This window comes from Papio anubis, chromosome 14 (assembly GCF_008728515.1).
Source record: "Papio anubis isolate 15944 chromosome 14, Panubis1.0, whole genome shotgun sequence".
NCBI classification, from domain to species: Eukaryota; Metazoa; Chordata; class Mammalia; order Primates; family Cercopithecidae; genus Papio; species Papio anubis.
In genome coordinates this window covers 103,600,274-103,888,631 of record NC_044989.1, presented here as the reverse complement: position 1 = coordinate 103,888,631, position 288,358 = coordinate 103,600,274, and the positions used below count along the sequence as shown (strand labels likewise).

At 39.1% G+C, this 288,358-nt stretch overlaps 7 protein-coding genes across 36 annotated transcripts in view; 3 read left to right on the top strand and 4 right to left on the bottom strand.

Annotated features, from left to right (window-relative positions):
* Positions 1 to 49,208: 49,208 nt before the first annotated feature.
* Positions 49,209 to 200,494, bottom strand: TSGA10 (testis specific 10). Of its 18 annotated transcripts, none has more exons than XM_031655458.1 (21): positions 200,225 to 200,371; positions 185,861 to 185,989; positions 176,856 to 176,991; positions 175,851 to 176,066; positions 168,623 to 168,688; positions 167,138 to 167,261; positions 166,581 to 166,739; positions 163,242 to 163,412; positions 163,074 to 163,151; positions 161,695 to 161,846; positions 140,890 to 141,005; positions 138,361 to 138,515; positions 132,419 to 132,474; positions 131,107 to 131,275; positions 128,315 to 128,425; positions 124,380 to 124,565; positions 91,531 to 91,740; positions 73,458 to 73,660; positions 71,689 to 71,793; positions 71,355 to 71,504; positions 49,209 to 50,160 (listed from the first exon to the last, which is right to left on the bottom strand). In XM_031655458.1, exons 6-21 carry the CDS (start codon positions 167,186 to 167,188, stop codon positions 50,136 to 50,138), a joined length of 2,097 nt encoding a protein of 698 aa, XP_031511318.1. In that variant the 5' UTR covers positions 167,189 to 167,261; positions 168,623 to 168,688; positions 175,851 to 176,066; positions 176,856 to 176,991; positions 185,861 to 185,989; positions 200,225 to 200,371; the 3' UTR covers positions 49,209 to 50,135. The 18 variants fall into 18 exon arrangements, with proteins under 18 accessions (XP_031511318.1, XP_031511313.1, XP_031511312.1 ...); XM_031655453.1 differs by having other exon boundaries at positions 167,138 to 167,305; positions 200,225 to 200,325; XM_031655452.1 differs by having other exon boundaries at positions 167,138 to 167,305; positions 200,141 to 200,226.
* C14H2orf15 (chromosome 14 C2orf15 homolog) lies at positions 200,410 to 210,098 on the top strand. The gene is made up of 4 exons (XM_017947781.3): positions 200,410 to 200,709; positions 201,012 to 201,128; positions 206,035 to 206,126; positions 208,921 to 210,098. Exons 3-4 carry the CDS (start codon positions 206,101 to 206,103, stop codon positions 209,255 to 209,257), a joined length of 363 nt encoding a protein of 120 aa, XP_017803270.1. The 5' UTR covers positions 200,410 to 200,709; positions 201,012 to 201,128; positions 206,035 to 206,100; the 3' UTR covers positions 209,258 to 210,098.
* Positions 210,099 to 212,393: 2,295 nt separating this feature from the next.
* On the bottom strand, positions 212,394 to 213,950 carry LOC108581806 (basic salivary proline-rich protein 2-like). Its single transcript, XM_017948033.2, has 2 exons — positions 213,415 to 213,950; positions 212,394 to 212,853 (listed from the first exon to the last, which is right to left on the bottom strand). Exons 1-2 carry the CDS (start codon positions 213,948 to 213,950, stop codon positions 212,751 to 212,753), a joined length of 639 nt encoding a protein of 212 aa, XP_017803522.2. The 3' UTR covers positions 212,394 to 212,750.
* LIPT1 (lipoyltransferase 1) lies at positions 213,676 to 221,161 on the top strand. Of its 4 annotated transcripts, none has more exons than XM_017947774.2 (3): positions 213,676 to 213,774; positions 216,988 to 217,103; positions 219,960 to 221,161. In XM_017947774.2, the coding sequence occupies exons 2-3, from the start codon at positions 217,021 to 217,023 to the stop codon at positions 221,080 to 221,082; spliced, it is 1,206 nt and encodes a 401-aa protein (XP_017803263.1). In that variant the 5' UTR covers positions 213,676 to 213,774; positions 216,988 to 217,020; the 3' UTR covers positions 221,083 to 221,161. The 4 variants fall into 4 exon arrangements, with proteins under 4 accessions (XP_017803263.1, XP_003909071.1, XP_009183003.1 ...); XM_009184739.4 differs by lacking the exon at positions 213,676 to 213,774 and adding an exon at positions 213,805 to 214,090; XM_003909022.4 differs by lacking the exon at positions 216,988 to 217,103 and having other exon boundaries at positions 213,694 to 213,774.
* A 6,277-nt stretch (positions 221,162 to 227,438) lies between these two features.
* On the bottom strand, positions 227,439 to 236,855 carry MITD1 (microtubule interacting and trafficking domain containing 1). Of its 7 annotated transcripts, none has more exons than XR_002516786.1 (8): positions 236,602 to 236,834; positions 232,110 to 232,211; positions 231,621 to 231,709; positions 229,686 to 229,822; positions 229,519 to 229,605; positions 228,708 to 228,823; positions 227,726 to 227,786; positions 227,439 to 227,646 (listed from the first exon to the last, which is right to left on the bottom strand). XR_002516786.1 is itself a non-coding variant. In XM_021925096.2 (8 exons), exons 3-8 carry the CDS (start codon positions 232,156 to 232,158, stop codon positions 227,551 to 227,553), a joined length of 546 nt encoding a protein of 181 aa, XP_021780788.1. In that variant the 5' UTR covers positions 232,159 to 232,211; positions 234,404 to 234,499; positions 236,602 to 236,715; the 3' UTR covers positions 227,439 to 227,550. The 7 variants fall into 7 exon arrangements, 6 of the variants coding, with proteins under 6 accessions (XP_021780788.1, XP_017803264.1, XP_003909068.2 ...); XM_021925096.2 differs by lacking the exon at positions 231,621 to 231,709 and adding an exon at positions 234,404 to 234,499 and having other exon boundaries at positions 236,602 to 236,715; XM_017947775.3 differs by lacking the exon at positions 231,621 to 231,709 and adding an exon at positions 234,404 to 235,461 and having other exon boundaries at positions 236,602 to 236,709.
* MRPL30 (mitochondrial ribosomal protein L30) lies at positions 228,309 to 253,533 on the top strand. 4 transcript variants are annotated; one of them, XM_009184746.4, is made up of 6 exons: positions 228,309 to 228,358; positions 241,130 to 241,207; positions 243,176 to 243,256; positions 250,058 to 250,204; positions 250,424 to 250,497; positions 250,879 to 253,533. In XM_009184746.4, the coding sequence occupies exons 2-6, from the start codon at positions 241,157 to 241,159 to the stop codon at positions 251,009 to 251,011; spliced, it is 486 nt and encodes a 161-aa protein (XP_009183010.1). In that variant the 5' UTR covers positions 228,309 to 228,358; positions 241,130 to 241,156; the 3' UTR covers positions 251,012 to 253,533. The 4 variants fall into 4 exon arrangements, with proteins under 4 accessions (XP_009183010.1, XP_003909069.1, XP_009183009.1 ...); XM_003909020.5 differs by lacking the exon at positions 228,309 to 228,358 and adding an exon at positions 236,855 to 237,011; XM_009184745.4 differs by lacking the exon at positions 228,309 to 228,358 and adding an exon at positions 236,867 to 236,953 and having other exon boundaries at positions 250,879 to 253,528.
* Positions 253,534 to 286,618: 33,085 nt separating this feature from the next.
* The window catches only part of LYG2 (lysozyme g2), a 16,314-nt gene continuing 14,574 nt past the window's right edge, over positions 286,619 to 288,358 (bottom strand). The window contains exons 6-7 of the mRNA XM_021925098.2: positions 288,339 to 288,358; positions 286,619 to 286,849 (exon numbers count right to left, since the gene is read on the bottom strand). The exon at positions 288,339 to 288,358 is cut by the window's right edge and continues 119 nt beyond it. Of these exons, the coding sequence (XP_021780790.2) occupies positions 286,731 to 286,849; positions 288,339 to 288,358 (139 nt within the window). The 3' untranslated portion in view covers positions 286,619 to 286,730. The remainder of the gene's footprint in view (positions 286,850 to 288,338) is intronic.

The window sequence follows — 288,358 nt, the reverse complement described above, 5'->3', positions numbered from 1 at the left end:
GGAGAATCGCCTGAACCCTGGAGGTGGAGGTTGCAGTGAGCCAAGATCACGCCACTGCACTCCAGCCTGGGTGACAGAGTGAGACTCCGTATCAAAAAAAAAAAAAAAAAAAAAAAAAAAAAGGTGTCTGTACGCATAATGTTTCTGCATTTATTTTGCCTATATTTAATTTATTTCCTTAGGAGACGTTCAGAGAGGAATCCCTGAGCTGATGACTATGAACGAGCTGAAGGCTCTGAGTCTCAGGGTGGGAAGGCGACTAAGGTTCTAAGGCCTGAAATACGCCACATTATTTCCTTTGTTCCTGCACAGCTCACTTTGCCATTGCCCACAGTAAAGGTAGCCCTAACTGCTCTCACACACTGTGTGTTCCCGGTCTGCACCATGTTCTGCGCCGAACAGACGGTTTTGCATTCTTCTTTGGAGAACATTAATGACGGGTATGAACTCTCTCAATGCCCCATATCCACCCCCAGACCAATAACATTGATCTTTGATCCTAGACATGAGACAGTATCTCCCTGCCGCTTAGATCTTTCTTAGGGAAGACTGGCTTGCACCCACTTCCTCCAAGAGCACCACCCACAAAGATGGATCTTTCCAATCTGCAAATATTATCATGACACCCATTGTTCATTTAGTACCTATAATATATAAGACATAGGGCCGGGCGCAGTGGCTCACGCCTGTAATCCCAGCACCTTGCGAGGCCGAGGCAGGTGGATCACCTGAGGTCAGGAGTTTAAGACCAGCCTGGTCAACATAGTGAAACACCGTCTCTACTAAATATACAAAAATTAGCCAAGCGTGGTGGCAGGCACCTGTAATCCCAGCTACTCGCGAGGCTGAGGCAGGAGAATCACTTGAACCCGGGAGGCGGAGACTGCAGCCAGTCGAGATCGTGTCATTGCACTCCAGCCTGGGCAATAAGAGTGAAACTTCGTCTCAAAAAAAAAATTACATTATTTGCTTTCACAGATTCCCATTTGAATGTCCGTGAGGGAATTCTATGAAGGTGAGAACTTTTGTGGAATGTGCCCAAAGGTCGCAGTGAGACTAAGTATCCCACCCCATACGTGACTCCAAAGCTCTTGACTTCGGCGTGGCATTTCTAGGCATTTCCTGTGTTTTAGGCTTCATTGCTCCAGATTTGTCTTGGAAAAGGGGGTACATCATAGTCCCATTTTTCACATGAATTTGCAAATATGGTCTGAGGGTTATAGATTGTTACGCACATCATTTAGTGTTGACGCTTTGTTCTAATTCTATGAAATTCTGTTAACATTTAGACAGGCATTGAGGGCCTGTTTGCTCTCTTTTATTTTTCCTACTTTCTTACCTGTCATTTATGTTGTATCATCTGTCACCACAGCACCCAGGCAGGTACATTTTTTGTGTACACAATCAGGCAGCAGTATGCGTTTTGTCTCTAACCAGCAATTAACTATCTTCAGGACAACTCCAACAGCCTTGAGGTTCTGCATTTATTATCACGCCTTTATTTCACTGGTTCTGAATGTTTTCTCACAAATTGTTACAGCTTTTTTTTTTCTTTTTGAGACAGAGTCTCACTCCGTCACCCAGGTTGGAGTGCAGTGGCACGGTCTTAGCTCACTGCAACCTCCACCTCCCTGGTTCAAGTGATTCTCCTGCCTCAGCCTTCTGAGTAGCTGGGATTCCAGGGGCACGCCAACACACCCGGCTAATTTTTGTATTTTTAATAGAGATGGGGTTTCACCATGTTGGCCAGGCTGGTCTCAAACTCCTGACCTCAGGTGATCCACCTGCCTCAGACTCCCAAAGTGCTGGTATTACAGGTGTGAGCCACCACGTCCAGCCTGTTACAGAATTTTTTGTAAAATAGGTGGCAGATTAAAAAAACAAGTGGGGCCAGGCATGGTGGCTCATGCCTGTAATCCTGGCTCTTTGGGAGGCCGAGGTGGGCAGATCACCTGAGGTCAGGAGTTTGAGAACAGCCTGGCCAACATGGTGAAACCCCATCTCTAGTAAAGACACAAAAATTAGCCAGACATGGTGGCTCAAGCCTGTAGTCCCAGCTACTAGGGAGGCTGAGGCAGGAGAATTCCTTGAACCCAGGAGACAGAGGTTGCATTGAGCCGAGATCATGCCACTGCACTCCAGCCTGGGCGACAGAGTGACTCTGTTTCCAAAAAAAAAAAAAAAAAATCAAAATCAAGCAGACTTAGGTCAGAACAAGTTTAAGGCATTCTATATTTTCCCTTTTGAAACGTTTCTCCTAATTTAAATACTATACATCTGATCTGGCCAGTTTACTGATCTGTCGGAAGGTACCTCAGGTTTAGTGAACATTAAACAGCTCTGGCTTAGTGTTGGCTGAGACTGGGAGGTTATATTTCTATTAAAAATTTATCATGGCTGATAAATTTCATAAAATTGCATTGTTTTACAGTTGGGTAAATCTTGGTAGCTGTTGTTCTTGTTTGTGTGCAGGGAAGGATTGGTTTGGTTTTTGCTTTCTGAGTGTGTCTGAACTAAAGGACACACATCTTAAGTGTGTGGCTTGAACTTTTACATACAATTACTCCCCTACCACCATCATCCACATCATGATCTAGATCATTTCCAGCACCCGGGAAGCCTTCTTGGGTGCTTTTTCAATTCATGACAACCCCAGGTTCACCACTATTCCAACCTCTATTATCATAGACCAATTTTGCCCGTTGTTAAACCTGATAGACAGGCATAAGTAGACTGACACAGTGTGTCTTTTTGGTGTCTGACTTCTGTGAGCCAACATTATGTCTATGAGATTCAACCATGTTTTGAATATTTATCACTGTGTAGTATTCCCTTGTACGGATATACCAATTTACCTTGGGCACCATCTTGGGCGTTTGAGTTGATTCCAGGTTTGTGCTATTATGATAAATCTGCTATGAACATTCTTAAAGATGTTTTTGGTAGGCACAAGCACTCAATTTTCTGGAATATTACCCAGGTGTGGAATTCTAAGTCAGGGTAGATGTATGCTTAGCTTTGGTAAGTATTGCCAAACATTTTTCTGGGGGTGATTGAACTAGTTTACATTACTACCATTCATGTAGAAGTTTCACATCCTCCACATCCTTGCATATGCGATGTTGTCATTCTTTTTAAGTGTAGTCATTTCAGTGGGTGCTGTAGTGATGTCTTATTGTGGTTTTAATCTTCATTTCTCTGATAACTAATGAAGAGTATCTTTCCATTGGCTACTTTGATATCCTCTTTTGTGAAGTGCCTATTTGCCTTTTGCTATTTCATTGGGCTATTTTTTTCTTTTAGATAGATAGATGATATAGATAGATGATAGAAAGATAGATAATTGGATAGATAGATACATAGGTAGATAGATAGATAGATGATAGAGATAGATGATAGAAAGATAGATAACTGGATGGATAGATAGATAGATAGATAGATAGATAGATAGATAGATAGATATAGGACTTTTTTTTTTTTTGGAAATGGAGTTTTGCTCTTTGTCCAGGCTGCAGTGAAGTGGCATGATCTTGGCTCACTGTAACCTCCGCCCCCCAGGTTCAAGTGATTCTCCTGCCTCAGCCTCCCAAGTAGCTGGGATTATAGGCGCCCACCACACCACACCCAGCTAATTTTTTGTATTTTTAGTAGAGACGGGGTTTCGCCATTTGGCCAGGCTGGTCTCGAACTCCTGACTTCACGTTATCCACCCGCTTCAGCTTCCCAAAGTGATAGGTGATAGGATTACAGGTGTGAGCCACCGCACCCGGCCAGAGAGAACTCTATATATTCCAGATTTCATTCCTTTATTGGAAATGTATCTATATTTGTATATATTTATGTATTTAAGTCTGTGTGTATATATGTGTGTGCATGTGTAGATACATACATACATGGAGGGAGGGAGGGAGACAGAGAGAATGCGCAAATACCTTCTCCCAGACTGTGGCCTGCCTCTCCGGCATCGGCCTCCTTTGTTCCTGCACAAGCCCTTCTGTGCTGCCCAGGAAATTCACAGAGCCATGCAGACCGAAACCACAAAAACGTAGGGTCTCCAGCCTCACTTGGGCCTTAAAACATTTAATCATTCTCTAAAAAAACAAACAGGATGGTACATAAAAAGAAAGAAGGAAAGATCGAGAATTCCAACCACAGAAGAATCACTATTGCCATTTTATTGTTTTTCCTTCCAGTTTTTCTTTTACAGAAAAGGCATTCGAGGTGACCTGCAAACTCAAATGTTTTCTACATAGTTGAGATTAAGACAAATACATAATTTTGTGTCTTGATTTTTGCAAGTATGTTGTAACACAAGTATCTTCCCATGTGATAAAGTTTTTATATAAAGTTTTAATAACTGGCTAATACTCCATTATGTGGGTACATCATAATTTATGTTTTATAATTTCTCTATTGCCTTCTTTTCAGTTTGAGGGTATTATATGAAATTATTTGACAAATATCGGCCAGGCACGGTGGCTCACGCCTGAAATCCCAGCACTTTGGGAGGCCGAGGCGGGCGGATCACAAGGTCAGGAGATCGAGACCATCCTGGCTAACACGGTGTTAGCTCTCTACTAAAAATACAAAAAATTAGCCGGACGTGCCTGTAGTCCCAGCTACTCTGGAGGCTGAGGCAGGAGAACAGCGTGAACCCGGGAGGCAGAGCTTGGAGTTAGCCGAGGTGGTGCCACTGCACTCCAGCCTGGGCGACAGAACGAGACTCTGTCTCAAACAAAAAAAAAAAAAAAATGTATTTGACAAATATCTGTGCATGTAATTTGTCTGCGTTTATTTTGCCTATATTTATTTCCTTAGGAGGCAGAGAGGAATTCCTGAGCAGATGCTACGAATGGGCTGAAGCATCTGACAGTCCTAGCGGGGGAGGCTTCTAAGGTTCTAGGGCCTGAATGACACCACATTCTTTCCTGTGTCCCTGCACAGCTCCCTGTGCTATTCCCCACAGCAAAACTAGCCCTAACTGCTGTCATTCACTGTGTGTTCCTGGTGCCCTCCGTGTCCTCCTCTGGATGGTTTGTGCTTCCTTCTACAGGAAACATTCAAGTTACCAGGTATAAGTTCACGAATAAGCTGACCCCAAAATGGGGAGAGTTTCCTGGATTATCTAAGTGGGCCCAAGGTAATCATTAGGGTGTTTCAGAGTGGAAGAGGGAGGCAGATGAGGACCAGAGAGAAGGTTGTGTGAAAAGGGCTTGGCTCAGCACTGCCGGCTCCGAGGGTGCAGGAGCCACAGGCCAAGGAATGCGGACAGCTTCTAAAAGCTCAAAAAGGCAAGTGAATGGATTCTTGCACCTCTAGAAGGAATGTGACCCTGCAGACACCTTTATTTTAGCCCAGTGAGACCACTATCAGGCTTCTGGCCTCTACAACTGTGGGGTAATTAATCTGTGTTGTCATAAGCCACTAAGTTTGTGGTAATTTGTTATCACAGCAGTAAGAAACTAATGCTGAATCTATTTTCAATTTCCCTAGTTGTATTGCTGGTAACCCCATTTTCCAATTCCTACTCACCGGCACAGTCTATATAGCAGAGGTGTCTAATGGTAGACACACCTGGGCTGAAACCTGGCCAAATATAATAATATTTTAAATGGGGGCTGTCATTCACACTGCTCTAATGGGAGTTAGACTGACTCTAAGCTAAGGCTCTTCTAGGAACCCCCCCCCGCTTGTTTATTTTTATTTTTTGACACATGCTAAACGCTGACAGTCTGAGATTGGAGTCTTGGGCAGCCATTTAAATGCCTATGGGCAATGTCCATCGCAATATCTTCTGGTAACTCAAAAACATTTTCAGTTTTAACTTGTTCAAATTTTACAGGATTTATTATTAATTCTTCTCTCTTAAAAAAAAAAAAGGTGTGCTATGCTATCTAAAAGTCATAGTTTTGTTGGTTTCTAACATTAACAATGTTATTTTCCATGAAACTGCACTTTCCTGCTTAACGCTTACTCTTTCTGACACTTACTACTTTCTTATTCAAAGGCCGTGTCAGCTTCCTGGCCTGTAGGTGAATCTGAAAGATTATTTTGAAACAGTGCACATAATGATGCTCATTTGATGTTTGTATGAAACAATATTTTAGACAAGAGAAAGACGAACTTTGATGATGGTTATAAATAAAAAGTCCAGACCACTGCTTTTCTTTTGGGCAGAGAGATAAAACAAGCATGTGTCTGATTTGCGTGCTGGCCCACATAGCTCCCTTTGCAAATGTGGCTTTAAACCAGCTAATCTTTTAAAAAGTCTTTACAGACTAATTTAGAAGCAAGGAGAACAAATGTGGGAGTATAAATGTGAGGCACTGAATAAGAGTGACAGTCTCTGCCAATGAACACACTGCTGTGTTTCTGCGTACCCAATGGCGTTCACGATTTTCATTTAGATGAAGCTACCTGGGGCTTGTTTCACCTCCCCAGCACGATGTGCTACGTGACTGGAATTCAGATTTGGAAGGTTCGATCCGCACTGGAGCCTACAGATCGTGCTCTTCAGCTTCATTGTCTGAAGGACGGGAGAGTGACTGGCCCAAGGTTACCCACAAATGGCTAAGCTTGCCTCACACCTGCACCCAAAAGACGGCATATATAGCTCCTGCCACCTCCTCTCCCAACTGATTCTCCCATTTCTCCTCTGATTCTGCCGCTTCTCGAGTCTCTGCTATTTTGCTAGTTGCCAGCACAATTTTGACAGACAATTTTACCTTCTTAGTAGAACAAATGAGCAACATTCTTATTAATTTGATAGGAAAGCAACATCTTATTTGTCTGACATGGATTGTACATGGAAAAAGGGAATGTAGGGGTTTTTAAATTATAAAGATATTACGATAGGTCAACATGTGGGGAGTTCCTTCATTGTGGCTGAGTTATGAACAAAATTACGTTCAGAAGCAGTTGTTTGGTTCCCAAAACACATCCTCCTGTGAAAACTGCTTCGGCAGCTCTTCCTTATCTCTGTCAGGGAAATGCTCTGACATTAAGGCAAAAGAACTCAGCGAATGTTTCTATAGCAAATGGTAACACTAAAAATAGTGTCTGGAGTGAAAGTAAGACGTGGAATAATTTATTCACTGTTTCCATGGAAAAATAGGGAAGTGGGAATAGATGTAGCCACTGTCTGGCTGTGCCTGTGAGGCCTTAGGCAGATTGGGAGACTTGCTGAAAAGAAGTGGGCTGGCATGCGCTGACATCACTTTCTAAACAACTGTTAATCATGTTACCACCATCTCCATTATCTCCTCCCATTCTGAATGTCTAGGACTCTGTGGTTTGCTTCTTCTATGGATATGTGAAAGTGTTCTTTGACTGTGTTTTTGTATCCAGTTGCCTATTGCCAGATCAGTGTTAATTCTATACAAAATCACCCAGGAGTGGTGACCCTATGTGACATTGTGATACAGGTGAAGCTTGTTTGTGGTGCACTTGGAGTTCTCTTGCAGCTCAAAGACCTATCCTGCAAATGCCTGGATCCGCCTTCTGCAGGCGAAGCCCTATTTTATTGCCCTCCTCCAGGCTTCATTCAAATATACCCGTCATAGAAACCTCGGCTAGTAAACCAACATGTTGGTAAACCAATTGCATAGCAGGCTTTGTCGGCCAACACATGTTCCTGCTTAATCCTCATAAAAGTCCTGTGAGATAAATGTTATCTCCATTCCAAGAAACAGGAAACTCAGAGGGAACTTGCCCAAAGTTTGAGTAACTAGTGAGTGGGGAAGCCAGAATTCAGAACCAACTGGGTTTGACTCCAAAGCACTCAGTATGAGGCCTAAGGCATAGGCACTCAGAAGTCGCCTCTCTTCCTCTCTATTGTGAAGAATTTGGGGAAATTCTGATAAATGGATTTAGATAATCTGGTGGTTCTGAACTCAAATGCTTGGTAGAAACTTAAATGTATTTTCCTTCTAACCTACGGGGCATAACCATAAAACCAGCAAGCTGTGAGAGCTGCATATGGCGAAGCTGACTCCCATGCTTTTCTGGTATTGCCTGCAGCTTAGGGATGCTGCCCTCTTGCCTCCCGTGGCTTACCTTCCTTCTGTGGCCTGAGAACAGATTTAGCTAAACGAACCTATTCCTGCTTCCTCTTATACAAATGGGTGCTGGCTGGGAGAAGACCTGTGACTAATGTCATTAGCCAGCCTTTGTGAGCCTCTGGGAAGATGGCTTTGCAGTTCTTTCAGCTAAGCCATGATGTGAAAATAGCACATCCCAGTATTCAATGCTCTGCAGACAATTAAAGTTGTGGATTTTACATCAACACAAGTGACTTTATAGCTCAGTTTTTAAAACAAGAGATTTTTTAAAAGTTTATTCTGAACTTCTAACCTCGGGTACAATGATGTATGAAGGACTAGTTTTAACAACTAGAAAACTGGGGGGAAAAATGAAACAGTTATGTTCATTTAACTGCTAGCAGCACAGGACTATGAGCCCTGAGAAGGAAACAAATTAAGCTGAATCCTAAGATCACCTTGGCTTCCTGCCTGAAGGTGATTTCTGGACTGCGTGGGCAAACAGAAAGAACTTAGTGTCTGGCAGCCTCACTGAGTTAAGAAAATTGAGATCAGAATTGAGGGAGGCTGAAGAAGCTGGAATTTGCAGGGCAGAATTCTGGAAAGGAAAAAGCCAGGGGAAAAGAACTCCAGAGGTCTAGTCTCTGCTGACAATGAGGCTGCAATGCACAGAGTGAAACTCCACAAGGCGGGGCAAAGGATGAACAGGGACCTGTAGGTTGAACAGTTCCCAGTGCTTACTACAGATGGGGGTTTATTCAAACATTGACCAGCTTGTGAGCCCCAACAGGGAGTCCCTGGGGATCACACAGCTCCTTCGGTGAAGACAAACCTTAGTAGTGGGATTTTCTCTGGATGAATCATCCTCTAGACCTACCCGAGCAGAGTGTAAGAGCTTAAACTGTGTCCCCTCAAAACTCCTATGTTGAAGACCTAACCTCCAGTACCTCAGAATGTGCCCTAATTTGGAAGAGGGTCATTACCGATGTTATTAGTTAAGATAAGCCCGTACTGTTTTGGGCGGGGCCCCTAATGCAATGAGACTGATGTCCTTATAAAAAGGGGAAATTTGACTGGGCGTGGTGGCTCACGCCTGTAATCCTAACACTTTGGAAGGTCAACATGGACAGATCATCTGAGGTCAAGACTTCGAGACCAGACTGGCCAATATGGTGAAACCCGGTCTCTACTAAAAATACAAAAATTAGTCGGGTGTGGTGGCGGGCACCTGTAATCCCAGCTACTTCAGAGGCTGGGGCAGGAGAATCACTTGAACCAGGGAGGCAGAGGTTGCAGTGAGCTGAGACCATGCCACTGCACTCCAGCCTGGGTAACAAGAGTGAAACTCTGCCTTTTTAAAAAAAAAAAAAAAAAAAAAAAAAGGGTTGGGGGATTTGAACACAGACACACCAGGAAAAAAGCCATATGAGCATGAAGGCAGAGAGCAGGATCATGTGTCTAGAAGTCAAGAAACACCAAAGACTGCCCGGAAGCCCCAGAAGCCAAAGGACAGGCCTGGAACAGATTCTCCCTCACATCCCTCAGAAAAGACCCACCCTGTGATCACCTTGACCTAGGATTTCCAGCACTGTGAGACAACACATTTCCGTTGTTCAAGCCACTCGGTTTGTGGCACTTTGTTATGAGAACCCTAGCAAACTAATATACAAAACTCGAAAAGCAGATGGCGGGCATGGGCAGTGGGGGAATGCCGGGGAAGCCACATTCTATGAGACCCTGTGTCCTCAGCCAGACCAGTTTGCACTCACATTGCCACAACGAGATTCTAAATGTCAAAAAGCCGAAGGTCCACTTGATGACTCCATGTTCAATAGAAACTTCAGGGCCAGGCGCGATGGCTCATGCCTGTAATCCCAGCAACTTTGGGAGGCCAAGGCGGGCAGATCACTTGAGATCAGGAGTTCGAGACCAGCCTGTTCAACATGGCGAAACCTCACGTCTACTAAAAAGTGCAAAAAAAATTAGCCAGGTGTGGTGGTGGGCGCCTATAATCCCAGCTACTTGGGAGACTGAGGCAGGAGAATCACTTGAACTCAGCAGTCAGAGGTTGCAGTGAGCCGAGATCATGCCACTTGACTCCAGCCTGGGTGACAAGAGCGAGACTCCGACTCAAAAAAAAAAAAAAAAAAAAAAAAAGAAGAAATTTCAGGTGATCAAGTCTGTCTAGATAAGACCCCTGTGAAAGACTGGCAGAGGAGATGTTGGACTTTTTCACAGAGTTCTTTAAAGATCTTGTAGACAGACTTTAAGTGTTTGGAGACATTGTGTCTTCCTTGGGAGTGGTGTCATAACCAGATCTTTAACCACTGGTTAAACTGGTGAACTGGGGACCTACAGCACCAACTGAACTGGCAGACTCCAAACAGGCAAACCAGGTGTATTTTCCATCCAGTGGGCTCAAATGTTCAATTTGGACTGGAAAAATCTGGGCATTCTCCCACAACAGTGTATCTCTCCGTGAACTGCTGGACAGAGAGCAGTTTAAAGCATTAAAAACCAAACCAGACATATCGTTCTTAGCCTATTCAGGAAAAGGTATTCAATGATCAGTCCATTTTTAAAGGTTTGAAAAGCTGCAAATCCAAGACTACAGTTTCATTCTACAGTTAAATTGGTGTGGGATCTTTTTAATTCTTATTTTTGCAGACAGTTGCGCAGTACGTAACAGCTGTGTCAAAATAACTGATTCACTGCCCTCCTATCTCCAAGTTTTAATTTTTAATTAATGTGTGGTTTTGAATTTTTTGGTTAATTTCCTTCCTCACATGACCTCTCTTATCTTTTATAGTATCTAAATCTACATACTTTAAGAGAACCTGACAAAAAAGAAAAGTAATAGGAAGGAAAAAGTCTGGGCGGTGAAATGATTGGTTTACCCTTCATACTCTGAAACTCACTGCAAAACCTCACGAGAAGAATAGCTAGCCCAGCCTTGCCATTATTTCTCAAAATGAGGCTTGTTAAAAAGAGTAGACCACTAACAACTCCACGCCCCTTGAAGGATTAAAGTCACTGCCCGAGTCATTTTAGTGCTGAAGTGACCAGCAGCACGAGCATTCTCAGACAGGCTGTTCTTGTGTGACTACCAAGGTATGACCTCCAGTGGGACAAGCAGGGAAATAGACTGTGCTTTCCTTCCTATCATTTTTTTTTTTTTTTTTTTGACTTAAGGTTGCTGCAGAAACACGGGTGGGTTTGGAGAGACAAGTATTCAAAAATCTTCCACAATTCTTCCCCAAAGAAAAGTAGGGGCAGATGCCTACTGCCATAGGGTCTCCACGGGATGGGCAGGGGAGTGTCATCAACAAAACCAGGGAGTGGAAGGGGGCGCTGCCTAAACTGGGAAGGGTACTATAAACCTCAATGGTGTTAGTATTGGTGGAAAGAAGCCTGGTTCTGGACTTGATTCAGCCCTGAGGTGATTGTCTACCTGTGGCAATTTTCAGAAACTTCGTTAACTTCAATTTTCCTATCGGTAAAATGAAAAGATTAACCTGTTTAGAATGTATCTGATTTCAAATTCCAACATTCAGTAGTTCTGGCAGAAGATAAAGAGGTTAGATTTCATTCTTTCTTGGTAGATGAGAGATTGACAATGAACAATGTTTTGAAAGTTATACATTACATATAGTGTTATTTGGCATTGCCATTGAATTTTCAGCTGCATTTGTGTTAAAATAACAGCCCCCTTTACTGTGCATTTACAATGTGCCATACACAGTATCAAGCATGTTATAACTGTATTGTCTCATTTTATTCCTTATTCACTGGCACTGACATCTGAAGAATCAAAGCTTAACAAAGGCATGTAAGTGTAACAGGCAGGAAGCAAATTTAGGTCTTTCTGGTTACAAAGTCAATGCTTTCGACCACTGGCCTCCTCCACATGACTCAGTTGTTTCTGTTTTAAATCAAAGGGGGTTTATTTTCATAATAAACTCAACTTCCGTTTTCTTTTTTTAAATTTTTATTATTATACTTTAAGTTCTAGGGTACATGTGCATAACGTGCAGGTTTGTTACATATGTATACTTGTGCCATGTTTGTGTGCTGCACCCATCAACTCATCAGCACCCATCAACTCGTCATTTACATCAGGTATAACTCCCAGTGCAATCTCTCCCCCCTCCCCCCTCACCGTAATAGGCCCCAGTGTATCCCGGCCCGCGGGATCGTCGAAGCAGGCCCTGGAGGAGGGAGTGGGAATTTGGGGGACAAGAGACACGAGAAATGGAGACAAGACAGTGCTCTGATCAAGTCTCGTTTAATGGCAGTAATGCAGTGCCTTATATACACTTGGAGGGGAAGGGGTTGGGCCAGAGGAGATGATCTCAGCATGGAAGGCGTGACCAAGTAGGTGTGTGTGGTTTCTCTGGTGAAGGTCATGTTACCTCTGTCAGTTAGTAATTTTCGAGCGGGATGGTGCCTGCGCTACAAAGTAACAATATTTTAGGGGCAGGGAAAAACAAGTGAAGAAAGAAGCAGGAAGAGGCGCCATCTTTTATGAGGTATTGATACAAGAAACAACAAATCTAGGGAGGAGGTAGAGGTGGAAAGGAATAGAGCTCGGGCATTTGTCATTAATTATTATTTGCTGCTATGGTGGTAGCTCGGACACCAGTGTGTGATGTTCCCTTCCTGAGTCCAAGTGATCTCATTGTTCCAGTTTACTATGAGTGAGAACATGCGATTGTTTAACTCTGTTCTAGCGATAGTTTGCTGGAGATGATGGTTTCCAACTGCATCCATGTCCTACAAAGGACACAAACTCATCCTTTTATGGCTGCATAGTATTCCATGAATTGTATATGTGCCACATTTCTTAATCCAGTCTGTCACTGATGGACATTTGGGTTGATTCAAGTCTTTGCTATTGTGAATGGTGCCACAATGAACATCGTGTGCATGTGTCTTTATAGCGGCAGTTTATAATCCTTTGGGTATATACCCAGTAATGGGATGGCTGGGTCATATGGTACTTCTAGTTCTAGATCCTTGAGGAATGTCGCCATACTGTTTTCCATAATGGTTGAACAATTTTACAATCCCACCAACAGTGTAAAAGTGTTCCTATTTCTCCACATCCTCTCCAGCACCTGTTGTTTTGACTTTTTTAATGATTGCCATTCTAACTGGTGTGAATGGTATCTCATTGTGAACGATTTGCATGTCTCCCTGATGGCCAGCCATGACGAGCATTTTTTCATGTAATCTATTGGCTGTATGCATGTCTTGTTTTTGAGAAATGTCTGTTCATATCCTTGCCCACTTTTTGATAGGGTTGTTTGTTTTCTTGTAAATTTGTTTTAGCAGGTTCTTTGTAGGTTCTGGATATTAGCCCTTTGTCCAGATGAGTAGATTGCAAAATTTTCTCTCCCCATTCTGTAGGTTGCCTGTTCACTCTGATGGTAGTTTCTTTGCTGTGCAGAAGCTCTTTAGTTTAATTAGATCCCATTTTGTCAATTTTGGCTTTTGTTGCCGTTGCTTTGGTGTTTTGGGCGTGAAGTCCTTACCCATTACCTATGTCCTGAATGGTATTGCAGGTTTTCTTCTAGGGTTTTATGGTATTAGGTCTAACATTTAAGTCTCTAATCCATCTTGAATTAATTTTTGTATAAGATGTGAGGAAGGGATCAATTTCAGCTTTCTACATATGACTAGCCAGTGGGCTCTTTTGGTTCCACATGAACTTTAAAGCAGTTTTTCCAATTCTGTGAAGAAATTCATTGGTAGCTTGATGGGAATGGCATTGGATCTATAAATAACCTTGGGCAGTATGGCCATTTCACGATATTGATTCTTCCTATCCATGAGCATGGTATGTTCTTCCATTGTTTGTGTCCTCTTTTATTTCACTGAGCAGTGGTTTGTAGTTCTCCCTTCAGAGGTCCTTTATATCCTTAGTTGTATTCCTAGGTATTTTATTCTCTTTGATAATTGTGAATGGAAGTTCATTCATGATTTGGCCCTCTGTTTGTCTGTTACTGGTGTATAAGAATGCTTGTGATTTTTGCATTAATTTTTGTATCCTGAGACTGCTGAAGTTGCTTATCAGCTTAAGGAGATTTTGGAAAACAATGGGGAGTTTCTAAATATACAATCATGTCATCTGCAAGCAAGACAATCTTGACTTCTTCTTTCCTAACTAGAACACCCTTGATTTCTTTCTCTCTTGCCTGATTGCCCTAGCCAGAACTTCCAACACTATATTTGAATAGGAGTGGTGACAGAAGGCATCCCTGTCTTTAATTAACTGAATTTTCAAAGGGAATGCTTCGCTTTTGCCCATTCAGTATGATATTGGCTGTGGGTTTGTCGTAAATGGCTCCTATTATTTTGAGATACGTTCTATCAATACCAAATTTATTGAGAGTTTTTAGTATGAAGGGCTGTTGAATTTTGTAAAGGCCTTTTCATCAATGAGATAATCATGTGGTTTTGTCACTTTGGTTCTGTTTATATGATGGATTACGTTTATTGATTTGCATATGTTGAACAAGCTTGCATCCCAGGATGAAGCCCACTTGATCATGGTGGATAAGCTTTTTTGATGTGCTGCTGGATTCGGTTTACCAGTATTTTATTGAGGATTTTGCATCGATGTTCATCGGGATGTGGTCTAAAATTCTCTTTTTTCTGTTAATGTCTCTACCCAGGCTTTATTATCAGGATGATGTTGGCCTCATAAAATGAGTTAGGGAGGATTCCCTCTTTTTTCTATTGATTGGAATAGTTTCAGGAGGAATGGTACCAAGCTCCTCCTTGTACCTCTGGTAGAATTCAGCTGAATCCATCTGGTCTGGACTTTTTTTGGTTGGTAGGCTATTAGAGTATTGCCTCAATTTCACAGCCTGTTATTGAAGGGTCTGTTCAGGGTTCACGCTTCCTGGTTTAGTCTTAGGAGGGTGTATGTGTCCAGGAATTTATCCGTTTCTTCCAAGATTTTCTGATTTATTTGCGTAGGGTGTTTATAGTATTCTCTGATGGTAGTTTTGTATTTCTGTGGGGTCGGTGGTGATGTCCACTTTATCATTTTTATTTGCATCTATTTGAGTTCTTCTCTCTTTTCTTCTTTATTAGTCTTGCTAGTGGTCTGTCAATTTTGTTGATCTTTTCAAAACCAGCTCTGGGATTCATTGTTTTGGAGGTTTTTAATGTCTCCTATCCTTCAGTTTATTGCTCTGATCTTAGTTATTTCTTGCCCTCTGCTAGCTTTTGAATGTGTTTGCTCTTGCTTCTCTAGTTCTTTTAATTGTGATATTAGAGTGTCAATTTTAGAACTTTCCAGCTTTCTCTTGTGGGCATTTAGGTACTCATAATTCCCCTCTACACACTGCTTTAAATGCTTCCCAGGATTCTGGTATGTTTTATCTTTGTTCTCATTGGTTTCAAAGACATCTTTATTTCTTCCTTCATTTCGTTATGTACCCAGTAGTCATTCAGGAGCAGGTTCCAGTTCCATGTAGTTTAATGCGGTTTGAGTCAGTTTTTCGCAATCCTGAGTTCTAATTTGATTGCACTGTGGTCCTGAGAGAGACAGTTGTTATAATTTCTGTTCTTTTACATTTCCTAAAGGTGCTACTTCCAACTATCGAATTAGATTTTGAAATAAGTGTGATGTGGTGCTGAGAAGAATGTATATTCTGTTGATTTTGGGTGGAGAGTTCTGTAGATGTCTATTAGGTCTGCTTGGTGCAGAGTTTAGTTCAATTCCTGGATATCCTTGTTAACTTTCTGTCTCATTGATCTGTCTAATGTTGACAGTGGGAGATTATTGAAGTCTCATTATTATTGTGTGGGAGTCTAAGTCTGTGAAATCTCTAAGGACTTGCTTTATGAATCTGGGTGCTCCTGTATTGGGTGCATATATATTTAGGATAGTTAGCTCTTCCTGTTGAATTGATCTGTTTACCATTACGTAATGGCCTTCTTTGTCTCTCTTGATCTTTGATGGTTTAAAGTCTATTTTATCAGAGACTAGGATTGACTAGGATTGCAACGCCTGCTTTTTTTTGTTCTCCATTTGCTTGGTAGATCTTCCTCCATCCCTTTATTTTGAGCCTATGTGTGTCTCTGGATGTGAGATGGGTCTCCTGAATACAGCAAACCGATGGGTCTTGACTCTTTATCCAGTTTGCCAGTCTGTGTCTTTTAATTGGACCATTTAGTCCATTTACATTTAAGGTTAATACTGTTATGTGTGAACTTGATCCTGTCATTATGATATTAGCTGGTTATTTTGCTCATGAGTTGATGCAGTTTCTTCCTAGCATCAATGGTCTTTACATTTTGGCATGTTTTTGCAATGGCTGGTACCGGTTGTTCCTTTCCATGTTTAGTGCTTCCTTCAGGAGCTCTTGTAGGGCAGGCCTAGAGATCGACAAAATCTCTAAGCATTTGCTTGTCTGTAAAGGATTTTATTTCTCCTTCACTTATGAAACTTAGTTTGGCTGGATATGAAATTCTGGGTTGAAAATTCTTTTCTTTAAGAATGTTGAATATTGGCCCCTACTCTCTTCTGGCATGTAGAGTTTCTGCCGAGAGATCTGCTGTTAGTCTGATGGGCTTGCCTTTGTGGGTAACCCGACCTTTCTCTCTGGCTGCCCTTAACAGTTTTTCCTTCATTTCAACTTTGGAGAATCTGACAATTATGTGTCTTGGAGTTGCTCTTCTCGAGGAGTATCTTTGTGGCATTCTCCATATTTCCTGAATTTGAATGTTGGCCTGCCTTACTAGGTTGTGGAAGTTCTCTTGGATGATATCCTGAAGAGTGTTTTCCAACTTGGTTCCATTTTCCCCCTCACTTTCAGGCACCCCAATCAGACGTAGATTTGGTCTTTTCACATAATCCCATACTTCTTGAAGGCTTTGTTCATTTCTTTTTCCTCTTTTTTCTTTAGACTTCTCTTCTAGCTTCATTTCATTCATTTGATCCTCAATCGTTGATACTCTTTCTTCCAGTTGATCAAGTCGGTTACTGAAGCTTGTGCATTTGTCATGTATTTCTCGTGTCATGGTTTTTATCTCTGTCAGTTCGTTTATGGCCTTCTCTGCATTGATTATTCTACTTATCCATTCTTCCATTCTTTTTTCAAGATTTTTACTTTCTTTGCGCTGGGTACGTAATTCCTCCTTTAGCTCTGAGAAGTTTGATGGACTGAAACCTTCTTCTCTCAACTGTCCCGAGTAGCTGGGACTACAGGCGCCCGCCACCACGCCTGGATAGTTTTTTTGTATTTTTAGTAGAGATGGGGTTTCACCGTGTTAGACAGGATGGTCTCAATCTTCTGACCTTGTGATCCACCGCCTTGGACTCCAAAGTGCTGGGATTACAGGCGTGAGGCACCACGCCCGGCCAACTTCTGTTGATTTCTTCATAAAATTAGATATATTGGTTTTAAGTCCATGTGAATGCACAGCAGTTTCCAGTAGGTGAACAGAAGTACATACATTCTATTATAGGAAAAAACAATAGAATAATATCCATTCTGTGATAGGAAATGGTAATGGAAGAATGTTCATAAATGTGAAAAGAATTTAAAATGTTTCTCTTTTTCAGAAATAAGATTTTTAAAAATCAAATGTAAGGGAAAAATTTAAGTAATAGGTCAGTGCATGTGAAAAAATAAATAAAATCACATCTTCTTCCTTCCTGCTCCCCTCCCCTGCCCTCCTTCTCCTCCTCCTGTTCTTCTTCTTTGAGACAAGATCTCACTGTGTCACCCAGGCTGGCATGCAGTGGTGCAATCATGGCTTACTGCAGCCTCAACTGTGGTGAGTAATTGGAAATTAAAAGAAATACAAGGCATTCATACTCGAAAGGAAGAGTAAAACTATATTTTCAGACGACTTGATGCTGTAGATAGAAAATCCTAAGGAATTCACCAAAACTATTAGAACTAATAGACAAATTCATAAGGGTTAAATGGCAAAAGATCAATACACAAAAATCAATTGCATTTTCATGCACTAGCAATAAACAATCTGAAATTAATAAAACAGTTCCATTTAGAATAGCATCAAAATAATAAAACACATACAAGAGAAGTCAAATTCATAAATTTGACAATAGAAGCACAAGACTTATACTAAAACTGCCAAACATTGAAATTAAAGAAAATTAAAGAAAACCTGAATAAGTGAATAGTTATTCCATAATCATGGATAAGAAACTTAATATTGGCTTCTGTGGTTCACACCTGTAATCCCAGCACTTTGGGAGGCTGAGGTGGGAGAATCAGTTGAGCGTAGGAGTTTAAGACCAGTCTGAGCAGTATAATGAGACCCCATCTTTACAAAAAAATTCAAAAAATTAGCTGAGCATGGTGGCATGTGCCTGTAGTTTCAGCTACTCAAAAGTCTGATACGGGAGGATTGTTTGAGCCCAGGAGGTTGAGGCTGCAGTAAGCCATGATTGCTCTACTGCACGCCAGCTTGGGTGACAGAGCAAGACTCCATCTATAAAAAGTAAAAACAAACCTTAATGTTGTTAAGAGGACAATACATTCCAAGTTCATTTACAGAGTTCATGTAATGCCTATCAAAAACCCAGCCCACTTTTTTTTTACAGCAATTAATAAGCTGTTCCTAAAATTCATAAGGAAATACAAGAAACCCAGAATAGCCAAAACAACAATCTTGAAAATAACAAAAATAGCAGACTTACAAAACAACAAAGATAGCAGACTTACACTTTCCAGTTTCAAAGTTATTGCAAAGCAACGGAAACCAAGACGATTTGGTACTGGTACAGGATACACATATATATCAAGGGAACAGAACTGCTAGTATGGAAATAAACCCTTACATTTATGGTTAATTAATGTTTGACAACAATGCCAAGACAATTCAGTAGGGGAAGGAATAGTCTTTTCAATAAATGTTCCTGGAGCAACTGGAAATCTGCATGCCAAAGAATGAATGAGGATCCTTTCCTCACATCACACACACACAAAATAATCTACAGTGGATTGTAGACATATATGCGAGAGATAAAACTATAAAACTCTTAGAAGAAAACACATGAATAAATAGTTTTGACTTGGATTAGGCATTGATTTCTCATGTTTGATGCCAAAGGTACAAGTGATAGAAGTCAACATTTGTAAAAATCATAAATTTTGTCTTTCAAAGTACACCATCAAAAAAGTTTTAAAAAACCCAAAATATTTGTAAATTATACATTTTATAAGGAACTTGTATCCAGAATATGTAAAGAACTCTTGCAATTCTATAATAAAAAGACAACCGGGCCGGGTGTGGTGGCTCAAGCCTGTAATCCCAGCACTTTGGGAAGCCAAGGTGGGTGGATCATGAGGTCAGGAGACCGAGACCACCCTGGCTAACATGGTGAAACCCCGTCTCTATTAAAAACACAAAAAAATTAGCTGGGCATGGTGTCACGCACCTGTAGTCACAGCTGCTGGGGAGGCTGAGGCAGGAGAATTGCTTGAACCTGGGAGGCGGAGGTTGCAGTGAGCCGAGATCACACCACTGCACTCCAGTCTTGGGTGACAGAGTGAGACTCTGTCTCAAAAAAATAAATAAATAAAACAATAAAAAGACAACCATATTAAAAGTGGGCAAAAGAGTCAAACATGCATATCTCCAAAGACATATGAATGGCTAAGAAATACATTAAAAGATGCTCCACATCATTAGTTATCAGGAAATGCAAATCAAAGCCACTTCACACCCACTAAAAGGGCATAATAATATTGTCAGCAAGAATTAAGATATACAGATTTAAAGATACATATTTATAAAAGCACTCAAAAATTCAAGTATTTAGTAACATATTTAAAAATTTATGGAACAATACCTCCACACAGAAAACTATGAAATTATTACTGAGAAAAATCAAATAAATGGAGGACTATATGTTCAGGGACTGGAAGACTCCATATCATCGAGATGTTCATTCCTCTCAAATGGACCTGTAGATTTGATGTGGTACCATAAAAATCTTAATACGTTTCACAAGGCATTTCGCTAAGTGATTTTCAAATTATATGGAAATGCAAAAGCAAAAATGGCCATGATACTTTTGAACAATAACATAATATGAAAAGACTTGTGCTAAAGGACATCAAGACTTTATTGTAAAGTTACACTAATTAAAGCAATGAGGTATTTGTCAGATAGAGAAACAGACCAATAGAATAGTATAGAATGCCAGAAGCAAAGCCACACATAATTCATCCTTGATAGGACAAGATGGTAATGCAGAGCAGTGGGGTAAGATGGTCTTTTCAATAAATGATGCTGAGTTAACTCAAAATCTGTATAGGATATTTAAATTTTCCACACCTGTTGCAAACCACACATAAAAATCAATTCCAGATGAACTGTAGCTCTAAATTGACAAGCAAAACAGTAAAGTTTATAAAAGATAATATGAGCTTAGTTTAGTTATGACCTTACGGTAGGGAAAGATTTCTTTTTGTTTTTTGTTTTTTGTTTTTTCTTTTTTTTTTTGAGAGGGCGTCTCACCCTGTCACCCAGGCTGGAGTTCAATGGTGCAATCTTGGTTTACTGCAACCTCCACCTCCCGGGTTCGAACGAGTCTCCTGCCTCAGCCTCCTGAGTAGCTGGGATTACAGGCGTGTGTGCCATGCCTGGCTAATTTTTGTATTTTTAGTAGAGATGGGGTTTCACCATATTGGGCAGGCTGGTCTTGAACTCCTGACCTCATGATCCATCTGCCTTGGCCTCCAAAAGTGCTAGGATTACATAGGTGAGCCACTGCACTTGGACAAGATTTCTTAGAAGAACAGAAAAAAATCCACATTCTTTTTTTTTTTTTCTTTTTGAGACGGAGTCTCGCTCTGTCGCCCAGGCTGGAGTGCAGTGGCCGGATCTCAGCTCACAGCAAGCTCCGCCTCCCGGGTTTACGCCATTCTCCTGCCTTAGCCTCCCGAGTAGCTGGGACTACAGGCGCCCGCCACCTCGCCCGGCTATTTTTTTGTATTTTTTTAGTAGAGACGGGGTTTCACTGTGTTAGCCAGGATGGTCTCGATCTCCTGACCTCGTGATCCGCCCGTCTCGGCCTCCCAAAGTGCTGGGATTACAGGCTTGAGCTACCGTGCCCGGCCAGAAATCCACATTCTTAAAGGAAACTATTAATAAATTGGACATTATTAAAATTAAAAACTTCTGTTTATTAAAAGACAACATTAAATGAATGAAAAAACAAATCACAATGGAAGATTATTTGCAACACATGTTACCAGCAACAAGCTTGTATCCATAATACTACCTAAAAACAACTATAATTTAAGAAAAAGAGAAAACCCAGTAGAAAACTAGGTAAAAAACATGAATAGGAAGTTCAAAAATACATATGCCGATTGGGAAATAAGCACTTAAAAAGGTGCTCAGCTCCGTTAGTTATTAGTGTGATGCAAATTATAACTGTAGTGAGACACCACTTTACACCTGCCAGCAAGACAAAAATTCAAATGATTGACAATGCCCAGCTGGTGGAGCAACATAAACTCCCTTGCTGGGGGGTGTGCAAATTAGCACAGTTACTTTGGAAAACAATATGGATTATCTACTAAGGGGAACAGATGCACACTCTTTAATCTAGTAATTCCACTTCTAGATGTACACCCCCCAAAAATGTGCACATGTGCACCAACAGACATACATATGAATGTTCATAGCAGGGTCATTTGTAAGAGTCCAAACCAGGAAACAACCCAAATGTCCATTGCCAGCAGAATGAATAAATTGTGTCACATTTGTATAATCAAATAATACACAGCAATGAAAATGAACATAATGAAACTATAGTTACATTTATCAATATGGGTAAATCTCATAAACATCGCATGAAAGCAAAGAAAAATAGTACTCTGTGATTCCAGAGACAATCCTTGTCTCGGAACAATCCACCTTCACAAATAACTGAGGTTTGTAGAAAAGCAGAAAGATTTGATTGATGTGATGAGGGCTACAATTTTGAAAAGTAGATCAGTTATAGCAATAGCCATAGTTCATGCAAGGTACAAAACTATTTTGTCAAATAGATACAACTAAATTATAAGTCTTAGAAATCAGGACATTGGTTATCTTGAGGAGACAGGAATAGTGATTGAGTCTGGGTACAAAGGAAACCACTGAGATTTGATTTATTCATCTTTTTGCTCAGGTGATGATTTTATGGGTATTTACCCCACAATAATTTATTGAGCTCATAAAAATTTGTATTGTATACTTTTCTGTGTGGTTATAATACTTTACAATACAAATGCATGCTACAAAGTATTACTAAAACTTTATTATCTTATTAGAATTTTCTAATAATAAATACAGAAAATTAGGATCAAATACTTTCCCCCTCATCTTTACAGGTGACTTTTTCTAGCCTTTCTCAATTTATCCGGCATATCTGATGTCAGGTCTATGATCCTATGTGATCATGGTCACAAAGATATTATTTTTCGGAAAAAGCAAACAAGCAAAAAACTCTTCCTTCCCATTGTAGAATCTGGAGATGTCTTTGTTGTTTTACCCCAGAGAGCTCTCAAACAATGAGCAACAGTACACAAACAGAATAGACAGCACAGAGAAGTGACCAAAGAGACAACAGTCTGCTCTGTCTGACTTTGATGATCTGTGCAAACTCTTCAAATAGACAACTCCTAGTCACTCTTTCTCACTAAGAATTAATATCTATAAACCTGCCATTCATTGCTATAATAGGAGATACTATTCTATTGACTCATGAATGAATTACCCACTTGCCCCAGTGAAGGTATTTCTTTCTTTCTTTCCTTTTTCTTTTTTTTTTTTTGAGATGGAGTCTCACACTGTCGCCTGGGCTGGAGTGCAGTGGCATGATCTCAGCTCACTGCAAACTCTGCCTCCCAGGTTCAAGTGATTCTCTTGCCTCAGCCTCCCGCCACCACACCCGACTAATTTTTTTGTATTTTTAGTAGAGACAGGGTTTCATTATGTTGGCCCAGCTAGTCTTGAACTCCTGACCTCATGATCTGCCTGCCTCGGCCTCCCAAAGTGCTGGGATTACAGGTGTGAGCCACGGCACCCGGCCAAAGGTATTTATTTCAAAACCTCTGAAGGCTAACCTACTGCCAGGCAGGGGCTTAATGAAAACCTGAAGTCATTTATCTTTTGATCTACTGGCTGAAAATCCTTGTCTCTGAACAATCCACCTTCACAAATAACTGAGGTTTGTAAAAAAGCAGAAGGATTTGATAGAAGTGACAAGGGCTGCAATATTTGTAAGTAGATCAGCTATTAAAGGAATAGCCATAGTTCATGCAAGGTGCAGGATTGGACAGAAAAAAATATTTTCTTCCTGCACTAGAGAAAGTATGAAGTTCTGATCACAGATACATTTCAGAATTTCTAAAACATATGAAAACTTTTTGTAACAGGCAATTGAAATTCTAGTTTTCTATGGACATATACTATATAAATATGTATGCTATATAAATATGTGGATCTATATACATGCACAACTATTTATCTCTATCTCTGTGTGTGTATATATACACATATATGGAGATATATTTATATATACATATTAATATATGTATGTATATATACATAAACCCAGACTTTTCAATTATCCACTACAAAAAGTTTTCACCAGTCTATGTAATTGTTAAGGGTGTATACATATATATACACACACACACACGTATATTTATACATATTACATATTATATACACATGACATATTATACGATATATAAGTATACATCTGTATATATAGGTGTGTATATACATATATATAAACCCAGACCTTTCAATTATCTACTGTAAAAAGTTTTCACTAGTCTATGTAATTGTTAAGCATATATATACACATGTATATTTATATATACATATTACATATTATATACATATTACATGTATATATAATTATACATATGTGTGTATGTGTATATATATACCCAGACCTTTCAATTACCTCCTGTAAAAAGTTTCACCAGCCTATGTAATTGTTATTAAGGGTGTTTTTAAAAAGGCACTAGATATGGCTTTTCCTCCAATAGATATAACCAAGTCCATGTATTTATTAATGCTTGCAAAACCCAGGATTAACAGCCTTCTTCCAAATAGAAGGCCTGAAATGGTCTAAGAGACTCTTGTATCATCCGGTTAACTTGACTATTGAATTTTCCAACTCTAGGATGCTAAGGAAGTTCTTGAATTGTTTTCTGCCCATGACTATTTTTCTTCAGATCTGCCTTTAACTCCCTCCTGCAGAGACTCACCGCCTGCTTTCATCTGAGTAAATGCTTATATAAATCATTATATAGACTTACTAAAGCTATGTTTTGTTTAGTAAGAAAGTTTTGGAAGGTAGAGAGAAGTGCACCATGTTCCAAAAATGTAAATGTAATTGAAAAAGGAATCCCTCAGCAGCACACAGTTGACATTGCCAATAGACAGGCATGGAGTTCACCAGCCATTTGGCAGAGAAAGAGACACATGCTAAGACTGGCTGCATGAGAGTGCAATTTCAGTGAGTTCTCAGGGTTACATAAAAGCGTCAAGGCCAACCTTTCACCCAGACGAATGTGAAAAAATTGGTTTCACACGTTCATTCAATAAGTATTTATGGAATATCTTCTATATGAAAGGTATTGGCACTTGAGGATGAATTAGTGAAAAATGTTGCAATGGTCCACTGAAAGAAAAACAGGAAGATCTACATACTAAATAAAAACTAAACGTCAGTTTAAGTTTATACTTAAATACAGATGAAAACATTTTTCTTTGATAATAAAGTCAAGAACAAGATGATCGTGAGACATGTTCCTGATTCCATGCCTCTGTTTGTTTAAAGGCTGTCATCTTGAATCGCAGACGCGCACAGATGGAGTTAATTAGCTGCCCTTGAGCTAGGCTTACCTCCAATTGCCCAGACATTGATGGAAACATCATTAAAGAAACTGACCTTTAATACCAATCCCTGAGATCCCACAGCCTGTTAAGAAAACTGAGGAAGCAGAGGGATTTCTGTCCCATCAAAGAGTCTGAAGTCTTTTATTTCAGAATATTGCAAGATGGCATCTCTGTTACATCAGTTTAAGAGAGAATGCAGATGCGTTAATAATTATTTTAATGTCTGTTTTATTCTCAGATAAAACTGTTTAAATTGAGCTCAACTAAGCACATATAAGTAGGTGGCAAACAGAATGCAGAGTTTTTCTTAAATCTTAAGAACATAACATCACATTTGTCTTGCCTAAATAGATACCAGCTTGGCATTACCATACATGTAATTACCATTACTCCAAAAGAAAAATAAACATAAAATAATTCTTTGTTTCCTGAGAGACAAGAGTGGGGTATTTATATATTTTATCTTTTTTTTTTGTTAAAACTTCATTTGGCCTTCGTTTTACTAAATGTGTGGGTGTAACATACAAAATTTCCTATAAGTACAGCAAGAACTTTAAAACACAAAGGGAAGCGGCTTTTCCCCCAACACTAAATCATAAACTCTTAGTCAACACTAAGAAAGGGAAAGGGGGCCGGGTGCGGTGGCTCAAGCCTGTAATCCCAGCACTTTGGGAGGCCGAGATGGGCGGATCACGAGGTCAGGAGATCGAGACCATCCTGGCTAACACGGTGAAACCCCGTCTCTACTAAGAAATACAAAAATTAGCCGGGCGAGGTGGCGGCGCCTGTAGTCCCAGCTACTCGGGAGGCTGAGGCAGGAGAATGCGTGAACCAGGGAATGAGGCTGCAGTGAGTGAGATCCGGCCTACACTCCAGCCTGGGGCATGAGACTCCGATCCTCAAAAAAAAAAAAAAAAAAGAAAGGGAAAGGGGCTCAGAAAGGATAACAAGAGCTTGTTTCCCAACTGAAGACCTGGCCTTTCTCCTAGGAAGAGCTTCTCCCAACTCCCCTCCCTGCATCAGCGGCCTCTGGAATTACCCTTGGACCTTGAACAACATGGATTTGAACTGTGCAGATCCACTTATACATGGATTTTTTTCAATAAAGGTTACATGGAGTGTGCCTGCTTCTCGTGCGACCTCTCCTACCTCTGACACCCCTGAGACAGTAAGAGCAACTCCTACTCTTCCTTCTCCTCCTCAGCCTGCTCAGTGTGAAGATGATGAGATAAAGATCTTTCAGATGATCCACTTCTACCTAATAGTAAATATATTTTCTGTTATGATTTTCTTAGTAACATTGTCTTTTCTCTAGCTTACTTATTGTAAGAATACACTGTATGATACACACAGCATACAAAATGTGCTAATCGATTATTTATGCTCTTGGTAAGGCCGCTGGTCAACAATAGTTAATATATAAATTTGGGGAGAGTCAAACATTATTCAAGAGTTATCCACAGATTTTTGGCTGAGGTGGGGAGGGAGAGTGTCAGTGCCCCTAACACCTGCATTGTTCAAGGGTCAACTGTTCCCTCCACAGCTTCACTGGCCCCTTGTTTGACTCCACATGCCACATCTCTCTGACCACTTCAACTGAAAGCAATAAACATGAGCTCCTCAACCACAGCCCAACCAAGTTCATGGAACTCCTAGGGTCCATGAAATCGCATCTTTTCTTTGTGTGACCACCAAGTACATGTATTTCTGTAAGGCCTAATCCTTTTTTATTTTTTAAAAAGCTTTTATTTTAGGTTCAGGAGTACATGTGCAGGTGTTTTATACAGGTAAACTCGTGTCATGGGGGTTTGATGTACAGATTATTTTGACACCCAGGTACTAAGCCTATTACCCAATAGTTATTTTTCTGGTTCTCTACCTCCTCCCACTCTCTAGTAGGCCTCAGTGTCTGCCGTTCCCCTCTATGTGTCCATGTGTTCTCATCATTTAGCTCCCACTTATAAGTGAGAACATGCGGTATTTGGTTTTCTATTACTGCTTTAGTTTGCTAAGAGTAATGGTCTCCAGCTCCCTCCATGTTCCTGCAAAGGACACAATCTCATTCTTTTTTATGGCTGCATAGTATTCCGTGGTGTGTATGTTCCACATTTTCTTTATACAGTCTTCCATTTATGGGCATTTAGATTGATTCCATGTCTTTGCTATTGTGAATATAGTGCTGCAATGAACATTCACATGCATGTGTCTTTATGATGGAACAATTTATATTCCTTTGGGTACATACCAGTAACAGGATTGCTAGGGTGACTGGTAGCTCTGCTTTTAGTTCTTTGAGGAATTATCGCACTGCTTTCCACCCTGGTTGAACAAATTTACACTCCCACTAACAGTGTATAAGTGTTCCAGTTTCTTTGCAACCTCACCAGCAATTTTTTTTTTTTTTTTTTTACTTTTTAGTAATAGCCATTCTGACTGTTGTGAGATGGTGTCTCATTGTGGTTTCGATTTGCATTTCTTTTCATATTCTTGTTGGCCGCACATATGTCTTCTTTTGAAAAGTGTTTGTTCGTGTCCTTTGCCCACTTTTTAATGGGGATGGGTTTGGGTGCCCTTTATTTCTTTCCCTTGCCTGACTGCTCTGGCCAGCACTTCTAATACTATGTTGACTAGGAGTGGTGAGAGAGGGCATCCTTGTCTTGTGCTGGTTTTCAAGGGGAATGCTTCCAGCTTTGGCCCATTCAGTATAGTATGATATTGGCTGTGGGTCTGTCATAGATGGCTCTTACTATTTTCAGCTATGTTCCTTCAATACCTAGTTTGCTGAGAGTTTTTTTTTTTCTTTTAACATGAAAGGATGTTGAATTTTATTAAAAGTCTTTTCTGCATCTATTGAAATGATAATGTGGCTTTGTCTTTAGTTCTGTTTATGTGATGAATCACTTCTATTGATTTGCATAACCAACCTTGCATCCCAGGGATAAAGTCTACCTGATTGTGGTGAATTAGCTTTTTGATACGCTGCTGGATTAAGTTTGCTAGTATTTTGTTGAGGATTTTTGCATCAATGTTCATCAAGGATATTGGCCTGGTTTATTTTATTGTTGTGTCTTTGTCAGGTTTGGGTATCAGGATGATGCTAGCCTCACAGAATAAGTTGGGGAGGCATTCCTCCTCCTTAATTTTTGGAAGAGTTTCAGTAGGAATGGTACTAGCTCTTCTTTGTACATTTGGCAAATTCAGCTGTGAATCCATCTGGTCCAAGGCTTTTTTTGGTTGGTAGACTATGTATTACTGTTTCAATTTCAAAGTTCATTATTGGTCTGTTAAGGAATCCAGCTTCTTCCTGGTTCAGTTTTGGGAGAGTGTATGTTTACAGGAATATGTCCATTTCTTCACAATTTTCTAGTTTGTGTGCATAGAGGTGTTCATAATATTCTCTGGTGGTTTTCCTACTTTTGTGGGGTCAGTGGTAATATCCCCTTTGTCATTTCTGATTGTTTATTTGGATCTTCTCTCTTTTCTTCTTTATTAATCTAGTTAGTGGTCTAGCTATCTTATTAATTTTTTCAAAATCAGCTCCTGGCTTCACTGTTTTGAATGGCTTTTCCTGTCTTAATCTCCTTCACTTCGGCTCTGATTTTTGTTATTTCTTGCTTTCTGTTAGCTTTGGGGTTGGCTTGCTCTTGCTTATCTAGTTCTTTTTGATAGGATATTAGGTTGTTAATTTGAGATCTTTGTAACTTTTTGATGTGGGCATTTAGTGCTATACATTTCCTTCTTAATGCTGCCTAAGCTGTGTCCCAGAGATTCTGGTTTATTGTATTTTTGTTCTCACTAGTTTCAAGGAACTTCTTGATTTCTGCCTTAATTTCATTATTTACCCAAAAGTCATTCAGGAGCAGGTTGTTTAATTTCCATATAATTTTATGGCTTTGGGCAATTTTCTTAGTCTTGAATTCTATTTTTATTGTGCTGTGGTCTGGGAGAGTGGTTGGTAAGATTTCTGTTCTTCTGCATTTGCTGAGGATTGGTTTATGTCCGATTGTGTGGTTGATTTTAGAGTATGTGTCATGTGCAGATAAGAAAAATGTATATTTTGTTGCTTCTGGGTGCAGAGTTCTGTAGATGTCTACTAGATCCATTTGGTCCAGTGTTGAGTTAGGTCCTGAATATCTTTGTTAATTTTCTGCCTTGATGATCTGATACTGTCATTGGGGTGTTGAAGTCTCCCACTATTATTGTGTGGGAGTCTAAGTCTCTTTGAAGGTCTCTAAGAATTTGCTTTATGAATCTCAGTGCTTCTCTCTTGGGTGCATATATATTTAGGATAGTTAGCTATGACGCTGTGACCAGTTGAGGAAACAAGGACTGTAACTGTCAAGTGCCCATTGTCATTGTCAATTGAACCCTTTACCATTATGTAATGCCCTTGTCTTTTTTTGTTTTTTTTAAATCTTTTTTGGTTTAAAGTCTGTCTTGTCTGAAATAAGGATTGCAACCCCTGCTTTTTTGTTTTCCCTTTGTTTGGTAGATTTTTCTCCATCCTTTTATTTTGAGTCCATGAGTGTCACTGCATGTGAGATGGGTCTCTTGAAGATAGCATACCACTGGGTCTTACTTCTTTACCCAGCTTGCCACTCTGTGCCTTTTAATTGGGGTATTTAGCCCATTTACACTCACAGTTAGTATTGATATGTATGTATTTGATCCTGTCATCATGTTGTAAGCTGTTCATTATGCTGACTTGCTTGTGTGATTGCTTTATAGTGTCACTGATCTGTATACTTGAGTGTGTTTTTGTAGTGGCTGGTAACAATCTTTCCTTTCCATATTTAGTGATTCTTTCAGGAGCTCTTGTAAGGCAGGCCTGGTGGCAACAAATTCCCTCAACATTTGCTTGTCTGAAAAGGATTTCATTTCTTCTTTCCTTATGAAGCTTAGTTTGGCTGGATATGAAATTCTTGGTTGAAATTTCTTTTCTCTAAGAATGCTGGACATAGGCTCCCAGTCACTTCTGGCTTGTAGGGTTTCTGCTGAGAGGTCCACTGTTAGTCCGATGGACTTACCTTTGTAGGTGACTTATCCTTTCTCTCTAGCTGCTTTTTTTCATTTTGACCTTGGAGAATCTGATGATTATGTGTCTCACCCACAGTCATTATGTGTCTTGGCCATAATGTGACTTGGGGATTATCTTCTTGTGAAGTATTTTGCCATAATCACAGTAATAAAATGTATCCTACCAAAGGATTATGGTCTTGGGGATTATCTTCTTGTGAAGTATTTTGCAGGGATTCTCTGCATTTCCTGAATTTGAATGTTGGCCTCTCTAGCTAGATTGGGAAGTTTTCATGGATGATATCCTGAAATATGTTTTCCAAGTTGCTTCCATTTTCTCCATCCCTTTCAGGGATGCTAATCAATTGTAGATTTAGTCTCTTTATATAATCCCATATTTCTTGGAGGTTTTGTTTGTTCCTTTTCATTCTTTTTTCTTTATTCTTCACTGACTGTCTTATTTCAGAAAGCCAGTCTTAAAGCTCTGAGATTCTTTCCTTGGCTTGGTCTATTCTTCTGTTAATACTTGTGATTGCATTACAAAATTCTTGAGGAGTGTTTTTTAGCTCTATCAGGTCAGTTACATTCTTTTCTATATTGGCTATTTTGTCTGTCAGCTCCTATATCATTTTATTATGATTCTTAGCTTTCTTAGATTATGTTTCAATGTTCTCCTGGGTCTTGATGATCTTCATTCCTACCCATATTCTGAATTCTATTTGTCATTTCAGTCATCTTAGCTCAGTTAAGAATCTTTGCTGGAGAACTAGTGCAGTTAGTTAAAGGAAAGAAGAAACTCTGGCTTTTTGAGTTATCAGAGTTCTTGAGCTCGTTCTTTCTTATCTTTGTGGGCTGATGTCCCCTCCATCTTTGAAGTTGCTGTTGTTTGGATGGGTTTTTTTTTTTAATCTTATCTGATGACCATGGGGGTTTGATCATCACATAAGGTGAGTTCAGTCTACTGGCTTTGTTACTAGAAGACTTTAGGGGACCAAGGCTCAGCTGAGGACTTCTGGACTGTGTGCTCTAACTCTGCGGGACTGGTATTAGGCCTCGGCTCCGATCTCTGGCTCCTTGAGGTTAGGAATGTGCTGTGCTGGAGAGCAGAGGTGCTCCCAGACGGCTGGTCACAACACTACAATGGCTGGTGCCAGCCAAAGTACTTCACAGGGCAGTGGCAGCAGGATCTGCTCTCGTTTGCATGTGCTAGCAGCAGTGGCAGCAGCAGCACACTGGGGTGCTCGCTCATCAGCTGCAGCAGGGTGCTAGTGGGTGCTGGCCTCTGTGCAGGCGTTTGCAGCAGTGATAGTGCCAGTATGGCTCAGGGGGATGGGAGCCCCTGCCAGAAATTGTGTGCACATTTGCACTGATGGTGGTGTTAGCACGGGGGCGGAGTGCTGGTGAGCACAGACCTATGTACGCTTTCTGTGCATGTTCACTTTTGCGGCAGTGGCTGCTCAGAGCTGGGGTCAGGTCTGCTGTTTTCTGTGCCTAGTTTTGTGCCAGCCTCCCTGGTGCAGGGCTGGGGTGCTGGTGGGCCGGGACTGGTGGATTCCATGCCCACCAATGCTTCCATGACAATGACAGTGTGGCGGGCTGCACTCACACTAGCAGCAGTAGCATGGCATGGTGCACACAGGTGCACTGGCAGGGAAGGGAAGGCTAGGTCCATCTGTGCACACATGCACCAGCAAAGCAATGTGGTGGGTGGCTGTGGGTGACTACTTACAGGCAAAGGTGGCATGGCATGGCTGCAGGGGAGGGAGGGTACAGGCAGGCTGCCTGATCCTTTTGACTCCTCATCAGCAACCTGTTCTCACCATTATTAGATTTATCTCTATCTTTTTTGTTGGTGATGATTAGACGGAATATTTGTTTTTGGTATTTGACATTTTTAATTGATATATAATTGTACATATTTATGGGGGCACATGTTATACTTTGATACATCCATATAATGTGTAATGATCAAATTAAGGGTAATTAGTATATTCAACACATCAAACATTTATCATTGCATGATGTTGGGAACATTCCAAATCTTCCTCTCTCGGTATTTTGAGATATACAAGAAATTATGGTTAATTATAATCACTCTGCTATGCTGTTGAACACTATAACTTGTTCCTTCTGTTTGTGTTTTTGTACTCACTAACCAACCTCTCTTCTTTCCCTCTTCCCCTGTACCATTCCCAGCCTCTGGTAACTGCCATTCTACTCTCTACTTTCATGAGATCAACTTTTTTAGTTTCTACATAAGTGAGAAGATGTGATATTTGTATTTTGGTGTCTGGCTTGTTTCACTTAACATGTCTTCTAGTTCCATCCATGTTGCTGCAAATGACAGAATTTCATCCCTTTTGATGGCTGAATAATATTTCACTGTATATAAGTACTGCACTTTCTTTATCCATTCATCTGCTGATGGACACTTAATGTTGATTCCATAACTTGGCTACTGTGAATAATGCTGCAACAAACAAGGGGTATCTCTTCCACAGACATCTCTTCCACATAGTGATTTCCTTTCTTTTGAATATATACCCAATAGTGGGACTGCTGGATCATATGGTAGAGCTATTTTTTTTTTTCATTTTTTTGAGGAGCCTCCATATTGTTTTCCATAGTGGCCATACTAATTTACATTCCTACCAACAGTATGTTAAAGCAAACTAAATATGGTCTGAGGACTATGTACTTCTATATTTGAGTCCTTGTGGATGAACTGTAATGTAATTTAGTAGGTAGACACGATTGAAAACCTAACTTAGCAGTATGTGCCTGTAACAATAGCTGAGTCCTGGCCAATCCTAGCAGCCATACTTCAACCACTCATATACTGCTCAGGGTTCAAACTGTGTTCAAATAAGACAAACACCAACTGGTAACCAATCCAGGTGTTTCTGTACTTCACTTCTAACTTCTGTACATCATGTTCCTTTTTTTGTCTATAAACTTGTTCTGACCGTGAGGAATCCCTGGAGTCCCTCTGAATCTGCTGTGATTCTGAGGGCTGCCTGATTTGTAAATCATTTTTTTTCTTGCTTAATTAAACTCCGTTAAATTTCTCTGAAGTTTTTTATTTTTTATCAAGTGTATAAGAGTTTCCCTTTCTCCATATCCTCACCGGCATATTTTTTGTCTTTTTGATAATAGCCAGTTTAACTGAAGTGAGATGATATCTCATCGTGGTTTCAATTTGCATTTTCCTGATACTTAGAGATGAACATTTTTTCCTATCTCTGTTGGTCATTTGTAGGTCTTCTTGGTGAAATGTGTATTCAGATCATTTGCCCATTTTTTAATCAATTTTTTTTTTTTTTTTTTTTTTGCTAATGAGTTCCCCTATATATTCTGGTTATTAATCCCTTATCAGAAGAATAGTTTGCAAATATTTTCTCCCATTCTGTAGGTTGTCTCTTCACTCTGCTGATTGTTTCCTTTGCCATGTAAAAGCTTTGTAACTTGATGTAATGCCATTTGTCTATTTGTACTTTTGCACTTTTGTGTTATATTTTATAAGACCTTTTGAAGTCTTAATAAAATATTTGCCCAGACCAATGACCTGAAGTGTTTCTCCAGTGTTTTCTCCTAGTAGTTTCATAGTTTCAGGTCTTACGTTTAAGTCTTTAATTCACTTTAATTCATTTTTGTATACAGTGAGAGACAAAGGTCTAGTTTCATTCTTCTGCATATGAATATCCAGTTTTCCCAGCACCATTTATTGAAGAGATTGTCTTTTCCCCAGTGTATGTTTTTGGTGTCTTTGTTGAAAATGAGTTGGCTGTAAATGCATAGATTTATTTCTGGGTTCTCTATTCTGATCCATTGTTCTATGTGTCTGTTTTTATGCCAATACAATGCTGTTTTGGTTATTATAGCTTTGTAGTATACCTTGAAGTACATAGTTTGATGTCCCCAGCTTTGTTACTTTTGGTTGGGATTGTTTTGGCTATTTGGGGTCTTTTGTGGTTCCATACTAATTTTAGAATTGCTTTTTCTAGTTCTGTGAAGAATGTCATTGGTATTTTGATAGAGGTGGCACTGAATCTGTAGATCACTATGGGTAGTACAGACATTTTAACGATATTAATATTTCCAATTGATGACCATGCAATGTTTTTCCATTTTTTGTGTCCTCTTTAACTTCTTTCATCAGTGTTTTACAGTTTTCACTGTATAAATTTTTCACTTCTTTGGTTAAGTATATTTCCAGTTTTTTTTTTTTTTTCTTTACAAGCTATTATAAATGGGATTGCTTTCTTCATTTCTTTTTCAGGTTATTTGCTGTTGGTGTAAAGAAATGCTACTAATTTTTGTATGTTGATTTTGTATCCTGAAACTTTACTGAATTTATCAGATCTAACAGTTTTTTAATGGAGTCTTTAGGTTTTTCTAAATATATGATCATGTCATCTGTGAACAAGGATAATGTGACTTCTTGTTTTCCAATTTGGATGCCTTTTATTTCTATCTCTTGCATAATTGTTCTGGCTAGAACTTCCAAAAATGTGTTAAATAAAGTTGGTGAAAATGGGCATCCTTGTGTTGTTCCCAATCTTACAGGAAAGGCTTTCAATTTCTCCCAATTCAGTATGATGTTAGCTGTGAATTTGTCATATATGACCTCTATTGTTCTGAAGTATGTACCTTCTATACTCAGTTTGTTGAAGAAATTTTTTATCATAAAGGGATGTTGAATTTTATCAAATGGTTTTCAGCATCTGTTGAAATGGTAATTTGTTTTTGTTCTTGATTCTGTTACTATGATATACCATGTTTATTGATTTGTGTATTTGGAACCATCCTTGCATTCCTGGGATGAATCCCATTTGATCACAATGAATGATCTTTTTAATGTGTTGTTGAATCTGACTTGCTAGTATTTTGTTGGGGATTTTTGCATCTATGTTCATCATGGATATAAAACCGTAGTTTTCTTTTTGTGTGTGTGTCCTTGTCTGATTTTGGTACCATAGTAATGCTGGTCTTGTAGAATGAGTTTGGAAGTATTCTCTCCTCTTCAATTTTTTGGGATATTTTGAGTAGAATTGATATTAGTTCTTTAAATGTTTGGGAGAATTCAGCAGTGAAGCTGTCAGATCCTGGGCTTTTCTTTGGTAGGATACATTTTATTACTGTTTCAATCTTGTTACTTATTGGTCTGTTCTGGTTTTCTCTTTCTTCATGGTTCAATCTTGCTAGGTTGTATGTGTACAGGAATTTTTATGTTTATTCTAGGCTTACCAATTTATTGGCATGTAATTGTTCAGAATAGTCTCTAGTGATCCTTTGTGTATATGTGGTATCAGTTTTAATGTCTCCTTTTTCATCTCTGAATTATTTGGGCCTTCTCTCTTTTTTTTTCTTTGTCTTGCTAAAGTTTTGTCAATTTTATTTTTCAAAAAATAACTTTCTTTTCATTGATCTTTTGTATTATTTTTAGTTTTTATTATTTATTTCCTTCTACTACTTTTGGGTTGGGTTTGTTCTTGTTTCTCTAGTTCCTTGAGGTGTATCACTAAGTTGTTTATTTGAGATCTTCCTACTTTTTTGACATAGGCATTTATTTTTATAAAATTCCCTCTTAGAACTACTTGTGCTTTATCCCCTAGGTTTTGGTATATTGTGTTTCCATTTTCATTTGTCTCAAGGAATTTTTAAATTTTCTTTTAAAATTCTCCATTGACCCATTTGTTGTTCAGCTGTATGTTCTTTGAATACCTGATTTCAATTTTTAAAAATTTATTAAGACTTGTTTTGTGACATAACATATGGACTATCCTGAAGACTGTTCTATGTGCTGATGAGAAGAATGTGTATTCTGCAGCTGTTGAATGGAATGTTCTGTAAGCATCTGTTAGCTTCATTTGATCTACAGTGCAGTTTAATGTCTCTTCGTTGATTTTTTGTTTGGATGATGTGTTCATTGTTGAAGATGGGATGTTAAAAGACCCCTTCTATTACTGTATCCCAGACAATATCTCCCTTTAGGTCTATTAGTATTTGTTTTATACATTTGGGTGCTCTGGTGTTGAGTGCATATATATTTACAATTGTTATTTCCTTTTTTTTTTTTTGTATTGACCTCTTTATCATTATATACTTGCCTTCTCTGTCTTTTTAAAACTGTTCTTGACTTAAGTCCATTTTAAGTGATATATGTATAGCTACTCCTGATCTCTTTTGGTTTCTATTTGCATGGGTTATCCTTGTTACATATCTCTGTATTGCCTATCCCTTAACTAATTATCGTAGTTACTGTTTTTAATAGTTTTAATTCTTCACACTTAATATATAAATGGTTTACTTACAGTATATTCTGAATTTGCCTATTTTCTTTCTTTTACCAGTGAGTTTAATATCTTCAGATGTGTTCTTGTTACATGTTAGCATTCTTTCTTTTCAGATTGATTGAAGAAATCCTTTTAGCACTTCCTCTAATACAGAGATGGTGTTGATGAATTCACTAAGAAGCAGAGTCTTTATTGCTCCTTCATGTTTAAAGGATTGCTTTGCTGGGTACAGTAATCTTGGCTAGCAGTCCTTTTTTCCTTCAGCACTTTTAATATAGCATCCCATTTTCTCCTGGCCTGCAGGGTTTCCACTGAGAAATCCACTGAAAGCTGTATTAGGGCTCCATTGAATGTGGTATGTTTCTTTTCTCTTGCTGGTTTGAGTATTATGCGTCTTTTATCTTTCGCTAATTTGATAATAATATGCCTTGGAGATTTCCTCTTTGGGTTGAATTTCATCGGTAATATCTGAGCTTCCTGTACCTAAATGGTGTCATTTTTCTCCAGATTTAGGAAATTTTCAGCCATCATTTCCTTAAATATGCTTTCTAGGCATTTTTCTCTCTCATTGCCTTCAGAAATTCCTATTAGGTAGACATTAATTGGCTTGGTAGTGCATCATAATTCTTGTAGGCCTTGTTCACTCTTTTTATTTTTATTTTTGCTCCTCTGATTGGGTTATAAAACTCACTAATTCTTTCCTCTGTTTGATCAAGTCTGCTGTCGAAGCTTTCTACTGAGTTTTTCAGTTTAGTTATTGCATTCTTTGTTTGTAGGATTTCTACTTGGTTTTTAAACTGTTTCTATTTCTTTGTCAAATTTCTCATTTTGTTCCTGGATTGTTTTGCAAATTTCATTTAGTTTTCTCCTCATATTTGCTTGTGATTCCCTTAACTTCTTTAGGGGGATTATTCTGAATTCTCTGACATTTCATAGGTCTTCAAATCTTCTGGGTCCATTGGTGGAGCTTTGTTGGTGTCTTTTGGTCATATTTCCCTGAGTTTTCAAAATCTTTCTGTCTTGATCCCTTCAAAATCTTTCTTGATGCCTGCACATTTGAGAAGACATCCACCTCTTCCAGCTTTTGCAGGTGTTCTTTGGTAACGTCAGACCTTTCCTACCGAGTAACAGAACTTAAATACCAGCCTGGTGTTTCTCCACATTCTGGGGAGGACTTATAATGAGCTCCAGAACTAAAACACTGCCCTAGAACTAACTCATTGCCTGCCATTGTTTCCCAGTCTGAGGAAGACTTACAGTGAGTGCCAGAAGTTAAAAATTATCCGGGAACTATATTGCTGCTTTGCCATTGTTTCACAGTCTAGGGGCAGACTTAAGTGGGCATGAGAACTGAAACCTCACCTTTTAGTTGTTTCCAGGTCAGTTAGAAACTCCACGTGAGCACCTGAGCTTTGTGGAAAAATCTGGCCAGCTACTCAAGACTTCCCACAGTTTGTACCCCCTGCAGCTCTATGACATCAGCCAATCTCTTCAATGTGGCATCCCTGCTGATCAAAGCACACGGTAGCCACCAAGATCAATGCCCCAGTCACTGCAGTCAGTGCCCCACTCTGTGTTCCTAATTCACCCCAGGTGGTTCAGCCCTTCTGACACTTCCAATGGTTCCTTTGGAATGAGACCAGGATGGGTTTCCTTGGAAGATTCCCAGACTGATGGGGATAGTGAATGTTCACCTTCAATTCCCTCCTCTTATCTCAGAAACTGTGAGCCTAGGGAAATTCTCTGTGAGTGGCATTGTGCCAGTTTGGGGGAAGAGGTGGCACAGTCTGAAATGACTATTTCTCTTGCTGATCATGGTTTCTCTAGATTTTGTAGGCCTAGGGGGTTTCTCTACTTCTCCCCTAAGTTTTGGTGAATTCAGAGTGGCATTCTTATCTTTGAATAATTTCTAATTGTATTTTTGTGAGGGTAATGATGCCAGGGATCTTCTATTCTGCCATCTTGCTACCATTTAAAAAAAAAAAACTGCAACAAACGAACAAACCCCCACACACAACTTTCATCAGTAGTTGTAGCAAAAAAAATAAAATACAATCCTTTTCTTAAAAAAGAGGAAAATCTACTTTGACATACTCTGGGAGTTTATTAAATCCAAGTCCTAAAAAGTGGTGACTTTAAAAAACCAATTAAAAAATAATTGGGGCAGGACTTCCAGAATGGGAGTGTGAGCAGCTTGACCATTTCGTGGGGGTGGGGGAGAGCAGGCAATAAGACAGCTTTTTAGGGTTCCTAGATGTTGGACTTAGAAGGCAAAGACTTCAAAGCAGCTATTGAAAATATGTTCAAAGAACTAAATGAAATCATGTTTAAAGAATTTACATAAGGTATGATGACGATGTTTCACAAAATAAAGAATATCAACAATAGGTAGAAGTTGTATTTTTTAAAAAAGAACTAACTGGAAATTCTGGTGTTGAAAATTACAATAACCACAATGAAAAACTGCTAGAGGGACTCAATGGTAGATTTGAGCTGGCAGAAGAAAGAATCAGTAAACATAAAGACAGATCAATAGAGTACGCAATCTGAAGAGTAGGGTGAATAAAGAATGAAGAAAAGTAAGCAAAATCTCAGAGAAATGTGGGACACCATTAATCTCAAAAACATATGTGTAAGGGGACTGCCAAGAAAGAACAGGAGAGAAAGAAGCAGAAAATAGATTTGAAGAAATAATAGCTGAAAAGTAAAAAATTTGATGGAAAACATTAATCTATATATATCCAATAATGTCAACCAACTACAAGATAAATACAAAGAGATACATACCCAGACACAACATAGAATATTCAAACTAAATACAAAAAGAAAAACTTGAAAGCAGCAAAAGAAAAATTACTCATTACATACTCTGATAAGATTAACAGTTGACTCCTAGGCCATTATAGGAAGCCCCAAAAGACTAATAGCTTATTTCTCGTCAGAAGTAACGGAGGCCAGAAGGCAGTGAGATAAAAAATTCAAAATGCTGAAAAAAAATCCTGACAAGATTCCCATATCCAGGAAAACTATCTCTCAAAAATGAAAGAGAAATAAATACATTTCAGCTACCCCAAAATGAAGAGAATTTGTTGGTGGCAAACCAGCTTTAAAAGAGATACTGTAGGAAGTTCTTTACCCTGAAAAAAATGTGATGCCAGACAGTAATTTAAATCCACACAGAAAAACAGAGTTCCAGTAAAAGTAATTATGTAAGTAATTAATTACAAAAGATGGTATAACTGTAGAGTTCTTCTCCTTCCTTCTCTGATTTATAAAGCAATTATATAAAACAATATGTACATAATTGCATTATGTGGCCGGGCCCAGCGATGGCTCAAACACGCAATCCAACTTTAGGAGGCCAGAGGCGGGGTGGATCTGCGAGTCAGGAGATGAGACCATCCCTGTAGCTAGCACGGTGAAACTCCGTCTCTATTAGGAAATACAAAAACTAGCAGGCTGGTGGCCTGGATCCAGCTACTCGGGGAGGCTGAGGCCGGAGGAAATGGCGTGAACCGGGGCCGGAGCTTGCAGTGACTGAATCCAGCCACCTTAGTCCAGCCTGGTGACGGGGACTCCATCTCACTTCATGCTGCTTTCTGTATAATATGTACATAATTGCATTATTGGGTTTATAACATACAGAAATATAATCTATTTGAAGAAACAGTAGTCCTCCCATATCAGGAGGGAGGGGATACATTCCAAGACTACCAGTGGATGCCTGAAATCAGACACAGTACCAAACCGTATATACCATGTTTTTTTTGACATGGTAACCAAGATGGCTACTAAGTGACTAATGGGTGGGTTGCCTACATAGCATGGATATGCTAGGCAAAGGAATGATGTGAGTTTTCATTACACTATTCAGAATGGCATGCAACTTAAAGCTTATGAATTGCTTATTTCTGGAATTTTCCATTTAATATTTTCAGACCGTGTTTGACCATGGGTAACCATGGGTAACAAACCACAGAAAGCAAAATTGCAGATATCAAGGGACTACTGTAATATCACAAAAGAGGTGTGTGGGAACAGAACTTTATTGGAATAAGGAAATAACACTAGTTTGTAATTTGAAGTCAAAAGAAGAAATGAGAACCAAAAATAAAAAATAAGGTTAATTTTTAAAAGCCCTCTATAAGACTTGTGCTTTTCTTTTTTCCTTGAGCTTATTTAAAAGACATAAACTTATAAGAAGTAAGAATTATAACTGTGTATTACTGGGTTTGTAACATATAAATACTATATATACACATATATACACAGAGGGAAGGGCAAAGAGTTATATAGGGGTGACACTTCTATAAGTCATTAGACTTAAGTTAGTAAAAACCTGAAGTAGATTCTAATAAGTTAAAATGTGTACTGTAAGTCCTAGGGCAACCACTAAGGAAATAACTTTTAAAATATCATGTAAAAATTAGGTCAATTAACATGTTAACTAGAAAGTATTCACTTAATGCAAAAAAATACTCAAGGAACAACGCAGGGAAAACAAAACATGAGATATATAGAAGACAAAATATTAAATAGCAGAGGTAAATCTAACAATAGCAATAATAATATTAAGTGTGAATATAGATCAAACAATTCAATCAAAAAACAGAGAGAGACTGAATGTGAAAAAATGATCCAACTATATGTTATCTACTGAATACACTTTAGATTAAAAAATATAATAGATTAGGCCAAGGCAGGTGTCTCACCTGAGGCCAGGAGTTCGAGACCAGCCTGGTCAACATGGTGAAACCCCATCTCTACCAAAAATACAAAAACTTAGCTGGGTGTGGTGGCAGGCACCTGTAATCTCAGCTACTCAGGAGGTTGAGGCAGGAGACTTGCGTGAACCCAGGAGGCAGATGTTGCAGTGAGATCATGCCATTTTACTCCAGCCTGGGCAACAAGAGCAAAACTCCATCTCAAAAAAAAAAGTATATATATATATATACACACTCACACACATATACACACACTCAATCTTTTATATATATATATATAAAAGATTGAAGGCAAAAAGACTGAAAAAACATACTATGCAAACAGCAACCATAAGAGAACTTGAATGGCTATGAACTATCAGAAAACATATAAATTAAAATAAAAAATGTACCAGAGGCAAAGAGAGACATTTTATAATTATCAAAGAATCAATACATCAGGAAGACATAACAATTATAAACATATATGCACCACCTAACAATAGAGCCCTAAAATACATAAGGCAAAAACTGATGGATTTGGAGTGAGAAATACACAATTCAGTAATAATAATAGTTGAAGACCAATATTCCACTTTCAATAATGGATAGAACAATTGGCAGTAGACAAGGAAACACAAAAATATGAATAACACTATAAATCAACAAGACATAACCGACATCTACAGAACACTCCACACAAAAACAGTTTAGTACACAGTGTTCTCAAGTGTACATGGAAGATTATTCAGGACAGACAAAGTGTTGGGCTATGACACAAACCTCGATAGATTTTTAAAAGATTTAAATTTTATAAAGTATGTTCTCCAGCCAAAATGAAAATAAATTAGAAATTGGTAACAGAAGGAAATTTAGGAAATTCAAAACTATGTGAAAATTAAATACGATTATTTATTGATTACTCCTGAATAATCAATAGGGCAAAGAAGAAATCACAAGGGAAATCAGACAATGTTTTGAGATAAATGTAAGAGAAAAATACAACATGTTAAAATTTGTGGTATGGAGCTAAAGCAATAAAGGGAATTTAAAAAATTTATTTAGTAGAGGAAAATTTATAGCTACAGGCATTTAAGTAAAAAAAAAAAATCTTAAATAAATAACATAATATTTTAAGAAACTGTAAAAAGGAGGAGAAAATTAAATCCAAAGCAAGCAGAATGAAAGAACTAATAAAGATCACAGTGGAAATAAATGAAATAGAGAACAGAACAATAGTAGAGAAAAACAACAAAAGCAAAAGGCGGTTCTTACAAAATATCAACAAAATTGGCGTAATTGTAGCTTGACCCCATTGTTTTCAGAGAAATTAACTGATTACAGCATAGTTATAACCATTCTTGAACTGAGCATTTTACTTCTACTTTAATAAGCCATAGTATTAACTTTTTTGGTATTAATTTTTAAGGAGTCACATGTGTACTGGCTTTTATTAACTTGTCATCTATTGGAATGTCTAGGTCATTTTTCACTTTGAATGTTAACCTCTGTTAATTATTTGAAGATGAGCAAATATCTAAACAAGAATAAGTTTAAATACTATATCTTTAAAGCAAAAATGAATCATATTTATGTATATTTATAGATGTGTATATATATGTACATATAAATATACATTGTGTGTGAATATAATTATATATGTATTCCTGCTGTTAGCTATAATTATTAGTCATCTTAGTTCTCCAAAAACTCCTTATCTCATATGCATGGGGAACCTCTCTTCAGGTTCCTCTAACCAGCCTCTTACACTCTCCGCTTTCCAAGGTGCAAATGCAAAGGATTCTGGGATTCAACTGGGACTCATTTCCCCTTGTCTTCTCAGTTGGCCTCAAAGCCCCTGGATTGTATTTGAAAATGTTGAACAAAATGCTTCCAATCTGGAGACAGCATGGTACTGATTTTGAGAGGGACACATTAACTTCATGGTATAATTTATTTGGTTATTTAATTTATACAGAAGAATAAGTACAGATTCAGTAATAATAGACCAAACCATTCCACATAAGAAAATGCACAGAAGGAAGTGATGAGTAGACTATTAAAAAAGCAGGGCTATGAAGAAAATGTCAATCCATATTAAAACAGCACACTACAGTCTGACTTACCTCTCAGAATGTCTGAGTTTCAGCATTATGTCATTTAGTGATGATATCATTTCAGGAAATAATATTTCACATGTTGTGCTTACAAGTATCAATCTGGCCGAACCTCCCTCACTCAACAAATGCTGTGGTACTGAGCCAAGAAATATGGATAAGCCCAGTCAAGAGATAATACTAATATATAAGAATTTTGCTCAAAATCATTGCCTTTTCTACTGTGAGAGATTTGAAGGTTTTTAAAAATCTGATGTTCAACTTTTACACTGCTGGTGGGAGTGTAAATGAGTTCAATCATTGTGCAAGACAGTGTGGTGATTCCTCAGAGACCTAGAGGCAGAAATACATTTGGCCCAGCAATCCCAATACTGGGTATATACTCAAACGAATATAAATCCGTCTGTTATAAAGATATATGCACACATAAGTTCACTGTGGCACTATTAACAATAGCAAAGTCATCAGCCTAAAGGAATCAACCTAAATGTCTGTCAATGATAGACTGGATAAAGAAAATATGGTACATATATACCATAGAATACTATGCAGCCATAACAAGAAATGAGATCCTGTCCTTTGCAGGGACATGGATAGAGTTGGAAGCCACTATCCTCAGCAAACTAACGCAGGAACAGAAAACCAAACAATGCATTTTCTCACTTACAAGTGGGAGTTGATTGATGAGAACACATGGACACATGGGGAGGAACAGTACACACTGGGCACCTGTTGGGGATGGAGGGAGAGCATCAGGAAGAATAGCCAGTGGACACTGGGCTTAATACTTGGGCGATGGGATGACTTGTGTAGTAAATCACCATGGCACATGTTTACCTGTGTAACCAACCTACACATCCTGCACATATACCCCTAAAGTTAAGTTGAAAAAAGTAAAATAAAATCTGGTATTCAGTTGTCCACTGAAAATAAAGAGAAGGCATTTATATTTTAGCACACATAAAGATTTAAACTGATTTAAAATATACTATTTAAGACATATTAGAATTCTTAACAGTAGTGAATTTGCAGCCCTGCTGTGCTTGGTAAATTAATTATTTTAATAATTTTAAATAGTCTTTTTTTTCTCAAATTTTTTTTTTTCTTGAGATTGATTCTTGCTCTGTTGCCCAGTCTGGAGTGCAGTGGTGTGATCTCAGCTCACCGCAACCTCCACCTCCCGGGTTCAAGCGATCCTCCTGCCTCAGCCTTTCGAGTAGCTGGGATTACCAGTGCCTGCCACTATGCTCGGCTAATTTTTTGTATTTTTAGTAAAGACGGGGTTTCACCATGTTGGCCAGGTGGGTCTCAAACTCCTGACCTCAAGTGATCCACCTGCCTCGGCCTCCCAAAGTGCTGGGATTATAGGCGTGAGCCACTGTGCCCGGCCTTAAATAGTCTTAATATCAGAAAGTACTAATGAAAAGGGGTATGGATCTTCTCTGTGTCCTTTTCAATTTCTCTACGGAATAAGTAAGGGAATGATACTATAAGGATGTTAGCATATATTGAAAACTTACTATGGGCTTAGCACCATTCTAAGCACTTGGATTTAGAAGCTGTGAACTTATTTCAAAAAATTTAAATATTTGACATTAAACACAAAAGTTAAAAGCAGCCACAGACTGATATGTACATCATGCAAATTAGGTAAATATATTTCGAACTGACTTGGGGGTACATGAAGATTTGTAAATATTACATCTTAAACTACTACTTTCACCTGGAAAAAATATTCAGAAGTCCTGGACTGTGTTATTAATATCATATGTGAGATATTTTTGGTGAATGACAGTCACTCACAATTCTCTCGTCATTTAGGATCCTGAGCTTTTTATTAATACACTAGTTTTAAGGATTCTTGGCAAGGAACAACTTTCAAACCACTCATGATTCTACTGCAATAAAAAATGTTCAAGTCAGTTTAACTATTCTTGAGAAAAAAACTAGGGTGAGTCAATGTACATCACATCTTCAGCTTCATTTTGAGGCTGTTTTCATTAGCAGGTAGTGAAATTTAAAGCAGTGCTACGTTACACAGGAATAAACAAACATATCAAAAGAGGAGAAAGTTTACAGGCCTCATAAAACAACAGTGCAAAACAAGTTCAAGTAACTTTTCAAGTAATCTGGATACCTTTCACTCCCAATCAAAACATCACGCAAACAATGGAGAATTTAAAAAAATAATCTATACTGTTATAAAATACAAAATTACCAGTTTCTCTTCTTTTTTGAGACAGAGTCCAGCCCAGGCTGGAGTGCAGTGGCACGATCTCAGCTCACTGCAAACTTCACCTCTTGGGTTCAAGCCATTCTCCTGCCTCAGCCTCCCAAGTAGCTGGGATTACAGGCACCTGCCACCACGCCTGGTTGATTTTTGTATTTTTAGTATCGGGTTTCACCATGTTGACCAGGCTGGTCTTGAACTCCTGACCTCAAATCCGCCTGCCTGGGGCTCCCAAAGTGCTGGAATTACAGCCATGAACCACCACGCCCAGCCCATAAAATTACCATCTTACATCCTTAAAGGGTTGGATTTTATTTTGTAAGAACTAGACCCTATCAATAATGGATTATGATACTACATGGTCAGATTAAATACTAACCTCTAAGACCTAATTCAGAAAATAGCTTGAGTACATGAGGACTGAGCATCTCATGCTTGAATGTTTCTGTCACATCACGTACTTTATTACCATGAGATCACACCACTCTTAGTGATTTACTATTTTGGCTAACCTATCATGGTAATATATATTGCTTTATTAAAAAATTTTCACACTTTTTCAGTTAAAAGAGAAACAACTAAAATCGCATGAATTAAAGTGGTTATAGCAACAATCACAAGGTACTTCGTGTTTAGTTGCTATTCAAAATTTTAAGTGCATTAGTGTAGTAAAAAGACTAGGCAACATTGTTTTCTGGAATGCCATGGTTTATAAGAAAAACATGTGACCTTTTAATTGAAAACAGCTTCATAAATAACAGATATATCGTGTAAACACTCTGAGTATCTGTTACTCTGAAGAATTACACCCATACTTGAATAAAATCTTGGTAAATCCAAGAAGCAACAAAGAAGCCTCAAGGTGAAAGTTCTTCAGAGAGAACAAAGAGATGCTGAAGATTCATTGCTTATTGACAAATACACCAGTTAGTGAAAACACTATGATTGGCAGGCAATGATCATACAAATCACAGCCAAAGATAAACGAGGCAGAAGAGCAAGGTGGGTAAGAGCACGGTCACTGGCATAAGACAGACACATGTGTTCAAAGACCATGACTCAGATGTTTACTTGCTTTGTGATTATATATAGGACAATCATATCACTTCTCTGAGATCCCATTTTCCTCTCCTTATACCCAGAATATGGAAAAAATCATATCGACATCACTGGCTGTTTGGGGAACTAATTACTTTCGTTCTACAAAACTTCGTGATGAACTAAGAATAACTATATTTATTATTAAAGAAGAAAAGTTAAAATAAGAAAGAAGATGGCAGAGTAAAAACGGTGTGATGAAAGGTCATCTGTTTACAACAAAAACAGATCGGCAGTGAAACAGCTGATGGGGTGGACCCTGCAGGGACATGATAAACGACATCCAAACAGCCCAATAGCCTCAGAGATGCCCCTAAACTATACAAAGGTATAAGAATCAAAAGAATGCTCAAGTAGGCTGCACGCCTTATAAAAGAGCAAACCAAGATTCACTCGCTTAAGTTGTTTCTGAAGTCACCACCACAGCTAGCACACAAAGGTAAAGAATTCATTTCAGTAGCAGACTAGAAAAGACCATTTATAGTAATGTGTAAAACCTAAAGAATGCTACAAAACCGGAAAATAGATCAGTGTATTTGAGGAGCCATCCTATGATCCTACAGAATCAAAGCAAGCAGCATAATAAAAATGCACAAACTCTACAGGGGGAAAAAAAAAAAACAGCTGGGCGCAGTGGCTCACATCTGTAATTCCAGCACTTTGGGAGGCTGAGGTGGGAGGATTGCTTGAACCCAGGAGCTCGAGACCAGCCTGGGCGACATAGTAAGACCCCGTCTGTACAAAAATTTTAAAAAATTACCTGAGTATGATGGCATGCACCTGTGGTCCTCACTACTGACCTGAGGCTGAGGAGAGAAGATAGCTTTATATCCTTAAAGGGCTGGATTTTATTTTCCAAGAACTAGACCCTGTCTATACTGGATTATGATACTACATGGTCAGATTAAACACTAACCTGTAAGATCTAATTCAGAAAATAGCTTGAGTACATGAGGACTGAGCATCTCATGCTCGAATGCCATGATCACACCACTGCACTCCAGCCTGAGCGACACAGCAAGACCCTGCCTCAAAAAAATAAAATAAAAATAAATAAAAAATAATCAAAAAGAACATTTAAATGCATTTGAAAGAGACAAGTATAAAATAATTTGATCGAGTAGTATAATAATCATATATTTAAGTTAGGTTCACAAAACTCAGAAAGGTGACTGGTTAGTCTTCAGAACTGGGTCACAAACTAATACTTATTACACAAGAAATGCAACTTTGAGCATAGCCTTTGGGAAGTTTAGGAGACTCTATTAAAGACGATAGCAAGGATTTATAAGAAAATGAGTAGGGAGACAGAAAAAAGTAGCAGATTCTTATGATAGTGTTATTTTAAAATATTAATATATTTCAAGTATCTGAATTCATAATTTCAAATAATTTTTGGAGCAATAACTGTTTAGGAATCATAATTGACTACAAATCCAGTGCCTTCCACTCATATTCTCTTTTTCTTCTTTTATTGCTCCAGGGTGAATAACTTATAATCATTGTGGCCAATATTTGTACAGAGTGTCAGCTAGAAATTTTCTTTACATCATTAACACTTTTAGTTGATTCAAATCTAAGTTTTTAGTAGCAGACATTATTATCAGAACATATGTAGTTAATTCATTATGCCCACTGGTTGCTAACCTGTAATAAGGGAGATGACTCTAAGAGGAATAATACACTAAAGATCAAATTACACCTGCTCCTTTTGAAACTATAGCTTACGAACTTCAGAATGGAGCCTCATGTCAATGCCCTGCTCTTACTTCTAACAGAAAGTTTCATGATGTCTCAGATAAACCAAAGACAAGACAGAGTTCTGGTGGTGCTTGGAATTTCAAAATAGGATTAATATACAACAAATTTTAGATTTAAGTTACTCAGAGGGTTAACAATTCTTTTTTCACAAACACCCTTACTTTAGGAGAAGTAGGTGTTTTATATTGAACATGGTATTTGAAAGCTGAGAACTCTTTTTCAGGAGATTTCCTTGCCATCCAAGGAAGAATATGTTTGGTATAGTTTCATATATTGTGTTTACATTAGGCAGTCTCTACCATAGCAACAGGCTATTAAATATTTATATCAAGCAATTAGAATCTCATTTAAAACAACAAATGTTCTTGAATGTTACCAAAACAAAAATCTTTTCTTTGAAATTTTAACATAGAATGCAGATGAGTTTTCTCCTTCCTTTAGATAATGATGGTCCCTTTATACTTACCGTACAATTGTCCCTTTAAATGTTCTATAATTAATGGCACAAGGCAAGTAAAGCATACTTTCAATCAAACATGGAAATATTTTCTTACGTACTTCATTCCTGCTTCCCTCGGGCTCCCTTCCCACATACTGCCCTCCACACATAATATGTGTTAAGTGCATATGACAGTAAGATTCAGCTCTTTGTCAGCTCTTCTAGGTGGACAGATTAATGTGATGATCCAGTACTAAAGTCATTGAGTCACCCCAAGAAAGATGAATTTTTCATGTTTATCAACATCTTATTTAATAATAGCAAGGACAACTTTTTTGCATATTATTCTTTAAAATGCTTATAAAAGGGCATTTTACTTTACATTATTAATTTTTTAACCAATCTGTAATTAATGTCTTAAACTAGACGACTGAAACTGAAGGTTTTAAAAAATCAAACTAAAGTGAATATATAGCCTGAAATTATAGTAAAATATCAGCGTGCTAGTGATTAAACAAAACCTAAATCAGAGCACTTTCCTACATCACCATAGTCATATCGAATAGTGACTATATAAAATGAGAAATTGTCTGCATCATATGAATACTATTAATGACAAGCCTTTTTTTTATTAAAATGGCAAGAATACAAATAGCTTATATCAGTAAAATACAGTAGCATTCAGGCTCTAATATGAACATTACATCAAAGCCTATGGATAGATAAGGTAAGAGATTTAGGAAATTGGGGGAGGAAGGAAACATCACTTATCTTGTTACTCTAGATTACAGACAATAAAATAAAATGGCAATTAAGTTGATTGCAGTACTTGAAAGAAAACTTATTAAAAATACAGATTTTTAATAAAATCTTACATTCTTGACAGATATATCATCACCTACCTTTCTAAAAATAGTAGTAGTAAACACAATTGTAGAAAATGTATGTTACTTAGTCTTTGGGTGGTACAATACTACAGATTTTAAAGCCCTGACAACACTCCTACTTTTTGCAGATTCAGTATCAGATTATGGCATGGAATTTATGTAAGATTGGTTCCAAAATGGAATATCAGATCCCAGGCCAGTATCGGTAAATTGTACCCATTTTGGCACAGATGTTCCAGCTATGAAAGCACAAATCACAAAGAAAAAAAATTAACCAACCAATTATTTGAGATACCAAGAAAGGAAAGGAAATCAGTTTTGTAAAAACACTTTTCCCTGTTTTAATAAGTTTCTTTATTTACTCCGGATAGTGAACATAACAGTGTTCAATAGTGATGTAAGCAGATTTTACACTCACTATCACTGCATGGATAGAAAGAGCCATATGCATTTTTGTTTTTAGAAGTCATCTCAGATCACTGCAACATGGCACATTAGAACAGAGATTCAGAGACACAAAGTTAATAAATACATTTAACATTGCCAAGCATTTAAAAGATAAATGCACTCATGTCGCAAAAAAAAAAAAAAAATCAGTTTGTAACTTTGACCTTTCTCAGGGATGTGAAGAATCATTTCAGGTGTCAGAAATCTCTGTAGCAAAGATTCCTATAAGAGAAAAAATCATGCTGATTAATTTTTTTAATTCAACTTTTTCAACATGTGTAACAAATGTATTCTAGTAAGTGTATTACTTCAGCAAAATATAAGATTTTTCTTCAGTTTCTATGAAGGAAAACAAAAAACAATATATTTTTTCACTCAGTTTTCACAAACTGTGGTACATTCATACCATGGAATACTATTCAACAATAAAAAGGAATGAACTATTGATACTTACAGCAGCTTGGATGGATCTCACGGGCATTATGCTGAATGAGAAAAGTCAATCTCAAAAGGTTATCTCAAAATGACGGAGTTATAGAGATGGAGAAGAAAGCAGTGTTTCCCAGGAGACAGGGAGATGAAGAAGGGTAGGGCTACAGCTATAAATAGGCATAATGAGGGAGTGAATTCTTTGGTGCTGATGAAACAACTTCGCATCTTGATCATAGTGGTGCTGTGTGTGGATTGTAAAAAAAAAAAATACACATACAAACAAATGAGTGCATCTAAAAACTAGTGAAATCTGAATAAGGCCTATAGACTCGTTAATCACATTGTGCTAATGTCAATACCCCAGTTTTTAGATATTTCATATAGAAGCTGGGGTAAGGATATGTGCGACTGTCTATACTATTTTTGCAACTACTTGTGAGACTATAATCATTTTATTTTTTAATTATTATTATTTTTTTTTTGAGACAGAGTCTCACTCTGTCGCCCAGGCTGAAGTGCAGTGGCGCGATCTCAGCTTACTGCAACTTCTGCCTCCCAGGTTCAAGTAAATCTCAAGCCTCAGCCTCCTGAGTAGCTGGGATTACAGACATGCACCACACCATGCCCAGCTAATTGTTGTATTTTTAATAGAGATGGGGCTGTGCCATCTGGGCCAGGCTGATCTCAAACTCCTGGCCTCAAATGATCTGCCTGCTTCAGCCTCCCAAACTGCTAGGATTACAGTCAGGAGCCACTGCGTCTGGCCAAGACTATAATCATCAAAAAAAAGTACCTGTGGTACATCTATATGATGGAATACCACTCAGTAGTTAAAAGGAATATGTGACAACTACTAATACATGCAACAACCGGGATAAATCTGAAATACATTATGCTGGGTGAAAGTCAACCACTAGAGGTTGCATACTGTATGACTGCATTTATATGACAACCTGGGAAAGGCAAAACTAGAGAGGCAGGAAACAGAGCAGTGGTCAGAGGAAAGTAAATTCTGTGTGATGTCTGTTGGCTAGATAATAGGTGCCAGTCAAAGAACACCATTTGAAACTGATAGTAAAAGGTTAAGTGAGAAAAAAGGTGATTAAGGACATTGTTAATCATATTAATAGAAAGGTAACAACTAAAATAAACTCTTCCTAAAAGCCCAAAGAAATTCGTTAAGAAGCAAAGAAGACTGATCAAATGAAGAAATACAACAAATATCACATAGTACAGAAAGTAATTATAAGACAATATAACTGGGTTGAGACCATTACTACTGATGTGATACAACAGTCATATCAATAATGTAAAAGATTTTAACTCATCTACTTTATTTATACTGTTCTATTCTATTTTTGAGATAGGATCTTGCTCTGTTGCCTAGGCTAGAATGCAGTGGCACAATTATGGCTTACTGCAGCAATGACCTTCCACCAGGCTCAGTTGATCTTCTCACCTCAGCCTACCAAGTAGCTGGAAATACAGGCACGTGCCACCACATCTGGCTAATTTTTTTTTTTTTTTTTTGTATTTTTTGTAGGGATGGAGTTTCACCATTGCCCAGGCTGGTCTCTAACTCCTGGGCTCAAACAATCTGTCTACCTCAGTCTCCCAAAATGCTAGGATTACAGGTGTGAGCAACCATGCCCAGTGTAAGTCACCTATTTTTTAAAAAGATTTTCCAAATGGCTGGGCATGGTGGCCCACGCCTGTAATCCTAGCACTTTGGGAGGCTGAGGCGAGTGGATTACCTGAGGTCAGGAGTTTGAGACCAGCCTGGTCAACATGGTGAAACCCTATCTCTACTAAAAATACAAAAACTAGGTGGGGCACGGTGGCTTATGCCTGTAATCCTGGCACTTTGGGAGGCCAAGGCAGGTGGATCACCTGAGGTCAGGAGTTCGAGACCAGCCTGCCCAACATGGCAAAACCCCATCTCTACTAAAAATACAAAACTGAGCTGGATGTGGTGATGGACACCTGTAATCCCAGCTACTCAGGGAGGCTGAGGCAGGAGAATTGCTTGAACCTGGGAGGCGGAGGTTGCAGGGAGCCGAGATCATGTCATTGCACTCCAGTCTGGGGGACAAGAGTGAAACTCCAACTTAAAAAAAAAAAAGGTTGGGGGGGCAATCATTCCAAGATGGCCAAACAGGAACAGCTCCAGTCCACAGCTCCCAGCATGAGCAACACAGAAGATGGGTGATTTCAGCATTTCTAACTGAGGTACCAGGTTTATCTCTCTGGGACTTGTTGGACAGTAGGTACAGCCCACAGAGTGTGAGCCGAAGCAGGGCGGGGCATCGCCTCACTCAGGGAAGAGCAAGGGGTCGGGAAATTCCCTTTACTAGCCAAGGACAGTACCTGGAAACTTGGGACACTCTCGCCCTAATACCACACTTTTCAAATAGTCTTAGCAAATGGCACACCAGGAGATTATATCCCGCTCCTGGATTGGTGTGTCCCAAGCCCATGGAGCCTTGCTCACTGCTAGCACAGCAGTCCGAGATCAAACTGCGAGGTGGCAGTGAGTCTGGGGCAAGGGTATCTGCCATTGCTGAGGCTTGACTTGGTAAACACTGACCAGGAAGCTCGAACTGGGTGGAGCCCAGGGCAGCTCAATGAGGCCTGCCTGCCTCTGTAGACTCCACCTCTGGGGGCAGGGCATAGCTGAACAAAAGGCAGCAGAAACTTCTGCAGACTTAAATGTCCCTGTCTGACAGCTTTGAAGAGAGCAGTGGTTCTCCCAGCACGGAGTTTGAGATCTGAGAACGGACAGACTGCCTCCTCAAGTGGGTCCCTGACCCCCAGGTAGCCTAACTGGGAGACACCTCCCAGTAGTGGCCAACTGACACCTCATACAGCCAACTGCCCCTCTGAGACGAAGCTTCCAGAGGAAGGATCAGGCAGCAACATTTGCCGTTCTGCAATATTTGCTGTTCTGCCGCCTCCACTGGTGATACCCTGGCAAACAGGGTCTGGAGTGCACCTCCAGCAAACTCCAACAGACCTGCAGCTGAGGGTCCTGACTGTTAGAAGGAAAACTAACAAACAGAAAGGAATAGAATCAACACCAACAAAAAGGACATCCACACCAAAACCCCATCTGTAGGTCACCATCATCAAAGACCAAAGGTAGATAAAACCACAAAGATGGGAAGAAACCCGAGCAGAAAAGCTGAAAATTCCAAAAATCAGAGCACCTCTTCTCCTCCAAAGGATCGCAGCTCCTTGCCAGCAATGGAACAAAGCTGGATGGAGAATGACTTTAACGAGTTGACAGAAGTAGGCTTCAGAAGATCGGTAATAACAAACTTCTCCGAGCTAAAGGAGGATGTTCAAACAAATTGCAAAGAAGCTAAAAATCTTGAAAAAAGATTAGACGAATGGCTAACTAGAATAAACAGCATAGAGAAGACCTTAAATGACCTGATGGAGCTAAAAACCATGGCACGAGAACAATGTGACACAAGCACAAGCTTCAGTAGCCGATTTGATCAAGTGGAATAAAGAGTATCAGTGATTGAAGATCAAATGAATGAAATGAAGCGAGAAGAGAAGTGTAGAGAAAAAAGAGTAAAAAGAAATGAACAAAACCTCCAAGAAATACGGGACGATGTGAAAAGACCACATCTACATCTGATGGTGTACCTGAAAGTGACAGGGAGAATGGAACGAAGTTGGAAAACACTCTTCAGTATATTATCAAGGAGAACTTCCCCAACCTAGCAAGGCAGGCCAACATTCAAATTCAGGAAATACAGAGAACGCCACAAAGATACTCCTTGAGAAGAACAACCCCAGACACATAATTGTCAGAGTCACCAAGGTTGAAATGAAAGAAAACATGTTAAGGGCAGCCAGAGAGAAAGGTCGGGTTACCCACAAAGGGAAGCCCATCAGACTAACAGCGAATCTCTCGGCAGAAACTCTCCAAGCCAGAAGAGAGTGGGGGCCAATATTTGACATTCTTAAAGAAAAGAATTTTCAACCTAGAATTTCATATCCAGCCAAACTAAGCTTCATAAGTGAAGGAGAAATAAAATCCTTTCCAGACAAGCAAATGCTGAGACATTTTGTCACCACCAGGCCTGCCCTACAAGAGCTCCTGAAGGAAGCACTAAACATGGAAAGGAACAACCAGTACCAGCCACTGCAAAAACTTGCCAAATTGTAAAGACCATCGAGGCTAGGAAGAAACTGCATCAACTAGTCAGCAAAATAACCAGCTAACATCATAATGACAGGATCAAATTCACACATAACAATATTAACCTTAAATGTAAATGGGCTAAATGCCCCAATTAAAAGACACAGACTGGCAAATTGGATAAAGAGTCAAGACCCATCAGTGTGCTGTATTCAGTAGACCCATCTCACATGCAGAGACACACATCGGCTCAAAATAAAGGGATGGAGGAAGATCTGCCAAGCAAATGGAAAACAAAACAAAACAAAAAGCAGGGGTTGCAACTCTAGTCTCTGATAAAACAGACTTTAAACCAACAAAGATCAAAAGAGACAAAGAAGGCCATTACATAATGGTAAAGGGATCAATTCAACAAGAAGAGCTAACTATCCTAAATATATACGCACCCAATACAGGAGCACCCAGATTCATAAAGCACATCCTTAGACACCTACAAAGACACTTAGACCCCCACACAATAATAATGGGAGAATTTAACACCCCACTGTCAACATTAGACAGATCTATGAGACAGAAAGTTAACAAGGATATTAAGGACTTGAACTCAGCTCTGCACCAAGTGAACCTAATAGACATCTACAGAACTCTCCACCCAAAATCAACAGAATATACATTCTTCTCAGCACCACATCACACTTATTTCAAAATCGACCACATAGTTGGAAGTAAAGCACTCCTTAGGAAATGTAAAAGAACAGAAATTATAACAAACTGTCTCTCAGACCACAGTGCAATCAAATTAGAACTCAGGATTAAGAAAACTGACTCAAAACCGCACAACTACATGGAAACTGAACCTGCTCCTGAATGACTACTGGGTACATAACGAAATGAAGGAAGAAATAAAGATGTTCTTTGAAACCAATGAGAACAAAGATAAAACATACCAGAATCTCTGGGACACATTTAAAGCAGTGTGTAGAGGGAAATTTATAGCACTAAATGCCCACAAGAGAAAGCTGGAAAGTTCTAAAATTGACACTCTAACATCACAATTAAAAGAACTAGAGAAGCAAGAGCAAACACATTCAAAAGCTAGCAGAGGGCAAGAAATAACTAAGATCAGAGCACAACTGAAGGAGATAGAGACACAAAAACCCTCCAAAAAATCAATGAATCCAGGAGTTGGTTTTTTGAAAAGATCAACAAAATTGATAGACCACTAGCAAGACTAATAAAGAAGAAAAGAGAGAAGAATCAAATAGATGCAATAAAAAATGATAAAGGGGATATCACCACCGACCCCACAGAAATACAAACTACCATCAGAGAATACTATAAACACCTCTACGCAAATAAACTAGAAAATCTGGAAGAAACGGATAAATTCCTGGACACATACACCCTCCTAAGACTAAACCAGGAAGCAGGTGAACCCCTGAATAGACCAATAACAGGCTGTGAAATTGAGGCAATACTTACTAGCCTACCAACCAAAAAAAGTCCAGGACCAGAAGGATTCACAGCTGAATTCTACCAGAGATACGAAGAGGAGATGGTACCATTCCTTCTGAAACTATTCCAATCAATAGAAAAAGAGGAAATCCTCCCCAACTCATTTTATGAGGCCAGCATCATCCTGATACCAAAGCGTGGCAGAAACACAACACAAAAAAGAGCATTTTAGACCAATATCCCTAATGGACGTTGATACAAAAATCCTCAATAAAATACTGGCAAACCGCATCCAGCAGCACATCAAAAAGTTTATCCACCATGATCAAGCGGGCTTCATCCTTGGGATGCAAGACTGGTTCAACATATGCAAATCAATGAACGTAATCCATCATATAAACAGAACCAAAGACAAAAACCACATGATTATCTCAATAGATGCAGAAAAGGCCTTTGACAAAATTCAACAGCCTTTCATGCTAAAATCTCTCAATAAACTAGGTATTGATGGGACGTATCTCAAAATAATAAGAGCTATTTATGATAAACCCACAGCCAATATCATACTGGATGGGCAAAAACTGGAAGCATTCCCTTTGAAAACTAGCACAAGACAGGGATGCCCTCTCTCACCACTCCTATTCAACATAGTGTTGGAAGTTCTGGCTGGGGCAATCAGACAGGAGAAAGAAATAAAGAGTATTCAGTTAGGAAAAGAGGACATCAAATTGTCTCTGTTTGCAGACGACATGATTGTGTATTTAGAAAATCCCATCATCTCAGCCCAAAATCTCCTTAAGCTGATAAGCAACTTCAGCAAAGTCTCAGGATACAAAATTAATGTGCAAAAATCACAAGCATTCCTATACACCAATAACAGACAATCAGAGAGCCAAATCATGAGTGAACTTCCATTCACAATTGCTTCAAAGAGAATAAAATACCTAGGAATCCAACTTACAAGGGATGTGAAGGACCTCTTGAAGGAGAACTACAAACCACTGCTCAGTGAAATAAAAGAGGACACAAACAAATGGAAGAACATACCATGCTCATGGATAGGAAGAATAAGTATCATGAAAATGGCCATACTGCTCAAGGTAATTTATAGATTTAATGGCCATCTCCATCAAGCTACCAATGACTTTCTTCACAGAATTGGAAACAACTACTTAAAAGTTCATCTGGAACCAAAAAAGAGCCCGCATTGTCACAACAATCCTAAGCAAAAAGAACAAAGCTGGAGGCATCACATTACCTGACTTCAAACTATACTACATGGCTACAGTAACCAAGACAGCATGGTACTGGTACCAAAACAGAAATATAGACCAATGGAATAGAACAGAGCCCTCAGAAATAATACCACACATCTACAACCATCTGATCTTTGACAAACCTGACAAAAACAAGAAATGGGGAAAGGATTCCCTATTTAACAAATGGTGCTGGGAAAACTGGCTAGCCATATGGAGAAAGCTGAAACAGGATTCCTACCTTACACCTTATACAAAAATTAATTCAAGATGGACTAAAGACTTAAATGTTAGACCTAAAACCATAAAAACCCTAGAAGAAAGCCTAGGCAATACCATTCAGGACATAGGCACAGGCAAGGACCTCATGTCTAAAACACCAAAAGCAATGGCAACAAAAGCCAAAATTGACAAATGGTATCTAATTAAATTAAAGAGCTTTTGCACAGCAAAAGAAACTACCATCAGAATAAACAGGCAACCTGAAGAATGGGAGAAAATTTTTGCAATCTATCCAACTGACAAAGGGCTAATATCCAGAATCTATAAACTACTTAAACAAATTTACAAGAAAAAAAAACAGACGACCCCATCAAAAAGTAGGCAAAGGATATGAACAGAAACTTGTCAAAAGAAGACATTTATGCAGCCGACGGACATGTGAAAAAAAGCTCATCATCACTGGCCATCCGAGAAATGCAAATCAAAACCACAATGAGATACCATCTCACACCAGTTAGAATGGCAATCATTAAAAAGTCAGGAAACAACAGGTGCTGGGGAGGATGTGGAGAAACAGGAACACTTTTACACTGTTGCTGGGAGTATAAATTAGTTCAACTATTGTGGAAGACAGTGTGGCGATTCCTCAAGGATCTAGAACTAGAAATACCATTTGATCCAGCCATCCCATTACTGGGTATATACCCAAAGGATTATAAATCATGTTACAATAAAGACACATGCACACGTATGTTTATTGCGGCAGTATTCACAAGAGCAAAGACTTAGAACCAACCCAAATGTCCATCAATGATAGACTGGATTAAGAAAATGTGGCATATACACCATGGAATACTATGCAGCCATAAAAAGGGTGAGTTCATGTCCTTTGTAGGGACATGGATGAAGCTGGAAACCATCATTCTCAGCAAAGTAACCCAAGAACAGAAAACCAAACACTGCATGTTCTCATTCACAGGTGGGAACTGAACAATGAGAACACTTGGACACAGGGTGGGGAACATCACACACTGTGGCCTGTTGTGGGGTAGGGGACGGGGGGGGATAGCATTAGGAGGAATACCTAATGTAAATGACCAGTTAATGGGTGCAGCACAGCAACATGGCACATGGATACATATGTAACAAACTTGCACATTGTGCACATGTACCCTAGATCTTAAAGTATAATAATAATAAAAAAAGAGTGTAAATTTCTCAAAAAAAATTCACAAAGACTCATAAAGCAAACTCAAATCCATACTGTATATAAGAGATATACTTAAAATGCAGTTACTCAAAAAAGTTAAAAATAAAAATATTTACCATGTAAATAGAAACAATAAGAAAATAGGAGTGGCAACTCTAATACCAGACAAAGTAGAGTCAAGCAAAAGAAAAAAATCTAAACGCATCAGAAAAGGACACTTTATAAAAGCCACATTCCATGATGAAGAGTGACAGTTCAGAATATCAATGCAACAAATAAAACAGCAAACCACCTATATAAAGCAAAATTTAGAGGATATGGAAAAAGAAATTAAAGCATACTAATAATAGGAGACTTTAGAACACCACTCAATATAAAACAGGTCAGATGAACAAATATTAAACAGTGATATAAAAGATCTACAAAAAATGAAAAAGTGGAGGTATTTACACCACAGAAATTGGCAAGTGCTACAGATCAGGGCCTCCCCCTCCTCTCCTTTGGAAGGCCAGTTTACCAGCACAACACTGAGCTATCCCTACAGAATTAAAAATATCACATAGCCTCTATAATTAAATAGTGTGGGACTGCACACGAACAGGCAGATCAATGGAAAAGAAATAGAAAGTCCAAAAAGAGATCTGAATGACTGGGACAAAGAGTCTTTTAAATCAATGATCTTGGAACAACTTGATAGTCAGTATGAAAAAGATAAAATTAGATCCATTTCTCAAACCACACATAAAATAAACTCCAAATGAATCAGATATCTAAATATAAAAAGTAAAACTATACCAGTACTAAAAGAAAACATTCCTCTACTATCTGGGGATAGAGAAAGATTTGCTAACTATGACTAGAAATCCAGATGCATTAAAGGAAAAGGTTTAAAATCTGACTACACAAAAATAAAATCTCTTTATAGAGAAAAAGGCAATACAGTAAAATTAAAAGACAAATGACAAAAAAAGTGAGAAAATATTTATAGCATATATCACCAATAAAGAGATAATTTCTCAAATGTACTAAAAAAATTTTTAACAAAAAGATCTAAAGTCCATTAGAAAAATAGGCAGAAGAAATGAATAGCTAATTCAGAAAAAGAGATATAACAGTAGCCCTTAAACCTATGAAAAGATATTCAACTTCACTCATAATATGAGAAATGCAAATTAAAACTACACTGAAATACCATTTCTCATCCACCGCAGTGGCACAAATTCAAAAGCTTGACAGTGTGTTCTGCTAGTGAGGTTGTGGGGAAACAGTATTTTCACACATTGCTGAAGGGACTGCAAAATGGAGGGGAATGTGGCATGGCCTAACAAAACTACATGTGTATTTACCCACTGACCCAGCAATTCCACTTCTAGGAATTTATTCTGAAGATACTGCAACAACATGAAAATACATATGTATAAGATTATTCATTACAGCCTTGTTTGTAATTGCAAATTATTGGAAACCAGCTAAATGTCCAAGTTTAGGAGGTGGGTTGCATAACTATGGTACATCCATATACTGAAGTAGTGTGCACCTGACAAAAAGGAATAAGGAGAATCTCTAGGAATCAACATGGAGAGATTTCGAGGAGACAGTGTCAAGTGAGAAAAGCAAAGTGCAAAGAAGCATGCCACTTTTTGCATAAACAAAGAAAGATATATATCTGTGTATCATTAGCATAAAACCACAAAGAAAGGAGGTGGAGGCATGGCTGATGGGATGGAAGGCATAGAGAAAGTGACACTTCTCTTAGTATTATTTTTTGCAGAGTGTTGACCTTTAAAAGCATGCTAATCTACATATTAAAAAATAAAATTAAGTTGAGGAAAAAACTAGGAAGTGGAAATATGAAAAATGAAAGCAAATTGAAACAAATGAATCCAATGTTATTTCAAATGAATACCATGACCAAAATAAAAGATGGAAAAATTAATCCAAATAAGTTACAAACTCAGTATTTAACCATATGTTCTCAAGATTTGGGCAAGGTAGCATACAGGCGTAAGAAGGAAGAACTGCAAACAGATTCTGAACTTTAAAAAAGTTGGCCTATTTATTGTGGTGACATCGGTGAAGAAATTTTGAAACTATTGTAGATGTATTCTGGGATTGAGCAAATTAGTAACTACATTGATATCGGTGAGTAAACATGTTAATGTTGAGCCAGGGTTCTCACTGTAGAAGAAAGAACATATATATAAGTAATGGAAAAAAGTAAAAGGATGAAACCTGTGGGCATGGTTTGGAGTTTTGGTTATAAGTTTAAATGTGCCTCTGTGAGTGTGTGAGTAGGTCTGTGCAAGTGTGTGTGTGTCTGTGAAGAAACAAGAAAGCATGTGAGCACATGAGCCACCACATGTGTATATAAGAAAACAAATGGGGTAAAAATTTTAAAATAGTGAGTATGGGTAAAGGGCATATAGATGTTCTTTGTATTCTTATTTTTGTAACTTTTTGAAAGGTTGAAATTGTTTCCAAATAAAAAGTTTCTAGGAAATTTGTGATACATAGAAATATATCTAAAATATTTTCCTCTGAAAAACTAGCTGATTACTTTCCTAGAACATATAAATTTTGTGGTGCTACAATAACCAACATTTTGTAATTAAATAAGAAGTTAATGTTGTAGAAATAAAAAGAAAATCAAACTATTAAAATACAATGTATGGGGCAGATGGAAGATGGCAGGTAGGAGACGGGACTAACGTGTAGCTCCCACACGGAAGGACAGCTCCCACACGGAAGGACAGCTCCCACACGGAAGGACAGATCCCACACGGAAGGACAGCTCCCCACACGGAAGGACAGATCCCACACGGAAGGACAGATCCCACAGGAAGGACAGCTCCCCACGGAAGGACAGACTCCACACGGAAGGACAGCTCCCACACGGAAGGACAGCTCCCACACGGAAGGACAGCTCCCACACGGAAGGACACACCTCCCACACGGAAGGACAAGATCCCCTGCAGGGACAGCTCCCACTGCAGGAGGACAGATCCCACCGCGGAAGGACAGACTCCACCGCGGAAGGACAGATACGGAAGGACGGACTCACACCGAGGACAGATCCCACCGCGGAAGGACGGCTCCCACGGAGACCCAGCTCCCACCCGCGGAGGACAGATCCCACACGGAGGACAGCTCCCACACGGAAGGACAGCTCCCACACGGAAGGACAGACTCCACCACGGAAGGACAGCTCCCACAGAAGGACAGACTCCACACGGAAGGACAGCTCCCACACGGAAGGACAGATCCCACACGGAAGGACAGACTCCCAACAGGAAGGACAGCTCCCACACGGAAGGACAGCTCCCCACGGAAGGACAGACTCCACACGGAAGGACAGATCCCACACGGAAGGACAGACTCCACACGGAAGGACAGACTCCTGCGGGACAGCTCACACGGAAGGACAGCTCCCACACGGAAGGACAGACTCCATGCGGAAGGACACCTCCCACACGGAAGGACAGATCCCACACGGAAGGACAGATCCCACACGGGAGGACAGACTCCACACGGAAGGACAGACTCCATACGGAAGGACAGCTCCCACACGGAAGGACAGCTCCCACACGGAAGGACACCTCCCATACGGAAGGACAGCTCCCACACGGGAAGGGTGATCCCACACCGCGGAAGGACAGCTCCACACGGAAGGACAAGATCCCACCACGGAAGGACAGCTCCCTGCGGAAGGACACCTCCCACCGCGGAGACACCTCTCCCACAGGGAAGGGACGGGCTCCACCGCGGAAGGACAGACTCCCTACGGAAGGACAGAGACACACGGAGGACAGACTCCCACACGGAGGACAGATCCCTGCGGAAGGGCAGACTCCTGCGGAGGACAGACTCCTGCGGAGGACAGCTCCCTGCGGAAGGACAGACTCCTGCAGGAGGACGTCCCTGCCCGGAGGACAGACTCACCACCCGGAGGACCAAAGCTCCCACGCAGGAGGACTGGCTCCCACGCGGAAGGGACAGCTCCCACGCTGGAAGGGACAGCTCCCACACGGAAGGTTGAGACTCCACAGGAGGACAGCTCCCACAGGAGGACAGGCTCCCACATGGAAGGACAGAACAGTGTTAGAGACTCACACTGTGATCTTTTGCTCCAGGATTCACTGTAGGAATAGCCACCCAAAGGAAGAGCAAAGGAATTCACATCCCCTTTGAAAGAAGTGAAAACTGCTGCTGCCAAGTCCATGAAACAGGTAAAAAACTGGGAGTTCCCAATGTGTGAAAGGGAAGAAAACCTACATCTGAACACATGTCCCCACTGGGGAATCTGAAAATCCACATCACGGGAGAAAAATTTAACCCTATCTAGAGATGAAAGGGATTTATGGAGTCACGTAAAATATAAAAGTAGAAGTAGCAGCAGGAAGTGCCTTGCACGCACTCCCAGTCTCCAGCTCAAGCCCAGGGAAGCCAGCAATGACTATCTCACAGGGGTCCTTGAAAAGGCAGCCAGCAGAACTGGGGAGGGGTCACAGAGTGAAGGAAGCTCCAAACTGAAATCGGTAGTGGTTCTGACTGGGCACAAATTTTCTTGAGCAGAGTCCAGGGGACGAGCGGAAGCTGCTGCAGATAGGAGATAGAGCAGGAATAGCCAGACAGGGAAGGGCCAGGTTCAAATGCTGTGCTTGCTTTTTCCGTGGGGTAGCTCACGGCCTGGGGCAAAATCTGAGCAAGGCACTGCAGGAGCAAGGCTGGCCTTGCCAACTGCATGGGAGCTGGGTGAGGCCTCTTGCTACTAGCTATTCCCCACTTCTCTGGTGAACTATATGATACAGCAGAGGTGGCCAAGATCCCCTCTAGAACATAACCCCATTGGCCTGAGAACCATAATCCCCTTCCCCAAGGTGGCCATGGCAAGCCCTGCCCAAGGAGAGTCTGAGCCCAGACCCACCTAACCCTGCCCTGACCTAAAGTGATGCATCACTTTCCTGTCACCTCTACTAGAGCAGGTACTGGTATCCATGCTGTCACCAGGCTGGAGTGCAGTGGCGTGATCTTGGCTCACTGCAACCTCCGCCACCTGGGTTCAAGTGATTCTCCTGCCTCAGCCTTCCAAGTAGCTGGGATTACAGGCATGTGCCACCATACCTGACTAATATTTGTATTTTTAGTAGAGGCAGAGTTTCGCCATGTTGGCCAGGCTGGTCTTGAACTCCTGACTTCAACTGATCTGCCCGCCTCAGACTCCCAAAGTGCTGGGATTACAGGCATTAGCCACCATGCCCAGCTGAAGACAGGTCTTTAGAATTAGCTCAGTCAGACAAAGAAAAAGAAAAAAAGAATTTTAAAAAGTGAACAAATCCTCCAAGAAATGTGGGATTATGTTAAATGGTCAAACCTAAGAATAACTAGTGTTCCTGAGGAAGAAGAGAAATCTAAAAGTTTAGAAAACTTACTTGAGGGAATAATTAAAGAAAACCTCCCTGACCTTGCTAGAGACCTAGACCTCCAAACATAAGAAACTCAAAGAACACCTGGGAAATTCATTGCAAAAACATCATCACCTAGGCACATAGTCATCAGGATACCCAAAGTCAAGACAAAGGAAAGAATCTTAAGATCTGTGACACATTGATTCTACAAGGCTACAGTAACCAAAACAGCATGGTACTGGTACCAAAACAGAGATACAGACCAATGGAACAGAACAGAGTCCTCAGAAATAATACCACACATCTTCAGCCATCTGATCTTTGACAAACCTGAGAAAAACAAGAAATGGGGAAAATATTCCCTATTTAACAAATGGTGCTGGGAAGATTGGCTAGCCATAAGTAGAAAGCTGAAACTGGATCCTTTCCTTACTCCTTATACGAAAATTAATTCAAGATGGATTAGAGACTTAAATGTTAGACCTAATACCATAAAATCCCTAGAAGAAAACCTAGGTAATACCATTCATGACATAGGCATGGGCAAGGACTTCACGTCTAAAACACCAAAAGCAACGGCAACAAAAGCCAAAATTGACAAATGGGATCTAATTAAACTAAAGAGCTTCTGCACAGCAAAAGAAACTACCATCAGAGTGAACAGGCAACCTACAGAATGGGAGAAAATTTTTGCAATCTACTCATCTGACAAAGGGCTAATATCCAGAATCTACAAAGAACTCAAACAAATTTACAAGAAAAAAACAAACAACCCCATCAAAAAGTGGGCAAAGGATATGAACAGACATTTCTCAAAAGAGGACATTCATACAGCCAACAGACACATGAAAAAATGCTCATCATCACTGGCCATCAGAGAAATGCAAATCAAAACCACAATGAGATACCATCTCACACCAGTTAGAATGGCAATCATTAAAAAGTCAGGAAACAACAGGTGCTGGAGAGGATGTGGAGAAATAGGAACACTTTTACACTGTTGGTGGGATTGTAAACTAGTTCAACCATTATGGAAAACAGTATGGCGATTCCTCAAAGATCTAGAACTAGAAGTACCATATGACCCAGCCATCCCATTACTGGGTATATACCCAAAGGATTATAAATCATGCTGCTATAAAGACACATGCACATACATGTATGTTCATTGCGGCACTATTCACAATAGCAAAGACTTGGAATCAACCCAAATGTCCATCAGTGACAGACTGGATTAAGAAAATGTGGTACATATACACCATGGAATACTATGCAGCCATAAAAAAGGATGAGTTTGTGTCCTTTGTAGGGACATGGATGCAGCTGGAAACCATCATTCTCAGCAAACTATCTCAAGAAGAGAAAACCAAACACCGCATGTTCTCACTCATAGGTGGGAACTGAACAATGAGATCACTTGGATTCGGGAAGGGGAACATCACACACCAGGGCCTATCATAGGGGAGGGGGAGGGGGGAGGGATTGCATTGGGAATTATACCTGATGTAAATGACGAGTTGATGGGTGCTGACGAGTTGATGGGTGCAGCACACCAACATGGCAGAAGTATACATATGTTACAAACCTGCACGTTATGCACATGTACCCCAGAACTTAAAGTATAATAATAATAATCATAAAAAAATTTATTAAATGCTTTATTATAAAAAAAAAGATCTGTGACACAAAAGCATCAAGATAAACTATAAAGGAAAACCTACCACATTAAAGGCAGATTTCTCAGCAGAAATTCTACAAGCCAGAAGGGATTGGGGTCCCATCTTTAGCCTCATGAAACAAAATAATTGTCAGCCAAGAATTTTGTATCCAGCAAAATTAAGCAACATAATGAAGGAAAAATAAAATGATTTTCAGACCAATCCTGAGAGAATTTGCCACTACTAAGCCAGTACTATGAAAAATGTTTAAAGGAGTTCTAAATCTTGAAACAAAACCTCAAAATACATCAAAATAGAAGCTCCTTACAACATAAATCTCATAGATTATTTAATTTCATTTAATTATTTAATGTCATTAAACAATGACACAATGGGGGGGGGGGAACCAAAACAACGTATTAAGGCAACAACTAATGTGATGAACAGAACAGTACCTAACATCTTAATACTAATGTTGAATGTAAACAGCCTAAATACTCCACTTAAAAGATACGGAATGGCGGAATGGATAAAAATTCACTAAGTATCTGCTGTCTTCAAGAGACTCACCTAACACATAAGGACTCACATACACTTAAGGTTAAGGGGTGGAAAAAGATATTCCACACAAATGGAAAGTGAGCAACAGTAGCTATTCTTACATCAGACAAAACAAACTTTAAAGCAACAACAGTAAAAAAAGAAAAAGAGAGACATTATATAATGATAAAAGGAATAGTCCAAAAGGAAAATATCGCAATTCTAAATATATATGCATATATACACGGAGCTCTCAGATTTAGAAAACAATTACTATTAGACCTAAGAAATGAGATGCACAGCAACACAATAATAGTGGGAGACTTCAATACTCCATTGACAGCACTAGACAGGTCGTCAATACAGAAAGTCAACAAAGAAACAATGAACTTAAACTATACCCTGGAACAAATGGACTTAACAGGTATTTACAGAACATTCTACCCAACAACTGCAGAATATAAATTCTTTTCTTCAGCACATGGAACAGTCTCTCAGACTGAACATATGATAGGACACAAAACGAGTCTCAATAAATTTAAGAAAATCAGATTTATATGAAGTATCTTTTTTTTTTTTTTTTTTTTTGAGATGGAGTCTTGCTCTGTCACCCAGGCTGGAGTGCTGTGGCATGATCTTGGCTCACTGCAAGCTCTGCCTACTGGGTTCACGCCATTCTCTTGCCTCAGCCTCCTGAGTGGCTGGGACTACAGGCACCTGCCACCACACCCGGATAATTTATTGTATTTTCAGTAGAGATGGGGTTTCACCATTTTAGCCACGATGGTCTCGATCTCCTGACGTCGTGATCCGCCCACCTCGGTCTCCCAAAGGGCTGGGATTACAGGCGTGAGCCACCACGCCTAGCCTCAAGTATCTTCTTAAACTGCAGTGGAACAAAACTGGAAATTATCTCCAAAAGGAACCCTCAAAACTCTAAAAATACATGGACATTAAATAATCTGCTCTTGAGGCTGGGTGCGGTGGCTCATTGCTGTAATCCCAGCACTTTGGGAGGCAAAGACAGGTGGATCACTTGAGGTCAGGAGTTCAAAATCAGCCTGGCCAACATAGTGAAACCCTGTCTCTACTAAAAATACAAAAATTAAGGCTGTGCGCGGTGCCTCATGCCTGTAATCCCAGCACTTTGGGATGCTGAGGCGCACAGATCACCTGAGGTCAGGAGTTCAAGACCAGCCTGGCCAACATGGTGAAAACTTTTCTCTACTAAAAATACAAAAAAATTAGCCAGGCGTGGTAGCAGATGCCTGTAATCCCAGCTACTTGGGAGTATGAGGCACGAGAATCGCTTGAACCCGGGAGGTGGAGGTTGCAGTGAACTGAGATTGTGCCATTGCACTCCAGCCTGGGCAACAGAGTGAGACTCTGTCTCAAAAATAATAATAATAATGAAAATAAAAATAAGCCGGGCATTGTGGCACATGCCTGTATTCCCAGCTACTTGGGAGGCTGAGGCAAGAGAACTGCTTGAACCTGGGGAGCAGAGGTTGCAGTGAGCCGAGATCATGCCACTGTATTCTAGCCTGAGCAACAGAGCAAGATTCCATCTCAAAAAAATTGAATAATAATTATCATCATCATCATCATCATCTAATCTTGAATGATCTTTGGGAACTTCTTTGAACTGAGAGATAATAGTGAAACAACTTATCAAAACCTCTGCGACACACCAAAAGTAGTATTAAGAGAAAAGTTCATAGCATTTAATGCCTACATCAGAAAGTTTGAAAGAGCACAAATAGACACTCTAAGATCACACCTGAAGGAACTGGAGAAACAAGAACAAACCAACCTAAACACAGCAGAAGAAAAGAAATAACAAAGATCAGAGAAGAACCAATGAAAATGAGACAAAAAAAAATACAAAAGATAAATCAAACAAAACGCTGGTTCTTTGAAAAGATCAACATAATTGATAGACCACTAGCAAGATCAACCAAGAAGAGAAGAGAGAATATCCAAATAAGCTCAATGATAAATGAAACGGGAGATATTACAACCAATACCACAGAAATATAAAAGATCATTCAAGGCTACTATGAACACCTTTACACACACAAACTAGAAAATCTAGAGGAGATGGATAAATTCCTGGAAAAATACAACCCTCCCAGATTAAATGAGGAAGACATAGAAACTCTGAACAGGCCAGTAACAAGTAGAGAGATTAAAACAGTAATTTTTAAAAATTGCCAATAGAAAAAAGTCCAGGACCAGATGGATTCACAGCTGAATTCCATTAGACAGTCAAAGAAGAATTGGTACCAATCCTATAGAACACTATTCCACAAGATATAGAAAGAGGGAATCCTCCCTAAATCATCCTATGAAGCCAGTATCACCCTAATTCCAAAGCTAGGAAAGGACATAACAAAAAATGAAAACTATAGACCAATAACCCTGATGAACATAGATGCAGAAGTCCTCAACATAATACTTGCTAACTGAATCTAACAGCGTATCAAAAAGATAATACACCATGATCAAGTGAGTTGCATACCAGGTATGCAGCAATGGTTTAACATATGCCAGTCAATAAATGTGATAGACCACATAAACAAAATTAAAAACAAAAATCATGTGATCATCTCAATAGATGCAGAAAAAGGATTTGACAAAATCCAGCATCCCATTATGGTTAAAACCCTCAGCAAAACTGGCATAGGAGGGACACACACTTCAAGATAATAAAAGCTATCTATGACAAACCCACAGCCAACATTATACTGAATGGGGATAGTTGAAAGCATTCCCCGAGAACTGGAACAAGACAAGAATGCCCACTTTCACTGTTTCTATTCAACATAGTACCTGAAGTCCTAGACAGAGCAATCAGACAAGAGAAACAAATAAAGGGCATCTAAATCAGTAAAGAGGAAGTAAAACTGTCACTGTTCACTGATAATATGATCATATACCTAGAAAACCCTACAGACTCATCCAAAAAGCTCCCAGATCTGATAAATGAATTCAGTAAAGTTTCTGGATACAAAATTAATGTACACAAATCAGTAGCACTGCTATACACCAACAGCGATCAAGCTGAGAAACAAATCAATAACTCAACTCCTTTTACAGTAGGAGCAAAAAACAAACAAACAAAAACACCAACTTAGGAATATACCTAATCAAGGTGGTGAAAGAGTTCTACAAAGAAAACTACAAAACACTGCTGAAAGAAGTCACTGATAACACAAACAAATGGAAACACATCCCATGTTCGTGGAGAATCAATATTGTAAAAACGGCCATACTGCCAAAAGCAATATGCAAATTCAATGCAGTTCCAATCAAAGTACCATAATCATTCTTCACAGAACTAGAAAAACAATCCTAAACTTCATATGGAAACTCAAAAGACCCCACATAGCAAGACTAAGGAAAAGGAACAAATTTGGAGGCATCACATTACCTGACTTCAAACTATACTACAAGATTATAGTTATCAAAACAGCATGGTACTGATACGAAAATAGGCACATAGACCAATGAAACTGAATAGAGAACCCAGAAATGAAGCCAAATACTTATAGCAAACTGATTTTTGACAGAGCAAAGAAAAACATAAAGTGGGGAAAGGACACCTTACTCAACAAATGGTGCTGGGATAATTGGGAAGCCACATGTAGAAGAATGAAACTGGATCCTCATCTCTCACCTTATATAAAAATCAGCTCAAGATGATCAAAGACTTAAATCTAACACCTGAAACCATAAAAATTCTAGAAGATAACATTAGTAAAGCTCTTCTGAACATTGGCTTAGGCAAAGATTTCATGACCAAGAACTCAAAAGCAAATGAAACAAAAACAAGTACAAATAGATGGGACTTAATTAAACTAAAAAGCTTCTGCACAGCAAAAGAAATAATCAGCAGAGTAAACAGACAACCCACAGAGTGGGAGAAAATCTTCCCAAACGTGCATCCAACAAAGGACTAATATCCAGAATCTACAAGGAAGTCAAACAAATCAGAAAAAAAAACAAAAAACAAAAAAACATAATCCCATCAAAAAATGGGCTAAGGACATGAATAAACAATTCTCAAAAGAATATATACAAATGCCCAATGAACATATGAAAAGATGCTCATCATCACTAATTATCAGGGAAATGCAAATTAATACCACAATGAGACACCTTATTCCTGCAAGAATGGCCGTAATTAAAAAATCAAGAAATCATACATGTTGGCATAGATGTGGTGAAAAGGGAATGTTTTCTTTTACACTGCTGGTGGGAATGTAAACTAGTACAACCACCATGGAAAACAGTACAGAGATTCCTTTTAGAACTAAAAGTATAACTACCATTTGATCCAGCAATCCAACTACTGGGTATCTATTCAGAGGAAAAGAAGTCATTATATGAAAAAGATACTTGCACACACATGTTTGTAGCAGCACAATTTGCAATTGCAAAAATATGGAACCAGCCTAAATGCCCATCGAACAACAAGTGGATAAAGAAAATGTGGTATAAATATACCAAGGAATACTACTCAGCCATAAAAAGGAACGAAATAATGGCATTCGTAGCAACCTGGATGGAGTTGGAGACCATTATTCTAAGGGAAGTAACTCAGAAATGGAAAACCAAATATCATATGTTCTCACTTTAAGTGAGAGTTAAGCTATGAGGATGAAAGTTATAAGAATGATACATTGGACTTTGGGGATTCAGGGGGAAGGATGGGAGAAGAGTGAGGAGTACACATTGGGTACAGTGTACACTGCTTGGGTGTTGGATGCACCAAAATCTCAGAAATTACTGCTAAGGAAGTTATCCATGTAACCAAAAAACCACCTGTTCCCCCAAAACTATGGAAATAAAAAAATATATAATTTATGCAAACAGATAAAATATTAGTCCTTTTGCTTTAGTATAATATATAATTCTAATTTAATTATCAAAATCCTGTATTTTTATATCAATATATCTTGGTAATCCTGTTTAAATATCACTATTAAAGGTAGACTATTGAGTTTCCTTATTACTCCAAATATTCACTATACTAGATATTACTATTTGATCTCAAGAGAATGGATCCTTAAACAGACTCACTCTTCTAATGATCGATCTAGGCCTCGGTCAGGAGATCGATGGTGAGCACGTTCTGGTGAATGACATTTTGTATTTGGCTTCATTGTAGAACTCATATGATAAGCATTACTTGAATAATTTTGGCGGCGAAGTTCTTGTACGGCCCTCTCCCTAAAGCAAAATAGTGATGCTTTAAAATTTTATAACCAGCAAAAGTATTAAAACTATCATAAAAAACTGTAGCTTAATTCATACTTTAACCATCATGAAAGAACTAAAACCTATTTTTACCTAAGAAACAATGCTTTCCATGCTGAAAAGCATTGTTTTTGAGCTTGCATAGAGATAAACTTACCTTTCAAAGCGCTCTGTTCCTAGTTGTCTTTTGGTGATGTCTAAATCAGCTTCCAATTGTGTGACAACATTTCTGAACTGGGCCACATCTCTACTTTGGATGGCCCTGTTTAAAAGAAGGTAAGAGTTATAGTTGACTAAACTTAAAATATGACTATGATTCTGGGGTACATTAAACCATATTGATAGTGGTTTCTCAGCTGGATCCAAATCACATTGTGATTTTTATGGCCAGATTTATTAGTACATCTAAAATATGCCCATGTTAGACATGGTAAGTATGCAGAGTAGCCTACTTGAAAAGCCTAAGCAATCCCAGTCCCATTCAATTAGTTAATCCTTCTCTGTTTCAGTTTCCCTGTGGAAACATATTATACATCATCTGTCTATACTATATACTATAAATAGCTTTTAATGTAAGTACTTAGAAGTATTATATAAAGTAGTAGTATGACCAAATAATTAACACTGGAATTCACTAGCTCCATGATTAATATAGTCTGTTTTATATAATCTATTCAACCAAGTGCCTTATAATGAAATTTGATATATACAATCTTCAATGTAATAGAATCTTTCTTAAGGCCAAACAATGCCTCACAAAACCTGTGATAAGGCACAATATCATAAGGAAGATAAACATTGATGAATGCCACTCACACAGAACATTCTATCCTCTTCACTTGCTTTCAGGAGAGTATCATAGACTGCTGAAATCTAAACTTTAGAGACTAATAACAAACATTTCTCATGCTAATTCTAAGTGTTAGTATTTACCAGTCAGTCTCAAACAGAGTATAGCCCTTAGGGTGGAAGTTTTGGCGTATTTCATGAAGGTAGATTTCCACCTACCATCTTGAGAAAGTGATCCTGTAAAACTAGTTGAAGAAATCATAATAGCCTAGCTACAGTAACGGAAAAGAAGGACTCAGTCACCACCACCATAACCTGAAAACAGTTTCTGAAGGAAACTGGCCTTGGTTCTGAAGCCCTTGCCTAGTCAGGGGCTCCTAGGAGTGGCTGATTGCCGAGACCATGCTTCTTATCCTTCCCCATGCCCTGAGCTCAGATGTGAGGATAGAGTGGAGGCTGGATGAAAAGTGTTATAGATGGGACAGGTAAGAACAGGGGTTAAGGGTCCCCCATCAGTTTTTATGAGAGGTGACCAAGTTTCATAGAAAAAAATTCACTATATAGGGAGGCATTTCCACCCAATTCTCCAGCCAAAGTTCTTTTAATAACGTGCTGGGAGTGCTAGATATCCTTAAAAAAAAAAAAAAGAAAGAAAGAAAGAAAGAAAAAGAAAAGAAGCCAAAATTGATGTCCTAGGAAGTCTTCTGTATTTTGTGCATGCAGGTGTTCTTCTAGGTACCCAGTACACGCAATAGGTACAAAAGAAAATACAATGTGGCAAATGAAAACACTAGGCTTCAATATATTGGTCTAAATATGAAAATTCTTCTGGTTTCAAACTGGTTAATTTTTTTTCTCATTTTGTTATATTTCCTAAAGGCAGTATTTTAGACCAGACATTCTATTATACTCAAAACCCTGTTGGAAAGAATCAATAGAGATCATTAAACTTAAATTTAGATAAGAAAAACATAATAGAAAAAGTACCACCTCTTAGGCAAATCACAATATTTCTGATCCTTAGTTTAATGACAAATTATAGGAGGCAAATTCTCTAAATTCTAGCTTAAAAATCCTACTAATCTATAAAGTACCAAAAAATTCAGATGTATGACTTCATATTGCTAAACAACTCACATTTTATTTTCTGCCAAACAAAGGTGTTCTTTAAGAAGCTGAATTTCAGATTCTTTTTCTTGAAGTGCTATCTGAGACTGATATTCTTTGTCTCGATTGGCCACCAGCAAAGCTTCTAGATTCTGCATGGAGATTCTCTCATTTGTCATCTGACTCCTCAGGAGTTCAATTTCAGAACGAGCAGAATCTAACTCATTCTCCATCTGTAGAAGAAGAAGAAGATATCTATACTTATTCCCATTAATTCACTTAACTATTATATTATCAGGGACTCACAAAATTTTCATAATCTGTTATAAACTGGCAACTACTTTTAATGTGATTTGAAATTGTATCCCTCCTTCTTACCAAATAAACACACCACACATGTATGTATAGTATCACTTTCTCCATCTCTTTGATCATATCAGAAAATTCATTAATTTAAGAAAAGGCTTATTAATTTCAAACTGCAACCAGTTTCCACTACCAGCTTTGATATTTCTTTATATACTCCTGCAAGACTGACAGGATATCTGTGAGCACTGCTTTCTCCTGAGTTAGGTGAGCTACATACTTATAAAATGTCACTGGACTCCATAATTAAGGAATATAAGGAGTAATCTCTTATATTCTTTATAAGAGTAGTCTCTTATGTTCTCTTAATATAATTAATTATAATTATATATATTTAATAATATAATTAAATATAATTATAATTAATACAAAGAGTAATCTCTTCTATTCTCATGCATAAACTTGTGGAAAGCTTCCGTTTGAAAATTATCTTGAGCCTTAAAATATGCTCAGTGAGACAAATTTTTTTTAAAACGGAGGAAGAACAGTCACTAGTATTTAGAAAAAAATTACTCCTTATCTTGTAATATACGTAACAAATTCTACATGCATTAAAAAAGTTAAATGTGGCTGGGTGCGGTGGCTCAAGCCTGTAATCCCAGCACTTTGGGAGGCCGAGACAGGCAGATCACAAGGTCAGGAGATCGAGACCATCCTGGCGAACACCGTGAAACCCCGTCTCTACTAAAAAAATACAAAAAACTAGCCGGGCGAGGTGGCAGCGCCTGTAGTCCCAGCTACTCGGGAGGCTGAGGCAGGAGAATGGCGTGAACCCGGGAGGCGGAGCTTGCAGTGAGCTGAGATCTGGCCACTGCACTCCAGCCTGGGTGACAGAGCGAGACTCCGTCTCAAAAAAAAAAAAAAAAAAAAAAAAAAAAGTTAAATGTGAAAAGGTAAGCTTTAAATTCCAGTGAAAAGAAATAAAAATGAAATTACAGGGAAGGGAGATAGGTAGGTAGGGAAATTTTCTAAGCTAGATACAATGCAAAAAAAAGTGTGGTCACATTAAAAAAATAAACATTTTGATAGTCAATATAAACTTAACCAAAGGAAACAACTGGAAGACAAATAAACTTAGTAAATAAAATTAATAGTTTATATCTCTACTAGCATAAAGAATGCATATACACTGATGAGAAATATGAGCTGAATGATAATGATCAGAAAATCTACAAAAGGAGAAATACGATTAAATTGTAAATGTATGGGGAAAATTTACCCTTACTAGTAATCAAATAAACTAAAACAAGATGCCATTACCAGTTCAGGGCTTCTTACCTCAACGTTACTGATGTTTTGGGTTGGATAATTATTTGGAGTGGGGGCAGCACTATCCATGACAGGATGCTTAGCGGTCTCCCTGGCCTCTGCCCAGTCGACGCCACCAGCATTCCCCACTCTAGTCTTGACCATCGAAAAGGTCATTATTAAATGCACACTGGGAGCAAACTCTCTTTGAGCCGAACTGGAAAAACTACCGAAGACACTGTTCTAGTCTATCTAATTGGCAAATGTGTTAGTTTGCGTTAATGAACGTTACGTTGGGCAATGGCAATCGCGTATACTTTGCTAGCAGGAGTAGAAAATGAACCATGATTTTTTTGACAATAGCTTTTTTGAAATATAATTCGCATGCCATCAATGATTTTTAGCATATTAACACAGTTGTACAATTGTTACCACAATCTAATGTGAGAACGTTTTCATCATCCCAAAAAGAAACTCAAGGTTGGGCATGGTGGCTAACATCTGTAATCTCAGCACTCTGGGAGGCCAAGGTAGGTGGATTGCTTGAGCTCAGGAGTTTGAGACTAGCCTGGGCAACATGGTGAAAATCCATCGCTACAAAAAATTCAAAAACTTAGCCAGGCAAGGTGACATAGGCCTGTAGTCCCAGCTACTCAGCAGGCTGAGGTGGCAAATCGCTTGAGCCCAGGAAGTCGAGGCTACAGTGAGCCAAGATGGTGCCACTGCACTCCAGCCTTGGCCACTGAAAGAGACCCTGTCTCAAAAAAAAAAAAAAAAAAAAGCAAAAACCAAAACAAAACAAAAAACCAACACAGAACCTTATCTGGCCCTAGGCAACCCCTAAACTATTTTCTACTATTTGCCTTATTCTGGATATTTCATACAAATAGAAACAAACAATGTGTATGCAGTCTTTTGTGATTGGCTTCCTTTATTAGCATAATGTTTTTAAGAGTTATCAATGTTTTAGCAGGTATCAAAACTTCATTACTTTTATTGCCTAATAATATTCCATTGCATAGATAAATCACAGATGTATTCATGAGTTAAAAATATTTGACTTATTATACTTTGGGACTGTTACAAAGAATATTGCCATAAAACTTTGCATACAAGTATTTGTATGGACATGTTTTCATTCCTCTTGAATAGATGGAAGTGACATTTATGAGCTGTAAGGTAATCTAATTTTTAACACTTTGAGGAACTGCCAAAATGTTTTGCAAAGTTGCCTTACTATTTTACATTTCCACCAGCAATGTATAAGGGTTTCACTTTTTTCACATTTTTGTCAACATTTTTTATCTTCTCTCTGATTATAGCCATCCTAGTGGTTGTGAAATAGTATGGTTTTGATTTGCATTTTTTTATTAATGATGTTCAGCATCTTTTCATGTGTTCATTGGCCATTTATGTATGTTATGTAGAGAAATGTCTATTAATATCCTTTGCCTAGTTTTTTAATTGGGTTATTAAGTTTTTTGTGCTTTGGTTTTTGAGACAAGGTCTCATTCTGTCACCCAGGCTGGAGTGCAGTGATATGAAGATGGCTCACTGAAGCAAACCTCCCACCTCAGGCTCTCAAGTCACTGGGAATACAACCGCACACCACCACACCTGGTTAATTTTTGTATTTTTTGTAGAGATAGGTTTTTGCCATGTTGTCCAGGCTGGTCTTGAACTCCCGGGCTCAAGCAATTCTCCTGTCTCAGCCTCCCAAAATGCTAGGATTACAGGCATGAAACACCGCTATATATTTTGAATATGAATCTCTTATCAGATATATGGTTTGCAAATGTTTTCTCACATCTTGTGCACCGTCTTGTCACTTTCTTGGTATCATTTGCAGCACAGAAGGATTTTTTATTTTGATCAAGTCTACTTAATCTATTTATTCTTTTTTGTTTGTGTTTTTGATGTGTATTTAAGAAAACGCTGCCTAACCCAAGGTCACAAAGATTTACTTCTGTATTTTCTTCTTAGTATAGTTTTTGCTGTTACATATAGTGCTATGATTCATTTTCAGTTAATCTTTGCATGTGATCCAACTTCATTCTTTTCCAAATAGATGTTAGGTTGTCCCAATGCCATTTGCCAAAAATACTATGCTTTCCTCATTGAATTGTCCTAGCACCTGTATTTTGAAAAATCTTTTGGGCACAAATGTATAAACGATTTCTGGACTCTGAATTCTGTTCCATCAACCTCTATGTCTTTCCTTATGCTAGTGCCACACTGTCTTGATTACTTTAGTTTTGCAGACAGTTTTGAAATCAGGAAGTGTGAGTCTCCCAACTTTGCTTTTCTTTTTCAAGATTGTTTTGGCTGTTCACTTGCACTTCCATATGAATTTTAGATCAGTTTGACAATTTCTACAAAGAAGACACCTGGGATTCTGGTAAGCATTGCATTAAATTTGTGGATGAGTTTTGGGAGTAATGCCATCTTCACAATGATAAGTGTTCGGACCCATGAACGTGGGATGTGTTTCCCTTTATTTAGGTCTCGTTTAATTTCTGCTGATGATGTTCTGTAGTTTTGTAAAGTACAAGTATTTGTCTTTATTTTTTTAGACAGAGTCTTGCACTGTAACCAGGCGGAGTGCAGTGGCATAATCTTGGCTCACTGCAACCTCTGACTCCCTAGTTCAAGTGATTCTCCTGCCTCGGCCTCCCAAGTAGCTGGGATTACAGGCATGTGCCACCATGCCCAGCTAATTTTTATATTTTTAGTAGAGATGGGGTTTCACCATGTTAGCCAGGATGGTCTTGATCTCCTGACCTCATGATCGGCCTGCCTCGGCCTCCCAAAGTGCTAGGATTACAGGCATGAACCACTGCGCCTGGCCATATTTGTCCTTTTTTAGTGCTACCCTTTTTGATGCAATTCTGTTTGACAGAATTTTTTTATTTTCATTTGCAGATTGTTCATTGTTAATGTATAGAAATAAGAAATACAATAATTGGATATTGATCTTGTGTCCTACAACCCTGATGCTCATTTATTCTAATAGTTTTTTAGTGGATTCTTCGGATTTTCTATATTTCAGATCATGTCACCTACAAACAGAGATAGTTTTACTTCTTTTCCAATCTGGATGCCTTTTATTTCTTGTTCACGCCTAATTGCCCTGCCTAGAACCTCTGCTACAATGTTGAATAGAAGAGGCAAGGTTGGCATTCTTGTATTGATACTGATCTTAAGGCAAAAGCATTCAATCACCACTAAAAACAGTGTTTGCTGTGGGTTTTTCATAGATGCCCTTTATGAGGTCAAGAAAGTTTCTATTTCTAGTTTATAGAGTGTTTTCATCAGACAAGAATGTTGGATTTTGCCAAATGCTTTTTCTGCATCCATTGAGAAGCCTGTGTGGTTTTCGTTCTTGATTCTATTGATATGATGATGTATTAACTGATTTTTCAGGTGTTAAACCAACCCAGCACTCATGGAATAAACCCTACTTGATGGTGTAAATTTCATTTTATGTGTTGTTGGATTCAGTGTTACAGTATTTTCTTGAGAATTTTTCACCTGTATTCATAAGAGATAACTGTCTGCAGTTTGATTTTCCTGTGAGGTCTTTGTCTGGCTTTGGCATCAGGGCAATAATGGCTTCATAGAATGCACTGAGAAGTGTTCTCTTCTACTTTTGGAAGAGTTTGCAAAAATTTTGGATCAATGCATCTTGAATCATTTGGAAGAACTCACAACTGAAGCCATCTGGGCCTTGGTATTACTTTATGAAAGTTTAGAAATGTCTATTTTGACCTCTTTAGGTTATAGGTTTATTCAGATTTTCTTCTTTTCCTTAAGTCAGTTTTAATAGTTTGTGTTTTTCTGGAAATTTGTTGATTTCATCTAAACATTTAATTTTTGGCATTCAGTTGTTCATAATATTCCCCATGACACTTTTTTCTGTAAGGTTAGTAGTGATGTCCCTTCTCTTATTCCCAATTTTAGTAATTTGAGTCTGTCACTTTGCTAAAGATTTGTCAATTTTGTTGATACTCTGAAAGAACAAGCTTGTGGCTTCTTTGATTCTCGATTGTTTTCTCTTCTAGTTTCTGTTCTAATCTGGATTATTATTTCCATTCTTCTTGCTGTGAGTTTAGTTTGTTCCCTTTTTCCAGTGTTCTAAGTGGAAGGCTATGTTAGTGACTTAAGAATTTTCTTCTTTTTTAATATAGATAGGCATTTATAGCTATAAATTTCCCTCTAAGTACTGCTTTAGCTGCATCCTATATGTTTTGACACAGTACACTTCCATTTTCACTAATCTCAGAGTATTTTTTTCCTTTGTGATTTTTCCTTTGACTCACCACTATTTGGGAATGTGCTGCTCAATTTTCATATACTTGTGAATTTACAAAATTATCTTCTTTTATCAGTCCCTAACAATTCCACTGTGGTGGGAAAACATACTTTGTATAAGTTCAATCCTCTTAAATCTACTGAGGCTTTTATTATGGCCTAATGTATGATCTGGCCTGGAGGATCTTCCATGTTGAGAAGACTATGTATTCTACTGTTGTTGGAAGAGTGTTTTATATATTTATGTTAATGCCAATTTGGTTTTTGTGTTGTTGAAATCCTGTATTTCCTTGTTGATGTTCTGCTTAGCTGCTCTCTTCATTATTGAAAGTGGGGTATTGACATCTGCAACTATTACTGTTGAACTATTTACAGCACAATATAGAAATGTTATTCCCACATAGCTCTATTTCTTCCTTCTCTCATTAGTGATATGAGTGTCTTACATTTACATCTATATATGTCACAAGTCCAATGATGTATTGTTACAATTATTACTTTTAAATGTTATAGCTTTTAAAGAAGTTGATAGAAGGAAGGATAGCAAACATATACAGTCAGACTTAGCAGCTCTTTTTTTATTTTTATTTTTGAGACAGAGTCTCACTCTGCCACCCAGGCTGGAGTGCAGTGGCATGATCTCAGCTTACTGTAAGCTCCGCCTCCCAGGTTCACGCCATTCTCCTGCCTCCACCTCCCAAGTAGCTGGGATTACAGGCACCTGCCACCACACCCGGCTAATTTTTTTGTATTTTTTTAGTAGAGACAGGGTTTCACCGTGTTAGCCAGGATGGTATCAATCTCCTGACCTCGTGATCCGCCGGCCTCAGCCTCCCAAAGTGCTGGGATTACAGGTGTGAGTCACCGCACCCGGCCCAAAGCAGCTCTTTTAAATATGTTCAAAGAAATAAAGGAAGTCATACTTAAGGAAGTAAAGTAAGGCCAAAAATAGATGAATGGATAAAGAAAATGTGGTATATATACAAAATGGAATACTATACAGCAGCAGTCCCCAACCTTTTTGTCACCAGGAACTGGTTTCATGGAAGACAATTTTTCCATGGACAGCAGAGGGGGTGGGGATGGTTTTAGGATGAAACTTTTCCACCTCAGATCATCAGGCATTAGTTAGATTCTCACAGGGAGTGTGCAACCTAGATCCCTTGCATGCGCAGTTCACGATATGGTGCACGCTCTTATGAGAATCTCATGCCACTGCTGATCTGGCAGGAGGTGGAGCTCAGGCAGTAATGCTCACTCACCCACCGCTCACCTCCTGCTGTGTGGCTAGGACTGGTATCAGTCTGCAGTAACAGGTATGGGCCCGGACAGGTCTGCGGCCCAAGGGCTGGGGACTCCTACTATACAGCCTTTTAAAAGAAAAAAAAATCTGTCATTCATGGTGACCCGGGTGGAATTGGAGGACATTATGCTAACTGAAATAAGCCAGGCACAGAAAGACAAATACTGTATGATCTTACTTATAAGTGGAATCTAAACAAGCTGACTTTATAGAAACAGAGAGCAGAATGGTGGGAGGAGGAAGGATGGAGAAAGGGGAGATGTTGATCAAAGAGTCCAAAGTTTTAGTTAGACTGCAGAAATAAGTTTTGGTGATTTATTACACTGTATGGTGACCACAGTTAATAATAATCTACTGTATAATTCAAAATTGCTAAAAGATAAAATTTTAATGATATCACTGCAAAAAATAAGTTGATAATTTGGTTGATATGTTATTAGCTTAATTAAACCTGTCTACCATACATACATCAAATCTTTCTACATACATAGACCAAAATATCACATTGTACTCCATAAATATACACAATTATTATTTGTCAACTAAAAAAAAGAAAGAAAAAAGTAAAAGAAGGAGCAATAACAATGTCTCATCAAATAGAGACTAATAATAAGGAAATAATAAGCTGCTCTAAAAGACAGTTTCTTTTGTTTGCTTTATTTTCCTATGGATGGGCTGCATTTTCCTGTCTTTTTGAGGGTTAAATTTTTGTGTTGAAAACTAGAAATTTTAAATAATATATTGTAGCATGTCTCAATACTGATCCTCCCCATCTTGGGGCTTGTTATGGTTGGCTCATTTCCTTATTTACTTGTCTGGACTGTTTCTGTGATGTCTATTCCCCTTGCAGTAGATAGCCTCTGATGTTGCTCCTCAGGGTATGCACATAGTTACCCCGATCCCCTCCCATGGGCATTTACACAGTCATTCTAGCCTCTCCCATTAGGATGACAATGGATTTAGCCAGGCTCTCTTTGATTGTCTCTCTCTGATCTCCCTGTTAAGTGTCTGGCTGGTCTGTCTCTACTGGTATCAAATCCAACTATTAGTCTCTATTAATTGCTAGCTGACTGTGCTATTTATTTTGACAATCAACTGTGGGTAACGTTGCTTCACAGTGTGATCCAGTTACATTTGATCCCTTTGAAGGGGTACAACTTCCTAACCTAAGCATTGTTGAGGTATGATTGACAAATAAAAATTATACATACTTAAGGAATATAACATGATGTCTTGATACACACATACATTGTAAAATGATTGTCACAATTAAGCTAACTAACATATCCATCACCTCTCTCTCATCTAGTTACTATTGTATGTGTGTGTTAAGAACACATGAGATCTATTCACAGCAAATTTCAAGTATACAGTATATTAACTGTAGTTACCATGCTGTACATTAGATCTCCCAAACTTATTCACCTTGTAACTGAAAATTTGTACCCCTTGTCCAACGTCTCCCTTCTTCCCCTACTCCCCTCGCCCCCAACCCCTCATCACCACCATTCTACTCTCTGTCAAACTCACAGGAGAAGGGGTAGTTTTGAGGCAAAGTTTTGAGGCTTGCTCTGATCCCAGAAGGGCTCTTGTTAGCTGCTGCTGTCCATGGTTCTCTATTCAACTTCTAACTGGTCTATTGTTTCCATTTTTGTTTTCATGATGTTTCCTCTTAATTGTGAAGCAGTGGCTTTTTGAAAGCTCGTTGGCTGTATGTGCCAAAATTTCCACTTGTGGGAATCCATCTTAAGGATATAATGCAAAATGTGATAAAAGTCTTATGTAAAAAAATTTTCCATGTTGTTTTATACATTAATAAAAATTTTTAATTTTTTATACAGAAATGGTAAAAAAGTAGAATAATCCATTTAATATATTATTTTGCAACTATGCAAAAGAATACAAAAATCTGGCTAGGAAAATAAAAGGGCCAGAAGGAAACGTAACAAAATGTCTATAGTGGGAGAAAATACCTTATTCTAGTTTTAGGTTCTGAAATCCATTGTAGCCTAAGGTGATGACTACATTTTTAAAAATCCTTTGCTTCCTTCAAAAATTATATGAGATTTTCCAAAGCACTTCTCATATGATGCCTAAGGAAATCATCCATAGCATAAGTATTCATTAAAAGATATTAAAGGAAGAATATTTGGAATTCATGCTCTCAAAATTCCTCTTGAGAAGAGTTAGTTAATAGATATACTATTAATTTAGAGATAGAAGATCAAGACCAGGGTATATTGTATATTATGTGAATGATACATCAACAAATATAGCTCAGTAAATATATTTTTTAAAGAAAGAAAAGCAAAGAATACTAAGACGGACAAAAAGGTCCAGATAGTGCTTTAAACTATTTTTATAGGAGAATGAAGGTGGCAATATAGATATTTTTGACCCTAACTTCTCTTTTCTTATTTAAAATTATCTGAGTGATCTCAGGGATGGAAGGCTAGTTCAAAATTCAAAAACAATCAATGCGATCTATCATATTAATAGGCTAAATAAGAAAAATAATTGGATCTTATAATTAGATGCTGAAAAAGCATCTGACAAAATTCAACATCCATCTATGATAAAACCTCTTAGAAATATGGGAATAGAGGGAAAATCCCTCTACTTGATAAAAAGCAACTACAAAATACTACAGATAACACTAGTGGTGAAACACTGAATGCTTTCTCTGTAATATTGGGAAGAAGGTAAGATGTACACTTTCACCATTCTTAATTGACATAGTGCTTATGTATGAAACAGTGCAAGAAGGCAAGAAAAGGTACACAGATCAGAAAAGAATAAAACTGTCTTAATTTTCAGATACAGTGGTTGTTTACCTAGAAAACCCCATGGAATCTGCAGGAAAACTCCTAGAACTACTAAGTGGATTTGGCAAGTTCATAGGATACAAGATAAACATTCAAAAATTAAAATTGTTGGCTGGGCACAGTGGCTCATGCCTGTAATCTCAGCACTTTGGAAGGCTGAGGCGAGCAGATAACTTGATGTCAGGAGTTTGAGACCAGCCTGGGAAACATGATGAAACCCTGTCTCTACTAAATACACAAAAATTAGCTGGGTGTGGTGGCACATGCCTGTAATCCCAGCTACTCAGGTGGCTGAGGCAGAAGAATCACTTCAACCCAGGAGGTGGAGGTTGCAGTGAGCCAAGATCGTACCACTGTACTCCAGTCTGGGTGACAGAGCAAGGCTCCATCTCAAAAAAAAAAAAAAAAAAAAAAAAATTAAAATTGTTGGCTGGGCATGCTGGCTAATGCCTGTAATCCCAGCATTTTGGGAGGTTGGGGCAGGAGGATTGCCTAAGGCCAGAAGTTCAAGACCAGCCTGGGCAATATAGCAAGACTCCCATCTCTACAAAAATCAAAATATTAGCCAGGCATGGTGATACATGTCTGTAGTGCCACCTAGCTACTTAGGAGGCTGAGGTGAAAGAATTAGTTGAGCCCAGGGGTTCAAGACTGCAGTAATCTATGTGCTACTGCACTCCAGCCTAGGCAACAGAGTAAGACCCAATCTCTAAAACCAAACCAAAAGAAAACAAAAAAACAAAAATCAATTGTACTTCTACATACTAGCAAGGAACACATTGACAATGACATTAAAACTAAAATGCCACTTACAATAGCTCAAAAAAAGAATACTTCTTTTCATTTTGTAGGTGGAAATCCAAACATGTACAGAACTTGCGTGCTGAAAACTACACAGTTAACAAAAGAAATCAAGGAAGATCTAAATAAGACATATCACATTCATGAAGTGGAAGCCTTAGCATAGTAAAGATGCTAATTCTCCCCAAATTAATGCAATTTTAATGCAATTCCTATCAAAATTCAAGTAGGATTTTTGTAGATATAAAAAGAATATTCTAAAATTTATGTGAAAAGTCAAAGAGACTAGAATACCTAAAACAATTTTGAAAAAAAAAAAAAGGAATAAAGCAGATGAACCTAAATTAAAGACTTAATATATAACTACAGCAACCAAAATTCTGTGGTATTGGGGGAAAGATAGATATATAGGTAAATGTAAAAGAATAGAAAACCAAGAAATAGACCCACACAAATATACCCAATTGATTTTTCACAAGGGTACAAAATCAATTCAATGGCAGAAAGATAGCTTTTTAAACAAATGGTACAGAAGCAGTTGGATACTCATAGGCAAAAAAAAAAAAAAAAAAAAAAAAAAAAGAACCTCTATGTCAACCTCACACTTCACACAGAATTAACTCAAAATGGGTCATGGAATTAAATGTGAAAAATAAAACTATAAAACATTTAGAATAAGAAGTAGGAAAATCTTTGGAATTTAGAGCTATAGCAAATAATTTTTAGACTTAAAGCCAAAAGCACAATCCACAAAAGGAAAATTTATAAATGCGACTTCATCAAAACTGAAAACTTTTTATCTGAGAAAGACCCTGTTAAGAGGAAAAAACCACAAGCCACATACTTAGTGAAAGAAAATATTTGCAAACCACATATCTGATAAAGCAGGAGTTCCCTAGCCTCTGGGCCACAGACCGCTACCAGTCTGTGGTCTGTTAGGAACCGAGCACAGCACAGCAGGAGGTGAGTGGCAGGTGAGCCAGCAAAGCTTCATCTGTATTTACAACTGCTCCCCATCACTCGCATTACTGCCTGAACTCCGCCTCCTGTCAGATCTGCAGCAGCCTTAGATTCTCATAGGAGTGGAACCCTACTGTGAACTACACAGGCAAGGGATCTGGGTTGTGCACTCTTTAAAAGAATCTAATGCCTGCTGATCTGAGGTGGAGCTGAGGCACTGATGTTAGCTCTGGGCAGCTGCTGCAAATATAGATTAACATTAGCAGAGAGGGTTGGCTGTGCAGAGACTTTAATAAATCAATTGCTTGCAGACTCATATCAAAACCCTATCGCTGAGTGGCAAGTGACAATTAAGTTGCATCTGGTGGTAGGCTTTATAGTGGCAAGTGAGTTGATGTGCTTCAATTGTACAGTTGCATCTGGCGGCAGGCTTTAAGTCAGAATCTGACACTTATTTTAGTCTGCAGGTGGCCCGCCCATTTTTTTATTCGCCACTTCCATCCGTGTCTCTTTCCTGCACGGAGTACTTGTCTCAGTCACAGTTTTGGCAAGCCCACAAGCTAACCCTAGCCAAAATGAGTAAAAAACAAACATCACTAGAGAGCTCCTTTGAGAAAGGCAAAAGACCCAATGATGAGGCAGCAGAAGACTCTAAGACTGTCAAGAAAAGGAAAGCTGCATTTAAAAGAAGATACCGAGTCCTACTTAAATTACAGGTTCATTGCAACAGGTGATTCACATTCTCCAAGTCTGCTTTGTATAATGTGGTAACCGGCTATCCAGTGAAATCATGAAACCTTCAAAACTGCTTTGCCACGTGGAGACCAAGCACTCTGTATTAAAAGACAAGCTTTGGAGTTTTTCAAAAGAAAAAAAAAATGTGAACACAAAGAACAGAAGTAATTATTAAAGACCACCACTTCATCGAATGTGTCTCCACTGAGAGCATCATTTTTAGTGGCTAAACACGTTGCTAATGCTAAGAAGCCCTTTGCTATTGGTGGAGAGTTGATCCTGCATACTGATAAGGATAGATGTCATAAAATTTTAGGAGAGGCTTAAGTTCAAAAGGTGGCATGTGTTCCTCTTTTGACTAGCACCAATAACTAGATGAATTGATGAAACAACAGAAGATATTGCAACACAATTGTTACAGAGGATTAATGAGTCACCATGGTATGCAATCCAGGTTGATGGGTCTACCGATGTTGACAGCAAGGCAACAATGCTTGTTTCTGTGTGACATATTTTTCAGGAGCATGTGCAGGAAGATATGTTATGCGCACTTTTGTTGCCAACCAACATCACGGTTGCAGACTACTCAAGTCTTTGAATGATGACATATCAGGAAAACTAAATTGGTCATTTTGTGTCAGTATATGCACAGATGCAGTGGTTGCCATGGCTGGATGGCTGTCTGATTTCATTACTTGGGTCAAAGAGGTCACCTCTGAATGTGAGTCTACACACTGTGTTATCTATAGAGAAATGCTGGCTATCCAAAAAATGTCACCTGAACTTAATGTTTTGCAGGATGTGATTAAAATTATCAGCCACATTAAAGTGCATGCCCTTAACTCACGTCTGTTCGCATAGCTCTGTGAAGAGATGGATGCAGAGCAAACACGTCTTCTCTTACACACAGAAGTGAGATGACTTTCTAAAGGTGTATCACTGGTCAGAGCTTCTGAGTTACGAGAGCAACTCCAGGGATTTCTTTTAGAAAATGTCGCCACTGGAAGCACATTTCAGTGACACAGAATGCGTCTCAAAACTTGCTTACTTGTGTGACCTATACAACCTGCTCAACAAACTCCATTTGTCACTTCAGCGGAGAATGACAACTGCGTTCAAGTTGGCAGATAAAGTGGCTGCATTCAAAACTAAACTGCTGTAATCCCAGCACTTTGGGAGGCCAAGGCAGGCAGATCACTTGAGGTCAGGAGTTCAAGACCAGCCTGGACAACATGGTGAAATACCGTCTTACTAAAAATACAAAAATCAGCCAGGTGTGGTGGCAGGCACCTGTAATCCCAGCTACTTGGGAGGCTGAGGCAGGAGAATCGCTTGAACCTGGGAGGTGGAGGCTGCAGTGAGCCGAGATCGCGCCACCACACTCCAGCCTGGGCGACAGAGTGAAAACAAAACAAAACAAAACAAAACAAAACAAACAAAGCCAAACTGGAATATTGGAGGCAACAAGTGAATACTGGGATCTTTGACATGTTTCAAACATTGGCGGAGATTTTGAAGGAGGGTGAGCCAGGGCCTTCTTTCTCCCAGTTGGTGTATGATCACCTATCTCAGCTTTCAAAAGAGTTTGAGCATTATTTCCCAATCACAAAAGACCCCTGGACTTGGAAGGAATGGATCTGCAACCCATCTGTGAATATGCCAGGTGAATCGACTTTGTCAGTGCCAGAAGAGGATCAACTGCTTGAGATCACAAATGATGGTGGCTTTAAAAGTACGTTGAGACAATTTCAAATCTCCATCCGTTCTGGATTAAAGTCGAGGCAGAATAACCTGAGGTTGCCACAAAAACACTGAAGAGCCTGCTTCCGTTTCCAACATCCTATCTTTGTGACGCAGAGTTTTCTATGGTGACAGCCACCAAAATGAGATTACAGAGTAGACTGGACTTAAGCAACACCTTTCGGGTGTCACTGTCTCGTATCACCCCCAGATGGGACTGTCTAGTTGCAGGAAAACAAGCTCAGGGCTCCCAATCATTTTACATTGTGGTGAGTTGCATAATGATTTCATTATATATCACAGTGTAATAATAACAGACATCAGTGCACCATAAATGTAATGTACTTGAATCATCCTGAAACCATCCCCTATTGCCGCACCCAGTGTGTGGAAAAACTGTCTTCCATGAAACTGGTCCCTGGTGCCAATAAGGTTGGGGGCTGCTGTGATAAAGAACTAGTATGTAGAATAAAGAACTCTCCATACTGAACATTAAAAAAGACATCTATCCAATGAGAACATGGACAAAAGACAAAGAGACGTTTCACTGTAGAAGATATAGAGATGGCAAACAACCACACAAAGAGAATTTCAATTTCATTAGTCATTAAGGAAATATACATTAAAACTACCATGATAAAGTACTGTACACATTTCAGAATGGCAAAATTAAAAAACAGTGGCAACAGCAAATGCTGGCAAGGATGTGGAGAAACTAGGTCACTCATACATTCTTGGTGGGAATGCAAAATGGTACAGATACTTGGGAAGACAGGTTGGCACTTGGCTAAAAAATTAATCCCGCAACTAACACAAGAACCCAAAATTGTGCTCCTGGGGATTTACAGAGAAATGAAAACTTATGCTCATACAAAAACCTAAACATTTCATTTGTAATATCCAAAAACTGGAAATAACTCAGACATTCTTCCGTGGGTAAAGGGTTAAACGAACTGTGTTACACCAACAGGATGAACATTCTTCTGTAATAAAAAGGAATGAACTATTGACACATTCAACAACCTGGATGAATCGCTAGAGAATTATGCTGAGTGAAAAAAGCCAATCCCAAAAGGTTACATATTGTATTATTCCATTTATGTAATATTCATGAAATGACAAAATTATAGAAATGGAAGACAGATTAATGATTGCCAGGAATTAAGGAGGGTTTGGGGATAGGAGAGAAGTAGACAGGGCTACAAAAGGGCATCACAATGGTTCCTGTGATGGAAATGCTCTGCATCACCCTAAATCAATGTCAAATATCTAATAGAGTATTGCAATATATATAATTTTTCAAGATATTACCATTGGGCAAAACCAGGTAAAGGGTACACAGGATCTCTCTATACTGTTTCTTACGATTGCATGCAAATCTACCATTATATCCCAAAATCAAAAGTTTAATCTAGAAGAAAACTATCTGAGTACCTCCTATATACATATTACAGCTAAAAAGAATACAAAAATAAATAGGATGGTTGAGATTGTTGCTTTGAGGAGATAAAGATGCAGACGTAAATAATTAAATTCCAAAGCAAAATAAAAGAAAAAAGATTAATGTCAGGGTAACTTAAAGTACTTTGGAAACAGGAAGTAAGCTACAAAACTTGGAGTAAACATCTTTAAAATTTTTTAAATTAATATAAATCATTATCAAGATTTATATATAGTTTTGCTAAGGGCAATGATTTCAAAACTTTAAGAAGATTACTAGAATATACCCTACTTGGTCATAGTGTATTTTTTAATAAGTTCGTGTGACATGTTCTGATATTTCTACTTCATTTTGTGTCAGAGTAACAGGTAAGACTTTTCCAATTTAAAAACATCAGTAAAAAAGTGTAAAGAACGTATTATTTGAAATTTTTCTTTCTTTTTTTTTTTTTTAGACGGAGTTTCGCTCTTGTTGCCCAGGCTGGAGTGCAATGGCGCGATTCTTGGCTCACGGCAACCTCCGCCTCCTGGGTTCTAGCAATTCTCCTGCCTCAGCCGCCCGAGTAGCTGGGACTACAGGCACCTGCCACCGCGCCCAGCTAGTTTTTGCATTTTCAGTAGAGACAGGGTTTCTCCACGTTGGTCAGGCTGGTCTCAAACTCCTGACCTCAGGTGATCCACCTGCTTTGGCCTCCCAAAGTGCTGGGATTACAGGCGTGAGTCACTATGCATAGCCTGTTTGAATTTTTATAGTGAGTACCTATTCTTGAGTTACTTTCATCATTAAAATGTTCTTTTTTTTTTTTTTTTGAGACGGAGTCTCGCTCTGTCGCCCAGGCTGGAGTGCAGTGGCCAGATCTCGGCTCAGTGCAAGCTCCGCCTCCCGGGTTCCCGCCATTCTCCTGCCTCAGCCTCCCGAGTAGCTGGGACTACAGGCGCCGCCACCACGCCCGGCTAGTTTCTTGTATTTTTAGTAGAGACGGGGTTTCACCGTGTTAGCCAGGATGGTCTCGATCTCCTGACCTCGTGATCCGCCTGCCTCGGCCTCCCAAAGTGCTGGGATTACAGGCGTCAGCCACCGCGCCCGGCCTAAAATGTTCTTATTTAAATAAAAGATAATTTGAAGAGTGAGAATTCCAGCATATACCACTTCATTAAAACACTAACAGTGGCCCTTACAGAAATAAACTAGATACATGATTCTCAAATACATTATCCAACTGCAGACTAACAAAATAAAAGGTTTGGCCGGGCGCGGTGGCTCACACCTGTAATCCTAGCACTTTGGGAGGCCGAGGTGGGAGGATCACGAGGTCAGGAAATCGAGACCTACCATCTTGGCCAAAATGGTGAAACCCCATCATTACTAAAAATACAAAAATTAGCTGGACATGGTGGCAGACGCCTGTAATCCCAGCTACTTGGGAGACTGAGGCAGGAGAATCACTTGAACCAGGGAGCTGGAGGTTGCAGTGAGCTGAGATCGTGCCACTGCACTCCAGCCTGGCGACAGAGTGATAATCCATCTCAAAAATAAAAAAAATAAATAAACAAAGGTTCAACAGGGTTTGGCAATAACAGAAATTTAAACATGACCAAAATTTTGCAGTATTTCAAATACACTATGCATCTTCTACACATACTTTAAAATTCGGGCTCTATCTCCCCAGCCACTTCCTCCCGTGCAAGCTACACTAGCCATTACAAAGTACTTATTATTCACTCCATATCCTTGCCTGTGTTGTTTTCCCTTTTGAATGGGATGCCTCATTCCTTTAGAGCTCCTCAGTATCTCCTTGTGTACTCCTCCCTGATATTCCTGGGCTGAATAGAAATTTCCTCTATAAAGCTTTTAGTGTCTCTTATTAATATATCATTCATTACGAATTACTTGTATGTCAGTGGGAAGTCCCTGAGGATGGGAACCTATATCTTTTGAAAATTATACTCCCAGTGGCAAGTACAATGTCAGGCACAAAGTAGATACAATCAACTGAGTTACAGTTAAAAGAACCTGGCCAATTAATAAATAAATTTAGCTTAAAAGAATATCATTAAAGTTAAAATTTAGCTAAATAAACCTCAACCTCGTGGTTCTTTGCTGATCGCTATGTCAGTGTGTTTTATGATTCTGCCGGCTAAAAGTAAATGCAAATCACACGCTCAAAGGAAGAGTTTTTGTTACAGTCTTAAGCTGTTTGGAATACAGCTGTCATAAACTAACCTCTTGGATTTTAAAAATAAAAAAATAAAATCTAAGTTCAAAGACATGGCTTGATGTAATGTTACATAAAAAAGAACGTATTTTTCCAAAATTATACTAACTTTACAGTAACAGCCATTTTAAAGAAGATTTTAAAAATATATTACATACCATTTCTATTTCTTGATCTTTAGCAACCAGCTGTCGATTAAGAAGTTCTTTGCTTGAGTCAAGTTTAATACAGAGTTCCCTAGTAGAAGACAAATCTGCAAGAGCGGACACTTTTTCAAACTGAACCTTCTGAAGCTCCTCTTCCATTTTTACAACAGACTTATGTAAGGTAGAAATCTGGGACTTGTAAGACCTTTCTGCATTTAAGTGCTGTAAGAATAAAATTATATATATATATATGTATGTATACATACATATTAAACTGGAAGAAAACTACAACATAGAAAAACAAAGTGGGGCAAATCTAAGAATAGTGCATTTAGCTTGTATGAAGTTTTAGATAATATAGGTGGTAACAATATGTACAAAACACTCTAATATAAATTCAGGTTTTTATTTTTTTTTTTACATAATTCACTAGCAGGGTGGTCAACTGGTCATTCTTTTTAACGTACTTAGGAAAAAGAAACTTTTCCCACTGAAAAGTCTCCAGCCCCAAAGCTAGTTGAGATATATCATTTGACCAACTATATTAGCCAGTTTCAATTATTTTATACTACAAATGCTATTGTTGTTGTTAAAAACAAAAATGCTAGCCACTGTCTTATTCACAACACCTGTTTTTGAATTCTTGACTGGCATGTTGATTTCAATCATGATGTCATAAAATGAAAACTGATAACTCTTTAATACCTCTGAGGGAAAAAGACTAAGGGCAAGTATAAATGAAGTATATATCCACATTATAGGAAATAAGAGCATGTTTTTAAAACTATGAGATTCAAGTTACATAAATGCTTTCGAACGTTCAAGATAATTCCACCCCCACCCTTTTCTTTTAGAAAAATGTCTTATGTAAGTGCACTGCCACCTACAGAGAAGTATTTGTTTGCGATAATGTGAAGACAAGGAGAACTGAGAGGCAAATACATTTATGTGTTTTTACAAGTGATTTCACAAGTGTGAAGCACTATAATTTGCTCCCACTATAAGTTATTTGGCCATAATTCACTCCTACTTTTTCTCTATCTCTTCCCTTCCTTCCTCACTCGCTCTTTCTTATTCTTCAAGCCAACTTTTTATCCATCCTTCCATCCACCCACCCATTCATCACATATTTATTGAATATACACTCCGTTCCAGTCACTGTACATATTCAATGGTAAGTGGTATCTGCTCTAATGAAACATCCAGACTATTAGAGGAGTCATATATTAATAATGATACAAATAACTATATAAATACATGAAAAGAAAATATAATTAATACCCTAAGAGAAAAAACAAAATAGAATCATATAACATGCTCAGTTAAAACCAAAAAAGGCAGAAGAGCAGCTGAAGACTAAACAAACAAATGAACAGTGCAATAAGTATACTTATAAATATGGGAAATATTAATCCAACTATAATTACTTTAACTATGACTAATCTATATACCCCAATTAAGACAAATGGTCAGAGTGGATAAGAAAACAAGATCTTATTTATCTACAATAAATTAATATTCATATTTAAATGTTAATGCTAATAAAAGGAAAGTTAGGGTAGCTACATTAATTTCAGACAAAGCAAATTTCAGAGAAAGGAAAATTATCAGTAATAAAGAGAGGGCATGACATAATGATTGCAGAAAGTTAATTCTCAAAGAAGACATAACAAACCTTAATGTGTATGTCCCTAACAACATGCCAACATATGTGAGGCAAAAAAATTGATAGGATGGCAAGGAGAGATACTATTCTAGATTACTATTATAGATTATTATTGGAGAATGCAACACCCATGTATCAGTAATTGACAGACCAAGCAGGCAGAAAGTCAGCAATGATACAATTCAGTTGAATACCATTATCAATCAATTGGTTCTAAATATTTATAGAGTACTTTATCCAAAAACAGCAGAATACACATTATTTTCTTTTTTAGTTTTTTAATTATACTTTAAGTTCTAGGGTACATATGTAAAATGTGCAGGTTTGTTACATATGCATACATGTGCCATGTTGGTGTGCTGTACCCATTAACTCATCATTTACATTAGGTATATCTCTTAATGCTATTCCTCCCCACTTCCCCTGCCATGACAAGCTCTGGTGTGTGATGTTCCCCTTCCTGTGTCCAGGTGTTCTCATTGTTCAATTCCCACCTATGAGTGAGAACATGCAGTGTTTGGTTTTTTGTCCTTGCGATAGTTTTCTCAGAATGATGGTTTCCAGCTGCATCCATGTCCCTACAAAGGACATGAACTCATCCTTTTTTATGGCTGCATAGTATTCCATGGTGTATATGTGCCACATTTTCTTAATCCAGTCTGTCACTGATGGACATTTGGGTTGGTTCCAAGTCTTTGCTATTGTGAATAGTGCTGCAAGAAACATACGTGTGCATGTGTCTTTATAGCAGCATGATTTATAATCCTTTGGGTATATACCCAGTAATGGGATGGCTGGATCAAATGGTATTTCTAGTTTTAGATCCTTGAGGAATCGCCACACAGTCTTCCACAATGATTGAACTAGTTTACAGTTCCACCAACAGTGTAAAACTGTTCCTATTTCTCCACATCCTCTCCAGCACCTGTTGTTTCCTGACTTTTTAATGATCGCCATTCTAACTGGTGTGAGATGATATCTCATTGTGGTTTTGATTTGCATTTCTCGGATGGCCAGTGATGATGAGCTTTTTAACACGTGTCTGTTGGCTGCATAAATGTCTTCTTTTGAGAAGTGTCTGTTCTGTTCTTCGCCCACTTTTTGATGGGGTTGTTTTTTTCTTGTAAATTTGTTTGAGTTCTTTGTAGATTCTGGATATTAGCCCTTTGTCAGATGAGCAGATTGCAAAAATTTTCTCCCATTCTGTAGGCTGCCTGTTCACTCTGATGTTAGTTTCTTTTGCTGTGCAGAAGCTCTTCAGTTTAATTGGATCCCATTTGTCAATTTTGGCTTTTGTTGCCGTTGCTTTTGGTGTTTTAGACATGAAGTCCTTGCCCGTGCCTATGTCCTGAATGGTATTGCCTAGGTTTTCTTCTAGGGTTTTTATGGTTTTAGGTCTAACATTTAAGTCTTTAATCCATCTTGAATTAATTTTTGTATAAGGTGTAAGGAAGGGATCCAGTTTCAGTTTTCTACATATGGCTAGCCAGTTTTCCCAGCACCATTTATTAAATAGGGACTCCTTTCCCCATTTCTTGTTTTTGTCAGGTTTGTCAAAGATCGGTAGACATTACACATTCTTTACAAGCTCACATGCAACATTCACTAAGATAGACTACATATGCCCTATTAAAACACATCTGAACACACTTAAAAGAGCAAAAATCATACAAAGTACACTCTCAGACCACAGTGGAGTTGAACTAGAAATACGTTAACAGAAAGATAGTTGGAAAGTCCCAAAATATTTAGAAATTTAACAACATACTTCTAAATTACACATAGGTCAAAGAAGAAATCACAAAAAAAATTTAGAATATTTTTGAAAGACATAAACGTTAAAATATAATTTACCAAAATTTGTGGCATGTAGTTAAAGCAGTACTTACAAGAAATTCGTAGCACTGAGTGCACATATTAGAAAAGAAGGAATATCTAAAATCAATAACCTGGCTGGGAGTGGTGGCTCACGCCTGTAATCCCAGCACTTTGGGTGGCCAAGGCAGGTGGATCGCCTGAGGTCAGGAGTTTGAGACCAGCCTGGTCAACATAGTGAAACCCTGTCTCCACTAAAAATATAAAAAATTAGCTGGGCGTGGTGGCAGGCACCTGTAATCCCAGCTACTCAGGAGACTGAAGCAGAAGAATCAGTTGAACCTGGGAGGTGGAGGGTGCAGTGAGCCAAGATCCTGCCATTGCACTCCAGCCTGGGCAACAAGAGCGAAACTCTGTCTCCAAACAAACAAACAAACAAACAAAAATAACCTAAGCTTCTACCTTAAGAAACTAGGGAAAAAAAGAACATATTAAATCCTCCCCCCCCCGCCAAAAAAGCGGATGTATTAGTGTGTTTTGTGTTGCTATAAAAGAATACCTGAGACTGTGTAATTTATTTTAAAAAAGAGGTTTATTTCGCTCATGGTTTTACCAGCTGTACAAGAAGCATTGTGCCAGCATCTGCTCCTGGGGAAGGCCTTGGGAAGCTTTTATTGATGGTGGAAGGCAAATGGGGAGGAGGTGTGTCACATACCAAAACAGTGAGCAAGGGAGAGAGAAAAGAGGTCTCAGGTACCTTTTTTTTTTTTTTTTTTTGGAGACAAAGTCTCACTCCATTGCCCAGGCTGGAATGCAGTGGTACTCTGCCAACTACAACCTCTGCCTCCCAGGTTCAGGCAATTCTCATGCCTCAGTCTCCTAAGTAACTGGGATTACAGGTGTGTGTCATCATGCCCTGTGCATTTTTGTATTTTTAGTAGAGATGGGGTTTTGCTATGCTGGCCTGGCTGGTCTCGAACTCCTGGGCTCAAGTGATCTGTCCTCCTAGGCCTCCCAAACGCTGGGATTACAGGCGTAAGCCACAAGTCTGGCCCCAGATACCTTTTAATAACCAGATCCCATGTCAACCCATTACCCTGGGGAGATCATCAAGCCATTCATGAGATCTGCTTCCACGATCCAAACACCTCCTACTAGACCCCATCTCCAACATTTAGAGATCACGCTTCAACATGAAATTTGGAGAGAACAAACATCCAAACTACATAAACAGAAGAAAAGAAAAATAAGAGCAGAAATCCATGAAACTGAAAACAGGAAATTAATAGAGTAAATCAAAGAAATCAAAAGTTGGTTCCTTTAAAAGATCAATAAAACTGATGTACACATGGGCAGGCTAATCAAGAAAAGATTACTAATATTGAAATAAAAGAGAAGCCATTACTACTGACTATATGGACATAAAAATAATAATAAATATTATTAATAACTCTATGCCCATAAATTTGACAACTTAGATCAAATGGACCAATTTCTTGAAAACAGTACAAATGATTTACCCTAATACCAAAACCAGAGAAAGACACTACAAGAAATACAAATTATAGACTAATATCTCTCAGAAAAATACATGCAAAAATCTTCAACAAGATATTAGGAAATTAAATACAATAAAGCGTAAAAAGACTTATACACCATGACCAAGTACAATTTATTTCAGATATTCAAAGCTGATTCAACATTCAAAAATCAGTTGATGTAATCCATCACATCAACAGGTTAACAAAATCATATACTCACATCCATAGATATAGAAAAAGCATTTGACAAAATTCAATATTCATTCATGACAAAAACTGTCAACAAAGTAGGAATAGAGGAGAATTCTCAATTTGATAAAGAACATCTACAAAAAACCTACAGCTAACATTAGACAATGGTAAGAAACTAGACGTTTTTCCTCTAAGATTGGGAACAAGGCAAGAATATCTTCTTTCAACAGTTCTATTCGACATATTTCTAGAAGTCCTAGATAATTCATGTGATTTGGATCTGTGTTCCCACTTAAATCTCATGTCCCGTTATAATCCTCAATGTTGGAGGTGGGGCATCATGGGAAGTGACTGAATCCTTCATGAATGGCTTATCACCATCCCCTTGGTGCTGTTCTCATGATGGTGAGTGAGTTCTCATAAGATCTGGTTGTTTAAAAGTGTGTAACACCTTCCCTGCCCTATCTCTTCCTCCTGCTCTGGCCATGTGATGTGCCTGCTCCCATTCTGGCTTCTGCTATGAGTAGTTTCCTGAGGCCACCCCAGAAGCACAGCAGAAGCCACTGTGTTTCCTGTAGAGCATGCGGAACCATTAGCCAATTAGAGCTCTTTTCTTTTTATTTATTTATTTTTTTTGAGACGGAGTCTCGCTCTGTCACCCAGGCTGGAGTGCTGTGGCCGGATCTCAGCTCACTGCAAGCTCCGCCTCCCGGGTTCACGCCATTCTCCTGCCTCAGCCTCCCAAGTAGCTGGGACTACAGGCACCCGCCACCTCGCCCGGCTAGTTTTTTTTTTGTATTTTTTAGTAGAGATGGGGTTTCACCGTGTTAGCCAGGATGGTCTCGATCTCCTGACCTCGTGATCCGCCCGTCTCGGCCTCCCAAAGTGCTGGGATTACAGGCTTGAGCCACCGCGCCCGGCAGAGCTCTTTTCTTTATAAATTACCCAGTCTCAGGTATTTTTTAAATAAGAATGTGAGAACTAATACAGAAAACTGGTACTGAGTAGGGCATTGCTATAAAAATCCCTGAAAATGTGGCAGCAGCTTTGTAATTGGGTAACTGGCAGAAGTTGGAAGAGTGTAGAGGACTCAGAAGAAGACAGGAAGATGAGGGAAAGTTTGGAACTCCCTAGAGACTTGTTAAATTGTTTTGACCAAAATGCTTATAGTGATATAAGCAGTGAAGTCCAGGCTGAGGAAGTCTCAGATGGAAAATGAGGAACTTATTGGGAACTGAACTGCCAGAAATATCTGAATGACAAATTTCTTAATGGCATTTTCTGAATTGTCAGAAAATGCATTCAGGAGGTAGATTATTAAGCTACTCAAGAAGGCACCAGAAAAAGGTGAAAAGCAACTTAAAGAAATTTTAAGAAATATAGGATATGGATGACAAAATTTCCAGAGAAATAGATAGCATGAATAAAAAACAATCACAACTTCTGCAAATGAAAAGTCAAACAGAAAAAGGCAAAAAACACTGGAAAGTTTCAACAATAGACTAGAACAAGTAGAAGAAAGAAATTAAGAGCATGAATACAAGACTTTTGAATTAACCCACTGCAACAAAGAGAAGGAAAAAAGAATTTAAAAAAATAGTAACATTGGGAAGCTGAGGCAGGAGAATTGCTTGAACCCAGAAGGCAGAGGTTGCAGTGAGCCATTGTGCTATTGCACTCCAGCCTGGGCAACAAAAGTGAAACTCTGTCTTGAAAAATAACAGTAATAATAACAAACCCTCCAATAAGTTTAAAATTATGTTAAATCACTAAACCTAAGAATAATTGGTGTTCCTGAGAAAGAAGAGAAATCTAAAAGTTTGGAAAACTTATTAAAGGCAATAATTGAGGAAAACTTCCAGTCCTTGCTAGAGATCTAAACATCCAAATATAAGAAGTCCAAAGAATACCTGGAAATTCATTGCAAAAAGATCATTACCTAGGCACATAGTTATCAGGTTATCTAAAGTCAACACAAGCCAGGTGCGGTGGCTCACATCTGTAATCCCAGTACTTTGGGAGCCTGGGGCGGGTGGATCACCTAAGGTCAGGAGATCGAGACCAGCCTGGCCAACATGGTGAAACCCTTTCTCTACTAAAAATAAAAAAATTAGCTGGGCGTGGTGCCAGGTGCCTGTAATCCCAGCTACTCTAGAGGCTGAGGCAGGAGAATCATGTGAATTCAGGAGGCAGAGGTTGCAGTGAGCTGAGATAGTGCCATTGCACTCTCCCTGGGTGACAAAAACAAAACTCCGTCTCAAAAATAAATAAATAAATAAATAATAAAATCAACACAAAGGAAGGAATCTTAAGATCTGTGAGGCAAAAGCTTCAAGTAACCTATAAAGAAAAACCTATCAGATTAACAGCAGATTTCTTAGCAGAAACCATACAAGCTAGAAGGCATTGGGGTCCTATCTTTCACCTCCTTAAACAAAACAATTATCAGCCAAGAATTTTGTCTCCAGTGAAACTAAGCTTCAAAAATGAAAAAAAAAAAAAAAAAAAAGATAAAGTTTTTTTTCAGACAAATGCTGAGAGAATTTGCTACTACCAAGTCAGCACTGTAAGAACTGCCGACAGGAGTTCTAAATCTTGAGACAAAACTTTGAAACACACCAAAATAGAATCTCCTTAAAGTATAAATCTCACAAGGCCTACAAAACAATAACACAATTAAAGAAAAACAAAGTATTTGGGCAACAAGTAGCATAATGAATAGACTAGTACCTCACATCTCAATACTAACACTGAATGTAAATGGTCTAAATGTTCTACCTAAAAGATACAGAATGGCAGAATTGATAAGAATTCACCAAATAAGTATCTGATGTCTTCAAGAGACTCGCCTAACACATAAGGACTCAAACTTAAAGTAAAGGGGTGGAAAAACACATTCCACACAAATGAAAACCAAAAGCAAGCAGCAGTAGTTTTTCTTATATTAGACAAAACAAACTTTAAAGCAACAACAGTTAAAAAAGACAAAGAGGGACATTATATAATGATAAAAGGAAGAGTCTAACAGGAAAATCTCACAATTCTAAATATTTATGCATCTAAAACTGGAGCTCCCAAATTTATAAGCAATTACTACTAGCCCTAAAAAATGAGATAGACGGCAACACAATAATAGTGGGGGACTTCAATAGGTCATTAAGACAGAAAGTTTAAAAAGAAACAATGGACTTAAACTATAACCTAGAAGAAATGGACTTCACAGATATTTACAGAACATTCTACCGAACAATTGCAGGGTATACATTCTATTCATCAGCACAAGGAACGTTCTCCAAAATAGACCATATGACAGGCCATAAAACAAATCTCAATAAATTTTTAAAAATCGAATTTATATCAAGTATCTTCTCAAACCACAGTGGAATAAAACTGGAAATTACCTCTAATAGGAACCCTCAAAACTATAAAAATACATGGACATTAAATAATCTGCTCTTGAATGATCTCTGGGTCAACAATGAAATCAAGATGGAAATTAAAAAATTATTTGAGCTGAACAATAACAGTGACACAACTTATCAAAACCTCTGGGATACAGCAAAAGTGGTACTAAGAGGAAAGTTCATACCATTAAATGCCTACATCAAAAAGTCTGAAAGTGCACAGACAATCTAAGGTCACACCTCAAGGAACTGGAGAAACAAGAACAAACCAAACTCAAACCCAGCAGAAGAAAAGAAATAATAAAGATCAGAGCAGAACTAAATGAAATGGAAACAACAACAACAACAACACCACTACAAAAGATAAATGAAACAAAAAGCTGGTTGAGAAGATAAACAAAGCTGATAGACTATTAGTAAGATTAACCAAGAAAAGAAGAGAGAAGATCCAAATAAGCCTAGTTAGAAATGAAATGGGAGATACTACAACTAATACCACAGAAATACAAAAGATCATTCAAGGCTACTATTAACATTGTTACACACACAAACTAGAAAACCTAGAGGAAACTGATAAATTCCTGGAAATATACAACCCTTCTAGATTACAAGCAGCAAGATTCAAATGGTAATAATAATAATAATAAAACTGTCAATAAAGAAAAGTCCAGGACCAGATGAATTCACAGCTGAGTTCTATCAGACATTCAAAGAATTGGTACCAATCCCACTGAAACTATTCCACAAGGCAGAGAAAGAGAGAAAGCTCCCTAAATCATTCTATGAAGCCAATACCACACGAACACCAAAACCAGGAAAGGACATAACAAAAAAAGAAAACGACAGACCAATATCCCTGATGAACATAGCTGCAAAAATCCCCAATAAAATACTAGCTAGCCGAATGCAACAGCATAACAAAAAGACAACACACCATGATCAAGTGGGTTTCATATCAGGGATGCAGGGATGGTTTAACATACATAAGTCAATAAATATGATAGACCACATAAACAGAATTAAAAACAAAAATCACACGATCATCTCAATAGATGCAGACAAAGCATTTGACAAACTCCAGTATCCCTTTATGATTAAAACCCTCAGCAAAATCAGCATAGAAGGGACATACCCTAAGGTAATAAAAGCCATCTATGACAAACCCACAAACAATATTACTAAATGGGGAAAAATTGAAAGCATTCTCCCTAAGAACTGGAACAAGACAAGGATGCCCACTTTCACTACTTCTATTCCACATAGTACTGGAAGTCTTAGCCAGAGCAATCGGACAAGAGAAAGAAATAAAAGGCATCCAAGTTGGTAAAGAGGAAGTGAATTGTCACTGGTTGCTGATTTTATGATCATATACCTAGAAAACTCTAAAGATTCATCCAAAAAGCTCCTAGATCTGATAAATGAATTCAGTATACAAAATCTATGTACATAAATCATCACTGCTATATACCAACAGCGACCAAGTTGAGAATCAAATCAAGAACTCAACTCCTTTTACAATAGCAACAAAACAAAACAAAACAAACAAACAAACAAACAAAAAACGTAGGAATATACCTAACCAAGGAGGCGAAAGATCTCTACAAGGAAAACTACAAAACACTGCTGAAAGAAATCATTTACAGCAGAAACAAATGGAAATACATCCCATGCTCATGGATGGGTAGAATCAATATTATAAAAATGACCATACTGCCAAAAACAATATATAAATTCAAGGCAATTCCCATCAAAATGCCATCATCATTATTCATAGAACTAGAAAATACAATTCTAAAAATCTTAAAATTCGTATGGGACTGAAAAAGAGCCAGCATACTGTAGAACGTAGAAAAGTTCCTCTTCAAAGCTCGTCTTGGTTAAAAAATAAAATAATAGACACCAGGAATAATAGCTCCTTACTCTAAAAACTCCTATCAACTATTAGTTCTTACACTTTAGCCCAGTTAGTTGCTTTGGCTTACTCAGGCATGTCTGGACAGACCCAGGCAAGTCTTAGTTCATAGCTTATGCCCCTTCCTTATTTGGAAATGTTATTGCTTGTTACTGTTTCCTTAAACCTTTCATAAGCAACTTCCTCTTCTTCTTTGTTCTCCCTTGCACTTACCTATTTAGGAAAGTTTTAGGTTATTAGCAAATCAGGTATCAGTTTAAGACTGTAAGGTCCAGCTCCAGCCAATGGATGCAGGACACTGCAGTAAGGATGACCCAAATGCATAAGGGATAAATATGTCTGCTTTTCCTTTGTTCAAGTGTGCTTTCACCATTGTCCCATCTACAATGGGCACCCTTTCTACAGAAAGCAAAAATGGCCTTGCTGAGAGAATTAAATTTATGTTCAAGTGCTATTTCTTTGTGGCACCGGGGAACAAGCATTTCTAAGAATACCCAAAGTAAGACTAAGCAAAAAGAACAAATTGGGAGGCATCACATTACCCAACTTCAAACTACACTACAAGGCTATGTTACCAAAATAGCCTGGTACTAGTATAAAAATAGGCATATAGGCCAATGGAACAGAATAGAGAACCCATAAATAAAGCCAAATACTTGCAGCCAACTGATCTTCGACAAAGCAAACAGAAACATAAAGTGGGGAAGGAACACCTTATTCAACAAATGGTGCTGAGATAATTAGCCAGCTATATGTACAAGAATGAAACTGGATCCTCATTTCTCACCTTATACCAAAATCAACTCGAAATGATCAAAGACTTAAATCTAAGACCTAAAACCATAAAAATTCTAGAAGATAACATTGGAAAAACCCTTCTAGACATTGGCTTAGGCAAACCCTTCATTACCAAGAACCCAAAAGCAAATGCAACAAAAACAAAGATAAACAGATGGAACTTAAACTAAAAAACTTCTGCACAGCAAAAGAAATAATCAGCAGAGTAAACAGCCCACAGAGTGGGAGAAAATCTTTGCAAACGATGCATCCAATAAAGGAATAATATCCAGAATGTACAAGGAACTCAAACAAATCAGCAAGAAAGAAACAAACAATCCCATCAAAAAGTGGGCTATGGACATGAATAGACAATTGTCCTTTTTTTTTTGGAGACAGGGACTCATTCTGTTGCTCAGTCTGGAGTGCAGTGTTGCTATCTCAGCTCACTGCAACCTCTCTGGTTGACGATGACATTTTTATAGACAAACACGAGGATTTTGAAGGTTTGAGTCACTCACTTTTGGAGGCTTGGCCAGTGTTATCTTGTTCTCTTCACAGCCTTTGTGAGCCAAGACAGGTCTTTGAGTTGAGGTGTGCTGGGACGTAGGTCTTATGTGGTACCACATTCGAGAACAGAAATGACTGTGGGCCCTGGGGCATCCTAAAGGGGCCCCTCAGTAGGGAAGAAAGCCCTGTAGATGGGACACGGCCAACCTATTCAGCAAGGAGGGCCCAGCAGGTAGCACAGAGAAGGCCAGTCAGCTGTCTGGGGCTCTGACCAGACTTGAGATTTCCCTCACTTCAGTCAGGCTGCTCTTCGGCCACTGTGTTATGTGGCTTGAGGTCGGGTGCTGCAGTAACTGTCTCTATCATCAAGCTTAGGAACGGAACAGGAACAGATCTCTTACAACATTTGGGGCATAGCCTTCCGAACTTCTGTCTGTGCTAGACTGACTATACATACACATGTATATGTGCAAAAGTGCATATTTACCCAAAAGAGGTACTGTCTGCATTGTTTTGTGAGTTTTTTTTTTTTTTTTTTTTTTGAGACGGAGTCTCACTCTGTTGCCCAGGCTGGAGTGCAGTGGCTGGAGTGTAGTGGTACGATCTCAGCTCACTGCAACCTCCACTTCCCAGGTTCAAGTGATTCTCCTGCCTCAGCCTCTCAAGTAGCTGGGATTACAAGTGTGCACCACTATGCCCGGCTAATTTTTTTTAGTAGATACAGGGTTTCACCATGTTGGCCAGGCTGGTCTCAAACTCCTCAACTCAGGTGATCCACCTGCCTCGGCCTCCCAAAATGCTGGGATTACAGGCATGAGCCACCATGCCTGGCCACATTCTTTATTTTGTAAGATTGAGAAGAACACATTTTCAAGCAACCAGATGTCATATTTAACAAGCAAAACTTCAAAGTAAGCATTAAAAATATGTTCAAGGTCCTAATGACACATGGTTAATGAAGTAAAGGAAGATATAATGACAATGTCTCATCAAATAAAGATTATCAAAAAAGATACAGAAATCATTTTTTTTAAAAGAACAAAATGGAATGTCTGAAACTTGAAATTACAATAACTGAAATGAAAAACTTTCCCAGAAGGTCTCAGCAGTGGATTCTGTATTGGCAGAGGAAACAATGCATTTGAAAAAGATTGATGGAGATTATGCAATTTGATGAAGAACAAAAGCAGGATGAAGAAAAATGAACAAACCTCAGAAAAATGTAGAACACTATTAAGCACACTAACCTACACATATGATACTAGAAGGAGAGGATATATAGAGAGAAACAAGCAGAAGAAATAATTGAAAAAATAATGGCTGAAAACTTCACAAATTTCAAGGAAAATCTTCACATTTAGCATGCTAAATAAACAAGTAGGATAAAGGCTAAGAGATCTACAATCAGACACATCATTATAAAAATGCTGAAAGCAAGGAAAATATCTTGAAAGAAGCAAAGGAAAAAATGGCTTGTCAATTGCACAGTAACTCCAATAATATTAACAGCTGATGTCTAAGTGGAAACAATGGAATCCAGAAAGCAGTGATCTAACATATTCAAAGAGCTCAAAAAACAATACAACCCAAAATACCAAGAATTCTTGTCAATCAAGAAGCCTACACCCAGGAGAACTACCTTTCAGAATGAAGGGAAAATCTCTGCAGAAACGCTACGAGCCAGAAGATAGTGGGGGCCAATATTCAGCATTCTTAAAGAAAAGAATTTCCAACCCAGAATTTCATATCCAGCCAAACTAGGCTTCACAAGCAAAGTAGAAATAAAATCCTTTACAGACAAGCAAATGCTGGGACATTCTGTCACCACCAGGCCTGTCTTACAAGAGCTCTGAAAAAAGCACTAAACTTGGAAAGGAAAAACTGGTACCAGCCATGGCAGAAACATACCAAATTGTAAAGACCATCAATACTATGAAGAAACCTCATCAACAAATGGGCAAAATAACGAGCTAGCATCATAATGACAGGATCAAATTCACACATAACAATATTAACCTTAAATATAACTGGGCTAAATGCCCCAATTAAAAGACACAGACTGGCAAATTGGATAGTCAAGATCCACTGGTGTGCTGTATTCAGGAGACCCATCTCATGTCCGAAGACACACATAGGCTCAAAATAAAGGGATGGAGGAATACTTACCAAGCAAATGGAAAGCAAAAAAAAAAAAAAAGCAGGAGTTGCAATTTTAATCTCTGATAAAACAGACTTTAAACCAACAAAGATCAAAAGAGACAAGGGCATTAAATAAAGGTAAAGAGATCAATGCAACAAGAAAAGCTAACTATCCTAAATATATATGAACCCAATACGGGAGCACCCAGATTCATAAAACAAGTTCTTAGAGACCTACAAGAGACTTAGACTTCCACACAATAGTGGGAGATTTAAACACCCCACTGTCAATATTAGACAGATCAATGAGACAGAAAATTAACAAGAATATTCAGGACTTGAACTCGCTCTGGACCAAGTGAACCAAGCGGACTACAGAACTCTCCACCCCAAATCAACAGAATATACATTCTTCTCAGCACTTCATCACACTTATTCTAAAATTGACCATATAAGTGGAAGTAAAACACTCCTCGGTAAATGCAAAATAACAGAAATCATAATAAACAGTTTCTCAGACCACAGTGCAATCAAATTAGAACTCAACATTAAGAAACTCACTCAAAACCACACAAATACATGGAAACTAAACAACCTGTTCCTGAATGACTACTGGGTACACAACAAAATGAAGGCACAAATAAAGATGTTCCTTGAAACCAATGAGAACAAAGAAACAATGTAACAGAATCTCTGTGACACATTTAAATTAATGTGTAGAGAGAAATTTATTGCACTAAATTCCCAAAAGAGAAGGCAGGAAAGGTCTAAAATTGACACCATAACATCACAATTAAAAGAACTAGAAAAGCAAGAGCAAACAAATTCAAAAGCTAGCAGAAGACAATAAATAACTAAGACCAGAGCAGAACTGAAGGAGATAGAGACACAAAAAACCCTTCAAAAAAATCAATGAATCCAGGAGTTGGTTTTTTGAAAAGATCAACAAAATTGATAGAAAGCTAGCAAGACCAATAAAGAAGAAAAGAGAGAAGAGTCAAATAGACACAGTAAAAAATGATAAAGGGGATATCACCACTGATCCCACAGAAATACAAACTACCATCAGAGAATACTATAAACACCTCTATGCAAATAAACTAGAAAATCTAGAAGAAATGGATAAATTCCTGAACACATATACCCTCCCAAGTCTAAACCAGGAAGAAGTCAAATCTCTGAATAGACCAATAACAAGTTCTGAAATTGAGGCAGTAATTAATAGCCTACCAACCCCCACAAAAAAAAGTCCAGGACCGGTCAGATTCAGAGCCGAATTCTACCAGAGGTACAAGGAGGAGCTGGTACCATTCCTTCTGAAACTATCCCAAACAACAGAAAAAGAAGGACTCCTCCTTAACTCATTTTATGAAGCCAGCATCATCCTGATACCAAAACCTGGCAGAGACACAACAACAACAACAACAAATTTCAGACCAATATCCCTGCTGAACATCAATGTGAAAATCCTCAATAAAATACTGGCAAACCAAATCCAGCAGCACATCAAAAAGCTTATCCACCACGATCAAGTCAGCTTCATACCTGGAATGCAAGGCTGGTTCAACATACACAAATCAATAAATGTAATCCATCACATAAAAAGAACCAACGACAAAAAATCACATGATTATCTCAATAGATGCAGAAAAGGCCTTTGACAAAATTCAACACCCGTTCATGCTAAAAAATCTCAATAAACTAGGTATCAATGGAATGTATCTCCAAATAATAAGAGCTATTTATGACAAACCCACAGCCAATATCATACTGAATGGGCAAAAGCTGGAAGTATTCCCTTTGAAAATCAGCACAAGACAAGGATGCCCTCTCTCATTGACTCCTATTTAACATAGTATTGGAAGTTCTGGCCAGGGCAATCAGGCAAGAGAAAGAAATAAAGAGTATTCAAATAGGAAGAGAGGAAGTCAAATAGTCTCTGTTTGCAGATGACATGATTGTATATTTAGAAAACCCCACTGTCTCAGCCCAAAATCTCCTTAAGCTGATAAGCAACTTCGGCAAAGTCTCAGGATACAAAATCAATGTGCAAAAATCACAAGCATGTCTATACACCAATAACAGACAAACAGAGCCAAATCATGAGTGAACTCCCATTCACAATTGCTACTAAGAGAATAAAATACATAGGAATCCAACTTACAATGGATGTGAAGGACCTCTTCAAGGAGAACTACAAACCACTGCTCAATGAAGAGGAAACAAATGGAAAAACATTCCATGTTCATGGATAGGAAGAACCAATATCTTGAAAATGACCATACTGCCCAAAGGAATTTACAGATTCAATGCTATCCCCATCAAGCTACCAATGACTTTCTTCACAGAATTCACAAAAACTACTTTAAACTTCATATGGAACCAAAACAGCACCCATATAGCCAAGACAATCCCAAGCAAAAAGAACAAACCTGGAGGCATCATACTACCTGACTTCAAACTATACTACAAAAATTAACTCAAGATGGATTAAAGACTTAAATGTAAGACCTAAAACCATAAAAATCCTAGAAGAAAACCTAGGCAGTACCATTCAATAGGCATGGGCAAAGACTTCATGACTAAAACACCAAAAGCAACGGCAACAAAAGCCAAAATTGACAAATGGGATCTAATTAAACTAAAGAGCTTCTGCACAGCAAAAGAAACTACCGTCAGAGTAAACAGGTAACCTGAAGAATGGGAGAAAATTTTTGCAATCTATCCATCTGAAAAAGGGCTAATATCCAGAATCTACAAAGACCTTAAACAAATTTACAAGAAGAAAACAGACAATCCCATCAAAAATTGGGTAAAGGATTGAACAGACACTTCTCAAAAGAAGACATTTATGCAGCCAACAAAAATATGAAAAAAAGCCCATCATCACTGGTCATTAGAGAAATGCAAATCAAAACCACGATGAGACACCCTCTCACACTAGTTGGAATGGCGATCATTAGAAAGTCAGAAAACAACAGGTGCTGGAGAGGATGTGGAGAAATAGGAACGCTCTTATGCTGTTGGTGGGAGTGTAAATTAGTTTAACCATTGTGGAAGACAGTGTGGTGATTCCTCAAGGATCTAGAACTAGAAATACCATTTGATCCAGCAATCCCATTACTGGTTATATACCCAAAGGATTATAGATCATCTACTATAAAGACACATGTGCATGTATGTTTATTGCAGCACTATTCACAATAGCAAAGACTTGAAACCAACCCAAATGTCCATCAATGATAGACTGAATTAAGAAAATGTGGCACATACACACTATGGAATACTATGCAGTCATAAAAAAGGATGAGTTCATGTTCTTTGCAGGGACATAGAAGAAGCTGGAAACCATCATTCTCAGCAAACTAACACAAGAACAGAAAACCAAACATCATGTGTTCTTACTCATAAGTAGGAGTTGAACAATGAGAACACCTGCACACGGGGAGGGGAACCTCACACACTGGGGCCTGTCAGGGGTTGGGGGGCTAGGGGAGGAATAGCATTAGGAGAAATACGTAATGTAGGTGACAGGTTGATGGGTGCAGCAAACCACCATGGCACACGTACACCCATGTAATAAAGTTGCACATTCTGCACCTGTACCCCAGAACTTAAAGTATGATTTTAAAAAAAGAAAAATACATTCCTAGAGAAACAAAAAGTGAGAGTATGCCTTGTTAGCAGACCCACGATATAAGAACCACTAAAGGAAGTTCTTCAAATTAAAAATAACTGATCACAGATGGTAATTCAAAAACACACACAAAAAGCAAAGAGCAATAATAAAAGTAATTATGTAATTATAAAAGACAGTATAAATACATCTCTTTTCCATCTGAACTGATTTTAAAATCAATTATATAATATTACATAAGATGATACAAATATAATTGTACTATTGGTCCTATAACATATAAAATACAATATATTTACCAATAAATGCACAGAGAATGTGGGTGAAAGCAAAGCTTTATTGAACTAAGGAAATGAAAAGAGACTAATTCAAAGCCAAAGTAACAACGAAGACACCCAGAAATGGGAGGGCGAGGGAAAGCTAACATAACAAAAATCTATAAATATATAATGGCCCTCATTTTTCCTCTCAGCTTTTTAAATACCATAATTATATAAAGTTATAATAGCAACAATGCATTGTTTTGTAGTATACAGAAGTACAGGTTGAGTATCCTAATATGAAAATCCAAAATACTCCAAAATCCAAAACTTCTTGAGCACTGACACGACATTCAAAGGAAATGCTCATTAAAGCATTTCAGACTTCAGATTTTCATATGTATTTTGAAAAGTCCAACTAGTAAGTAAAATTCAAATATTCCATAATCAGAAAAAAATCCAAAATCTGAAATATTTCTGGTCCCAAGCATTCTGGATAAGGGATCCGCAACCTGCAATATGTATAACAGTAATAGAACAAAATGGAGGAAAAAGGAATAGAACTATGTAAGAGTAACAGTTCCATATATCATCAGAATTAAGTTAGTATAAACCTGAAGTAGATTCTGGTAAGTTAGATGCATGCAGTAACCACCAATAATTCACAAAATGCAGGGATGAAAATCACAAAAAAATTTTTTGAATGTTTTATTAGATAATATACACTTAACGCAAGAGGAAACAGTAAAGGAGGAATAGAGAAACAAAAAGGTATAAGTCATATAGAAAAAAGTAAAATGTCAGATATAAATCCAGCTACACTCATGTGACACATAATAATGTTTTGGTCAATGATGGACCAGCACAAATAATGGTGGGCCCATAAGATTATAATATCATATTTTCACTGCGCCTTTTCTATGTTTAGATATGTTTATATACACAAATACTTATCATTGTATTACTATTGCCTACGTATTCAGTACAGTAACATGCTGTACAGGTTTATAGCCTAGGCACAATAGGCTATTCCATATAGCCTAGGTGTTAGGAGATTATACCATCTGGGTTTCCAGAAGTACACTCTATGATGTTCACACACACAAAAAATTGCCTAATGGCACATTTCTCAGAATATATTTTCATCATTAAGAAACACATGACTGTATATCAGTAATAATATTAAATGTAAACTGATAAAGCAATTTAATCACAGAAAGTGAAAAACTAAGTAAATAAACAAGGTTCAACTATATGCTGTCTATAAGGGACACACTTTAGTTTCAAAGTAAAATAGATTGAAACTAAAAGGATAAAAAATGTATCATGCAAAGAGCAACGTAAGAAAGCTGAAGTGGTTATGATAATATCAGAGAAAACAGACTTTTAAAAGATGTTACTAGACATAAAGAAGGACATTTTACAAGGGTCAAGGGTCAATCCATCAGAAATGCATAAGAATATATGTATATATGAACTCAGTAACAAATCACTAAGTAAATGAACCAAAAACTGACAGAAATGAAGGGAAAATGATAAAATTCAATGCTAATATTCAGACTTCAATACCTCACTTACAATAATGTTACCACAATAAGGCAAAAGATAACAGGTAAACAGAAGATTTAAACAACATTATAAACCAATCAGGCCTAGCAGATATCTATAGATCACTTCATCAAACAAAGTAGAATACACATTTTTTTCAAGCGCACATGAAACATTCTCTAGAATAGACACGACACTGGACAATACAACAAAATCAAGAATTTTTTTAAAACTGTAAAAATATAAAGTATGTTTTCCAACCATAATAATGAGATTAAATTAGAAATGAATAACAGAAAAAAAAGGGAAAACTCACAAATATGTGGAAATAAAAAATATAGTCCAAAATAGCCAACAGAACAAAGAAGAAATCAAAAGGAAAATTGGAAAATACTTTGAGATGACTTAAAATGAACATACAACATATCTAAACTTATGAGATGCCGCTAAAGCAGTGCTTAGAAGAAAATTAATACACTATCTTTAAAAAGAAAAAAAATCTCAAATCAACAACCTAACTTCTGAAGACACTAAAAAAGAAAGGCAAACAAAATCTAAAGCAAGCAAAAGGAAGAAGAAATAAAAATATAAAGATTAGAGCAGAAATTATAATAATAAAGAAATAGAAATATCAATGAAAAATAGAAAATATCAATGAAACTAAGAGTTGATTTCTGAAAACATTAACAAAACTGAGAAAACTTTAGCCAAACTAAGAAAAAACGAAGTCTCAAATAAACACATTTATAAATGAAAGAAGAGACGCAAGAAATACAAAGGATCATAAGCGACTACTATGAACAATTATATGCCAACAAATTGGATAACGTAGAAGAAACGGACAATTCCTAGAAATATACAACCTACAAAGACTGAATTACGAAAAAAAAATTTTTTAAGTCTAAAGAGACCAAAGCAAGTAAGGAGATTAAATCAGTAATAAAAATAAATCTGGCCAGGTGCAGTGGCTCATGCCTGTAATCCCAGCACTTTGGGAGGCTAAGGCAGGTGGATCGCTTGAGCTCAGGAGTTCAAGACCAGCCTGGACAACATGCCCATCTCTACCAAAAATACAAAAATTAGCTGAGCATAGTGGCGTGCACTTGTAGTCCCAGCTGCTTGGGAGGCTGAGGTAGGGGAATGCTTTGTGCCTGAGAGACGGAGATTGCAGTGAGCCTCGATGACACTACAGCACTCCAGTCTGGGGGACACAACCAGACCTTGTCTCAAAGATTAAATAAATAGTGTATTACTGATAGTTAAGATTGGTTGTTTTTTTAAAAAAAATCTCACATCCAAAAAAAAAGACCAGATGGCTTCATGGGTGAATTCTACTAAGCATTTAAAGAATTACCACCAATCCTCAAATTCTTCCAAAAAATTGAAAAGAGGGGAAGACTTCCAAATTCATTTTTAGAGGTCAGCATTATCATGATACCAGAGCAAGACAATGTTTTCTACACATTTTCTACAAGGAAACTACATGTCAATATTCTTGCTAAATACAAATTCAAAAATTTGCAAAAAACAATACTAGCAAACAAAATTGGATAACATGTTAAAAGGATCATATACTAAAATCAAGTAGGATTTATCCCTGAGATGCAAGGATGGTTCAACATATACACATCAATCCATATGAAAGGCCACATTAACAGAATGAAGGATAAAAATCAAATGATAATCTCAACACATGTAGAAAATGCATTCAACAAACTTCAACATCCTTTCATAATAAACATAAAAAACTCTAAAGAAACCACGTATAGAAAGTATGTACCTCAACACAATAAAGAATATATATGACAAGCCCACAGTTAACATCATACTCAGTGGTGAAAAGCTCCAACAAAAAAAGGTTAGAACTAAAAAATTCACTAAATTTTAGGATACAAAATCAACAACATACAAAGATCAGTAATGTTTCTACACACTGGCAGAATTGAAATCAATAAAATCAATAAAACAATCCCATTTATAATAGCATAAGAAAAAAGATGATATCTGTTCACTGAAAACTATAAAACACTGATAAAAGAAATTGAAGAAGACACAAATAAAAGGAAAGATATTCCACGTTTACAGATCAGAAGAATTGATATTGTTAATGTTCATACTACCCAAAGCAATCTACAGATTCAATGCAATCCCCATCAAAATTCCAAGAGCATTTTTATAGAAATAGAAAAAAAATCCTAAAATTCATATGGAACCACAATACACCCTTTAGACAAAGCAAGCTTGAGCAAAAAGAACAAAGTTGGCGGCATCACACTACCTGATTTCAAAATACACTACAAAACAATAGTAATCAAAACAGAATGGTAATGCCATAAAAAGCAGACATAGAGACCAATGGAACAGAATAGAGAGCTGAAAAATAAATCCATTCATTTACAGTCAATTGACCTTTGACAAAGGTGCCAAGAACATGCAGTGGAGAAAGGACGATCTCTGCAAATGATACTGGGAACACTGCCTGTGGAGAAGAATGAGATTGGACCCTTATTTCACCATATACAAAATCAACTCATAATGGATTAAAGACTTAAATGTAAGACCTGAAACGGTAAAACTGCTAGAAGAAAATGGAGAGGAAATGCTTCTTGACATTGACCAGCATAGTGATTGTTTTGGATATAACTCCAAAAGCATAGGCTTCAAAAGAGAAAATAGAGAAATGGGGTTGGATCAAAGTAAAAAGCTTCTGTACAACAAAGAAAAGTGTGAAGAGAAAATCTACAAAATGGGAAAAAAATTTGTAAACCAAACGGCTGATAAGGGCTTAATATTCAAAATATACAAGGAACTCAGTAGGAAGAAAACAAATAACCCAATTTAAAAATGGGCAAAGAGCCTGAATAGACATTTCTCAAAAGAAGTCATTTTTTCACAACTGGCCAACAGGTATGTGAAAAAACACTCGACACTGATAGTCATTAGGGCAACATTGCTAATTATTAGAGAAATGCAAAGAAAATCACCTCACACCTATTGGAATGGCTACTACAAGAAAGATGAAAGATAAATGTTGGTGAGGATATGGAGAAAAGGAACCCCTTGTACACCATTGATGGGAATGTAAATTAGTTTAGCCATTATGGGACACAGCACAAAAGTGTCTTTAAAAATTAAAAACAGAACTACTATATAACCCAGCAATCCCACTTCTGGATATACATCCAAAGGAAATGAAGTCAGTATGTCAAAGAGATACCTGTGTTCCCATGTGCACTGCATTATTTACAATAGCCAAGATATGGAATCAACCTAAGTGTCCATCAGTGGCTGAATGGATAGCAAACTTGTGGAATGTAGATACACAATGAAATACTATTCAGCCTTAAAAATACAGAAATCCTGCCATTTGTGAACACATGGATGACCCTAGAGGTTCATTACGCTAAGTGAGAGAAGCCAGGCACAGTAAGACAAACACTGATCTCACTTACACATGGCATGTAAAGCAGTTGAACTCATAGAAGCAGAGAGTAGAATGGTGGTTACCTGGAGCTGATAGGGCAGGATGAGGTGAGAGAAAGTTTCGGTTAGACAGAAAGAATAAGTTTCGGGGACAATAGTTAACAACAATGTACCGTATGTTTGAAAATTACTAAGAGGATAGATCTTAAATGTTCTCACCACAAAAAAAAAAAAAAAAAAAAAAAAAGAGGCAAGCATATGAGGTGCTGGATATGTTAATTAGTTTGATTTAATTATTTCACAATTTATACATATATTAAAATATCACATTGTACACTGTAAATAAATACCATTTTTTATTTGGTAGATTATACCTTAATAAAACTGGTGGGGGAATAAAGCCAGGCAGAGTTCCTACTGCCAGAGAGAGAGAGAGAGAGAAAGAAATTAATGAAACAACCAGGCAGAGTAGCTCACACCTGTAATCCCAACACTTTGGAAGGCTGAGGTGGGAAGATCACTTGAGCCCAGGAGGTCAAGGCTGCAGTGAGCTGTGACCGCACCACTGCATTGCAGCCTGGGAAACAGAGCAAGACACTGTATCCAATTAACAAAAAAAAAAAGAAAGAAAAGAAAAGAAAGTACTGAAATAAAGAAAATAACAATAGTCGGCCAGGTGCGGTGGATCACGCCTGTAATCCCAGCACTTTGGGAGGCCGAGGAAGGCGAATTACGAGGTCAGGAGATCGAGACCATCCTGGCTAATACAGTGAAACCCCGTCTCTACTAAAAATACGAAAAAATTAGCCAGGCATGGCGGTGGGCGCCTGTAGTCCCAGCTACTCCAGAGGCTGAGGCAGGAGAATGGTGTGAACCTGGGAGGTGGAGCTTGCAGTGAGCCGAGATCAGGCCACTGCACTCCAGCCTAGGTGACAGAGCAAGACTTTGTCTCAAAAAAAAGGAAATAACAATAGTCAACACAACCAAGTAACCAAGTTAGTTTCTGAAAAGATGAACTAAATTGACAAGTTTGTAGCTAGATTGATCTAGAAAAAAACACGCAATTAATAGAATCAGAAATGAAATAATGTAGTAATGCAATCCTTACACACTGCATTAGTAGTAATGTGACCTTACTGAAGTAAAAAAGATTATTAAAATATACTATAAACAACTGTATGCCAATAAATTAAATATCTTGGATGAAATGAACAAATTCCTAGAAAGCAGAAACTAGCAAAACTGTCTCATGAAAAATAGACTATCTGTATAGATCTATAACAACAAAGAAATTGATTAGTAAATTTAACACTGCCCATAAAGAAGTAATTTTAAAACTTCCCATAAAACTTCTCTATAAGATGGCTTTAGTGGTAAATTTTACCAAACGTTTAAAGAAGAATCAATGCCAATTCCATACACACTGTTTTGAAAAACGGAACAGGAGGAAACATTTTCTAACTCATTCTATGAGGCCAGTCTCACTCTGATATTAAAAACAGACAACACATTACAAGAAATGAAAATTACAGACACTCCTAAAAATACAAAAAATCCTTCACAAAAAAACTAGAAAACCAAATCTAGCAACACAAAAAATAATTATATACCATGACCAAGTGAAATTTATCAAAAAATGCAAAGTTGGCTTAGCACATGAAAGTCAATTAATATAATACACCATATCTATAAAATAAAGAAAAACTATATGATCATCTCAATAGATACACAAAAAGCATTTGACAAAATCCAAGACCCTTTTTGATAAATACACTGTCCAAAGTAGGAATAGAAGGAAATTTCTTCAATATCATAAAGGGTATCTATAAAAAACCAACAGCTAACATAATACTTGATGGTAAAAGATGAAATGCTTTCCCCCTAAAATCAGCAACAAGGATGTCCTTTCTGGCCCCTTCTATTCAACAGTGTACTAGAAGTTCTAGTCAGGGTAATTAGGCAAGAAAATAAAATAAAAGGCATCCAGATTGGAAAGGAAAAAGTAAAAACAATCTCTATTCACAGATGACATGATCTTAGATACAGAAAATCCTCCAACCCAGGTAACAGATATAGAAAATCCTAAGGCATTCGCTAAAAACTTTTAGACTTAATAAATAAGTTCAGCAAGGTTGCAGGATACAAGATCGATATACAAAAATCATTGTATTTTTATACACTTGCAATGGAGAATCTGAAAATAAAAATAAAACAATTCCATTTACAGATGCATTCAAAATAATAAAATACTTAAGAATAAAATTAACACAATAAGACCTAACTTATACTCCGAAAACAACAAAATATTGTTGAAAGAAATTAAAGATCTAATAAATGAAACCACACCTCATGGTCATGGATCAGAAGACTTAATATTGTTAAGATAGCTATATTCCCCAAATTGATCTACCAGCTCAGCATGGTCTCTATCAGAATCACAGGTGGTTTCCTTGTAGAAATTGACAAGCTGAAACTAAAATTTATATGAATATTCAAAAGACTCAGAATAGCCAAAGAATCTTGAAAAAATGAAAACAAAGCAGGAAGACTTTCACTTTTCTGTTTCAAAACCTACTACAAAGCAATAGTAATTATGCCAGTGTGGTACTGACATAAGGACAGACATATAGATCAATGAAATAGAATTAAGAGTCTAGAAGAAGCCCATGTGTCTATGATCTATTGATTTTTGATAGAGGCGCCAAAACCATTCAAACTCCGGAGTGGGGTGGGGTAGTGCAGGGAGAAATAGTCTTTTCAACAAATGTTACTAAGATAACTGGATAGACATATGCAAAAGAATGAATTTGGACCCTTACTTCACACCATGTGAAAAAAAAATGAACTAAAAATGCATCAAAGACTGAAATGGAGGGTTTGGTGGTGATAAAAGGTACAGTGATTCTTTTCGAAGTGATGAAAATGTTCTAAAATTGATTGTGGTGATCACTGCACAACCCTATGAACATCTAAACACTATTAAATTATATACTTTAAGTGGATAAACTATATGGCATGTTAATTATTCTCAATATAGCTATCACAAAAATAGCAATACAAAAAATATGTAGAATACAGCTAAAGCACTGTGTAGGGGAAAATACATACCTTAAATGTTTGGAAAAGAAGAATGGGCTAAAACCAATGACCTATAAGCACCTACATTAAAATAGGAAGAGAAAATTAAACACATTATTTAGAAGGAAAGAAATAATAAAGAGAAGAAATCAATGAAATAGAAAACTAGTTCATTAATAGAGAAAAATCAATGAAATTAATACTCCTTCTTTGGAAAGATAAACATAAATGATAAACTTCTGGCTAGACTGATGAAGACAATAGAGAAATGCTACAAATTACCAATAACAGGAATGCAAAAAGGAATGTAACTACAAAGTAAGAATAAATTTGCCTACAAATTTGACAACTTAGATGAGATAGGCAAATCCTAGCAAAACACAAATTACCAAAATGACTTAAGATATAAGAAATCCTCTTGGGCGAGGTGGCTCGCACCTGTACTCCCAGCACTTTGGGAGCCTGAGGCGGGCGAATCATGAGGTCAGGAGTTCGAGACCAGTGTGGCCAACATGGTGAAACCCTGTCTCTACTAAAAATACAAAAAAATTGCTGGGCATAGTGGCGGGCGCCTATAATCCCAGCTACTCGGGAGGCTGAGGCAGGAGAATTGCTTGAACCCAGGAGATGGAGATTGCAGTGAGCTGAGAGCACACCAGTGCACTCTAGGCTGGGTGACAGAGTGAGACCCCATCTCAAAAAACCAAAATATATATATATGCAATCTAATAATGTATTTTTGAAAATACATCATGACTTGGTACCACGAGTGCAGCCTGGGTAACACAGCTAGAACCTGTCTCAACAAAAATCAAAACCACCATGACCTACTATCCAGGAATATATTTTTTATAGCAATGTATTAACCAGTTTAACAAACTAAAAAATAAAAGTGATATGACCATCTCAATAGCTTTAGAAAAAGCATTTGATAAAATTTTATACCCATTCATGACACAAACTCTAAGTAAACTTGTGCCAGGTGTGATGGCTCATGCCTGTAATCCCAGCACTTTGGGAGGCCAACGTGGGCAGATCACCTGATGTCAGGAGTTTGAGACCAGCCTGGCCAACATGTTGAAACCCTGTCTCTATTAAAAATACAAAAAAAAAAAAAAAAATTAGCCATGCACGGTGGCGGGCGCCTGTAATCCCAGCTACTCAGGAGACTGAGACAGGAGAATTACCTGAACCTGGGAGGTGGAGGTTGCAGTAAGCCAAGATTGTGCCACTGCATTCCAGCCTGGGCGACAGAGCAAGACTCAGTCTTGGTGGAAACACACACACACATACACACACACACACACACACACCCCACACACAGACACAAGTTTAAGGAAACTTGCAAGAAAAGGGAATGTTTTCAACTTGACAAAATGCTTCTACAAGCCTGGCCAACACGATGAAACCCCGTTTCTACAAAAAATGCAAAAATTAGCTAGGCATGGTGGCACACCCCTGTATTCCCACCTACCGGGAGGCTGAGGTGGGAGAATCCCTTGATCCCGGGAGGCGGAGGCTGCAGTGAGCCGAGATCATGCCACTGCACCCCAGCTTGGGCAACAGAGCGAGACTCCATATCAAAAAAAGTAAAAAAAAAAAGCTTCTACAAAAAACCTGCAGCTAATATCATATTCAAAGATGAAACACTGAGTCCTATTCCCTTATGGCTATATATGAGGCAAAAAAATATCCACTCTCACCACTTTTATTCAGTCCTGATGTCTGAAGTACTAGGCAGAAGAAAAGGGCATTCTGAGAAGAGTAAAAGAGAAGCAGTAAAACTGTCTTTATATATTTAGGTCATAATTGCATATGTAGAAAATCCTTTTAAAATCTACAAAAACCTACTAGGACTAAAACATTGAATTTAAGCAATGTTACAGAATAAAAGGTCACAAAATTCTATTCTACTTTTGTGTATAGGCTATCAAAACCTGGAACAAAAAATTCAAGAATGAAATATCATTTTTACAACGGCATTGTAAAAACTCATGAGATATTCTATAAGAGCCATAAAAAAACTCATGAGATAATATGGGATACATTTAACAAAATATATTTAATAGCTGTACACTGAAAAGTACAAAACATTGTTCAGAGAAATAAAAGACCTGTACCTAAATAAATAAATGAGTGGATACACTATGTTTATGGATTGGAAGACTCAATATTGTTAAAATCTCAACTCTTCCCAGACTGATCTGTATATTCAAAATAATGCTAATCAAACCCCAAGTAGGGTTTTTTTTCTGTAGAAAATGATATGATCATTCTAAATGTATGTGGAAATGCAGAGGAACCATAGTAGCCAAACGTTTGGGGAAAAGAACACATTTGGAGGACTTAACTAACTCATTCAAGATCTACCATAAAGATATATTAATCAAGTCACTGGGTTACTGGCTAAGGATAGATGTATACCCAGAAGAGAGGACAGAAACAGATCCACACATATATGATCATTTGATTTTTGTGAAAATTTTGTAGACAATTCAATGATGAAATAAGTCTTTTCAATAAGTGGTGCTGGATGACTTCGTATCTGTATGGGAAAAAATGAACCTTGACCCTTCCCTTACATCATACACAAGTATTAATTCGATTGTAGCACAGATCTAAACATAAAATCTAAAAATATAAAATTTCTAAAAAAAGTCTATGCACCTTGGTGCATGCAAAGATTTATCAGGATACAGAAGTACAAAGTATAAAAAGAAAATTGGTAAATTGGACTTCATCAAAAACAGAAGTAAAACTTCTGTTCTTAGAATGATTTTATTAAGAAAACAGAAAGGCAAACCAACAACTGGGAGAAAATATCCAAAATTTAAAATGTTCAAAAAATAACTACAACTTAATAACAAGAAGATAAACATGCCAATAAAAAGATAAGCAATAGATCTGAACAGCTATTTCACAAAAGAAGATAGATTCATGACCGATAAGCATGTGAAAAGCTATTCAACATCATTTGTCATGAGGAAAAGGCAAACTAAAATACTAATGTGACAACCTTATTCATCTATTAACAATACCAAGTGTGGGAGAAGAAGATTTAGAGCAACTCGAACCATCACACAGTGCAAGTGGGAGTGTACAGTGATGCAACCACTTTGGTTTCTTGTTTGTTTTTTGTCTCCATCTCCTCCAGCATTTATCCTTTGTGTTACAAATAATACAATTATACTTTTAGTTATTTTTAAATGTACAATAAATTACTATTGACTATAGTCACCCTGTTGTACTATCAAATACTAGATATTATTTATTCAATTTGTCAGGTTTTTACAAAGTTAAGCATACTTACCATATAATCCAGCAATTCCACTCCTAGTTATTTATCGAAGAAAAATGAAAACTTACATGCGCACACAGATTTGAACACAATGTTCACAGATACTATATTCCTCATGGCCAAAAACTAGAAACAACCTGTTATGGACAAAACTGCGTCCCCTCCAAATTCATACGTTGAACCCTAATCCCCCAGGGTGACTCTATTTGGAGACAGGGCATTTAAAGAGGTAATTAAGGTTAAATAAATGGGGTTATAAGGACAGGATCCTAACCCAACATGACTGCTGTCCTTATAAGAATAGGGAGAGACACCGAAGATGTGCATGCACAGAAGAAAGGCCATGCAAGAACGTAGCAAGAAGGCAGACATTTGCAGACCAAGGAGAGAGGCTCCAGAAGAAACCAAACCTTCCGGCACTGTTATCTTAGACTTCCAGTCTCCAGAACTGTGAGAAAATCATTCAGAGAGAAATAAACAAATCCACAATTACAGAAGATCTTAACATGTCTTTCAATAATTGAGAGATCAAGAATACAAATACAGTAAGGATTTATAAGATTTGACTGACACTATTAACAAGCCTAATCTAATTTGGAAATATATATAACACATATATATGCATCCACCAAGAAGTGAGCACAGATGCTTTTCAAGGTCATGTAGAATATTATCAAATATTGATAACATAATCTGCCACTAAGCAATTCTTAGCAGATAGCAAAGAATTATCACAAGCCATTTTATCTGATCACAATATTGAAAACATTAGACAATAAGATATTAGACACAAGAAAGTAAAAATAGACGGATAACCTCAAGTCCCCTGTTCATTGGAAGGTTTTTTAAAACTTCAGGCCAAGTATGCTGGCTCATGCCTCTAAACCCAGCACTTTGGGAGGTTGAGGTGGGAGGATCGCTTGAGGCCAGGAGATCAAGACCAACCTGGGCAATACAGTAAGACTCCATTGCTACAAAAAAATTAAAAATTAGCTGGGTGTGGTGGCTCACACTTGCAGTGTTAGCCACTTGGAGGCTGAGACAGGTGGATCACTTGTGCCCAGGGGCTGGAGGCTGCGGTGAGCTATGATCGTACCACTGCACTCCAGCCTGGGAACAGAGTGAGACTCTGTCTCAAATAAACAAACTTTAGTAATTAAAAATAAATCATAACGAAACTAGATGATATTAAAAACAAAATGGCAATGAAAGCATTACCTCAAAACTTGTGGGCTGCAGGTGGCTGCACCCAAAAAAATATAGAGAAATTTCCAGTCTTCAATGTACACAAAAGAAGAAAGATATAAAATCACGAAATGATACATTGATTCTAAAATTCATTTGAGACAGTTTAATAAGGACCAAGTACAGTCAAAATAATTTGAGGGAACATTAATTCTCCCAGATATCAAGACTCAATATAAAATTATAGTAGCTACAAGAGTGTATTATTGACAAAGGGATAAACAGACCAATGGGGCAGAATGTATGGGAACTTATTTTTATGACAAAGTAGACTTGACATATTTCAGAGAAGAAAGGATAATGGATATCTGTTCACAAAGATAAAAATTACATGTCTACTTCAAACTACACAAAATCAATCTCAAATAGGTTAAAGTCCTAAATGTAAATGTCAAAATTTCACATACTTTCAAACATTTACAAGAACTGTTTTGTTGTTTTTTTGAGACGGAGTCTCGCTCTGTGGCCCAGGCTGGAGTGCAGTGGCGCGATCTTGGCTCACTGCAAGCTCTGCCTCCCGGGTTCACACCATTCTCCTGCCTCAGCCTCCCGAGTAGCTGGGACCACAGGCGCCGCCACCTCGCCCGGCTAATTTTTTGTATTTTTAGTAGAGACGGGGTTTCACCATGTTAGCCAGGATGGTCTCGATCTCCTGACCTCGTGATCCGCCCACCTCGGCCTCTCAAAGTGCTGGGATTAGAGGCGTGAGCCACCGCGCCCGACCTAGAAGAACTTTTAAATGAAAACATAGGAAAGTATCTCTCTGGCCTTGGGACTGTATAGGATTTCTTAAAGAAGACATAACATTATAAACTATATAGGAAAAGATTGATAATAATTCTGAGTATATCAGAACTTAACATGCCGGTTTATATTGCAAGGAAGGTGAAAAGACAAACCACAGACAAGGACAAGATAATTGTAATATCTTTAAAAGGATTATTATCAAGAATATATAGAGAATTCTGTTAAAAATCAGTATGAAGGCAGAGCGTGGTGGCTCATGCCTGTGATCCCAGCACTTTGGGAGGCCGAGGTGGGCGGATCACGAGGTCAAGAAATCGAGACCATCGTGGCCAACATGGTGAACCCCCATCTTTACTAAACATACAAAAAAAAAACCTAGCTGGGCAGGGTGATGCACACCTGTAGTCCCAGGTACTCGGGAGGCTGAGGCAAGAGAATCACTTGAACCCGGGAGGCGGAGCTTGCAGTAAGCCGAGATCGCCACCGCACTCCAGCCTGGTGACAGAGCGAGACTTCATCTCAAAAAAAAAAAAAAATCAATCAATCAATATGAAGAAGATAAGTTACCCAAAAAAGCTACCCAACAGAAAAATGGGCAAAGTTTACCAAAATTTCATTCCAGAGAAATTCAAGAAAACATTCATAGAGGAAGAATCCTAAATGGCTAAGAAACATGAAAAGGTCTTCAATTTTACTTGTAATCAAGGAAGCACAAGACAAAAAGTATAGAAAAAAATTGTCAGACAATATCAAGTATTGATTTGTATTTGAGAAAATAACTCATGATTTCTAACGGCAGAATGACACTTTAGAGAGCAATCTGACAAAAACTTAGAGAAGAGTTGAAATTGCACATATCTTGGATCTATTCCAGGCATATAGCTTTTTAAAATTCACTTCCAGGCATAAATATAAGGAAACATGTAGTCAAGGAGAAATGTAAAAGGTTTCTTGCAGTGTTTTATCACAGAAAAAAGTGAAAAAAAATTAAATTTCCTTCAATATGGGAATGAATTTTAAAAAGGAAATATTTATACAATGAATATATGCAACTGTTTAAGTAAAACAGTACACTATATATATCAAAGTAGATGTGTCAAAATTATAATATTGAGCAAAGAGGGCAAGTTGCAAATGAATATCTCCAACTATGTTTGTTATCACTTAAATAAAAACCAAAACATACAAAACAACATTATACATTATTTGTGGGTGTAAGATTATAGAAAAAGTATAAACATATGCAAAGGAGTTAGACACACTGATAGGAAAGTTATGCACACCAGCAATTAGGAAGGTAGGAGGGAAAAGGATGAGATAAGTTTTATATGTAATGTTTTATTTCTTTAAACAAGAAGACATTTGAAGCAAATACAGCAAAATGTTAGTATCCTTACATGTGGGAGCTGGGGATATGTTTATCTGTTTTGTTACCTTTTTTGCACTTTTTTTTTGGTATGTTTGAAATAGTTTCTAATTTTAACAAATGCTAATGATTGTTCTGGATGTAGGGTAGTTAAGAGATTGTAGAAGAATCAAAGTATAAGGAGAATGGTTAACATTCTTATATTGATTAGTGTTTGTTCATACATTTATTTTATGGAAGGCCAAACAAAACTCTCTTAAATATGATGCAGGATGTATTATAAGCATATTTTTCCAAACTTACTTGCTCAACCTCTCTGTTGAGGGAATCTACTTTTTCTTTTAATCTGTTACCCTCTGCCTCGGCAGTGATAAGTTCCAGTTTGAGGGTATTGTTATCTGCCTCTGATTGACGGGCTTTATTTTCCCAGTTTTCAGCATCTTCATTGGCTTTTCGAAGTTGTTCCATCATTTGCCGGTTCTCAGATTCCTGAAAAGCAAACTTTAGCTATTACTTTAAAACATTTAAAATGTTCAACATATGATAAAATTAAACATTATTTTCCAAGTCATTGGGAATTCACTTGCCATGAGAAGCATTTATAATAGAACCCTGAGGACATGCATCTATACTCTTAGTTTAGAAAACAGGTCATCCTGTAATTAACAAAGACTGTGCAATCAGGATCTGCCCTGACTCCTGAGTGACACTCAGTGAACACTAGTAAATAGTAAATTTAAGTCAGTTACTCTTTTCTTCAAGACCTGAATGAATTTGTTCTTTTATTTCCTTTTGTTCAAAGTCCTCCACAGCCTGCTTTTCCCATATGTCTGCTTACGGACTACTTGCTGGTCTGGTTTCTGAGTCTCTGACCTTTCGTACTGGTGTATTCCCTTGTTCCCGACCAATTTACTGGGCTGTGCTGGCTACAGAGCTTCTGAGTACTTGCATATTTTAAGTGTCAACTTCTGATAATTTCCTGTCTGGTGCCTGACTTTTATTCATAGCCCCAGCCTTAATTATCTTGATCATGAACTGTTCTATGATTATCTTTTACCTGCTAGTCTAGTAACTTTCCCTGCCAGTCTAGTAACTTTCCTGAAATTGCTCAGAAGTAAACTATCAAACCTATGCCAATAAACACTGGTTGTAAATATGCATTCATGTATAAATTGAGCATACAATAAGAACCAGAGTTTTCAAACTTTCAAAATTCTATCATGAGCAGAGTAATTGAAGTAGGGTCTGATTTCTAGTAGGGAAATAACGAGGGGAAGAAATTCAGCTCCACAAACAACATAATTGACCAAGTAATCATTATTAGGCTATTTTTAAAAACATGTTATTATGGTTTGGTGAATTCATTCTAAAAAATTAGTTGTAATTTTGGTAATTAATTATTTAAAAGATATCTTTCTCTCCTGTTAATAGTGCACGTCCCTATCGGAAATCCTGGGCTAAATAAAATGACCAAATTTCAATAAATAATGTCTCACTAATACTCCTTTCAAATCAGATACGCCGTCTCTCGATTATGATTACTGGTGGAAATTCAGCTAATATTGCCACCTTGTGGCCTCTGATGTGAAAGGTCTTTGCCAAGTCTGTGTCAGTCAACGATATACGAAACTACCTTATTGGCTTTCAAGATTCAGATATTCCGAACGTGTCAGTAGGAACCTGATACGTGTTTTCCATGATTGTACTAACAATAATAGTTGTGTACAGAGTATGTACTTGGAGGGTGCTTGTACAATATACTTAAAGGAATTTTATTCACATCGATTTTTACCCTCTTTTTGTGCAGTACTTACTGTCTATGTCATTCACTTAAAACTGCCTTGCAGCTTTGTGTTGTTAGGTGTGGATGTAAAGCCTCCCCAATAACACCTTGTATTTCTCTAAAATAGGAACCATTTTTACATTAAATTTAGTTCTGTGACCAGGTAGTACATTGCTCAAAGTGAAAAGGGATTCCATAGAATGTCTCTCCTGTCCTCCAACCACCCAGTGCTCCCTCCTTCTTGGCAAGCAGAAAGCATATTTTACCCTTTTTCATATCCTCCCATAGAGGCCAGAGAAGTGTTGAGCCTGAGAGGCAACACTATAAAGAAAATGAAACTGTTCTTTGGGATTCTCTATTTCCTGCTTTCAGGATCTCTTTACTTCAATATGGTGCCTCCACTGCATCCACAGCTCCCTCTGGCCACCCACAAGTCTCACTGCAACCCTCCATAGGCCTCAGCTGGAATCCTTTGCATTTCTCGCCTAAATTATGGTTACAAACTCTTCTAACTGCTCTCTCCACTTCTAATTTTGTTACCCTTCTGGTTTATTCTTGACATTTCCAAAATAAACTTCCTAAAAGGTAATCCTTAAATAACTTTTATGTTTTAGTTCTAACAAAAGCTTCTGAAAATAGGATTCAAAGAAGGTCTTTCTTACCTCTCCTTTATCATCCACTTGTACATGCTACTCTACCTACAGGACCTACTTTTCCCCCTACACCTTTGCTCACGTTGTGCCCACTGCCTGGGAGTCATTCTGTTTCCTCTCTGTTTTTCATCTCTGGCACTCCAGCACCTAGCACACTGCATGAATGAGTGAATGAATGAAGTACTCCATACTTCTTGATGGTCTATCCCTATCAAAATGGATCTGTGGTTCATTCTCTCAGGGCCTGTATCCATCCAGTGTTATGCAATCTCATAAACAAATTCATACTAGGATGCTAAAATCCCCAGCACTTTGGAAGGCCAAGGTGGGAGGATCACTTGAGCATAAGAAACTTGATGTGTGATATCTGAAAATATAATTCTAGAATCTAAAAGTTCTAATCCCTAATGGAGGAATTTCAGGTAATGTTACTAACAGACTAGAGAGATAAAGGGAAGTGTTTAACACTGGCTGAAAGCTTACTATGTTAAATGTTGCTCTGGGCTGCGTGCTGTGGCTCATGCCTATAATCCCAGCACCTTGGGAGGCCGAGACAGGTGGATCACTTCAGGTCAGGAGTTCGAGACCAGACTGGCTAACATGGCGAAACCCCTGTCTCTACTAAAAATGCAAAATTAGCTGCAATCCCAGCTACTCATGAGGCAGGAGAATTGCTTGAACCTGGGAGGCAAAGGTTGCAATGAGCTGAGATTGCACCACTGCACTTCAGCCTGGCAACACAGTGAGCCTGTCTCAAAAAAAAAAAAAAAAAAAATGTTGCTCTGGATATTCATTTATTTATTTCTAACCTATTCCAGAATAGATTCAGATGGCTCACTGTGCTAGGTGTTTTAAATTATCTCACTTACTTGGGTGTTCTTCCTGATTACAGATGGGAAGAATCAGAGAGGTTGAGTAGCCTGCATAAATAAAAAGCCTTCTGTTCATTTATGGTATTACATTGCTGGAACCTTAAAATCAAGAAGTGTAGGAAACCACGTGCTTTTCCTACACAGGCTGCTTGCTGCCTGAAAGCAAGGATTGCAATTTAGGAATCCTTAGACTCTCTTCTGTCTCAAAGCCCTTAACAGTACTATGCATACCATAAATAAATGTTCAAGATGTGTTTGTGGACTGATATGAAATGATAAAGTAGTGTAGGTGGACTGATTAATATAATAGGTATAGTGTTACCTACATACCACTCAAACCATTAATGGGAACATTCTCCCTCAATTTTAGACAATATTTTAACTAACAGACATATTTAAAATCCTCAGTAAAGCTGCCTGTTTATTCCTGAGTTGCCACACGTGAACCACACTTATTGGAGTCATCTGATGCCACATACGTGGGCCTGGCCAAATGACTGCTAACAGAGAAGTGTGAGGAGAACCATCTGCCCTGTGGTCCTAAAAAAATAGATGGCCCTATAACAGGGTAATCAATTCTGATCTGCTACATAATCAGGTGGAACCTCTTTTGTCAGAGGTCTGTAATTGGAAACCCCACCACTTTCAATTACATTGTAAGTGAGGTCAAGTTGATTCTGGCCCTTCGTCCATCATCCAGTTAGGAAGATTCTGCTTGTCTAGAGTGGCAGAGTCGCAAAACAAAAGGGGCATATTCTCAAGGCATCTTTCTGAACATTCTAAATATGTAGTTAACCCACCATTGTCAAAACTAAAATCTACCATGTGTTGAAGAAAGCTTTGATTCACCCGTCCCTCGGAGTATACTCAATTCTAAATTAACTCAGTGAAAACTAAGTATCATGAGCAAAAAGAAAAAAAAACACATACTTCAGACTTTAATATGTTCTTCAGCTTGTTAACCTCCAGATTTGTATCTTGAACCTTCTGCTTTATGTCATTAAGTTCATTATGCGTGTCATTCAATTTTTTGGACAGTGCCTATGTGAAAAAAGATAGGTACATTTGACTACAAAAAAACAAAAAATTTCTATATCTCAAAAATACCATAAACAAAATTTTAAACACTTGGAACAAATAAAATTAACATACCTAATACATAAACTCATATAAAAACAGAAAACACATGAGCCCAATAGCAAGTGGGCAAATGACCCAAACAGGCAATTCACAAAGGGAAGCATAAGTAGGTAAGACCTGAAAAAAACTAAACTTTACCAGCAACCGAAGATAAGCTACAACTGAAACAATGCATTACTATGTGCTTATCAAATTAATACAGATTTAGAGCTGTTCGGCTGTGGCAAAGAATGGGCATTTCCACGTACTGCTGGAGTAAATGTAGATTTGCAGAAAGCAAATCTGTGATCAGGTATCTGGTGATGTATCAAGAGACAATTTTTAAACGCTCATAAAAACAAGAAAGACAAAAATGTTGATTATTGTTGAAGGTGAGAGATGGCACATGGGGATTCATTATATGTGAAAATGTCTATTTACATTTTTTTTTAATTTAAAAAAGAAAGCTCAGCTGGGTGTGGTGGCTCATTCCTGTAATCCTGGCACTTTGGGAGGATCACTCGAGCCTAAGAGTTTGAGACCAGCCTGAACAGCATAGTGGGAACCCAACTCTACAAATAAATAAATAAATAATAATTAAAAAGAAACCTCATAATCTGTGACTCAGTCTGAAATGAAATGTAATAAAATTTAATGAGATGCTGTCATTAAGGCATTATTTGTTACAGTGACAATATTTATTCACATTAAGTGAATCATGCAGTAAATAACAGTATATCTACATAGTGGCATAACCACAAAATAGAATGATTTTTAATAATACAGGGAAATATTTGCCTATGTTAAATGAAAAAAAAATCATGCTAAAACACAAAAATACCTCATTATCCCAATTTGTTAAAAATTGTGGTATGAGGGATAAAATTTTTTAGTTTCCACTTTCTAGTCTTCTACAATACAGGTTCTTAACCTGTGGTCCACAGAGAGAGACTTCTCTTCTACCTTGGGCCTATGACCATAACGAAGGAGAAAACTACTTTTGAAGATGTGTAAATTGTTATGACAACAGTTTTCTTCTGGTTATAAAAAATGTTTACGAAGTTTGAACAAGGCAGGAAAATGCTTACAATATTATAGTAAGCTCAAAATAGCTATAAAATATTTATTATAGAGTGATATACTGGACAGTACAGTAAGTGCTTTCCAGGTATAGTCTCACTTACTATCCGTTTTTACAGATGCTACAGAGACTCAGAGAAGTTGGTTTATATGATTACATGCAGAGAGCGAGATTCAACCCATGTGAACCTTACTCGACTCTACTACCTCTTCATGTAGAAAAAAGCATGATATAAAATGATAGGTGATTTTAGCCCACTACAATAGAAAGTGTGTATAAAAATAGTGTTAAAATTTGTAAGTGCACTGAATAGCAATAAAAAAAATATGTCAAATGTAACAGTGACTAACTGGGTGTTAAAAACATGGGGGCTTTTTTAAACTCTTAACTTTTTGTTTAGAAAAAAAGACTTTCTATAATAAGCTTCTATTTCTAAACCAATCAAAAAAATAGAAACTAAATTTCTAGGTTTTCATAAATAAGATATATCCACCTTTAGCCCATATGCTGTAGCTGTAAAGAGTACACAAAGGCAGACCTTATAAATTCCCATCTTTTGGTTTTTATTGCTATTCATTAATTTTTTTAACAAACTTTTAGAATAGTTTTAGATTTACAGAAAACTTGTGAAGACAGTATAAAGAGCACCTCTGTTGTTACCATTTTACATTAGAATGGTACATATGTCACAATTAATAAACCAATATTGATACATTATTATCTAAAGTCCATACTTTATTCAGAGTTCCTTCCTTTTTTACATAATGTCCTTTTTCTGTTCCAGGATCCCATTATTCATTAACTTTAAAAAAAAATACTTTAACATTTTAGATAATTTTTTATGATTAACAAAGTATTACATCTTTATAGCTGTTTAAGTAAATTAATAATCTTTAACAGTTAAAGAATACAGACTTTCAGGATGCAAACTAAACACACTGAAAGTGATATCAAAGTGGGGGAAATCATTTGGTCTTAAAAATTTTGAGAAGGGAAGAAATTTTCCAAATAGGATTTTTAAATGTTCAAGTTAAAATAAATGTTATTGGAAATGAGAACTGCAGATTAGACTTAAATATATTGCCTTAGGGAGAAAGAGTAATTATAAGAGGAACTTTCCTAAAAAGAATCACAGTGCTAATGAGGACCAAAAAACAAGGGACAGTCCATACATTCGTACTTAAAACAGAATAATACGTAGTCCATTTTTTAAGAAAACCTATTCTTTAAGGGTTCTGAAGGTTTTTATTCTCATTTGTTGATTATTCAAATATTTATCCTTCAGTAAGGAAGTACTAAGATTTAATACAAATATAGCCCTGTTCTCTCTTGTCTTTAATATTTAACCCTTTGTGTCTGAGAATTCCATTGAAAAATTATGTGGCCTATTTAGTTATTAAAAAAAAAAAAAAAGGCTAGTTCCAGCATCTGAGCTCTTCTATAAAATGAAATGAGGGCTGTTCCTCGCAAGAAATGCATTTTTTTTTTTTCTTGGAGAAAATGATTCTAGGAACAAGTGTACCTGGTTTTCTTGTTTAGCTTTAGCAAACTGTTCTTGCAGATTGTCATTGTCATGAGCCAAGATATCTCTTTCCCTGGCGATCTGGGCCAGCTCATCATTTGTCTCATCCAATTGCCGACGCATTCTGGAAATGTCTTGTTCACACATAATTAGGGCCTCAGTAGACTGTCTATTCCACAAATCAAAGAGTACATAAGAAGAGACATTTTACTGAAACAGAGCAACAAATTCTCACAAGACAGAAGATGGACAGTTAACATGAAAACACTTGAAGAGATTTTAAACACATTTGGATTTATAGGAATAAATACTGCAAAGACAGTGCATTAGAGTTTCTCAATGTTGCCATCATTTCACTATGAAAAGCATACTAAGTATACATAACAGTCAATGATTTGCCAAATATTCCAAAACTTCTGACATCAAGTAATAGCAAGGGTTTCATCCTACCTCTGTTATGGCTTAGTCTCCTTTACAGGTTCCTCTTCCCCTGCCTGCTTAAAAATTAATGCTTTTCAGGGCTCAAGCCTTAGCCTCTCAATTATTCTCACTCTAGCCTTTCTCTCAGACAAACTCTATTCATATCCATGGTTCCCAACCCCATCTATACCCAATGACTCCAAAATAATTATCTCCAGCTTTAGCCCCTCTGTTATACCCCAGACTTATATTTAACTGCTTACTAGACATGTCTACAATAAGGTCCCAAAGGTTCTTCAAATTCAGAGGTAAAATCATTTTTTCTCCGCATGCTTTCTTCGTGTTCAGTATTCATCCCTGGCCAGAAACTTGGCATTTTCCTAGTGTCTCTCCTTCATATAAAAGCACTTCACTCCTTCTGTCCCACAGCTCCTAAACCCCAATTTATCATCACCTCTTCTGCTTGGGTATCTTTCTAATACAAAAATCTCCTCAGAATTCTTTAATGATATCTTATTGCCCCAAGAATATAATCAATACTCATTTGTCTATAACGCAAGCCTCTGCCTGCCTATTTAGCCTCATCCCTTCACTTCTTCCCTCACGCTCTAGGTTTCAACAACACTCAACCCACTTGTAGGTCAAGAGGCTTGCGAATGTGATCTGTGGTTCTTTGCTATTCTTTCTACTTTGAATGCCCTTCCCTTCCCCTTACTTTACTTGGCAAACACCATCCCCTCTTTTAGTTCCCTAGACAGACTTAGACCTCGTTTGATGAGAGAGTTAGCACCTTACACGTATCACTAAGCCCCTTGTTTCTTACTATCTTTGTACCTAACATGGTACTTGGCCCCCCAGTAAGTGCTCCAATATTTGTTAATGACTGATTTACCTTGATGCCTGTTCCATCTCAGCAATGATATTCTTCATGCCTGAAATGGTCTTTTCCTTGAAAAATAATATAAGTATTAAATAAAAAAAAAATCTTAAGCTGTTATTTCTGTTAAAATTGAATGAACAAAAAGAAAATTTCCCCTTCCCTTTAGGTTTCCATTTGGTTTTAAAAACATGTATGTCCTATTCTTTTCCACACTTTAAAGTCTAGTATATCAACGTGAATATTTGCTTGGGGTAAAAATAGATTATGTTCATTAAAGTAAAGGCTATACTTCGGTGTAATTACATGAGATCAGTATATCAAATTCTTTGTTAAAAGATAGTTTGTGCAGTCGCCCAGGAACACAAGAACACCCTATAACCACCTGTTTTTGGAGGCAACCCAATGGTTTGGCATTGGAGTATTGGCATTTTATACTAGGATTAGAACTGGTTCTCTTGATCGCATTCTTTATGTCATAAAACCCAGAGAAGCCAATCATGTATACCTAAATTTAGTATTTAAGAATAATTTTGATTAAGTATATTATTTATATTAGCCAGCAACAAAATCTTCAAAAAGTTGTTCCAATTCAATTACGTATAGAAGTATACTACTGATATTTAGGTGTGAGCTAATAAGGAGGTAAGCATTAGGCCTAGAGCAAAGGTAAGAAAAACAAACTATTTATATTTTCCTTTTTTAAAGGCGTGGTGAGGGAGTAGAAGTAGCGGAGTCAGTCAAGGCAGAGATGGGTTTGAATATCTTAATGCCTTTAATACCATTCCCACACCTCTTTTTAAAACTTCCATTGACCCTGAACTAGTCCAACTATAAACAGACACTTAGAGCTAACATTAGCCCTAAAAAAGTAAGAAAGTTATTTCACTAAGTAATAACTGGATTTCACCTTCCCCTTTGAATTTTCAAATCTTAAGTAACCAAGTAAAAAGATTTTTAAAAACTCAAACCTATATTTTCCAACCAATTCTGTTCCTGTTTCCTTTTTTTTTTTTTTTTTTTTTTTTGAGACGGAGTTTTGCTCTTGATGCCCAGGCTGGAGTGCAAGGGCGCCATCTCGGCTCACTGCAACCTCCGCCTCCCGGGTTCAAGCGATTCTCCTGCCTCAGCCTCCTGAGAAGCTGGGATTACAGGCATGCGCCACCACGCCCAGCTAATTTTTTGTATTCTTAGTAGAGACGAGGTTTCACTATGTTGGCCAGGCTGGTCTCATACTCCTGACTTCAAGCGATCCACCTGCATCGGCCTCCCAAAGTGCTGGGATTACAGGCATGAGCCACTGCGCCTGGCTGTTCCTGCTTCTTTAGCGTTAGTTTTGCACACACTTGCGTGTGTATGTGTGCATACTATCTTCCCTTATTCATGTGCTCTCCTCTAGGGTATTTTTAGCTACAGTTTCCCATTCTGCTTTCTCATGGAATGGTACAGATTCCACATCTGGCAGTAATGGATACTGGTGTGTTGTTAAAATATGCATTAAAAAAAAAAAGTTAAACCCCTTCAAGAAGGACAAACCAACGAAGGAAAAACTAAAAGACAAAATACTCCTTAAAATGGAATGTTTACACATTTTTGAAATATAATTTAATACATTTCTAAAACAAATTCTGAAAAGCTAGTTGAACTAGTGCTTTTGAAAGTCCTTACTTGAGGCCAAGTGCGGTGGCTCATGCCTGTAATCCCAGCACTTTGAGAGGGTGAGGCAGGCGGAACACGAGGTCAGGAGCTCGAGACCAGCCTGACCAACATGGTGAAACCCTGTCTCTACTGAAAATACAAAACTTAGCCGGGTGTGGTGGTGGGTGCCTATAATCCCAGTTACTCAGGAGACTGAGGCAGGAGAATCGCTTGAACTCGGGAGGCAAGGGTTGCAGTGAGCCAAGATTATGTCACTGTACTCCAGCCTGGGCGACAGAGACTCTGTCTCAAAAAAAAAAAAAAAAAAGAAAGTCCTTTCTTGATTAACCTTAAAATATGTTTGATAAACCTATAAAGGGCTTCGCTTTATCAATATAAGTGCATCTTAAAAAAAAAAAAAAAAAAAAAAGATTATCTAGAAACATTGTAAAGTATCCACGGCAACAAAATTTCTGGGTTAAATCCAATAATATATCCTCTTAGCCTATTTTTCTCTTAATATGACCTTAATACCACCATTTCTTAAGTGTACCATCATTCCTTGTACAACCTCAGTATGTTCTAAGACATATTCCTTGTACAACTTCAATGTTTAACAATTTTTTAAAATAATATTTAATATTCCTTATTTAACCTCATATGTTGTCCAACTAGGGACGTAGATTCATATTAACTGTCAAAATTCAGTCTGGACAGGATGGTGCTAAGTATATTTAGAAAAAATGAACAAACTATAACATTATTCAAATAATCTGGCTTTTCTTAACCAAAAATCTATGAAGTTGCGATTGAGTTTTCTAACTTTAATTGGTAGCAAGTAGTAAAACATTTTTTTAAACCATGAATACCAAGAAAAAAATCACTTTATTCACTATAATGTAGACTTTTCCATGCTAATTTATTTCTGTAATCTCCATGTGAACAGTATTAGTTTTTACTGAGTGGCCTTTGTTAGTTCAGCTCTGACATATCATTGCAGAGAACATTTCCTCTTTTGATTGCCTAACACTACCTTACAAGATATTTTCCCTACAGAGGATGGATGTGTTTACTTTCATAAAATCTTAGACAAAGTTCTTGATTTTGAAGTAGACTTGTAACTCAATATTGCTTGTGAAAGAAATATAACACTGGTACAGTTAGCAGAATGGAAGAAATGTGAAATATTAGATATAGCACAAGAAAATGAGATTTTGAAAGATGTGAAGAATTTTGTTTCTAAATGTGTTTTGAGAGGAAATAATGCTTAAATATTCAGAAATGTTTTGAATATAAAGAGAAGCAAAATTCCACCTAAAGAAACCTAAAATTTCAAAAATGAGTCAGCCTTTTCCACAAGTATTTACCATCTCATGTCCTTTGATGACCTCAATTATGTCCATGATTCCCAAATCTATCAACTTTAATTAAATTTTTCTCCAAACCTAAAAATCCAAGAGCCTTTGAATATTTCAATATTTCACCTACATATCCCAAAGACAATTCAAACTCAACATGTCAATAACTTTCCTTTGTAAGGCTGTTCTAGTTCCTGTTTCTTCCTTCACACATAGGAATTATCCATGTGATTCTTAAGCCAGAAACCACACCTTGTTAATTTTACTTCCTTAAGAGACCTATTTCTCTCACTGATACTCCTACTATTCTAATATAGGTCTCAACACTGTTTTCTTAACTAGTGTCCCTGTCACTATTCTCATTTCCCTATAATCCATCTCTCATATAAATGTTAAAATGCCAGAATATTTGTTATAAAATAAATACCTAATTGTAACATTTCATTATCATTATTTCAGTGACCCTCTATATCCACGAAGACAGAGCTCACACTAAACATCACATGTACTTTTATGATTTTTCCTTATCTATCCCATCTCTTCATATAGCTATATCTATAGCCCATCTTTTCATATATATCTCTTCATATATCTAAATCTGTATACATAGATCATATATCTATATAGATAGATGAAGAGATGGGATATATACATATATATACACACACACACATACATGCACTGTAAGGCTGCAATTAGCATCATGGCAGAGAAGGGACTGTCTGCCTATCTCATCTTTTCTTTGCCCTCCCATATGGATCTCTCTACAACCTGTTCTCTGGCCAGGGAAAACTATCAGGAAGTGTCATGAAATTCTCTCATGAAAGCCACTGGACTCTCACTTAAGTTGTTCAACCTGTGTGGATCACCCGTTCTCATTGTCTTCTTCCCCTAAATATTCTCCTGACTACTATCTAGTCCAGGGGAGTCCAGGCACCATCACTTACTTAATGGAAGGTTTTTCCAGACCTTCCTCCTCCCTTAACCCAATTCCCAGGCTGAATCACGTGTGTTTTTGCCCAACTCCAACAACACATTGTGCATATGTCATGATGGCACTGAATACATTCTATCCTAACAGTTCCTTTCTCTCCTTATTACACTAGAGGCTTTGATAAAGCAGACCATTCACTTTTTTTTTTTTTTTTTGGAGACAGAGTCTTGCTCTGTCATGCAGGCTGGAGTAGAACCCCACGAACTAGGTTCATTGCAACGTCCACCTCCCAGACTCAAGTGATACTCCTGCCTCAGCCTCCCAAGTAGCTGAGACTACAGGCGTGTGCCACCATGCCCGGCCTCATCCTCACTTTCTTTCTTTCTTTTTTTTTTTTTTTTTTTGAGATGGAGTCTCGCTCGTAGGCCAGGCTGGAGTGCAGTGGTTCCATCTCGGCTCACTCCAAGCTCCGCCTTCTGGGTTCATGCCATTCTCCTGCCTCAGCCTCCCGAGTAGTTGGAACTACAAGTGCCCGCCACCACGCCCAGCTAATTTTTTTCGTATTTTTCGTGGAGACGGGGTTTCACCGGGTTAGCCAGGATGGTCTCGATCTCCTGACCTCGTGATCCGCCCGCCTCGGCCTCCCAGAGTGCTGGGATTACAGGCGTGAGCCACCGCGCCCGGCCCACCCTCAGTTTCTAACATAACACATGGTACATGTCAACAAATGTTTGTTGAAAGAGTGCATGGATGAGTGGAAACATAAATTAACGAATTAGTTACCTTAGAGCAGGGAAAGCCCTTATTCCAATGATGCTACTTTTGCTTAAGATATTTGTGAAAACAGCTTAGGAACTGCTTTCAGAATCAGTTTATAAGGTAGAAAATAGTATCAGTATCTCTGCCTTCTTGGCAACACCTTTTATTTATTTTATTTATTTATTTTTGAGACAGTCTCGCACTGTTGCCTGGGCTGAAGTGCAATGGCCCGATCTCGGCTCACTGCAACCTACACCTCCAGGGTTCAAGCGATTCTCCTGCCTCAGCCTCCCGAGTAGCTGGGATTACAGGCGCCGCCATCACGCCCGGCTAATTTTTTGTATTTTTAGTCGAGACAGGGTTTCACTATGTTGGCCAGGCTGGTCTCAGACCCCTGACCTCATGATCCACCCGCCTCTGCCTCCCAAAGTGCTGGGATTACAGGTGTGAGCCACCGCGTCCTGCCTGCACGCGGCCGGCAACATCTTTTTTCAACAACAACAAAAATGTGGGATGGAGGTTATCATCCAGCTTTATTCACCAGCCCTACCTCACCTATCATCAAAGCCTGAGGATGATGTAAAAATGTGCTCCTAGAGCCGGGTGCAGTGGCTCAAGCCTGTAATCCCAGCACTTTGGGAGGCCGAGACGGGCAGATCACGAGGTCAGGAGATCGAGACCATCCTGGCTAACACGGTGAAACCCCGTCTCTACTAAAAATACAAAAAACTAGCCGGGCGTGGTGGCGGGCGCCTGTAGTCCCAGCTACTCGGGAGGCTGAGGCAGGAGAATGGCGTAAACCCGGGAGGCAGAGCTTGCAGTGAGCCGAGATGGAACCACTGCACTCCAGCCTGGGCAACAGAGCAAGACTCCATCTCAAAAAAAAAAAAAAAAAAGAAAAGTTATCCTAGTTCTAAACAATATTACAAAGGGTAACTACCTGAAAATACGCTTTTAAGAAGAAATTAGTCTCACTACTTTATTGTCATGCTTTATATTTTGATATCTGAATTAGTTCTTGTCAGTTAATGTTAATTACTAATTCATGATAGAAAAATCAACTTAAAATATTAACTACTGGATTTGTACACATGCTTCCTAAGACTATCTTAAAATATTTCAAAGTCAGATTTTGAAGTTTCAACTCTCTAGAAAAAAAAATTTGAGAAAATTAGAATATTTTATTCAGATTCTAGTTTTTAAACCATAGTTTAACATTTAACATTTCATTTAAACGTTCCTTATAAACCACAGTTCTCAGAACATACTTTCATTGCCAAACTCTCTCCAAGGGATGCAATATTCTCAGATTTTTTATCCAAACATGCTTGCAGGCATTCCTTTTCTTTAGCCAGATCATTGAGGGTTCCACCAAGAATGCTGATTTCTTCTCGCTGTGCAATATTTTGCCTTGTGAAATTATCTAAATATGCAATCATAAAAGTGTTGTTTTAATCAAAATAATTTTTTTTCTATTTCAAGCAGATTATCGTACTTTTTGAAGTTCTCCTTACTTCTAATGTATTATATTCAATTACTAACAATGAGTGCTATATCCCAAATTAAAAAATGCTTTTTTGATTAAAAACTACAGTGAATTACAAAACTCTAAATGGTGCATAAACACAAAAGCACAATACCAATGAATTAGAATAGTGAAGGAAAGCTCTATATTGCAAGTTCTCAAAGTAGACTTACATGTATGATGGGAAAAGAGAGAGTGGGTGGATGAAGTAAGTGGAATATCAAAACAATCTGTGGCATTTCTCCCCTCTAGTTTCCCCTCCCCTCCCTCTAGCCTAGAAGCACTGTTGTATAAAAAGTTGGTAAGTAACAAATCTTAATAAAATATTCAATTAAGTCTTTAAAATAAAATGTCTTCTAATATTCTGATAGTTCTAAAATAGTGTTATAAAAATTCCCGGGAAAAAAAAAATCATCCCAGGAAGTATGATTCAATTTGTGAGAACTCTTGCAAGCCAGTGTCAGTGTTGAAGGCCTGAATGATTGGTATAGAGGAATAGTTTTCCAATTGTGGTTTCTCAACCAGCACCATCAGCATCACCTGGGAAATGCACATTCTTAGGCCTCTACTCCAGACCTACTGAAACAGAAATTCTGGGGGTGGGCACAGCAATTTGTGTTTTAGAAACTCCTTCTTTCCCCAGTGATTCTAATGTATAATGAGGATTGAGAACCACTCGTCTAGAGTAGGGGTTCTAAGGTATTAGATTTACCTACAGAAACTGATAGAGACACAAAAGCTCTGGTCCTAGCCTACTTCAAGGAGGCTGGCTCCAGTGATCTTTATTAGCTCTCAAGGTTCTGACACAGATGAAAGTTTGAGAACCACCGGTCTAGAGCTCTACAAGGGAAGCTCTGTTAGACCAGACTTCAAGATTAATCCCTACTAGGTTAATACCTGTGAGGCCCATCCAGGAGCAGTGCTAAGGGAGATAATACCATATTGTCATATGCCAAAAACTTGATCTGTATAGTACTGGAGAATACGCCACGTCTCTTTTTGCAGGCAGTATTGCCTTTAAGGCAACCCACATGTTTCATGTGTCCTGATATCTGATTCATTCCCACTGGCAATCAAACAATCAATACATCTCTAAAATAACTCTAGTATCTCCTAGCTTAAAAAAATTATCAACCTAACAGCCCACTCAAACTATTACCCTATTTTCTTGCTACCCTTTAATAGCCAAACTTCTTGAGAGACTTCTATTCTTTTCTGTCCCGACTTCACTTCCCATTTATTCCTCAACCCACTCTATCTTCTACATCCAACACTCCATTCAAACGTTTATTTTTTGGTGTTACCAAATCTTCCCATGTGCCGAATCCAATCAATATTTTTTTTAGCCTCACTTATTTCATTTCTCAAAAGTGTGTGACAATTGATCATATCCTCCCCTTTTAAAAACACTTCGCTTTCTGGTCTTCCAAAATAACACTCACTTCTGGGTCTTCTTCCTACTTCTTTGGCTTCTTCTTACTCAGTCCTGGATCCTCTTCTCCTCATTCTCTACATTTCCCTAGGTAATTTCATGGTTTTAAAATATCACTTATATGCTGATGTGTCCCAAATATGTATCTTTCTCCTCTGAGACACAAATTTAAATATTCAACTGCTTACCTTAGATCTTTATTGGGACTTAAAATACCCAAATATGAGTTCTCCTTAAATATTACCTTTTATATTTCTGTTTTAATATTTCCTGGTTTGATACATAGTATCTCCACCTACCTAGTTGTTTATGCCAGACATTCTTGAACTATATAATAGCATGTTAACAATATTTCCTCTACTTTAAAATAGGCTCTTTTATAGCCCTGACCAAAATTTTACCCTATAAGATTAAGTTATGACCATATTTTCATACTGATCACTAATAACAAACATAAATAGGTAACTTTAAAAAAGTAACTTTCTCTACAAACCCCAGTAATATCATAGACATAACTAACCATATGTACACTTTCCACCAAAAGTAATATATAGATACTACGTTTCATTACAGCAGCTATGGACAAGCTACATTACACAAAAAATTCAAATTTAAGTTATCATAAGTTTACAAACAAACTTTAACTTTCACTAAGTACTTATGGTGCTAAATCTAAAAAATTTTGCTGTCAAAAAATGAATTTTTCTATTATTTTTTATTCATAAACTTAGTTAAGGGCTTGTTTCCAAGTTTATCTATGTTATACTGAAAAGAAGAAAACATATCTTTGCTACCAAACTTAAGAAAAACTAAAAGTAATATCAGGAGAAAAAAACTCACCAATTTTTTCATCCAAGCACATAATTTTCTCCTGAGTAAGCTGTAGCTCATATTTTTTCTTAGCAAGGTGTCGTTGAGTATCAGAAAGATCTTTTTCTGTGTTTTCATACAAAAGTCTGCAAATATTTTAATAATAAAACTAATTCTGAAATTTTTGTTTTGTCATTTTGGAGTGTGTTTAAATCTAAAAACTTTTAAGGACACTAATATACTTATTTCCTCTTAATATTTTTATACAGTTTTAATATTTTCATTACAAAACCAGGAAGTTTAAAAAATAAACGGTAAGAAGGGATCTTCAATCCACTACTCCAATATAAGCTACTATTAGCATTTTGGTAATACTACCTTCCCTAGGTGTCCTAATGCCAAATCAGAGCAATCAGATTAGGAACTATTACGTTAGCTATGGTTGGGGTTTGTCTGTCTCAAAAGCCTCAGGTTTCATGTTTTAATTCAGATAACAAGAGGAGGCCATAGAGGTGTCTGCAATACAAGAAATAGAACTGAGGTGTCCCATGTAAATACAGAGCGACATACCATCAGTGAGAAGGTCGAACTAGAGAAAAACACCTTGTCAACTGCTGCTAGGCTCAGGAAAATAATAACAACAAAGAATCTTCATCTCAATCTAAAACATCAAAATAAAATTTGGTTCCTGATTGGTCATATAATCAGGAACCCGTCACAAAACTCCAGAGGCATGCTCTCAACCCAAGCACAGAACTAAACCCCAGACAAAAGCCTATGGAAAATGATCTCATAATTCAAAATTTAAAAATACATCAAGAAACAATCCAACCTTAGTGGGAGTCAAAAGACACACAAACTAAATTAGATCCCTAAGAACTTCAGACTACAGCACTATCAAATAGAAACTTAGAAATACATGTGTTTAAATACAAACACATAAGTAATAGCATATATTAAAAAATCAACACATTTGGAAAAGAACCACATAGAACTTCACAAAGTTAAACTAATATCAAAATTTTAAAGATTACAAAACCCAGTGGACAAGTTAAAAATACAGAATAGACACTGCCAAAGAGATAACTGGTAAACTGAGGGGAAAAAACAGATCAGAGGTCCTATATTAGAGCACAAATAAAACAATGAAAAAATACAAAATAAAGGTTAACAGACATAAAAGACAGAATAAGAAGTTCCAATATTTACCAAATCAAAATCCCAGTAGGGAAGAATAAAGACAATATTCAACAAAAATAATAGCTAATAAAAGATGACATCCAAGACTAAAGAGGTATTAATCTGTATCTATTAAGACAATTATAAATGGGGGAGGATAAAAGGACTTAAAAGGAGGCAAGATTTCTATACTTTATTCAAACTGGTAAAATGTGACACCAGTGGATGGTGATAAGTAAGGGCAATTCACAGAGCAACCACTGAAAAGTCTATAGACACTCAAAAATACTACAGATATAAAAAATGGGATTCTAAAAAATGTCAAGTAATCCATGAAAAGGCATGAAAACAAAAACAGAGACATGACAAACAGAGGAAAGAAACAAACGAAAAACATCCCCAAAAACTAACATGGAGAATTGAGCCCTACCAATAATTATATTAAATGCATATGCTCTACCTTATTTTTAACAGCCATAACCTGGAAACAATGAAAATGTCCCTCACCAGGTGAATCGCTGAACAAATTATGGTACATTCATACTATGGAATGTTACTCAGCAATATTAAAAAGTAGCAAAATTTAATACTCGGCTGGATCTCAATGGCAAGCAAATCTTGAAAATCACATCTGTATGATTCTATTCCTACAACATTCTTGAAATGACAAAATTACAGAGTTGGAAAACAGATTAGTGTCAGATATTAGGGATCATGGTTGGGGAAGAGGAGATGTGACTGTAACGGAGTAGCATGAGGGATATTTTTGTGGTAACAGACTTTTTGTGTCTTGAATGTGGTAGTAGTTACATGAAACTACATATGTGATAAAATGACAGAACTGTGCAGAACTATGCACAGACATTGTACCAATGTCAATTTTCTGGCTTTGATACTGTACTCTAGTGATACAAAATGTAATCATTATGGGAAAGTGGGTGAAGGGTATACATCAACTTCTCTGTATATTTTTGCAACTTCCTCCAAATTATGAAATTATTTTAAAGCAGTAAAACAAAAAAATGTCCTAGATTTAGGCTGCACAATTCCGCCAATTAAATTAAAATACCTGGGAATGAGAATCAACCTCACTATTGTTTTTTCAAGTTCCTCTTTTGGTTCTAATATGCAGCCAAGGCTGTTAAGGAATGCACCTGCTATGGTTTGGATGTGTGTCCCCTCCAAATCTCATGTTGAAATGTGCTTCCCAATGTTGGAAGTGGGGCCTGGGGAGAGATGATTGGATCATGGGGGCAGGTCCTTCATGATGGTTTAACACTATCCCCTTGCTGATAAGTGAGTTCTCACTAGTTAGTTCACATGAGATCTGACTATTCAAAGAAGTCTGGGACCTCCCCTTTTCTCTTGCTCCTGCCCTTGTCATGTGATGCACTGGCTCCCCCTTTGCTTTTGCTTACCACCAAGATGGTAAGCTGTATCGGGCCCTCACCAAAAGCAAATGCCAGCACCACGCTTCCTGTACAGCCTGCAGAACCATGAGCTAAAATAAATTTCTTTTCTTTTAAAATTACCCACACTCAGGTATTTCTTTATGGCAACACAAGAATAGACTAATGGAGACTCCTGATGTCTCTTCATCCAGGGGAGCAACGGGTGAAAAATTAACAAAGCAGGTGTATATGAGGCAGAAAGTGATAGTGGTTTTATGGCATCAGCGTGTCTCCAATCCCCCATACCATAAACTCAAAGAGGCTGACATTTTTAGTCACCCAAAAGCATTGTTTTACACAATAACTTATATCTCCATGGGAAAATCTGTTCCAGGGCCAAAACTGTAAGACATTTGAGAAGGCCAGTCATTTAAAAATGAAACAAAACAAAACACACTGATTACAAAATCACGCAGAAGCAGGTATATTAGAATAAATGCATCCAGGCCAGGAGTGGTGGCTCATGCCTGTAATCTCAGCACTTTGGGAGGTCGAGGCGGGCAGATCATGAGGTCAGGAGTTCAAGACCAGCCTAACCAATATGGTGAAACCCCGTCTCTACTAAAAATACAAAAATTAGCTGGACATGGTGGCGTGCGCCTGCAATCCTAGCTACTCAGGAGGCTGAGGCAGGAGAATCGCTTGAATCTGGGAGGCGGAGGCTGCAGTGAGCTGAGATCGCACCACTGCACTCCAGCCTGAGTGACAGAGTGAGACTCTGTCCCAAAATTAATTAATTAATCTAAAAAATGCATCCAAAAAATTAATTAGCCCAAAAAAAATTAAAAGAAAGGAGAAGCCAGGCATGATGGCTCATGCCTGTAGTCCTAGCACTTTGGGAGGCCAATGTGGAAGGATCACTTGAGGCTGGAAGATCAAGACCAGCCTGGGCAACACAGGAAGACCCTGTCTCTACAAAAAATTTTTTAAAAATTAGTCAAGTACGGTGGCACATGTCTGTGGTCCCAGCTACTTGGGAGGCTGAGGCAAGAGAATCACTTGTGCCTGAGAGGTCAAGGCCGCAGTGAGCTATGATTATGCCACTATACTCCAGCCTGAGCAACAGAGGGCGATCCTGTCTTAAAAAAAAAAAAAAAAAAAAAAAAAGTAGTATTTTTTTTCTGGAGTTCCAGAAAAATTTAAAAAACTAAATAAAAGACACTGCTAGATATTATCAATATGAAAAAAGATAGGGAAAATGGAACAAATAACAGTCATGAGAAAATGTAGTAGATGAAGTTAAAAATATATATGGTGTAACACTTGATAAATGAATTAGCACACTGACAACAAATTGAAGAAATTTTAGTAGAAGGATAAACAAATAGAAAACAAGAAATAAATTTAGAGGACTTACCAAAGCTGACTTTGAGACTTACTACACTATTCAAGACGGATTGGCATCAGTATAAGGATCAACACATAGACTAGTAAAGCAGAATACAGAGCACGGAAATAGACCACGGATATACGGTCAATCAATTTTCAATAAATACATCAAAGCAATCCAATGGGGAAAGGAAACAACTGGTGCTAAAACAACTGCATTACCCTGAGGGATGAAATATTCTGCACAAGAAACACCCATGACAGGGGTTTACCTACATAACAAACCTGTACACATACCCCTGAACTTAAAAGTTGGAAAGTAAAATAAAATGAACAAAAGCAAACCAAAAAAACCCAATTGTATTGTTGTATGGAAAAAAAAGAACTCTGACCACTACATGACACCATACACAAAAAACTTAACCATAAAATGTAAAATTACAATGCTTTTGGAGAAAGCATAAACATATATGTTAAAAGTTTTAACCAATCATAGCAATCAAATCCAAGAAAATTAGAATCTACTATGACCAAGTGGGGTTTACCCAGGAATGCCAGATTGGTTTACAATTTGAAAATTAAAAATTAATCATTAATAACTCATATTAACAGACTGAGAAAGAAAAAATTATGATATCAACAGATGCAGAATAAGCATTTGACAAAATCCAATATCCATCCTTAATAAGAACACCCAGCAAACTACAAATAGAAGACACCTTTTCCAATCTCATAATAGACATCTACAAAAAGCTTATAGCTGACATTACAAAGATGAAAGGCTGAATTGCTTTCCTTCCAAAATCAGGAACAAAACAAAGATGACTGTTCTCATTCTTCTGTTCAACACTGCACCAGAGTTTCTATCAAGTAAATAAGGAAAGAAAAAGAAACACAAGGCATTAAGATTAGAAAAGAAGCAAAACTCTTTATTCACAGGTGACATGATAATCTACACAGGAAATCCTATAAAATCTACCAAAAAACTGAGCTAGATGTTCAAGGCCATCCTGGACAACATAGCAAGACCCTATGCACGCTGGCTCATGCCTGTAATCCCCGCACTTCAGGAGGTCCAGGCGGGCAAATCACAAGGTCAGGAGATTGAGACCATCCTGGCTAACACAGTGAAACTCCGTCTCTACTGAAAATACAAAAAATTAGCCGGGTGTGGTGGTGGGTGCCTGTAGTCCCAGCTACTCGGGAGGCTGAGGCAGAAGAATGGCGTGAACCCAGGAGGCGGAGCTTGCAGTGAGCCGAGATTGTGCCACTGCACTCCAGCCTGGGCAACAGGGCGAGATTCCGTCTCAAAAAAAAAAAAAAAAATTTTTAGGCCAGGCACGGTGGCTAATGCCTGTAATCCCAGCACTTTGGGAGGCTGAGGCAGGCAGATCACCTGAGGTTGGGAGTTCAAGACCAGCCTGACCAACATGGAAAAACCCCGTCTCTACTAAAAATACAAAATTAGCTGGGCGTAGTGGCGCATGCCTGTAATCCCAGTCACTAGGGCGGCTGAGGGAGGAGAATCATTTGAACCCAGGAGGAGGAGGTTGCGGTGAGCCAAGATGGCACCATTGCACTCCAGCCTGGGCAACAAAAGCAAAACTCTGTCTCAACAACAACAAATATACACACACACACACACACACATATACACACATACACATATATATACACACACATAGACACACACATATATATATATATATATATATATTTTTTTTTTTTTTTAATTGGCTGGTCACGGTAGCACATACCTTCAGTCCCAGCTACCCGGGAGGCTGAGGCAGTGCCATCTCTGGAGCCTAGGAGTTTGAGGCTGCAGTGAGCTGTGATCGCACCACTGCTGTCCAGCCTGAGTGACAGAATAAGACAGTGTCTCTAGAAAAAGAAACACTAAAATTTTTGTTCATCAAAAACAAAGCAAGTACAAGCAAAAAACAAGCCACAGACTGGTTAAAAAAAATCATACTACATTTCAGATAAACGGTTTCTAGCTACAATAATGCCTACAAATAAACAATAAAAATCACCAAGCGAAAAAATGAGCAATAGAATCGAACAGACACTTAACAAAATAAGATATACAAATGGCACACCAAACAGGCACTCAACATCATTAGGAATCAAGAAAATACAGATTAAAACCACACAATTATATCTCTTCACATCCAGTAAAATGGCTAAAATCAGAGACTGAAAATGCTGCTAAGGACATGGATGGAACAAATTAAACTCTTATACAACCTTTCTCACGTGGGGTTCTGTGGCAAAAAGAACTAGATAAAATTAATTCAGTGACTATTTTCTCAGTTCTCTCAAGGATAGCCCAAAGCTAGTACGATTCTAGATTCCTATGAATCCAGGAGAGATGGTAATTCGGGGTAGCAGCCCCTCTTATCTGTGGTTTCTCCTTCTGTGGGTTCAGTTACCCACAGTCAACTGAAAAGAGAGAGGCCACATTCATAAAACTTTTACAATATGTGGTTGTAATTACCCTATTTTATTATTAGTTATTGTTGTTAATCTCTTACTGTACCTAATTTATAAATTAAACATTATCATAGGTATGTATATTTAGGAAAAAACACAGAGTACATATAGAGGTCAGTATTAATAGCTGCAGTTTCAGGCATCCACTGAGGGTCTTGGAACACATCCCCCTCGATAAGAGGGGACTACTATATATACAATAGCAAATTAGAACTCAATTCTCATTCTCTCTGAGAGATCTGATTTAAAAGGGCTGCATTATACATTGTTACTGGGACGGTAAAATCATAGAATCACGTGGAAAACTGATCATTCCTTATGAAATTAAACGCATGCTTACCATGTAACCCAATAATTCCACTCCTATTTATTCAAGAGAATAAAAACATATGCCCATAAAAAGGCGTATGCAAAAATTTTACAGCAGTTTTACTCTAAAAGTGTGTGACTAATCCAAATATCTATCAACGAAATATTAATAAAAGCATATAGTTTATCTGTACTATGGACTACCACTTCACAATTTTAAAAAAGGATTGTGGGGGAGAAAATGGCAGATAGAAGGCAGGACTAATTTGAAGCTCTCACTCAGACAAACAAAGCAGTGTGTGGAGACTCACACTGTGAACTTCTGCTCCAAGAACTACTGCAGGAACATACTAGGAAAGCCGAGAGAATCCACAGACCCTTTGAAGGAAGGGGATTGATTGCTCCTCCAGGACCTGAGAGACAGCCCAAATAATTGGAGTGCCCAAAGTGGGAAAGTGGGAAAAGGGGATCATCCACCCGCAAACACACACCTTCACTAGGGAAACTGAAGGTCCAGATCGTGGGAGAAGGATTTGACCTTACCTGGAGCTGAGATAATTTAGACAGCCAAGCGAAATACAGCAGTAGAGTAAGCAGCGGGAAGAGCTCAGTCCCCAGGGAAGCCATCTCTGACACACTGTCTCACAGGGGTCCTTGGGGAGGGCTGCCAGAGGAACTGGGAAAAGACCACAGGGAGAAGGAAACTTCCAACTGAATTTTGTAACAATTCCAACCAAATGTGAAGTTTCTTGGACAGAACTCAGGGAAAGAGATGAAGCCCAAGTGCAGATGCGGGCAGGCGGGGTGGCACAAAACCTGAAAGCCCTGCCTGCTTTCTCAGCCAGGAAGCTGGTAGCCTGAGGCAAGTTCTTAGCCCTGCTTGCCCACTGCCTGTAAACAAACCCGGTGCTGTTGGTAGGGAACGCACGGTGGGAGTGACATTGGCCTTTTGGGTTGCACAGGAGCTGGGTAAGGCCTGTAACTGCTGGTTTCCCCCACTTGCCTAGTGACCTGCATGACACAGGAGAGACAGCCATAATCCTCCTGGAAGCATAACTCTGTTGACCTGGGAACTACACTCCCATCCCCTACAGCAGTGGTAGCAAGCCCCACCCAAGGAGAATCTAAGCTCTGACACGACTAACCCTGCCCCCACCTGAGGGTCTTCCTCTATCCACCCTGGTAGCTGAAGACAAAGGTCATATTCTCTTGGGAGTTCTGCCCCCCCCCCCCCCCACTCACCATCTGATCCTCCCTATACTACCACAGCTGATGCTTTCTTGAAAGTGCCACCTCCTGGCAGGAGGCCAACCAGCACAAAAGTAGTACAATAAACAACAATAATATAACTAAGGACCCTCACAGAGTCCATTTCACTCTCCTGCTACCTCCACCAGAGCAGGTGCTGCTATCCACGGCTGAGAGACCAGAAGATGGTTCATATCACAGGACTCTGTACAGACAGCCCCCAGTACCAGTCCAGAACCTGGTAGACCCACTGGGTGGCTAGATACAGAAGAGAAATAACAATCACTACAGTTCGGCTGTCAGGAAGCCACATCCCTCTAGGAAAAGAGGGAGAGTACTACATAAAGGGAGCACCCCATGGGACAGCCCCTGAGCCCCAGATCTTCCCTCTGACAGAGCCTACCCAAATGGGAAAGAACCGGAAATGCAATTCTGGTAATATGACAAAACAAGGTTCTTTAACACTCTCAAAAAATAAAAAAAATCACACTAGCTCGCCAGCAATGGATCCAAACCAAGAAGAAATCCCTGATTTGTCAGAAAAAGAATTCAGAAGGTCAGTTATTAAGCTAATCAAGGAGGCACCAGAAAAAGGCAAAGTCTAATTTAATGAAATCAAAAAAATGATACAAGATAGGAGGGAAGAAATCTTCAGTGAAATAGGTAATATAAATAAAAAACAATCACAACTTCTGGAAATCAAGGACACAGTTACAGAAACACAAAATGCACTGGAAAGTCTCAGCAATAGAATCAAACAAGTAGAAGAAAAAACTTTAGAGCCTGAAGACAAGATTTTCAAAATAACCCAATCCAACAAAGACAAATAAAAAAGATTTTTAAAAAAAATGAACAAAGCTTCCAAGAAGTTCTGGATTATGTTAAACAACCAAACCCAAAAATAATTGGCATTCCTGAGGAAGAAGAGAAATCTAAAAGTATGGAAAACGTATTTGGGGGAATAATCGAGGAAAACTTCCCTGGCCTTGCTAGAGATCTAGACATCCAAATATAACAAGTTCAAAGAACACCTGGGAAATTCATCACAAAAAATCATCACCTAGGCACATAGTCATCAAGGTATCTCAAGGAAAGACAAAGAAAAGAATATTAAGAGCTGTGAGGCAAAAGCATGAGCTAACCTATGAAGGAAAATCTCTCAGATTAACAGCAAATTTCTCAGCAGAAACCCTACTAGCTAGAAGGAATTGTTCTATCTTCAGCCTCCTTAAACAAAAACAACTGTCAGCCAATAATTTTGTATCCAGTGAAACTATTTTCATAAATGAAGGAAAGATAGTCTTTTTCAGACAAGCAAATGCAGAGAGAATACACCACTACTAAGCCAGCACTACAAAGAACTGCAGAATGAGCTCTGTATCTTGAAACAAATCCTCAATATACATCAAACAGAACCTCCTTAAAGCATAAATCTCCCAGGACCTATAACACAACACAGTAAGTAAATACATACATGCATGCATACATACATACATACGTAAATACCAAAGCATTTAGGCAGCAAATAGCACGAGGAATAGAATAGTATGTCACATCTCAATACTAACATTGAATGTAAGTGGCCTAAATGCTCCACTTAAAAGATACAGAATGGCACAATTGATAATTCACTGAACACGTATCTGCTGCTTTCAAGAGACTCACCTAACACATAAGAATTCACATAAACTTAAGGTAAAGGGGTGGAAAAAGACATTCCATGCAAATGGATACCAAAAGCAAGCAGGAGTAGCTATTCTTATATTAGACGAAACAAACTTGAAAACAACAGCAGTTGAAAAAGACAAAGAGGGACATTATATAATAATAAAAGGCCTTGTCCAACAGGAAGGTATCACAATCTTAAATATAGAACAATTATTACTAAACCTAAAAATTGGCATAGACAGAAGCACAATAATAGTGGGGGACTTCAATACTCCACTGACAGCACTTGACAGGTCATCAAGACAGAAAGTCAACAAAGAAACAATGGATTTAAACTATACCCTAGAACAAATGGACTTAACAGATATTTACAGAACATTCCACCCAACAACCACAGAATATACACTCTATTCATCAGCACATGGAATGTTCTTCAAGATAGACCATATCGTAGGCCACCAAACAAGTCTCAATAAATTTAAGAAAACTTAAATTATATCAAGTACTGTCTCTGACCACAATTGAATAAAATTGGAAATCAACTCCAAAAGGAATCTTCAAAACCATGCAAATACATGGAAATTAAATAACATGCTCCTGAATGATCATTGGGTCAACAATGAAATCAAGAGGGAAATTTAAAAATTCTTTGAACTGAACAATAATAGTGACACGACCTATCAAAACCTCTGGGATACAGCAAAGGCAGTGCTAAGAGAAAAGTTCATAGCTTTAAATGCCTACATCAAAAAGTCTGAAAGAGCACAAACAGACTATCTAAGATCACACCTCAAAAAACTAGAGAAACAAGAACAAACCAAACCCAAACTCAGCAGAAGAAAAGAAATAATAAATAACAGAGCAAAACTAAATGAAACTGAAACAAAAAAAACACAAAAATAAATTAATCAAAAAGCCAGTTCTTTGAAAAGATAAGTAAAACTGATAGACCATCAGCAAGATTTAACTAAGAAAAGAAGACAGAAGATACAAATAAGCTCAATCAGAAATGAAATGGGAGATATTACAACTGACATCACAGAAATACAAAAGATCATTTAAGGCTACTACAAACACCTTTACACACATAAACTAGAAAACCTAGAGGAGATGGATAAATTCCTGAAAATATACGACCCTCCTAGCTTAAACCAGGAAGAATTAGAAACCCTGAACAGACCAGTAATAGTGGGATTGAAATAGTAATTTAAAAATTGCCCACAGAAAAAAGTCAAGGACCAGCTGAATTCTATCAGACATTCAAAGAAGAATTAGTACCAATCCTACTGAAACTATTCTACAAGATAAAGATGGAATTTTCCCTAAATCATTCTATGAAGCCAGCATCACCCTAAATACCAAAACCAGGAAAGGATATAACAAAAAGTGAAACTATAGACAAATGTATCTGATGAATATAGATGCAAAAATCCTTAACAAAATACTAGCTAACCAAATCCAACGGCATATCAAAAAGATAATCCACCATGATCAAGTGGGTTTCATACCAGGGAGGCAAGGAAGGTTTAACATACTCAAGTCAATAAATGTGACAGATCACATAAACAGAATAAAAAACAAAAATCACGTGATCATCTCAATAGATGCAGAAAAGGCATCTGACAAAATCCAGCATCCCTTTATGATTAAATCCCTCAGCAAAATCAGTATAAAATGGACATACTTAATGTAATAAAAGTCACCTATGGACATACCTACAGCCAACATAATACTGAACGGGAAACACTGAGAGCATTCCTGTCAAGAACTGGAAGAAGAAAAGGATGCCCACTCTCACCACTTCCATTCAACATAGTACTGGAAGTCCTAGCCAGAGCAATCACACAAGAGAAGTTAAGGGCATCCAGATCAGTAAAGAGGAATTCAAACTGTCGCTGTTTGCTGATGATATGATTGTAGACCTAGAAAATCCTAAAGACTCCTCCAAAAAGCTCCCAGAACTGATAAATGAATTCAGAAAAGTTTCAGGATACAAAAGCAATGTGCACAAATCAGTTGCACTGCTACACACCAACAGCAATCATGCGGAAAATCAATTCAAGAACTCAACCCCTATTATAATAGCTGCAAAAAAAAAAAAACAAACACACACACACACACACACAAACTTGGGAATATACCTAACCAAGGAGGTGAAAGATCTCTACAATGAAAACTATAAAACACTGCTGAGGCCGGGCGCGGTGGCTCAAGCCTGTAATCCCGGCACTTTGGGAGGCCGAGATGGGCGGATCACGAGGTAAGGAGATCGAGACCATCCTGCCTAACATGGTGAAACCCCATCTCTACTAAAAAATACAAAAAAATAGCTGGGCAAGGTGGCAGGCGCCTGTAGTCCCAGCTACTCACGAGGCTGAGGCAGGAGAATGGCATAAACCTGGGAGGCGGAGCTTGCAGTGAGCTGAGATCGCGCCACTGCGCTCCAGCCTGGGCGACAGAGCAAGACTCCATCTCAAAAAAAAAAAAGGAAAAAAAAAAAACACTGCTGAAACACATCATAGATGACACAAACAAATGGAAATACGTCCCATGCTCATAGATGGGTACAATCAATACTGTGAAAATGAACCTACTGTCAAAAGCAATATACAAATTCAATGCAATTCCCATCAAAATAACACCATCCTTCTTCACAGAACTAGAAAAGACAATTCCAAAATTCACATGGAACCAAAAAAGAGCCCACATAGCCAAAGCAAGACTAAGCAAAAAGAACAACCCTGCAGGCACTGCATTATCCAACTTCAAACTATACTACAAGGCTACAGTTATCAAAAAAGCATGGTACTGATATAAAAATAGGCACTTAGACGAATGGAACAGAATAAGAACCCAGAAATAAGGCCAAATACTTAAAGCCAACTGATCTTCGACAAAGCAAACAAAAATATGAAGTAGGGGAAAGGACACCTTATTCAACAAATGGTGCTGGGATAATTGGCAAGCCACATGTAGAAGAATGAAACTGGATCCTCATCTCTCACTGTATACAACAATCAACTCAAGATGGATCAAGCACTGAAATCTAAGACCTGAAACCATAAAAAGTATAGAAGATAGCATTAAAAAAAACCCTTCTAGACATTGGCTTAGGCAGAACCCAAAAGCAAATGGAACAAAAACAATAAGTAGGTAGGACTTAATTAAACTAAAAAGTTTCTGCACAGCAAAAGAAACACTCAGCAGAGTAAACAGAAAACACACAGAGTGGGAGAAAATCTTCACAATCCATACATCCGACGAAGGACTAATATCCAGAATCTACATGGAACTCAAACAAATTAGCAATAAAAAAACAAACAATACCATCAAAAAGTGGGCTAAGGACATGAATAGGTAATTCTCAAAAGAAGACATATAAATGGCCAACAAACAAATTAAAAAATGCTCAACATCACTAATGATAGGGGAAATGCAAATCAAAGACACAATGTGATACCACCTTACTCCTGCAAGAATTGGCCATAATCAAAAAAATAAAAAAACAACAGATGTTGGCGGGGATGCGGTGAAAGGGACCACTTTTACACTGCTGGTGGGAATATAAACTAGTACAACCACTATGGAAAACAGTGTGGAGATTCCTTAAAGAACTAAATGTAAAACCACCATTTGAGCCAGCAATTCAACTACTGAGTACCCAGAAGAAAATAAGTCATTATACAAAAAAGATACTTGTACACATATTTATAGCAGCACAATTAGCAATTTCCAAAATATGGAACCAACCCAAATGCCCATCAATCAATAAATGGATAAAGAAATTGTAGTATATATACCATGGAATACAATCCAGCCATAAAAAGGAACGAAATAATGGCATTTGCAGCAACCTGGATAGAACGGGAGATCATTAGTCTAAGGGAAGTAACTCAGGAATGGAAAACCAAACATCTTATGTTCTCACTCATAAGTGGGAGCTAAGCTATGAGGATGCAAAGGCATAAGAATGATACAATGAACTCTGGAGATTTAGGGGAAAGAGTGGGAGGAGGGTGAGGGATAAAAGACTACAAATTGGGTACAGTGTATACTGCTCGGGTTATAGGTGCATCAAAATCTCACAAATCACTTAAGAATGTACTCATGTAACCAAACACCATCTGTTCCCCAAAAATCTATGGAAATTTAATAAAATAAAAAAGAAAAGGTTCATATTAAAAATATTTTAAAAATTGTACTATTAATACTTTTATAAGTGATGATTCTTTAAAAATTTCTATTGAACGAAACAAGCCAGATACAAAAAAGTACACACTTTATAAAAAAGTGTATCTATCTATCTATAGATAGATAGATATTTTTTTTTTTTTTGAGACAGAGTCTTGCTCTGTCACCAGGCTATAGTACAGTGGTGCGATCTCAGCTCACTGAAACTTCCGACTCCCTGGTTCAAGCGATTCTCCTGCCTCAGCCTCCCGAGTAGTTGGGATTACAGGCATGTGCCACCACGCCCAGCTAATTTTTGTATTTTTACTAGAGACAGGGTTTCACCATGTTGGCTAGGCTGGTTTGAATCTCCTGACCTTGTGATCCACCTGCCTGGGCCTCCCAAAGTGCTGGGATTACAGGCATGAGGCACCGTGCCTAGCCAAAAAAAAAGTGTATTGTATCAGTACGTATGTAGGCAGCCCCAACTTTGACAGCCATGCAGGACCACAAAAATGACTGTACAAGTCGTCCAGGCAAAGTAATCTTTAATGATCAATGAGAAAAACAACGTTTCCATAACTTTTAAATTTTTTGTCAAAATACAACTTTGTTACTGTCATTTATAAGTGTATAGCAAAATTTTTAGAAAACTAGTATTTATTGAGTACGTTGTAAATTAAAACATTAGATACATTGAGAATTAACATGATTCTTTATAAAAAGTTAGTTTATCAAGAGTAGTTTGAACAGTGCTTGCCACCTCTTATCAAAACAAAATACAGAGCAAGCATGTTTTTTATGTCTTGGCAAATTGTTATACACCTTTCTAAGTTTGGATCAGCTTCCATGTTTTACCCTTTATGCTTTCAATGGCATGAAACATCTCGGAGAGTTCTTTTAATATAATGGCTTTTGCCAATGTCACGTCTACTGGACTGCCTTCATCCTTTTTGTCACACTTTCTTCACTTTTTTTTTTTTTTTTTTTTTTGAGATGGAGTCTCCCTCTGTTGCCCAGGCTGGAGTGCAGTGGCCAGATCTCAGCTCACTGCAAGCTCCGCCGCCTCCCGGTTCACGCCATTCTCCTGCCTCAGCCTCCCGAGCAGCTGGGACTACAGGCGCCGCCACCTCGCCCGGCTAGTTTTTTGTATTTTTTAGTAGAGACGGGGTTTCACCGTGTTAGCCAGGATGGTCTCGATCTCCTGACCTCGTGATCCGCCCGCCTCGGCCTCCCAAAGTGCTGGGATTACAGGCTTGAGCCACCGCGCCCGGCCACTTTCTTCACTTATGTTGATAAGGTTGCCTTTATCAGTTTCCCTGGAGGCATATCTAGAATCTCTTTAATGGCAGCAGTGTCAACACTTCGATGACAGCTACTTCTTCCTTAATTCCCTTTACATTTGACTCAAATTTTGCTTCCAGTGTTATAATTTTTTGTTTCTTTGTTGCATTTTCATCTTTGATGGCCAATTCCCCCTTTCAACTATCTGTGTTATAAAATGTCACGTTTGTCACTGGGAAGGAGACAACAGAACAACAGACTTTGCTATCTAAGCATAAACTGATTAACATGTCACTGATCAATCACCCACAGACTTTAAAAGATATGATGTGATTGGTCACTGGTCATGATTTATATCTGTTATTTTCTTAGGGATCTGTAGATTAAAGAGCTAGCAGTAAGTTTGTACTTAATGCAATTACTCACAGTAATTACTCTGGTAACTGAAACTATGTTGGTAGAGAACTGATATTACTTAACTAAACCCTACTAACCAAATTAATGCATATAGAAACCATGCAAAGTGGGGACTCCCTCTAAGAAACTCAGATACAGGCAAAATTTACCTGCGGTAATAAGTGTCAGGCAATGGGGAGGAGGAGAACTGACTGGAAAGGAGAATAAGGAAACTATTTGGAGGGAAGGAAATGATGCTCTGTATCTTCTTTAAAGTATGGTTACACAGCTATATACAATTGTCTACATTCATCAAACTGACCATATGTTATTGCATACTAATGACCTGAATCTGAAAATATATATATAGGACCCCAAAAACTTAAATTCAGACAAAATTCTAAAATAAATTCTAAAGGATATTTTTCTAACAGAAAATAAAGGATTCCAGATCACTCAAGGGCAACAAAAGGAATGAAGGGCAATGAAAAGAATAAATGTACGGGTAAATCTAAACAAATATTGACTGAGCAAACAACAATAAGTGTTTTATTCAGTTTATATATATATATTTATACACACATATATGTATATGTGTTATTAAAATATTTGGCTTAAAATGGTACAGAAGTTAAGATGGGTAAATGGAGTTACTGTTCTAAGATTCTTGCAATTCTCAGGTAATCACTAAAAGAAAAATAAATGAGTTTATGACTTCTAGAATGATTTTTAAGCTGATAGAAAACAATAAAATGATTTTTAAATACCCCATCAATCCGAAAGAAGGCAAGAATCATATAATTGATAATAACAGAAAGTATATAAGACATTAGATTTAAACCCAAAGATATAATAAAATACAAATGGACCAAATGATACAGTTAAAATATAAAAGATGTCAGATTAAATTTTAAAAACCTAACAAATGCTATTTATGAAAGATGTCTAAAACATAAGGACACTGAAAGGTTGACAGCAAAAGAAAACATTTTTCATGAAAATGAATACCGAAAGAAAATTGGTATAGCTATGTTAATAGCACACAAAGAGGTCAGAAACATGAGTAGAGATAAAGAAAGTCACTTACTAATAGAAAAATTGTAAATGCATATGCACCTAATAACATACCATCAAAATATATAATGAAAAAACTGACAGCTCTCCAAGGAGAAAAAATTTTTATACGGAAAATAGTAAATATCAAAACTTTTAGAATATACCTAAAGAAGTATTTTGAGGATAATTTAAAGCTTTACATGTTTCTATTAGAAAAAAAAGCCTAAAAAGTAAAGATGTAAGCATTCATCTGAAGAAAATTCAAGAAAAAAAGAAATCTAAAGAACATAGAAGAAAGGAAATAATAAAATAAGAACAAAAGTTTATGAAATAATAAAAACAAACAATAGAGAGGATCAAAACCAAAGCAAAATGTTGGTCTTTGGAAAAAACTAATAAACCACCAATTCCAGAATAGAAAAACAGGAAATAACTACAGACTCTACGTACATTAAAATGTTCACAGGATATTATAAATAACATTATAATAAATATCTTTTAAAATTTAGACAAAATGAAAAATGCTTACATATATATACTGACTGGCATAAGAATAAATTATTTCTTTAATAAATAAATGAAATAAAACCTTCCCTTAAAGAAAAGATGAGATCCAAATGACTTTATTGGTAAGTTCTACAACTCCAATCTTATACAAACTGTTCCACAAAATGACAGAAGACAAAATGAATTAAAAAGAGTATTATAGTATGAGTTTACATTACCTTGATATCAAAATCTGATTTAAAAAAGCCGTAAGAGACAGTGGGGTGCGATGGCTCACGCCTGTAATCCCAGCACTTTGGGAGGCTGAGGCAGGCGGATCATCTGAGGTCGGGAGCTCGAGACCAGCCTGACCAACATGGAGAAACCCCATCCCTACTAAAAATACAAAATTAGCTGGTGTAGTGGCGCATGCCTGTAATCCCAGCTACTCGGGAGGCTGAGGCAGGAGAATCACTTGAACCCGGGAGGCGGAGGTTGTGGTGAGCAAAGATCGCGCCATTGCACTCTAGCCTGGGCAACAAGAGCAAAACTCTGTCTCAAAAATAATAAAAAATAAAATAAAAGCCATAAGAAAAGTAAAGTATCAGTCAATCTAAATTACAAAAATAGATGTAAATATACAAAACAAAATATTAGTTAACTTAGACCAATAATAAGTAACAAGTATAATATAGCGTGACCAATCTGTATTTATTCTACCCTGTAAGGTTGGTTTAGTATTACAAAATTAATCAGTGTAAGTTCACATTTTAACAGAATAAGGGAGAAAAATAATGTGACCATCTAAATACATGAATAAAAATTATCAGATCAATTTCAACATTCATGTATGATTTTTTAATATCTGGGCAAAATAAAAATAGAAGAAAATGTTCTTAAACCTAATATTACATAGTTATCAAGAAACCTACAAGAAATATATTTAATAGTTAATTAGAAGTAATTCACATATAACAAGGCAAGAAAAATAAAATGTGTAAGAATTAGAGAGGCCGGAAAAGAATACTTGCAGATAACATGATTTTGTATACACAAATGAAAAAAAAACTTCTGTACATGGGTTATTAAAAATAATGAAAAGTTAGCAGGACTGTTGGATACTACACCAAAATACAAAAATAAATTTTATTTTTATATACCAGCCACAATTTTTAAAAACAGTTAATATAATCTCAAAATACTGAGTACCTATGAATTTAACAAAATAAATGTAAGACCTCTCTATACACAAAAAATAGGAAACATTATAGAGCAAAACTGAAAAATATATATAGAGAGATATACAATGTTTATGGTGGCCCAGAAGACTCAAATAACATAAAAATAAATTATTTCAAAATTAGTATTCAATTCAATGCCAATTAAAATCTTAATAGGGTTTTTCTTTTTTGGGGTGGACTTTGATCAGCTCACTCTAAAATTTATATGAAAATTGAAAATGCAAAGGGCCAGCAATAGTCAAGACTTTCTTGATGAGTAACAAGGTAGATTTGTTCTTCTAGATTTAACACTTTTACAGTTAGAGTAATTAGGGAAGTTTTGTACTGGTACAAGAACCATGTAAAAGACAAATGGAACAGATTACTGACCCTGGAAATACACACATACACAGATATTTATTTACAAGGAAAACATCCCTGCAGAGCGGTCACGGACAATCTTTTCAACAAATACTGCTGGGAAAATTGAGTTATCATATGTTAAAAAGCAAAATAAAACAAAACTTGCCCACTGCCTCACAACATATACAAAAATACACTCCTGGTAAATTACAGATATAAATATGAAGATAATATAGGAACATACCTTCATGTTCCTATAACTGAGAAAAATATTTTCTCAGTTAAAAAAAAAAAAAGCATAAATTAGGCCGGGCACGGTGGCTCACGCCGTAATCTCCGCACTCTGGGAAGTCGAGGTGGGCGAAGCAAGAGGTCAGGAGATCGAGACCATCCTGGCTAACACCATGAAACCCTGTCTCTACTAAAAATAGAAAAAATTAGCCGGGCATGGTGGTGGGCACCTGTAGTCCCAGCTACTCGGGAGGCTGAGGCAGGAGAATTGCATGAACCCGGGAGGCAGAGTTTGCAGTGAGCCGAGATCACACCACTGCATTCCAGCCTGGGTGAGAGAGTGAGACTCTGTCTCAAAAAAAAGGATAAAAGCATAAATCAAATGGGAAAGATGAATAAATCTGACCATATAAATAACATGTTAATAAAAAGATACTTTTATTTTTGTAGAGATAAGGTCTTGCTATGTTGCCTAGGCTTATTTCAAAGTCCTGGCCTCAAGTAATCCTCCTGTTTTGGCCCCTCAAAGTGCTGGGATTACAGGCATGAGCCCCCGTACCCAGCCCAAGACAAGCTTTCTTGAAGAACATCAACAGTAGACTAGATGAAGTAGAAAAAAAAAATTTGTAAACTTGAAGGCAGGTCATTAAAAAAAAAATGAAGAAAGCCTATGGGATATGTGGGACACCATCAAGAGAGCGAACATTAACAAAGAATTATAAACACGAAAGGAGGGAGAGAGAGAAAGGAACAAAAAGATAAAGAACTAAAGATTCCGCCTCAAAAAAGGAGGAAATTCTGTCATATGCTACAACGTGGACAAACACTGACATCCTGCTAAGTGAAATAAGACAACCAGAGAAGGACAAATACTACTCAATACTCTACTTACAAGATGTCTCTAAATAGTTAAACTCAGAAACAGAAAGTAAAATGGTAGTTGCCAGGGACTGACTGGAGGGGGAAATAGGGAGTGCTGTTCAAAGGATACAGAGGTTCAGTTATGCAATATGAAAAACTCTAGAGCTCTGCCTCACAACACTCTTCTTACATTTAACAATATCAGATTATACACTTAAAAATGTGTTAAGGAAGGCCAGGCCCGGTGGCTCATGCCTGTAATCTCGGCATTAATAAGAGTGTGAACTACTATTTTTCTTTCTTATTTTATGTTCCGGGGTACATGTAAAGGATGTGCAGGTTTGTTACACAGGTAAACGTGTGCCACAGTGGTTTGCTGCACGGATCAACCCATTACCTAGATATTAAGCTTCAGTGTTCATAGATGCAATGAAATTCAACCTTACTGAATCTGTAGAACCTCTATTTCTCACATCAACAGATACTAAAAGTAAAACCACTCATGTGGAGGTCTTCAAAAACTCATTCGCCCCATCGCCCAAGCTTATTGCCGTAGGCTGCTTCAATTGATATGTCTTCAGCAACCACACCAGTACACAGGAAAGGCTAAGTATAGTACTTGCATTCAATTAATAGATGTTCCACCACATGCTCCTATTTCTCTGTTATGGCTTTTCATTGTATTCTAAATCACTCTTTCTCTAAGCAACTGCCAAACCTGTGCTTTGTGTTTTCTTATACTGTTCATATCCCAGAACAGAATTTAAAGTTATAAAGGTAAATTAACAATCAAAGTCAAATATATTTTGTACCCAGCAGAGCTTTGTAAATGCTATTTCAGTGAAAAGTTGAAGTTTTTAACAAATGTAAAGTACGATTACTAGAAGTGTGATTCCTGGTTAAGTGTGGCATTACCAGTCTGTGATTGAGCTCAGGAAAATTGTTCACTGTGTGCCGAGGTTCCTACAACTGCTTTTCAATCATCCTTTCAGAAATGAACTCAACAAGTAATTTTCATTATAAAATACACTATCAAAAGCAGAGCTATAGTTACAGTAAACTGTTGGCTGTTTAAAGGTAATTTAGTTTACCTCAAAGAATTATTCTCTGCTTTTTGTCTGCCAAGTTCACTTTCGGTATCCATTGCCTTTCTTGCTAGTGATTTCATTTCTTTTTCCACAGTGCTTATGGTTTCCTTCATCAAAGTCATATTTGACATTTGCTCCATACGTTCATCATCAAGCTATACAAGTAGAATGACAAGGTTACTGCCATCACTAAAAACACCTTAGTAATCTTCCTGAAGGGACATACTCCCTCTGCACAAACTGGTTTGTGGCAAGACTGACATGATGAGATTATCAGGTTAGACCTGACTGCTGCAGAAAGTTTTACAGATAAGGAGTTCTGAAGCAGGACCAAGCAGCAGCCACTGCAAAGCTTTTCTATAAAGCTTATCACAACGTATCAGTCTACATTTTTCAATCTGGTTCAATCTGACTATAGTATAAATATGCTGTTTGCAAAAGAATTTATTTGTTGCCCAACATTAACAACTTATATAATGTAGAATTATGAAAATAAAAATTATTTTCTCCTGTCTAGTAATTTTTTTTTTTTTGAGATGGAGTCTCGCTCTGTTGCCCAGGTTAGAGTGCAGTGGTGCGATCTCGGCTCACTGCAACCTCCACCTCCCGGGTGCAAGCAATTCTCCTCTCTCAGCCTCCCGAGTAGCTGGGACTACAGGCGCACGCCACCTCACCTGGCTAATTTTCGTATTTTTAGTAGAGACAGGGTTTCACCATAGTGGTCAGGCTGGTCTCAAACTCCTGACTTTAGGTGATCCACCGGCCGTGGCCTCCCAAAGTGCTGGGATTACAGGCGTGAGCCACCATGCCCGGCCCCCGTCTCATATTTTTAACTCATTACAATAAAACAGTACAGATGAATTTATAAACATCTTCAATTATATTTGGTAATAGAAAGTTAAATTCCCTTAATTATGTTAATATAGTGACAATATCAATATATATTCATAGCATATCAAATCTGATTAGGAAAAAGGTGATGTTTCATATTTAAACTCAGTTTAAATACACTTTGCTTATCATTTTTATTTCATCAAAATTTTCTCTACCTTATCCACTCTTTAGGTAGAATAAACCATTTTCTTTACATCTGGCAATATTATCTTTAACAAAATATGGAGATAAGAAAGTGGATAAGATCCCTGAAAATGAATTCCTAGTGATTTTTTTGAAGTACACACTTTGCAATCTAACACCAAAAAACACATTTTTAGAAGGAAATAAGCAAGTGAAAAAGTGACAATTTATACTATAAAATACCTTAAGCATTTTAGGACTATAAACACTATCTTAGAAAAATAAAAGAACTTCTCTGAACACAGAAAAAGGGAAAAGGGGAAAGTCATTGAGTGTTTATAGCCAAGAGATTTTTTTTTTTTTACATTATGAACTGTACACTCCAGCTCCTCTATCCTTTGTTCCAGGTGAGCCTTCTCATTAAATGCTGTCTCTTGAGCAATCTGATTAAAAAGCAAAAACAAAATAAAGTGATTTCAATATCCCTGCATTTGTGTTTCACCTATGTTCACGTAAATAAAATCCTTTCCAACCTTTAGCCTCTCTCTTAAACTATCTCGTTCTGTGGTCATTCTTCGTAAATCAGTGAAGGCTACATCTCTTTCAGTCTCCACTCGCCGGAGAATAGCATGTGCCGTTGTTGATTTAGGACTCTTACAGCTTTTCATCATTTCTCGTCGAAGTCGGGCAATTTCTTCCTGTGCCTATTATTTAAATCATAGAATTTGGTTTAACAAGCTTTATGTTCTATGTTTAGAACACATAAACATAAAAAATCTTATATCTAGTCAGTTAAAATGCAAAACTACATCAACATGCATACAGCAGGGTAATGATATCATTTTTATTTTAAAATGAGTTTATACAAATAAATGAAAATGGATGTATTTAAATAGAAGTTTATGTTATAACATCTTTGTCAAAAGTCTAAAATAAAATTAATTTGGAGGAAGTCATTGCAACAGAAAACGTTTTGCTAAGAAATATATTTGGTATACTCCATTTATTCATTTTGTAGTGTAAATTTCAATTCAGCATAATTTAGGCAGACTACCGGTTTAATGAATATTATCATAGTATTTCAGTCTTCCTAAATATAAATGCACATGCCATTCCTATGTCCTGCTACTTTTGCACTGACAGAAAGGCCTACCAATCCTTACTGATAACCCAACATAGTCTCTGCACATCTGTTCAACCATCCTTGGGTCCCGAATCTATTCCAAACCTGCAGATTCTTTAATATCATAGTTTGCTGCACACATGTCTCTTTATCTTCCTTCCTCTTGATTTTGATCACTGTCTATTCAGTCTCTAAGTCCCAAAGGAAAATACATAATTTCCCAATTTCCATAGCTAACCCTTCACCAGAACCCCAAACCTCATCTCCTAAAGTGTCTTCTAAGCTCTCCCTGACTCAATCATAATTAATTCTTCTCCTCTTGAATAGTGCCCTCTCCACTGGCACTTTCTCCCCTGCCTTCAGTCATGAACGGTGCTCCCTTATCTTGAAAACCTGTCACTTGATCCTGCTGACCAATTTACCATCCTATGTCTCTTCTTCCTTCGACACATTAAAAAAAAAAAAAGTCCTATGGTCCATAACTATTGCCAATGGTTCCTTACCATCCACTCTACCACCCCAGAATAACCTGGCTCCCACTCTCCCACCCTCTGTGGAACTTCAACTAAAGACCTAACCAAATATAATGGTCTTTTCTCAGTTCCTATTCTCCTTGGTATTTCAGTGATGTCTGTTGCTGTTTACAACATGCTGCTTCTTGAGATTCCTTCCTCCCTTATAACATTGTTCCTCCCTAGCTCTCTGCATCTTTGTCTCTTTCAAAGGTTCCCTTCTACCTCTTGAATATTATACCTTAACTTTTCTGCTCCTCTACGTACAGTTTTCTCAGAGACTTCATCCACTCTGAAGGTGCGAAGCTCACTGCTAAGCAGATGACTTCCAAAGCTAACTATTTAACTCTTGCTTCTCTCTACTCCAGTCCCACAGTTCTTACAGCCTGATGGCAATTACGACCTGAATGTGCTACCATCATCTTACTCTGTCTAAAAACAAACTCACATCTTTTTCCTCAAACCACCAATGACTCTCCTATTTCTTATTTTATTACCATATTGCTGAGTCATTCAAGACAGAATTTTAGTCACTGTCATGTAACCCTCCTTCTTCCTAAGATCAAATCATGTCAAATCTTCCTTCACAAGGTCTTTTGCATCTGTCCCTACATTTATTTCCACTGAAACACCCTTGCTTAGTCCCTTAATGCCTTATATGTGCACTACTGTAACAGCTTTCTACAGAGGAGTCCATGGTCTCTCCCTCCTCCAATTCTCTCAAAGGAGAAATTGTTACATAAGAAGATGATATAGAAAGATGATGTGAGAAATAAAAATTTGCCATAAAGTTAAAGTTTTTAAATTGTAAAATGCTACTTTGGTCATATTTTGCCTGCCTTAAAAAAAAAAAAAAAAAAAAAAAAAAGATTGCTGCTTATAAAGCAAAATATAAACCCCATATAAGGCCCATTGAATAGTCTGTACCATTTAGTCCAGAAGTCAGCAAACTATATATAACTCACAGGCCACATCTAGCCTGCCTCCTGTAAGTCTGTAAGTGGAGAAATATTTTTGCATTTTTAAATGACTAGGGAAAATATCAAAAGAATATTTTAAAACAAGTAAAAATAATGTGAAATTCAAATTTCAGTATCTATAAAGTTTTATTGTAATACAGTCAAAGTTATTCATTTATGTATTGTCCAAAGCTGCTTTCACCCTACAACTATAGGGCTGATTAGTTACAACACAGACCACATGGCTTGCAAAGCAGAAGGTATTTTTTGTCTGGGCCTTACAGAAAAAGTATAATGATTCCTGCTCTAGTGTAATCTACCTTTCAAGTCTTAGCTCTCTCCCTTCTCCACTGACACACATCCTCTATTCTAGTCTTAAACCAATTTATTTATCCGCTGATTTTCCTACCTTTATCCTTTGCCTCATACCATTCCTTTAGTCTGGAATGTTCCTTCTAGTTCCTTTCAGCGTAATAGAAACTCCATTCATTTTTCAGGGCTCATACTTCATAACTTTTAACAAAGATTTCCTTGATCACCATACCTAAAAATGCCCAATTCTTTTGTTTCTTATAATATCTTCTAGACCACTTATAGTAATAAAAGTCAATAAATACAATATACTTTATCTCCCTAACTAGACTGTAAATTTATAGGAGAACATGGTCAGCATCTTATCATTTTTCTATCCCTTAGAGTAGTGAGCCTAGAACCCTACATATAATAGCTATAATTTGTTAAAAAATTGTGATACTTTTAAAAGAAGTTATATGGGTGATTTATAGGATTTAATACTTGTTGGGTAAATAAGTTATCTGATTAATAAAAGCTACGCAATTTTAAGCTAGAAAGCAGAGGTAAACTACATACTTCTTTTATTCTCTAAAATTAAGCAAATTACATAAAAGTTCCCAAAGTGATGCAGTAAGGTGTGGCGAGCTCAAGGTGAAAAGGTCAGGATTTGATCTTTTTACCTTGAACTCACAACACCTTATCTTTTAACGGTTTCTCCATATCTTATTCCAAAAATAAGACTACTTTTATGCATGCATATGATCTTTTTTTGGCTATGGGGATAACATATGTGTGTACTCACATACCTACTATATTGGAAATGTATTACATTTCATTAAGAATATCTTAAAAACATATGTAATCCCCAAATGTTAGATTAATTTGATTTGCAGGTTTAAGCAGTCTCATAGATCTCAAAGAAGAACTACATACCTCTAGAATTCAATGTTATTGCTTACATAACTTGTTTTTTTATAAGTTTACCTGTTCATAAAGAAGGAAGGTCTTGTCTCTCTCAGATGTAAGAACCTTGACATTACCCTGAATTTCTGCCAAATGGCGCTCATATTTTTCCAGCATGCATTTAAGTTCTTCACGATCTCTTGTTGTTGTCTTCAAAAGTTCTACATCACAGTTTGCACCCTGTAATTATGTAAGGAATTTGAAATTCTTCTTTGATATATAGTACTGATAGAAAGGTGCTACTGATAGCAGTGACCAATTTCTATTTAAGAAAACAAGACTATATAACAAAAGGAAATTATAAAAAATAAGTTTAAAAACCATGTCTTTTAAGAACAGCTTCGTTCCAAATTATTCCACATTTGTCTGATTACCTCCCAAGCGCTACTTATGCTGAGGATAAAGAACCAATATCAGTAGTCTACTGCGCCATCAAAGAGACCTCTGTCTCTCAACCCCTTTGATACAGCAATTCACACTAAATCAAAACAAATTATTTCCAAATTAGGTAAAACAAAGAATAAAAGCCAGTGTCTGGGTAACAAACTTCAAAATATTTATAAGTTTATAAAACCTACCCGGGCAGTTGGTGATGGGCGTCTTGGACTTTTAGACCTACTTCTCATCATCTTTCTCAAATGTTGAGCTTCACTCTTATAGTAATCTCTGTCTGCTTCCAAAGTCTTGACAAAGGAATCAAGTCTAGAAGGAGATTTATTCTGTGCTTTTTCAGTATCTAAAATTATCTTGCCAAGGAGGAAAAAATTAGGCCATTATTTCAAGCTAAACAATAGCATCATTTTCTAAGTGAAATTGAAAACAAACAGGATCCTTAAGAACATTTAATTTGGTATTTTTTAAATAGAACATTTAAAAAATCATATATCAATAATTTTTAAAAAGCAGTTAGATATCTTTCTTTTCCAGCATTTCTGGGTATGCTACGTTTTAACTGAAAGTATCCTTAAATTTGCTCAATAATTTTGGAGAAAAAATGGTAAAGAAATTTTAGAGAGGCCAGGTATGTCCACAGACCTAGCACACATCCTAGAAATGGCATGGATTTACTTTAGAAAAACATACGCTACTAGGCTGGGCATGGTGGCTCACGCCTGTAATCCCAGCACCTTGGGAGGCCGAGGCGGGCGGATCACGAGGTCAGGAGTTTGAGACCAGCTTGGCCAACATGGTGAAACCCCATCTCTACTAAAAATACAAAAAAATTAGCCAGGCATGGTGGCACGCACCTGTGGTCCCAGCTACTTGGGAGGCTGAGGCAGGAGAATCGCTAGAACCCAGGAGGCAGAGGTTGTGGTGCCATTGCACTCCAGCCTGGGCAACAAAGCAAGACTCCATCTCAAAAAAAAAAAAAAAGGAAAGAAAGAAAAACATATGCTACTATTAAAGCATCTGTTATAGCATCAGAGTTTTGTCCAATATTGTTCAATGAGTGAATACGTTAACTGAATGCTGGATATTCCGTACTTGTAAGCATTCCCATGAATTTGCATTCACTTCAATATATTTAGAAACACTTCTTTGACAACATTTATTTAACAATACTTTATTGGGAGACAATTATAAATATACTTTCAGATAGATGGTTTTAAATATTTTAAATAACATTAAAATGTTTTAAACAGAGCAGTTTTCATTTCACATTGTTAGACAAATAAAACATTGTTTGGAATTACGTAACAAAATTTATGGCTTAAAAATATTTATTATTAAAGGGGATAAAAGTTAATGTGTAAACAAACACACTTTATATTTTGAGAATTAGTCACCATTTTAAATCAATTAACAGATAAGGACATTAATAAAACCAACCAAAAGTTGTTCTTTGCCTCTAGGAAAGAAAGTAGTAGTGATGAAAGCAGCAAAAAAAAAGTCACTATTACAGATAGGGGTTCCCCTGTGTCCCTAGCCGCTGGTGCAGATTTTAGAAAACAAACATATTTTATTCCTCACGAAACGCATGAGAGCCAAAGATATGACTTTATATAGTTTAGTGACCAAATAAAAATGATTCCTTAACACATATTTATGAAAAATGTACTTACAGATTTAAGCCTTTTTATTGTATCTTCCAATACTACAATATTATTTTGCTGGCAAATGAGTTCGATCTGAAGAAAAAGTAAAAAAAAAAAAAAAAAAAAAATTCTATTAAAGATGTTTAAACTAATTGGAAAAAGAACATCAAAAAAAGGAAGTCACTTAAAAAGAAACATGAAGACAGTGAATATTTTAAAGAAGAAATAACCTCTGTTTAGCGACCTTCGATGATAAAAGATTATTTACCCAGATGAAATAACAATTCCCTTCAATTACCTAATGTTCTGTATAAAATGTTAATTGATTATATTTTACCAAATTATTCCCCATAAACTGGAACAAAATGTTAGTCTTAATTATAATTCTGAAGATAATAGGAAAGCAATAAAAAATGACTAGAATAAAACAAGTTGACCCAAATTATCCCATTCAGAAAAGATTGCTTTCTCTTCTGAACTCAATTGCTTGGTTCAATTCAACACACAAAATACTTTTTGTATCAATTTATGACAGTGAACATACCCAGTCTTATAAGATAGGAACCCATAGTCATGTATTTAGCATATGACTACACTGTATGTTCCTACAAGACAGTGACTAAGTTTTTATGCAAAGCAGTAAAGTTCTTTGCTAATAGCATATTTGCTTAATGTATTTTGCAATTCATCAACCTTTCCCTCATTATTCTAAAGTGCATTCTGATCTTGCCTACTACATTTTAAATTTGAATTCTCTGGAATTACCGTACTTCATTTGTTCTTTAGACCAACGTTTTCTTCTACAATTTTTCTGGCAGTCATATTTTAAGTTTATGAAATATTAAGGGGTGCTATTATTTGGAACATTTTTCTCACAAGTAAAATACTTACAAATAGAACATAATTACATACAGTTTGGATAACCTTTGTATAGTCTTGAATAGACAATTTTCAATGGATACAGGTCTACTTTGAATGTGTTCAGATTTCCACATTAAGTATAAAAATTCACTCTGCAAGAGTATCTAGTATGACACATTCTCATAAAAAATAAATTTATACGCAGATATCCTACAAATAAACATAACCAATAATACATAAGCTGAAGACTATGTCTAGGTATAACAAGGTATGATTATGGTAGATGTTATTTTCTTCATTTACTTTTCTATATGGACTAAAATTTTGTGTAATAAACATGCATTAATTTTACAATGATTAAAAAAAATGTTGATTCCACTCTGACAAACAAAATAACTGACCCAAATGAAAAACTGCTAACCCAATGTTTTTACTTACTTAACAGTTAATGAATGCTTACTACATGCCTGCCATTGTGTTATGTGCTGGGTAAAGTAATGAGTAAAAAAGGCAAAAATCTCTGCCCTCACAGAGCATACATTCTAGCCAAAAAAAGAAAAACAAAAGAAAATAGTCAAAATATATGTTAGTGATTGCATCTCTCAAAAAATAATACAAGGAGCACTCAGGTTCTAGGCACTTGAGTTAAGTAAACAAGACAGATAAAAATTTCTGCCTTTGTGGATCCTACATTCCAGCTAGAATAGACAATAATAAACCTAAAAAATAAATTATATAATCTACTAGAAAAAGAAGAGCAGAGTTAAGGATACTGGGAACATTTATGGAGGAACAGGTTGGAATTTTAAATAGGGTGGTCAGGAAGTCCTCATTGAAAGGTGACCTTTCACCAAAAACTTCAGAGGAAAGGAAGTCAAACATGTGAAAATCTGGGCAAAAAACACTGCAGGCAAAAGTTACAGCTCTAACAAAGATCCTAAGGCAAAAGAACGTCTGGTTGGTTCTAAGTGTGGAGACCGGCATGGCTGGAGCCTAGTGAGGGAAGGGGAAAGGAACAGCCAAGCGCTACAGGGAAAAATAAAGCGAGGGAGAAAGACAGGGAGTGTGTGCAGGGAATTGGGGGGTGGGTATTTCAGAGCTTGCTGTGTGGAAGACATTGTGTAAAGTCTTTGTTTGTCCCCCAGAAACAAAGGGTGGGGTGGGGGATAAACAAAGACTTTACACAATGTCTTCCACACAGCAGGACCTGAAATACTTTTTAGTGAATCACATACAGAAGTAACAATGATAAGGACTATCAGAGATCCAGTCCAATAATATAGCCCCTATGTCAATTAAAAATATAAATTGTAGGAAGAAATAATGGTAAAATTGTAATTCTGCTTCACATTTCAAAGTATCATGTTCAATTATCTGGTAAACACCGTGTTAACACATGAATGATAAACAACTCAAGATGAGAGAATAAATGAAGGCATATAGTAGAGGTGGTTTTAATGTATGTCCACAAATTCTAATACTCCTTCCCTCAATAGCTGGAGCTGAATTTCTCTCCCCTAGAGTGTGGGTTATACTTAGTGACTCACTTTTAAAGATGAGAATATGGAGGAAGTGATGACATATAACTTTTGAGACTGGGTCATACTAAGCCCTACAGATCTCTTATTATCTCTTGGATTGTTGGCTAAGGGAAAGGGGAAGGTGGAGAGAGAACAAGATTCCACAAAGAATACATGAAGCAACCCTAGAGAGAGGTGCACCTGGCAAGGAACAGGCCTCCTGCCAATAGCCAAAAGCCATCTGAGTAAGCCATCTTGGAAGTAAATCCTCCAGTAGCAGTCAAGCCATGACTGTGGCAGTCATCTTTTTTTTTGTTTTCTGAGATCGAGTCTTGCTTTGTCATCCAGGCTGGAGCGCAGTGGTGTGATTTCGGCTTATTGCAACCTCTGCCTCCCGGGATAAAGCAATTCTCTGGCCTCAGCCTCCTGGGTAGCTGGGATTACAGGCGCCCACCACCATGCCCGGCTAGTTTTCTGTATTTTTAGTAGAGATGGGGTTTCATCATATTGGCCAGGCTGGTCTTGAACTCGACCTGAAGTGATCTGCCTGCCTTGGCCTCCCAAAGTGCTGGAATTACAGGTGTAAACCACCAGCCCTGGCCATCATCTTGATGACAATTTCCTGAGAAACAGTGAACCAGAACAACCCAGCTAAGCCACTCTTGAACTCCCAACCCAAGAACCTGTGAGGTATCAATATTTGTTGTTTGAAGGCATTAAGGTTTCAAAGTAATTTATTACATAGCAATAGCCAATAGTTAATATGAAAATATTTTAATGAAGTAAATCATGGAAGAAGTTACTGTTGACCTTTAAAAATAAGACTAAAAGTAAATAGTTCCTAGTGAATACACTTAATATTATCTCAATTCCAGACAAACTAAAAGTAGCTTTAGCCTCAGACTCTACCTCCACATACCCACATATAATCTCAAACACTAGAAACCCAAACATTCTTTCTCAGCAATCAAATTAGAAATCTCGTTTCAAGTGCTACCCCACAAATTAGGCAAGGAATCTCTCCCCCATAAATACAAACCTAAAATGCACATCTAATATCTCAGAATGATGACAACACACACTGGAGTTCATATCCCCAGTGTTGGTTTTGCATCTTTCTAATCCCCATTCTATTTGGGGACATTCACTTACTGAGGTTGGTGATTTCCTCATGTCAGGGCATTCTATCAATCCAAAGGCCTGTTTCCATTTTGTTCTCTCTTTATTAAGTTCCTGATGTTTTCCCTGTGTCAGCAACGGTACCTCTACTCTAAGACTGCTGCTTACCTCTTTTTCACCCAATAGCTTTCCAATCCTCAAATACACCCAACATTCCACATTATTTAGGGATATCTATTTCCTAGAAATACTGTTTGCCAAGCCAGGCAAAATTTCACCTGTAAAGCTAATACTTACAGTTTTAGGTAAATCTTAGCTCTTATATTTTACACGTTTTCCATTCCAAAAATTCTTCCTTTTGATAGCAGAGAATTCACCCTGACATAGTACTTACTCTCTCTAGAACATAAACCCTAACAACCCTTTAAAAATGATGACTTCTAAACAGGGCATTCTCATTGTTGGAATTCAGTCAATTTGGTTTCCCGCAGTCTGGGAAGGAGTACAGTTAATTTTCAAATTGAAGACAAAAACAAGGAAGACATAATTACACTCTTCACTTTTGACAATTTTTTTTTTTTTTTTTTTTTTTGAGACAGAGTCTCACTCTTTTGCCCAGGCTGGAGTATGATGCGATCTTGGCTCACTGCAACCTCTGCCTCTCAGGCTCAAGCTATTCTTGTGCCTCAGCCTCTCAAGTAGCTGGGATTACAGGCGTATGACACCATGCCCGGCTATTTTTTTGCATTTTAGTAGAGATGGAGTTTCATCATGTCCACCAGGCTGGTCTCAAACTCCTGGCCTCAAGCGATCCACCTGCCTCGGCCTCCCAAAGTGCTGGGATTACAGGCATAAGCCACCATGCCTGGCCCAATTTTGATAATTTTTATAATTAAGACAGATGGAAATCAATTTACCATTAAACTGTGAATGTTACTTTAAAAAAAGTAACAATACATTCCACCTGAAGTGGCATTAAAAAAATAAGTTAAAAAAAATTTTAAAGTAACAATACAAACAAAAGTGTATTGAAAAATGTTTAGGCCGGGCACGGTGGCTCAAGCCTGTAATCCCAGCACTTTGGGAGGCCAAGACGGGTGGATCACGAGGTTAGGAGATCCAGACCATTCTGGCTAACACGGTGAAACTAAAAAATACAAAAAAACTAGCCGGGCAAGGTGGCGGGTGCCTGTAGTCCCAGCTACTTGGGAGGCTGAGGCAGGAGAATGGCGTAAACCCGGGAGGCGGAGCTTGCAGTGAGCCGAGATCCGGCCACTGCACTCCAGCCTGGGCAACAGAGCGAGACTCCGTCTCAAAAAAAAAAAAATGTTCAAAATATTCAAGCTACTTTTACATATACTTCAAATACTTTAACAGCATCCATTTGAAGATAAATAATTCAAAAGTTAAAAACAAATCATTCCTATCTAGTATTTCAGGTAGTTCTAAGGACCTGTTCCAGACAACATGGTTTGAGAAGACTGTATCCTTAAAGTAATAAACTCATGTATTTAAACATTGCACTATTATGGCAAAGTGAGGTGGCTCATGCCTGTAATCCCAGCACTGTGGGAGGCCAAGGTGGGCAGATCACTTCAGGTCAGGAGTTCAAGACAGCCTGGCCAACAGGATGAAACCCTATCTCTACTAAAAATATGAAAATTAGATGGGCATGGTGGTAGGCACCTGTAATCACAGCTACTCGGGAGACTGAGGCAGAAGATCGCTTGAACCCAGGAGATGGAGGTTGCAGTGAGCCGAGATCATGCTACTGCACTCCAGCCTGGGTGACAAATGGAAACTCTGTCTCAGCAACAAAAAAGTTGCATTATTTGACTTTCCACTAATTTAAACTCCATTAAGCAGTCTCAATGAGGGGTTACTGCGTAAAAGTACATACAATCCTAGAGTTCATCAATTGGACTCATATTTCAAATTACTGTAACAGTGACTTCAATAATGCTTCACCTGATAATTTATTTAATTGCTTTGTGATTTGCTATAGGAGTCCTGTTACATTAAAAGAATGTTTAAGAAATAACACGTAATAACAATTAGCTTTGGGAAATTACTTTGTTTACAGACACAATTTACTAATTTGGTGATTAATAAAATCAAGACAAATAAGCGTGTTCACACGCTATCACTTAAAAATTCAACAGGTTGTTTTTTGAACTTCATATATGCTCTATCTTGCTTATCAGCTATTAGGCAGCAATGGAGAAGTGAAACTGTCATTTTATAATTACGTTTAATCTCCAGTTTCTAAATTTCATGGCAGAGTACTCAATCAAGAAATAAAATGTCAATCAAAATATCATAAAGCTACAGTAACTAAAACAATGTGATGGTGGCACAGAAAAAGGCAAACGAATCAATGAAAACAAATAGTCCAGAAACATAGTCACAGATGTGAGAATTTAGTATCTGTTAAAATGATATGTCAAATCAGTGGAGAAAGGACTAGGCAACCCTACTTCATATTAGAACAAGAAGAAACGAGCAGTATTAAAAGAAGGAAAACCACTAAGAAGTATTAAAAGAAAACTTTAGAAAGTATATCTCTAGTTCTTGAGGTGAAAAAAAAACCTGCCTGAACAAGAACCAAATGTCAGACATCAGTAAGAAAAAAAAAAGATTGGCAAATTTAAAAATTTTAGTTAAAAAAAAGTTTTAAATTGACTTTTTATTGATACATAATAATGGTACATATTTATGGGGTACATGTGATATTTTAATACATGCATCAATGTGTAATGATCAAATCAGGGTAATGAGGATATCCATCACCTTAAAGATTATTTCTTTGTTGTGGGAATACTCCAAATCTTCTCTTTCAGCTATTTTAAAATATGCAATAAATTGTTAAAGATAGTCACCCTACTGTGCCATCAAACACTAGAATTTATATCTTCTCTATAACTGTATTTTTGTACCAATTAACCAGCCTCTTTTCATCCTCTCCTCCCCACTATTCTTTTAGCCTCTGGTAACCATCAGTCTATGCTCTGTCTCCATAAGATTGATTTTTTCAGATTCCACATATGAGTGAGAACATGCAATATTTGTCTTTCAGTGCCTGGCTTATTTCCCTTTACATAATGTCCTCCAGGCTCATTAACGTTGCTGCAAATGACAGAGTTTTATTCTTCTTTATGGTCGAGTGACATTCTATTGTGTATATATACTGCATTTTCTTTATCCACTTATCCGTTAATGGACACCTAGATTGATTCCATATCTTGGCTATTGTGAATAGTGCTGCCATAAACATGGAAGTGCAGACGCCTCTGTGACATACTGATTTCCTTTCTTTTGGATGTATACCCGGCTGCGGTGTTGCTGGATCACATGGCAGTTCTATTTTTAGTTTGGTAAAAATCTTTTTTAAAGTGTATTGAAATCAATTATATGTGTGAAAATAAATGAAAATAAATGTATCTATTGGTTTGCAGATATCTCCATAGAGGAGAGAGGAATTGGGAAGTGGGAGCAACATTTGGTTCACGGAACATTCCTGTTGCTTTGAAACTTTTTACAATGACTACATATTACTTAGGAAATGTTTTGAGTAAAATCTGTTAAAAGAAATAAAATGTGAGCAATAATTTAATCCTTAGAACAGACATTTAAATATACTGTCAAATCTAAAAAGCTTCCAAATTATACAAATGAGAATGTTTTTTTCATTGCATTTAAAAATTACATGATGTTTAAAGTAGAATTAAAATCCTTATCAGTGGTAAATCTGGTACCTTGGCTTCTTCAAGTTCTTTGCTGGCGGAATCCACCACAAAATTTTTCTCTTTTTCTAGTTGCTCTGCTAGTTGGTCAATTTTAATCAATTCTTTACAAAGATGCTCATTGTGGCTGGTTAAATCGTCTACTTGACTGCTTACCACCTCCTTACTATCCAAGAGTTTCCTAACATATTCTTCCAAGCCATGATTTGTCTGTTTGAGATCTTCAATCTGTTATTATTAGAAAAAAAAATCACATTAAAATAATTCCTTAGCTTTTTTCTGGGGAGCAACTATGTGACTGGAATCAGGAAGGGAGATCTGCTTCCCTGGCAAAGAAACTTAACTGTATACCTTTTTGTGCCTTCTGAATTTTGTACCATGTGAATGTATTACCTATTTGAAAAAATATATTAAACAAAAATTTTAAATTTTACAGCAATATCTTTCAAGACAATTTAATTTTAAAAAGAACTTAATTTCTATTTTTAGTCAATCTATTAGAAAAATAGCCAAATATTTATATCTGCAATAAAGAAAATACAACAGTTTTGAAATTAATTTTAATACCTTTAAGAGTTCTTTATAATTAAATTTCTAACTATTGTTATTAAAATATGTTAACTCTTTTAGGCCAGGTGTGGTGACTCACACCTGTAATCCCAGCACTTTGGGAGGCTGAGGTGGGCAGATACCTGAGGTCAGAAGTTTGAGACCAGCCTGGTCAACATGTTGAAATCCCATCTCTACTAAAAATAAAAAAAATCAGCCAGGCATGGTGGCAAGTACCTGTAGTCTCAGCTACTTGGGAGGCTGAGGTACAAGAATTGCTTGAACCTGGGAGGCAAAGATTGCAGTGAGCCCAGATCCTACCACTGCACTCCAGCCTGGGTGACAGAGCAAGACTCTATCTTAAACAACAACAAAAAAGGTATATATATATATACACACACACACACACATATATGTATATTATTAATTCTTTTTTAAAAAGTCCTTTTAAAAGTACCAGTAACTTACTTGACTAAGCTAAATATCAAATCAATCAAGTATTTGCTGCCTAATGTGGAGGAACACAGCTTTCCTTCCCAGCCCACTATCAAACCATCAATGGATGAAGAAAAGGGCCTTTTCTATCACGAAGGTATCCAAATGCCTTTAAAGGAAAAAAAAAATTAGACCCATTGAACAATGATTATGTCAGGAACTATATTAAATTCCAAAGATACAAAGATAGGTTAAGTACCTGCCCTCAGGGAATTTACAAATACAATACGTTACATGCAATAACAAAAATAACTATGGGCTAAAGTCATGGTACAAATTGTTTTCCATAGTACTTGTCTCTCATTGTGTATTTAACAAATATTTATTGAGCACCTATTGTGTCTAAGATACTGTTAGTACCCTGTAAAAGATGCATTAAAAACAAACAAACAAAAAAAACACTCCCACACAGAAGTTTCAGTCCGTAAGGAGCATCTGAAATTGCTAAATCTCTGACCTCTTATGCCCCAAGGTTGCCCTTTTCAAACAGCTATAGAGGTATCGTCTTCCAAACCATTAAAATCAACAACGTTGTCTTCAAAAAAAACCTTATAAGTTGTCGCTACATAAAAAATCCTAAAAGCCATGAATTAATTTTAACTAAATATGCTACAATGCCATTTATTGTACCCAGTAAACAGCACACCAAGAAGCATAATTAAAGTCATTAGTTTAATCTAGTATCTCCTACTCTCTTCTTCTCTTTTGGCCTTCTCCGCATCTACTCTCAAAAATTCTTTGAAAATGCAAATTTGAGGTCATTCCTATAACCTTATGTTGCCTTATGACATTGAGAATAAAATTTTAAAATGCCATTTATGGTCCAACTCGACTTACCTGTCCAACCTAACTTCCTACCACCAGACACACCATAAAAAACAATCTCATTAAATTCATTTAAAAATTCATTTTAGAGGAGTTATTGAAATGTATACACTTGAAATTGAAGTGTTGTCATAGAACCCTCTTTATAAGAATCCTCAAGGAAAACCCTGCTTAGTCTTCCATTTCAGGAAAACACGTGCCTTTTTTGGATACCTGGTTTGTTCTTACCCTAACAATCATTAATTATTTAACTAATATTTCTATTTGCCTTTGTCTCTAGAAATTTTAAAGCCAAATCTAAAGCCCACCTCTGGCAACATGCACAGAAACTATGTACAATTATTTGCTACTGTCATCCCAGGCTTTCATTGTTTCCTTATTTTACCCTACCCTTATTATTTCAGCTACTTTCTTTTAAAACAAACAAGCTATAGGATGTGAAACAAACAGATAAACTTCAAGTTATGTTTTTCATCTTTGTTCGTGGCTTTTCCTACGCCATATTTCTCAGCAACAAGAGCACACTAAAAATGTTTGTTAACTTCCCATTGCACCAGGAGCTGTTAAATGCTTCTCCTTTCCAGTATGTGAGCCCATAAAGCCTCTTATATAAGTTTATCTCAATATTTTTTAAGATGCATTAAAATCATTTATTTCCCTGTCCCTTCTACTAAATTCTGAACAACTTAAAAGCCTGAATGTCTCATTTCTGTATCAACATATCACTTGTTTCTGCATCGTTTATCACATATCTCACATACAATCCTCAAATTATTAAGCAAATAAAACAAATTATCAGTAATATAAATGAACACTCCCCTCACTTCTCTCATGAAACTCTACTCTCACTCAATTCCAAGACAAAAGTACTTTAGAAGAGGCAGTCTAGAGTAATACAAAGGATATGGTCTTTGGACTTTGGCAGAGATAGGTTTCAATCTTGTTGTTAGTTCTTTACCAGTTATGTAATTGGGGTGTTTACCATATTTTCTTGACCCTAGAAGATGCATCTGACTTCAGAAAAAAAAATTAACGAGAGTCTCTTGAGTCTCTTCTGTTAAATGGAAAGAATGCCTACAATTTGTAGAATTGCCATTAGACATTATATAAGAGCTTAAGTAAAATTTCCAGTATTATAGGTACTCAAGCAGTTTTGTTAAAAATTTTTATTTTTAAATAAGATTTACAGGAAGCCAATGTAGTACAGAGAAGTCTCATACGCCCTTTACTCAGTTTCCACTAATAGTTGTGTCATAAACAACACAGTACAGTATCATACCCAGATATACCATGTGCATGGTGTTCTATATCATTTTTCTCACATGTGCAGATCTCTGTAACTACCACCTCAAGATACAGAACTGTTCCATTACCACAAGACTGTTCTGCTGCTGCCCGTTTATATTCTCCTTCCCTGCCCTCAATTCTTCCCAACCAATAATGTGTACAATTTTGTCATTTTGAGGATGTTTTATAAGTAAAATCATACAGCATGTGATATTTTGAGATTGCTTTTTTTCACTCAGCACAGCATCCTTTAGATCCATCCAAGTTGTTATTTGAATCAAACAGGTTCATTCCTATTTATCGCTGAATAATATTCCATGGTATGGAATACCACAGTTTAACCATTCACCAATTAAGGAAAACCGGTTGTTTCCAGTTTGGGAATATAACAAAGCTGCTAGGAACAACTGAGTAGGATATAGGTTTTGAGTAGATATAAGTTTTCTCTGGAATAAATGCCCAGGAGTACAACTGCTGGGTTGTATGGTAAATGTATGTTTAGTCTAACCAAAAACCGCCAAATTATTTTCCAGAGTGGCTGTACCATTTCAGATTCTCACCAGGATGGATGAGTGATCCAGTTTCTCCTCATCCTTGGCAGCATTTGGTATTGTCACTATTTTTTATTTTAGTTGTTCTTAGAACTGAATTGTTATTTCATCACGGCCTTAATTTGCATTCCCCTGATGTTTACAGAGGTTGAATATCTTTTTCTAGTATACCAAACATCCTTCTGTGAAGTATCTCTTCATGTCTTTTGCTCATTTTCTAACTGAATTGTTTGCTTCTCACTATTAAATTTTAAGAGTTCTTCATTTGATACAATAGATATGAGTCCTTTAGCAAATATGTGGTTTGTAGCTAGTCTTTTCATCATCTTAGCAGGGTCTTCTGCAAAGTAAAAACTCATATATACATATATATATATTTGAGACAGAATCTCACTTTCACTCAGGCTGGAGTGTACTGGTACAATCTCAGCTCACTGCAACCTGCTTCCTGGGTTCAAGTGATCCTCCCACCTCAGCCTCTCGAGTAGCTGAGGACTACAGGCATGTACCACCATGCCTAGCTAATTTTTGTAATTTTTAGTAGAGATGGGGTTTTGCCATGTTGGCCAGGGTGGTCTTGAACTCCTGGCCTCAAGTGATCCATCCACCTGCCAAAGTGCAGGGATTACCGCCATGAGCCACCACACCCAGCCAAAAACTTCAATTTTGATTAAGTTCATATTACCAATTTTTCCTTTTATGAATCATGCTTTTGGTATCATATCTAAGAACTTTCCACCCAAGCCTAACTTCCCGCAAATTTTCTCCTGTTACCTCCTAAAAGTCTCATAGTTTTATGTTTTACATTTACATCTATGGTCCATTTAGTTAATTTTTTACAAAGTGTGAGACTTAAGTGTAGGGTAACTGTTTTCTCTATATCTAAATGCTCTGACACCACTTGTTGAAAAGACTATCTTCCACAGAACTGCATCTGCATCTCTGTCAAAAAATCATACGGCTGTACTTGTATAGGATTAACTCTAGATTCTCTGTTCTGTACCATTCATGTATGTATCTATCCCTCGCCAATATCACAGTCTTGATTATTGTAGTTGTAAGTGTTGAAATAATGGAGAGTTTTGTTTTTGCTGCCTTCCTGTGGATTACCTCAACATTTTTTAGAATTCTACATTAATTTATTTATAGTGTTTCTGAGTGTAACTCTTGTTTGATCTTTTTCTACTGGTTGTTCTAGGCATTACATTATATATACAGAACTTATCATAGCCTACATTTTAACAGTTCAAGTGAAAGTACAGAAACCTTACCTCCTGTTAGGTCCCTTTACCTTCCCCTATTAATAAAATAATTGTCTTAAATATTTCCTCTACATGCATTAAGAACCACATTCGACAGTTAAATATAATTTTGTAAACTTAAAAAAAAATTGGCTCAGAGTAGTGGCTCACATCTGTAATCCCAGGACTTTGGGAGACTGAGGCAGGTGCATCACTTGAGAATGGGAGTTCGAGACCAGCCCTGGCAACATGGCAAAACCCCATCTCTACCAAAATATATATATATATATATATATATTTACATAATATATATATATATATAAATAAATATATATATATACACACACACACACACACACACAAAAATCAGCCAGGCACGGTGGTGCACGCCTGCAGTCCCAGCTACTTGAAAGGCTGAGGTGGGAGGATTGCTTGAGCCCAGGAGGCCAAGGCTGTAGTAAGCAGAGATCATGCCACTGCATTACAGCCTGGATGACGGAGCAAGACCCTGTCTCAAAAAAAAAAAAGAAAGAAAAGAAAAAGAAAAAAAAAAAGAAAGAAATTCTATTTCATTCACTTGTATTTTTTGCTCTATATATTGTTCTTCCTACTGCTCCAAGATTACTTTTTATCACTTCCTTTCCGGTTAGAGAAATTCTTTTAGCTATTCTTTTAGTGTAGCTCTGCTGGCAACAAATTATCTTAATTTTCCTTTAACCAAGAATGTCTTTATTTTCCCTCAACCTTCAAAGATACTTTCTCTGGATATAAAATTCTGGGTTGACAGGTTTGCTTTTTTCTAGTACTTGAAATATGTTGCGCCACTTCCTTCTTACCTCCAATCTTTCAGATGAAAAATATCTGCTTGTGACTTGAACTGGTGTTCTTCCATAGATAATGCATGATTTCTCTCTGGTTACTTTCAGGATTTTTTTTGAGGCCAGTCTGCTCTGTCATGAGCTGGGGTGCGGGTGGCCCGGGATCTCAGCTCACAACTCGCCTCCCAGGTTCACGCCCATTCTCCTGCCTCAGCCTCCCGAGTAGCTGGGACTACGAAGCCGCCACCTGCCGGCTATTTTTGTATTTTTTAGTAGAGGCGGGTTTCACCGTGTTAGCCAGGATGGTCTCGATCTCTGACCTGCGTGATCCATCCGTTCGGCCTCCCAAAGTGCTGGGATTACAGGCTTGAGCCACCGTGCCCGGCCTACTTTCAGGATTTTTTTTAGTGTCTTGGCACGGATTTCTTTGGGTGACTCCTGTTAGGTATTCAGTCACCTTCTTTCATCTGTTTTATGTCTTTGTGCCAAATTTGTGGGAAATTCAGCCACTATCTCTTCAAATTTTTTTTTAGCACCACCTTCTCTCACTTTTTTGTCGAGCATAGTTTTACCCGTCTCTGAGGCTCTATTCAAATTTCTCTCAATCTATTTTCTCTCTGATGTTTACATTAGGTAATTATTTTTCTAGTCTCATGTTCACTGATTCATTCCTTTCCTCCATTCTATTGAGAACATTGAGTTTTTACTTTCAGTTACTCTATTTTTAAAGCTTGTTTTATTGTCACAAAATATATATACATAATTTTCATTTTAACAATTTTTAAGTATATAATTCAGTGGCATTAGTATATTCACAACGTTGTGCAACCATTACCACTATCTATTTCCAGAACTTTTTTATTCCCCTCCCCCAAAAAACTCTGTACCCATTAAACAACAATTCTATCTCCATAATTTGACTATTCTAGGTAGAGGTGGAATCAGGCATTATTTGTCTTCCTATGTCTGGCTTACTGTACTTAGTATAATGTTTTCGAGGTTCATTCATTTTGCAGCATGTATCAGAATGTCATTCCTTTTTGAAGTTGAGTAATATTCCATTGTAAGCACATACCATATTTTGTTTATCCATTCATTTGTCGACATTTGGGTTTTTTCTACCTCTTGGCTATCGTGAATAATGTTGCTATGAACATTTGTATGTAAGTATCTACTGGAGTCCATGTTTTCAACTCTTTAGGGTATATGCCTAGGAGTGGAATAGCTGGATCATATGGTTAGTCTGTCTTTAAAATTTTGAGAAACCATCAAATGATTTTTCACCATGGCGGCACCATTTTACATTCCCAACAGCAATGCAAGTGCTCCAATTTCTTCACATCCTCACCAACACTTGTTATTTTCCATTATAACAACCATCCTAATGGGTATGAAGTGGTATCTCATGGTTTTGATTTGCATTTCTTTAATGGCTGATGTTGATCATCTTTTTCATGTATTTATTGACATTTGTATATCTTCTTTGCAGAAATATCTGTTCAAGTCCTTTGACCATTTTTGAATTAGATTTTTTTGGGGGAAAAGAGGTTAATTGTAGGAGTCCTTTGTATATTCTAGATACTAAGCCCTTTTCAGATATGTAACTTGGAAATATTTTCTCTCATGTAGTTAATAGACTAAGTTTTTGGAGTAGTTTTAGGTTTACAAAAAATTGATTAGGAAGTACAAAGAGTTCCTACATACTCCTCCCTCTCTCCCTCAACACATAGTCTCCTCTATTATTTACATTTTATATTAATGTGGTATATTTCTCACAATTGATGAAATAATACTGCTACATCATCATTAATATTATTATTATTATTATCATTTTGAGACAAAGTCTTGCTCTGTCGCCCAGGCTGGAGTGCAGTGGCGTGATCTCAGCTCACTGCAAGCTCTGCCTCCAGGGTTCACACCATTCTCCTGCCTCAGCCTCCCGAATAGCTGGGACTACAGGTGCCTGGCACCACGCCCGGCTAATTTTTTTCTATTTTTAGTAGAGACAGGGTTTCACCGTGTTAGCCAGGATGGTCTCGATCTCCTGACCTCATGATCCGTCTGCCTCAGCCTCCCAAAGTGCTGGGATTACAGGCGTTAGCCACCACACCCAGCCTACTGTTACACTATTAATAGCTAATGTCAATAGTTTACCTTAGGGTTCACTCTTGGTGTTATTCATTCTGTGAGTTTTGACACACATGGGATGACATGTATCCACTATTAATATATCATACAGAATAGTTTCACTGCCCTAAAAATCCTGTGCTCCACCTATTCATCCCCTCTCCCTCTAATTCCTGGTAACTACTGCTCTTTTTATGGTTTCTATAATTTTATCATCTCCATGTAGTTGGAATCATACATTTCGTAGCCTTTTCAGGTTTGCAACAGGCTTTCAAGGTTCACTCCATGTCTTTTCATGGCTACATAGCTCATTTTTAAAATACACTGAACACTATTCCATTGTATAGGCATACAACAGTTTGCTTATCTACTCACCTATTGAAAGACATCTTGGTTGCTTCCAAGTTTTTGGCAATTATAATAAAGCTGCTATAAACATTCATATGCTGACTTTTGTGTGGACTAGTTACTTTATTTTTTAGTTCCAAAATTTCCATTTGGTTCTTCTTCATATCTTTTTTTCCTGAGACAACTTTTCTTCATTCGTTTCCAGCATGTTCATAATTGCTTGCTGAAGCATTTATATGACTGCTTTAAAGTCCTTGCCAGATAATTTTAACATCCGTTCTATTTCAGTGCTGGCTTCTCCTGTCTTCTCTCAAACCTTCCTGATTCTTTGGATTACAATGTCTTTTTTTAAATTGAGACCTAGCATTATAAGACTCTGGAACTTATGTTTTAGTAGGCTTCCTGTGACACTGCTCCAACTAAAAAGGAGGGACATTGCCTTATTTATGCTAGGTCAAAGTAGAAGTCCAGTTCCTCTACCTGGCATCTGTTGATATCTCGAAAGGGTGGTGTTCCTAGATACTGCTAGGCAAGAATGGGAGTTCAGGCTCCCCACTAAGCCTCTGCCATTACACCAGCCTGGGAGGAATCCCAGAGGTGCCTCATTACTGTTCCCCACGTGTCCCCCACTGACACCAGGGGTGGATGGCCTTTACTGCTGATAGGTGGTGAAAGTTCAGGTCTCCTCTGATACCACAGCAAGAAGGAGTGCCTCTTACTATAAAGTGGGAGTAGATGCCGTGGCTCCTCACGTTGTCTCTGCTGACATCATGGGGTTCAGGGCCCGCTTATCCCCTGGTGAGGATGAAAGTCCTAGTTTCCCACTTAGCCTTCTCTGCTATCACCCTGGTGTGGTAGGAGTAGGGAGAGAAAGAGTGGGGTGGGGCACAAGCTGGGCTCCTTGTTACAGTCTGGCAAGCGTGGAAAGTGTGGGCTCTTTACTTGGCCTGAGCTGGCAGGAATGGGGCTGTAGTTTTTTCTGTGGTATTTGCTTGGAGTGGATAGTTAGTGTCTTAAAAGTTGTCTGCCTTGATAGACTGCTCCTTTCCTGGTCCTTTGCCTAGGAAGGAATGGCTTTTCTTGGGTCTTTCTTTTGTGCCCATTGTTATTTCCAGTTGCCAGTTTTTCTAGCAGCCTGTCTGGGACATATGGAGAAAAAGAAACCCAGGAACTAACACGCTGTTTTTTGAGTCTTGAGAGCCTTAGCCAATGTTCCTTCTTCTCTCCACCTGTCAAAGTCTTAAATTGTTTTATACATAGTGTTCAGAGTTTTTAGCTGTACTTAGCAGGAGGAATAAGAAAAATTAAGTCTACTCTATCTTCCTGGAAAAAGAAATCTCTTTTAATAGCCTTTATTAATAGCTATACTACATGTCAGGCATCAGGAGAACAGGAACAATACTGAACTTGGAGTTCAGAGAATTGAGTTCAAATCCCAGCTAACATAGGATTTTGGAGAAATCCTAGTTCTGTTACGTGTTACTCAAGTGTCATAATTATTTAACCTCTTAGAACTTCAGTTTCCACATCTGTAAATGGAATAGCATCACTTTTTCACAAGTTGGGGATGATTAAGTAAAAACTGTGTACCTGGCACAACACTTGACATGTAGTTTGCACTCATTGACTCTGACTTCGGTTAAGATAAAAATTGAATGATTTTAGACCCATAACATTTAAATGAGCTCTGAATTGGTAGTTATTTATTCTCTACCTTCTTGTTTCAAAATAGGCTCCCACCCCAAATTAACTCAGGAAAATATGTTGTAACTAAACGCAACCTGTAATTTCAGTGTTGAGATGAATCTGTCTTGGTTTCTCACTTCTCGTTCTAGCTGGAGAGTATTCTGGTAGTTTTCAGCTTCAGAAACTGGAGCCCCTAGACCAAACTCATGTTCTTTGGTGGTAACCTAGTACAAAGAATGGGAAATAATACAGAGGCATTCAGTTTAAAACAGCTCTGTGATTTCTCACATCAATACATTTTGAAAATTGATAATATTCTGAGATTTTTTTTTAACCATTTCCCACCAGCTAAGAGGATTTCATCAAACTTTACCTTCTTAAAATTTATAAAACTTTTTCTGTGTGTTGTCCAAATGGTATGAACATGCTTTTCAAAGACATTCTACACTATCCTTTTGGCAATCATGTTTCTACAGAAATATGGGATCAGGAGCAAATTAAGTAGTCTACCTTCAGGCTTGTGTTGTCCAAAACAGCTGTTAGCTACATTTGCTGTTGCTACTCTATACAAGCAAAAAGATTTGCAATTCATAACACAAAGAGTGAATTTCCCTAATATATAAATAATTCCTAGAAATAAAAAAAGATTAAAAAAATACCCTAATAGAAAAATTGGCAAAGAATGTGAACATTTACAGAAATGGCTCTTAAATGTATTTTACGATGTTCAATCTCAACCTTTAGTGACACAAATTAAAACAACACTGACACCCTCTTTTAACTATCACATGGCAAAGATCAGTAAGATGGATACATAACATAGTATCCTTATATATCACCGGTGGGAGTGTAAATTGATACAATATTTATGGAGAACAATTGTATAAAATCTATCAACACGACAAATGCACATAGCTTCTGTTCAAATAATTTCATTTCTAAGAATTCATACTATAGCTATACATACACATATGCAAAATAACAAATGTTAGAGATTTTTCACTTTAGCATACTATACGTACTATTCTGCATCACACTGTTTTACTTGACACCATATCTTAGAGATTGTGTAACTTAGGAAAATAATTTCTTCTTTCCTTGAATCAAGGCTAACATTGTATTAAAAGAGAATTTGTTATGAGCATCTTAGATCTTTCCTCAAAACACAGCTGCTGTTCTCCAAAATCCTACCTAAGGAATTACAGAATCAGGATCTCCCCAGTCACTGACCTTATGGTGTACTCTGTGTACACCAGCACTTAAACAGGCCGGCAGATTTATTTCCCTTTTTTCTTGTCTCTAAACAAGGCACAACTGTTCATTGCAACAGTTACTGCCCACCTGGAACCTCAGCATTAGATTTCACAGAATATTTCAAATTATGAAGCATTTAAACCCCTAGTGGCTGGACTGAACTCCTAACTACCATTTCTTACATAGTTTCTGTTGAAAAATGTATTCCTAGTGATAAAAATGATTTAGAATAACAGAATGAAATGGCTCCTCACTGGAGCAGTACTGTTCAATTTTTATTGAAATGTAAGAATCATCTGGGACTGTTGTGTGAATGCAGATTCTTATTTACAGGCTGAAATTTGACATTTCTATAAAGCTGCTTGGAGATCCCTATTTGGTTGGTACAGAGAACACATGTTGAATCATGCTGTGCTGTAATTTCTGATTTATTTGAATAGCAAGGATCTCTTAAAGTCTAAACCCATTCAATATTCAGAGTACTTTTGTAATTTTGTCCCTTCCTACTTCTCCAAACTTATCTCCTACTTGATACCTCCAAGAAGCCCTCTATGAAAGACAAACTATGCAACACAAAAGGGTCTCGCTCTGTCACCCAGGTTGGCATGATCACAGCTGCTCACTGCAGCCTCGACCCCCCCAGGCCCAAGCAATCCTCCCACCCTAGCCTCCCAAATAGCTGGGGGGAACACAGGCATGTGCCATCACAATTGGCTAATTGTTTTCCATTTTGTAGAGACAGGGTCTCCCTATGTCGCTCTGGCTGGCCTTGAACTCCTGGGCTCATGAGAGCCTCCCGCCTAAGTCTCCCTGGGATTACAGGCATGAGCCATCACACCCAGCCAACACATTCTTAATACATATATATTCAAAAGTATTTTATCATCTGTTCAACAAGCCTTGCCCTCACTCTTTTCTCCATTTAACTTAAGACATTTCTAAGGCTCAGCTTGAATTCAATTTTCTCCAGGTTTTCTCTGTCTTCTCCACTGCATAATGATCATCTATTAATTTTTATATATACATTATAGAAGAATTTATGTTCTAAGTTTTTCTGGATGTCTTCCTCACACATTTATTAGACTCTTAAGAACAAAAAATATCCAAAAACTCTCTGTATCCAATGGGGAAAGAACATGCACAGAGTTCTTTATGTAATAAAAAATGTCAAAAAATTTCTTGAGGTTGATAATGAAGCAGTGTGATAAAGCAGACAAAATCAGACTTTCTTCCTCCTCTTTGGTAAACCGAATAAAGTGGGACTTTTGCAAAAGTACCTATCAGGCCTGGCTAGGAATTAAAAATAGCAAGAGACCACAAGTCCACCTGACAATCCTAATCAATCATGCTGGAGTTGCTATCCTCCCTCCACCAGCTTTGGGGACAATATCACTAGGGGAAAGAGACATCAGTATATCTGGAATTCCTATGCCTGGTCTGCCAGCTTCCCCACCTCAGGCCACATAAATATCCTCAACCTTGCTGCAATCTCATCAATTAGAATGGAACTTGTGTTGTTGTACAGTTCTCAGAGAAGGCAAGTGAGACAAGGTTCCTTTTTTAAAAAATTATTTTTTCTTTTTATGCTATCCCTCCCCTAGGCCCCCACTCCCTGATAGGCCCTGGCATATGTGTTCTCAACTTCCACTTATGAGTGAGAACATGCAGTGTCTGGTTTTCTGTTCTTATGTTAGTTTGCTGAGAATGATGGTTTCCACCTTCATCCGCGTGCCTGCAAAGGACATGAACTCATCCTTTTTAATGGCTGCACAGTATCCATGGTGTGTATGTGCCACATTTTCTTTATCTAGTCTATCAGTGGTGGGCATTTGGGTTGGTTCCAAGTCTTTTCTGTTATGAACAGTGCTGCAATAAATATATGCATATGTCTTTATAGTAGAGTGATTTATAATGCTTTGGGTATATACCCAGTAATGGGATTGCTGGGTCAAATGGTTATTTCTGATTCTAGACCCTTGAAGAATCGCCACACTGTCTTCCACAAAGTGTAAATGGGAATTTACACTCCCACCAACAGGGTAAAAACATTCCTATTTCTCCACAACTTCTCCAGTATCTGCTGTTTCCTGACTTTTTAATGATCCCCATTCAAACTGGCATGAGATGGTATCTCATTGTGGTTTTGATTTGCATGTCTCTAATGACCAGAGATGATGAGTTTTTTTTCACGTTTGTTGGCTGCATAAATGTCTTCTTTTGAGAAGTGTCTGTTCATATCCTTTGCCCACTTTTTGATGGGGTTTTGTTTTTCTTGTAAATTTGCGTAAGTTCCTTGTAGATTCTGCATATTAGCCCTTTGTCAGATGGGTAGATTGCAAAAATGTTCTCCCATACTGTAGGTTGCCAGTTCACTCTGATGATAGTTTCTTTTGCTATATAGAAGCTCTTTAGTTTAATTAGATCCATTTGTCAATTTTGGCTTTTGTTGCCATTGCTTTTGGTGTTTTAGTCATGAACTCTTTGCCCATGCCTATGTCCTAAATGGTATTGCCTAGGTTTTCTTCTAGGGTTGTTATGGTTTTATGTTTTATGTTTCAGTCTTTAATATATCTTGAGTTAATTTTTGTATAAGGTGTAAGGAAAGGGTCTAGTTTCAGTTTTCTGCATATGGCTAGCCAGTTTTCCCAGCACCATTTATGAAATAGGGAAACCTTTCCCCATTGCTTGTTTTTGTCAGATTTGTCAAAGATCAGATGGTTGTAGATATGCGGTGTTATTTCTGAGGCCTCTGTTCTGTTCCACTGGTATATATGTATCTGTTTTGGTACCAGTACCATGCTGTTTTGGTTACTGTAGCCTTGTAGTATCGTTTGAAGTCCGGTATCGTGATGCCTCCAGCTTTGTTCTTTTTGCTTAGGATTGTCTTGGCTATATGGGGTCTTTTTTGGTTCCATATGAAATTTAAAGAAGTTTTTTCTAATTCTGTGAAGAAAGTCACTGGTAGCTTGATGGGGATATTATTGAATCTACAAAATACTTTGGGCAGTGTGGCCATTTTCACTATATTGATTCTTCTGATCCATGAGCATGGAATGTTTTTCCATTTGTTTGTGTCCTCTCTTATTTCCTTGAGCAGTGGTTTGTAGTTCTCCTTGAAGAGGTCCTTCCCATCCCTTGTAAGTTGTATTCCTAGGTATTTTATTATCTTTGTAGCAATTGTGAATGAGAGCTCACTCATGATTTGGCTGTTTGTCTATTACTGGTGTATAGGAATGCTTTTGATTTCTACACATTGATTTTGTATCCTGAGACTTTGCTGAAGTTGCTTATCAGCTTAAGGAGATTTTGGGCTAAGACAGTGGGGTTTCCTAAATATACAATCATGTCATCTGCAAACAGAGAGAATTCGACTTCCTCTCTTCCTATCCGAATACCGTTTATTTCTTTCTCTTGCCTGACTGCCCCGGCCAGAACTTCCAATACTATGTTGAATAGGAGTAGTGAGAGAGGGCATCCTTTTCTTGTGCCAGTTTTCAAAGGGAATGCTTCCAGGTTTTGCCCATTCAGTATGATATTGGCTATGCAGTTTGTCATAAATAGCTCTTATTATTTTGAGATACGTTCCATCAATACCTAGTTTATTGAGAGTTTTTAGCATGAAGAGGTGTTGAATTTTATCAAAGGCCTTTTCTACATCTATTGAGATAACCATGCAGTTTTTGTCATTGGTTCTGTTTATGTGATGGATTATGTTTATTGATTTGCATATGTTGAACCATATGACTTCATCCCAGGGATAAAGCTGACTTGATGGTGGTGGATAAGCTTTTTGATGTGCTGCTGGATTTGGTTTGCCAGTATTTTATTGAGAATTTTCACATCGATGGTCATCAGAAATATTGGCCTGAAACGTTTTGTTGTTGTTTCCCTGTCAGGTTTTGGCATCAGGATGATGCTGGACTCATAAAATGAGTTAGGGAGGATTCTCTCTTTTTCTATTGTTTGGAATAGTTTCAGAAGGAATGGTACCAGTTCCTCTTTGTACCTCTGGTAGAATTCGGCTGTGAATCCGTCTAATCCTGGGCTTTTTTTTTTTGGTTGCTAGGCTATTAATTACTGCCTCAATTTCAGAACTTGTTATTGGTCTATTCAGGGATTTGACTTTTTCCCGGTTTAGTCCTGAGAGGGTACATGTGTCTAGGAATTTATCGATTTCTTCTAGATTTTCTAGTTTATTTGCAGATAGGTGTTTATAGTATCCTCTAACAGTAGTTTGTATTTCTGTGGGATCAGTGGTGGTATCTCCTGTATCATTTTTTTATTGTCTATTTGATTCTTCTCTCTTTTCTTATTAGTCTGGCTAGCGGTCTATCAATTTTGTTGATCTTTTCAAAAAACCAGCTCCTGGATTCACTGATTTTTTGAAGGGCTTTTTGTGTGTCTACCTCCTTCAGTTCTGCTCTAATCTTAGTTACTTCTTATCTTCTGCTAGCTTTTGAATTTGTTTGCTCTTGCTTCTCTAGTTCTTTTAATGGTGATGTTAGGATGTTGATTTTAGATCTTTCCTGCTTTCTCCTGTGGGCATTTAGTACTATAAATTTCCCTTTACACACTGCTTTAGCTGTGTCCCAAAGATTCTGGTGTGTTGTGTCTTTGTTCTCACTGGTTTCAAAGAACTTAATTCTGCCTTAGTTTCATTATGTACCCACTAGTCATTCAGGAGCAGTTTCCATGTAGTTGGGTGATTTTGAGTGAGTTTCTTAATCCTGAGTTCTAATTTGATTGCACTGTGGTCTGAGACTGTTATCATTTCCATTCTTTTGCATTTGCTGGGGAGTGTTTTACTTCAATTATGTGGTCAATTTTAGAATAAGTGTGATGTGTTGCTGAGAAGAATGTATATTCTGTTGAGTTGGGGTGGAGAGTTCTGTAGATGTCTATTATGTCCACTTGGTCCAGTGCTGAGTTCAAGTCCTGAATATCCTTGTTAATTTTCTGTTTCATTGATCCGTCTAATATTGACAGTGGGGTGTTAAAGTCTCCCACTATTATTGTATAGGAGTCTAAGTCTCTTTGTAGGTCTCTAAGGACTTGCTTTATGAATCTGGGTGCCCTGTATTGGGTGCATATATATTTAGGTTAGCTCTTCTTATTGCATTGATTCCTTAACCATTATGTAATGCCCTTCTTTGTCTTCTTTGATTTTCGTTGGTTTAAAGTCTGTTTCATCAGAGACTAGGATTGCAACCCCTGCTTTGTTTACTTTCCATTTGCTTCATAAATCTTCCTCCATACCTTTATTTTGAGCCTATGTATGTCTTTGCATGTGAGATGGGTCTCCTGAATACAACACAACAATGGGTCTTGACTTTTCATCCAATTTGCCAGTCTGTGCCTTCTAATTGGGGCATTTAGCCCATTTACATTTAAGGTTAATATTGTTATATTTGAATTTGATCCTGTCATTATGATGCTAGCTGGTTATTTTGCCTGTTAGTTGATGCAATTTCTTCATAGTGTTGATGGTCTTTACAATTTGGTATGTTTTTGCAATGGCTGGTACCTATTTTTCATTTCCATGTTTAGTGCTTCCTTCAGGAGCTCTTGTAAGCCAGGTCTGGTGGTGACAAAATCTCTCAGCATTTGCTTGTCTGTAACAGATTTTACTTATCCTTTGTTTATGAAGCTCAGTTTAGCTGGATATGAAATTCTGGGTTGAAAATTCCTTTATTTAAGAATGTTGAATACTGACCCCCACTCTCTTCTGGCTAATAGGGTTTCTGCAGAGAGATCCACTGTTAGTCTGATGGGCTTCCCTTTGTGGGTAACCCAACCTTTCTCTCTGCCTGCCCTTAACATTTTCTCTTTCATTTCAACCTTGGTGAATCTGATGATTACGTGTCTTGGGGTTGCTCTGCTCGCGGAGTATCTTTGTGGTGTTCTCTGTATTTCCTGAATTTGAATGTTGGCCTGCCTTGCTAGGTTGGGGAAGCTCTCCTTGATAATACCCTGAAGAGTGTTTTCCAACTTGATTCCATTCTCCCTGTCACTTTCAGGCTACACCAATCAAAGGTAAGTTTGGTCTTTTCACTTAATCCTGTATTTCTTGGGGGCTTTGTTCGTTTCTTTTTATCCTTTTTTCTCTAATCTTGTCTTCATGCTTTATTTCATTAAGTAAATCTTTAATCTCATAGCCTTTCTTCTACTTGATCGATTCGGCTATTGATACTTGTATACGCTTCACCAAGTTCTCGTGCTGTGTTTTTCGGCTCCATCAGGTGTTCTTCTCTAACTGGTTATTCTAGTTAGCAATTTCTCTAACCTTTTTAAAAGGTTCTTAGCTTCTTTGCATTGGATTAGAACACGCTCCTTTGGTTCAGAGGAGTTTGTTATTACCCACCTTCTGAAGCCTACTTCTGTCAATTCGTCAAACTCATTCTCCATCCAGTTTTGCTCCCTTGCTGGTGAGGAGTTGTAATCCTTTGGAGGAGAAGAGGCATTCTGGTTTTTGAAATTTTCAGGCTTTTTGCACTGGTTTTTCTTCATCTTCATGGATTTATCTACCTTTGGTGTTTGATGTTGGTGACCTTCAGATGGGGTTTCTGTGTGGATGTCCTTTTTGTTCATGTTGATGCTATTCTTTTCTGTTTGTTAGTTTTCCTTCTAACAGTCAGGCCCCTCTGCTGCAGGTCTGCTGGGGTTTGCTGGAGGTCCACTCCAGACCCTGTTTGCCTGAGTATCACCAGCAAATAGCAGAAGCTGCAGAACAGCAAAGATTGCTGCCTGTTCCTTCCTCTGAAAGCTTCGTCCCAGCGGGGCATCTGCCAGATGCCAGCGAGAGCTCTCCTGTATGAGATGTTTGTCAACCCCTGCTGGGAGATGTCTCCCAGTCAGGAGGCACAGGGGTCAGGGATCCACTTGAGGCAGCAGTCTGTCCCTTAGCAGAGTTAGAGCACTCTGCTGCTCTCTTCAGAGCCACCAGGCAGGAACATTCAAGTCTGCTGAAGCTGCGCCCACAGCCACTCCTTTCCCCAGGTGCTCTGTCCCAGGGAGACGGGAATTTTATCTATAAGCCCCTGACTGGGGCTACTGCCTTTCTTTCAGAGATGCCCTGCCCAGAGAGGAGGAATCTAGAGAGGCAGTCTGGCCATAGCGGCTTTCCCAAACTGCAGTGGGCTCTGCCCAGTTCGAATTTCCCACCGGCTTTGTTTACACTCAGTTGGAAATGCAGAAATCACCCGCCTTCTGCGTTCATCTCACTGGGAGCTGCAGACAGGAGCTGTTCCTAGTCGGCCATCTTGCCAGCCGCTAAAAAATTATTTTTAATTTATTCTTTTTTATTTTTTTCAATGTGAAGTCTAAAATAAGGAAGAACTTTCATTCTCAATTAGGAAGTCACACAGCAGAGTGGTTAACAGCACGTATTTTGGCATCAGCCTGCCTACATTCATTATCCTAGTTCTGCCACATATTAGCTGCATGACCTTGGGTGACTTGGTTACTTCGCCAACTATAGCTTCCTCATTTACAAAATAGGGATGATAATAAGAGTATCTGCATTGGCCGGGTGCAGTGGCTCACACCTGTAATCCCAGCACTTTGGGAGGCTGAGGCGGGCAGATCACCTGAGGTCAGGAGTTCGAGACCCGCCTGGCCAACATGGTGAAACCCCACCTCTACTAAAAATACAAAACTTAGCTGGGCATGGTGGCAGGCACCTATAATCCCAGCTACTTGGGAGGCTGAGGCAGGAGAATCGCTTAAACCCAGGAGGCGGAGGTTGCAGTGAGCTGAGATTACACCATTGCACTCTAGCCTGGGGGACAACAGCGAGACTTCGTACCAAAAAAAAAAAAAAAAAAAAAGAGTATCTGCATCATAGAGTTGTGTGAGGATTAAATGGATTAATATATGTTTTAACTTTGGCACTTAGAATAGTGCCTGGCACATGATAAGCACTATATATGTTATTATTTACTATTATTACTAATTCCTCTCATTGAGTCAACTTAATTGGCTATCAAGTCCTACTGATCTTTTCACTAAAAATTATCTGTTACATTTCTTCCATCCCTATCACTGTTTTAGTTCATGCTTTCAGACTGTAGCCATCACATTTATTCACTTTATAAGTAAACTTATAAATAGCTAGAATAAGAATGAACCAAAAACATCTTTCTGAGGATAAAAAGATGTAAAACAAATAGAACCCTACAATTTCAACCCTAAATGAATCTAGGAAAGTCCAGAACAAATAAATCAGAAATTACAGCACGGCATGATGACTGCTACATCACAGTAATGCACATAGATGCTAAGGGAACACTGAGAAAGAAGCTACAAAAAAAGTATTTCTGACTTCTATTTCTTCAAAAAACACTTAGGATCTGCTCTCCATTCCAAAAGAACTATGAGCATATCCCTACTGGAGCACTTAATGCATTATATTACTTTTACGGGATGTCCACAGCCATGGCTACTTTAACATGTCTAAAACAGACTTCCTTTTTTTTTTTTTTTTTTTTTTTTTGAGACAGTCGTGCTCTGTCACCCAGGCTGGAGTGCAGTGGCATAATCTCAGCTCACTGCAACCTCCATCTCCCAGGTTCAAGCAATTCCCTGCCTCAGCCTCCCAAGTAGCTGGGATTACAGGCGCCTGCCACCATGCCCAGCTAACTTTTGTATTTTTAGTAGAGACGGGGTTTCATCATCTTGGCCAGGCTGGTGTCGAACTCCTGACCTCGTGATCCACCCACCTCGGCCTCCCAAACTGTTGGGATTACAGGCGTGAGCCACTGCACCTGACCAAGACTGCGCCTCTTTATGTGATCATCTTAGGGGGTAGAATTTCAACTTAAAAATTTTGCGAGGACACAGACATTCAGACTGAAGCCGCACATTAGAGGAACAGAAAGAAAAAGCTATTGGGTGAACAAAGGAGTACTAGATCTTTCAAGTGAAGATAAGGGCCATGATTTTTTTTTGTTTTTTGTTTTTTGTTTTTTGTTTTTGAGACAGAGTCTCTGTCGCCAGGCTGGAGTGCAGTGGCGCGATCCCGGCTCACTGCAACCTCTGACTCCCTGGTTCAAGTGATTCTCCTGCCTCAGCCTCCCAAGTAGCTAGGATTACAGGCATACACCACCACGTCCAGCTAATTTTTGTATTTTTAGTAGAGCCAGGGTTTCACCATGTTGGCCAGGATGGTCTCAATCTATCAACCTCATGATCTGCCTGCCGTGGCCTCCCAAACTGCTGGGATTACAGGCGTGAGCCACAGCACCCAGCCTGGATTTTATTCTTACTTGCAGTGGGAAGCCATTGGTGTATTTTTGAGCCAGGATCATCTTACTATAATTTTCTTTTTCGTTTTTTTCCCTCTCCCTTCTCCCCTCCCACAGGATCTCATTGTTTTGAAGTGATTGATTTGATCTCTGTGTGGAGAATAGGTTGTAGCCTGCAACAACAGAAGCAGAAAGACAGCAGGGAACAGTTGCAGTATTCTAGGTGGGAGATGATGGTGACTTGGACCAGGGAGGTGGTAACAAAAATATAGAGAAGTGGATGGATTTATAATATATATTTGAAGGCAGAACCAACAACATTTGCTAATAACTTAGAAGGGATTTATTGCAGTGAGCCGACATCGTGTCACTGCACTCCAGCCTGGGCGATGGAGGGAGACTCCACGTCAAAAAAAAAAAAAAAAAAGGCACAGCCTTTAGGGGATGATTAGGCCATGATGAGTTGCCAGTATATAATAGATCCCAGAGAGCTCCCTCGCCCCTTCTAACATATGAGGACACAGTCTGAAGGTACCATCTATAAACCAAAAAACACCACACATTGATTCTGCTGGCAACTTGATTTTAGAATTCCCAGTCTCCAGAACTGTAAGAATTAAATTTCTGCTGCTTATGTTATTTCAATAGAGCAGCCTGAATGGACTAAGATATGTGCCAATATCATTTGACTTCAAGTCCTCTGCTCTTGCTTTTCCTCTCAGGAACACTTTCTACCCAGCCTTTCACATGGCTATCTTCTCACCCTCAGCTCCTTGGCTGAAATGTCAGAGGGCCTCCCTGACTACTTACCTAAAGTAGCCTCTCTCCCAGTCACTCTCTCAAATAAGTGATAAGCTATTTGCACTTATCACTACTTGAAATTATATCATTTATTTGCTCACTTGTTTACTACCTCCCCCTACTAGACTGTAACATTCTAGAGCCCTAGGTTTTTGTCTTGTCTCTGTTATACCCCTAATGCCTTAAAAGTGCCCAGCACAAAGGTGAAACGCAATAAAACATTTTCAAAATAAGAAAATTTAATGATTTGAACAAAGCAGTTTCAATGGTGGGTGAAAACAAGTCTGAAGGGGACTAATGAATGAATAGTAAAGAAAAAAAAATGGAAAATGTAAACTTCTTTTAGGAAGCATGATTGTGAGAGGAAGAAAGGTAGAACAAAGGTGGAAGACAACCAAGGTTGTGGAAAGGTCACTACAGGAGGAGAAAAACTTGTTCCTTAATTCTCTTTACATAGGATCCTCTTTCAGAATTAAAAGCCCTGCAGCCTCTCCTCAGAAAAATGCAAATACACCTTTACAAACAATTTCAGGTGATTTAAGACTCTCTAAGGTCCCTGGACTCCAGGTGAAGAAGTCCTACAGTACAGAAACAATGAAGATTCCTAAGGCATGAGTTAATGTTAATAGACGGAGAAAGACAGCTGAGGTAATAAGAGGAAACCCAGGTAAATATGTATTGCCCTGAGACAAGAAAGAGAAAAGCAAAGACAGGTGAAGATTTAGACACTTGTAATCCCAATAATCCCCGCACTTTGGGAGGCCAAGGCCGGAGGATCACTTGAGCCCAGGAATTTGAGACCAACCTGGACAACATAGTGAGTCCCTGTCTCTACAAAAAAGAAAAAGGAAATTATCCAGGCGTAGTGGCATCCACCTGTGGTCCCAGCTACTTGGGAGGCTGAGATAGGAGAATCACTTGAGTCCGGGAGGTCAAGGTTGCAGTGAGTCATGATCGCATCATTGCACTCCAGCCAGGGCGACAGTGAGATCATGTCTCAAAACAAAAAAAAAGGTAAGTGGCATGGAAATCTGAGGAAGTTTCCGTCTAGTTGAATTTTAATTTTTCAGTGAAACAGGAGATAAGATTATATAATAAAAAGTATCATCAGTGTTGAGCAAAATATGAAGCATATAATATGTATTCAACAAATTAATTTTTTGATAGAATGGAAAATACTGGACTCTTTCATATGGAATTCTGAAATCTGGTTCCACAAAAGTTTACTACAGTTGAGGTGGGTTTTTCTTTTTAAAAATACTGTCTTCAAAAGCGTAGACTTACAGACATTGAAGTAAGAAGGAACAGCCTCACTAACAGAAGGATGTGGAAAACCATACAAGATTTATGAATAATTTTGAGAGAGGATTTTATATAATAAGTGGATAAATATTTGGGGAAACAATCACCAAACTAAATACTGAGAGCAACAATAAAGATTAATCTTAAAAAAAATGTTGACTAAAGCAGCAAGATGTAAATGAATACTCAGTACAATCCCATTTGTACGAAGTTCAAAAACAAGCCAAACTGTAATGTGCATGTTCACATACAATGATGTGAAACATTAAGGAAAATCAAGGAAGTGGCTCTTAGAAGTCAGGAGAGTGGCCATCTGTGGGGACGGAAAGAAACATGTAATCTGAAAAGGAGATAAATAATAATACTTCTAACTGCCTCTGTGTGTGGAGGACTTCAAAACCAAATCGTCCTAAACAAACTAGTCTAAGCAACTGAAAAAGCAGACAGAAAAGATCTCCCAGAGAATCTCTACACCTGATTATAGTCTGAGCTACAAGCAATGATTTTTCTTCAGAAGGTAAACAATACGTGAAATATTTTGGAAGCTGCCATTAAAAAAATAATGCCAAAGTTTAGGATTTAAAATTAATATTTCATTAATGTACCTTCCTAGTTATTTCCCACTAAGACTGAAGAGTTTGGCTCATTAATCAATTAAAATACAAACAAGAATCTGTCTTATTCTGGAAGCAAATTCGAATGTGACGTCCTACTTCTATAACTAACCTGTTTTTTTTCTACTTACAAACCTATTGTTATTCTATTTATGTCCTTACACGTAAACAAAGTATACTTGAAATGCTGAACACCAGTACAGAGAATTTTAAACAAGGAAATCTCCTAGGATATAAGGTCCTGGAATGGAAGAAGGAAAACGTTGGGACACTGTAATCTATGCAAACCTTCCTGAAGTCGCGGGGAAAAAAAAAGTGAAAAAAAAACATATTTCTGTGAGTTTTTAGGTATCAAGTCCATGATCACCTAGTTAGCCAATTTAAGCCTCAAATAGTTTTTCAACAAGCCAGCTTTCCCTGCCTTTACCGTGTATAATTTTTACTAAAATTATCAGATTTTCATGCAAATGCCTATGTAATCTCAGCCTTTCACCACCCCAAGTCTAGACAGAGGCTCAGAAATGAGCGATAGGGAGTCAGGTTGAACTCCCAAATCTGTGACTTCCAAATTCCTCGACTCCACCAGAGCTTCCAGAGCGTTTCTAAACTGAACAGTCCCCCCAACAACCAAGCGGAGAGCTGCGGGAGGACGCGAAGCGGTGACCATAGGAACTGGGCTCAAACCTAACCTCCCAAGAAGCAGGGGCAACGCGTGCTGCTACGCTTCCGGCCGGCAGCGGTGCCCGCCGCAGCCCCTCACAGCGGCTCCCGCGGCGAACGCCCACCTCCGCCCGCCACGGCCCAGCACCCGCCACTCCCGCACGCTTGCAGCCGCCTTCTCAGAGACCTTCTGGCCCAGCAGCAGCGCTCTCCCCACCCTGCGCATCTCCGCAGCTTCTACCTGGAGCTCCGGGTCCCTCCCCGGGCTCCTCGGCCCACCGTCCTGCCCAGAGCTCATCCCCGCGACTGCCAGGTCTCGGCCTCCGCGGGGAATACGAGAACCGACCAGTCTCCATCCTCCGCCCCTTTCTCCTCCCTTCCCACCCCCAAATCGTCCCGGCCCCGCCCCGGCGAATCGGAGAAAGGAAGGAGCCCGCGGGAAGGAGGCGGGGGCGGTTAGCGCCAGCCGGCGCCGCCGTGGCCCCGCCCTCACGCTCTGTACCGGAGTGGGGCTCGTCTTCCACCTCCCCGGCGCCCCAGCTTTGCTTCCGTCCCGCTCGCCCCCAGGCCCGGTGCGCACGCGTACCTGGCTCGACCTTCCCTCTCGCGGGGACTACAAGCCGTGCGCGCGCACTTACGCACGGAGCGACGCGTACGTCCACCTGCCTGCCTTACAGGGCACCTAGGAGGGACCTCTTCCTGGCCCATCCGCGCCGCGCAGGCGCACGCCCACGCAGCGCCTAGACGCCCGACCCGAGCGTCCCGTCTCCTAGTAACCAGCCACGAGCCCCTTTTCCACGACTCATTTCTGAATCCCTGGCTGAGGCTGCCGCACCTGGATGGAACGCGCATGCGCAAGGCTGCCTCTCGCCGCCGGGTCCTCCCTCAGCTTGGAACACCTGCTGCTTCGCGGCGGTGGCTTTGTTCCACTTTCCCAGAGCTTGGGCATCATTCTGGACCCATGTTCGGTGAACCGGTTACTCCTAGAGCTGCTTTTGGGCCCGTTTTGAGGGAGCCTTCCAGGTCCAGCCCTCCCACTGCAGCCTGCGGGGAGCGAGCCGGCCTGTCCCGGTGAGCGTGGGCAGCCTGGAGTCGGGAGCCTGGGGACCACGGCTTGGTCAGCTCTGCACGATCAGAGCTGAATCGGGAAGTGGCAGAACTAGCAACCAAAGTCCAGATTCCTGGCCGATATTCCTTCTCCACATGCCAGTCCTTTTCCAAATCCCCTCACCTTAAAGTGGACAAATGAGCCTTTTGGTGAAAAAGAATGAGCGCTGCATTCTTCTACCAATTTTTTGGAGCCCAGAATTGGGGGGGGGGGGGGGGGAGTCTTCTTAATTTTTCTTAATACCTACCATGTCCCTTTCCTGCAGATGACATAGACGGTAGGTTTTTACGGCAATTCTCTGATGCCCTTGATATGGTAGAACGCTGTGTATATCAAGAGTAAGCTCTCGTTTGAGGAGACTAACAATTCCTGTTTTTGCCAGGTGAGTACTCATTTTTTTTCCCCCACAAGATATCATTGGCAGGGATAAACAACTTTTATGTTAGAACAAATTTAGTCATAAAAGTACATTTAATATAAGTGCCATGTTTTTTCTATCTCTTTTCGTCGTGTTATTACATAGTCTTACATTTTGTCGCATTTGTTTTCAGATAATCATATACTTTGTAAGTATAATCAGATACCAAAAAAAAAATTAAGTGTCCCTGTTACTTTAAGAGGCTAGAGGACACAAGGAGCACATATCTTCGGAAATATAATTATTTTTAATTGACAAAATAAACTGAGAAGTTATGTTAGAGGGAATAATGTATAATCTCATTTCCTCTTCAGATACTAAGATTATTTTGAATACATTACCTAGCATTATTAAAAACAAATAGGAAAGAATGTTCTAAGTTTAAAACTGTCAGTTGGAGTTGAAGACTTCAGGGGTGGGGAGATTATTTATAGGAAGTAGGAAAGTACTTCCCTTACAGAAAGAGTAAGAAAAGTTTAAGCATTTATGAATGCCACCTAGATGGTACTGAAGATTCTTTGGAAAGAATGTAAGGAAATGATCATTTTAAGGTCAAAAGAGGGTGAAAAGATTTTCCTTATTTTCCTATCAAGAACTGTTGACTTTCTCCCCTAACCTGAGAAAGTAAAAATTTCCTTCCCTCTTTGGAAACCCAAGGGGTAGTGAGTGTCCCATCCTGCCCCAACTAAACCTTTTTTTTTTTTTTTTTTTTTTGAGATGGAGTCTCTCTCTGTTGCCCAGGCTGGAGTGCAGTGGCATGATCTTGGCTCACTGCAACCTCTGCCTCCCAGGTTCACGCCGTTCTCCTGTCTCAGCCTCCCAAGTAGCTGGGACTACAGGCGCCCACCACCACACCCGGCTAACTTTTTTTTATTATTACTTTTAGTAGAGACGGGGTTTCACAGTGTTAGCCAGGATAGTCTCAATCTCCTGACTTCGTGGTCCACCCGCCTCAGCCTCCCAAAGTGCTGGGATTACAGGCGTGAGCCACTGTGCCTGGTTTTTTTTTTTTTTTTAAGACAGTCTCCTTCTGTTGCCCAGTACCCAGGCTGGAGTATGTTGGCATGATCTCAGCTCACTGCACCCTCCACCTTTCAGGTTGAAGCAGTTCCCCTGCCTTAGCCTCTTGAGTAGCTGGGACCACAGGTATGTGCCACCATGCCCAGCTAATTTTTGTATGTTTTTGTAGAGATGGGGTTTCACCATGTTGCCCAGGCTGGTCTTGAACTCTTGGACTCAAGTGATCCGCCCACCTCAGCCTCCCAAGTGCTGGGATTATATGCATGAGCCACTGTGCCTGGCCCAGGCTAAGCCTTATATAGTACCCTGTGCTCTCTCTCTCTCGTGACAGACACCTTCTAAGGTCTGGGTTTTCTAGTCCCTTCGTTTTTCCATCATTTCAAAAATTTCACTACAAAAACCTCTATTATTACTTTTTTTTTTTTTCACTGTTCTCTTCCTGATCCCCTCAAAAAAAAAACCTGGGACTACAATTCCATATGTGTTAAGCCACTTGATCTTGTTCCACAGCTCACTGATGCTGTGTTCCTTTTTTTAAATCAGATAGTTTCCTCCTTATGCTGAGGTCTGAAAGTTCTAGGCAATGTCCATTCATAGGACTTACTTTATTTCCTTTCTGTCAAGGATCACTCTCCCAAACTTCCTATTGTCCAATATCTAAAAGCCATTGCTTCATGTGTTTTGTGTTTTGATGCTGAAGGCAGGCTGGGCACGGTGGCTCACGCCTGTAATCCCAGCACTTTGGGAGGCCAAGGTAGGCAGATCACCTGAGGTCGGGAGTTCGACACCAACCTGATCAACATGGAGAAACTCTGTCTCTACTAAAAATACAAAATTAGCCAGGCATGGTGGCACACGCCTGTAATCCCAGCTACTCGGGAGGCTAAGGCAGGAGACTTGCTTGAACCCAGGAGGCAGAGGCTGCAGTGAGCCGAGATCGTGCCATTGCACTCCAGCCTGGGGGACAAGAACAAAACTCCGTCTCAAAAAAAAAAAAAAAAAAATAGATGCTGAAAGCATGAGGATAAGTCTGGTCTCTGTTACTCCATCATGACTAGCAGCAGAAGTCTGCCATTCTTCACAATCCCAGGCCCCATGTTACTAACTATCCTCAAGGGAAGTGGTTTGCAATGCAGAAATTGCTTCAAGCTGGGGGAACTGTAAGTGCAAAGGTCCTGAAGCAGGAGAGGGTTTGGCATAGAATATTCTTGAGAACAGCAATGGGGTGATAGGTCTGGGGTAGAATAAGGGAAAGAGACAGGTAGAGTTTGCTGGTAGAGTTGTTCTACAGCTTGCTGGTAGAGTTGTTTGCTAAGGCTGCTACAACAATTTACCACACACTTGGTGTCTTTAAGCAACACAAATTTATTATCACTCGGTTCTGGAGATTTACAAGTTCAAAATGGGTCTCACTGGGCTAAAATCAACATGTCAGGCAGGTCTACATTCCTTTTGGAGGCTCTAGGGGAAAATCCCCCTTGCCTTTGCAGCTTCTACTGGCAGCCCAGCTTCTACTGGCAGCCCTTGTGATCCCAGTCTATGTTCAACACCAAAAATGGCCAGTCAAGTCCTCCTCACATTGCATCATGGCTAACACACTGCATCATGGCTAACACATTCTACCTCCCTCTTTCACTTCTAAAGACTCTTGTGTGGCAGGCACGGTGGCTCACACCTACAATCCCAGCATTTTGGGAGGCCGAGGCAGGCAGATAACTTGAGGTCAGGAGTTCAAGACCAGCCTTGTCAACATGGCAAAACTCTGTCTCTCCCAAAAAATACAAAAATTAACTGGTCATGGTGGTGTGCACCTGTAATCCCAGCTACTTGGGAGCTGAGGCACAAGAATCACTTGAACCCAGGAGGCGGAGGCTGCAGTCACCTTAGATCACGCCACTGCACTCCAGCCTGGGCAACAGAGTAAGACTCTGTCCCAAAAAGAAAAAACAAACAAACAAACAAACAAAAATCCCTAGTGATTACATTGGTACCACCCAATTAATCCAGGAGAATTTTCCCACCCTCAGAGTCAGCTGATTAGCAACCTTAATTCCCCCTTGCCACATAACATAACATAGTCACAGCTTCTGGGGATTAGGACAAAGACATCTTTGGAGACTATTATTCTGCCTACCACAGCTGGGGACTAGATATGTAAATAATTTGGTTTTGTCTCTAAGGTGGGAAGCAACTAGAGTGTGTTGAGCAGAGGACTGCTGTGATCTGGATTTTGTTCTAAAAGGTTCAAACCAGTCCAGGCGTGGTGGCTCACGCCAGTAATCCCAGCACTTTGGGAGGTGGGAGAATTGCTTGAGGACAGGAGTTTGAGACCAGCTTAGGCAACACAGTGACACCTGTCTCTACAAAAAATGAGTTTTAAAAATTAGCCAGATGTGGTCGGGCACAGTGGCTCATGCTGTAATCCCAGCACTTTGGGAGGCCAAGGAGGGCAGATCACTTGAGGTCGGGAGTTCAAGACCAGCCTGGCCAACATGGTGAAACACCATCTCTACTAAAAATACAAAAATTAGCCGAGCATGGTGGCAGGTGCCTATAATCCCAGCTACTCGGGAGGCTGAGGCAGGAGAATCATGGGAACCCGGAGAGCGGAGGTTGCACTGTCTTTGCAACTTGAGTTTCTCTGATTCCTAGTTAAGTTTGAATATCTCTTTATGTACTCTCATCTGTTTGGGATTCCTCAGTCTTTGAATTACGTTTTTATATCCTTTGCCCATTTTTCTAGTGGGATTACTTTCTCCTTGCTAATTTGTAGGTGTTCTCTTTCTATTCCAGCCACTAAATACCATCAGCTTTGGACACAGAAAATATCTCCTTCCAGTCTCTTATCTTTTTGTTTATATTTTTTTCATTGAATAGAAATTCCCAATTACGAGTAATCAGACTCACCTGATTTCCTCCTTTATTGTTCAAGCTTTTTAGGTCTTGTTCAAGAAATCTTTCTTCACCCCAAGGTAACAGATATAGTGTCCTTCATTGTCTAATATTGCATTTACAGTCCTGCCCTTCACATTTAGGTCTTTAATGCATTTGCACTCCACTTTTTTTTTTCTTTTCTTTTCTTCTTTTCTTTTTGAGATGGAGTCTTGCTCTGTCAGCCAGGCTGGAGTGCAATGTTATGATCTCGGCTCACTGCAACCTCCACCTCCTGAGTTCAAGCGATTCTCCTGCCTCAGCCTCCTGAGTAGCTGGGATTACAGGCACCCGCCACCACACCCAGCTAATTTTTGTATTTTTAGTAGAGACGGGGTTTCGCCATGTTGGTCAGGCTGTTCTCTAACTCCTGACCTTGTGATCCACCCGCCTCAACCTCCCAAAGGCCTGGGATTACAGGCATGAGCCGTCGCACCCAGCCCACTTCTGTATTTAAGAGCCTGCTTAACTTTTGTCCACATAGTGAGCCAATGTTCACAATGCTATCATACTAAACTTAGTCTGTTCTGTCTCTTTTGCCTTATAGTGCCACCTGTAACATATGTGAAGTTCCTCAAATACTTAAGTCCGAGTTATAGCTCTGTCATATTCTACTGACTATTTGTTCCTGTACCTGTACAAGGTTATTTGTATTACTTTCACTTTGTGGCATATCATTTTTTTTTTTTTTTTTTTAATTTTTTTCTAGTAGGGATGAGGTCTCCCTATGTTGCCCAGGCTGGTCTCAAACTGCTAGACTCAAGAGATCCTTCCACCTTGGCCTCCCAAAGTACTGGAATTACAGGCGTGAGCCAGCCATGTAGCATATCTTAATATCTGGTAAAGAAAGCCTCTTTGTTCTTTTTGTCCAGCTTGATTTATCTCTTTACGTACCTTTATTCTTACATGTATATTCCAGATTTCTTCTTGAATGGCAACCTAAATGCCAGTCCAAAGAGGCCCCCAATAGACTTGTTCACCCTTCATGTCCTCAACTCTGGGGAAGTTAAGGTGAGAATCACAGGGCCAAGTTTACCCTATTGTATTTGGTTCCTCCTCAGTCCTTTTATTAGATTGAAATTTAATGTACACATTGACAATTATATAAGTTATCATTATTTTACGTTTGTTGATTTCAAATGCAATGTTTTATCGAGTTTTGTGTTTTTTAAAAATCTTTTTTCAATTTTGTATTTTGAAAAAGTTTTAAATCTACAGAAATGTAATAATAATAAGTAGAACAACTTTTTAAGCTTTACCTCCTAGATTTAACAGTTGTTAGGATGTTGCATATTTTACTGTCTTTCTGTATCTATGTATCTATCTCTCTGTTGCTAAACAATTTGAGGGCAACTTGCAGATATGATTCTTCACCCCCAACTATTTCAGTATGTATTGTCTGAGAACAAGGACATTGACTTATATAATTATCACATTAATAATATATGATATATAATATTATATATAATTATCACAATTATCACATTCATGGCATCTATCACATTGATCCAATATTATTATCTAATATTGTGAAATATCCAAATGTTGCAGTTATCTAAGTAATGATCTTTGTAGTACATTCCATCCCCTTCCCAACTCAAGAGCATTGGTTGCATTTGAAATAATGTATCTTTAGCCTCCTTTAATCTGAAGCTGCTCAGCTTCTCTGTGTCTTTCATAACATTGACATTTTTAGGTAGAAGCTATTTGTTTCATAGAGGATACCTCTGTTTGGGTTTATCTGATTGTTTCCTCAGGTTTAGATTCAAGTTATGCATTTGACAGGAGTATTTCCTTTCTAACAAAAAGAGAAACCAAAGAATAGAATAAACTCAATTTTATTAATTTGAAGGCAGTATTAGATATTCTTTTGATGAGGAAGAAAAATTCATCTTCAAGTTCCAAATCTAAAAAACAAGTGTACCCATATTTCAGAATTTTATCAGAGATCTTTAAAAATTTAGCTAAGTTGTATTTGATTCCCAGAAAGCCAAATATATACTATTTACCTAATTGTTATATTAGTATGTCAGTAACTACTATATTTAGGCTACTACAGTAGACCCAGGACTCTGTTTTGTTATAAACACTGATATTCAATCACAAATATGGATAAATACGGTTTCAAGATGATTCTTTAGAAATGTTCAGTCAGTAATTAGAGTTCGATGAGTATGAAATTGTAAACTATCAAAGATACAGTAGCTAAATATTAAAGACATAATACATTCTAAAAGTGGGTGAGGCCGGGCACAGTGGCTCATGCCTGTAATCCTAGCACTTTGCGAGCTGAGGTGGCTGGATCACCTGAGGTCGGGAGTTTGAGACCAGCCTGGCCAACATGGCAAAACCCCATCTCTACTAAAAATACAAACTAGCTGGGCGTGGTGGCATGTGCCTGTAATCCCAACTACTCAGGAGGTTGAGGCAGGAGAATCACTTTAACCCTGAGGGGTGGAGGTCCAGTGAGCTGAGATCACACCACTTCACTCCAGCCTGGGTGAAAGGGCGAAACTCTATCTCAAAAAAAAAAAAAGTCGGGGGGGTGGTGAGTGCTTTCGTTCCAAGCTGTGGAATCTGCTCCAGATCTCAGGTTGCCACTAGAGCGTCTTGGGTAGATGACTCTCTCCAGTAAGCCCTGGGCTTTCTCAGACCTCTACTGTGCAGGTAGCCTGCCCTTCTGCCATCCTGGTCAACTCTGCCTACCAAATTCCTGCCCATCTTTGAAAGCGCAACCCTGACCTAGGCTCCCCTCCTTTGGGAAACTTCCCAAGGCCTCCCTCCATGCTACATAATCATCTCTCTTGTTTGTTTTTTTGAGACGGAGTCTCGCTCTGTCGCCCAGGCTGGAGTGCAGTGGCCGGATCTCAGCTCACTGCAAGCTCCGCCTCCCGGGTTCACGCCATTCTCCTGCCTCAGCCTCCTGAGTAGCTGGGACTACAGGCGCCCGCCACCTCACCCGGCTAATTTTTTGTATTTTTAGTAGAGACGGGGTTTCACCATGGTCTCGATCTCCTGACCTCATGATCCGCCCGCCTCGGCCTCCCAAAGTGCTGGGATTACAGGCGTGAGCCACCGCGCCTGGCCGATCATCTCTCTTAACAGACTGGGCATCCTTAATCACAAGTATCTTTTTTGTTTGTTTTTTTCTTGAGACAGAGTCTCGCTCTTGTTGCCCAGGCTGGAGTGCAGTGGCGCGATCTCGGATCACTGCAACCTTCGTCTTCCGGGTTCAAGTGATTCTCTTGCCTGGGTCTCCTGATTAGCTGGGATTACAGGTGCACGCCACCACACCCAGCTAATTTTTGTATTTTTAGTAGAGACGGGGTTTTACCATGTTGGCCAGGCTAGTCTTTAACTCCTGACCTCAGGTAATCCGCCTGCCTCGGCCTCCCAAAGTGCTGGGATTACAGGCGTGGGCCAGGGCGCCCAGCCAATCACAAGTATCTTTATAGAATATATTTTTTGCAGAAAATAAAATACTAGCAGAGTATTTGGCCTTCAGTAGTTATTTCTTTAGCCCATTAGTAAGAGGTTTCCTAGCAAGAATGAAAGGATTAAGAGAATCTCTACTATTTTCTGAAAGGTGATAAAACATAAAATCAGATAAATTCCTTTTAAAACGACTTTCAAAGAAATCTTTAGAACTTGCAAAGCCTCCCACAAAGAAAATGTAAACACTGAAAGGTGGGAGGCAATTTTACTTTATATTTCTAGTATCACCATGGCATTTCATTCAAACAAACATTTCCATGAAGTTAGGGAAATTCCTGCTGCATTCACTTACTTTTTTTTTTTTCCCCAGTAATCAAGTTGAAGAAACACTTCCACTACTTAAAAATTACTTTCATATTTGTTCAGCTATCCCAATGGGATTTTCACTTAGTAAATCTACTCAGGTGTCTGCTATGCATATGGATTCAAAAGTGGATGATCACTTAATACGAAGGACTGAAAAAAGCAGGTTGGAACCAACGACTCAGTTATTTCAAAACACCAAGAAAATAAGATTAGAAGACACAAATCAAGAAAACTTTTCAAGGATTGAAGGGACTGGCACAAGATCTCTTTCTGAGAAGGCCTTGGGTTCAGTGGTATACGTCAAAGAAAGTGATGGACTAGAAATGACAGATGTGGAATGAAGCAATTTGTATGTATTACCAAACAAACCAAAAACTGCCTTTGATTAAGAGGGGGTGTTGAAAGAGAACTTAACCTTATTAGGAAACCCTAACAAAATGACAGAAGACTATTGCTTTATTTTTCACTATTTGTGAATCATCTTACACTGCATTTTTTGATTATGCCTATTCAAAAGGCAGTTGCTTTAGAGTGAAAAAGCCTTCCAAAATTCAAAGCAGATTTCTCTGGTATTATATCCTTAAAAACCAGAGCTTTTAAGTAACAGTATTTGAATAGCACCAACACATTTTCATTTTAATGTATTTATTTAACAAGTGATTTAAAAAAGTGTCTACGAGGCCGGGCATGGTGGCTCATACCTGTAATCCCAGCACTTTGAGGGGCCGAGGCGGGTCAGTCACCTGAGGTCAGGAGTTCGCAACCAGCCTGGCCAATATGGCGAAACCCCATCTCTACTAAAAATGCAAAAAATTAGCCAGATGTGGTGGTGGGCGCCTGTAATCCCAGCTACTTGGGAGGCTGAGGCAGGAGAATCGCCTGAACCCCAGAGGCGGAGGTTGCAGTGAGCTGAGATCATGCCATCGCACTCCAGCCTGGGCAACAAGAGCGAAACTCCTTCTCAAAAAAAAAAAAAAGAGGTCCAAGCAATGTGACATCAGTATTTCATATTTCATAGTATTTCTGGTGTACCGGTTTTGTATGTTATAGTTCCATTTTGGGATTCTGCTTTAGGATACTTTACTTTCTTACATTTTGCATTTTTGTTCTGTAAAAGATCACTGCAGATAAACTGAAAAGGCCAATAAATTGCATATCTTCAGAACGATTTCACATTTTAAATCGTGCCTTTAAAACTGCTTTTTCCCTCCACATAGAATCCATTTTAGAGTTAGAAAAGTCTTCTTTCCAAGTGTTAATAGTTTGCCTTGCAGATGATACCATTTTATGTCACCAATATTGAATATGAGGAAAACAACCTGGTGTTTAAAAACCTTGTTTTGTGTATCAGTTATGAAAATATCTGGTCGTTGGAAATCTCTTTAATATTCATTTTAAAAGAGGAAAGGGCATCTTTTCGTAGGGAAGCTATATTTTATCAGAAAAATACTAAACAAATGTGTTTGTAGGGAATATTGAGAGTGAAAAACAATTGTTGATTGGGACATAAGCTAAAAAGACAACGCTTTTTATTATTTATGGAACATAATTCTTTAGGAGAGAAAAAAATACACAAATCATGCATTTGTTCACCTAGCCTGGCACTGTGCTTGGTGCTGGAGATACAGTAGTGAATAAAATAGCCACTGCCTTGTAGAGTTTTATGCCTACTAGGAGAGACAGGACATTATACAGTAATTATATAAGATGCCAATTGTGATATGCCATGAAGAAACATATAGCATTCAGAGAGACATAACACAACACGAGACATACCACATAAAGCTGAATTTTCTTTTTTTTAAGATGGTCTCACTCTGTTGCCCAGGCTGGAGAGCAGTGGAGCGATCACAGCTCACTGCAGCGTCAAATTCCTGTTCTTAAGCGATCTTCCTGCCTCAGCCTCCCAGTAGCTAGGATTACAGGCATGTGCCACCATACCCAGCATGTTTTTGTATTTTTTTAGAGACAGAGTCTCACAATGTTACCCAGACTGGTCTCAAACTCCTGGCCTCAGGTAATCCTCCCACTGGGCCATAAACTTGATTTTAACTGTGGGAAATGGGAAAGAATATCTCAGGATATTTTTGAAAGCAAGTTTATTAAGAAAGTAAAGAAACAGGCCGGGCGCGGTGGCTCAAGCCTGTAATCCCAGCACTTTGGGAGGCCGAGATGGGCGGATCACGAGGTCAGGAGATCGAGACCATCCTGGCTAACACGGTGAAACCCCGTCTCTACTAAGAAATACAAAAAATAGCCGGGCGAGGTGGCAGCGCCTGTAGTCCCAGCTACTCGGGAGGCTGAGGCCGGAGAATGGCGTGAACCCAGGAGGCGGAGCTTGCAGTGAGCTGAGATCCGGCCACTGCACTCCAGCCTGGGCGACAGCGCGAGACTCCGTCTCAAAAAAAAAAAAAAAAGAAAAAAAAGAAAAAAAAGAAAGTAAAGAAACAACAGAATCGCTACTCCATAGACAGAGCAGCCTCTGAGGACACTTATAGCTTCTGCAGTGACATGGTTGTTTAAGTGAATGAAGGTGATGGTCATAAAAGTGGAGAGAAGGGGATAGAGTACAGGTGAAGTTTGACAGGATGTAGTCATGGTTTGGAAGTGGAAAGTGAGGAAGAAGAAAGGGCTTCTAGCAAAAAAGGCTAGATGCATGCAGGATCCCTGGGGGAAAAAAAGAGTGAGTTCAGGAGCATGGTTTTTAGACTTACCAGGTTTACAAGGCAGTTGTATCTATGGAACTAAAAAGTATAAATTTTGAAGTTGTATACAGAAATGGTACTTAAAGCCATAGAATGAATGAAATTGCTTAAAGAGAATGTAGTGTGAGATAAAGATCTGAGGAACGCCAACATTTAGGGGTTGACTAGAGCAGGGTAGCTGGCCAAGGGGACTGAGGAGTTGGCAGTGAGGCTAGAGGAAAACCTGGCAAAGGGGACTGAGGAGTTGACAGGGTAATGTCACAGTTGTCCACAGGAATGGTTGAGGTAGTCAAATGAACAGTTAGATGAAGACTGAAAAGTCCACTGGATCTAGCAATATGAATGTCACCAGTGACCTTAGCAAAAGCACTTTTGCTGGATAATTGGGGGGAAAGCCATTTTGGAGTACGTTGAAACAATGAATGGGAAGTGAGAAAGTAGACACTGGATGTACAGCGGTTTTTCCAAGAAGGCTGGCTCAGAAGGGTAGCAGGCAGGATGAAAAGTGGAAAAAGAAGTGAGGTCACTGGAGGATTGTTAAAGACTACAGCATGTTTGAGTGTCACTGGAAAGGTTCCAGTGGAGAAGCCAAAGAAGTAGGTAAAGTTAAGAATAACCAAGGGACAGAAGTCCTGGGGCAAGGAGGAGGGAATGGGATTCTTTAAAACCTCTTCAGCAGGAAACTAGGGGGAAAAAAACGCAAAACTGTACCACCTGATATTTCAGAGAAAAGGAATTTAGAAGGAAGTAATATAAGCAAAGAGCAACAATATTCTGTGACTGTTTTTAATAATAACTAGGAAAATTCCTAGTGCAGTTAACTCTAAACAAAATTCATTCCCACCTGCACAATACAAGATAGACTAACTCAGAGTGACCTTGGTAAAAGGTGTAATAATAAAGAAATGAGGTGTCATTATGTCTTCATTGTAGCTTTACATGAAGCCCTGGTCATTTACCGTATCAACATCACCAAACTGAACATTGAATGATTCTTACTCCAAGAGGCAAGTCTTCGTGGTTTCTATTTTCACTGAAGGAGAGATTGATTTCTGAGCAAGACTGAAAAAGGTGACCACCAGTTCTTTGGGCTTCTCTCATCAAGAGGTGAAGTCCACTACGCCACGCCTTAACTCTGGGCTGGCTTTGTTGTTTTTGGCCAATAGAATATGGCTGAGGCGCTGCTTCCAAGATTAGGCCTCAGTTGAGGTGCCCTAGCAGCCAGGCAGCACCTGCCAGAGCATGAATAAGGTTATCTTGGACCGCCCAGCATAGCCAACCGGTGCTGAATGAAGCCACATGAATACGCTCAGGAGAAACTAGCAGAGGAGTCACCCACCTTGCCCCCATGTTAGAGATAGAAGCCACTGTTTGAGGCAGTTTGTTACGCAGCAATACCTGGGGTAATCTCCCATCTCATGGAACCACAGGATTTTCTTGCCAACTGCAATGAGTTGGCAAATGGGAATGATCACTCGCCTCAGTGTGTTTTCTGATCCACTCCATCCTGTATTATCATCTCTGTACTGCGAATACCATTTATTCCTTTAAATGCAATGTGTCTTTCAAAACTGACTTGAATTTCATCACCTTTCGAGTCACCTGCCACTTGGACTCACTTATTTGGAGGAGATACGTAAAGACCCAGCGTAACGCCTACATGCTCAGTAAAAAGTATTTGCTGGTCCTCCTTCCTGCCCGTCGTGTGACCTGACTGCTCCGGGCTTCTGGGGGCTCCCCCTAAACTAGCTCCACGAAATGCCCCCTCCAACCTAGCACATCCGCTCTCCTACCTTCGCCCAGGGGTGGCCGTTAAAGTCTGTGCTGTCACGCGGGGAACGCCCATCTGAACTGGGGCCTTATGACTTTCGGTACTTTTTTTCGAACGTGGCCTGCGTCCCTGCCTCGAATCTGGTTCCCGCCCTGAAGGACCCTTACTTAGCACCCCTGCGGGCTGCGGGGACCCCACGACCCCGCAGGCGGCGAGGCGCGGCGCGATCCCTGCGCGCCCCTCCTGCTCCGGCGCTCCAGGGGGCCGGCCCTCAGGGGGCGGGGCAGGGTCGCGCGCAAGGCCTGCCGGTTGCTCGGGGTCGTACGGCGCACTTTTCCGGCTCGCGCCCTCGCGAGGCCGTGTGCACGACCGGAAGCCGCAGGTGGGTGAAGCGGAAGCGCTTCTAGCCGGGATGTTGCGGGCCATGGCGCGTGGGCGGCCGTGGTCCGTGGGCGCGAGTGGGGTCTCTGGCGGTGGGGCAGGGCCTGCGGGTCTCCCCCGCCGGTACTGAAGGGTTCTGTGTGCACGCTTTCCCCTCGGCGCTTGGGACGACCTCATTTCACTGTTAGGAAGGGTCGACCCCGAACACAAGAGGGAGGGTAAATACCGTAAAACATGTTGGAGGCTAGCTGTGTGCACGCCCCCTGGGAGCCAAAAGGGCGAAGTAAAACATGCACACGACCGTAATGAGATTCTGAGTAAGTTGTATATTACCAGAGAGGGGGCAAAATAATAGGGTCTTAGCAAGGTCTTATGAAGAAGCTGCGCCTGCCTAGAAAGATAGATGGGATTGTGCTGTTTTCGCTTTCAGTTCAGTGATGGGGAGGCGTGTTTGGCAGTGCAGAGGTAGGGAAGTGTCCCAAGAACATGGAAGATAAGGAAAAACTTTATAAAATTAGTCATTAAAGGGTTAGAGTAGAAAGATTCAAAGTGATTTTTAAGGAACAAAATTTAACCAGACCATCAAAGGCTTGACACTGTCCCAACGACTGTGAAATATCCTGAAATACTGTGCATTACTCAGTCGGGGTCTGATGCGCTACTGGAGCATAGAATAAAAAAAGAGGGGCGCCCCTGAGCCAGATGAATCCACGCCTCTAGAGGAGAGAGGGTATCCCGGCTTAAGAGCAGGGGCTCTCCTGAGTTGAGGAAGTGTTTTTCTCAGAGCCCGTTCCGTCAGACTTTCAAATCATGTAACTCGGTCCTTTTGTTCTGAGTACGTATTCACCAAGCAAACTTAAGAGTTGGCTTGTCAGTAGTCTTATAGTGAATAATTGGACAGGCTCATCTGAATATCTGATTGGTGGCCTATAGTTCTCTTTGTAAATCAATAAGCTGGCAGTCAGGGATTTTTGGACATCCCTTTGTTTTCACTTTTTTCACTCTGCGTGATTCTTTCTCATTTTTCGGGGTTCAGTTGAAATGTCACATCCTCACTGAGGTCTGTTTATTGGTTTATGTGTTCAGGTGGTTAGAACAGCTTCTTGCATCTTTTCTCACATGACGCCTTCTTAATGAGGCTTAGCCTAACAACCCTATTTAAAATTGCAACGTACGTTTTCTCACATACACATTTCCAATCCTCCGTTTCTCAGCTCTACTTTTTTTTTTTTTTTTTTTAAATAGACCGAATCTCGCTCTCTTGCCCAGCCTGGAGTGCAGTGGCACCATCTCGGCCCACTGCAACCTCCACCTCCCGGGTTCAAGCGATTCTCCTGCCTCAGCCTCCCGAGTAGCTGGTATTACAGGCGCCCCACCACGCCCGGGTAATTTTTGTATTTTTGGGAGAGACGGGGTTTCACCATGTTGGCCAGGCTGGTCTCAAACTCCTGACCTCAGGTGATCTGTCCACCTCCGCCTCCCAGAGTGCTGGGATTACAGGTGTGAGTCACCTCACCTGGCCATCTACTTTTTTTAATAGCCCTCCTTATCACCTTTATTCATTTAACTCACTGATGAATCCCAAGTGCTGAGAACAATGTCATGTGATTGATGAGAACTTTGTTGAATTAAGACCTTTGTTGTGTTTCATTCACACTGTATATACAATACCTGGATGACTAGAGATATTCTGAGCACTATTAAAATACCTTCATTGGCTCAATACATGAATTGGATCAATTCTGGAACCCTAACAAGATCACATTTTTGACCAAAGTCAATATCTTGAACTATAATTTGTCAAGGTAAATGCCACTTTGACGTGTCTCGGTTAGGAATCCTTGTTCACTTGAGGGAATACATGTTGTATGATAGGAACAGTAAGCATAGAGTAGAGGTGGGAAAGGGGGAACCCTGTCGTAACAGTTAATGTTTCGTATTTGCCAAACATGGATGGCTTATGCATTTTAACACATTTAATTCTCTCAACCATTTTATGACGTCTGAGGCCACTGAAGCAGCTAGAGTCATTAGTAAGTGGCAGAGCCAGGTTTAAAAATTTAAGTCCTTAACTACTTTGCTATCCTTCCACACTCTGCATGTGCAGAGAAGAGTAAGAGCCTTAATCTTAGGAAAAGATATTTCACAAGATCTTTGACAATCTCCATATCCACAGACACCATCCAGCTTATTAGTGCCCACCACTCCTATCTGTTACTTTCTCCGTTAAGGCTGCCTCCTACCTGAACTCTGGATCCCAATATCATCACTTTCTCAAGGACCTCCCTTCTCCAATGTTGCCCTGTCTTGACTCCTACCAGCATCTAAACATGCTCAGATCTATTGCATCTTAAATCCTCTCCTAACTCCACATTCCTTTCTACCTACTGCCCTAGCTTTTCCACTTCACAACTAGAATACCCTCATTGTATCCACCTTGGGCCTCCTATTTACTCAGTACATCTGGTTCTTACCACGATCACTGATAACCTTCTTGATACTGTTTAATAGATCCTTTTCAACCCTCGTCTTATTTGCTCAATCTTTGGCATTTGGCACTGTTAGCCATCTTGTCTCCTTGAAGCTTCCATAAAAGCATATTTAAAATTTTTCTGCCTTTTCTTCTATTCTCAGCTTCCTTTGGGAGCTCTCCCTCCTTCTTCTGTATATCCCTTAAATGTCGCTGCTCTTCAGGCTTATGTCACAGGCCCTTAAATCTTCTCACTGAACCACCTTCCTGTGACCTCAGTTACCATCCATTGAGCTCTGTACCGTTGGCTGCTAGTTCAACACAGTCAAAATGAACCAGTTATCTTAACCCCATACTTCCTGTTCCTATAAAATCTTTCCTAGGAAATTTCACCTCTTTGCCAGGCCAGAAATCAGGGCATAATATTAATAAAATAGTTAACACATATTGTGTACCTTCTTCAATGCCAGGCACTTCATATGTATTAGCTCATTAGACTCAACCTGATAATACGAGATGAGTCCTGTCGTTACGCACATATTAGATAACAAATCTGAGGCATAGAAAAGTAATCTGCCTTAGGTCATTCAACTGATAACGCATAGAATTGGGATTTGAATGAGGGCAGTCTGGTTTGAACTTGTAATCATTATATCATAAAGGACATCATCCTTGGCTTCTCTTTCTCTCACCCTAATTCAACCTATTAACAAGTATTGTACATTCTCCATGCTTAATCTCTAGGCGGTGTCTCTGAAGTATAAATCCAAAGCCCTCATGCCTGTAATCCCAGCGCTTTGGGAGGCCAAGGCAGGAGGACTGCTTGAGTCCAGGAGTTTGAGACCAGCCTGGACAGCAAGGTGAGACTTCATCTCTACAAAAAAAAAAAAAAAAAAAAAAAAGGCCAGGCCTGGTGGCACATGCTGACTGAGGTGGGAGAATTGCTTAAGCCTAGGAGGTCGGGGCTGCAGTGAGCCGTGATCACACCACTGCACTTCAGCCTGGGCAATAAAGTTCAAGCATTTCACGTGGATTTAAAGTTCTTTATAATCTAACGTCTACTTCTCTTGCCTTCTTATTAACTCCCCATTCTTGTATTCCTAAGAACCAGCCAGTAGAATTAAATTATTTGCATGGGTCCTATCTCCTTTTCCACTAAGCTGTTGCACAGTTAGAATTCTTTTCTTTACCCCTTTTATGTCTCAGCTTCAATGTCACATCCACTAATTAGAGCATTAGAGGGCCCTCTAATGTACTTAACACGTATCACAGCATTTAGGACACTATATTTTCATTATTGCCTTACTTGTTTTTTAGTATCTCCCACTAGATTGTGGAGATACTTGTTTCTTGAAGGCAAGGACCAGTTCACCTTCTTTTTTTTTTGTTTTGTTTTAAGATAGTCTCGCTCTGTCGCCCAGGCTGGAATGCAGTGCCTCGATCTCAGCTCACTGCAAGCTCCGCCTCTCGGGTTCACGCCATTCTCCTGCCTCAGCCTCTGGAGTAGCTGGGACTACAGGTACCCGCCACCATGCCTGGCTAATTTTTTGTATTTTTAGTAGCGATGGGGTTTCACTGTGTTAGCCAGGATGATCTCGATCTCCTGACCTCATGATCCGCCCGCCTCGGCCTCCCAAAGTGCTGGGATTATAGGCGTGAACCACTGTGCCCGGCCAGTTCACCTTCCTAATGTCACTCATATCCATCCCCTTCTCTCTCTCTCTCTCTCTCTCTCCCCTACCATATTTTAGGCCCTCATCTCTAGTGTGGACAACTTTACTTAGTCCATTAACTGTTCTCCCTGTCCCCAGTCCATCCTTTATTTAATCCATACTCAACCCTGCAGAGGCAGATTGTATAATGGCTGAGTTAACACTTCCTGCTTAAAACTTCAGTGGATCTTAGCTGCCTTTAAAAAAGTCCAAATATTTTAGTTCATTACATGATTTATCTCCTCCCATTTTCTATCTTCTTATTGCCTTGTACCTAGGAGACACTCCATACATACTTGTTGAATGAATATGGTACTGTGTCAAAGTCAGTCAAGCAAAACCAAGAACAAAGAGATTAACCAAAGTAATGCAATCTCGGTTGCGAGGCTTCCTAGGACAGAATAGCCACAGGCTTCAGTGGAACTTGAAGACTAGTACTGTAGCTCTTTCTCCTAGGAGGGAATCCCCAAAACACACCTCACTATTACATGACTCTTTGTCTCTGCATATGCCTGGAATACACTCCTCGACCTGGCAAACTATCCGATTTGGTGACTCAGTTCAAGTATTCCTTCCTCTATTAAACCTCGCCACACCTTTCTAGACAGAATGTAAACTCATTCAACTTTTTGTAGGTTAGTTTATAAACTATAACAAGAGTGATGAAAATAGGAAGACTCTTTAATCTAGGAATTGTACTTCTAAGATACTACTTAACTAAAGAACTTGGTTCCAGGTGTGGTGGCCCATGCCTGTAATCCCAGCACTTTGGGAGGCTGAGGTAGGAGGATCACTCAAGCCCAGGAGTTCAAGATCAACCTGGGCAACATAGGGAGACCCCCATCGCTACAAAAAATTTAAAAATTAGCCAGGCATGGTGGCGTGTACCTGTAGTCCCAGCTGCTTCAGAGGCTGAGGTGTGGAGATTGCCTGAGCCCAGGAGGTCAAGGCTGTAGTGAGACAATTACAGAGTGATACCCTGTCTTAAACAATGGAATATTAAACAGTCATTAAAGCTGATGCAAAATAGGCTGAGTGGGCCAGTGCAGTGGCTCACACCTGTAATCCCAGCACTTTGGGAAGCTGAGGTGGGCAGATCACCTGAGGTCAGGAGTTCGACACCAGCATGGCCAACATGGTGAAACCCCGTGTCTAGTAAAAATACAAAATTTAGCTAGGTGTGGTGGCAGGCGCCTGTGATCCCAGCTGAGGCAGGAGAATCGCTTGAACCCGGGAGGCGTAGGTTGCAGTGAGCCAAGATCACGCCATGGCATTCTAGCCTGGGTGACAGGGCAAGACTCCATCTCAAAAAAAATGCATGGATGGATGGATGGATGGATGGGATGGATGGATGGATAGATAGATAGTTGAATGAAATAATAGTATCGTTACACTTTGGGGGAGGGAAATGTGTGTGCGTACACATGCTTAGAAATAAAATGGATTTACACCAAAATGTTCATTGTGATTAGGACTATCAATGCTTTTATTTTCTTATTCTTGCTTATCTGTGTTTTCTCATTTTTCTTGATGAACATTTGTTGCTTGTGAATTCAACATAATTTGGCTTTAAGATATATTCTAGGTAATGTGGCTGAGTGCAGTGGCTCATGCCTGTAATCCCAGCACTTTGGGAGGCCAGGACGGGAGGATCGCTTGAGCCCAGGAGTTTGAGACCAGCCTGGGCAATGTGGTGAAATCCTGTCTCTAAGAGGAAAAAAAAAAAAAAAGATATATTACATAATGTATTTGCAGCAGACTTACTGTTTGAAAACTGTGAAATTATTTCAACTGAAATTATTTGAAATTTGTCTTCATTTATTTCTTTTGAATACTGAGTTATAGCATTGCTAAAGACTAATTGTAAAGCTAAAAGCCAAAAGCAACTGCACTGGATACTTAGAGATAAGTTCGGATTAAATACCCAAGAATTGATAGTTAGAAAATATAATTTAATGTTCCTTTTTTTAATGAATTAATTTGTTTGTCTTCCATTTTTAAAAGCATGTTGATCCCATTTTCAATGAAGAATTGCTTCCAGTTACTTTGTAACCACCAGGTCCCAGCAGCTGGCTTTAAACAAACAGTAAAAAATGGGCTCATTTTACAGTCAGTTTCCAATGACGTCTATCAAAATCTGGCTGTGGAAGACTGGATCCATGACCACATGAATCTAGAAGGCAAACCAGTTCTGTTCTTTTGGCGGAATTCTCCCTCTGTTGTAATTGGTAGGCATCAAAATCCTTGGCAGGAATGTAACCTGAATCTAATGAGAGAAGAAGGTATAAAACTGGCTCGGAGAAGAAGTGGAGGAGGAACAGTCTACCATGATATGGGTAACATCAATTTGACTTTCTTTACAACCAAAAAAAAGTATGATAGAATGGAAAATCTGAAATTAATTTTGAGAGCTCTGAATGCTGTCCAACCCCAGCTAGATGTGCAGGCTACCAAAAGGTTTGACCTTTTACTTGATGGACAGTTTAAAATCTCAGGAACAGCTTCTAAGATTGGCCGGACTACTGCCTATCACCATTGCACTTTATTATGTAGTACTGACGGGACGTTCTTGTCCTCGTTGCTAAAGAGTCCTTACCAAGGGATCAGGAGCAATGCCACTGCCAGCATACCTTCCTTAGTGAAAAATCTTTTGGAAAAGGATCCCACTCTGACCTGTGAAGTACTAATGAATGCTGTCGCTACAGAGTATGCTGCTTATCATCAAATTGATCATCACATTCACCTAATAAACCCAACGGACGAGACACTGTTTCCTGGCATAAATAGCAAAGCCAAAGAACTACAAACGTGGGAGTGGATATACGGCAAAACTCCAAAGTTTAGTATAAATACTTCCTTTCATGTGTTGTATGAACAGTCACACTTGGAAATTAAAGTATTCCTAGACATAAAGAATGGAAGAATTGAAATTTGTAATATTGAAGCACCTGATCATTGGTTGCCATTGGAAATACGTGACAAATTAAATTCAAGTCTTATTGGCAGTAAGTTTTGCCCAACTGAAACTACCATGCTAACAAATATATTACTTAGAACATGTCCACAAGACCACAAACTACACAGTAAATGGAATATTCTCTGTGAAAAAATTAAGGGAATAATGTGATTCCAAGTAAATGTCTTAATACAGTTTCAATTAGAAAATAAAATGTCTCATACTTGCACATTGTATGTCAAAAAAAAAACTAGTCTCTTTCAGTAACTTCAAAAAAAATAAAAATAAAAAACCTAGTCTCTTTCAGTAACTTCTCCCCATCTGAAATTATTTATCACCTATTCCTATCTGTGTATTTCTTCTGACCTCTAGGATCCTCTTTCTTCTCTTTCTTCCTTCATTGATTTTATTTTATTTATTTCATTTATTTATTTTGAGACAGAGTTTCACTCTGTCACCCAGGCTGGAGTGCAGTGGCACGATCTTGGCCCACTGCAACCTTTACCTCCTGAGTCCAAGTGGTTCTCATGCCTCAGCCTCCCAAGTAGTGGGACTACAGGCTTGTGACACCACGCCCAGCTAATTTTTTCTATTTTTAGTAGAGACAGGGTTTCACTGTGTTGGCCAGGCTGGTCTCGAACTCCTGGCCTCAAGTAATCCACTGGCCTCAGCCTCCCAAATTGTGGGATTACAGGCATGAGCCACCATGCCCTGTCTGTTCATTGATTTTAATACCTGGCATGTATTTATATTTCAGCTGCTGCTTTAACTCTCTTGGGGCTATATACAATATTGGACACTCTGACCTCAGACTTAATTCTCTGTTTTTCTTCCCTCTCGGAGATATAACCCAGATTTCTTGTCACCTCTCCTTATATCCTAAACTCTAAAATTCTCCCTTTTAGTTATATTTTCTTTTCTTTCTATTCTCCCACTAAAAATTAAGGCTGTTGTACTTTTCTAAGCTCTTAACCCTTCCCTAATCTCTCCTTGCATCATTTCCCTTCTATCCCAGCCTGAAATTTACTTTATACTGTACTTTCTTACCAGTATTCTCCTTTGCTTCTCTCCTTTGACCTTCTACCGTAGCCACTTTTTAATTTTAGTCTAAACAATTGATTTTCTATTCTTTTTGGCAGGTGATGCTGGGGAGTAAGATCATATAATCATTGAAGATTAGCCCAATTTGATATTTATAATTTTCAACTTAATGTATCTTTCTGCTGGTGTCAGATTTAATTCATCTCTGGTTGAGTTCCCCTCATTCTTGAGGGGAATGTTTCCACTCTTCTCAAGCTCAGAATTCCACTACTCTTACCTTGTCACAAACCTTGATTCATAATTTGGTGAGAGTTGAGACCTTCAGAAATGAGCCCGTCCAGCCCCCATGGCCACCCTCCTCCCCTCTCCCCTCCCTTTCTCTTTCAAGACAGGGTCTTACCCTTGCCCAGGCGGGAGTGCAGTGGCATGCTCATAGGTCCTGGGCTCAAGTGATCCTCTCACCTCAGGTTCTGGAGTAGCTGGAACCACAGGTGCTCAACACCATGCCCAGCTCCCTCTTTTTTTTTTATGAGTTATTTTCTTTTAATATATCTCAGTCGTTCCAGGCCCCATCCTTTTTTTATTTTTAGGAAGAGCAGGCATGGACACAGGGTTTTGCCGACAACTGATTATCTCAGAGTGGGGGTGAGTGAGTGTATTTTTCAAGGTGTTCTTGGGACAAACATGATTGGCAGTTTAGCAGGTTTCATGGGCAGATCCTTTTGTTATTTAAAAGCAATATTAAATACCAAGTAAACACAACTTTGAAGAGATTACTCATGAGTGTATCGCACTTGTTGCCACATGTGAAAATTATTTTTTGAGAAAGGTGAAAAATCCTGATATGATGTGCTTTGGTGCAGTAATACCATTTGTTTCTCCAGAGAGAGGATATCATCAGGCAAAGGGTGTTAAGGGCTTCGAGTTCCAAATTGGAAATCTGGCCAAGTAACCCCTGAAACCGATGGACTCAAGATATGTTTTGCAGTGGTTTCCCCAGAACTTTCTGAATGTTTGCATATGGGCATGAGCGAGGAGTCAGAATGGCATATATATATATATATATATATAGTCTTATTTTTTTGAGACAGGGTCTTATTCTGTCACCTAGGCTGGAGTGCAGAGGTATGATCTCAGTCCACCGCAACCTCTGCCTCCTGGGTTCAAGTGATCCTCCTGCCTCAGCCTCCCAAGTAGCTGCACCACCACGCCTGGCTAATTTTTGTATTTTGAGTGGAGACAGGTTTCGCTATGTTGGCCAGGCTGTTCTTGAACTCCTGACCTCAGGTGATCTGCCTGCCTCAGCCTCCCAGAATCCTGAGATTACAGGTATGAGCCACTGTACCTGGCCTTTACTCCTAAATTTCTTATTTGAGATTGGATGGATGGGAGTATACGTGGGGAGTAGGGGAGTATATATGAAAAGTTTGGTTGGGGTGTATTATATGTGAAATGTTTGTGTGCTTCTGAGATGTCATAGGCAGTTGAATAAGAACTCCAAGGAGAAGTCTTGGCTTAATTTATAAATTTGAGGGCTAACGGCATATAAATAGTACTTCAAGTCATGAGAATGAGTAATTTTGGACTTTTATAATTCATCTAAAGTTTAAATGTTAAACTATTAAATATTCAGCATCTGAGTCCCCTTACATGTTTGGGGACCTCTCCACCTCGTAGGAGGTAGAGCCTACTTCCTTCTGTGGAAACAAAAGTTCACTATACTGTTTCCTGGCCTTCCTCGAAGCACAGGCGTGGGCACGTGACTTAAGCTGTGCCAATCAGATGCAACTGCTCTATACTTTGAATTAGACAGTAGTGATGCAGAACATCTGGAATGATGAGAACCCTTCTCTGGAAGCAGCGACAGGGGCCTGAATTTCTGGGGTCATGAAGGCAGTGAGGCTGGCAGTGGTAGTCTCCATGCCAGTGATGTCAGTGATGGAGGCTACTGCATCCAGCCCTTGCATCAGTGTCAGCAGGAGTGTCATCTGATTAGTTCTGGGTAGTGATTCTAGATGTGATTTTTCACTCCAAAACCTCTATGTCTCAGTCTATAGCTTAACTACCTACTCTTCTTGTAATAAACCCCTTTTTTGCTTATATCAGGTAGGAGCAGTTTTCATTGCTTTTTACTAAGAACACTTACTGTGTAATCAGGGAAAGAGTGTGAATTTAAAAAAGGTTACTACCTAGTACCTAGCTTGGGAGAACTTCAGTATTTAAAATATAAGAAGAATGGAGGAAGAAAGTATGTTTCATGAAAGTCAAGAGTTCTAAGAAGGGAGTAGCCAACTGGGTCAAGTGCTTCTGAAAGGTCACATGATACGAGAGTTTAAAAGTGCCCATTGAATATGGTGGTATAGAGACCACTGTTGACCTTAGCAAAAGCGATGTCAGTGGAGTAATTGGGGCAGTAGCCAGACTGAAGTGAGTTAAAGTGAATAGGTGGTGAGGAAATAAGAAAACAAAACAAAACAGAGAGCACTCTTTCAAGAAGTTTTTCATGAAGAATGAAAAAATAGGGTGGCATCTGGCTCGAGATGTGTGTACTGATAGGAACGATGCAGTACAGCAGGAGAGGCTGCTGTAAGGCCCAAGTAGTTGTGGAGGCTAAAGGAGGTCAGGTCAAGGTCACTGCCAAAAATCTGGCCATCATCCTTATATATTAGGGATACTGACTCTTTATAATTTTATAAATTTGATCTCTCATTTTTTTTAACTTAGTTTATGTGTCCTTTTTACTCAAGTTTTGTATATTTACATGACCAAGTCTTTTGCTCTTAACAGTTCGGGGGCTTTCTGTTATACTCGGTTCATTAAGTGGAGTTTTAAAATATATGTATATAAATTTTTCATTAATTAGCTCTGTAATACATTTAGAATTATTTCTTTATGTGGTGTCAACATCATTATAGAAAAATTTCTTTATGCGGAGTAAGACAGAGGCCTTAATGTTATTTTTTCCAACCATTTGTTGAGTTCTTTCTCCACTAACTCAAAATATCACCTTTACTACATATTAAATACTCATTTATATACATTCGATTTCTCTCTTTCAAATGTGTTTCTGGACTCTTTTATTCTGTCCCACTGATTTAAATAAATCAGTGCCTATGCCCATACATTTTTAAGAAAATTATTGTAGCTATGTCTTTATAGCTGGTCAAGCAAGTCTCCTGGTGTTACTCTTTTGTTACTTAATTTATAAATTAAGTTAGAGAGAACTGACATCAAGTCTTCCCATTCAGGAGTACAATTTGTCTTTCTACTTCCCCTAATTTTCTTTTATATCCTTCCGTAACGCTTACAGCTGTTCACATAGTTCTTATACATTTCCTGATATATTTAAGCTGTAGCTGGTAGGCTTCTGGTGCCCTAATTAGATCTTGGGATAGAACACCAAATATCTAGAATGGATAGCATGTCTGTAGACTCTTTTCTTTAAATATCACTACGTCTTAGCCAGGATTTTTACAGCAGTTGGATAAAAGTTAATTGCACAGGGTTGTGAATTGCTAATTCTCCATGGTAACAGATGGATATGCTTTAGAAATCGGAATTGTTATTTTAACATGAAGGTAAAGAGGCCTAACACATGTTCTTACCTTAATTAAGAGCTACTCCGCCGGGCACGGTGGCTCACACCTGTAATCCCAGCACTTTGGGAGGCCGAGGCGGGCGGATCACAAGGTCAGGAGATCGAGACCACGGTGAAACCCCGTCTCTACTAAACATACAAAAAATTAACCAGGCGCTGTGGTGGGCACCTGTAGTCCCAGCTAGTCCGGACGCTGAGGCAGGAGAATGGCGTGAACCTGGGAGACAGAGCTTGCAGTGAGCCGAGATCGCGCCACTGCACTCCGGCCTGGGGGACAGAGCGAGACTCCATCTCAAAAAAAAAAAAAAAAAAAAAAAGAGCTACTCCATTTCCACGTGGCATCGGGTACCAGGCAAGATAAGCTAAGATACTCTGCAGAAAGGAACTTCGGATCAGGCCAACACTTGTTCAGGTGTTTTCCTGAGACCCTGAATTTCCATATGATAAAGCTTAGCAAATTAGTTTGAGTCTAAAATTTTTCAGATTCAGTATTATCAGCACCTGAACCTGAAAACATTAAAAAAAAATCAGGAACTGTTCTGGAAGCCCTTCCTGGCCTTTTATGCTATCTTGTACCTACCAGCTGTCTCACAAAAGGAAAACATAGTCTCCAAGGCTTGCCCAAGACCACTCTGTCCAACCTTGTTCCCATGTCTCTACCTTTGGTCCTCTACACCATTTAACTCTGTATAGTCCTCAGATGTGACATTTGTATGTGCACTCTCCAATACTGAACACTGGTACTATAGTTTTCCTCTTACATATGTTAGCTTAGCTGGGTTTTTTTGTTTGTTTAATTTGAGATGGAGTTTTACTCTTGTTGCCCAGGCTGGAGTGCAATGGCACAATCTCCGCTCACTGCAGCCTCCGCCTCCAGGGTTCAAGCAATTTTCCTGCCTCAGCCTCCCGAGTAGCTGGAATTACAGGCATGCGCCACCATAGCCAGCTAATTTTGTATTTTAAGTAAAGACAGGGCTTCTCCATGTTGGTCAGGCTGGTCTCAAACTCCTGACTTAGGTGATCCGCCTGCCTCCACCTCCCAAAGTGCTGAGATTACAGGCGTGAGCCACTGTGCCCAGCCAGCATGTTCTTTGAGCTGTGGACTACTCACTACCTCTAGCATACAACCCCTCTTCCAGCCTGTCTCCATGGAATCTATTCTGTCTCCAACCACACAACTGGCATCTGGATGAAAAGCTACCCAGAACAGTTGATTCTAAGCTGCAAGGCTTTACAAATGTGCCAGCCAAAGTGAGTAAGCTGCAAAATGCATTTGGATAACTGAATGGGTTGATTTGCCTTTATGGAGTTAGGTAATATTGCACAACTGCATGATGGGAAACGTTTACCAAAGACAATTATCTTAATTGCAACAAAATTAACATTTTACTTTCCTGTGTATTAGACCCCAAGCTCATTTGTCTTTTTTTTTTTCTTTTTTGAGACAGGGTCTGGCTCTGTCACCCAGGCTAGAGTGCAGTGGTGCATTCTCAGCTCACTGCAGCCTCGACCTCCTAAGCTCAAGTGATCCTTTCACCTCAGCCTCCAAGTAGCTAGGACTATAGGCACGTGCCACCATGCCCAGCTTTTTTTTTTTTTTCCCCGCAGAAACAGGTTGCCCAAGCTCCATCTGTCTCTTTAAAAGCACTCTAATCCATGGTGTCTTTCCCTCCTGGACTCAAAACTCCCAAGGCAAAATTAAGATCTAATTCATCTTCCTGATAGAGGCTCATTATTTGTTGACATGCTCCCACAGCCAAGTAACAGAAAAGCTGGTAACATGTTTAAATTAGCTGTATTACTTGAAAGAAACGTTGTAAATCTACTGAGTAATATATTTACAAAAATATTTAGGATTGTTCCCACAACCGAATGATGGATCCATAAATTAGTAGAAATATAAAAGTTTATTGTTAAATTCATACATTATAAAAGTGATCTTTTAAAAAAAATCCAATATTCACATAAAGTAGACATAATACAAATTAGGCTACTGCCCATCATATATTTTTTGTATGTTTCTTATGAAAAATGTCCACTGTTGTTTCATGACATGGTCTTAAATCAAAATCACAATATCCAAGAGAAAAACGACTCTAAGAAGAGAAGAAAAGAGTATCATTAAAAATGGTACAAAAACAGTGCTACACATTTACTCATAAGATTATATCCTACCTGTGGTTTCTTAAAATAATCAAGTCCCCTTCCAATCTTAATCATCCATCCATTGTTGAACCTGTTGAAATTAGTATATAGTATTATATTCAAGACATTAAAGTCAGACTATTAATAAAGCTGTAGTGTATTAAGTGTCAGCAAAATTTCCCCCTAACAAAGCAAACCACTTCCTCCAGTGACTTGAGTTGAATCAAACCTGGGGTTCGTTATGAGCTGTGTCCACAATGGAAACAGTCATAGAAACAATCAATTGATTTAAGTATCTGATAGTTTAACCTTGAATTTCAGCTTGATAAAACTTTTTCGTGTTCTGCTAACAAGTGGTGGCAAAGTGTATTCAGGGCAACTGGTGGTGTTTCAAGAGTTCCCCTACCTAGAGATGGGGAATGTGCAGGAGGAGCCCAGGGCCCTGACCTCTGCTTTAACTACAGCAGCTGCATTTTCATCTGTTTTGCATATTTAGTTTGTGATTAAGTTTTTATTAAAACTGAGTGCCCTTGCTATAAACATATAACCACTGTGCTAAACAAAAGGAAGATATCACTAAAATAACCGTATATTCTGTTTTCTTATAGACTCAGCAAATTGTCATGCCTACTAGAATAATAACCCATAAGAAGTAAAGCCACAGTAAGTAAATATTAAGTTCACTAGAAAATAAATTATCCTAATATCATAACACTATATATACAGTTGAGTAGACAGAAAAGTATTCTCTTTTTCTCTATGACACAGAATATGTAAATATTACTCCATTAGGAAATATTAAACTCACACACAAAACACTTGGCTTACTTTGTCCAAAAGTAAGCCAAGTGTTTTTTTCCTTCTCAGAAGTGAAAAATTACTAAATGGAGTTTTTGTTGAATTTTAAATATTTATAAATAAATAGTAAATATATGCAATTATATAGAACATTTTTAAAATTTTTAAAGTATATATGGACTGCATGAAAATTACAGCATTATTGTAGACTGACCTAATTTCTCGGTCATGTATTGAAGAAGAGTACCGCACTTCCAACAGCACTCCATGGCTCCTCAGTGACTCTTCTATTTCTTGCAGGCCCCTACTTTGCTGCACTTGCTCAGTGCCCTGTTAATTGCAAAAATACGATTATCTGCCTCAGTTATTATTGTTATCTTAGACTATCCCTAAGCTATACAATCTATATCATAGGTGGATTAAGATGGAAATGTTCTATACTCGTTTCAATGCCTACTCTCTCAAAGAAGCAACTAAACAATGTGAGGTAGTTTAAAGAGCAATTGTTTTTATCAAAATAATTTTCTTTTCTAATGTGGACATAACTCCATCCTGTCTCCTTAAATGTAGTTTGGAATAGTTTTAGTCATCCAGGTGGAGCTGACTTCTTTTGAATTCAATTGTAGAAGTCATAATTATTTAGAAGCATTCCTATTTTAAGTCAAAGTCAAGATAGAGATGCCCACTACCACATCATGCTACCAACCCCCAGATATAATAATTGGTAAAGAAACAAAATTGTCCATAGTGCAGACAGTGTGATTGCCTCCTGGAATATCCAAGAGACTAAACTAACAAACTGTTTGAATAAGCGCATTTAGCAAAGTGGCCAAATACAAAATCAGCATCCTAAAATCAGTAACATTTTTTCATGACATGCTATGCATGCTGTTAGATAATAAGTTAATTCCCAAGGAAATAAATCTAGCTGAAGCACTGCATCTGTGTTTTCCTTGACGGGACTACATCTTGTAACTGAATAAAGTTAATAAGTTAAGAAAGAGTAAGTGCTTTCAGGTACCTACTTCATCCAGAGAGGTGAGAAGGTGAATAGTTTTTACTTTACATGGCCTCTTAATAAGCATCTCACAAAATCGAAGAAAGTTATACAGCTAAAAGACATTAGAATGGATTATTACTAACTTAGTGCATTGAATATAATATTTCATTATATTTTAGTACGTTCACATACCTGATGAGTATGTCTGATATAAGGATCTTCTATCCAAACTTCTGTAACTGTCTCATTAAGATATTCGCGAAAAAGTGACTCATAACTGAAACCTGTTGCATTCTCTTCTATTTTAATTTGCTTGTGATATTTTCCATCTATAAAACACAGGCTTCAACAGTAAAACCAGTGACCATTTTTTTTACACATTTTATATTTTATATATAGTGATTAATCAGCATCAGATACACATTAATTTTTTTCACTTATTCATTCAGCAAATACTTATTGAATGCCTACTAAATATCATACACATTGCAGGATGTTACACACACAAACGTATTTAAGGCAAACCATTACATTAGTGATTTCTGCCTTCACAGAGGCTAGGCAAGGGGGAAAATCCAGAGGTTTCCTGGAACAGGTCCTTGAGCCGGATCCTATAGACCAGGCAGTTTGCTGAAGGGAGTAGTGTATGTATAAAGGTATCCAATAACTTCCTGTCACCATGGGTAGCACCACATACTATAACTCAGTGGCTCTCTGGTCCTTCTCTTCAGACTTGTCTTTTTATGTCTTGTAATCTAATAACTAAAGTGAGTATTAAACATGAATGCAGGGCAGGATGCAGTGGCTCACGCCTGTAATCCCAGCATTTTGGGAAGCCGAGGTAGGTAGATCATTTGAGGTCAGGAGTTCGAGACCAGCCTGGCCAACATGGTGAAACCCTGCCTCTACTAAAATTATAAAAAGTAGCCATGCATGATGTCAGGCGCCTGTAGTCCCAACTACTTGGGAGGCTGAGGCAGGAGAATCACTTGAACCCAGGAGGTGGAGGTTACAGTGAGCTGAGATTGTACCACTGCACTCCAGCCTAGGCAACAGAGCAAGACTCTGCCTGAAAAAAAAAAGAAAAAAGAAAAAACATGAATACAGTATAATATGGAGCTTTGAAGTCTTTCTTGGCACGTGTAGAGTTTTAAACAGAAATTTACAGTACTTCTTAATAACCCAAGCTAAAGACGGGGATGTCACAGGATCAATTAGATAGATTATTGCTTTTGTTAATTCAAAATGAACATTGAAAAGTTATCAGAAACCTTTAAGGTTTTAAAAAAATGTGACCCCTGGCTGGGCGCAGTGGCTCACACTTGTAAACTCAGCACTTTGGGAGGCCGAAGTGGGAGGATCACCTGAGGTCAGGAGTTAGAGACCAGCCTGATCAATATGGCAAAACCTCGACTCTACTAAAAATACAAAAATGAGCCAGGCGTGGTGGCGGGTGCCTGTAGTCCCAGCTACTCGGGAGGCTGAGACAGAAGAATTCAGAGGTTGCAATGAGCCGAGATCGTGCTGCTGCACTCCAGCCTAGGCAACAGAGCGAGACTCCGTCTCAAAAAAAAAAAAAAAAAAATGACCCCTAATGCTAGTCCCTAAATTATATGGTAGCCCCTAAATTATACTTTACACTTTGTTTAAAAATCAGTAGTTTGGATTCTGTTCCAAATATTTCCACAGAGATAATGTTGACAACTATGCCTTGTTTTTTAAGCCAAGATAGCCACATAGAGGTTAATTTAATTCCATGTACTCAAAACCACAATGCTGAAGGTACTGTATTTCATCAATGTTTTGGAGTAAAATTTCATTCTAAATTTCAAATTGGGGTGAAGGAAACACAATTTTATTCGTACTGAACAAGGGAGCTCAGTGGGGGATCCCCAGGGTATGTACTGATACAGAATAGTAGGAAGAGATGGGGAAAGGGGTGTAGAAAGCATAGAGAGGAAGAAAAGCTGGGGCCTGGGGGCACTGGCTTTTCAGGGCAGCAGTACCTTTGGCTATAGAAAGCAGCAAGTATGCACTCAGGTAAGGGTGGAAATGGCCATTTACAGACATTTGTAAACTGGATGCTTAGGAGTAGGGAACTAATGATCAATGGGGAACAATACCTACCTGACGTCTAATCATTAGGAATGCTTAACTCCTGAGGTGTTTTGATTCACAACAAAATCTGAGGGAAATCCTAGGAGTTTCTTTAGCTTCTTTCGTGATTTTGGTCATTTCATAAAGGGAAATATAAATAAAATACACAATTTACATTCGGTATTCCTCTGTAGTATTTCTTAAAATAGGGTCCACACATAAGCTTCGCAGGGATTTGTGAACCCCCTAAAAATGGCACGTAACATTCTCCAGTATGTGTAGCTTTCATTGGATGTTCAAAGGTCAAAGGGATGTCTGACATTCCCACCCCCAACTGAAAAAAAACCAAACAATTAAGAACAACTCCTATATGGGAAATGCAGATTAAATCCTGTAAGCTCCCAGGGACAACTAGTCCAGACCACACAGAGCTCCAAAGGGCGGGAGCCAGGAACACTGGGTGAATGGACGATCGATCGTAGTCGTTTACGGATGTGTTTTCTAAAACAGCCTCTTTACCTTCTTTTTCTTGCTCCAAGTGCTCCTTTATGTTTTCCGCTCTGTCCATGTATTTGGAAATTTTTTCTCTGAGATTACATCTCTTAGTATTATCTTTGGTACCTACCAATTTAAAAATATATATCTTAGCAAGTATCAAAACAATCTTTCTATTTAATTTGGGCACTGTTTTCAGTTTCTCCAGTTTTCTACAAATATCCTATCCTTTAGTATGATTTGCCTCAGTCCTCAAATACACACGATAAGCTCAAATTTGGCTTGAACATCCAAGACCTTCATATTTACACGAAACATGTGATGCAGCTTGATTTGGGAGTGGGAACGCTTGACACTATGTCTCATCTCTAGGACACCAAATCTGGTGGGATGAAAGGTGGCTCATTACGTGTCAAACTCATGTCTGAGCACTATTTTATCCTAATTACCCACAAGTTTGAAGTTTCTGCATAATTAAAAGATAGCAAAAAATATTTATCTTCCACAAAACCAGCTACTCTTCCAGACCTCCCCATTATATAATGCACATTTTTCCAGCTACCACAAAAATGTTATTTTTGAATATACATGATCATAAAGTTTTACTCCAAGCACCCATCCTCCCAAATCAGTCAACAAATCACTTCTTGTTCCTTCCCTTCTTTCCTTTCAACATCGCTTATATTTTCCATAATAATTTCATTTTTTGTTTATTTTGAGACGGAGTCTCGTTCTGTCGCCCAGGCTGCAGTGCAGTGGGACGATCTCGGCTGTCTGCAGCCTCCACCTCCCGGTTCCAGCAATTCTCCTCTTAGCCTCCTGAGTAGCTGGGACTACAGGCACCCACCACCATGCCTGTCTAGTTTTTGTATTTTTAGTAGAGATGGGGTTTCACCATGTTTTGGTCAGGCTGGTCTCCGACTCCTGACCTCAGGTGATCCGCCCGCCTCAGCCTCCTAAAGTGCTGGGATTACAGGCGTGAGCCACAGTGCCCAGCCAATAATTTCATTTGAATCTCTCATTTTAAAAAACATTTTGAGTTAATTTTATATTTACAGAAAAGTTGCAAAAATGGTACAGATAGCTCCTTCACCTGGATTCTCCTAATGTTAACATATTACAAGCCATACTACAAATATCAGAGCTAGGAAATTAACGCTGAAACACTACTGTGAACTCATCTACAAACCTTATTTGAATTTCACCAATTTTTCCACTAATGAAAGTGTTTTCTGGTCCGGATCCCATATTGCATTTACTTATGTGTCCTTAGTCTCCTCCAATCTGTGTTAGTTCCTTAATCTTTCTCTGCCTTCTATGACCTTGACATTTAGGAATAACATCCGTCAGTTATTTTTGCAGAATGTCTCTCGTTTTGGACGGTCTGATGTTTTCTCATGATTAGACTTGGTTTATGCATTTTTTGGCAAGACAATCACAGAAGTGATGTACCTTGCTTGGTAGGTACGTGATGTTTATGTGTCTTACTACTGATGATATTAACTGACCACTTGGTAAAGGTAATGATCAAATCAGGGTAATCAGCCTATCTGTCATCTCAAATATTTAGTTTCTTTGTGGTAAGAACCTTGAAAATCCTTCATTCTAGCTATGTTGAAACATACAACACATTATTAACTATAGTCACCCTATTGTGTAATAAGACACCGGAATTTATTCCTCTTATTTAACTGTATTTTTTTTTCTTTTAAGAGAGACAGGGTTTCGCCGTGTTGGCGAGGCTGGTCTCGAACTCCTGACCTCAAGTGATCTGCCCACCTCGGCCTCCCAAAGTACTGGGATTACAGGCATGAGCCACTGTGCCTGGCATCTAACTGTAATTTTGTACCCTTTGACCAACCTCTCCCCATTCCTCCTACCCCCTGCCCTTCCCAGCTTCTGGTAACCACTATTCTACTCTCTACTTCTACATCAACTTTTTCAGATTCCACATATGAGTGAGATCATGTGGTATTTGTCCTTCTGTGTCTGGCTAATTTCACTTAACAATTTCCTACAAGTTTGTCCATGTCACAAATGACAGGATTTCAATTTTTATGGCTGAACAGTACTCCACTGTATATATGTACCACATTTTCTTTATCTATTCATCTGCTGATAGACACTTGGATTGATTCCCTATCTTGGCTATTATGAATAGTGCTGCAGTAAGCATGGGAGTACAAATATCTCTTCAACGTAATGATTTCATTTCCTTTGGATGTATACCCAGTAATGGGATTGATGGATCATATGGTAGTTCTCTTTTTAATTTTTTGAGGAATCTCCATACTGTTTTCTATAATGGCTATACTCACCTCTTATTTTGATTCCAGCAGGAGCTCCTTAATTGGTCTGCTTAACTTCAGTCTCTACAGGTTAATATCTACTTTACATCCTTGCCATATTCAGTCCTTTATTCAAGAAATATTTATTGAGAACTAACGACATGCCAGGCACTGTTCTAAGTGCTGTGGATACAGCAGTTAATACAACAGACACAATTCTCCTCTATTGTTCAAGTAGGAAGAAAGAGAACAATAAAAACAAGTTGGTAAAACATGTATATTAGATTGAGATAAGTGCTATCAAATAAAATAATGGAGGACAGGGAGTGCTGGGATGGGGTTATAATTTTACACTGGAGGTCTGGGAAAGCCTCACAAAGAAGGTGATATTTGTGTAAAGGCCTGGAATAGGAGAGAGTGTGCCATGCAAATAAGTATCTGTGAGAAAAGAGCACATTCCTGAAAGAGACAAGCCCTGAAATGCAACTCCAATTATGTTACTCCTTTGTAAAAACCTTAAATGGTTTCTCCTTGCCTGTGGAATGAGTTAGAATCTCCTGGTAGTCAAGGCATTCACAATGTGATCCAAGCCCCTATCTACCTTTAAACTTAACTTCTCACTCTTCCTCTTCAGACACGTGCTCAACCAAACTACTTATTTGGTAAGACAGCACAGGAATTTGAAGACTCTTAGATGAATTTCTGACTTCTGAAATTCTTTTTCCTCCAAAGCCCCCATCAAACTCCACCCTCCCATGACCTTTAACTGTTGAAATCCTCATTGTGCCTATCTATAGATCTCTCTCTCCTGGCACTTATTGCCTGTATTAGCGCTATTTGCATTTTGGTCTTAACCCATCTGTGTCATGTTACATGTAACCTCTACGGGATCAGTGAAGCACACTAGAGAAGAACTGTGATTCTCCCGCTTCAGATTCCTGGTGCAGCCAAAACTTGAGCAGTGTTCCACCTGACCAACACAGTACACCGTCTCTCTTCTGGGATTCAGTATACACAGGCCTTGGGCTCTGACTGTGACTCTACCACCTCCTAGTGGCAGAACTTGAAAGCGAACAATATTTTTTATGCTGTAAAGCGAGAACACCATCAACTCCTACTTGATAGGGCAATTGGTACGGATGAAACGAGATCATATTTTTAATGTTCTCTGCAATGCCTGGCACTCAGCACTGAAACGTGATAGCTACGCTTAGTGCTGTTGTCACTGTCATCATTATCATCAAATAATGCCCCAGGCAAGGTAGAGTTTATAGTTCTGACCAAAGCACCAAACCATGAAGGGCTTCCCTCTGCTGCCTCAAAGCTTCGGTAACACTTTAATTATAAGAAGCTTAAACTAGAAAGCACAGAGGGAGCTTAGTTCAGACTGGGAGTGTCAGTGGGTTGGGGAGCAGGAGTTGATCTTATCAATTTAATACATAAATATTAAGTGTCTACTGTGAGCCAGGGTTGTGCTGGGTGTTAAGGAATATTTGGGTATTTCTTAACATTGAATAACTAAGTAATAGGAAAAGTCTCACTGTCCCCTCCACAACCCTGGGCATTTCTCACACCGCACTTCACCCGTTTAAGAAAAACGTTTCTTCTGCCGCTATATAATTTTACTTTGGCTTGCTTTAAATGCAAATGTTTAAACAGAAAATTAAAAATAATCGTATAATAAACACCCTTATTACCCATCACCTAGATTTTTTAAATTAGCATTTTTGCTCAAATAGAGCTTCGATTTTTAAAAAATTTTTGCTTAAGGAAAATTAACTAAGACATCATAGCATCTCTTTCTAAAACACTTTGGTCTGCATCTCTAAAAATTTAGGATAGTTTTCGGGGAAAAAAAAATCATATTGCCTAAGAGAATAATTTTAATGTCACCCAATCTATATTCAAACTTTTCTACTAGATCCAAAAATGTCTTTCAAAGTTCGTACAAACCCAGGTCCTATCAAAGCTTATATATTACACTGGGTTATATCTCTTAAGTCTTTTAAAATCTAGACTAGTAGCCTCCCCACCTTTTCTAGATGACATCAATCTACTAAAGATCTAAAGGAAAGCGGCCCAGGTGTCCTGTGGAATATCCCACCTTCTGTATTTAACTGCTTCTTCGTGGTGCGGAAGAATCGTTTTTAACTCATTCACTTCACCCCAGACACAGCAGGAACCAGTTCCTTTTCCTCAGGTCCTCCCCGCCTTGCCTCATTGCTCACCTTTCAGAACCTGCAGGAGCAGATCAATTCCCTCTTGGTAACACACCAGAGCCTGCGGATACCGCGACTCCGAATCTAGTTCTACCGCCCGCTTGAGCACAGTGGCTGCAGCTGTGCTCTGAGGATCCTGCCCCAGCCCGGACTTCGCCATAATTCCGGGAATTTTCCTCCACCTCAACCCAGGCTGAAGTGAAGCGGGTCTGCTGCGCTTCCGGGAAGCGGTCATGTGACACCCAGGCGCCTGCGCTCTCTTTCTAGGGACTTCCTGAGGGGGAGGGATTTCGCCGGAACAAAAATGCCCTATTGTGCAGGTCGCGCTCACTGCGACGGCAGGCTTTGAGTGTGGCACTTGGTAGGTCTTCCGCTTCCCTTCGGTGGAAAAGTTCGGGCTGAACGTTTAGCTGGTGCTGGTGAGTGGGGAATGAGTGGCCGAGAGTGCGGCATTCTTCGCAAGGTGTATCCGGGAGCCCTCTGCAGATCCTAATGATTTTCCCTATTGCGTTCTGAGTTGGGAGGTTACGGCAACCTAAATGGGTCTGCGCCTGATCCCGTCACATTGGCTCCCGTAAGGCCATTGGCCTGCAGGATCCCCCCGTTTCCCAATTCGCGGGATCCAGGGCCACGCGGCTTTTTGGGCCCAGACTCTGGAGCTCAAGGACGGAGCCGCCGAGGCTGGACAGCTTGGGAAAGGGAACCCAAGCAGCATTTTCTGTGCTGCTGCTTTATTGCCATTGGGGATTAGGGTTGCTTTTTTTTTTTAAATGAAGATAGAAAATTGTCTTTATTTTTGTATTGCTTCATTTTATAATGCAAACATCCCAGAGTTGGCAGTTAGAATATTTGCCATTTTCGTGAACCCGGGAGGTGGAGCTTGCAGTGAGCCGAGATCATGCCACTGCACTCCAGCCTGGGCGGCAGAGCGAGACTCCGTCTCAAAAAAAAAAAAAAAAAAAAAAAGAATATTTGCCATTTTATTAAAATTATGATTTGTTACCATTTTGATCGAGACCTACCAAAAGCTGTTTGTTCTGCCCTTTTTGCCAAGAGGCAGTAATGAGGGCTGCCTACTGCTTGTTAGGCACTAGGGGTTCAGAGAAGACACACGCTTCCAGCCTTCAGAGATCTCCGGTATCTCTGCAAGAGTGATTCTATGTTTTACATTTCAGAAGTGTTTTTCCCCCTTTAATAATTATATACATTGACGGTTTAGAAAAAGAAATCGCTTTTTAACGTTCCTGTTGCACGCATGGTCATTGTAAAAAGACAAAAGAACTATCGGTCGGTGTGGGGGAGGAAAAACACCTTTTTTCATACCCCCAGGCGCATATTAACGCTTTTCTGACAACCTTCCGGAATTTTTCTGTAAATAGACACGTTCACAGACATTTAAAAAAATAGAAATGGGATCATACTTCTGTGATGCCTGGTATTTTCCTATTTTACAGTAGGAGACAGTAACTTTTACTTTATTAAAACGTATTCCTTGCCAGGCGAGGTGGCTCACGGCTGTAATCTCAGCACTTTTGGAGGCCAAGGCGGGAGGACCACGAGGTCAGGAGATCGAGACCATCCTGGCTAACACGGTGAAACCCCGTCTCTACTAAAAATACAAAAAACTAGCCGGGCGTGGTGGCGGGCGCCTATGGTCCCAGCTACTCAGAAGGCTGAGGCAGGAGAATGGCGTGAACCTGGGAGGCGGAGCTTGCAGTGAGCCGACATGGCGCCACTGCCCTCCAGCCTGGGCGACAGAGCGAGACTCCGTCTCAAAAAAATAAAATAAAATAAATGTATTCCTTGAGTCAAACGTGGTGACACCTAGCTCCAATTACTGGGAAAATTGAGGATTGCTTGAGGCTGAGTTCAATACCAGGAACTTAGGGAGACTCTTATCTCTAAAAACTTGTAACTTTTGACTATCATACCTTCAGAAGTCTGTACATATTTAAATTTCAGTTATTCTGCAAAAAAATATATTGTGTGCCTGCTATAGGGCAGATACCACTTTACACAGATGCTTGGGATACTTCTGTGAATATAACAGACCCAAAACAACAAAATCTAAAAACCCGTTTCCTATGGAATTAGCATGCTGTTGAATGGATATGCACCAAACAACAAACCTAACAGATAATTAAGTTACGTTAGAAGATACGCACAATAGAAAGAAAAGAGAGGAATTGGGAGTGTTGACAGTTGGGGTATGGGTGAAAATGTCAAATGATGTGATCTGGTAGACCTCATTGAAAAGGTGAGATTTGAGCCAACAATTAAAAAAGATAAGGAAATTAGCCATGTAAGTATCAGGATCATTCCAGGAGAGGGAAGAATTATTTGGGATTCTTCTGAATGGGATATTTGTTCTTTCTCATTAACTTGTTCACTTATTTATATTAGTATGAACTTAGGGTTGGTTGGTTGTTTATTTATTTATTTATTTATTTATTTATTTATTTTGGTTTGGGTTCTAAGCCAGTAATACTTTGTTACTTATTTTGTTGCTGAAATTGTTCCAGCTTTGGCTACAGTTGACTCCAGTGTCCCTTTGACATACCCCATCATTATGTTTTTTCCAGTAGTTCCTTTCTGGCATTACAAAGTGCTCCAGACATAATCAGCCATTTCTCAAAGGAGCACTGGTTCGTTTTATTAAAGAATGCAGCCAAGATCGGGGCACCTGGCGTGCTCATTGCCACTGAGTGCTATTGCTGTAAGTCCTCTCAGCTGACAGAGCCAACACATGTGTGTATGCATATCTATTATTATTTCTAATCCCTCAATATCTATATTAAGCTAAACAATATAAGGTATGTAAGGATCATTGTAGCCTTCCATTCTTGCTTATGTGTAACTTCCCACTTCGACAGTGAGAATCCTGGCCCTCTGGAAGATTTTTGAGCAGAGCGATATGATCTAAGATTTAATGAGATGATTTATTGCTGATATACAAAAAAGATATTAGGGGGATTGGAACGGAAGCAGAAGTCCAGTTAGGATTTTGTTGAGATCTAAGTGATCAGAAAGATTTTTTATAAAGTGTGAAGCTAAATATGTTGGAGTAATACCTAACCTTGATACGAGGAAGTCTGGTAAAATAATTTAGCATTAGACAGGTTCAGTTGCTGAGGAATGTTTCTGAGGTCTAGCTCTTTTCAAGAGACGTCTTGCATTGATTCTCACAGTTCCATTGCTTTATCCACATCACAGGAAAGACATGCAGAACTTGAATGAACTAGAATCTGCGGGACACTGAATTACAACACTTAACCTATGTTAGTGTGTTAGAGCACAAGTCTCCAAACCCCAGGCCTCAGATCCAGACCATTTGCTGGCCAGGTAGGAACCAGGTGGCACAGCAGGAGGTGAGCTGAGGTGGAATGAGCATTACCACCTGAGCTCCGCCTCCTGTCAGAGCAGTCCAGTATTAGATTCTCATAGGAGTGTGAACGCTATTGTGAACTGTGCATGCAATGGATCTAGGTTGCATGCTTGTGAGAATCTAATGCCTGATCATCTGAGGTGAACAGTTTCATCCTGAAACCTTCCCTGCCACCTCTCCCTATCCATGGAAAACTTATCTTCCATGAAACTGGTCCAGTACCAAAAAGGTTGGGGACTGCTTTTAAGAATACTTTTAAGAGCATTCTTATTAGCTTTGTAATAATTTAATAATAATAAAAGCTACCATTTATTGAGGGCTTCCCACATGCCATGTACTGTTTTAGGTGCTTTGTAGGATAACTCATTTGCAAGACGACTATTTTCTTTCTTTTCTGGGAGAGAAATTGTAACACACGAATTAAGTAACCTGTCCGACATATACATGTAGTTCATGAACTTAATCTTTCTGCTTTCAGTATAAGTCAGTAGACTACAGTTGTTTTGTGTCTAATTAAATAAATATGACCTTTTTAGGTTATAGAAGCAGTGCGTGTGCGTTGAAAATAGTTAAAAAAAATACAAATCAGCAAAAACAAATTCTACTTTTTAACAGAAAGGTGTTACGGTTTAGTGAAAATGCACTCGCCTAGAAATTAGGAGAATGGGATTCCAGACCACATACTTTATTGATAACTGGATGCACTTGGATAAATCATTGAACTTTCTGGAATTCATGATCCTCATTCATAAAGTAAGGATGTGGGCAGTCAGTTCTAATAGGAGTTGAGATTTCTCCAGTCCCTTCAGGCTCTTTAATTTTCTGTGATTCTGTGGCAAAGTATTCTTTATCTGCCTTCATTGTTGAAGAAGACACTTTAAATGATAGTAGTTTTGTGGAATCAATCTAGGTCTGACTCATTTGATGAAAATGGGGTGTGGTTAATGTGTATAATTACTACCTGTGGTTGAATAAAATATGTATAAATTAGTTCGTGCCCTTATTGTATTAAAATAACCAATATGTTTTACTGTTAAACTTAAGTCAAGTTTACAATTAATTTGCTGCTTAGTTTTTTAATGCTAGAGAAGGGGAAACCTGTTCATTTCCAGGACATAGTTGACTCATGGGTCTACTTCCTACTTCCCACAGCCTCTAAAGAAAGCAGTCACTGCACTTATGGCTGGGATTTTGCGCTTAGTAGTTCAGAGGCCCCCGGGCAGACTACAGGTAAGTGTTTCTTTTCAAGAATTTGTCTTTTTCTACCCCTTATGAATTTTTTTTTTTTAAATCATTCCAAGGCAAGTTAAGTTCTTTTTTTTTTTTTTTTTTTTTTTTTTTTTGAGACAGAATCTCACTCTGTCGCCCAGGCTGGAGTGCCGTGGTGCTATCTGGGCTCACTATAGTCTCCACCTCCCGGGTTCAAGCAATTCTCCTGCGTTAGCCTCCCGAGTACCTGGGACTACAGGTGTCTGCCACTACGCCTGGCTAATTGTTGTATTTTTCATATACTCGGGGGTTTCACCATATTGGCCAGGCTGGTCTCTAACTCCTGACCTTGTGATCCACCCGCCCCAGCCACCCAAAGTTAAGTGCTTTCCCCAGTTCCTTTTTGATATTTTTTGGATATTGAGAATTAATCTTGTTTATTTATGGTTTATCTGCTGTTTTATCCCTAAAGATCTAGAATCAAAAAAGATCTTTTTCTGGAAAACATGCCAATAAAAAATGGCTGTCATTGATTCCCCTTGGTCTGTCTTAATCTTAAAGTTTTAGGTTTTTTTTCCCCTTAGATTATGGAAGTACATTTTCAATAATACAACATTAGAAAAATATGGAAAATCAGAAGGAAGAGAAATAATCTCTAGGAGACCATCAGTGTTAGTATTTTCCTGTATCTCCTTCTAGGCTTGCCTTTAGAAAGTGCAGTGGTGCGGCCTCATCTGCTCCTAAGGGCCAGAGCCTAGATGAGCCTATTGACCTGCTCCTGGCTGCAGATGACAACAATGTAAGGGGCTTTATATTATATTACCTTAACCTCAGATTAATCCTGGGAGGTCAGTATGATTTCCTTTTTAGTGCTGAGGAAACTGACCCTCTGAGAGAGTAAGTGTCTCATGTCTCACAGCTGGTAGGCAGCAGAACTCAGCCCACTGCCTGCCTTCTAGTGGTTTATGCCATCTCTGCAATGCAGGAAATGCTAGGAGGGAGTGATGGGAACGACTGTTGCCCATTCCCACGGCAGTGTCCTGGTATGAAAGGTCGGCAGTGAATCCTTTTTCTTCAGCAGCCTGAGAGAAGTGGGATTGGAGGAACGTAGAGCAGGAACAAGGGATAGGAACTAGGAATGATGACATTGTTAGAACTAGAAAGGAAACTGGAAACTCACTTTGGATTTCTTTTATATTGTCTTGTTAAATGTGAATTATTGCACATTATCTAGAGCAAGAGTTGCTAAGCTATGGCCTCTAGGCCAAATTCAGCCTGCCACCTATTTTTGTAAATAACAGTTTTATTGAAAACTACCTACACCCGGCCTGGCGCCGTGGCTCACGCTTGTAATCCCAGCACTTTGGGAGGCTGAAGTGGGCGGATCATGAGGTCAAGATCAAGACCATCCTGGCTAACATGATGAAAACCTGTCTCTACTAAAAATACAAAAACAAATTATCCAGGCGTGGTGGCGGGCACCTGTAGTCCCAGCTACTCGGGAGGCTGAGACAGGAGAATGGCGTGAACCCGGGAGGTGGAGGTTGCAGTGAGCCGAGATGGCGCCACTGCACTCCAGCCTGAACCACAGAGTGAGACTCCATCTCAAACAAAGAAAAGAAAAAAGAAAGGAGAAGAAAAATAGCCACCCCTGTTTGTTTGCATATTGTCCGACTGCTTTTACCCTATAATGGCCAAGCTGAGTTTTGGCAATGGAGACTACATAGCTCTAGAGCTGGAAATGTTTACTATCTGGTCCTTTACAGAAAACAGTTACCAATCCATGGTCTCAAAGTATATTTATGCGCTTTTACCTTTGTATTGTGTTAGCGCTTAGATGGGATGCATTCGCTCAGCTAGGGTGCTAAGATATACCTTTAATAATTACAGGGTAGGTTGGAACAGACTTCTGTTACCTAAAGATTGGTGGGTATGGATTTCTGTACTAGGTAGAATTCTAAAAAACAAATGATTTATATCATATTTTAGACGGTGACAAAAGGTGTGGAGTCTCTCATTGGTACAGATTGGATTCGTCACAAATTCACCAAATCAAGAATTCCAGATAAAGTAAGAACAAAGTTTGATTTTTTTTTTTTTAATGTTAGTGTTGTTCTAAAAAATATGTTTTAAGTGGTACCTATTTTTGTAATATTGAAAGATTTTATGTTAAATTATATGTGGATGTAGGTGGGAGTACAGAGTTTAAAGCATAGTGGGATTTATGTAAATGGTGATTATTAAAAACAAGTTCTGTCACTTGTGTCACTGGCCTTCACAGTAGTGGGTGTTTATCATTTCAGTCTATTTATTCCTACTTATGGTTTGTGTATGTGTGTTGGTATCACCATTGTCCTGAGAAAGCAGTAGGTCTTCCTGCTCAGGCTCTCACTGTGTCACTCTTCATTTTCACTTTCCATATCGATCATTGCTACTTTGGATCTTTCAGCTTTTTCTATTTGATTTATGTGTATCTATCATTCTTTTAGATAATACTGACTAAGCCTGCCATTGATTCTTGTTTTAATTTTTTTTTTTTAAGAGAGTTTTGCTTTGTTGCCCAGGCTGGAGCACGGTGGCGCAGTCTCGGCTGGCTGCAACGTCTGTCCCCTGGGTTCAAACAGTTCTTGTGCCTCAGCCTCCAGAGTATCTGGGACCACAGGCCCGTGCCACCACACCCAGCTAATTTTTGTATTTTTAATAGAGATGGGGTTTCATCATGTTGCCCAGGCTGGTCTTGCACTCCTGATCTTGAGTGATCTACCCGCCTTGGCCTCCCAAAGTGCTGGGATTACAGGTGCCTGGCCTGTTTTTGTGTGTTTTTTAATTAGTAGTCTTTATTTCTTAGAGCAGTTTTAGGTTTGCAGAAACATTGATTGGGAAGTATGGGGAGTTCCTATATGCTCCCTCCCCGCAGCATACACAGTGTCCTCTATAACTGAGGAACCAACAACGGGACACAGTATTATTAACTAAATACCATGGTTTACACTAGCGTTCACTCTTCATGTTGTGAAGTTCTATGGGTTTTGACAAATGCGTAATGTCATGTATCCACTATTACAGTATTATACAGAATAGTTTCACTGCCCTCAGTATCCCCTGTGGTTCACCTGTTTATCCTTCCCAACTCCCAACCCCTGGCAACCACTGATCTTTTTATTATCTCCATAGTTTTGCCTTTTCTAGAATGTAGCGTAACTGAAATCATATGGTATACAGCCCTTTCAAACTGGATTCTTTCTCTTAGCAATGTACCTGTAAGGTTCCTCCATGTCTTTTTGTGGCTTGCTAGCTTATTTTTATTGCTGAATAATATTCCATTGCATGGACTTGTACAGTTTGTGCATTTGCCTGTGGAAAAACATCGTGGTTGCTTCCGGTTTTGGACAGTAATGAACAAAGCTGCTATAACCATTCATGTATAGATTTTTGTGTGGACATGAAGTTCTAACTCATCAGTTAAATACCTAAGAGCATAATTGCTGGATTGTATGTTAAAGACTATATTTAGCTTTGTAAAGCCTGGGTTTTTTGTTTATTTGTTTTGGGCGAGGGGTTCCTAATATTTTTTGTTGTGGTAAGATATACATATAACATTTACCATCTTAACCACTTTTAAGTGTGCTATTCAATGGCATTAAGTACATTGACACTGTTGTGCAACTATCACAACCATCCATCTCCAGAACTCTTTTCATCTTGTAAAATCGAAACTCTATATCCACTAAATAATAACTGCCGACCTAGGCAACATAAGGAGACCCAGTCTCTACAAAAAAAAAAAAATGAGATGGGTGTTGCGGTACACACCTGTAGTCCTAGCTACTCAGGAGGCTGAGCGGGGAGGATTGCTTAATCTCAGGAGGTTAAGGCTACAATGACCTGTAATTGTGCCACTGCACTCCAGCCTGGGCAACAGAGCAAGATCCTGTCTCAAAAATTAATAATAATAGTAACTCCCCCATTTTCCCCTCTCCCTAGCTTTTGGTGACTACCATTCCCCATTGATTTTTCTTAAAAGATAAAACAGTATTACCATTGACTACTTTGATACCTTTAATGTGCTTGGTGTTCTTTTATCAGAAATCTCATCCAGGTACAATGGCTCACACCTATATTCCTAGCATTTTGGGAGGCTGAGGCAGGAGGATCGCTTGAGTCCAGGAATTCAAGACCAGCCTGGGCAACATAGTGAGACTCCATGTCTACAAAAAATTTTAAAATTAGCTAGGTGTGGTGGTGCATGCCTGTAGTCCCAACCACTCAGGAGGCTGAGATGAGGGGATCACTTTAGCCCAGGAGGTCAGGGGTGTAGTGAGCCATGATTGGATCAGTGCACTTCAGCCTCAGCAACAGAGTGAGACCTTGTCTCAAAACAAAATAAAAAAACTTTTTTATTTTTCGAGTCTTTGTCTTTCCACTGCTATCCTTTCCACAACTATGTTGTCTTATATCTTTCCATGTTTCTTACTCTGTATTTCTGGAAGGATAGATACAAATGTTGGCATTCATTTAAAATATGCAAGGCTAGACACAGGCAGGGGAATAACACACTGGGGCCTGTGGGGGGCGAGTGGAGGGAGAGCATCAGGAAAAATAGCTAATGCATGCTGGGCTTCATACCTAGGTGATGGAATGATAAGTGCAGCAAATAGTGCAGCAGGTTGCCATGGTACATATTTACCTATGTAACAAACCTGCACATCTTGCACTTGTGCCCTGGAACTTAAAATAAATGTGCAAGGCAGTGGTTTCGATCATCAGCTGTGATAAATGTGAAAACCTTTAAACCTCAGGAAAATAGTCCCTGACTGTTTGTTTGTTTTTCTGGAGACAGAGTCTCACTCTGTCTCCAGGCTGGAGTGCAGTGGTGTGATCTCGGCTCACTGCAACCTCCACCTCCCAGGTTCAAGCAGTTCTCCTGCCTCAGCCTCCTGAGTAGCTGGGATTACAGGCACGCACCACCACGCCCAGCTAATTTTTGTATTTTTAGTAGAGACGGGGTTTCACCATGTTGGCCAGGATGGTCTTGATCTCCTGACCTCATGATCCATCCCCCTCAGTCTCCCAAAGTGCTGGGATTACAGGCATGAGCCACTGCGCCCGGCCCCGCCTATCTACTGAACTTATTCCTGTATTCTCCTGTATTCTCAACTGGTTTCTAGACATTGCTACTTAGATAACTTATAGGTATTTCAAGTTCATATCCAAAATTCAACTCATCTTACTTTCCCTCCAAACAACCAAATAGAAAAGAAGGTGCCTCTCTTGTATTAGTTACGTCAGTTAATGCTACCATCCTCTATCTAATTTCCCAGACTGGAGACATCTGAATCAAGCTTAGCCTCCCTCTTCTTCACCCAACACAAATCCATCTATCTTACTGCCCAAAGTTCCTCTATCAGTCCTTTTTCTGTTACAGCTGCTGTAGTTCAGGCTCTTTAACCATGGTCGTAAGTGCCTCCTAACTGGGTTTCCTTGTGTCAGGCTCTATCCCCAGTTGGTTTTATTCTCAGGTAAGAGTTTTCTTTCCAAATCTCTTAAAAACATGGTCCTATTGGTTCTAACCCTCTTTAACTCTGTATCCCCAGCAGTAATTTCTAAAGGCTCAACATGGTTGCACATAGTTTAACTTCGTCCCCTGCATTGCTTTTCATGCTTTTTTCTATATTAGTCACCCTGAACCACTTGCCTTTCCAAAGTATTTTGTGCTTTTTCATACTGTTCTTTTAAATATTCTCACCTTTCTTTAGTGCACCTACCCCTTCCTCTGATCTCCACCATCCTTCTCGTTCTAATCTCTTCAAAATCCCTAGAAAAATATAAACAAACAAAACTCACCAAAAAATACTCTTAATCTTACCCACCCAGAGATAACTGCTGCCAGCTCCTTCCACATCCTTCTCTGTTGTATGTTTTATTTTTTTCTTTTAGACTACTCAAGTGCAGTAATGAGAAGGAAAGAGTAGAATAAGGAGTTCAATCTGTGTTGTATGTTTTAAGATGTGATTTATCTCATATGAATCAGTGCTTCTCTAGCTACTCTCTCTGTCTAGTAATATAATATGAACCTCTCACTGTATACATTTCTTTTTTTTTTTTTTAAGTTCTGGTATACATGTGCAGAATGTGCAGGTTTGTTACATAGGTATACATGTGCCATGGTGGTTTGCTGCACCTATCAACCCGGCATCTAGGTTTTAGGCCCCGCATGCATTAGGTATTTGTCCTAACGATCTCCCTCCCTTTGCCCCCGACTCCCCATGTGTTCTCATTGTTCAACTCCCACTTATGAGTGAGAACATGCAGTGTTTGGTTTTCTGTTCCTGTATTAGTTTGCTGAGGATGGTGGCTTCCAACTTCATCCATGTCCCTGCAAAGCACATGATCTCATTCCTTTTTTTTTTTTTTTTGAGACAGAGTCTCACTCTGTCGCCCAGGTTGGAGTGCAGTGGCACAGTCTCACTCACTGCAACCTCCGCCTCCCGGGTTCATGCCATTCTCCTGCCTCAGCCTCCTGAGTAGCTGGGACTACAGGCGCCTGCCATCATGCCTGGCTAATTTTTTGTATTTTTAGTAGAGACGGGGTTTCACCGTGTTAGCCAGGATGGTCTCGATCTTCTGACCTCGTGATCCATCTGCCTCGGCCTCCCAAAGTGCCGGGATTACAGGCGTGAGCCACCGTGCCTGGCCAATCTCATTCTTTTTTATGGCTGCATAGTATTCCTTGGTGTATATGTACCACGTTTTCTTTATCCAGTCTATCATTGATGGGCATTTGGGTTGGTTCCATGTCTTTGCTATTGTAAGTACTGCTTCAATAAACATACATGTGCATATGTCTTTATAGTAGAATGATTTATATTCCTTTGGGTATATACCCAGTAATGGGATTGCTGAGTCCAATGGTATTTCTGGTTCTAGATCCTTGAGGAATCGCCACACTGTCTTCCATAATGGTTGAACTAATTTACATTGCCACCAATAGTGTAAAACCATAAAAACCTTAGAAGAAAACCTAGGCAATACCATTCAGGGCACAGGCATGGGCAAAGACTTCATGACTAAAACACCAAAAGCAATGGCAACAAAAGCCAGAATTGACAAATGGGATCTAATTAAACTGAAGAGCTTCGGCACAGCAAAAGAAGCTCACCATCAGAGTGAATAGGCAACCTACAGAATGGGAGAAGAATTTTGCAATCTACCCATCTGACAAAGGGCTAATAACTTAAATTTACAAGAAAAAAAAAAAAAAACCCCATCAAAAAGTGGGCAAAGGAAATGAACAGACACTTCTCAAAAGAAGACATTTATGTGGCCAACAAACATATGAAAAAAAGCTCATCATCACTGATCATTACAGAAATGCAAATCAAAACCACAATGAGATATAATCTCACGCCAGTCAGCATGGCGATTATTAAAAAGTCAAGAAACAATAGATGCTGGCGAGGCTGTGGAGAAATAGGAACGCTTTTACACTATATACATTTCTACAAAACTATTTTTAATCATTGAATAATATTCTTTTTTATTAAGATACCATCTTTTTGGGGTCAATTTTTTTTCTCAATCTGATTCCCCAGAGGTATGACTCTTGATCTAATGTCTTTGAGACCTTTATATATATTTTATATGAGTCTTAGAAACAGTATTTATAGAATATATCACATATGCACACTCATGTATTTGGTACGGATGATGCACATAACAGCTTACAACACATAATTATATGGATATTTCTTTTTGGTTTTTGGCTCAAGAATATATTATGGCCATCATTCAGTGTGAAGACCTGTAAGGATAGTAAACCTCATTCATTTTAATGGTAGTATTGTATCCTATAGGATACATCGGAATTTGTGTATTTGCACTGGGCACAGTGGTTCACGCCCGTAATCCCAGCACTTTGGGAGGCTGAGGCAAGTGGATCACTTGAGGTCAGGAGTTCAAGACCAGCCTGGCCAACATGGTGAGACCCCCGTCTTTACTAAAAATACAAAAATTAGCTGGGCATGGTGGTGTACACCTATAATCCCAGCTACTCATGAGGCTGAGGCAAGAGAATTGCTTGAACCTCGGGGGCAGAGGTTGCAGTGAGCCAAGATCGTGCCGTTGCACTCCAGCCTGGGCAACAGAGCAAGGCAAGGCTCCATCTCAAAAAAAAAGAATTTGTGTATTTGTATCATTTTGCTTAGTTTTATTATTAATCATTTTATTTAGAATGGATACATCATAATGTAGTTATCCTAGTGAGGAACATGGGTTGCCTTAAAATTTTTCAGTATTACAAATAGTGTTAGAATACACATCCTTATTCGGTACATTTTGTGCACTTAGAGGAGTGTTTCTGTGGGATAACTTCTTAGAACCTTTTGATTCTAAGATAATTAATTCAAATATTAGCTCTGTGGAGCTGTTTCTGATCCCTCATAAGCAGAATTCATTAGTCATTTGCCTGTATTCTTGTAATACTTTGTAGAATGTTTTTATAGTATTTATGTTTTATTTTCACTTGTAATTTACATGTTTGTTTCTCCACCTGACAGTCAGCTCTTCACCTGAGAATAGGGAGGGAAGAGGATGCAGCCCAGTGCCCAGCTCATAGCAGGGCTTACAGAGTCTCCTGGCATTTAAATTATTTAGTGTCATTGGTTGCTCCTACTTTGTTCTACAGGTTAAAATCCATCTCTCTGAGTAATCAGACTGATAGAAATGTTCAATTTGAGGTTGAGGATTACGTGATGATTAAGGATGAGATAATTATGTAGTTGTGTATGTGTGTGTGTCTTTTAAGAAAAAATGGGAGGTATATAGAAACTGTGTAAGCTGGAAATTTACCATTTATAATTATTTCCTTTCTAGGTGTTTCAGGCCTCACCTGAAGATCATGAAAAATATGGTGGAGATCCACAGAACCCTCATAAACTGCATATTGTTACCAGAATAAAAAGTACAAGAAGACGTCCATATTGGGAAAAAGATATAATAAAGATGCTTGGATTAGAAAAAGTATGCAATTATTGTAATCATCTTTAGTGTTGTTTACATTTGCTTTAAATTTTATACTTTTAAAACTTTGAGGTGTCTATTATTTATTGCGTATTGCTTAGGGTAATTTATTTGTAAATTTGGCTTAGAATGAGCCCTCAGTTTAACATTGTACTGAAACATGGAACAATCTGCTCTTCAGGTTGGTTGATAACATTGCTTTGTTGTTGTTGTTCACAGTCGCATACCCCTCAAGTTCACAAGAATATCCCTTCCGTGAATTCAAAATTGAAGGTGGTTAAGCATTTGATAAGGTTTGTTGTTTCTTCTCTTTTTAAAATGTATTGTGTAGTGTAATTCTAAATGCATTTTTCTTTCTTTTTTGTTAATGTTCTGAAAAAAACTTTTTAAAAAACTAAAATTTTGGTTTTTTTAATTGACACGTAATAATTGTACATATTTATGGGGTACATAGTGACGTTTCAATATATATAAAGTATAGTGATCCGATCAAGGCAACTGGCATACCCATATCCATCATCTCAGACATTTATCATTTCTTCATGTTGGGAACATTCAACATCCTCCTTCTAGCTGTTTGAAACTGTGTGTTATTGTTAACTGTAGTTATCCTGCAGGGATACAGAACACTAGAACATATTCCTCCTATCTAAACACATTTTCTTATGTCACAGAATCCAGCCCTTGAAGTTGCCACAAGGACTTCCAACAGAGGAGAACATGTCTAACACGTGCCTCAAAAGCACTGGGGAGTTAGTAGTGCAGTGGCATCTGAAACCTGTGGAGCAGAAAACACATGAGTCCTAGTGCCCCAGCAGCTTCCGATTGGAAAATGTAAATTGTTTTTATTTAAAGATGGTGAGAAAGTGTTTTCATTAAAATATGTTTTAAAAACCATTTTCAGGCCGGGCACAGTGGCTCACGCCAGTAATCCCAGCACTTTGGGAGACCAAGGTGGGCAGATCACCTGAGGTCAGGAGTTCGAGACCAGCCTGACCAACATGGAGAAACCCCGTCTCTACTGAAAATACAAAATTAGCCGGGTGTGGTGGCGCATGCTTGTAATCCCAGATACTCGGGAGGCTGAGGCAGGAGAATCGCTTGAACATGGGAGGTGGAGGTTGGGGTGAGCTGAGATGGTGCCACTGCACTCCAGCCTGGGCAACAGGACGAGACTCCATCTCGGGGGAAAAAAAAAAATTCACTGACTAAACCTGCTGCAGTTCTTTTTTACTGTAGACTTGAAGATTTTAGTTTAATTTGGTTTAATTCTTTGTCCTTTCACTGTTTCACTCCAAAACGGGTAAGAATGGCATTGTTTGAACATCCAGGTTCGGGTCTACTGCCACCTTAGCAAGCGTCATCAACTATTTTATAAAAATTGCATTATTGTTGTTGTTGTTTTTGAGACAGGGTCTTGCTCTGTCGCCCAAGCTGGAATACAGTGGCATGATTTCAGTTCACTGCAGCCTTGACCTCACAGACTCAAGTGATCCTCCCACCTCAGCCTCCAGAGTAGCTAGGACTACAGGCAGTGTGCCACCACACCCAGCTAATTTTTTAAAGTTTTTTCATAGAGATGGGGACTCACTGTGTTGTCCAAGCTGATCTCAAACTCCTGGGTTCAAGCCATCCTCCAACCTCAGCCTCCCAAAATGCTGGGATTACAGGCATGAGCCACTGTACCCAGCCAAAATTGTTTTCTTATTTAAGTGAATTTGACAATTTCTGTGAGTGGCTTTTTGCATGAACACTGTGCAATGTGTTGGAGAAATCCAAAGCTGACCAAAACATGGTCCCCACCTTTTGGAACTTACAGTCTGTTCTGGGGAACAGAGATTCAGCCAAAGTCAAGAAACACTGGATGCCAGCTAGTTTTGTGCTATAGTGTCTATAAGTACATATGTGGATATGGGTTCATTTTATCCCTAAATATAGTACCAAACCAGCATTTATCTTCTAATTATAAACCTAATTTGGCCTAAACTTTATTATTGCACACTGCCTGAACAAAACATATTCATCTCCATGTAAATTTTTTCCTCATGGAACAAGGGTGTGAAATGAAAATATTTTAGGATTTATTCAAAAACAGACTATTCTGTTTTCAGCTTCAAAATTGTTCTTTGAATCCTAAGGAACCTCTGTCAACAGTTGAGGTTGCTACTGAAAAGAAAAAAGGAGGAGGCAGAAATCTTAATGTTTTTGATCATTGCATTAAAGTGGAAGTGCCACCCACAGTGAAACCAGATCCCACTAATAAGCTTAAAGGCGATTGCAGTTTTAATTCCGTAGTTATTGAATATCCAGTGTGTGTAAGGCCTGGAGGGGAGCCAAAGGACACTAACTTCTAAGAGCTCCGTCTAGTTGGAGAGAAACCTGTATGCCACAACATATAGTGTCCTTGCCTATGTGGGGTTGAAGATGTCTGTGTAAATAAAAAAAGCCTCTGCTAATTTAGTACCATCTCTTTTACTGTGCTAATTTTTCTTTTTCTTTAGAGACAGGGTCTCTGTCACCCAGTCTGGAGGCAGTGGTATGATCATAGCTCACTGTTACCTCCAACACTTGTGTTCAAGTGATCCTCCCACCTCAACCTCCTGAGTAGCTAGGACTACAGATGCACGCCACCACTCCTGGCTAGTATTTTTTTAAATTTTTTGTAGAGCCAAGGTGTTGCTATGTTGCCCACGCCGATCTAGAGTTTCTAATCTCAAATGATTCTCCTGCCTCGGCCTCCCAAAGTACTAGGAATACAGGTGTGAGCCATCACACCTGGCGTTAGTGTAGTAATATTAATATTGTGTAAATTGAGGAAAATACCATGGTTAATTTTTACTCAAACGGTAAGAAAGTTTGAGTAACTAATTTTAACCTCAACAGCCCATAGCTAGAAGAAGGGATCTAAATGTTAACTTGAATATTTAGAAGTAAAAGTGTCTACAAGAAGAAGAGTCTTTAGTGAAAATATGGGCATAGGCCAGTGGCATTAGCTTTCTATTGCTGCAGAACAAATTACCACAAACTTAGCTGCCTAAAACAACGCACACTTACTGTCTCACAACGTCTGTGGGTCAGAAGTCTAGGCAAGGCTTAGCTGGGTAGCCTGCTTGGGATCTCGATGCTGGAAAAACATGTCTGGCCAGGTGCTCATTGTAGCCTTGACAGGGAAGGGATCTGCTCCCAAGCACTCTCAGGTTGTTGGCAGAATTTGTTTCCTTACGGCTGTAAGATTCATGGCAAGTGGCTTCATCCAAAACCAGCATTAGAGAGAGACTAGCAAGATGGGCACTACACTCTTAATCAAATAAATGCAATCATGTACCTTGCGTCACCTTTTTTGCATTCCATTCATTAAAAACAAGTTGCACCTCCTACCTACACTCAAGAAAGGGAGGAATTACACAGAAGTGTGACCACAAGGAGGCAGGGCTCATGGAGGCCTCCTTAAAGTCAGCCAGCCAAGCCTGATAAGTCAATCCTGGAGCTTATCATAGTGGCTGTGTAGTTTAGAAGGGTTCTTCAGGTTGGCATTCCTTTGCCTCAGATCATCATTTCAAAACCCTATAAGGGCTTATTCCTCGGTCTTGACTTTGTGTCTCTGAGGATTGCTTTGTTTAGCGTCCCCTGCCTTCTTTCAGGAGGTTTTGCCTGGTATCTAGTGGTGACCATGGCCTTTGGTCCAACTCAACAGATAGTTACCCAAACACTACCCTTAAGGACCACTGCAGTTCTCTTAGGGTCTCCTCAATCTAAAATTGTGCCTCTTTCAGGCTAAACTTTCTTCTTCTTCTTCTTTTTTTTTTAATCATAAGAATACTAACTAGTATGCCTATTGTCTAACTGGCACACTTTCACCGAGGACAATGTGGAAGTGCACTGGCCATTTTAGGGAGCTTTTGACATGAACAAGGTTGCTTCTTTGGGAGGTACCTTAAAACAAAAAGCAAAGAAACCTTTATGAGGAGATTGTCTTGTTTTTCTCAAAATGAGATAATTTTGCTTAACATAAGTAGTATCCCTTTCCATTCTTGAGGATTGATAAGTACTGACTTTTTTATCACACAGCTTGATAAAATTTTCAAGGGTCCAAATTACTGTCTAAACCCTTTACCACTCTTTGTGTATATTTGTCAAAATCTGCTTTTCTGTATCAAAACTTCTCTCTCAAGACCTGAGGTAAATAATTAATAAGGAATCCTTGGAACACTGGAAATTCTAAAGTAAGAGTCAGATACAAAACACTGGTCACTAAAATTCTTACCTTTATGTATTAGAATGGCAATCAATTAAACTGAAAATGTCTTTGGATATTATTTCTGTTTATTTTTTGCCTCAAAATTATTAAAATGACATGAAATAAGTGCTCAAGAAGAAAAATAAACAATTCTTCATTTCCTGTTCTCTAGTTTTCTTTATTATCTGGAAAAAGGAAAATTTGTTGATCACTTTAAAGATCAGATCATATAAACAGCTGAGCATGGTGCACACCCCCACTCCCCACCCCACTCCCATGCCTGTAATCCTAGCGCTTTAGGATGGCAAGATGGATCACTTGAGTCTAGGAGTTTGAGGCTGTGGTGAACTATGACTGCACCACTGCACTCCAGCCTGGGCAACAGGGTGAGATCTGTCTCAAAAGGAAGAGAAAAACAGTAGTACAATTACTGTCTCCCAAAAGATTATTTCCATTATGCTATATTCACCAGTCCTCCATACCTCTTTTCTTTTTATTATAAAGCTGAACAGGCACTAGGGTACTGATTCAACTAAGTGGAAATCACCAGGGGTCCATTGCTTATTTCATAAGATCCAGTAGCCAAGACATATTCACCTCATCTGAGAACTATACCAGCAGCAACAAAAGTGAAAACTTCTGTTGATTTAGTTCCAGGGTTTCCACTAAACGTGACATCTTCCCATGCTGTGCTATGCAGGATCTTCTACTGACAATAAACGCTCAGGATTTTTCAGCCACTTACCTAGCCTCCCATGAATTATTGTTGGCTTTGCTTTTACACATCACTGGCCTGTATTACAACACTCTAAACCCAGCCACTTCCTTCACCCAAAAAAGCAACCGCCCATAATTGCTTACCCCTCTTAGGGAACTATCCGTACCCTTCACAGACTGAGAGATTCCCTTGGAGAACTGATTTCATTGTGGTTTTAGATTATTCACACTTAAAAAGTGAAAGTAAAAATTGCCAAGTATACTAAGGCGTGGTGGCTCATGCCTTCAATCCCAGCAACTTGGGAGGCTGAGGCAGGGGGATGGCTTGAGGCCAGGGGTTTGAGACCAGCCTGGGCAACAGAGAGACCCCATGTCTAGAACCAAAAAAAAAAAAAAAAAAATTGGTGTGGTAGCACTCGCTGTAGTCCCAGCTGTTCTGGAGACTGAGGGGGGAGGATTGCTTCAGCCTGGGATTTCAAGGCTGCGGTGAGTTGTGATTGTGCCACTCACTGCACTACAGCCTGGGCGACAGACTCCCCTGGGGGGAAAAAAAATGCTATGTAGACTATATCATCATAGTCAAAGCTTTTCTCAGAAATCGTATTCATTTAGTTTGGCTAAATAAATTGCCCCCTCCCGGATCTGCCAAGTTACAAAAGTAAATATTTATATTGATACCATAGGAGGTATTTGATGTGGGGGTAGTGTATGACTGCAATGCTTTAGAAACAACAAAATCACCTGACTACTACAGGAACCCCTGTAGAACTGACAAACAACTAAAGAGCCTTGACATGCTTTGCCATTATGGAAGGAGATGGCCATAATAAAAATGGAAATTAGCAAAACTATTTTGTGATATTACCCACAATAGCAGAGAGGAATTGGCAAAAAATACTGAACCAAGATGGATAGGGTAATTTAAGCATATGGCTGAGGATGTTTCGAATATGTGTCCCACCTGCCAGTGGCGTAATCCTGACAAGATCATTACGACAGGACCTAGGAATGTGGAGGCCCATTGAACACTTGATTTTCTATCCGCTAGCCAAGGAGGACTTGATACTGTCACAAACATTTCTTGCTGCACTTATACACTACAGGGCAAGCAAAACAGAAAATACTAGGATAAACAAAAAAGTGACCTGACTCTCCAAAAGACCCATCTGGATTCTGGGACATGTTTCTTCACCTGGGTTTTATAATCTGGGATCCCGGCATTAAGACCCGTTTTAAGACTCATCATCCGTTGGTTTCCGGTAATGGCCTGTGTTACAGCTGGTTGATGTATGCCGTCCAGAATCTGAAATACTGCTCTGTACCCGTTGTCACGTCAAAGGTGTCAACAACTCATCCTGCAACAGGAGGAGGGATTCGCTCTAGTCCAACTACAGACCATGCTTCCTGGACATCCTCCTGGTCTTGACAGTGGTGAAAATCTGGATGTCATGGATAGTGTGGCATGACTTCACCTGCCCTTGACTAAAGAGGGGGATTGAGGAAAATAAAAAGCAGCTTCTGACAGCCAGGAACTGACCTGGAACTCTCAGGCCTTGGTGTTTCCAGGAGCTGCCCTTGCCTCACAGGTGCCGTTCTTCTGTTGAACATAAGCAATTTCACAGACCATCAACATCGGATAAAGCTGCTCTGAATGTAATGGATCAAGGCAAAAACAAGACCACTCTAGAATCATGTCTGAGCACAGACCAAAACACGAATGTGGTTCAAGGCACAAAAATAACCAAGCATCCACCTATTCTGGCTAAGGTGGGTCACTGCTGCTTTGCCAATCACAGCTTGAGCTTCATTTCATTTCTCCCTCCTTCTAGATAACATTGATTAAGATACCAGTCACAGAATTATCTTTCTCCTGACAGCATCCAATCCAGAGCAAACCCTACTTCTTTGGAACACTCATCAAAATAACCTGATAAAAGCCCAAATCCTTTCCAAACCCCTCTTCCTGGACTGCCCCACATGGGGACATGGGGTGGTTCTCCTCACCGCAGTGATCACTGGCCTTCACTTCTCAGTGGACCCTACCAGGCCTGTTTGTCACATCCCTGCTGGAGTGCCTCATGCAGGTCTGTTTGCCCGCTCTGTCCCCCATCTAGGCTCCCAGCAATTATCCCTCATGGTCTCCTCCTGATTAGTGGGCCTTGCCCCACCTCACTTTTTCCACCCCATCCCTGGCTCTCCTCTGCCAGCACAGCCTTCCCTACTGTTGCCCCAGCTGTTCTCACTGACATTTTCTCACTCCCACCGATGGCCTTACCACCTCTGCTCCAGAGCCTCAGGCCACTGTGTCCTCTTCACCATCCCTCCGACCCCTACTATGTGCTTCTTCATCTTGGCCACCAGGGTCTTCTCTGTCATCAGACCCTACTTCTTTTTTTATTATGATTTTTAATTAGTATGGATACATAATAGCTGTGTAAATGTATGGGGTACACGTGATGTTTTGATGCAGGCGCAGAGTGTGTAGTAATCGTATCCAGGTAATTGGGGTATTCACCGCCTCGAGCATTTATTATTTCTTTCTGTTAGAAACATTCCAATTCAATTTTCAGTCATTTTTAATTATACAATAAAAATGTGGGAGGCTGAGGTGGCAGGGTCACTTAAGGCCAGGTATTCAAAACCAGCCTGGGCAACATAGCAAGACCGTGTCTTTACAAAAAAATGTTTTAAATGAGCTGGGTGAAGTGGGGCACACCTGTAGTCCTAGCTACTCAGGAGACTGAGGCAGGAAGATCACTTGAGCTCAGAATTTGAGGCTGCAGTGAGCTATAATTGTGCCACTGCACTCTGGCATGAGCAATACAGTGAGACTCTATCTCTAAAAAGTAAAAAAAAAAAAAAGTATAAATAAATTACTGTTGACTGTAGTCACCCTGTTATGCTGATACTAGATCTTATTCACTCTAACTATATTTTTGCACTCATTAACCATCTATACTTTCCCCCCATCCCCACTACCCTTCCCAGTCTCTGGTAACCATCATTCTACTGTCTATCTCTATGATCTCAATTGTTTTAATTTTTGCATATGAGTGAGAACATGCAAAATTTGTCTTTTTGTGCCTGGGTTATTTCAATTAACCTAATATCCTACAGTTCCATCCATATTGTTGCAAAAGACAGGATTCCATTTTATGGCTGAATAATATTCCATTGTATATATTTACATTTTCTTTATCCATTCATCCACTGATAGACACTTAAGTTGATTCCAAATCTTGGCTATTGTGCAGTGTAAATGTAAATCTGCACTCCATGCAATAAACATGCAGCGCAGATATCTCTTCAATATACTCGTCTTTTAGATATATACTTAATGGCATCACCGGATCATATGGTCGTTCTATTTTTAGTTTTTTGAGGAACCTCCATAATGTTCTCCATAGTGGTTGTACTAATTTTTTTCTTTTTTTTTTTTTTTTTTTTTTGAGTCTCATTCTGTCTCCCAGGCTGGAGTGCAGTGGTCGGATCTCAGCTCACTGCAGCTCCTCAGCCCCGGGTTCACTTACCTCCTGCCTCAGCCTCGAGTAGTTGGGACTACAGGCCACCACGCCTCGCTAATTTGGGTTTTTTTTTGTATTTTAGTAGAGACGGGTTTCATCTTAGCCAGGGTGGTCTCGATCTGCTGACCTCGTGATCTGCCTGCCTCCGCCTCCAAAGTGCTGGGATTACAGGCATAAGCCATCGCGCCCGGCCAGCTGTACTAACTTAGGTTCCCACCAACAGTGTACAAGGGTTTCCCTTTCTCCACATCTTTGGCAGCATTCATTATTGTCTGTCTTTTGGATAAAAGCCATTTTAACTAGAGTGAGATATTATCTCATTGTAGTTTTAATTTGCATTTCTCTGATGATTAATGATGTTGAACATTTTTTCCCCTACCTGTTGGCCATTCGTATATCTTTTTTTTTTTTTTTTTTTTTGAGAAGTGTCTAATCAGATATTTTGCCGATTTTAAAATTGGATTATTTGATTTTTTCCTATTGAGTTGTTTAACCTCCTTATATATTCTGGTTATTAATCCCTTGTCAGATGGTTAGTTTGAGAATATTTTCTCCCATTCTGTGGGTTGTCTCTTCACTTTGTCGATTGTTTGTTTTGCTGTGCAGAGCTTTTTAGCTTGAAGTGATCCCTATTGTCCATATTTGCTTTAGTTGCCTGTGCTTTTGAGGTGTTCCTCAATAAGTCTTTGCATTTCCCTGATGTCTTGGAGCATTTCCCTAATGTCCTTCTCTTCTCTTCTCCTTTCTTCTCTCTTTTCTCTTCCTTTTTCCTTTATTTATTTATTTCTCCTTTCTTTTCTTTCTTTCAACAAGGTCTCACCCTGTCTCCCAGGCTGGAGTACAGTGGTGCATTCATAGCTCACTGCAACCTTGGACTCCTGGGCTCAAGTGATTCTCCTATCTCAGCCACCTGAGTAGCTGGGATAGGTGTTAGCCACCATGCCTGGCTATTTTTATTTTGTTTCTGTAGAGACAGGGTCTTACTATGCTGCCAAGGCTGGTCTTGAATTCCCAATGTTCTCTTTTAGTAGTTTCATAGTATCAGGTGTCAGATTTAAGTCTTTAATCCACTTTGATTTGATTTTTTATATGGCGAGAGATAGGGGTCTAGTTTCATTCTTCTGCATATAGATATCTAGTCTTCCCAGCACCATTTATTGAAAAGACTGTTCTTTCCCCAACGTATGTTCTTGGCAACTTTGTCAAAAATGAGTTCATTGTAGATGTGTGGATTCATTTCTGGATTCTCTACTGTTAAACATTCGTCTATGTGTCTGTTTTTATGCCAGTACCATGCTGTTTCGGTTCTATAGTTCTACAATAAACTTCAAAGTCAGGCAATGTATTTTTCCGGTTTTGTTCTTTTTGTCCAGGATGGATTTGGCTATTCTGGATCTTTTGTGGTTCCATATACATTTTAGGATTGTTTTTTCTATTTCTGTGAAGAATGTTATTGGTATTTTGATAGGGACTGAATCTGTAGATTGCTTTGGGTAATATGAACATTTTAACAACATTGATTTTTTTTCTTTTTTCAATCAATGAACATGGAATATATTTCCTTTTTTTTTTTTTTTTTTTTTTTTTGAGACAAAGTTTCACTCTTGTTGCCCAGGCTGGAGTGCAATGGCACAATTCTGGTTCACTGCAACCTCCACCTCCTGGGTTCAAACGATTCTCCGGCCTCAGCCTCCAGAGTAGCTGGGACTACAGGCACGCACCACCATGCCCGGCTAAAATTTTGTATTTTTAGTAGAGACGGGGTTTCACATTGTTAGTCAGGCTGGTCTCGAACTCCTGACCTCAGGTGATCCACCCGCCTCAGCCTCCCAAAGTTCTGGGATTACAGGCGTGAGCCACCACACCTGGCCTATCTTTCCATTTTTCATGTGTCCTCTTCCATTTTTTCATACGTGTTTTACAGTTTTTATTGTAGAAATCTTTCACATGGTGAGCCACCCATCATGACCAAGTGAAATTCATTCACCCAGGGATGAATTTCACTTGGTCATGATGAATAACCACTTTAATGTGTTGTTGAATTCAGTTTGCTTGTATTTTATTGAGAATTTTTGCATCTCTGTTCATCAGAGGTATTGCCCTGTAGTTTTCTTTTTTGGTGTGTCTTTGTCTGGTTTCAGTATCAGGGTAATACTGGCCTTACGGAATTCATTTGGAAGTATTCCCTCCTTGATTTTTTTGGAATAGTTTGAGTGGGATTCATTTTAGTTCTTCTTTAAATGTTTGGTAGATTTCAGCAGTAAAGGAATCAGATCCACGACTTTTCTTTGCTGAAAAACTTTTTTTTTTTTTTCCAGACAGTCTTGCTCTGTCACCCAGGATGGAGTATAATGCCGTGGTTTTGGCTCACTGCAATCTCTGCCTCCTGGGTTCAAGCATGTCTCCTGTCTCAGCCTCCTGAGTAGCTGGGACCACAGGTGCGTGCCACCATGCCCGGCTAATTTTTGTACTTTTAGTAGAGACGGGGTTTCACCATGTTGACCAGGCTGGTCTTGAACTTCTGACCTCAAATGATCCGCCTGCTTCGGCCTCCCAAAGTGCTGGGATTACAGGTGTGAGCCACTGCGCCAAGCCTGGAAAACTGTTTACTATGGCTTTGATCTTGTTACTTGTTATTGGTCTATTCAGGTTTTGGATTACTTCATGTTTCAATCTTGTATGTACCTAGGAATTTATCCATTTCTTCTAGGTTTTCCAATTTATTGGCATATAGTTGCTTATAGTAGTTTCTAGTGATCCTTTGAATTTCTGTGGTATCAATTGTAACATCTCTTTTTAAAATCTCTGATTTTATTTATTTTAGTTTTCTCCCTTTTTTCTTAGTGGGATAAAAGTTTCTCAGTTTGTTTATCTTTTCAAAAAATCCATTTTTCATTTCATTCATTTGTTTGTTCATTTATTCTTTTTTTTTTTTTTTTTTTTTCTGAGACTTGCTCTGTCTCTGTCACCCAGGCTGGAGTACAATGGCACAATTTCAGCTCACTCTAACCTCTGCCTTCTGGGTTCAAGTAATTCTCATGCCTCTGCCTCTTAAATAGCTGGGATTACAGGTACTCACCACCATGCCCAGCTAATTTTTGTGTTTTTAGTAGAGATTGTGTTTCACCATATTAGCCAGGCTTGTCTCGAACTCCTGAGCTGAAGTGATCAGCCCTTATCAGCCTCCCAAAGTGCTAGGATTACAGGCATAAGCCACCATGCCCAGCCTGTTTTTTTTTTTTTTTAAGTTTCACTTGTATTTATTTATGCTCTGATCTTTATTTTTTTTCTACTAATTTTGGATTTGGTTTGCTCTTGCTTTTCTAATTGTTTAAGATGTATTGTTAATGTATTAGTTTGTTCTCAGACTGCTATAAATATACTACCTGAGACTGAGTAATTTATAAGCAAAAGAGGTTTAATTGACTCACAGTTCCACATGGCTAGGAAAGCCTCAAGAAACTTACAATCAGGGCAGAAGGTGAAGGGAAAGCAAGGCACGTCTTACATAGCAGCAGGTGAGAGAGAGAGAGAATGTGCAGGGGAAGAGCCACACACTTATCAAACAACCAGAGCTCATGAGAATTCTATCACAAGAACAGCCAGCAGTAAGACCACCCCCATGATTCAGTCACCTCCAACCAGGCCACTCCTCCAACATGTGGGGATTACAATTCAAGACAGGATTTGGGTGAGGACGCAGAGCCAAACCATATCATTTAGGTTGTTTGATTTGAAGTTTTCCTACCTTTTTTGATTTAGGTGCTTATTGCTATAAACTTTCCTCTTAGTGCTGCTTTTCTTGTATCCTGTATGGGTATGTTGTGTTTCCATTTTAACTTGTTTCAAGAGACTTTTAAATTTCCTTCTTAATTTCTTCATTGACCTGCCGGTCATTCAGGAGCATATTGTTTAATTTCCATGTGTTTGTATAGTTTCCAAAGGTCTTTCGATTGATTTCTGGTTTTATTCCATTGTGATCTGAGAAGATAACTTGATATTATTTCAATTAAAAAACATTTTTTAGACCTTGTTTTGTGGCCTAACATATAGTCTGTTCTTTAGAATGATCCATGTGCTGAGAAGAATATGTATTCTGTAGCCATTGGATGAAATGTAAATATCTGTTGTGTCCATTTGCTCTATAGTGCAGATTAATCTGATGTTTCTTTGTTGAGTTTCTATTTGGATGGTCTGTCCAATGCTGAAAGTGGGTGTTTTTGAGGTCTCTTGCTAATATTGTGTTGAAATCTATCTCTCTTATTAGCTCTAATAATATTTGCTTTATAAATCTGGGTGCTCCAGTGTTGGGGACATATATATTTACAGTTGTTATATCCTCTTGCTTTACTGACCCCTTTATCATGATATAATGACCTTTTTTGTCTCTTTTTATAATTTTTGTCTTGAAATATATTTTTTCTGATACAAGTATAGCTATTCTTGCTCTTTTTTGGTTTCCATTTGCATGTAATATCTTTTTGCAACCCTTTGTGTGTATGTATCTTTATAGGTAAAGTGAGTTTCTTGTAGCCAGCATATAGTTGGGTCTTTTTTCTTCATTCCTTCAGCCACTCTATGTCTTTTAATTAGAAAGTTTAGACCATTTACATTCTATGTTATTATTGATAGGTAAGGACTTAAACTGTTGCCATTTTGTTATTTGTTTCTGGTTGTTTTTTCAGTCTCTCTTCCCTCCTTCCTTTGGTCTTTGTTTGTGTAAAAGTGATTTTCCCTGATAGTATGTTTTAATTTCTTGATGTTTGTTTTTCATGTATCTCTGTAGGTTTTTTGATTTCAGGTTACTATGCAGCTAGCAAATAACATCTTATAACCTGTTATTTTATTTTATTATTATTTTTTGTTTTTGTTTTTGAGACAGAGTCTCGCTCTGTCACCCAGGCTGGAGTGCAGTGGCGTGATCTCAGCTCACTGCAAGCTCCGCCTCCTGGGTCCACGCCATTCTCCTGCCTCAGCCTCCTGAGTAGCTGGGACTACAGGCACCTGCCACCGTGCCCGGCTAATAACCTATTATTTTAAACTGATAACAACTTAATTCTGATCACAGAAAACAACAAACAAGCAAAGAGAAAATAAAAACTACACTTTATCCCCATTTTAAAACTTTTTGTTGTTTCTATTTATATATTTTTATACTATCTATCTCTTTAAAAGTCATCGTAGTTATTATTTTTGATAGGTTTGCCTTTTAGTCTTCCTATGCAGTATATGAGTATATAACCAATATATGTGGCTTATACATCACAATTACAATGTTGGGGTATTCTATATGTGTCTGTGTACCCTCTGTTACCAGTGAATTTTAGATGATTGCTTATTGCTTTTTAACATCCTTTTCTTTCAGGTTGAAGAACTCCCTTTGACATTTCCTGTAGGACAGGTCTGATATTGACAAGCTCTTTCCTCAGCTTTTGTTTGTGTGAAAGAGTCTTAATCTCTCCTTCATATTTGAAGGGTATTTTTGCTGGATACAATATTCTCAAATAAAAGTTTTCTTCTTTCAGTGCTTTGCATGTGTCATACCACTCTCTCCTGACCTTTAAGGTTTCCACTAAGAAGTCAGCTGCTGGATGTATTCAAACTCCTTTATATGTTATTTGTTTCTTTTTTCTTGCTGCTTTGAGGACCCTTTCTTTATCCTTGGCCTTTGGGAGTTTGATGATTAAATGCCTTAAGATCTTATTTGAGTTAAATCTCCTTGGTGTTCTATAATCTTCTTGTACTTGGATATTTTCTCTAGGTTTGAAAAGTTCTATTTCTATTTCTTTGAATAAACTTTCTACCCCCACCTTGCTCTCTACTTCCTAATTCAAGGCCAATAATGCTTAGATTTGCCTATTGAGGCTGTTTTCTAGATCTTATAGGGGTGCTTCATTCTTTCTCATTCTCTTTTTATTTTTTCTCTTCTGACTATATTTTCATATAGCTTGTCTTCAAACTCACTAATTCTTCTGCTTCATCAAGTCTGCTATTGAGAGACTGATGCATTTTTCAGTATGTCAATTGAATTTTCCATCTCTAAAATTTCTTCTTGATTCTTTTAAATTATTCTAATCTCTTTGTTAAATTTCTCTGATAGGGTTTTGAATATCTTCTCTGTGTTCTCTTGAAGTTCACTGATCTTCCTGCAAGCAGCTATTTTGGATTCTGTGTCTGAAAGGCCACATATCTTTGTCACTCTGGGATTGGTTACTGGTTCTTTCTTTAGTTCATTTGCTGAGGTAATATTTTCCTGGATGCTCTTGATGATTGTGAATGATCGTTGATATCTAGGCATTGATGAGTGCGTTAGTCTGTTCGCACACTGCTGTAAAGAAGTACCTGAGACTTGGTAATTTATTAAGAAAAAGGGTTTAATTGGCTCACAGTTCTGCAGGCTGTGTAGGGAGCATGTCCGGGAAGGCCTCAGGAAACTTACAATCATGGTGGAAGGGCAAAGGAGAAGCAAGCACGTCTTCACATGGTGGCAGGAGAAAGAGAGAGAGAGAATGAAGGGGGATGTGCCACACACTTTTAAACCGTCAGATCTCATCAGAACTCACTCACTATCATGAGAACAGCAAGGGGGAAATCCACTCCCATGATCCAGTCACCTCCCACCAGGTCCCTTCCCCAACAGTGGGAATTACAATTCAACATGAGATTTGGGTGGGGACACAGAGCCAAATCATATCAATGAGTTAAGTGTTTATTCTAATCTTTGCAGTCTGGGCTTGTTTGTACCTATCCTTGTTGAGAAGACTTTTCAGGTTCAAAGGGAATTGAGTGTTGTGATCTAAGTCTTTGGTCACTGCAGTCTTATCTGTACTGAAAGGTGTCCCAAGCCCTCTATCTGTACTAGGAATGTGTGGATAGATGTATAGTTATGAGTCTCTTGAAGACTCATAGAGGTACCACCTTTGCGGACCTGGGTAAGATCTGGAAGAATTCCCTGGATTACCAGGCAGAATCTCTCATTCTCTTCCCTCACTTTCCCTAAAAGGAGTCTCTTTCTCTGTGCTGGGCTGCCTAGAGTTGGAGAATGGGTGATGTAAGCACTACTGCGGCCACCACAGGTAGGACTGCACTGGGTCACACCCGAATTCAGCACAGTACTGGGTCTCATCCAAGGCCTTTGGCAACTACTGCCTGGCTACTGCTGATGCTTATTCAAGGCCCAAAGACTCTTTCCTCAGCAGGTGGTGAATTTTGCCAAGACTATGCCCTTCTCTGTAGGCAGCATGTTTTCTTCTAGCCTAGGGTGAGTCTAGAAATGCCATCCAGAAGCTAGGGCCTGAATTCAGGGGCTTCAGGAATCTGCTAAGTGCCTTATTTTACAGTGGCTGTGCTAGTACCCAAGTTGCAGGACGAAGTCCTCTTTACTCTTCCCTCTCTTTTTTGCAAGTGGATGGACTCTCTCCCAGAGCTGCACTGCCTGGAATTTGGGGAGGGGTGATGCAAGCACTCCCTTGGCCAATACAACTGGTGTCTCACTGGGTCACATGTACCCCAAGTTCACAGGTTCTGTCTGAGCCCATTGCAGTACCAGGACTTGCCCAGGGACTGCAGTCCTTGTGGCTGAGACTGCCTTTCAAATATATTTAGGACCCCAGTCCACTTGAGTCAGCTGGCAGCGAAGCTGGCCAGAACTCAGTTTCCTATTGCTAGGGCAGAGGATTCCTCTCTGGCCAAAACTGATCTAAATGCTCCCTCCATGGGCATTAGCAGAATTCAGCTCTGTGTTGCTTTTGGCTGTGACAGGGCAGCAGGGAGTTCCAGTGCAGAATGCCATGATCACTTCATTCTCCCTTCCCTGAGCACACAAATTCTGTTTTGGCACATGACACTGCCAGGGGATGGGGAAGGGACAGTTAGGCCAGTGGTCCCCCGCCTTTTTGGCACCAGGAACCGGTTTCATGGAACACAGTTTTTCCACGGACCAGGCTGAAGGGGATGGGGATGGTTTCATGATGATTCAAGTGCATTATATTTATTGTGCAGTTTATTTCTATTATTGTTACATTGTAATATATAATGAAATAATTACACAATTCACCATAATGTAGAATCAGTGGGAGCCCTGGGCTTGTCTTCCTGCAACTAGACTGTCCTGTCTGAGGGTGATGGGAGACAGTGATGGATAATCAGGCATTAGATTCTCATAAGGAGGGCACAGCGTAGATACCTTGCATGCACGGTTCACAATAGCGTTCACACTCCTACGAAAACCAGATGCCGCTGCTGATCTGACAGGATGCACAGCTGACGTAGTAATGCTCACTAGTCCACCACTATGTGGCCCAGTTCCTAACAGGTCATGGCCCAGTACTGTTTTTTTTTGTGTGTGTGTGGAGTTGGGGGTGGGTAATTATTTTATTTTACTTTTTAAATTTAAATTGTTTAATATTAAATTAACATGGCCACATTAAAAACATTGAAAACTAAAGGAAACAAAGGTACTAAATGCTAACATCACGATTTCTACTTTAATGTATCTCTTTTTACATAATGTATATTCAAATAAATATATACTATATATGCAGTGTTATCACTCAACAATGTATTATAAGCATTTGTGTGTTATCACAAAGCCTTCATAATCACTGTTTTAATAGCTGCATCATATTCTATTGGTTAAATATAGCAAAACTTACTTAAATAATCTCCTATGGAATATATAGGTATGTGGTCTGAGGGTTGGGGACCCATGGTTTGGGCAATGCAAGACTGTCTTTCCTGCCCTCTTCAGTGCATTTTTCCTTGATATGATATTAAAACCAGTACTGTGGTCACTCACCTGATTTTGAGTTCTTATGAAGGGACTTTCTTGCATAGATAGTTGTTGAATTTGGTTTTCCTGCAGAGGGATGATCGCTGAAGTGTTTTATGCAGCCATCTTGCCCTGCCTCCTCCCAGCTTCAAAAAATCCCTACCTCTTCTCAACTTCTCCCTTGGTCACCATCAATTCTAGGGTTCTTTCTGTTACCTGAGCCCTATTTGCCCCTAGATCCTACAGTCTTAGTGGACCACCTCCCAACCCCCACCCCCACCAGAGCACACTCAGATAATGAATCTTGTTTCTCAACTAGACCCCCACCTTGTCTCCAGACCGATCCCCCTCACCAGATCTCACCCTCACCCAGGAAATCAACCTCTCACCCAACTTGATTCCCCCATGAATTCTACTGAATCATTTGCCTGGCAACTGGCAAATGGTGGGTTCACCCCCACCAATCCTCTTGCTATGGTTTGGTTGTGTCCCCACCCAAATCTCATCTTGAATTCCCACATGTTGTGGGAGGGGCCTGGTGGGAGGTAATTGAATCACCAGGGCAGGTCTTTCCCATGCCGTTCTCATGATGGTGAATAAGTCTCATGAGATCTGATGGTATAATAAAGGGGAGTTCCCCTGCACAAGCGCTCTGTTTGCCTGCCACCATTCACATAAAATGTGACTTGCTCCTCCTTGCCTTCCACCATGATTGTGAGGCCTCCCCAGCCATGTGGAACTGTAAGTTCATTAAACCTCTTTCTTTTGTAATTTGCCCAGTTCCAGGTATGTCTTTATCAGCAGCCTGAAAACGGATTAATACACCTCTCTACTGCATGACTATCAGACGCCTCCATAACTCTGACTCAATCTGACTTAATTCCAGTCCAACTATATATTCTCCTAGAGAACTCATGTCCACATAACTCCTGTTGGTTGGCCTCTTCTGTCCCCACAATCTCCGGCTTCAACCACTCAAGTCCCAGTTCATTCTTCTTCTGGTAACAGGCATCTGCCCAGAACTTGTTCCTCCCCACCTGATCACACTGTGATTTCTAGCAAGAGCTTCTTTTCTTCCATCCATAAGAGGCTTCTCTCTGAGGAAATCCTGAAATAGTTGTGTGGAGACCAGTAGCTTCTTTCTCCCCAGCCATGAAAGCCAGGAGCTCCTGGAGATACAAGTCCCAAAGAGAGAGTAGTTCACGATATCCACTAATAGTAATAGCAACTGACTATGAGAATATATCAAAGCTCAGTGGACTTTTTTGACTCACCAATTACAAATGATGTGATCTTTACGAAAGCAGTTTTTTTTGAGAGAGGGTCTCACTCTGTCACCCAGGCTGGAGTGCAGTGGCGTGGTCACAGCTCGCTGCAGGCTTGACCTCCCCAGGCTCAGGTAATCCTCCTGCCTCAGACTTCCAAGTAGCTGGGACTACAAGTGCATGCCACCACACCTGGCTAATTTTTTAAATATTTTGTAGAGATGGGGTATATTAGTACATTTTCATGCTGCTGATAAAGACATAGTGAGACTGGGTAATTTATAAAGAAAAAGAGGTTTAATGGACTCACAGTTCCATGTGGTTGGGGACGCCTCACAATCACGGTAGAAGGTGAAAGGCACGTCTTACATGGCAGCAAGCAAGAGAGAAAGATGAGAGCCAAGTGAAAGGGGAAACCCCTTATAAAAACCATTAGATCTCATGAGACTTACTCACTACCAATAGAACAGTATGGGAGAACCCACCCCCATGATTCAGTTATCTCCCACCAGGTCCCTCCCACGACATATAGGAATTATGGGAGCTACAATTCAAGGTGATATTTGGGTGGGGACACAGCCAAACCATATCATGGGGTTTCACCATGTTGCCCAGGCTGGTCTCCTGATCTCAAGCTATCTGCCCATCTCGGTCTTCCAAAATGCTGGGATTACAGACATGAGCCACTTGCAGCCGGCCTACAAAAGCATTTTTTAAGTAAGAAGATAAACTCTTGCACCCCCATAGAAGTGGGAGCATTTGAGGAAATATGGTTGGGACTTCTGGGGCCTTCCATCCTCATAGCTGGGGGCTGAATCCCAGGCTTGGGATAAAAGACTCCTTCCCAAAGAGATGACTCTGGCAGCAGCAATGTTTTCTTCTCCCCTCTGCTGTCCAGCTCAGCCTGGGGCCTGAGGTTGAGCTTGTGAGACTAGCCTTTACCCACTGGCAAGGAGAAACACAGCCCTGTTGGGTAGGGGTCCCCCAACTCCATCCAGCTCAGCCCACTCTCCACAGGCTTCAAAGCAGGTAAACTTCGATCCTGGAGCAGATGAAATGGACAGAAAACAGGAGCAAGAGACTGTTACTATATATTACATTGCAGGACACCTTTTACTGAACTTAGGATTTCAGGCTGTCTGCTCACCACCTGTTCTGCTAATGTGCTGTTTAAATAAATGGATGAATGGATGGATGAACAGATAGATGGATGGGTGGATGGAGAGATGGATGGGTGGATGGAGAGATGGATGGATGGGTGGATGGATAGATGAGTGGGTGGTTAGGTAGGTAAATGGGTAGGTGGATGGATGGGTGAATGGGTGGGTGGATGGATGGATGGATAGATGGATGGATGGATGGTGCAATATACTTTTTAAGTGCTGTCTGGAGCCAGGACTAGGGGCCATTAAGTTCCTTTTCTTGAGCAGGTGATTAAGTCCACACTCCCAACACCTCTCTTGTCAGGGTCTCATACTTGGGGCCATTATCCACCTGTCCTAATCAGTCCATGGCCAGGTACCACACAACCAGGGATAGTCCTATACCCAGAGCCCACTGAACTTATTCAAATAAGCTAATCTTAAGCCTGCTTACCCTGCTTCTCCCACTCCTTTCTGCAGAAACCACAACAAATATGCTTGCCCATGGCTCCTCCCTTCCCTCTGCCTCATGACTGACGCCAGTTATTCCCTGTGTGGCCCCCTGTGGTGTGACATGTACTCCCTCTCTGGGGATCTGGGAGTAGAGAAAATTATCTTTTCATTGGCAGTCATCTCCTAATCTGTTGGCCTTACCCTACCTAAATAATAATAAAAGCTACTCAAACAAATGGATAGCTTGATGGATGGATGGATGGATGGATGGATGGATGGATGGATGGATGGATGGATAGATAGATAGATAGATAGATAGATGAATGGGTAGATAGATAGATAGATAGATAGATAGATAGAAAGAATAAACACTTAAGGAGGAAACAAGCAGCTGTAGTGACTGCTTTGTAACACAGTATGGCCCTAACAGCAGCCACAGGGCACACCCCTCTTCCCAATGCACCTGTATCCTCATCACCCCAGCACTTCACCCTTATGCTGGGGCTCTGGTCTAGACTCACTGGGATGTGGGAACAAAGTGGTAGGTTCTTACAAAAGGAACTGTTTTCTCCTAAAATGAATACGTCCCCAGGCTCAGTCAGAGCAGGACTTGCAGGAAGGGAGGCAAAGAGCAGTTGGAGCTTCTCACCTGGCTCAGGGCCCTGTGGGAAGACAGGAGCACAACACATCTCTCAGCTTTTGTTTTGTCCACTTGGGAAATTTTTAACTGATGTGTTTAACCTAATCAATCAGAATCTTGGTGCCTTGATAAATATGTTTTTCACAGTTCAATGTTCCCATGGGTTTGTGGCATCATATTCAACCTCAGAAATACAGATCTGGGCATGGTGGCTCACGCCTATAATCCCAGCACTTTGGGAGGTCAAGGCGGGCAGATCACTTGAGGTCAGGAGTTCAAGATCAGACTGGGCAACATGATGAAACCCCGTCTCTACTAAAAATACAAAAATTAGCTGAATGTGATGACAGGTGCCTGTAGTTCCAGCTATTTGGGAGGCTGAAGCATGAGAATTGCTTGAACCTGGGAGGCCGAGGTTGCAGTGAGCCGAGGTAGTGCCACTGCACTCCAGCCAAGGTGACAGAGCAAGACTCTGTCTAAAAAAAAAACAAGAAATTCAGACAAGAGGGTCAATAATTTCTCAGAGAGTGTTCAACCCTTCTGAAAGAGTGGACCCTAAATTCCAGATTCCTGTTGGGATGTTAAATTAAGTATTTTTCACTGTACTTCATTAAATTCTCCCCCTTTAGTCTGCAGTCATACTCACTGAACTTTTTTTTTTTTTTAAAGTTAAATAAATTCTGTGTTTGTCTTTCTCAGTTTTCTGCTTTGAAAAGTTATTACTTTTGGTTACAGTTGTCCCTGGGACACTTTGTCACTTATACTCACATCTCATGTATTGCTTTCTCACACTCTCTGGTTCAGACATCTGGGGGGCCCCTGGCGGGGGGTGCTGCTTTTATTAAGTCATTTTCTATATTTACAATCTTAATTTGGTAAAATCTGTCTGAAGGTAGAGCCTTGACTCAGCACAATTGCAAGAAACTGCCTTCCCAGAGATGGAGCGTAGAACAGAACTCGGAAAGGACCCTTGTCCAAAACATCTCCCTGTCACTCTGCCGAGGGCTGACTTTCCACAGTCAGAAGTAGAGTCATTTAAATAGGATCTATTGTACAGCATGGTGGCAATAGCTAATAATAATGTCATATATATCTCAAAATTGTAAGAAAGCAGATTTTAAATGTTCACAGTACGAAACAGTGATAAGAATATAAGGTGATGGATATGTTAATTAGCCTGATTTAATCATTCCATAATATACCTGTCATCATTCCATAATGTACAGTATACATATGTCACATTGTACCACATAAGTAGATACATTTACTATTTGTCAATTAGAAATAAAATAAATTAAGGCTTTGAGTCTTTAAAATCCCCTAGGAAGGGACAACTCTTCAGAAAAGAGCGAGGTCTGAGCCACTAACTATCCGAGATGCTCAGGCCAGCATTTCAGTCTGATGGGGATCGGGGAGGAAGTGGGAGCATGGGGTCCTCGGAAAGCAGCAGCCTAGAGGAGCACAGAGGAGATCCACCACGGAGGAAGCCCCAGTTGGGTGGATGAGGGCTAAAGGTGCAGGGCAGATGGGACCTGGAAGGGCACATTCTGCTGACTTAAGACAGAGTATGAGTTAGGATCATTTTCGTGCTGTAAGATAAGCAGTCCCTGAATCTCTTCTCATGGTTTATGGCCAGAATTCACTGACTGACTGAGCCAGCCTTCACCACTCTGCTGCCACAGCCCAAATCCATTTCCTGTACCTCCCCAGGCATTTCAGAGAATTGCAGTCAGCCGCAAGATAACAGCTGCACACAGCAATGGCATTTATAGCTACAATAAACTATAGGATAAGACTTTCTTTACAAGTCCGATTCACACATAACATACTAGCCTTGTTCCTGATTTGATTTTAGGGAGAAACTATTGAGTAGTTCAACATAAAGTAAGACGTTTGCTGACATTTTTGTTGGTGTCCTTTATCAGATAGAGAGGTTATTTCTCTTTCCAGATTGCTGAGAAGTTTTCTTGTTTTGTTTTGTTTTTTAAATCATGGATGCATATTGGATTTCACCAAATGCTTTTCCTGCATCTATTGAAATTATATTTTTCTCTGTTATTCTGTTAATGTGGTAGATTATATTGATTATTTTTGAATTGTAAGTCAACCTTAAATTACTAGAGTAAACTCCACTTGGTCATGAATAATTATCTTTCTCATATATTGCTAGATTTGGCTTGCTAATGTTTTGTTAAGAATTCTGATGGATATTGGTCTTTGACTTTCTTTTCTGTTTTTCTTTTCTTGCAATTTTTTTGATCAGATTTTGGTGTCGGGGGCTAGTCTGAACTATTAAAAGAAGTTAGAAAGTGTTTTTCCTATTTTCCAAAAGAGTTTGTGTAATTCTTCCCTTTTTTTTGAGATGGAGTTTCAATTTTGTTGCCTAGCCTGGGGTGCAAGGGCACGATCTCAACTCACCGCAACCTCTGTTTCCCAGGTTCAAGCAATTCTCCTGCCTCAGCCTCCTGAGTAGCTGGGATTACAGTCATGCACCACAACACCCAGCTAATTTTGTATTTTTAGTAGAGATGGGGTTTCTCCATGTTGGTCAGGCTGGTCTCGAACTCCCAACCTCAGGTGATTTGCCCACCTAAGCCTAATGTTGGTATTAATTATTATGTAAAGTCTGGTAGAAAAATCATCAGTGTGGTGGCTCACCCGTCGAATAGGATCGGGATCAAAATCGATCCGGGCGTAGGAAGGAAAGGAAGGAGGGAAGGGAAAAAAAGAAAAATAATCCAGTGGAACCATTTATGCCTGAAGTCTCTTATACTGAAGGTTATGAATCTACATGTAAATATATATAGATATTGATATAATTGCTCCTATTATTTTATTTTTTGAGACAGATTTTCTATTTAATTTCTTTTTTTTTTTTTTTTTTTTTGGAGGCCAGTCTGCATCTGTAGCCAGGCTGGAGTGCAGTGGCGGATCTCCAGCTCACTGCAGCTCCGTGCCTCGGGTTCACGCGCCATTCGTCCGGCCTCCCAGCCTCCCGAGTAGCTGGGACTACAGGCGCCGCCACCTCGCCCGGCTATTTTTGTATTTCTTGAAAGTAGAGACGGGGTTTCACCGTGTTAGCCAGGATGGTCTCGATCTCTCCTGACCTCGTGATCGCCATCTGCGGCCTCCCAAAGTGCTGGGATTACAGGCTTGAGCCACAGCTGACCCTGTTAATTTCAATTTGGTAGTTTGTGTTTTCTGGCTTGTCTATTCACACCTACGTTGGTTGCTATGGCTCCGCTCCTTCATTCTTAATGTAAGTAATTTGTGTTTGCTTTTCTTGATTAGTTTGCAATCGAATTTATCAATTTATTGTTTTTATGTTTGAAAGAACCAACTTTTGGTTTTGTTAAATTTCTCTATTCTTCTCTCTCTGTCTCATTTATTTCCCTATAATTATCATTGTTTCCCTTTCTTCTGCTTCATTTGGTTTGGTTATATCTTTTTTCCAGTCTCTTAAGTTACAAACTTAGATGGAATTAATTTTTAAAATGTTTATTTTTACATTTTACATTTAAGCTTCTGTTGGACTTGATAGATCATTAATTTTAAGCCTTTCTTTTTTCTAAGAATAGCATTTAAAGCCATAAACTTCCTACTAAGCAGTGCTTTAGCGCATCCCACTAATTTGGGTATGTCATGTTTTCATTATTATACAATTGAAATATTTATTTTTTAGAGGCACAAGGCGCTTGAGTAGTGGCTCCGCGCCTGCTCAATCCCGGCACTTTGAGAGCGAGGTGGGTGGATCACCTGAGTCAAGAGTTCAAGACCTGGCTAACATAGTGAAATCCCATCTCTACTAAAACAACAAATTACAAAATTAGCGGGCATGATGGCGGGTGCCTGTTATCAACTACTGGGCTGAGGTGGGAGAATCAGCTTGAACCTGGGGTGGAGGTTGCAGATAGCCAGATCGTATTCCTGCATTCCAGTCCTGGGCCACAGAGCAAGACTCCATCTCAAAAAGAAAAAAAGGGAGAAGAAAGAAATATTTTTTCCTACTTTTCTACTTGTGCCGTTCCTTCTCTGGTCAAGTAGGACCATTTAAAGTATTTGTTTTCAAACATTTAGGGATTTTATAAGCTATTTTAACGTTTTTACTCTCTCTCTCTTTTTTTTTTTTTTTTTTTTTTTTTTTGAGACAGTGTCTCACTCTGGAACTGGAGTGCAGTGGCATGATCCTGGCTCGCTGCAACCTGAAATTCCTGGGCTCAAGCAATCCCCTCCTGCCTTAGCCTCCGAAATCTAAAAACCCTGGGCCCACCACCAGGCTGGCTACTGAAAAAAAACTTTTTGTAGAGATGGGGGTCTCATTATGTTGCTCAGGCTGGTCTTGAAGCTCCCAGCCTCAAGCAATCCTCCTGCCTCAGCCTCCTAGGGCTGGGTCCACAGATATGAGCCTATCTTGTGTTTGCTTCTCTAATGTAATACTATTGTGGTTACAGAACATCCCATATAAAATTTTAATCTTTGGGGAATTTATTGAGACTTGCTCGATAGCACAAATTTGGTCTGTCTAAAGAGACTTTCCATGTTTTTATTTTAGAATGCCTATTCTTTTGTTATTTGCTTGAATGTCTATAAATGTCAATTAAGGTCCCAACATGCCCTGACAGTATCTTACAGGTCTTCCTAGATCCAGCACTGTCAAAAGAAATGTAATGTCGCCACATATGTAATTTTAAATTTTCTAGTAGCTACAATCAATGAGGGAAAAAAGAAACAGGTGAAATTAATTGTAATAATACGTTTTTATTTAAGTCCAAATATCAAATAGCATTTTAACAGCCTTAATCAACATAAAAATTATTCATTTTATTTTATTTTTGAAACAGAGTCTCATTCTGTCAGGCTGGAGAAGCGCCAGTGGTGCAATCTTGGCTCACTGAAACCTCTGCCTCCTGGAGTTCAGCAATTCTCGTGCCTCAGCCTCTCCCAAGTAGCTGGAATTAAAGGTCGCACCACCACCACCCTGGCTAATTTTTGTAATTTTTAGTAGAACAGGGGTTTCACCATGTTACTTGAGCTGGTCTCGAACTCCTGAGCTCAGGCAATCCACCCTCCTTGGCACTCCCAAAGATACTGGGATTACAGGTATGAGCCACCAAGCCCAGCCTGTAATCCCAGCATAAAATTATAGACAAATATTTTACATTATTGTTTTCATTTTAAGTCTTTTTGAATATCAGGTGTGAACTTTACACCTCTAGCAGAAACCTCACTTTAGACCCAACCACATTTCAAGAGTACCAGCAGCACTTGGCAAAGCTCTGAAATTAGCTATCATATCAGCAGCAGAGTTCTAGATCCTCACCAATTTTTTCCTTTTATTTTTATTCCATCAATTTGCTTAAAGGCGATGTTAAAATCTTCAACTGTGATTATGGATTTGCCTATTTATCCTTTATTTTTGTCAGTTTTGCCTCATTTTATTTGGTACATATGCAATCAAATGGAGCTTCATCCCTGGAATGCAATGTTAGTTCAACGAACACAAATCCAATATAGGATTCATCATGTAAGAGAACTAGAAGACAAAACCACATGATCATCTCAATGGGTAGAAACACTTTCCAATAAAATTACACATTCATTCATGTTGAAAAAAACTCTCAATAAACTGAGTATTGAGGAACCTACGCCTCCAAAATAATAGAGCCATCAGTGGCAAACCCACAGCTAACATCATATTGACTGGGCAAAGCCAGAAGCATTCCCCTTGAAGTGACACAAGACAAGGATGCCCTCTGTCACCTCCTATTCAACATGGTGTTGGAAGTTCTGGCCAGGGCAGTGGAAGCAAGAAAGAAGAAAGAAATAAAGGGCATCTAAATAAAAAGAGAGGAAGTCAAACTATCCTGTTTGTAGATGACACGATCCTGTTGACAAAGCCCCTCTCCAGCCCAAAAGCTTCTTAAGCCGATTAACAACTTCAGCAAAGTCTCAGGATACAAAATCAATGTGCAAAATCACTGCTTTCGATGAAGTGGTGAATAGGCTTTTGATGTGCTGCTGGTTGAATTTGCCAGAATTTTGTTGAGGATTTTTGCATCATTGTTCTTCAAGGATATTGGCCTGAGATTTCTTATTTTGTTGTAATCTCTGCCAGGTCTTAGTATCAAGATGATGTTGGCCTCATAGAATTGGATTAGGGAGGAGTCCTCCTCCTCAGTTACATCAAATATGGCACCGGGAGAACCAAAAGATGCCCAAAAGGTGGATCTTCTGAGCCCCAGACATAATTATCAATGCTGCTCAGTAGTAAAAGCTCTTTCTTGTCTTCTTGAATCTTCTCTAAAGGGTTACTAGAATAAGATCGTCTTTGCCTGCTTTGTTCCAACAGCACAAAACCCCAGATGATCAGATGGCAGCCATATTTTAGGATTCACGCACCCTGAGTTACTGGGTCGCGCCGGGCGTCTCATTCTCCTGCTCAAAGCGGCGCCGCGCCAGGGCTGGTGCTGGTGGCTGGGCAGTGGGGACTGGACAGGACAGTGGCTCACCGGGAGTGATGCTGAGAGATGCCGCAACTGTTTCCAATACTTCGTTTCTGGACCCATATACTCTACCTAGTGAGGACCACCATAAAATGGCCGTTGGTTCCAAGTCAGTAGTAACAAACAACGACCCTTGTTCAAAGCAGGGAAAAAAGGTGCGGCTTTAAAAGTAGTAAAAGTCTGGACGTGGTGGCTCAAGCCTGTAATCCCAGCACTTTGGGAGGCCACAGGCGGGTGGGCCACTTGAGGTCAGGAGTTCAAGACAGCCCTGGCCAACATGGTGAAACCCGTCTCTACTAAAAGTACAAAATTACCTAGGCATGATTGCTTGGAGTGCCTGTATAATCCCAGCTACTCAGTAGGCTGAGGCAGGAGAATTGCTGGAACCAGGAAGGCAGAGGTTAGCGGTGAGAGCCAAGATCGTGTGGCTGCACTAGCCTGAATGACAGAGCTAGACTCCATCTTAGAATAAATAAATGAATGGTAAATAGATACGTTTTTTAAAATACAAAAATAAATAAAATCTTATTGGAATTTGGCTTGAGGTCTCTGGAAGCAGTTTGGGTCTCTGTGAAACCAATAGTCGGCAATTCTTGGTATCTGAGGTGCCCAGTGTCAGGAGAACAGAGAGTAAAGAACAATGGGGTTTAGTTCCATTCTCTTAGAGCTACAGCTGCACAGAATTAACAAGAATTCCCCTACGCCAGTGATTTGGGTTTGCTGGCTACTTTTGCTGCTGCCATCACCCCTGCCAGAGGGTTTTATGGACCAGGGCATGAGAGAATGGAGAAAGAGAGAGTAGAACAAAATGCGTGGGGTTTTTATCTGTGGCATTTTTCTGTTTGGCCCCTCGATTGAGGAACTAGAAAGTTTTCCTCAATGTTTCTCTGTCACTCACTTCTCACTTCACAAGTTTGAGCTGCTTAGAGAGTTCCTGGGGGGAATCCTAGAGGAAAAATAAAGAATAAATTCATCACCAGTTTGTTGAGTATTCTCATATCAAATTCTGATGTTCTTCCCTCATGAAATCCTGCTGATGTTTACCTGTTGGAGGTTGTAAACAACTGCTTATGCGTTTGTCAGATTTGTCGTTGCATTTGAGTGTAAGAGAAAATGGGGCATGTTTGCGCCATGTTATCTGGAACTAGAACCCTTCTCTTAACATCATAACAAAATATAGAAAGCAAAGCTTACCAGAACTAAAAAGGGAGAACAAATTTTAAAATTATAGTTGCAGAGTATATGCCTCCTCTGAACAGAGTGTTAGACAAACATTTAGTAAAATAAAAGATAGAGATGATATAATTAGTTGGCTACTCTATTTTTACTTACACCCAGGGCACTACATCCAGCAGCCACAGAATGCACGCTCATTTTCAAGTGCACATGTAAGATAAAAAGCAAATTCAGGCTGGGAAAAGATAGTTACAAAGTAGCCATATCAGATAAGGAATTCATATCAGAGATATAAAGTAATCCTAAAAGTAGTTAGGAGGCGAGGTGGGTGGCTCACCTGAGGTCAGGAGTTCAAGACAAGCCCACGACCAACGTGGAGAAACCCCATCCACTAGAAATACAAAAATAATAACCAAGCATGGTCAGCATGCCTGTAATCCAGCTACTCGGGGCTAGGCAGGAGAATCCACTTGAACCTGGGAGGTGAGAGGGTTCGCGGTGAGAGCTGAGATCATGCCTTGCACTCAGCCTGGGCAACAAAGCAAAACTCCCATCTCAAAAAAGGAAAAGGAAAACAAAGAAAAAGAAAAAAGAAACCACTAAAAGGAGAATTAAGTACAAAAAAGATTTAAAGGCACAGAAACAAAAGAAGATATCAAATGGCCAATAACTAAAACTAAGTTAATAACGAAATAAATAAAACTAATAACTAAAACTAAGACTGACAATGGCAACTGTTGGAGGTATGGAAACAGCTGGAACTCTTCATGCTTTGTTAGTAAGAGTGTAAATGGTAAGACCATAGGAAAACTTTTTGGTAGTTTCTTTTTTTTTTAATTTTTATTTATTTATTTTTAAATATATATATATATTTTTTGAGACAGAATTTAGCTCTTGTTGCCCAGGCTGGAGTGCAATGGATGATCTCGGCTCACTGCAGCCTCCACCTCCCAGGTTCAAGTGATTCTCCTGCCTCAGCCTCCCCAAGTCACTGGGGATTACAGGCATGCTACTACACTCAGCTAATTTTGTATTATTAGTAGAAACGGGTTTCACCATGTTAGCCAGGCTGGTCTCGAACTCCTGACCTCGTGTGCATGCCTCAGCCTCCCCAAAGTGCTGAGATTACAGTGATGAACCCTCCGTCAGCCTTTAAAAATTTTTTTGAGATGGACCTCATTCTGTCACCCAGGCTGGAGTGTAGCAGCGTGATCTCGGCTCACTGCAATCTCCACCTCCCAGGTTCAAGCAGATTCTCCTGCCTCAGCCTCCTGAGTAGGTGGGATTGAGTGCACACCACCATGCCTGGCTAATTTTTATATTTTCAGTAGAGACGGGATTTCACCAAGTTAGCCAGGATGGTCTCGATCTCTTGACCTTGTGATTACACCCACAATGACAAAGGAGAACACATATGGACACAGAGAGGGGAACATCACACACTGGGGCCTGTAGGGGGTGGGGGGGGCTAAGGAGGGATAACATTAGGAGAAATACCTAATGTAGGTGATGGGTTGATGGGTGCAGCAAGCCCCGTAGCTTTATGTATACCTATGTAACAAAACTGCACGTTCTGCACATATGCCCCAAGGCAAAGTATAATATTAAAAAAAGAAAGAAATGGTGCATATACTCCATGGAATACTATGCAGCTATAAAAAAGGAACAAGGCGAGTAGCGGTGGCTCAAGCCTGTAATCCCAACTTTGGGAGGCCAGAGACAGGTGGATCACGAGGTCAGGAGATCAGAGACCATCCTGGCTAACCACGGTGAAACCCGTCTCTACTAAAATACAAAAAAAACTAGCGAGGCGGTGGTGAAACCTGTAGTCCCAGCTACTCGGGAGGCTGAGGCAGGAGAATAAGTAAACCGGGGCCAAAGGGCTGCAGTGAGCTGAGATCCGGCCACTGCACTCCCAGCCTGGCTGACAGAGAAAGCGAGACTCCGTCTCAAAAAGACAAATCATGTCCTTGCTGCAACATGGATATAGCTGGAGACCATAATTCTAAGAGAACTAATGCAGAAAAACCAAATACTGCATGGTCTTACTTATAAGTAAGAGCCAAACATTGGGTACACATGGACATAAAGATGGGAACAAGAGACACAGGAGACTATAAGAGGGGGGAAATAGGGAGGAGCGCAAGGGTTGAAAAACTACCTATTGGGTACTATGCTCACCACCTAGATGACGGGTTCAGTTGTACTCCAAACCTCAGCATCACGCAATGTACCCTTGTACAAGTCTGCACAAGTACCCACTTAATCTAAAATGAAAGTTGAAGAAAAAAAGCACATTAGGTTAATTAAGAAGAGAATGGAGAAAGGCAGAGGGCAGGTCTTAGCATGGTAGAAAATTTTAAACAGCAATTAAGAAATAAGGTGCTTGGCCAGGTGCAGTGGCTCACTCCTGTAATCCCAGCACTTTGGGAGGCCGAGGTGGGTGGATCACCTGAGGTCAGGAGTTTGAGACCAGCCTGGCCAACATGGTGAAACCCCCAGCTCTACACCAAATAGAACAACAACAACAAAAAAAAAACACCTGGGCGTGGTGCCGCGTGCCTATAGTCCCGGCTACCTGGGGCTGAGGCAGGAGAATCACTTGAACCCGGGAGATGGAGGTTGCAATGAGCTGAGATCACGCCATTGGACTCCAGCCTGGGCAACAAGAGTGAAGCTCTGTCTCAAAAAAAAAAGAAAAAAAAAAAAGAAAGAAAGTGTGTAAAGCAAATATTGACAGAAGCAAAACCAAGAAGAAAAAGAAAGAGGAGAGTCGTGGGACTTGTCCCAGCAGCGTGGAAAGCTTTAGATGGTTATTAAGAAATGGGATGAATAAAATGGATAGTGATGGATTAAAACAAAGGATTTAACACAGCACTACCAAAGGTTGAGCAGGCCCAAGGGACCCCCTGCTGGTCCCTCAACATTAAAGGGTTCCAAACAAGCCTACTCTATTTACTCCAGTTTGGAGACATTTAAAAAGCCAAAGGCAAAGTTTATCACGAGAAACCTGACCAGCAATCGCTGTGACAGTTGTTAGCAGGTTCATCAAGATGAAGATTGACAAAAGGGTCACAGTCCCTTGGCTCTACCCCTCCTCAGTGGGGACCCAAAGCCTTATGTACATCAGTAGGTAAAATGGTCAGGAGGAGTGGGGTGTGGAGAAAAGGTTACTGGGACTCAATACAGGAACCCCCAGCACTGCGGTACCAAAACCTATTGATGAAGCCCTGAGGCAGGCTGCAGTTAGAATGAGGGAACAGTAAAAGGTAAGGGTTGATAGGATCATGAAAGGTGGAACGCTTCAACAGACTTTAGGTAAAGAAGCTGTGTGTCCTTTACCTGAATGTTTTATGGGAATGGATAGTACATCCGGCTGGGGAACACCTTTTCTTTTTGAGATGGAGTCTCGCCCTGTTGCCCAGGCTGAAGTGCAGTGGCACGATCTCGGCTCACTGCAACCTCTGCCTCCCAGGTTCAAACGATTCTCCTGCCTCAGCCTCCCCAGTAGCTAGGATTACAGGTGTGCGCCACCACACCCAGCTAATTTTTGTATTTTTAGTAGAGATGGGGTTTCACCGTGTTGGCCAGGCTAATCTCAAACTACTGACCTCAGGTGATCCGCCCACCTCAACCTCCCGAAGTGCTGGGATTACAGGCGTGAGCCACCACACCCGGCCTAACACTTCTTAATACCTAGTATTGTAACACCCAAACCTGTTAATTAAGTCCTAATGGAGGCCACAGTTAAGAAGGTAGTGGTTGATGGAATTAAAGTCTGTAGGCGAATTGGTGTTTTTCAGCAGGCTTCATGAGAACTGCTTGCGTGTGTCTCTTACCTGATTGTGTTATGGGAATGGATATTGTGTACACCTGGGAATGTTCCCCCTACCTAGTATTGTAAAACAGAAGGCATCACAGCGCGCAGCACTTCACTCATCAGTGTGGAGGCTGTTCTTAGAGGTCACCGGTGTGGAAGCTGAGGCTTCCTCCCCTTGCCTCCCCTGCACCACGCTGCAGAGACCAAACACCTGTTTCTTATTAGGTCACAGTTCTCTCAGCAGGTGAGGCATTAACAGCCAAGAAAAAGAAAGGATGAGAATATAATCATGAATAAGTCTAGCAAGGGAAATATTTTTAGGTGTTTTTATTTTTTTGTTGTTTTTTTTTTGTTGTTTTTTGTTTTTTGTTTTTTGTGTTTTTTTTTTTGCTTTGGAAACTGTTAGTCCAAACTGCACCATTTTGTAAAACCCCCAGCCATTTTGCAGACCTTGGTCAAAGTGCAACATTCCACAAGGGGTTCGGGCACACCTGCCCAACCGCCTGACTCTCTTATTCTATTCTGCTGGAAGAAAGTGTAAGGAACCTCACACTGCATCGGAACACCAAACTGCCTAATCACGGGAACACGTTACGAACGTTTTCCCAGGCAGCCGGCCATGCCCCCCATTCCAGACCCCTCCCGCCCAGCCTGTAGTTGCCCCAGCCTGTAAGCAGCGGTGGACACTGGCATTAACCTGGTCCCCCACCTCTGTAGGTCTTATGCTGGACATAAAGCCTGCATTCGCTGTAGAGCCACCACTCTCTCTGTGTCTTTCTTTAACCCTTGCCTTCCCTTAAAACCTAACAAAAACTATCTATGAGACGATTTTTCCTCATCCTCCAGTAAGAACCTAATTTTTTGTTTGTTTTGGTTTGGTTTTGGGGTTTTTTGTTTGTTTGAGACAAGGTTTTACTTTGTTGTCCAGGCTGAAGTGAAGTGGTGCGATCATGACACTGCAGCCTCGGCCTCCCAGGGCTCAGGTGATTCTCCCCGATCAAACCTCCTAAGTAGCTGGGACTGCAGGCGTGTGATACCATGCCTGGGTAATTTTTGTATTTTTTGTAGAGATAGGGTTTTGCCATGTTGCCCAGGCTGATCTTGAACTCCTGGGCTCAGGTGATTCTCCCCGATCAAACCTCCTAAGTAGCTGGGACTGCAGGCGTTGTGATACCATGCCTGGGTAATTTTTGTATTTTTTGTAGAGATAGGGTTTTGCCATGTTGCCCAGGCTGATCTTGAACTCCTGGGCTCAAGCAATCCTCCTGTGTTGCCCCCCCAAAGTGCTGGGATTACAGGCGTGAACCACCACACCTGGCCTAAGAACCTGGTTTTTGGACAACTATAAAAGTGCTATTTTACATAATAGGATGTAGACACGTAATAATTCATAATGCCTGAAGGGGGCACAGGCAAAAAATATAAAGGAAATGGAGAATGACTGGATATCATAGCTAATGGTGCCACGTTTGTGTCTAACATCTTCGACATGGTTCTCAGCAACTCTCTGGGAATCAGCTGTTGAGCTAGATGGAGATGGGAAGAGGACAAAGACGGAGATAGTTCGCTGGGTGAAGCGGTTCACGTCTGAAATCCCAGCACTTTGGGAGGCCAAGGCCGATGGATCACCTAAGGTCAGGAGTTTGAGACCAGCCTGATCAACATGGAGAAACCCCGTCTCTACAAAAAATACAAAAAAAAAAAAAAATGAGCTGGGCATGGTGGCACATGTCTGTAATCCTAGCTACTCGGGATGCTGAGGCAGGAGAATCGCTTGAACCCAGGAGGCAGAGGTTGTGGTGAGCTGAGATTCCGCCACTGCACTCCAGCCTAGGCAACAAGAGCGAAATTCCATTAAAAAAAAAAAAGACTTGGATAGTTGTAATATATCTAATTATTAATTCTAACAGGCTGTGGAGAAGTTTGGCCTGAAAATCATTAGGTATAATGAAGTTTGTGTATTATATCCAGATTGTTCTTACCATGTTGTTAAGTCACAGATGAAAACAAGCAATGTTTGAAGGATATTCCCAACCTCCAGATGTACCTAATCCTGGTGAAGCCGATGCTGTTAGCACCCTCCCATATCCGTGGGCCTTTTAGAATTTTCAGTTGATTTCCAACTGCCAGTATGTGTACCTCTGTGCCTGCAGCCCCTTTTCCTTGGAAATACGTGTTGCCTATTTGCAAGGCAAACCAGAGTAACACAGAATTGATACCCCCCAAAGCCCTACAGTCAGATCCCTCAACCAACGGCTCTCAGGAGTTGATGTATAAATGCCCCAGCTCCTTGTACCTTGGGCAGAATAATTCTGTGGTGTGGGTTTTGCACCGTTCCTAGCAGTATTCCTGCAAGGTTGAGCTCAAGTACCCACTGTGGTAGCTGGCTTGATGACACGTTTTATTGGCTGTCCTCCTGTCCCTGTATCATCCAGCCACCTCATACCAGCCTTCCAAAATAAACTACCCACACTGGAATCCTTGCCTCAAGTTCTGCTTCTGGGGAATCAAACTAAGACAACTTGAATGTGAGGTCTCCCACAGGACATCTCTTGGCTTCCTAGTCATAAAGAGAACACTGGGGGAATGCATTCAGGGAACAGGTGAACGTACTATTTCTTGTTTTTCAAATTACCTGAAAGTGATGTCATCTAGATGTACTTTATTGTTTCAGTAATGACACTGAAGGGGCTAGTGATTAGATGAAATTGATGCATATGAGGGAAAGCCCAAAATAAGTTATTCCTGAGCAAAGTGAACATCTGAAGGGCATCCTGGATGGCCCACACGCAGGGAGGATAATAAAAATATTTAACACCTGGTACAGCACGGGCCTCAACCAGTCATACAAGCTGCCGGCCTACCTGCTGAGGGGCTGCCACACAAACTGACCATTGGCCTGCCCAGTGAAACAAGGATTCCTGGTTCTGCCTGGGTCAAGTCTTCAGGCTGGGTTGAGAGGTCAGCGGGCAAAGAAGGATTTACTTGGCTTTCTCCAAGGGGGCTCCGAGGCAGGTGCGTCTGATTTTTATTCCTTCTCAGAAACAGAAGTGACGGACTGAAACATTCACTGAACATCTCCAAAGGGAGTTAAAGGCCCAGCAGGGCCACATCGTCACGCGTCCACTTTACACTCCGACATGTTATCACTTGTGTCCTCTCCTGACTATGGAAGTTAAGGCCACAAACAGCACACAGTTTCCTTCCAGAGTTGTCTCTTCTCCGTTGTGGGTCGTGTGAGCAAGACCAAGGTAGCAAAATAGCCAAGGGGTAGGTGTATATGTGACCAGGATACATAGCTCCGAGCCTCTCCTGGCACTGGGAAAGTGACGCAGAATGATGACGTAATCAGAAAAGGTGTTTGGAGTACATGTATGAGGATATTGGTGAGGGTGCTAATTCATTCACTTACTGGGGATGCTGTTAAGTATGGTTAACCCGTTCCTGCTACCCAGACCCCAGAGTTGCCTGGTGTCTCTTCATCTCCTTGACCTTCTCAGTTGGTTCTGTTAGCCTTCCAGTAATTTCCTTGTATTGCTTAAAATTTCTATAAGTGGTTACTTTTGCTTGCAACCAAAGAACCATAATTGATTTGGGTCCTACATGTTTATCTTCACCCATGTTTTGTGAGGGGTGGACCCCGTGAAAGAAAGTGTGTGGCAGCAACTCCTGAAAATAAGAAAAGCCAGTCCCTGGATCTTCACAAACAAAAGAAAACACAGGTGGTTGCTATGGGTTTGAAGGACTTGGTGTATGTAACTTGAATGACAGCTTCACCTCAGTTGGCTCTCAGTTTCCTATGCAGCTAGAATTCCATCCCTATTTCCTCCATTGTCCCATGGGTTGGCTGGCCTACGAGTCAGGAACTTCTCCTAAGCAAAGCCCAAGTGGTCTGGGCAGATACTGGGGAAAGGACAAAGGCTCGGGTCAGGCTTACTTAACTTGTTAGCAATTCTGGTAGATAGGGAGTAGGTGGGCATTGGAATCATGGGCTAAAATGAAGCCTGGCTGGAATACGTAGGGGCCACTTGTCATGATATTCACATTTACTACAAAGTAATTATATATGTCCATTTCCTGGGAAGCATATTGTGAACTGGATGGATTTCTTTCATTTTTCTTTCCTTTTTTCAATTCTTATTTTCATTCAGAAAATTGGGAAATGAATTTTCTTTCATGATTTTAATCATTTCTTTGCCAGTGTTGAATACAGCACATTCACATAAAACTCTCAAAGGCGGCCATCTGAGCACTCTGCCAGCCTGGTCCAGAACTTTGCCTAGAAGCTTTGTCTTTTATAGAACTTAGCTCGGGCAATGATATCATTGACGAAGTCATTGTCTATGTCCGCTGGGGTGGCAATCGCTTCAATTCCTGACTTAAAAGCTGAGAGACCACCTGAAATGAAACACAGAGTGAGGCTCAAATATTAACTCTCAGTAGAAATAAGCAATGAGCATGGCCAAGATGTTAGCTCTCCAGGCAAATCTTCCAAAGCAGGCAATCCCAAATCCTCCTCCCTCTCTCTCCCTTTCTGAAAGGACACGCTACCCCAAGAATCACTGGGAAAATTCCAGATTGCTTTCTTTCTCTTTTTCCAAAGTCTTTGGTTTTTCTTGTTGCAAAAATCAGATTTGCTTTTTTATGTAATCCAGGCCTGGCAGAACTAGACCCCCAGTACATCCTCTGCTGAAAATGCTTGTAACATTCTCTCATTTATACAATAATTCACTCATCTATTCACTCATTTATTCATTCAGGAAATGTTTTCAAGCACCTACTATGTGCCAGGAGAGATCCCACACTAACTACAAGGTACCCAAGACACACTTATTTCTTTGGGTACATGTACATATGCGTGTGTATGCTATTTTACCCTAGAATTTTATCTTTAGTAGTTATGTATGTGTTTAACATAATTGCGCTCTGCTGTGATATCCAGAGAAAAAGATGCCTGGTCCCGATCCCTGCCTTCAAGGACCTTGAAGTCGAGAGTAGAATCTGTTCTGATTAAGGCCATTAGAGTGTGGAGAACATAACATGGGCCGATAGGAGGTAAACCTAACAGGAATTGATGTGGTTGGGTGTGAAGAGAGAAGGAACCAGAGAGCCTAAGAAAGCAATCTGGTTTTCAGGCTGGGTTGACTCACTGTGTTATGGTGCCTCCAAGACATGTAAAATGCAGAAGAAAGAGCAAATTTATAGTTGGAGGTTAGTGAGTTAATTCCATCTGGGAGATGCTGAACTTGAGGGGGCCTGTGATCAGCCAAGCAGAGATTTCCACTTGGATACGTAGCACCCGAAGTCCTGAGAATACTCACAGAGTAAAATCATTCAGACAATTTGGAAAGTTGTTGACAGTTTCTTATAACAGGAAAAAACCTATGAGAGGTAGGCAAACATATATATATATATATGTTTGGTTTTTTTTTTTTTTGAGAGATGGGGTCTCACTCTGTCTCTCAGGCTGGAGTGCAGTGATGTAATCAATGCTCACTGCAGCCTCAACCTCCCAGGCACAAGCAATCCTCCTGGCTCAGCCTCCTGAGTAGCTGGGACTGGAGTGTGTCACCATGCCCAGCTACTTTTTTTTTTTTTTTTTTTTTTTTGTAGAAACAGGTGTCACTATGTTTCAAGGTATCACTCAATAGCTCAATAAGCAATGAATAAGAACCCCGGTGTTCTGCAGAGGGGAAATGGAGGTTGAGGATGGAGGACCACTCAAAGTAACTCTGTGGTTCAGAGAGTGCGAATGCAGCCTCTAGACAGCTCCTCCCAGGGCCACTGCTGACCCCATGGAAATGCTCCCAAGGAGTCTCGGGTCACACTGGCCTTGAGTGGTCTTATTCATTGCTCATTTAAACAAAGTGCTCAGAATGCAGCCTACCTCTGAGGTGCTGAGCAGCA

Bases quoted from the DNA above. Each gene is read 5' to 3' on its own strand.
- TSGA10 (XM_031655448.1), bottom strand. From the start codon at position 199,936: ATGAGCTCTGGGCAGGACGGTGGGCCGAGGAGCCCGGGGAGGGACCCG. The intron at 141,006-161,694 runs GTAAACTAAATT...AAATATTTGCAG, and splicing joins GCAGAGAATAATTCTTTGAG to ACTTTTGTATGAAAACACAG. The intron at 91,741-124,379 runs GTAAGTTTGGAA...TTATTCTTACAG, and splicing joins TCAACAGAGAGGTTGAGCAA to CACTTAAATGCAGAAAGGTC.
- C14H2orf15 (XM_017947781.3), top strand. From the start codon at position 206,101: ATGTCCTCAACTCTGGGGAAGTTAAG. The intron at 206,127-208,920 runs GTGAGAATCACA...TTTTTTCCCCAG, and splicing joins TCAACTCTGGGGAAGTTAAG to TAATCAAGTTGAAGAAACAC.
- LOC108581806 (XM_017948033.2), bottom strand. From the start codon at position 213,950: ATGAGGTCGTCCCAAGCGCCGAGGGGAAAGCGTGCACACAGAACCCTT. The intron at 212,854-213,414 runs GTAGGAGAGCGG...ATGCTCTGGCAG, and splicing joins ACGGCCACCCCTGGGCGAAG to GTGCTGCCTGGCTGCTAGGG.
- LIPT1 (XM_017947774.2), top strand. From the start codon at position 217,021: ATGCCTGTAATCCCAGCGCTTTGGGAGGCCAAGGCAGGAGGACTGCTT. The intron at 217,104-219,959 runs GTGAGACTTCAT...CATTTTTAAAAG, and splicing joins AGACCAGCCTGGACAGCAAG to CATGTTGATCCCATTTTCAA.
- MITD1 (XM_003909019.5), bottom strand. From the start codon at position 236,827: ATGACCGCTTCCCGGAAGCGCAGCAGACCCGCTTCACTTCAGCCTGGG. The intron at 228,824-229,518 runs GTAGGTACCTGA...TGCAATTAACAG, and splicing joins TTCTCACCTCTCTGGATGAA to GGCACTGAGCAAGTGCAGCA. The intron at 227,787-228,707 runs GTCAGTCTACAA...TAATTTCAACAG, and splicing joins ATACATGACCGAGAAATTAG to GTTCAACAATGGATGGATGA.
- MRPL30 (XM_009184746.4), top strand. From the start codon at position 241,157: ATGGCTGGGATTTTGCGCTTAGTAGTTCAGAGGCCCCCGGGCAGACTA. The intron at 243,257-250,057 runs GTAAGAACAAAG...TTTCCTTTCTAG, and splicing joins AATCAAGAATTCCAGATAAA to GTGTTTCAGGCCTCACCTGA. The intron at 250,498-250,878 runs GTTTGTTGTTTC...CTTATGTCACAG, and splicing joins GTGGTTAAGCATTTGATAAG to AATCCAGCCCTTGAAGTTGC.